Source organism: Rhopalosiphum padi, chromosome 2 (assembly GCF_020882245.1).
Source record: "Rhopalosiphum padi isolate XX-2018 chromosome 2, ASM2088224v1, whole genome shotgun sequence".
NCBI classification, from domain to species: Eukaryota; Metazoa; Arthropoda; class Insecta; order Hemiptera; family Aphididae; genus Rhopalosiphum; species Rhopalosiphum padi.
The window spans coordinates 8,245,648-8,534,005 of record NC_083598.1 but is presented as its reverse complement, the minus strand read 5'-3'; the positions used below and the strand labels follow the sequence as shown (position 1 = coordinate 8,534,005).

Sequence of the window (288,358 nt, the reverse complement as noted above, 5' to 3'; positions counted from 1 at the left end):
GTATTATGGATTTATGGGTATACGCAGTTACCCATAATATTGAAAAAAAATCTTGAGAGTATACGGCGTATATGTAGTATACCCTATGGGAACACCCCTGAGTTAATAGTTAACACTTGGTACCTACTACGAATATATATGTATATAATTAATAATTTAATGGATACCTTAATAATAATCCCCTGTGGAAATCTAATTATAATAAACAGCCATAAGAATACAATTAAACAAATATGTACTTAATATTTAAATATATTTAAAGTATCTTAGGTTTCTTGTTGTGATATAATAATTATAATCTGTATACTTTAAAATTAAAAATAGGTATAGTGTAGGTTATAAAGGTTATAGGTGTATAAAAGGTATATAGAATATAAAATAATAAAATAAGTCCCATTATAATTACCTAGACAATATAGAAATATTCTCGAATTACTTCTGTGAATCGTAATAAGAAAAGTATATAATAATTAATAGGTATGTCATAATTTATATAATATAATTAATATATTTTAAACTGCAATCAGATATTTCAAGAATAATAAGGTGCTATTTATTTCAACATGGTATAATTATGCAGTAGGTACAATTAGGTTTCTATAAGAACTTGACATTGCCAAGTTAAGACAGTCCCTATGGCCTATACTCAGATATTACTTGCATTAATGAATTAAAAGAAATATATTAATTAAGGCTATTTCAATGCATTTAAATATAATTTTTTTTCTAACAAAGAATGTTTAAGCGCATCTTTTATGCATACATCGTGGTTTTTGAAGTTTTAAGGGATTCTAAATTTCTTTCTTATACTATAATATTTCGTAATATGGTTTAAAATATTACAGGTTTTAGAGTTATATACATATACGTACATTATATATATGTATATATAATATTTTTATGTAGATGCCGCATATATAATATATAGATTTAATAGGTATATATACTATATTATATATATTAAACCTATTAAAATATAATATATAATACTCAAACGTGACGACTAATCGTTTATTATATTTAATAAGTATTATCCTCGAAAATAACAGTACATTTACACCATTCCTATACTATACCCAGAAGTACCTATACTTCATTAAAAACACGCGTTCTCAATTACCTACACATTTAATTATTTGCTATTATAATACATAAGTCATACAAAAGTCACAAAACAGTACGAAACGTCGAACTACCTATGTATATTGTGTTATTGCAGTATACATAGATAGTATAAATATATTTTATATATTATTTATTATATCTAAAAGTTATAAGTAGGTATCTACATATCAAAGGTTAAAAATTGAATTTATTGTTTTTAATACCTATACCTACCGAGCTATTTTTATTTTTTTAATATATATTTCTACAATTCTACATACATATATTTTATACTGCTATATAAACATAATAGTTTGTATATTATAGTGGACGTGGTTATTAAAATAACTATTAACTGTGGTGTATTATGATGTATTGGTGAATAACTAATCGAATAATTTGTCGAGATAGCTTACTGCATATTCTTTACTCTATGCTGAAAATATACGCCATATACAAGCTAATTTTAATGTAAAAACGAGTTCACTTTAACGTTTTTGTAACCATCTAAATCATATATTTTGTGTTATTCAATATTTATAAAATATTTACCTGTATAATAATATAAAAATAGGTACCTATGTTTTTTTTGACGTTTAGAGATTTAAATATGCACGTGCTCTATATGTTTCAATAATGAAAAATATGTTTAACAATAATAATAATAATAATAATAACATTATTATAAAAACTACTAAGTAATAGTTATATATTTATACATACCTACCTAATAAAATAAAATTTAATAATACACGTTTCTACATTTTTTTTACACTATATTTACGAACCGGTAGGTATGTAAGAATTTTCATCTTAACGAACTCGGACAACCGTTTTTGTTTTTATATCTAAAATAAAAATAAAAAACCCTACCTATATCAACATATTCAACCTAAATAACATTATTAAAAAAATTGCATTAGTCAGAAGTAAGCATTTTCTATATAAATATTCGAATAATTTTCCTATACCGTAACACATATGCAACAAATTATATTCATGTTTCATTTGTATAGGTTTTTCATATGCATTATGAATACACAAATTTAATACGGATATATTTTAGATACACATCTACTAATCTATTTTTTAACATAATTTGATTAAAAAAAATTTAAAAATTACTTTACTATAGTACTATACATGTACACATAATACCTAATTATAAATTATTTTACACTATATGAACATTTTTGTGTATAAAAAATTACAATAAGTGTATCTATCACATAGGCGCAGTTTGAATTTTAAATTTAGGAGGGGCTATTATAATTTGCATGTATGTACTGGTGTGTAATGTGTATGCTCTCTGAGATATATAAAGGTGGAAAGGGATATATACAAACCATTTGAGGGGGCTTAGCCCTCCAAGCCCCCCTCAAATTGCGCTTATGATCTATCTAGCTATAATTGCAAATGGTTATTTGTATGTTTTTATAAATTATATATGTACAAGTATGTGCGAAGAAATTTGTTTTTGCGAAATAATATAGTATTTTGTATTATTTTCATTGCATTTTGATTGTTTGCAATATGACAATAAACCGTGATAAAATCGACACTACTATATTATATATAGGTATACGTGACATGATTATAATATTATATTTCTATTAACCTATTGAAGTAGCTATCTAAAATCTAAGTAACAGTAACAATAATCAATTGTATAGGTATCGAATATTCGCATGATAATATCATAAATAATCCTATGAAAAAAATACTAAATATAATATATAACATACTTACTTAAACCTAATACGGCTTATACAAGTATAAACGAACAAATCGTTATTCGTTATTGTAACCTACATTCAAATAAATTAAAAGATATTTAGACGAAGCTACAAGCTAACGGCTATATTAATATTATAATACCATAAAATGTCTGTTCGTTTTCGTAGATAATTTCAATATACTAATATTAAAATATATATACTGGTCAGTGGTCTTGAAGGATTTTCCTGGTGCAGTAATGTGCCTGATACAACATCAAACGTCTACATTCTATATAGACATACAAATTTGACAACGAATGTGTTTAGACTTGTAGAATTTAGAGCAATTTCATAATACATAATAATTAATAAACATGGCATAATATAATATATTAATATATCATATATCATAGGTATTTATTTTGAAAATGTATTCTCTACCGGTGTTATACGATTGCAGATCCGTTTCTCTGTGGATTCGCACTGTGTGCTTAAAAACCAAAATTAAAATTAGTCATGACAGGATGTAGATACTTCGTTGTACAATGGTACAGGCGCGTATATATAAACTATATTTGTATAAATTATGAAACTAATAGGAGATATTAATATTATGTGTTACATTACCCCCCAAATAATATATTTTTTTCTACATTTTATTGTAGTATTCTAGGATATAGTTGTATAAGTATATATTGTTCGTCATGCCAATTGAAAAATAGCGGTATCATGTGTTTCGAATGTGACAAAATGTATACCTAAATTATATGTTATTAGACATACTTTATTATTATATTTTATAATGTAGGTATAAAATGTGTGAATGATCAATCTCTTCACTCGTCATTATTATATTATAAAAAAATTATTTATGATGGATAAAAAATATCAACATATATCTGCGATTTTAATGTTATGATATGTGGTGGTGATATATTATCTTATCATTTACTCTTTGTGTCACAAAAGTAGAACGCGCTGCAGCAGTATAAAAAAATACAATTTATATTTGTAGATTCAAAAAAATATATAAGTATTGAAATATTAAGAAAAGGTATACAATTTTTTTTACGAAATTCATGATTCATAAACTATTAACAATATATCTTACGATGAAAAGGCCAATAAACTATGAAGGGCGTATATTATATTAAAGCCCTTATTGTTTATAGCGTACAAATGTATAATGTATGTTATATAAATGGATTAGGTATAATAAGATTAATTAATAATAAGCTGCAATTCTAGTTTTTACGAGGAGGGGTTTTGTGGTTTTCCAAAACTCTTTTGGGTTCATCACTGCATTATCAAATAATAAATAAATAATTTAAATTTTCATAATGCGCCACTTATTACTATAAGAACTATACCTACATAATATTATACATAATGTATACTGCAACGCGCAGAGTAGGTAGTACATTTATTTTATTCACTCCATAATTTTCGATGAATCTTATTTCTCACTAACCTATATAATAATCATGTTTTGTCAAATTTTACGAATATTTTAAATTACAAACCAATATAGACTATAATTTACTAATTAGACTATTATTATAATGCATTAATTTTCCTATTTTTTTCATTGACCTATGAGCCCGTAGATGTTAAACAGTGAAATTCATCGGTATAGGGACCTTTATAATAGCTGCGTGACTCGTCCTCACTTAAAATATATTCGTTATTATTGCATATTATATTATTATGTTTCGCAGGAATGAAAACAAAAAATGAAACCAGATACCTGTTGACTATTACTTTACTTATACTTGAAATTATGGCCAAAAGTAAAGTACTGTCGCTTTTTAATTTTTGTTCGATCCTTATTTGTCCAATGAACAAACACGCATAAATGCATAATATATTATAGAAACAATTTTTTAAGTATAACATCAGGTACTATACACTTTCTACAGTACCCGATCACTTTTAAACAGACCGATTATTTTAAATGAAAATAATTTTATCCTCGATTCGGATTGGTGCACAGGTTATTGCATTATTATGTGCCTTGCAGTCATTTAAAATGTGTTAGTAGTCAGTAGTGACATTTTTATTTTATCGCGTAATTAAACATTAAACATATAATCGTGTATTAAGAATTGTATAATTTCTGTACATTGTATTTATAAAATGTTTAATAATAGGATTTTAAAATAAAAATGTACTTACATTAAAAAACAAGTTCAGAAGCAAATGTGTAATGCTAAAAATAAAAAGTAAATGATTTATCCAAAAGGTCTTAATATACAGTTATACTTACCGACCGTCCTTTTATCGTTTGACTGATTCTAGTGCTTGAATTGAGGGCCGCATACTACTTATGAGTTATGTCCCTAAAACGGTAGGTATATTTTACAGGCAGTAAGTTCAACAGGTAACTTTCGTCTCGTTTTGTGGACGCAACTCATCGACCATATTATTTTTCTTATTTGATATATTATAATAGTCATGAGTCATGACCTCAATATTATAATAATATTAGTATCAATATTTTCATATAACGATGTATGTGTAAATTCTCTATAAATAGCATAATATTATTTTAATTAAGTGATTAATTTTTGTATTCATGTATTTAACATTTTTAAGTTTACTTATTTTATTTTGTAGTTAATTTTGGCGATTTTATTTTATTCATTTTATTACGTATATATCTATATGACTATATAATTGATTAATAATAATTATTATTTTTATACTTTTTTAATTATGCATCGTTGTTTTAATAAGTTTATTTACATAATCTGTAAATAATTTGTATAATTTTATTATTTAAGTGTGATATAGTGAAATATAATGTCTATTGTGGAATCATATGTATAATTAATATTTTTTTGTTTTATAATAGTCTGTAATTTACACTCTAATACTTGATTTATGTTATTAAAAACTGGGACATAACTAGGCTGTCTAAATTATCTTTTGAACGCAAATAGGGTATAACCCTTTTTGGTGGGACACAATTTACCTATTAATAATAATCCCGGACGCAAGTAGTATACAGTATACACCGGAATTAAGGGACTACACGTAGGGACAAAGAAGTCTTATCTTCTTTTAAAAAAAATTTATGTGTACTCCAATATTCAGACATCAAGTACGCAATTTTTTTTTATATATGTATTTTTTTAGTATTAATACTCAATAATTTATTCAATTAAAGTTGCAAGTAAAGCAGATGTTCCACAGATGAGTGACACAATCGTCCTTTTTCTATAATCAGTTTTCAATATTTACTATGACATCCCAAAGACGGGTTATAATATGTATGTCTTTTGTTGGCTTGCAGGTACATACATCAATAATAAAGATTATACAATGTAAAAGGATTAATAGTGACCTAGGTAAACCAAAATCCCATGCAACGTAAACGAAATTATAACTCATCGTCTATATATAATATATATGTCCGTTTATACAAGCCAACCTGAATTACATGTTGAATTATTCATACATTGGACCTCAAAATAAAGAATCTTTGTGCAGTTAGTTCTCCTCGCTTAAAAAAAAAAAATAATAATTACTAATTTTTCAAGGTTGTAGTATGTTATTAATTATTATTTATTACCACATAAAAATAAAATAATTTATAAGACTATTAAAATATATAGGTAGGTAAGTACTATGTATTATACATATTATATTGATATATTTAAAAATCAATAACAGCACATAACTTTTCATAATAAAATAAAATATATTATAATCTTTTATTCAAATTTTTCATTTTCACTAATTTAAGAGACTCATACATTTATTACAAATGTATCATTTGATTTTTTTTAACACAATCAGTTTTTATCTTATTTAAAAAAAAATGTTGAATTTGCGTATTAAATAAAAATTTTGTCGAATCGGATGAGCTCCTTAAATCTATGATTCCCTATCCCGGGATCATTCTTCCTTGTCAGTTGTCACCCTTGATTATAGATATTGTGGCGTATAATTTGATTTACTTTTTAAGTAGGTAGTACATCTTTTATTGACTCTTGTTTGCAACAACTCTTCCTTGTAACAAATTGTCTAAAGTTATAGTTATATAAAGCTATAAAAGAAAAAATTGATAAATGGTCAAAATAACAAGATTGATGCAAATCATTATTTATAAATGGAATAGATGTATTTTAATTATCATTGCCGGATCGTATAAAATATATATATTTTAAAACATGTGTATTAAGTTCAGTTTTGGTATGATTAAATTAGTGGTATTAGACTGTTATACAAAATACAACAATATTGTGTACAAATATATCAATTTACAAGTTATATTTATTGTATAAAAATATATTATGTAGTTGAATAAAAAGTATATCCAGAAATTAAATTAAATTATTTATTATCCATCGGCATGATCCACCGTTATTCTTTAATTAAATAAAAAAGTAGAATACGCTATGTATACCGTTTACAAGATACCTACCTATCATTGCAGATCGAGTCAACGAATTTAATTATTAACCCAAATAATAATTTTGTTATGTTGAAAAACAGCTATTATTACGGTGTCGTAAGTATGCAGAACTAAAAACCAAAATATTAACATAATGTTTTTGTAATTGTAAATATAATAATATCTGTACGTAAATGCACACTTAATATTATATTTATTTATTACTTTAAAACGTGCTTAAATAGTGTTCTATAAAAAAAGAAATTTTTATTTACGTGACGTTAATTTGAAAAATGATCTCGTTATACATTATTATTTACCTATTTTTTTTAAAAATATTCCTCTATATGAATATAATATGTAATAATTATAATATTAATTGTTTAGATATAATATGGTACATAATAATTTATAATATAATAATATATCAATATATGTATATAATTACATTTAAATAATACATTCAAATGGACATAATTATACATAGTTGGAATTTGCCATTTGCAGGTATTAAGATAGGTAACTTATTTTATTATTATATTTAAAGTTTTAGTACTTATTAAGAAGACGTAGAACCCGTATGTGTTGTCTCCGTCTTACAAATGTGCGACATAGCAAATTTTTGTTCATCAGTTTCAATATTGTGCTTTTAGTTTTAAAATTAAAATGTAAGATTATTATCCAGGGCCCCACTTAGCCTTTTATTGATATTGTTATTTTTATGTAAGTTATGATCATTTTAAAATGTACAGTTTCAAGAAGATCATAACTTACTTAAAAATAATAATATCAATAAAAAGCTACGTGGGGCCCTGGATAATAATCTTACCTTTTAATTTTATCATAGGTCAGTTCACCCTAATATCAAAACTAACAGTACAATATTGAAACTTGTGAACGAAAATTTTCTATGTCACACGTGTGTAAGACGAAGACAACATCATATGTGGGTTCTACGTTCTACGTCGTCTTAATGTTTTTACTTTAGAAGACTGTGATAATTTTAAGCATTTAGACAGTTATACTATGATTACTGTAACCTGTTCATGATAATTTATTAAGTTCATACCTGTTATTTGATCAATAAAAAAAAAAAAGAACGGTAAATCTGCAGTGTATCTGAAAAAAAATTGTTAACACGCGTGCAGTGTTAAATATACATATTACGTACATAATATTATATATATTTTTATATTTACCTACTTTATGTACCGAATATAAAGGGATTAGAATTTGTATTATTGAAAAGCAAATTAATTAAATTTGAAAATTCGTCATTATATTTTTATTCGAAACTAATAGTAAGTTATTTTTAGAAATTTGATGTGAGACTTAAAAATTACCAGTGTCCAGTAATAAAAAGAAAAGAAATATTTTAATGACTTATAAACTATAAAAAAAATATCTAAACATTTTTAAAAATGATTAAAGCAATATAAATTTCAATTTAATCTTGTTTATCGGAATAACATAATCAATTTATAAACAAAATATTCGATAACCGTGCATAATTTTGGTATATGAGCGTCTGTAATATGTTTGTAAAACTATATTGTGTAGTATGACACACAAACATGCATGCAGTAAATCTAATCACAACAAAAAATCTACATATAATAATTAAAAATATCCAAAATTCAAAATACAATTAATATAATACTGTGAAGAATGAAACATGTAAAAAGTTTTTAACTAAGGTAACATTGATATAAGGTATTTTAATCTTATAGGATTAATATAAAAAATCAAGTATACAATTTTTATTTTAAGTTAAATAAGAATTTTGACGTAAATTATATGTGTTTTGGTTTTATATCTGAATCCGTGATTTTAAGACATTTTGAAACGTTGAAGTTTGTAAAACATATCTTGTATACATCAATACACGATAAAAAAAAAGACAATGTTAAATATTTAAACATTAGTATTATATTGTGTTAATTGTTTAAAAATATAAAATGTTTTAATTTTAATAGAAAAAAGAGATGAAACCGATGTTCTACATAGTATCGAATCAACAAACTCGTATAATTTGGAACAAATAGAAAAAGTATCCATTAAATATATTTCTAAAATATAGGTATGTGAATTTTAGAGAATTATTTATAAAACCATTTGACATTAATACAAATGCGCTCCTACTATATTAATATATTATATATATATAAATATATATAATAATAGGTACCTATAGTAATCGGAACTCAAAATTGTTGGACTACGGAGCGGTAATGCCGTTCCGCCGGAATTAAGTGTACTAAAACAAAATCACAACGGCGATTATACATATAATGTGTATAGTATACTGTATACCTACTATACCTATATCCTATAGTAATAGTATTTACTTCTGGGTCATCACTTTAGGTTGCGAGGCGACACACACACACTAATTATTATCATCGTTCATACGATTACCGGTTGTGTCTGGGTGAGAGGAAGGAATGGAATGTGTGTTACAGGCGCTTTTTGAAGACACACACACATACACATAGGTGGGTCAGCTTCGTAACGGTAATACGGAATGATCGCATACCACAACACCATCAAATCTAGGTTGATATAGTATAATATATAATACAGATAATATTTATATAAATAAAAAAAACCTTTATTATAGTAAATAAACAGTAGTCTTATACGTATCTTATAAAAAGTAAGTATAATGTAAGAAACAAGCATCACAGATTCACAGCCCAAATGTGGTGGATTAAATTTCTATGATGGTTATCACAAAAAAATTAAAATATTTAATAGTATTAGAATAAACAACTAGAAATTATTTTTTGTAACCCCATAGATTTACGTATAATTTGTATTTATTGTTAGATGATTCGTCATACTCTTGTTACATACTTATTATAGAGATACAAATATAGAGATAATATTATGTAGGTCTTTATACTATATCTTATATTATAAAGCAGAGATGGCAAATCCATGGCACATGAACATTTAAAATATTTTTATTATATATATGTTTATTTATTGAATATAATATATATAATATTTTTGATGGCATGCTCGGAAAAAAAGGTAATTTTTGGCACGTAGAATTTAAATAATTTGCACCCCTTGCTATAAAGTAAATCATATATCTATATTAAAATTAGTAAAATTTATAAAACTGGAAGTTTTTACTTTATTATATTATGATCTTTATTTTATTCGTTATTTAAATCTCATTGGTCATTACTCATCATTACTATTTGAAAAACTATTATACAGGTTTGCGTTGTTAAAATTACGATTACACCCAGAACGGGCCAAACAAGTATTATATAGTTAAGCATAACAAAAACACATTACAGCAGTATAAACAAATTGCATTATTTAAATTAACGTTATAAATTTAAATTAATATATTATTTTAAACCTCTTATGCATTAATATAGATAAATTAAACTAAATTTATAATAATATACATATTCGAATAAAGTTATTTTTAAGAATTCAGATAAATATGCTATACAAATATAAACAATATTCAGTATAATATATTCATAATACAGTTGTATTTACACTTTAGATACAAGACACCAATGTTACAAAGTCTACGTCTAACTAGTCTAAAACACTAATATTTTTTGGAACTTTTGGTTTGAATTATTTGAAATAGTTTGTAAAGAAAATTATTTACTATTGTAACTAAAAACTTCAATGTTATTATTGTATTAAGTATGAATTGTCTAACCAAAACCAGAATAATTTTTTTAGAACGATTATTATTTTTAAACATTAATTGCATGGAAGAGGTTTCATAACGACATTTATTATTTTTTTTACATATTATTTGATAGGTATTCACTTTTATAAGACTTAAATAATTTTAAACAAATTAATCATAAATTATTAAATCACACTATTTTCAAATAATAAATTTGGACTTCATAATAAATTCTTCACTAACGCTCTTCCTGGAGTATGAAAGTATAATAAAGTAAATGCGTATAATGTATATTTTCGAGTTTATATACATAATAGATTAAATGTATTGAAAATTGAAATTTCACCTATAGCTATACCTACAAATTGATTTTATACCTTGGAATTTCATGTTTTCGAAAGTATTATGTTCTAACACATTTATGATTATGTTGGTTTTAACAATGTCGTAATGATATGAATCACTCTTTGTTTATAATAAAACTACAAGTTTTTATTAGTTACAAATGTATCTAATAATTATATAATTAGATAAACACAAGAATTAATGAATAATTATATTTTTTAATTTACGTATATTATAATTAAGTAATAGGTATAAGTACTTATAAAATATTTTTTTTTATGATTTTTTTAAAATTCTTTATTTTTATAAATTCAATTTTTACCCGTAAATGTAGCATATATGGGTGCACAATACTCATTACTCATTGCACATGGATAATTACAACATAAGAAAGCTAAATTCACGTACGGGTTTGTACAGATTTCCCACATAGGAATTTCTGATTTGTCATAAAAAATAAAAATAAAAAAAGTTAACCATTCATTATTATACATCTATACCGGTCTATACTGAAGAAAGTCATTATGATCGCTTTCCCTCGTTCCACGAAACAAAATATACTATGCATCAGCCTAGGAATCGGCCATCGGCTAATAAAATATTCTTCATCTTCATAAGAAAATGACGAATTATTATATTAATTGTTATTATACTGTTTAATCATGAATAAGTTGACCTGACAATAAATTATAATTAAATATTTTAGATTTTAGATACCTTACTATACTTAATAATACTTAATAATATTTCTAAACAAAATCTCTATAACTTATGCATATATATATAAATTAATTTAAATGTTATAAATTAATTAAAAGTTTAGAAAAAAATAACTATTGTCTATAATTCTATATTATTGTTCAGTTATGTATAATAAATAATAATTGTAAGAAATATAAGTAGAAACGTATTTAAATCATTCGTAAGACTTAATTTTCTGATTAAAATGCATTATTGTATTAAGATTCATAGCAAAGCGTAACTTGTTTTTACCACGAAGTTTTTTTTTTTTTTTAAACTTTTAGAAGGCACAGTAAAAATACTTTTATAGTGGGTTATTTTTGTATCACATATTATTAAATTAATGCATGTAAATTAACAAAAAAATTAAATATAAATCGAACAAAATTACAAATTGAAAAAAATTATAATAATTGAAAAAATTATTATAACTAGGTACTTGTGAAATATTAATAAAAATAAAAATATAAAATGCATTTTTAACATATTTTTTAGTATTATTTATTACTTGAAATTTAAGTTTAAATTGTATTTTTAAATAAGTACCTGCATTTTATAAGTTGGGCTTATGATATTATGATTGTTATAATTATTTTTCCTGAAAAAATTGGTAACAATGTTAATTACTCTCTTACCATTTTGAATTTCTGAATCATCTTTAAAATGTTATTATAATCGCTTTCGAATTTAATGAATCATTCTACAGTTCCGTCTCAATAAAACCTACTCAAAATAATAGTGATGTAATATGTTTGGTAGCTATCATGCAAATACTATAAGCTTTTTTCAAATGCAGATATCTTATCTTAAACAGTTATAATTTATGACTGTAATAACTATTAGCTGCTTTCTATTACATAATACACATATTACTATAAATAAAGACATTGTAGGTACCTATTATATGTACTATAAAGCAGTGGCGGCTTTTAGGGGGGCATAGGGGCCATGCCCTCCTCCAGGACATCTTACTCTTTATTTTGTCAAATATTTTCATTGATTTAATTATGTATTATTTTATATAATATTAATGTAAGAAAACTATTGCCCGCCCCCAGGCTAAGAACTAAAGCCGCCCCTGCTACAAAGTGAATATTTTATAATATAAATCAGTCTATAACATTTGATATATTTTCAAAATTGACTTCGTTTTTCATACCTGTGCATCAACTTTCAAAAAGAAATATAATATATTTGTAATGCCAAAATGCATATCATATTAATGTATATTGTGCCTACAGTTTATTTGTAGAAAAGCTTCGGTTTCTTTGTTTCATATTATTTTTAACTTCATAAGTCTCTAAGAATATATCACCGTCACTGTTCTCCAATCTTCTCGATTCTGGATTTTATTTTTCTCTAGATACTTGAATTGTTTAACCTTTTCAAAGACAAAGTTTCATATTTTCCTCCTCGTTTAGCAGTATCACTTTATTTTATATTTTTAAAATTACCCAAATTTTAAATGGTATCGTGGATTAACAACTGTTTCACTAAATAATTATTCTGTTTAAATATATAGCAGACTTAAATTGTGTTATTTATTTTGAAAATTTTGAAATTTTACATTAAATTATTAGAATCATCTGGAAAGTAGGTAATGCAGATGAATAAATTAATAATTTATTTATATATACCATTTTTAATTAAAATAATTATTGAAAACTCGAAACTATCCACAAAAATTGAGTGATGGTCAATACGATTCCTATAAATTGATATACTTTGTTCGCCTATCGGTTCAATATAGGGCGATGATCCAGTATATCAATTATTTTTTTTTTAAATGCGAACAATTTTTCGTGAGATACTCAGTAGCTCAGCTAGTCTGCTTAGTGCTTAGGCGAAATAATGAAAACATATTTGGTTTATACTTGTAATTTACTAACCTTATATAGTTGAATACTGTAATAAAATATCTTCTATTACCTAGGTGGTAAACTATATACCTAAATATATTTATAGTATACAATAGTTATTTATCCGTTATTGTCAATTGATATATTATTTAAAGTGACGGAAATTATACACGGAAACGGGACATAATAAATCGTTTGAAGATTATATTATTATTATATTTTTTGTAGGTACTCCTTATTACTACGCATTTGGTATAATGGCTCTCTTTCAAGACTTGTGAAATTGATGTGCCTGTCTCGTCCGTACCGTAACGCTATGGTGTTTAATACGAATAACACAATTATATTTTGCGTTAATTATATCGTACGTAAAAAAAATATTTTTACGTGCGAAGTTAATTTTGAAATTATCTTTTAAAATATGATCTCTCCATATATTATATTGAATAGTTTAAAATTATACTTCATTAGTTATTACTTATCCAAAAATTAATTTAATTTTTAGAAAACGTGTTCTAATAAGTTCATATCGTTATCGTTATTATTGTTTAAATTAAATATGTCGATTACATAACTTGATTATTTTAATGTTCATTTTTTCAAATTAGTTAAATTATTTTAATTATGTTAGCATACAATAAAATTAATGTTTACTATTATGAAACATATATATGTTACGCTTTTACTTGTCATTGTTTTTAAATATTTTTAATAATTTATAGAAAAAAGAGAAACCATTATAATTTGAGTTTAAATACATAACATTTTATGCCTTACATACTTTTGTTGTGTTTGGAATCACGAGGAAGTTGACAGGAAAAACATGTTATGTGTTTGATGTTTATTATTCTTGTACATACGTTAATTTTCCACTGATTGGCTTTCGGTGTCTCGGTGATAGTATTTGTTTCATCTTACGTGGGACATCCATTTGGTACCTATATAGTATATATATATATATATGTAGTAACAAAACAAAAACAATTGTAGGTACAAAATATTTAATGGCGATTATGCAAATGTTATATAATGACTGTATAAACAATTATTATTTTTTTGCAAAATTATTGTTATTATATTTTAAAAACGATCTTACTTACCGAATAATTATGATCATGTGCTAAGAAAAGAATACTATATTGTCTATTATACATACTATTAAGTAATATAATATAATGCATGATGTGTACCTTTTATCATTTATGTATAGTATAAATAGTATAATATGTTAATGTAATATAATAATATATTATTGATTTGATATTATGTACCTATTATAATTTATCAATATAATCATTTAAAATAGTACCATATAGTAAAATATAATAGTAAAATAGTAAATATAGGTACCTACATATTACAAAGCCGTGTCTAGAAAGGGTTCAATACCCCACAGACATTTTCTCACATTACGGAAACTTAGAAATGATTTCATCATTATTTTATACACCGCTTACTAAGATTTGTATAAGCCCCGAAATTTTTTTTTGGGTACGGCCCTGAGGAGCAGAAAAAATTGGGTCCACGAAAATGTGTGTACATTTTGAAAGTGGTAAAGTGGTAAATTGAGTCACGGGTATAAAAAGGTAGTATGTAAGTTGGGTACCCAGCTATAAACCATTGGTACAACTATAGGTTTAAAATGTTTAAATATTAAAAACTTAAAACTTTAACATTTTATATTTATACAACAGTTTAAACAAAAAAAAGCAATTTTTTTAGATATTTTTTTTAGTTTGCCATTTATAAGACCTGAAGAAGTTGTAAAATATTTAATAGCTAAACAACCAAATGACAAGCAAATACAGATATTTTGCTATTATATACTATAGTATACTTATATCTTATTTATATATAAATTTATTTATATTTCCCTCAAATATTTGGTGTGAATTTTCAGCTATCACCGTGCGTACAACAAATGGTTGTAAATAATATCATGCTGAATTTTAATTTGTTAAATCTTTATCATTTATGTTTTTACTGAGAACATGATATTATAAAAACCATATTATACATTATACAATATTAATAATATATAATAATATATAATATTATACAATATTTATACTGTAAATATATAATTTGACTTACTATATTTAACATACTAACATTTTTTCCTGGACACAATTTACTTACTACCTTTTTTTTCCGAAACCCAATTTACCAATGCCGGGCCCTGAGTATATAGGTATCATACATTTATACCAATGTGGTGAATAGTCCATTGAACAGTTAACCTATAATAATATGCTTTTTAAATTCATCAATTTCTTCATATTATTAATTACTATAGTAATTGCATATATATATATATATGCATATTATATGTCATCTATAATTTAAAATATAATAAGTATATGTTGACAGATATTACCGTATTAAGTGGCTTTATATGGTTTTTAATAATGATTCAGTTAGATATATATTTTATTTTATTCGTGATGATCTTATCTTGAAATTTGTTTACTTTAAAATTATTTATTCTATTTATTGAAAAATATATTGTTGTGTATTGTTTAGCTGTATTATATATTTATATATACTGCAGGTGTTTAATTATTGAATTAAATAAGCGTGTAAATCTGCTATAGCCAGATTTAGATGGATATTAAAATGCATGAACACATCGCGTCCTCAATACAATTCCACTTATTTTTCTACATTATAAAAATAAAATTAAAAATTTAACTTAACTATATTAGTTACGGTATTCCACAACTGTTTACCGTCTGTACCTATACATATAATGACTATTTGTGAAATATAATATATGTAAGTAATAGCGTTAATGCCTTATACTTATATATAATATCTTCCTATATAGTTAATATATATACGTTACCCAGCTATTGCAATAAAATTGTTAAAAATACTATGTCGTGATCTATAACAATTTTTGTGAAAAAATTACTTTAATAATTATAACAATTAAAACTAAACCCTGTGACTAAATAAATTGTATATAGATACAGTTATTATAGTAACTTTATAAGTATACTTATAAATAATTATTTTAATAAATGAAGAATTTTTGGCAATTTATTAGGTTATTAAAATTTGTTATTTTTCGTATAATAATAAACTGTGTTACGAGTATATTATATAATACTAAAATGTGTTATTAATATTATTTTTTAATAATAAATATTTATTATATTATTAATTTTATAATTTATATAAATATTAAATATAGGTATTATGTAATACATTATACTATTTATACTACCTAATAGTATATAAATATATATAATACATTTAGGTATGAATTTACGATTTATATTACATTTATAATAATAGGCAGGAAATTAAAATTATAAAATTAAATTATTTTGATACAAACCGTTATTAATATTATATATCTTATAGAAAAGTATACGCGCGGTATACCCCTATATATTGCAAACTTAAGAAATATAATATATTATGAGCAATAAATTATAGTCGTATAATAACTTAATAATAGCTATAGTTTATAATGTTTATATAGTACCTATTATATACTCGTATATGAAATACTATAATGATGACATATATTAAAATAATAAATAAATCTAAAAATATTTTACTATTGTAAAATTTACAAGTTTCACTTTTTTTAATTAAAACATCTTAGACTTTTAATTGTTTTATAGAATAATTACCATTTTCATTTTGAATCTTATTTTTTTCATTTGGTTTTGCACCGAATTATTTAAATTTTGAATATCATTAAAATATAGCAAAAACATAATTAAATGCATTATTATATCTAAATTTAATATTAGATATTAGAGTACCTATGCATCATATACATGTATATTAATTATTCTAGTATACCAATGTGCAGTTATACAATATTGTGCATATATATACAATTGTGTAAATATATAGTAAATAAATGTTAAATACCCAAATGTATACTTTTGAATATTTCTATGTAGATAGTATAGTATTCATCCAGAGTTCATGCAGTATACGGTTTAGTCCTATTATTGAATTAAGTATATTTCGTGATGTTCACAAGATCTTTTCTATTTATATGATTTATTTTTGAAAAAAAATAAATTTACTATAGTCTAAAAACTAAACATTTTATTTTTTATTTATATTCTACGGAGGTTGTTTAAAATAAAATTCAAATATTTCGAACTATATCACACTTTATATCTTAATAAAATAATCCTTCACAATGATCATGGCAATAAATCAATCAAGAACGTAGTTGTACTTTTCTATAGACGTTTTTTCCTAGACTAAAAACCATCGGAATCCTTCCATAAGAATTCCATAAAGTTCATAACCATTTCTTTCCTTTTGGAATTCCTCATCATAGATTCAAATAAAATATAATTTTTACTATAACCTTTTAATATCAAACTAAGTTTCATTAATATGTGACTTATTCATATGTATTTCCCTCTTATCGTAATTATACATAATATATATACTTATTGTGCAATAAACCTGCAAAAACCTGATGTACACTGTACAGATTGTAGGTATCTTTATAGACTAATTAAAATTTAAAAAAAGTATAAATTTAAACTATACTGTAGACGAAGTTGCATAAACGAGCAACTTAAAAGTAATTGTAGTCTTTGCCAGTCTTATCAATTATAAAATTGTTGGGTATAAAATGTGAAGAATACAATGAAAATTATTCGTACGATTAATTTATATAATGTATTATATATTATTACCTATACATTATATAGAACAAACAAATTATATTAATATTATTGTTTTTGGTTTGTATAATAAAATTGTATTTATCCATGTCTTAATAATCTTTGTCACGGAAGAAATCGTTTAAAAATACAATTAATGACGTCCATCGTTACGATACGTTTTTAAGAATAAATAATGGTGGTGGTGGTCTTGAAATGTGGGTCACCCGCGGAGGCCGGAACAAGTTCAAGGAGGGATTGCCGGAATGAGAACCGGTTGCACTCTATACAGGGGCCATTTACCTTCCGTCAGTCGCGTCGCAGTAACCGTCCGAGAAAAGGTAGTTCCAATATTGCTGAATTTATACATTCGTTTAAAATCACGTTAATATTTTTGAACTTTAAATATTACTGCATAGTTTCATTAGTATAATAATATTGTCTTTGACAACATAGAGAAGAATATATTTTGGAGACTTTAACGCAGGTAAGAACATTAATATAATATTAATATTTAAACGCAGTACATTTAGTAGTAATTTGTTTTCTTTCATTACTGCAAACAATAATTATTATCATATTCTGAACTACGATTTTGAAATACACTAATAGTACTGTTATTTATAAAAGTTAAAGGATATTCATAAATTTAAATCACATAACAGGTGTACCATAGTATTGAGTAGATATTATGTTTATCTATTTATATGATATAAATAATGTTTTAGTTTGATGTTTCAAAAATGTGTAGTATTTAGACTTTAACAAAGTAATACAAGATAATATTGTTATGTAGGTAGGTATAGGTATTTATTCTACGGCGTTATATTATAAGTTAAAACATGTCATGTCATTATTTATATACGATATATTTATACTTATATTATACACATTATATATAGTTTTACAATAATTTTTTATATCAACGATATATATTCACACTAAAAATATACTCGTGTATAAAAATTTTGTTTTAAATCTGCGTGTTTTATTTTTATAGTAATATGTAAAATATATGTGATACAATTTATATTATAAATGTCCGTATCGTAATTTCGTTATTAACACGAGAACAATTTAAAATAACTGGATTTAAATTATTTAAGTATGTATTACGATTTACAAATATATATTTATATGTATATATATATATATATTATATTAATAAGCGATTAGTCTGTTCGAGGTGTACCTATATCTGGTACTTTGGTGTATAAAATAATTATAAATAATAATATCTATACCTATCTATAAATAATGTTTGAAAACTGCAGTAGAATATTATAATATATATATATAGCTACTTATAATATACTCATATAAATGTGATGCCTATTTTACGTGTATAATGTATATACTATGTCTATGATTCACGCGACGCCATGTATCTACATTGGTGGTATACGATGAGGTCGACAAGATGATTTCACCGAACTTTCTCCCAACAACTATGTGTCATAGGCAATAGGCATAAATATCGGTTCCAATTACAAAGTGAAATTTGTACAAAGAAAACATCTATCGACAAAGTTGCCATCATGACTATAATACCAGACGTTGCATGTATAAAATGCAGTTTTATTTATGTTTTAATTTTTCTTTAATACATAAATTATACTATATATTATGTAATGATAATATATAATACAATTTGTATTTGCAAATAATCAAAATTAAATCATAAGATTATTATCTTAAGTATAAATAAATCTGACAGAAATTATGAGTTATAAATTTAATATTATAATATATATGTCATTATATAATATCGGAAATGTTTAAGAGTTATAAGAAAAACGTACCAAAATCTAGGTCAACGAAATATATATTAGTATATGAGGAAGTAAAAACAATGATGGGACAGTCTTTAAATAAGAAAAAGTATGGTAGATATTTACTATTTAAATGAAAGTAACTGACCGGACTATGTGGGTTACTTGGTTATTGTTGCGTATGCGTGACACAGGCAATGGTGGTCAAGGTTAAGCGTGGGCCACTTTTTGTCGGTAGTTGCATTCCCAGGATCTCTAACACAATGCTGTTTTAAAAACATCCATTTTTATCGTTTTGTAGGTTAGAACCTAATATTTAAAATTAATGTTATGTATGATATATAGTATATACATATAAAATATGTTTAAATTATGTGCATATTATATTAAATATACAATTTTATTTTAAATTTCAGTTGTTACAGTTTCATTGTTTTAAAATTATATTAAAAAATATTTATCCCAATAAGTAAGAAATAAATAATTGAAGAAAAATGGTCGTAAAAGGGTTTTTAATGAAATGTTATTGTAACTTTTTTTTAATGTGAAGTGTGTACTGTGTATAATGATCAAAAGATAACTACTTAAATTTGAATATTTAATTGAATCTATTCTAATACGCAATTATTTTTATTTTATTTTAAATTGTATCAATCTTATGGAGAGCGTCAAAAAGTTAATTATTTGACAACTAATTATTAATTTTCAAGTTGAAAAATTAATATACTTCTATTTATAAATACATAATTATCTAAATTACAATAATTAAAATTATGTATATAAAATTAAAAAGCATCGACAAAACCGTTGTTAAAAAAATTTAAGTTTTTTTTATTGTTAACCAATATAATAATTATCAAAATATAATCCGTCGAATTAGGTTAATTAAAAATGCTTTATATAATAATAATAATAATAATAAGTAATAGATACAATGAAAAAAAAACTATGTTAATTAGAATTATGTTTGTTCATACTATACGTGAACGATGCAAAATATCTAATCTATTGTCTTCAGTGCACACAGCGTAAATTTATACCAACATTAATACATCTTATAAATTATAATTTAAAATAGCTAGTAATTTCGTTCCATTACCATAAAAATTAATCCATAGAAATCGAAATGTACTTATAATCCACATCTGCATGGCATACATTTTACATTATATTATTATTTTATTGCTACTTGCTATTATAGGTATAAGCTCATCCACTGCAGTGTGTGATGCATAAAAAATGATATACATCTAATATTTTTCCTTTTAAAACAATTGATTTGTTACGTTTTTACTTTTTTAGATATGATCGCCTACATATCGTGTTTACTTTCTAAGCGTCTAGACAGAACAAGACAATACAATTAAATATATACCTACTAAAATATTATCCGCGATAAAAAAAATTATATATATATCTACATCAATATGTTTCACGGTCTAATGCTAAACCGCGACGAAAGTATTTCTTTCTCTTATCGAAGATCGGGACATAACCACGTAAACATAATTTTGATAGGTATATAATGTACACTATAATAATATAATCGATAAGTAGGTAGGTATACATTGGCAAAATGAAATTCCTAAGTTTTGACCTACACACCCATTAACCTAAGTGGTTGCTGTCCAAGCGGTATTTATTATTTAAAATTGCATCTAATGGTGATTGGTGGATCATTATTGTGACTAAATACATACTGTAGAATTATACCGATTATGTAAAATATAGTTCAAAATATAATATTCATTGGTAATTCGTACATTTGTATGTTATATTGTTAGATATTAATATATAATTATTACTTATAGCAATTATTTTTTTAAACTATCAAAACAAACCTTAACGTTTTTAAATATGATGACTACTAAAATAAATAAATTGTATACGCAACTTTGTACATATACAAAACTGTTTCAGGAGAAATTAAAATTTGTTAGTACCGGTAAACTCACTAAGTAGGTACTAAAACACATAGATATACGCCATATACAAATCATATTATAGTCACTTAGGTCATCACTCATCATTATTATTTAATATTGTTGGGTCAATTTAATATTCATTACGAAGACGCGTTATTAATAATAATGCATTTCAATGATCAGGGTCATTGACGTTGAAATGTGAGGTATGAAATGCAAGGTTTTTGAACTCTACAATAATTAACATGACAAAAATATTACTTTAGACACTAGAAGAAAGTTGCACAAATAATATGCATTGGATAATATTGTAAAACCGGTTTTTAGATATCATTTTAGTGATTACTTTATTATTATGTATACAACTATAAAACAATATTTAAATAATGATAAAGATTCAATTATTGTAATTTGTAATGATAAACATATGTATGAAATATGAATAAATATATTATATAATAAATATTAATTTTTACTGAAAATGAAAATAATATTTAATTATAATTTGGTCTTTTTGAGTTATAAAATATAATTTTTCTAATATAGTATAAAAATAGCTTTTCATATTTTTTTTTTATTATTCCACGGATATTGTATCTATTTATAAATTAGGTATAGGTTGTATAATGTATATTATATTGAAATTAGTAGAGGCTAGCACAGTGGTATAATACTAGTAAACTACTAGATTTAAAATTATTATTTTAAAAATATATAATATTATATTTACGCTATTATTTTCCCAGATCAAATTATGGCCAACAAACAGGCTATAGGATGGGCTTTCCTGTGCCTGATGGGAACCACACTGATGGCACCGGCCGTATTCACCTACCCACAAGAACATCGTTCTTCTCAAGCACAAAGTCAATATGAACCACAACGTCCCGTCTATCAAGGAAATTATCCGGTTTATCAACCTGAACAAGATGCAAGAAAATTTGTGGAAAAACCAAATTCTAGTAAAAAAGTAGTGTCATCAACTGCAGGAGTTGTAGAAGATCGTAATGACTTGGAAGATGTACAAACCAATTCTATATCGGTTAGATAACAAAACACGATTGTAAATAAAAAAATAATATAAAATAATTACAATGTAATGTTTTACCTTTTAGCAAGACGCAGCGGGTGGTTTTTCGTGGAGTAGTGTTTTGGGAATGATAATGCAAATGCTGTTCAATCCAGCAAGTGCAGCCGCCGGACCTAGTAAATCAGATGTTTTGGACGGTGACCAGGTACAAACTAGATTCATTTATTATTTATAGATATCATTTAAAAAATGTCAGTATATAATTATTTTAATAATTATAAATTTATAATTTTTGTCTTTAGGCTATCGCTCCAACATCGCCTTGGGCTAATTTGTTATCTGTAGGTTTGAAAATTTTAACCGCATTTTTGGGCGGTGGTAATGTAGCGGGAGACGGAATTGATAAAGTTGATAACTCTTCTCCAATGCAGGTAATTAACAATATTAAAATAAACACTATGTATATATTATATGAAACTTATTATAATGGATGGTCCAATCATCAATCTTCAAAAAATATATTTAAATATTTTATTTATAAATTTAACTTATATTTATCGTTTAATTAAAATATTATGTCAAATTACTTGTTTAGTTTTGATGTTTTGAACCATCTATTAAATAAAATAAAATGTATAAATGAAATTTGGACCGGGGGTTATAGTAGGTATACGAGAACTTAAATATACACCTTCTATAATCTGTCACTATATTAAATACCTACTCGTATTAATGTTAAAATACTATTTTGTATAAATATTTAGCTTCTGACTATAATGCATAAATATTAAGTAAGTCGTTAAATTTATTTAGTTTTAAGTAAATGATTCAAACGCTTCTTAAATGATCTGAATATTATATAAAATGTTATGATTACTATCTTAATATTTTTAATAGAATTAAAAAAACAACTTACTTGGTAATTGTTGTTTATTTATGCAATTGATAACATTTTGGTAATTTACTTTCAATTTTCAAAATTGATCACAATATTCTACATGTAGATATGAAATATGAATACATAACATATTTATGAAAAACTTTTAGATAAAAAAAAACGAATATTTGCTTATTTAAATACATTATAAATTTATAATGTAGTACCTATTGACTTTTATTATTATGGCTTTTAGTGAAGAAAATTGATAAACTATACTTATTTGCTTATCTATTCTATGTAGTTATTTTTAGATTATTTTTCAAAATATTAAGTATTTATGTTTAGTTATTACCTATATGTATATATTATATCACAAAACTATACATTATACATATTTTAAATATATTCACTGATATTTAAAATTAGAATATAATATGGAAACAATAAATTAATATCCGTAATAAAGTAATATTAAGCTTCAAGTCCCCGGTCCTTAGGATCAAAACATGCTTTTCTTCTTTTTATAAATATTTAATGAATTGGTATATGGTGGCACGGTACGTAGGGTGTATTGGCGGCGGTCTTATCTACAGTACTTGGCAGCAGGGATCCCGATCAAGTGGCCACCATGGCCAAACAAGCTGGAGAGGTAAGATACCCACACACTGCTTTAGCTACCACCCAAATTAACTTTTTATAGGCAACTGTTTTTATAATTCTTAATTTGTGTTTAAAATATTTAAAATAAATACGTAATGTTAACAGTTCATCAATATCGTTGTGAATCTTTTGGATGCTTTGAAAACATCATTCAGTCACAGATCTATGTCAGCTAGATCTTTAGGTAAAAAAGACGCCATGTCTGATGCTGCTGTAGCCAGCTTATCCATGTTCAAAGTAAGATATTTTACATTAATATTTTATTTTGAAATAAAAAAATAATAATTTTTTTTTTTATTAAATCAGGGATATATGAAAACAATGAATACGGCTAATGATGTTTGCGCTCAGAAGTTTGTATGCGAAGCTAACAAAGAATGTTCAGGCGAAACATCAAGTTCTAGTGCCATATATTGTCAACTTGGAACGTAAGAAAATAATATTTATTAATATCTTAGTTTTAATTTTTATTGAATTTATGATGTGTTAATAATGTAATGGGTTAATTCCTTAATGGTTTATATAAGCTTGATTGTTTCAAAATAATAATATTATAAATAACTTATTATTCTAGATATGCAACAAGTTTCTTGCTACAAAGGACTGGTAATGCACCTTTTGAAGTATATTATGACGCTGGAAGACGTGGACGATCTGGAGATGACTGTCGTCAACTCTACTTGGCTTGTAATGAAGTCTAAATTTTGATTTCCACCGATCATACAAATTAAATACCTAATAGTTTTTTCATTTTAAATTACCTTAAACGATCAGTTTCATATTTCGATATCTAAAATAGCTCTCCTTTGATTTCAATCCGATCAAAAACAAAGATCTCGTCTCTTAAATTGACCATTTAAACGTACACAATATATCCGCATTGGTTTCTTATTAGAATTATTAGGATAATATTTTATTACATATATAAATATTTTTTTTTTTTTTTATTTTACTGAGTATTATATTTTATATTTATTCCTATTGTTTGTATAACAATACACTTTGTACCATAGTAGTCTGACCTATTAATTATGTATATTTTTTTTTTAATTATTTATACTTTATTTATTTTAATTTATTGTTTTTAATAAATTATTATAGGGATTACTTTTAAATAAAAATTTAAATTGTTATTTTATTCTTCCTTATTCCTTATCAGTTATCCATATTATTGGTTAAATTTATATGTATCAGGGGGGGGGGCTATGGGTGCTCGGTCACCCCCTTTGTCTAAGCCACTAACAGGGATAGTAAAATTACTCTAGAGGAAGTTATTGAAGAATTCTATGTGTAATAATATATGTAATTTTTAAGTTAATATTTAATAAATATTGATGTTTGAAAAAAAAAGTTAGTTCTAATAAATTAAAAAGAATTTAGAAAGTAATGAGGTGTAACATTATTTTTTTCGAGCACCCCCTGTTAAAATTTACTGAATCCGCGCCTGATGTGTATATATGTATGACATATGTAAACCATAATAATTCATTATACATTTATACACTAAAAAATACTTGAATTTTATTCATTTGCAATTCATAAATTGTAACGCATCTAGTTGAAATTCATTTTTTTGTTATCAATGTGAAATATATTGCTCATAATTAAAATAAAAAGAATAAATTATTGTAAAATTCCTATATAGTTTATTGACTATAAATTTCTGTATCTATATATTAAAAAAAAAATGTTGGACCCCCGAACATTTTTAGTTACAGCCTTGATGATTGTATGTACGTAACCAGAGATTTTTATTTTGTTATCAATTGTATATGTCCTTTTGGCAAAGGCAAACTAACATTATTATTATTATATATCTGAATACGTAAATATTATCAATATTAACATTAATTAATGATTATAAATACCACAGAACAAAAATTATTCTGTGTAAATACTATAGTATTATTTATGATCAATGATATTTTGGTGGGGCGCTGCAGAGTCTTATGTGGCCCACCACAATATTAATTTTGTTACCACGCAATAAATCTTTTTGCATCAATTATTTTCTATTATAATTTAGTGTCCCTAATATCATACTGCTACTACGCAGAACTTTATATTGCCTATCCTCTAGTCATGAAGGCGTACCTAGTTATTAATTGTTTTATTGTTATACTATACAGCTATAACACCAGTGCTTGAATTGTGGGTGGACTTAGGGGGACGGAGTCCGCCTTCTTTTTTATTTTATTTGTTAGCAAACCCCTTCTATTTATTTGAAACGGAATGCTGGAAACGCAACATTTGATGTAGTGGATTTGTAAATCATCAGTTTTTTCTGATGCAAAATATATCTATAACCTATAACCTATAGCCATAATATTTGTATATTTGTATCGACTATGAAAAAAAAATTGGTTAATAATAATGGGTAATTAATATAATCAATCGGTAGGCTGCGGCGACCACACCTAGACCTTTTTTCTATGCGACCGCTGCGATCCTAATATTGTGAACGTGACTATTTTTCACTTTTATAATAATAATATATAAAAGAAGATGTCAAATCTATGAGTGTTTTTTCAACAAATTTTACACTAATTCGTTTTTAACATCGATTGGCCACAGTCTCATATTTTTCATAACTCATTCACTTATTCTTGATATGTTAACTTCAATGTTAAATTTATTAGCCATATCTTCAGATTTTTTAAAAATATCTTTAAAGTCATTTTCATTACGTTGATTTGTCAAGACAGTTAAAATAGATGGTATTAAAGATTGTCCCTCAGATATATCAAAAGTTGGAGACTGGAGTTTTCTTGATAATGGTAGTGTACAACTCATGGTATTTATTATAGTTTGTAATGTCAATAAAAAATCAAATCTTAATATTGAGTTGTATAATCCATTAACTTTTGTCAAAATTTGTCCGTCAGAATTTTCAATCATATATTCCAAAAATGATACAATAGCAGGAAGCATTTGGTTAAATCGTATAAAAGCTTCATGATGTTCAACCCATCTAGTTGTACATAGCTTTAATAATATATCTAAATTAAGATTTGGACAGTGTTTTATATTTTCATTTTTAAAAATTTCAATTCTTTTTGGAGAATCTCTTATAAAGTTAGTAACTTCTTCGACAATTCCAATTGTATTTCGCACTGGTTGTACTGAACAAGCCTTAACTAAAACTAAATTTAAGCAGTGGTATAGCAGTGTACATATGTAGCTAGAGGTTGGTGTTTTAAAATATAAGCTTGATATACGCCCATATGGGTTATGTTTAGAACATGTATTACTATGTATAAAAATTTCGGTATACGTCTCGCAGGGTGTACCCGGGGTGGGGCTTGCTACGACGGAGGACAGACAGTGAATTTCAATGCTGGTCGTTTCGCCGGGCCTATTATACCCGATTCATTAGCGATTACACAGGACCGGTATCGTGTTCTGTTACAGATAACAAGAAACCGTAGAAACCCCAATAATGCAATCGCCGATAAATGCACAATTTAAATAAAAGTTATTATAAGAATAAAATAATTATAATAATAATAAAAATAGTAATATTAATAATAATACATAATAAGATTAGGAATAAGAATAATAAAAATGATAATAATAAAAAGGAAAAGAAAATCTAGAACCTTATCCGTGCATCTCCCCCACACCGAACGGAAAAATCCTTCTCTCGGACAAAAAAATTAAAAGTTTAAATATTAAACACACCAACACGCTTCAAGCTTTTCAATCTATCTGCCTACGATTAATAACATCTTCTCCTTGGTATTTCTCAAACAACAATCTTCACAAAGACCTAAAAATTCCTACACTTAATCAATTAGCAAAAGCTCATTACACTAAATTTCACTCCAACTTAAACTCTCACAGTAATCCATTAATAAAGCAACTTTCTTCCACCTCACTTCCTGGCAATGTGTGCAGAAGACTCAAAAGACAGTGGCCTAGAGACCTACTAAAATAAAAAAAAAAAAAAAAAAAAAAAAAAAAAACCACGACATCATAATGTTCTCGGTCGGGTGGTGCTGCTGAGTGCCTGCCCTTAAATGTTAAATTCTGTTATTTCACATTATTAACTATCAAATTTGCCTATTGTACATAATGTTGTATAGATTGTAAATTACTTAAATAAATAAAAAAAATATTAAACAATTATTTATTATGTACAAACTTTTCATGGTATTTTAAAACTTTTCCAGAGTTTTTTTCCAACACGTTCTTTTCGTATTCGCGTAGTTTGCGTCTTTTGAAAGCCGTGCGTATATACGATTTTTTAGCCGTTTGCGTTCGTAGCGGTTGCGATCGCGGTAATGAGTACGACCGCCGACGACAGTCCCCCGGACGTTTTTCTTCGTTCTTTTTATTTTCGCACATAGGATCGCATCAGACGCCGATCGATGTACGTGATATTTATTCTATCGTTATTGCTTAAATGTACACGTATATAATATATGTTTGACTCGAAGCCCATTTGTCGATGTAAAATACTGTTTTTTTTTTTATTCAATAAATTGCATTATATATTTATATTATTTTTGTTGTTCTCGGTAGCTAAACTTTTACGTCATACTTATATCTTCAACCATGAGTTGTGCTGTATACCAATACCATAATATAGCATTTCTCGACGACGTTTGTGCCGCACAATATTGTATTCATGTATTATTTATTTTTTGTGTATTGGTGTATATGTTATGCCGAATTCATGAAATTGCCGATTTCATGAAATCAGCAACGTTGTCGCCGAATACGTGAAATCGGCAACTCAAAATGCATAATACTGCCGATTGCGTGAAATCGACAAGACCCTTCTTAAAAAAATATAAAACATAATTTAATTTAAATAAATGTATAAAACGCCAGAAATATAATAAAATCAAATTGTAATAATAAATATTATATGTATATAAAAAATAAAAAAAAGGCATCCACGCCACCAGTAAATCCTTCAATGTACAATTGCTTCTTTCTACGGATCCTTGGCTTTGTGGATAACGTGCAGGCCGACCATTTACTAGTATTAGATCGGGCTATAATGATGCTAATTCAGTTATACTACCAGCTTTGAATTCTCGATCATTATCGGACTGCAGAACGTGAGGGGCACCAAACGTCAAAAATATGTTTAATAGTTCTTTGGCCACTTCCGAAGCCTTTTTACAATTCAATGGCCGGAAATTTGAAAACTTAGTTAAGTATTCTTTATAATGAAGGATAAATTTAAAATCACCATCCGGTAAACTTTGAAAACCGACAAGAACGACTTGACCGCGTTCATTTAAAAAAGAAGATAAAATAGGCCGCACAACAACACCTCGCGTACATTTTTTTTATTTTTCCGCACACCTTTCACAGTTAGTTATGTAAGCTTTTACAGCAGCCATTGTAATATTAGAATAGTGTTCCATTATTTTCTTGTGTGTTTTTGTTTCATCTTTATGTCCACTGGCCACATGCATATCACGAATAATACTTGTGAAATTTTCAACTACTGCCAGATGAATCGAAGACTGAACGTTAAACATGTAGGTAATGTTTGTAGTTACTACATTATTTTATCAAAGCAATAAAAAGACCTCAATAACCAAGATAAAATGCTTGTACGTATCATAGCGTCTATCATCATCATAGTTAATAAAGATTACAGTGTGATAATGCCGATCAGCACGCGTGTAATTATTGTTTATTTATAATCCACTATTTGTAATTATGTCATAATAATATGTTACTGAATTCATACAATCGGCAGAAAAAAGTCTGCCTAATTCACGAAATCGGCAATCAAAATTTGCCGATTTCGTGAATTTGGTAGCCAAATTGCCGATTTCACGTATTCGGCGACAACGTTGCTAATTTCATAAATTCAGCGTAACATATATATGTAATAATACATGATAAGTTTTTTGTAGGTGTATTGATGAGTTATTATAATAACATGTTATATATCTTTATAAATCATAATTTAAATTATAATGTCATTGGATGATGTGTTATGAATAAATAAGTGTTTCTTTATTTTAAAATATTTTTATATAATAAATTTAATGATTTTTGGGGATTATGGGTGGCTGAAGGTGATGTGGGGGGCTTTGCTCCGTACAGTTATGTGATATTGAATTTTTTGTGGAACGCTGGTCCATCCAACATCCACTGAGTCCCCCATCCAGTTTTTTTCCAAATCAAGCACTGTATAACACTAATGATATAAATTACAGAAAGTGGCCAATGATTAATATAGTCGAAGCCTTGTATAGTTGTATTTATAATAAAAAAAGTAAAAATAAATTATAGAAAACCAAAAAGTCTCAAAGAACAATATTCAAGTAGAATGTCCATCCTGCATACAGATACAAAATAATTTATTAAATTTACTAATATAATAACCTAACCTTTTTTTCTTCTAAAATTCTATAATAAACATATACATTAGTTTAAAAAAAATTTTTAATAAAAACAAGTGAAATTTAACGCTCGAATGTGCATGGAATTGACTTATTCGGTGGTTAAAACAACTCTATAGTTTTATGTGTGTGTAAATTGTCTTAATATTAATAAATAATCCCGATAGGCGATAATAGTTAGATAATAATTTCTCGTGGTACAAAAAATTCGTGGTACATTTTACATATGAATTTAACCCCGGCGTTGATGTCAGTTCAACTACAAGACATCAGCCTTAGCTCAAAATCGACGTTCAAATGTGTATAACATTGACAAACGTTGTATAGTTAAAACAACTCCAAGTTTCTATATGCGTGCGTAAATGTAAAAATACTTGCTTAATTTTTTTTTCTTATTAACCTGATCATTTTATGTAAGTACTAGGAATTAATATTCTAACTTCCCACCAATACCAATAATTATTAAGTATTAACTATTGATATGCATTATAGAAATATACCTAAATGTTTTATTTATAACGGAACATGTCTTTACTTTACAATTTTTATATATTTATTTATAAATTATAAATTATGAAATCATATTAATATAATATTATAGACTATAAAGTATTTATTTTATTGTCTTTAATGTATAGGATTTTTAAATGTTGTTTACAAAGTTCAAATTTCAAAAGTTTTAATAAAAATTATCTTTAGGCACTTTCATTTCTTTAAGGTATAACTTTTAATTTAAAAGTGAATTCAACACTATTTAATTTGCTTCACGAATCACGATAAAACATCGGTGTAGTGTAGACTTTGACTATATAGAGACAACACATTATATGATAATTGGTAGGTTTGAATTTTTTTAATCTGATTTGGAATTTTTATTCATAAGATATTTTATCAATGAAATCGTTTCTGAATACCTATGTTTATTTATTGCATCGGACGAGCACAACATTTTTGTAGCAATATAATCTTCTATGCCGTTTGTTTGACGGACTTTCATATTATTTTGTTCCTGCTGATAGTTAAAATTATAGACAATTTTATTAACTATTCTTTATAGATTGCTAGAACATATTTTGAAAAACTAAATTTTTCATTTTCAGTTCATCATTATAATTTATAGTTTTTATTAATTTATATAAATTAAAAATCGAAGAACTCGTTTTGATGTATAATATAGTAGTGTCAAAATGCATATCAACATTGAGTATAAGTCAATTTAATATAAATATGTTAGATTACATACATCAACCCAAAACCAAAATCATTGCCTACCAAAAACGATTCTGAGAGGGAATATATACATTACTTACATATAAAAATATTTTATCGCATATTTGTATTGGCATATTGGCTATATTGCTATATTTGTAATATGGCAGCTAAAACTAATTTTTGCATAAATCATATCTCAATAACCGTATGCATTACATATAATATAGTACCTACTAATTTATTATTATAACATTGTTTCGTATAATATGTTACTTTTATCTCGATGACTGGTAGCAGTTATTAAATTATAAGTCAACACCGACGTATCATATAGACCGATATATAGACCAAACTACCAAATAGATAAGCAATTTTTTTTTAATTAATTTTTTATTATTTAAATTAAAAATGTTAATGATTTTTAACTAAAAAATAATTCGCGTAATATTGCATAATATTATAATATTAATATATAATATTATATATTTTAATATTTTTAAATCACGTGGTATATCATATATGAAATCTGCGCACGGATATGTATATTGTGTATAAATAAATAATAAAATTTTCTGCATAAATCTAACCGAAATTAATATAAATTTAAGATACTTAATTCACTTTCTCAGTTTATCGTATACTTGCATGAAATACGTAAATATAATTGAATCGAAATAATCGAGTTATTAAAATGTAAGCTGAAAACAAACGTTAAAAATCTTAAAACTCGGTAGGTCGCTACAATAACAATAGTTTGCCAATCCGGAACTGACTGTCTAAGACCTAAGTACTAAATAACTGCTGTATTTTTAATAAAAACAATATAAATTTGGTAAATGTCTCATACGCTAAACTAAAACTAAATCGAAATTAAAGACTTAAAAAAGAATAGGTATTATTTTCCAAAAATCTAACTAATCATCGCTTAACCACGGGTAAGAATATTCATTTTTAAATATACTCTAAAAAAATTATAAAAGTAAGTACCAGAAGTACCTATTTTATACTTACGAACGATTTATTTACACTCAATACATTTAAAACACGATTTTCCAAGAAATCTTGAGCATCAGTTGAATTAGTAACCTAATAAATATTATATAGATTAATACAAAAAAAAAATATTTATAATAAAATAAGAATTAATTTCGATTCAATGTTATGTGTAAAATCTACCAAATCATATCAATAATATTATTTTTCATCAAACTATTATAGCATATCAATTATATTATTTAATACTTTCATGGTGTTGAAATAAGTTTGTCTGAATACTGGATTTAAGCTATCGCGTACTATTTCCGTGATTGAAGTAGCAATTATTTGGCAAAGCTCTCTATCGTTTTTTTTTTTTTTAGAAAATAACTTAGACATTTTATTTATTTTTACAGTATTAAAAGCACATTAGTTGTACAAAACAAATTATTTATTAAATTTTTCATATAAATTATTACATATAAAAAAAACTAACAAAGTAGTGATGACTAATTTGAATGCATTGATTAATGATTTCATTAAAATATATCTTATTCCTTTAACACGGTTATGGTGCATCGACACTAACCACAATATAATATAAGTGCACCTAATTAACCGCTATCTAATAAAATTTTTATTACCTCAAGGTTTATAGATTATACAGGTTGCCTCATACCGCAAATCCGAAAAAAGTGGGAGTAGGGGAAATTGTGCCATGATGTCACCTGTCGTACAAAATCGTTTGTTTTCCATAACACGCATACTGTTTACATGCTTGTTTACACGTTTTTTACACGTTATTTTACACTGATGTGATTTTTTTTTGCTACTGATATAAAAAACAAAAAATTGTTTTATCGACATTTGTTTATTTTACATAATAAATTAGTATTTTTTAATGGCAACCCCAAAATCAAAAGGTGGTTCGTGTTGTGCAGTTGCTTTATGCAATAATTATTCAGGCAAAGCCAAAATTACTGGTAGAACCGATTTATCTTTCACAGGTATGATATAAATTTTTTTAACTATACTAGGTGTATCATGAAGTTCTGACAAATACGTGTAATAAAAACATTTTTATTTTTTTATACAAAAAATAAATAATTCAAGATCGCCAATATAAAAAAATAGTTGTAACTTTTACAGTATTTAATTTGAGTATTTAGAGCTCCGTCAGTTTAAAAAGTAGAGTGAATTGACCTATTACGAATTTTGATGGTAAGAACATTATCTGTATTCGTATGTTGGTTTTTTTACGATAATTTAATTTTTTAGCAAGTTATGCATACAAAAATAGCGTAAATTAAAAATACTCATATATTTTTAGTTTACGTTAATACGTTATACTTATATAGTTATATGCATAACTTGCTAAAAAATTGAATTATCGTAAAAAAACCAACATACGAATACAGATAATGTATAATTAAGAGTTTATATGATTGAAAAGCTTTATAAAAAAATTACCAAACAACAAATTCCTATAAAGGTCCAAGAGTTGTCAAAAATTTAACAAAAAAAATTTTATCTCGGATGGAAATTGAAGAAAAATATAACCCTGTTGGGTAGACTTACATTAAACAAAGACTTCTCATCCAGATGAAATATTTTAATGAGCATTCCTACAAATTACTTAAAAAAAGAAGAGCAAAAGCTCAACTTCAAAAACTTCAAAAATTGAAAAAACTGATGACTTAATTGTAGCCATAATTTATATTTTTATTTATTTTATATTTTTGTACAATAATAAATTATACCTTTAACTATATTTGTAAACTTCATTTTATTTAAGTTTCTACAATCTGCAAAAAAAAATATATAGTAAATACTATATTTTGGTACATATTATTATAAGAAGGTGGAAGGTGTAATACTTACAAATGACGTAGATTTCGGGGTTATAATAATAAATTAACAAATGCATAATTTTTAGTTTTAATCATTCAAATAAGTGTTAAACCTTTGTCATACTAGTATATAATGCCGACATTGTAATAAATCGTAATAATATAGTGAAAAAACTATTAAAAAATACAAAAGAACCAAAAATAATACAGATCGCCATACAAAACAATGCGCCGCCTAAAAATCTGTACGACGGGTGACGTCACGGTCACGATAGGCGCTGCGGGGATTTTTCAATGTTTACTTGACTATGAGGCAACCTGTATAATCTATAAACCTTGGTATTACCTATCATAACCTTACCTAACCTTAACTACAAAAACCATAATATCGAATACCTAACTATTACCGGTAATCTGACGAACGTCTCATTGCAGCTTGGCAAAATGGCTGCTGCGCGCGCAGCTTCTCTTATCACACCATTATCACTGTTATTTTCAAATATGATAATCTGATTATGCGCGCGCGCGTGATATACTCAATACTGATAGCAAAAATAACAAATTTATTAATTAAAAGTTAAGTGTGATTTAGGTAATTTATTTTGTCATGATTTAATAAGTAAGTGTTTCAAGATTTAGTAATATTGTTTAGTACTTTTAAGAATACGAATGATCGAATACATTATGAACATTTATAGTCTCATTATTTTCATCTTTAAGTCCAGAAATAATTGCATTTACTTCATTTACAGAAGGCTTTGCTATTGCTGTTTTGCTGGATTTCTTTTTTGTTGAATAAAGTCGAAGCTGTGGATCTATTTTTCTTTGAACATTGACTTCTTCAACTGTTTTTAAGTGTGCTTGTCCTCCTTCGCTCATTATTGCTATAATTTCTGCCAACTTTTTTTCAATTTTTTGTAAGTTTTCATTACTATATTCATTTGTTGAACTCAGACCTAAAATAATTTCTGTTTGGCTTATGATTGTTTGATTTTTGTGAGCTTTATGATGACTAGAAGTTGCAACCATATCCATTACCTTTTTTTGCTCTGTCGTATTTGAGTAGTACGAAACAGTGTGTTCAGTATTGTCGTCTAAACTTATAAACTCACGAGCACAAGCATGTATGTGTTTACAAATATTCGCTTTAATAACATTATCAATGCAAGTGCAATGAAAGGTGTGAATGCAAATATCACACTTTATGCATTTCAAACATGATGAATATGAACATGTTTCATCAGTTTTTATAATATAGTGCTGCTGCGAGGGATTGGATAAGGATTTGATAATATATACTTTTTTATTTTCCACAATTTGTATTTGTTCCAGTTTAATTAATTTACTTGAATTATGACTTTGACGTACTCTTTGGACTTTTTCAGTAGGGACATTTTTCGATAACTTAATCAAACGTTTGTATAGGCTATCTCTGGAATATTTCATAAGAGCATTAATTGTTTTGTCCAAACGTTTTACTCTTTTTCCTTCCAAATATATGTGTTTTAATACTTTATGAAACGATTCCAAGTACATGTTGGTATTAATTCCAAGTCTTAGTCGATAGCAATATGCCCAACATTCATCCAACATAAATTTTGTCTCCAGTTTTTATCGACGTGCCAAGTACACAGAAGTCTATGTTCAACTGATCCCATTATGGTAACCCAAGCATTATAAAATGCAGGAGCATCATCTGTCATATAATAATAAATAACTCCTACATTGAATTTGATTTTTTCAAAAAATAATTGAAAAATTAGCTCATCGGATCGATTTGATAAACAAAATGCAACTGGGCAACCAGATCCAAATTCATCTACAGTGACAACAGTATACAATTGAATGTCATATGCATTAGTTCCGTGAGTACCATCCACACAAATTTTATCATGGCCAAATTTTTGTAACAAAGGCTCGTTACATTCATTATAAGGACAAATTATTCTTGTTTCTCTATTTGCATCACCATTTTTATGATATTTTTTTATATGAGTATCTAAAGTTTTCTGAACTTTAAATGTTTTCTCGCAAACTTTACAAACATAATTATTTACACCTAAAGAATCACTACCATGTATATTTCTTAAATGTGCATATAAATTTTTTTTTTGTGTAAACTTTGTATCACAAATTGAACATTTAATTTCAGATGCACTAGATGACATGATGCTCAGCTGTTAAGATACAAACAAAAATAAAATACTAGCTAAATGAAAATCACAATAAGTATAAACACCTATGTCAGCCTGAGATTAATAACTTATTTTTAGAAGATTTATGACTTGGAAATTTCTTGTTATTATGTATTATTTTAAATGTTCAAATATTTTATATAGCAATCAATGATATTGTATTTGGAGTTGAATAAAATAAATGTCATATATCTAAATATGTATACACAAGTAACTAGGAACATTTCCTATTTCTAATATTTATAAAAATGAAAATAATAAAATACATTGTATTTATTTAAATTTTTTCATTTGTCAGTTTTGTTTTTATTTTACAATCCAAGATTACTTATAAGTATGGTAACCAGACGTACTCTTTTTCGTAGGACAGTACTCTTATTTGACGTGTGTCCTAGTGTCCTTAACAATAGTGTTAAGTACATGATATTGTACTCTTTATTTTTTGTGTTTATGTGTTTTTTATAATTTGATTATTGTTATGGTTCGACCTAAAGCATTCTTATTGGTTGGTAGCATGATTTAAGATAAACTAAATTATATATATTTAAATTGTACACTTGGTATTTTTACCTTTAAAAAATAATTTATACTTAAGTTTAAGTTTACTTTAAATTCTTTAATATGAAAGTATTTTCATCATATTATAAAGACACTAAATGAGTTGACATAATAATTTCAAATAAATGGTTTTTATAATTCATAATAATAATAAAATAAATAGAGTAATCAATCAGATGAAAAAAAAAATTTTCTATTATTATTGTGATTTCATATAAAAGTTAATAATTTAATAAATACATTTAATAATTCAAATTCACGCGCGCATAATCAGATTATCATATTTGAAAATAACAGTGATAATGGTGTGATAAGAGAAGCTGCGTGCGCAGCAGCCATTTTGCCAAGCTGCAATGAGACGTTCGTGACAAATTGATTTTGGGTTATCAACTTTTCCATTCTGATAAGAATTTAAACTAGATACGTCCAACGTCCAAGACATATTTTAGATTTCAGATCTTAAAAAAATATGATTCCTAATGAGTAATCATACAATAAAATTGCAATTTATAGATGTATTTCGTGTTGGCTCACGAAAATCAAATAAGTACATTGTTTTATTTATATATTATTTAGGGTTGTCATTGGTTATAGAAAAAAACATTTTTAAAAATGGTATGGACTAGCCGACTCACTTTGAATTACTACTATAGGATCTTTTTAAATTAAAAAAAATAATATTTCATTAATTGTTTGTCATAAAAATGTACAATAAAAAGTAAATATTCATATGTTTGTAGATTATTGACTGAAAACTACTACACCAATGTTGACAGAGATTGTTCTTAGATATATCAGTGTTAGGAAAGTTATTTAGAGGGTATTTTGAACTACGATTGACAATACACCAAGTTTTATACCTATTTTATATAGTTATATCTTATATCCTATCTCCTATCTGCCACAGGCCTGTTAGTTGGATTAGTTCACAAAGCAAGGTATACTGATGGCGATTTACCCGTGAACTGAGATAGGTAGAACCTACACTAAAACCGACTACACCAATAATGTGCTGTAGGTATTTTATTCCAAGGAAGTCGGGTAATACAGCTAATATTTAAAATATTTTAGCATATTATACATGCTTTAATGCACTTATATGTTTGTGATCTAGTATACTTTTCCTCATATTATGCATTTGTGCTCTAGTGCAAAATTTCCACCACATCAAGAAGAGCAATACAACAAAGCCAAGTAACAATACCTACTAACTACAATACTACATGATGGTTACATGGTAAAGAAATCGCCAGAAAAATTTCATGATGGTCCACATTACACTTTGAAATGAGTACCTACCAAAAACATTGAACATTTTACTACATAATGACCCAAACAATATATCTATTGATCGGTTACTATAATAATATCATTTTCCAAGGGACTTGCAGAACTATTTTACCAATAGTTAATATGGTATTATGTCCTATATATAAATTATATAATATAGCCATATAGGTATATATAAATTAAATTTCATACGCTCATAAAATGTTTTCTATATTGACGCTAGAATTTTTTTTGAAGAAAATGATATGGAAAACTTTGTGTTGGGTTTTTTAACCTTAGGTATAAATCACAAAATGTTATGAATTTTCAATTTCAACATTCCTTGCAAATTTTCGCGATTTTGACATATTTCGTAAACATTTAAAACTGTAAATGTTTGTAAACAATAATTGTGACTAACGATTTTTAATTTATTTTTAATATGATAAGTATAATTTATAATAAACTTTGTACTAAATTTTAAAAGTTTATGATAAGGTCATAAAGTAAAAAGTTACATCTATACATAAATTCTAGTAGAATTAAAAACAAAATATAGATTAAAGTAAACAGGTAAATAGGTAATATTGATTGGTAGTTGACCAAATAAATGGGAATGGAACAATTATAGTCTATAGGCCCTAAGACAGCTCACGGATACCTTTACATTGCATTTATTAATGGTTTAAATTCCTATCTTGGGATTTAGTTTGAAGGCACTCTAAATCTATGTGTTTCATTGGTTGTTTTGTGTTGTCTAACTGAACACCGAAGGTCCTATTTAGTTTGTCTTAAAATAACGAGGTTAGTTGTTGTGTACGTTATATCCATATCGTTTATCTATTTTTAAATTAAGTGATTCGCTTGTCTCCCAAATGTTAAGACGGAAAGCTATAATTATACGGCTTTATTCATAGGTATTTAGGGTTAAATATCACTATTCACTTGTAACAGCTTAGGCGTGCGCAACCTCCGGTTTCAGGGGCAGCAAGAGATTAATTCGGCCATTCTTCAAATTCACCATTAAAACCGGCCTATAGTATTACTTTTTTTACTATTGAGTACTGGGTTTGGGTATCAAAATTAAAATTGTATTAGTTATTTGTTTTTTTGGATAAAAAGTTGTACAGTAAGGTACTAAGCCATTAAAGGTGTACTTTTCCACAAGCCTATAGTTAATATTTATTATTTATAATATTTTTATAGTAGACAGGTCTATTAGTTTTATACTGGTAAATTCTATAATCATAAAATATTTATCTATACTTTACCAAAAAAAAAAAAAATCATTTGTGGAAATATATAATTTTACCGAAGCCCATTATTGAATATTTGCCGGCCCCGGTAGCCCCCAAAAAATCCAGGAGTAGCATATGCTGTCTCTGCTGTCCCCGTGCGCACGCCTATGTGTAACAGTAGGTACCTCTTTAATTTGGTTAATTCTATAAAAGACTGCCTTTTCTTACCTCTTTATTTGACTTGATAGTTGATTTGTGATACAAGATATATAAACATCGCATATATAAAATTGTTTAAGGTTGTTCTTGGCATATTTGCTGTGTATATATATTGAGGAGAAATGACACCGTACTTCGAGAGAGTTTGTAATCTATAGTTTTATTTTATTCCTAATTTTCTATCTAAATTTAATAAATCTAGATAACAAATAAGTCAATCTGTTATAATCAATATTGGATCGTATAATCAACCTGATATATGTTTTAATTCTCCTCGTACATGGTACATCAACATACTAATACTTTAGTATATTCAATTTATTAATTATAAATAATTATTTACTATTTTATAAATTCATGAAGTCATTGAACCCATTACCTATGGCAGTCAAATTGTATGCAGTGGTTTGAATTTTAACCTAAAGGGGCTGAAAATAAAAACGTATAATAGGGGAGGCTAAAAATGTCGATGGTGGGCCATGCCCTCCATCTAGTTGGACCTACTGCTTCTGTAAGTCTATGAAGATTTATACTATTACAACCTAACCCAGGGGCGTCATTTAGGGAGAGGGGGCAGGAGTATGCATTTGCCCGACCGGTGGCCGAATATAAACGTGTCGGGTTTTCTTTAATATTAATTCAACTGACTAAGAAGTCTGTGTTATACCATAATATAATTAATACGTACGTACTAAATACCTACAAGGACCGGGCCTTAAAAAAAAATAAAAAGGGCTAAATCGGGTTTTTTTTTGGTAGAACTTTTCGGGTTGGGCCTGAGCTTTTTCTCCAAAAATATTTTAAATTGGACCAAACCGGGATTTTTTTTATCAAAAAATGTTTTGGATCGGATCGGACCAGACTTATAAAAAAATATCCTTCGACCGAAACGGACTTTTTAAGAACAGGATGATTTTTGGTTTTTTCGGGCCGGGCAGTAAATTTATGGCCTTTGCAGGCCTATAGTTGATGTGAGTTAAGATTTTTATGTTTTAATAAGTAATATGTTAACAAAAGTGGATAAAGTTTGTGTCATATAAATTATAAAAAAAATATGTGAAAATGAGAGTTGGGTTACCTAGCGAGCGCCTTTATTTTTATATGTACTTTTTTATAGTTATAATACACGCCAAATATACTCAATAAATAGCAACGTTGCACGATTTTCACATTTCACCTGATCTGAATCGGGTGCATATGGGCTATGATTTGGGGCGCAAATGGGCTACGATAAATAGGTTCCGGCGCAAATGGGTTGCGTCGTTTTGTACGAGACACAGACATACTTTTCAAGTTAGTATTTAAAATTATAGGTATTAAACAAGTATTAAACAAAATATTTTATTATTTTATATTTACTTAGAAATTGTAAACATTTAATAAAACAAATTTACTATAAATGTGCACTAGTACTTTATCAAGGCATCAAGGCATGTGCTGAAATAATTTAAGGTAAAATTGTAAAAAAAAATCAAATTACGAAATGAAATATTTTTTTACTTAAATAATAATAACACAAATTGTCAAGAAATAAACATATTCACAAACTAAGTCGGTACAATTAAAATTTAGCTGAAAAAAAATATAAAGCTAACGGTTTATAATAAGACTATTATTATAATTGGGAACATAATTGAGAAGACACCGTTCGGCATACTTTACAGTCATGGCTGTTGACTCTTAAAATTGCATACACCTGCGCAAGTGTAACGCATAAAAATAATATGTAGTTATTGTGCTGGAGATGTTCGAAAGTCCGTCAAGATTATCTTATTCACCCAGCGACAAGCTTTGAACTCGTCTGGTCCCAAATATTTTTCAATAATCTTTTTCTGAAACAAAACAAAAAACTGCACAGATTAGCATAATAATACAAATAAAAAAGTGTACATCAGACCAGCAGACTCGTAGATCCACTGTTATGTCGTTGTCAGCTACCAATTCACATAATATTTCAAACAGTCAAGGAACAGAAGGAACTCATAACGTCAACTACGGTTATTTATTATCGCTGAACATGGGACACGCGTATAGTACCAAGTAAGCAACATAAATTATATAATATAATACCTATATTTTATTTTAAGATGAAGTAACTATTAATAATATTTTCAATAGTCAGAACGAATATTAGTAGTAATAATAATAATAATAATAATAATAACTATATATTATAACGTATTAATATATGTGTATAAATAGTAATTTTTCCAAAAGAAAACAAAATCGAAGCATTCGGCGTTCGACATCAACAACGTCATCTGCATTAGCGTTGCTGGCTTTTCTATTTTTTTTGAACATACTACAGGTAATACCAATAATAATAATAATTATTATACCTAATAAAAATTATACACAACTGATCTGCTTATTTTATAATAATATGGATATGTAAAATATATAATATTTAAATACATATATATATGTGATAAATGCGTAACAGAGGGGAGACTTGAATAGTTTTATTTTTTTGGTTTGGGCTTTAGAGATCGTTGGATGACAATAAACAAGGACCAGTGTTGATGACGCGCATAACAAAGCAGGCAGTAATACGACCGCGCAATGATTTCATTGAAGACAAACAATCATTTACTCGTGATAATGTTATGGTTACAAAATTTGAAAACATTTATAATAAGTAGGTATTTTAAATTAAAATTATAGTAATGGAATGAAATTGTGTATACTTACTGGTGTTAAGTTATAAGGTGATTAAATTTAATCCATTGTTTGATTTCTTGATTTCTTTATTTTATAGTATTGTTACAACTCAAACGAATATAATATAAAGTATGTAATATATATTTTTATATATACTATTGTATTCAGTATACCAAATAAAAGTAGTTTAACAAAGGCATACAATTAGGTCTTAAATAATTTTTTTTTTAGTTATAAACAATAAAATACATACATTTAAAAATAATAAAAATAAATTTTGTTTAAAAAGTTAAACACATTAAAATATTTACATAATGAATTGATTATATATATTTTGTTTGTGTTAACTTGCTTTCACCTTGATCCCGGCCTAACATCCGATTCCAATCTGTTTGCCCAACAACAAAGCCTATAGCACGCATTTTTTCCTGTTCGCGCCGTTCTTCCATATCAGCCCAACGAACCTACACAGAAGTAAATGTTGAAGCAAGTAAAAAATGTATTAGCATTATATAGTTATCAGTTTTTTTTCTGTAAACACTGAGTAAAGATTACTTTGAAAAATTGTAATTGGTGCGTCTATTGATTAGAAATTGAATCTAATTTGTCCCTTAAAACAGATTACTACTTGTAAAATTGTTTTACAGTTGAATTATTAAATTATGTAAATTATGTATAACAAAATATAAATTATTGTAGTATAGGTTTATGGGATTCAAATTAAAAAATTCCCTTTAGTTCAAATCATTGCGGTCCAAATTTGCAATAGACAGACTACTCAGCCCTCGGAATTATGAACATGTATATTTTAATATTTAAAAAATTAAATAAATATTAAAGTTACATTGAGAATGACAATAAGAATAAATTAAAATTTCAAAATATTTAAATATTATGAACAGGCAGGTATACAGGGGAGGGTTTTCAGTCACTTCCCCACATAAAAATAAATAACATTGATTAATGTCAATTTTTTTTATTAACCCCCCTCACAAATTTTATTTGTATGCGAGTCTGATTATGATTATATAATTAACAAAGTATTAGTAATTATGTTATAACTCATTATGTAAATAATATTTATATTGTTTACATACAAATAAAAATATTAATAATTTCATAATACTATTAAAATTAATGTATGAATTGATCAATTAAAATTTAAAATTATTGAATTAATATGGTCGAATAAATATTAAATGACATGATACATACCCTTTTTTTTCCATCATTTACGACTACTAGTTCACTAACGGAATCATTATCTTCAGGTATTTGCAGCCATTCTTTAATTGAGCTTTCTGGTTTTTTCTTGCATAGACCATCCAATCTTTCTATAATACATTTATCATTTAAGTATTCAAATTGAATGTTCAATAATTGTAAAAGAGTAATTTGTTATATTACTAATGCTTTTAATATATTTAAAAAAAAAAAACATAAATGTTAAATGCATAAAGAAATGACAAAAAAATAAAATAATAAAACGTACTCATCTTTTCTTCTTGTGGAATAGTATCAGTCCATTTGCAAGACAATAATTTCATGACGTCCTGTAGAAATATTAGCAACCAAAAAAAATAGTATAATATAAATGGTATCTTCTTGTTTTACAGTTTTTACAAGATGCCATGTTTTTAACAAACATTTTTATGTATTATATTTATATAAATAAAAATAAACACTAATTTGAAACTAACTATGATATTCTTAAGAAAATAAATATTTCAGGATACGTACACAAATGGTTAAATATAATTATTCACACATTACAAGTGAAATTTTTTTTTAAATTATTATTATTATTATTATTATTATAATAATAAACTTGAACATTTGACGCAATTAATATTTTTGTTATTTAGCTTAGTAAAACATAAAATTTAGAATAGTACTCATGATTTTTCTTCTTCAATAATAATTTGTACACTATCATAATAAATGATTTATTTTTAATAATTTTATAAAATAGTAGTTACCTCTTCTTCAAATTCAATATTTCTATTTTCTTCAGAACTTCTGTCGTCAATGGCCTCATCGCCTTTATCCACTTCCATTTCAATATCTGAGACATCTTCCATTTCCATCTAAATTAATAATAGATTATGTCTTTAATACATTAATACATTGAAGATATAAAATAGTATTTTAAATTTCAGTACCTCGTTTTCTGAAGGTGAAAGTAATGACCTTATATCCAACAGTATTTGATCAGAAGGTGTTTTAACCCAAGATCTCATTATACTATTAATATCATGAGCTGTTCTATTATGAATATTATGTTTGATACACAAATCAATATCAGATTCTAATTCAATAATATAGACCTAAATAGGTATATTGAATTAATAAGAATATAATTTTATCACTAGACACTTACAATTATGATAAAATATTTCAAATATGATAATTTTTGTAGAAAAAAATAAAATAATAAGAGATTATTAAACTATGTACCTAAAGAATTTGTTATTCTAAAATAAAACTAATAGATTTCTATAGGTACACAAATATATTATACTTAAGATTAGTTTTATTTTAAAAACAGGTCTAGGAGTGACAGGGGTGTGCTCACAAGGGGTTTAACCCCTCCCCCCCTCATGGGATGATTTATACCAAGGTGTTACTAATATATAACAATATATGTAACTAATATACAAATTTTTTTTAAACACAATTAATGATTTAATATTATTATAATTAACAAGCACTTCAGCACTTGCAGGTTAATGCAAGAATATATACATAGATATATTATTAAATCATCTGAGTATTAGTCAAAAATACATATCCTCCTCCTCTTTCAAAAAAGTTGAGCACACCACTGAGGCAAGATGTACAAAATAATAATTAAGGGTTAGGCCGATATAACCTTTTAACGATACTCTGATATATTTAAAAATAATATAATTAGCAAAAACTGTAAATTTATGTTAAAATAAAACCGAAACCAATAACTGATAAAAATTATGTTGAATATTTGCCTTGATTATTGATAAAAATATACAAATTAGTCATTATTAATTACATATTCTTTACATATCAGTTAATAATAATTCCCTTTAAAGTGTTAACAAAAATAATAAATAATAATAATAAATAATTATGTTCCTTATTAATTGAATAATGAACATGTAGGAACTTTCAAAATAAATATTTTTCAAATAAATAAAAAATAAATAATAATAATAAATAAGTAATAACTATATTCATCTACAGTTTTAAACATAGCACAATTAAAAAATAGAAAAAAAGGTAAAAACCAATTAAAACAATTAATATTGTAAACTAAAAAAATGTAAGCTATTTATATCAAAAATATAGGTAGTAATACCATTAATTAAAATGACAATCACAGTTTAAATATTTTGTTTAACTGTGATGTACTGCTATCAGACTTATCAATAAATAATTTTAAGCATAACCATTTATGATATTATAGTATTGGTTTTGGAAACAACTAATAACAATAAAACCAATACCACCAATATTGAGTATCGTTTCAAGAATCGGCCCATCCCTAAATGAATAATACACTTACAGTAAACCCATTCATTCGGGAAATCTCTATTATTTCTTTATAATATGACACTTTATTATTAATGGCATCAATAATATAAAATGAAAAATAATTTTCCAAAATTTTTTTTTTAAATGCTTTTATAAAGGACGTTCGGTATAAATTTTCATTGGCAGAATCATGTTCATATTCCATAACCTAAAAAATTAGAATGCACATAATCATTAAAAAAATATTTGTTATTGTTTTTATATTATCATTAATCATTATTAGTTATTATTAAAATATATAAATTACATTTTGCTGTAGTTGTGATGTTTTTTTATTAATTTAAAACACAAAACAAAATTGTTTTAAATGTAATTAAATATAAGTATTAAATGTGATATTATATATACATATAATAAATCGAAACTAAAATAATTGTTTTGATATATTAATTTTAAATATATTACAAAATATAGAGTAGATTAATTTTTAAACATAATATGAGGGTTGTTTAAATGTGATAGCTATAAAATTATTTGTGACATTCCCAGCTAAAATAAGTAAAACCATACAAATATGGTCTAAAAAATAGCAAAAAATGCCCTAATACATTTTTTTTTTTGCATAATCTGGTAATTCATCACTAAAAACAGTTCTTATATTAATTATATTACCTTTCTTTCTACTTTTTTATTGGTTTCTGGATCAATTTCAATTTTTGTAACTTCTGTCATGAAATAATCATCTAATGATAATATTCTAGGAGCTTGACCTCCCATTGCTAGTTCTTTCTCCTGCAAAAAAAAAAAAATCAAAAAATTTAAAAAACTTAATAATATAATAAATTCATAATTTACAAACTTTGATTAGTTTTGCAACGTGTGATTTTCCTGAGCCAGGTAAACCTCTTAGTATTATAACTATTTTAGATGGTCTATTAAGTCGACCAGGTGGACATAATAATGTCTCAATGGTTAATAACTGTCGATTAGATGATTTTTCTATTTCATTGACCTTAGACACTTTAGGTGGAGATGGCGCACATATATCAATAATTTCAATATTAGGCTGCAGTTCTTTTTCCTTATCCTCCTCATCATCCAAAATTGTTGTAGTATCTATTGTAATAGATGTTTCTTCAATAATTTCATCATCTTTTTTATTATCAACATTTGATTCTACTTTATCTGAAGAAATATCTAAAAATGATATAATAAAAATTATTTTCATAGTTTATATTTTTATAAGATATATCAACAAACCATTTACGCTCACTGTTGGGTTCATAACTAATGTTTCTTTATTTTTATTTAAATCATCATCAGTATGATCTTGGATAGAATCTAAGAAAAAAAATATACTTAAATCTTATTATGTTATGGGTAATATTTCTTATTTCAATTATAATATTATACTATAATAACCGTATATTCATCACTAATATATATAGACTACTAGTAATAAAATTTTGAAGGAAATTTATATTGATAGGATGTAACTACAAAAAATATTAATCTTGAAAATCAAAATATCTTTATAATAGTATTAAAAGGACACTATTCTCCAACATGTCTATGTTTTACAAAAGTAGAACATAGAAAATTTATGTTTAAAAAACCAACTTTGTGTTTCAATATTTGAGTGAATTGGCTAATGTTCAAACTTAAAGGTAAAATCATTATCTGTAATCACTTGTAGAATGGTTTTTTTATATTTTAAAGTTATAGCCTATAGGTATGTAAAAAATTAAAATATAAAAATACTAATAATTCAATTAAAGATTATAAATTTGTAGATTATTTGTTTTAAATTTGAAATTAACAAAAATTACCTTCTTGTTCAATTAAATCCCTTGTACGATTTGAATTTCTTCTGCTATAACCTGAAATTTTCTTTTTTATTATATTGTTTAACATACCGATAATATTTTTACTTAATTGTATTAAATAATTAGATAGAATTAATAGAAATGGATAAAACCAGTCATATATATATACTCGCATTCAATATGTATTAAATTGTAAAAATAAGTTTAGTAGAGGATCTTTTTCATCATGAAACTCATTTGATTTGTAAAAACTCAATTATCAACTAAGTCCTACCTGTTTGAGTTTGAGCTAATACAATTAAGTCCAAATAAGTGTTAAATTAGTAGACTTTCCTAAATAGTTATGGTAGGCACGGCAAAAAATCTAAAGACCTTTGTTAGTGATTTATCTAGTGATATTTTATGATAGCCACATTAAAAAAACCCTTCTCTCCTAAGTTTTAAGAAAAATAATTATACAATACTGTTATAATTTTTTTTTTAAAGATTTCAACTTTGAAAATCAACTTGAATATTCTTTAAATATTAAGAAAAATATTTTTATAACAATTATTAATTTGTAACCCTCATATCAATGTTTGTCAACAATTAAATGAATGCTTCATTTTTATGATATTTCACTTAGACATAGATGATGAGACTTATGTCTTTTACAGATTTATACATAATATACTACTGTTATATATACAAACATTGTATGCATTTGCTATAAAATAATAGAGGTTGAATTTATAAGCAGTCTAGATTTTTAATTTATCCACTTCTATACTAACTTTTTATTTAATATGTTAAATGATAGTTGTACAAACCTCTATCTTGCCATGGTAGTATGCGTTTACCTCCATGTTTATAATCATAAATTCTAATGGGAACCACAGTTTCCATTGATAACCCTAGGCATAAATATATTTAAAAAAATACATTTATTAGTCAATATATAAATATTAAATTTAATGTAACATTACCTGGAATTACTTTTAATGTAGGTAAATGTCGATAATCAAATATTTTAACTGGATCGATTGGCTGTGCTTCTTCATATAGTTGCTTTGTAGTAGGAAGTGGAACTATTAAATCTTTAATTGGTTCTTCACTTTTAGTATAGTTGTCATCCCATTCTATATTGGGTTTATTGGTATTGTTACCGAAATGTCCTCTTGAAAGTGGTCCATCTCTGAATGAATTAAAATTTCCCCTTGAGAAAGGTACCCCTCTAGAAGAATTATAATTACCTCTTGAAGGCGGCCCACCTCTAAATGAGTCATAATTTCCTCTTGAGGATGGCCTACCTCTAAAGGAGTCAAAATTGCCTCTTGAGGACAGTCCACCTCTAGATGATTCAAAATTTCCTATTGAGAGAGGCCTATCTTGAGATGATTCATAATTTTCTCTTGAAGGTGGCCCACTTTTATTTAGTTCATAATTACCTTTTTGCGAAACAAAATTATTTTCATCAATAATGGGTTTATTTGAATACTCTTCAACATTATTATTTGAAAGTGATGTTCCCGTGGAAAATCTTTGATCTGTATTTCTTGTATTATTTTGAGTTTTAAAGTAATCATCTTCATTATTTTTTAATGTTGGCATTTCTTGAGAATAACTTTGATTAATATTCCTAGAAAATTGGGAATTTGGTAGGATATATTTATTTTCAGTATTTCTCATGATTTGGGATTCTCTTGATTGACGTAAGTAATCATTATTAAAATGTTTTGTATCTGATTTTTCTCTAGAATAATGATTTTCATTATACATATTTCTGTGTTGTTTATTTGAAAACTGTTCATCTTCATCATGTTGATCATCAAATGGTTCTGAACTAAATTTTTTATGTGCCTCCATATATTCATTTTCTGGATCATCTTCTTCGTCAGCAATATTCCAGTTTCTTTCATATCTGACAAACCAAAAATAAACATCAACCTATTAGATATTATTTCATTATTTTTACTAAATATTTAAATTAATACCTATCTGGTGCATCATTCTTGGTTTCCAAGAAGTTTCCTGTGTTATCTAAAATATTAAAGAATAAATAATTGTTTTAAAATTACTTAACAGTTATATTAATGTTTTAATAGTATTATTGAATAAATTGAAGATGTTATTGTAAAACAAAAAATAATTATATTTACCAAATCTATAAATAATATAATAAAATATATAAATATTAGATTCTGAACGAAGTGAGGAATGTATTGATTTTACAATGATGTATGTTTTTTTTTTGTACCTTTCGCGTTATGGAGTAGAAATAATGGTTTGATTTTTGACTTCAGCCCCTCTTTGAAAAGAAAAAAATTTCCAGTAGTTTTCAAAAGCATTAAGAAAACCATAAAAAAGTGACGGGAAAACTGGAATTTTTAGGCATAATCAGTTTTCGACAAAATCAATTTTTTTATTTTGCTATAACTGAAAACGAATTATTGTATATACTTAACATTTTCACAAAATGTTTATATTAGCGTTATCTATTTACGATTAAATATTTCATTTTTTATTTATTAATTTATATTAAAATTTAATATCAAAATATTTTGACATTTTTTAAGCTATTCACAGACAATTGAAATTTTTGATATTTCTAAGTTTTTTTTTTTAATATCAGTCAAAAATCAAAGCACTAAAATTAATACATTCATTACTCTGACTGTTCAGAATCTAAAATAATGGCAAATTGAAATTTACAGTTCTATTATTATTCATGTTCGATTTAAAAAAAAAAAAACAATAATTAGTATGTATTAAAAAAAAATAATTTGGAGGTTGAATCAATATTTGGAATTCAAAAATATCCTTGTAAGAAATGTCTAATTATTATTACTTTTGTTACTCAACTATTTTTAGGCTTAGAGAGTTGGTTTAACCTCTTTACACTGTAGTGTAAGCAGTATATAACATTGGTAATATTTGATTAGAATAACAAATTTTAAATCTAAATGCATGATTTATACATAAAAAGTAACAGTAGTCCAATCACTTTTTCATACTAATTTCTAATTATATTCAACCTTAAATTTTTCTAACATAAATTATTTAAAACAAACTATAAATGCATAATTTTCAATATAATCTGTTACAATATACATCTTACCTAATGAAATGGGTTTAACTAAGTTCAGGCTCAACAAAGAAGGTGGCTTTGAAGGTGTTGTGTTCAAACATGGTTTTGATTGTTGATAAGGAGTGTTAGATTTTTCTGGCAATCTGCTGAAATTGTTAAAGTCGGAGACATTTCCCTTTGTTTGGTTATAACCGTGGAAGTTACTTGATGGTGAGTTAAAATTTCTGTTATATGATTGATCATCAGGGAGCTTATTACACAGTGTACTAGTTTCGCTTGATAGTTTATTATAGGATCCTTCCAATAATGGTCTTCTATAATTAATACTAGATGAATTTTGTGAACTATTATAATTTGAATTAGGCTTATCTCCATCATATGGTAGTCGAGAATCAACATCAGTTTGTTGACTAAAGCTAGATATTGAGCTGTTATCAACATCTGGTGGTAATTGATTATGATACGTCCCAGGATTATTATACTTTGACCAATTAGAAGAATTCTGGTACATAGATATAGGTGGTTGATTCATTTTGTCATGAGATATATTAATTGGATGTGAGTTTAATGTTGAAAGGTTTATAATACTTTTTGGAAAATTAAATGGCTTGTCATCTGGTGTTTGAATTGGTCTAATTTGATTTTGTGGAAGAATTCTTGATACATTTAGAAATCCCTTTGATGAATTTTCATTATTACTAGCTAAATCCAATCCAGGTATTTGATTTTCAGATTTTGAAGGTGGTGTTAAATTATTATGCTACATAAAAAAATTAAAAATACATAATTTTTATTTATTTAAATAATTTTAAGGCATTAACAAATAATAAAAATATATTGTGGCTATACATTTTTAATATTGTTTAATTGGGAAATAAATCACTTATTATGAACTGTTTTAAGTTTTCAAGCATTTTGACTTGCAGGCCATAAAATATATTACAGATCTTATGTTTAATCTTGAGATTTATTTATATATATCAAAAATTAATTGTAAGCAATGATTTATAATAGAAAAAGTATAAAATAAAATTTTGTGTTTGTAAAGGTTCAAATGTATATTTGAAATATTTCCCTCAATTAGTTTTCACTTTGCGAAATATACATTGCTAGAAAAACCAAAAAACTATTCTATGTTTTGTTACATTTTTTTTATCCCCCCCCCCTCCCTACATAAAACACATTAATGTCAAAATACAGACATTTTCATTAAAAAGTGGTAACAATATGAAATAAGGTGATAATCATCCCTCTTTAACTAATGTTTCAGAAAATAATTTACAACTAAAAGTTAGGATTTTACGTTTATATATACTCATATATACTACTCGTATTTCCTATAATTATACTTCTCATAGCCCTACCATAATGGACAGTAATATAGAGTAACTATAAAAATAAAATAAAAATATGGAACACTTTAATTACCCATTTAAATATAATAATATAAAATTTTCAATCATGTTTTGATACAGCTAATAAATGGTTTTTCACTGTTTTAGTATGTTCTTTTTTTTTTATCTAAACATCTACCATGTTCTACAGAAAATACTGATTCACATATTATACCAAATATTTACCCAAACTTCATCAGCATCTTTAAAAAAGGTATTATAGTCTACAACACGCACACATTTGATAATAAACTGACTACGGCGAGTATATGATTATATGATGAGAAGCAAAATTAGCTGCAAATCCTAAAGTCTATTGGTATGATTTTTCTACCTCATTGGGATAAAATTGGGAAATTGGGAAATATCAATGTTTTGTATAAAACTATTAATATGAAAATATGTTTCATGTACCATTATTTTTTTTTGCATATTGTATTATTGTTATAAATGTCACTACACAAGGTGATTTTTTAAACATGATGCTCACCCCGTTTTTATGCTTAAATTATGCATATATTCAAATTCTGATTTTTTGAATTTTTAAATGTTATTAAAGATAATATTTTTGAGTACTTAGATTTTTCACAACATTTAAGGAGTATCCTGTGGTGATAACAACTTAATTTTTTTATATGAGAACATAATACGTGTTTCAAGTTTTAAAGTAAAATTTGAATCGGGTAATTTTTCTGAAAATGTTGACGTATTGTACTTGTAATTAGAACAAAAACTTCTAGAGTTATCTATTTTACTTAAAATACTAAGAAATAAGAATAAATGATAATTTTCCATGTTTTTAAAATTTTCAGGTTGCAATATTAATCCATAAGCATTTAATAATAAGTAATAATTATTAACGAATATTTTACATTGCATACCAAAATATTTTTAATATAATAAATTATTATCTTTATTCCTTAGTATTTAAAGTAGAATAATTCCAGAAGTTTTCGTTCAAATTTCGGTTACAATACGTCAACATTTTCAAAAAAATTACTTGATTCACATTTTACTTTAAAACTTGAAACACGTATTATGTTCTCATATAAAAAAATTAAGTTGTTATCACCACAGGATACTCCTTAAATGATGTGAAAAATCTAAGTACTCGAAACTATCATCTTTAATTACATTTAAAAATTCTAAAAATCAGAATTTGAAAGTATGCATCATTTAAGCATAAAAATGGAGTGAGCATGTTTAAAAAGTTACCTTATAATTATTATATAGTATACTTATATAAAACGTGTTGTGGTGGGTGGCGTGGTGCGCTAAACTATTAGACATATGTTAATTTTATACAAAATCCTTCTATTTTTAGATAATAAATAAATAATTGAATTTCAAAATACACAGAATTTTTATTATTAGCATTATTAAATAATAATGCTCCTATAGTCTAAAAATTTTTCATTCTGATGACATTATATATAATAAATTGTAACCATAATAAAATATAGAAAAACAGTTCCAAATAGTTCGGCCACAGACCTATTGTTATGAATTAATTTGGGGCCCGGGGTTATTTTGCATCTCTACCATTCCCGGTAGTTGCGGCACTGTGTTTGATTATACATTTGATTCATAATTAAACAAAAAATAAATATTATATTTAAACTAAACAATATAATAAAAATTTTAATTTAATAATTACTGATTGATGTAATGGAGGTGGTGGTCCTGGAGGTGGTTCATTAGTTAAATTTGAAACATTTGACATCATGGGATTGTAACCTAATATTTGCTGGGGTAGTAATTTATTTTCTTCCACTTGAATAGCTTCTTTCTATTATATACAAAAAATATTGTTAAATACTGTTTAAAAATTGTAGTGAGTTTTATCAATATCATAATAGTAACAATTATATTATTCTAGTATTAATAGTAACCAATAATAAATTTACCTTCTTTTCAATTAATTTTAGTTCCCTCTTTTTTTTTAATACTTCACACTTCTGTTTTAAATGATCACGCCAATTTATCCATTTTTTTTCATACTCTAAATACTGAACCTAATTAAACACAATTATATTAGTATAAATTTAAATAAAATTTCAAAAGATGATTAAAAACATTTTACTTTATCTGGATGGTTTTTATTTTGTTCTTTCCACTTAAGAAATTGTTCTTCCCATGATTTAAACTGTTCCTCAAATAAAGCTTCAGTTTCATCACTTAATTCAATTTCTTTTTTATTGTTGCCTATATCAATTTTTATTTTTTTTTCACTTTGAAATTCAGGTTCTAATCCTCGTTTCATTCCAACTTCATTATTTATTGTGTTCTAATAATAACATTTATTATCATTATTGTTCTTAAAAAAAAAAAAAATATGCCCATTGTGTTTATGATTACTTGTTGAGATTGATTAGATAGTGGTAAGGGTGGTCCTGGTTGATGATAAGAATAGTGTTGATTTTGAAATGCGATTGGAGGGGGTTGTGACGGTGGTAATGATTGACTTGGAGGCATTGGAGGAGGCACTGGTTGTGTGGTTGCAGAAGAAATTTGTCCAGTCTAGTAAAAATTGAATAAATAAAATACTATAGAAAAATAAAATATTGTCAATATTAAAAAGATTAAGTGTAAATTAATTAAATAATGTATGGACCTGGCTTTTAACAACAAATAAGATACATATAAAATATTTTATTATTGTAACTGTATCCCATATAACAATTAATAAATAAGCAGATAAATATGTAATAATTACATTGTTTATGTATAATAATATGTTGGTTAAACAAAAATATAATGTTAGTAATTTGAAAAACCATTTTATTTTTAAATTATCTATAAGTAAAAGCACATTTTCATTTTAGTTTATTTAAATATAGTATAAAATAAATAATGTAACAAAGTAGATACTACAAAAACAAAACAACCGTTTTCAGAAATGATATTGATATTGAATCATGTGTATACAATTTTAAAATACTTTACAAAACCTATTTGAGAAATAAATGATTGATAATATATTTTTAAATTACAAACCTGTTGTTGCCATTGTTGAAATTGTTGTTGCCATACCTCCCATCTTTTCCATTCTTGCCATTTTTGCACCATCTGAAATAAAATAATAAAACAAACTAATTAATTGTGAGGTTTAAAAAATATTATATCTAACTTACAGCAGGATCTATTGCATTTGGTTGAAGTGGTTGATTCATCTATAAATTAGAATACATAATATATTTTTGTACTTATACAATTAAAGAATTAAATACTATTTAGGTATATAATGACCTTTAGATTGATACAAGCAACTAGTTTAACTTTTGTAGTATATAAAATGGAAATTTTATAAATTTAGATACCACAAAAAAAAAACTTGTTTTTATTTTCTATTTGATAATTAAATCTAAAATTAATAGGTATAAGATAAGAAAGTATGTGGATCAATAATGATTTGGGAGATTGCCTAATATTAGACCTAGGGACCAAAGTATGAATAAGAGTGCTAATGTAAGCTAATTATGTTTTATTTTAATTTATGATATAGTTAAAGCCAGTTGGCGCAAATAGAAAAAAATTCGGGGGGGGCGGTTCACAACCCCTTAACTTTCCCTGATTGTACAACTGGTTTTAACTATATCATAAAAATTAAAATAAAACATAATAATAGAGGTTTCTGCACAATGTTGGTTATTCAATATTTTTTTCTAATTATGCTCATATTTATATTAAATATCTATAAATATCAAATACTATGTAAATTTGTATTAGAAATAATGTAAAATTATTATTTTATTTTGTTTGAATACAAACTAAATATGACAAAAACCTATAGGTTATATATAAACAACTAAAAATTCTGCAATACAAGCAAAAACCACAAGGACTAAGATAATATTTTTATAATAAGTTAATTTATTCTAATATTAAAAATAACAGAATGGATTATTCTAAACGTAAAATTTGCTATGACAGTGACAACATAAGCAGGTATAACAAATTGATATAATAGTAAATGTAATACCTATCTTAGTCTTAGCATATAATGTAATATATATTATTATATATCAGTAATTTTTTATAAAGATATTAAACAATTATAACTTGAGCATGACAAAACTTAATTAAACAAAACATTACTTTAATAGGTATTAATAAAATATTACCTATTATATAAGCAGAGGCGCAAGTTTAGCAGAGCAGGGGGGGCAACTGCCCCCTTCATTTGGTAGGTGCTTTTTTGAAAATGCATTTTAGAGAAGCTAATGATTATTTTTAAAAAAATAAATTGGTGAATACTGTTATCTCACAATGTAAATTATATTTTTTATTTTTATTTGATACATTTTATTATAATTTATACATGTGAGCACAGCAAATTTTTTTTTTTTTAATATGGGTATTGAATACTTTTGTTTTGCCCTTCTATAGTTTGAATTAGTTTGCGCCTCTGTATATAAGTTGGCATTTTTACATATATTTGCAAGCTTTTTGATCACATAAAAGGTGTTTAAAATGTTTTGAAATGTAAACTATACATCTATACTTCTATCTGAAGACCAAATAAAAAGAAAATTATTGAGTAATAAACCACCACCCTTTTTAACAAATTTCTGGATAGGTCAGTGTATAAGTAATCTAGTACATAAATATAAATATAAATAAGAAAGAAATTAAAATAAACCATCTTTTTTTGTTTTAATTTTACTAAATAAAGTGTAAGCAATATAATAATAATATTTGTTGTATAATTAAAGAATTATTACTTACAGAAATATTTTGCATAGTATTTGCACCAAAAAATGGATAAGTCTGCATATTGTTTTCATAACTGTTAACTATAGGCTTAATAGATGTAGGCGGTGGAACTGAAGTAGTCCACGGCGTTGGATACATTTTGTTTTACTTTAAATACATATTCATACATTTAAAATATAAATAAAATAATTATTATTGGAAGATACTTACAATAATTATTGTCTGTTATTATTTTTGTAGTCTGACAGTCTGGTATAACTTAAAAATTTTAGATTAATATTTGTTTTGTACACATCAAATATTGAAAATAAACGTCATAATATTTGACGTTTGTACATGTAATAGAAGACTAGTAGCTATGTAATTTCCATTATTTATTATCTAAATTATCAAAATTTGGAAAACTTTATTCAGCGATGTATGGTATTGTACACTAAAACTAAACAGTAAACGAACGACAATTAATAAGAATGAAAAACCAAGTACCAAGATGAATAAATTCAATGTTTGTGTTTAAAAGTTAGATACCTATAACCATATCTACCAGGATTTTGGTTTTTGGTAAATTTGATAACAGAAAATAATAAACCCATAGACCCCATAGACCTTATACTGATAGACCCACAAATATATAAAATATTTAAATATTTTATATATCTGTGATCTGTGCTTACCATCAAATACTATATACGATCGTATATAGTATTTGATACCATAGAATATAGATAATAAAGAGATGGATAGGCCACGGCTATATTAACCATAGATCATATTATACAAATCGCCATTTTTCACCAATTTATGCTCACGTTGCTCATCAGTGACATTAGCTACACCTCTGAACACTAAATCCTGCCATGCAGCGACTACTGAGCCTTTTTTTTAACGAGTTAAAACTGTGTTGTATTTTTTTGAATTCAAGTGTTTAGAGAGTTCCTTATTTGTGTCCAGTGGCGAACACTTAAATATAAATAGGGGTAGCTACTAGCTAGCACGTTCAATGGAAAATATGCCACTCACCTACGACCCGTCAAATCACTTTCAAAAACTAAAAATAAATGGCAATTAGTACAATAATGCTTTTTTTAATATTCTGATATTATTGGCAAATGTATATGTATTAATTATTAAAGTGTCTGTTATGTCAATTTGAGTATCATTTTTACACGAAAGTACTATTACACTTTCAAGCCAAACAATTTAGGGGTAGTAGATGCTACCCTAGAACCCTCTAGTGTGCGCCACTGTTTGTGTCCCCTTACTATATTATTACATAATATATTATACACAGCTACGACTCTACGAGTTACGACCTACGAGTTAGGTAAGGTACAATAGGTGCATCATGATTATTATATACTATATACTTAAACTTTATATTATTATTATAATTTTAATTTTTTTTAACTATTCTAAGTGATGTGTACTTGATAAAATTCTAGAATATATACGACCTCGAGAGCCCTCTAAGATCAGTAAGAAGGAAATTGTGTAAATTTCATATTAGCTAGTATACGATAGTAGTAGCCAGTAGGTAATATTCTTCAAGGGACCGATTCTTGAAATTTAATAAATTTTATTGTGTGCGATAAAAAATATATTATATAATAAAAAAATTAGTCACAGGATACAATATTTTTGTATTCTTGAAGTGATGAAATTTTATCGATTACTCTTATATTACAAGATATTCGACTATAGGCGATCCCGGTGATACAAATTTGTTAAATATATTTACAATTTCAATATCGCTAATTATCAATATTATTTACAGTGATATATTATAATATTATATGTTTATAAAATAAATGTCATTAATTTTATTAAATTTCAATTACAAGAGTAATTATTTGTATTTTAATTGACAGTTTTATTAATTATTATGGCGGCTTTTAATGAGATAGCATGGGAATAATCTCCCAGACCTGCAGACGTTATTATACTTGGCTTTTACCTTATTTTAGCCATTTTAATTTTGTGTTTTTTTTTTATCTATTTTTACCAAAATTATAACAATAATAAATTGAATCTAGGAATAAAAATCCCCTAACAACATTCATTGGAAAAAAAAGCCCCTTACCAGCTAGATACATTATTCGTTATTTTATTATGATTTACATAATTAAATATTATTGTTATTTATTTATAACTAACTTGTTGTAACATGTAATATGTTGATACATTTTAATTTTTAATAAATAAAAAAAAAATAATTAAATATAATCATTAGTCATTAAATTTATCTATGTAACACTTCTTTAGCATATCTAAGTATATAGTTGCAATTTGCATTTAATATTGTCATTTGTACCTTACATAATTTAAAAAAAAATTGAAGATAAAAATTTAAAATAATTGTTTATAATTTGTATTATAAAATTAAAAAATGATTATTAAAAATAAATTATTTAAATTATACTTATACAAATGACGAATGGGCAATGGCAATTATCGATAATGTTAAACACAGACTGCAGCTATACTTATGGATATGTTAGAACTTTAGAAGTGTTACATAGATAAATGTAATAATTATATTTAATTATGTAAATCTTAATAAAATAACGAATAATGTATTTAGTTGGTACAGGGTTTTTTTTTCGAATACCAATGAATTAAAATTTAAAGACTAAAGTTACTAATGTTGGGCACGAATTATATCGTGATGTTGGGTAAAATTATCTTATCACTAAGATATTATTCACTAATATATTTGTGATAACTGATAGATGATAGCCGATGGCGACGAACTATTAACTATTTAAGTTTATTAACCTATATAAGATTAATTTTTCTTAATTCTTTGAGTTACATAAATTATTTTTTTTTAATTTGATTTTTTTTGTTTTAAATAGTTGATACTTGAACACAATTAACTTCCTTTATTTAAAAATGGCTGGGTGTTCTAGGGACAGTCAAAATGTCGATTCTGACAATATTCAAACCAATTTGCAGGTAAATTATTATTTTTCTATTCCAGTGTCCAGTGTTCTTAAAATTAAAAAAAATATTACCATTTTTGTATGCTTATGATATAGAGATCATCTTGTTGTTATGTGTGCAATGGTTATTATGGACCATGTTTTGACGAACAAATTTGTCAAACATGTCATTTGTTTCTTTTTTCTGAAGAGCTCACACAAGCTGTCCAAGAAGATGTGCATAATACAATGGTAATAAAGTCTTTTATAATAACATTATTAATGTATGAGTAAAATAAGTACATATTAAATGTGTATGGTAGGTAATTAACAAAATAAGTTATATTATTTAACTTTTATTTATTGTCGTGTAATGTGTATTACTTCTATGGTAATGAGTGTTTTGTCCCCGTCATTTTGAGTATAATATTGTTTCATTCCCAAATTATGTGATACAATTATTTGTCTTAAATTATTTTTATGTATTGTAAATACTATATGTGTACTATTGTAAAACTGATAATAAATATCAATTTTCCATAGTAGTCTGCAATGTCCACAATACACAATATATAAAACTATATATATATCTGTGATAAAAATACAATAGTGTTTGATAATTCCATTTATATGTGACCAGAGAATTACCTAATTGAAGCTAAATATAAACTGCTAAAAATGTGCTATGTTACATTGTTATGTACTAATAAGACGCAAAGGATAAATTTGAGCATGGTGTGCTCTCAATAAAATCTGAAGAAGATCTTACATGCCCTGATATTAAAAAAAAATGGATTATAATCGTTAATCATCAAAATAATCTTTTTTTTATGATAACAAATCCGAATAAAAAAAGAGTACTTTTATTTGCTTCAGAAACATTTATTGGTATTCCATCTATCCATTAATAAATATGTATAATGTATTGATGGAATCTTTAATATGTGCCCCAAACAATTCTACCAAAATATCTTTTACATACCATTATGATTGCTAAAGTATTCCAATAGTATATGCTTTATAGACTTAAAGTTTACAACTTTATTTATTATTATCAATTTACTTATTTACAACTAATTTAATATTATTAATATTTATTAAAATAACATATATTTTATTTATTTAAGAATTTGAGGATAAAACAGTAAATGTCGTAGTGATAAAAATACCTAGATGTACATAATCTACAACATTAGTGAAATTATGTATTTTTAATTATGAGATAGATGGAATTAGCATTATAATATTTTAAATAATATATCAACTTTTTTAAAGAATAAAAATTTGTATATTGTGAATATTTGTATAAAAAACACTATAAAGAAAATCTGAAATATGTTTTGAAGTAACCAAAAATGTATTACTTTTTTGGTGTTATTCATACTTCTTAATGGATATTAGGCATGAATAGCATATTAAGTTTTGAAGCAAGCTTTTATAACTAACTTTATTCTTGTAAGTGTATCCATGAAAGGGTAAGTAGTAAATAATTTGTAAAACCAATTAAAAATTAATATTTGAAATTGGACCAAGTACTTAAAGACTTGAAGTATTCTAAACTAAGTCCTTAGGTAGTTAGGTGCATATTCATAAAATCATATTTCTGTATTTTTTGAAGTGAAACTTCTTTACAGAGGGTACAAAAAAAAAGACCACGGTCGGCATCACAGTTATTATTGTTATTATTTTATTAGTTACAAATAAATAATAAAAAATTACTTATTATAATAAATTATAAAATTAAAAAATTAAAAAAAATACATTTCTATTGAAAATAAAATTGTAAAATGTGTTATTTTTATTTTATTCCAATACACACCTAATATCAGTTGCATGACTGAAAGAAGTTTCACTTTATCCGTACATACTTGTTATACGCACAGTTTTTTTAAATTAATTTTTGATTTTTTGTTAAATGTTTTCTTTATAATAAATGTTTGATTAAATATTAAGGGAGTTGAGGATGGAGATAGTGGAAATGATGAACCAGCAGATATATTTTATAATGGTTTTCAACGACCAGTTCAAGATGTACCACTTGATGCACGTGAACAAGCTGCTCCTTCACAAGATCTTGCACGACGAATTCAGTTATTATCAGAATTATCAGCTCTACGTACTCAACCCTTTGATGATGATAGTGATTATTTCCAAGAACTTCCTCCAGAAGGTAAATTTTTCATAGTCTATATCCTTATTATAATATTTATTTATTTAATAATGTTTATGATTTTATTATTTTTGACAGTGTTATTAACTGTATTTTCGTATTTGGATGACTTTAGTCTGTGGTGTGTAAGTAAGGTATGTACTCGTTGGAATCAATTGTTACGTTCACATATTCCACAAACATGGCGTAGGTTTGTAGTTAATTGTTGGCCTCTTTACCAGCCATTAAAACCTGTTGATGATTGGCTTTCAGTTAGTTCAGCTTTGTAAGTATGCCTATTTGTTGTGTATAACAAAAAATAAATTAGTTTTAGTGAATGTTTACTTGTTCATTTAATAGATTTGCTAGTTCATCATGCTTATTATGTATTCGTCGAATGTATTATCGCCCACATGCTGAATGTCAAGAAAATTCATGGAGAAGAAGACGATTACGACATGAAGTTAAAAGTTAGTATTTATAAGTTATATTTATATTAAACTAATAAATCATAAAGTTATTTTATGGATATTGTAATTTTTGTCTATGAATTGTTAATGAGGTAAACAAAAATAATGTAAATACAATACTAAAATTATAACATAATAAATTAATAATTGATTAAAGTTTTTGAATTCCTTACGATCATAAATATTGAAAGTACCTTTTGTACAAAATATATTAATTTTTAGTATTTTTTTTTTTTAATACTTAATAAAATTAAGACATATGATTATTCTTAATTATTTAATTTATTTAGTCATTAAAATCCTCTATTAAATATCTTAAATACAGTGAAAACTCTTTATAATGAATCTGAAGGGACCAAGAGATTTCTTTCGTTAAAGAGAGTTTTCGTAATAGAGAGGGTTAAAAAAAAACAAAATTTCTGTTAGAAATTACGTCGATAATAAAATGAATATATATTCAATATCGATAATAAAATAATGGTATTAATGCTATTATAATATTAAAGGTAGATAATAAAAGAATGTAATTGTTCTTGGAAATGTCGGAATTTTTGCCGATTATTCTTATAATTTATAATACTAAATAGGTAAATTATGTTATGAAATATAAAATATTGTTTTGTTACTGAGAGTGACTATACGTTATAGAGAATGAATTGATTAATGGGTTATAAAGCAAACCATCCATTATTATGTAATATTTACGTTATTTAGAGTTTTTTGTTTTAAAGAGTTTTGTTATAAAAAGTTTTCAATGTATATGTGAGGAAAATAAGTTACATATTTTATTATTTTATCATTGAAACATGTATATATACTTTACATGAACAAACTAGAATTATTTAAACTAAGTTTACTATATTTAAGGTACATTTCTATTGTGTTATAAAATTATAAACAAAAAAAATTTTCACCATAACATTTATTTTTTGTTTTATTGCTGAAATGTTCCTATTCTCACATTTTATATTTTTTGAAATAAAATGAATCTTATTTTTATTTTTGCTCAGATTTAAAGACTGATCCGCCTGAAGGTATTAGAGCAATATCTCTGGATAATCATTGGTGTCACTGGCAAGCCACAATTTTAGGACCGGCCGGTAGTCCTTTTGAAGGAGGAAAATTTTTTCTGTACATACAAATACCTTATGGGTAAGTTGAGGTAATCTTACTAAAATATTATTGAAAATTACTAGTAATTTTAATTGTTATTTGTTTTAGTTATCCAATGACTCCTCCAGTGGTTAGATTTTTAACTAAAATATTTCATCCTAATATTTCTCGTCATGGAGACATTGGTATAGATTCACTCCATTATAATTGGAGTTTAGCATTGACTATTGCTAAAGTATTGATTTCTATTCAGTCACTGCTAACTGATCCATTTTGTGATGTGTGTATGGAACCTGACATTGCACGTCTCTACAACAATGATCGACAGACATACAATACTATTGCACGATATTGGACTCATCGATTTGCTATGAACGATATATTAACATGGACTAATTAAGTAATTAATTTTAATTTTTAATTTTATTTTTATCACATATTAAGATCTGGTTGCTAATTACCATATTAAAATTATGATCATAGCTTGTAAAGCAGTGTTAAACAAGTTATATTACATTTCAAGAATGGATAAATATCAGTGAAGAAATGTAATATGTTATAAATATATGGAAAAATATATTTGTTTTTTTTTTATATAAACTTCTTGATTAAATTTGTTATAATTTTTATTTATATGTCTAAACCAATGTATTATAAATTATAATGTTATAGTGTAAAATTAAATAGCTTTAAAGATATTAATATGACAGGTTAATTAAAATTGATCAATATTTCAATTTATGTAATGTAAGAAAGATATAAAATGTAATTATTTTTATTTTGTGATGATATATTTTAATTTTTAATACATATTTTGTATGAAATTTACCAATATATAAATTGATTATGAATGATCCTTAATTATTAATCTTAGAGTTAATTATATGATTATTTATAAGTTCCTCCTCCAAAACTCACTTCTTTAACATTATTAGGTAGATGAATTATATTATCAAATATTATTGATAATATTGTGTCATACATAAAATATAAATCTAATTGTAGGCCATTGTTTGCAAACATTATTTTCATACACTTAATTGTTTTGATGAGAAAATACAATACAAGGGCTAATTTTTTTTCATTAACAAGCCTTCTAGGAGTGTACATGGAAGAAGACCACTCTCTGGTTCTGACTAATGGTAGCTGTTTTTTTTTTTTTTTGACACTGTTGACTAGAATAACTTATTCTTACTTGATGGCAGCATTTTTAGTCGTTATATAGGTTTCTGGCATGAATGCATGATGGTAATTAGTTTTTTGTGTTCTAGGCTTGACCAGATTGAAAGACTAGTTCAATAACTGGATATTTAAGATTTATAATTGAAGTAAATTTTCAAATAAAGTTTTCATTTATAAATTCTAGGTTCAAAGTATAATTGTTGAATTATATATAGAAATGTATATTGCAATAAAGATTATTAATATTAAAAAAAAACTATACTCAATAATATTATTTTTGCAATTAATATCCATAACAATAATAATTATGTATTACATTTTTTAATTCATAAGTTAACAAAATTCACAACATTCAATTCAAACTCATGTATATAATATATATATTATAAATAAGATGTTCAAAGAAAAATGTATTTTGTAGTTGTATTAATATTTAAGCTCTACCTGAGATATAAATTATAACAATAATATATATATATATATATACATTATAGTGTTAACTGTAAAGGGTTAAGATATATTCATAGCCCATAGGTGTAGCCTGGGGTAAATTTTTGGGGGAAGAGGAAAAGATTGTGGCTAAAATAAGTCTATTAGGCATGAAAAAGAGGGAGATTTACCCCCATTCCACAGTAGTATTCCTTCCAATATATAATAAGTATATCAGTGAATGATATTATAATTTTTTATTAATATCTTTAATATTAATGAAAAAAGAAATTATACAATATTACAATGCATTGTGCTTTTTTATTGTTTATGTTAAAAAAAATTTAATTTTAACTTATATCAGGGGGAGGAAAAATTCTATTGTCCCCCCCCCAAGTCAAAAACTAGAGAGGCAGTTGCTTCTCTTGCCTTTCAAAAATTACACCAATAGCTATATGAAAAAAAAAAACAATTTGGGAGTTTTTATTTATATGTTACTATAATTAAGTAAAAAAAATATTTAATTTTACATGTTTCAAAAGCCTATAATGTAATATGTTTAAGGCATAAAACAAAATTAACAATAGTTTACAAATAATGTACATGACAAAATAAACAAAAAATTTAAACAATACAACAAATGGAATAAAAATATTTAACAATATTTATTTTACTATAATTAAAAATTGTTTTACACATAGTATACATTTTCTATAATCACATATTATTTGTTTTCTCATCTAAATATGAAATAGTTGGAGAATAACAGGCAATATAACTTTTAATAAATAATACTTAAATATGTTGAAAGCTAGAGAAGTTGAACATAAAAAATAGATAAGTTTAAAAATAGTAGGTATATAGAAACAATAACTTTAATATGAAACTCATATGTTGACATATGTTTTCCTTTGAATAGGATAAAGCAATAAGAATTACTTATAATTAATTAAACATGATATTCATAGAAATCAATACTTCTTTGTAATCTTTTAGTGCTTTGATGATTGATAGGCAGAAACCCTTGGAAAGAGGTAATAATGGATATCCAGGAACAAGCTTTTCATCTATAAATTCATTAAAAAAAAATATTGATATGATTATACAAATATTAAATAGCATAATTTGGAGTAAACTGCAGTATTAATTACATAGATGTGCACATAACAGAAGTGATTGAACAAATCATTTTTTATAAATGGAGATCTAAAATTCCAAAATTCTAAGAATGAGGGGGGTATTTTATGTGATGTTACTAAATTATATGGAATTTATAGTAAAAATTACATGATAAAAAACTTGTTTTTATGATATTATTTACTTAAAAAAAAAAAAATGTTATGTGAAATACTTTTTGATTTTCCATGTAAAATCATTACATTAAACATCATATTTTAAATTATAATGTCTTAAAATCATAAATAAAAATAGGAACTATTTTAGAAATAGATTTAGATAATATTTGTTGGGAGTTGGGACTATTACTACTGTTTAATATTTTATGATATTAGAATATTACAAAATTCTGTTTTATAATAAGTGACCATTATTCATAGTTTAACACCATAAGGGCCTTATTTAGAAAGTAAACACATCTGTTGTGAAAAAATAATATTATTGATGAAAATTAGTTATTACATTACCTTCTGTTAATTCTCTTTCAGACATTTTAATCCAATTTTCAATTGTATTGATTAATCTAAAAATGTTCATAAATATATCATAAAAAAATTATTTAAATAATTTTATTATATAGTTTAAACATATAAAAAACATACTTTGGACCATGTGTTTTTACGTGTTCCAGTATTTCTTCTTTAAAATACCCTGTATTTTTAATATCCCTAAAATAAAAAATTTAAATAATATTAAAATAAAAATAAATGAATATTTAGTTCAATAATGTTTGAAAATTGAAAGTGTATCTCGGCATAATCATAGCATTTATCTTTAATATCATTAAAAAAAACTCCTATTTCAAATTAAAATTATAAATTTTGAATTCATTTTAAAGTTGTAAAAATTTTAAATCCTAAATAAATTTAGTAAAAACAAAAATTTATGAAATATACACATGTGACTAATTGACAGCCATATTATAAGTTATAACTGACAATAACAAACTATTCCGACTATCATGATTGACCGATAATAGTAAATTTTTAGAATACAATATAGCAATTTACATTATCCATTTATTTATTACGCGATTGACCGATAATCTAACCTTTACCTTAACTTAATAAAAAATTAAAATAATATTTAATCCTTTTATTATTGCTGTTGCATATATGCAAAATCAAAAAAACATCACTAAAATTCTACTGTCGCATAGCTTTTTTTTTTATTAACAATTTATAGAATAGAAATCTCCAATAAAATTAATTTAATGCAGTAAAGCCAGGTATAGTCATATTTTAATATAGTAGTCAAAAGGTTAAATTTTTTTATTAACTTACGAATAATGCATTAAGTTTAACATATTTGTCATTGATTGCACAACTTTGATCAAAGCCATTTCGTTGTAAACACGAGAGTTTTCTTTTGCGAGCTTTTGACCACGTTGAGAATCAAATCCAGCTTCATTATAATACGGCTCACTCACCAATATCAGTCCTGAAACAATTATATAATATTAATATTGAAATAGGTATAAAAATGCATTTTTATCACCTTGTATTGATACTAGAAGCTGTAATAAATTAGAATCATTAGGTGACCATAATTCAACACCATGACCAGACCAAGTACCTAAAAGACTAAGGCATACTTTTCCATCTTCGTATAGATTTGGATTCAATCGGTCATCACAATAACTATAATAATGACAGAGAGGAGGTTGAATTGGATAGGTAGGTGGAATTTTGACATCAAATAGAAACAAACCACCAGCATATGGAGTTTTTTCTGGTCCTCTTATCATTATAGAAAACAAATCCTAAAATAACAAAATAATTAAGGTACACATTAGAGAAATATACTATTATATTGTTTACTTCATCTAATAATTATTATGCCTATTATTTAAATAATAATAATTTAATAATGCTAAAAATAATAAGCTTATTTATTTTTGTATAGCTTTTTTTTCTACACATAATAATAAAATATTATTAATTACCACGCGATTTTCAAAAGTTTTCACCCAAATCCCTGCTGGTAAACTTTTTTGAAGTATTTGGATGTCTTTGGCAATAACTTTTGGTAATGATGAATGTAAATTATCCTTATCATTGATATATTTGTGTGAATTATCCCTAAGTGTATCAACCACATCAAAAACTATAAAAGAAAATAAATAAAATTGAAAAACAGCCAATTTAATTTTCTTCTTATTATTTTAATAACAAATATAGAATAATTTTATACAATGCCTAATAGGACACTAAACATGCATGTGTTGCCTCTGCCTTTTTGCATTTAACATTATTTTATTCCAATTTAAAGAATATTAACTACAGACATAAATTTTACCACTATCACTTACATTATTAATTTCTATATGCAATGCAATTTTCCTATAATTCGACAGCATGAGAAATGTATGGGAAAAATTAATTTAAATTACCAAATTAGGAAATTACTAATAACATAAATCAAATTTTATCCTTAGAAAAATAGAAACTGATGAATTTTGCTTCTAACACTTATGATTGGTTTTATAAATGGGTTAATGATTTATTTTGGGTTTATGATTAATTTAATACTCCTACCATATTGCATATTTGAAACTTTATTTAAAGCTGAGTTTTTGTGTTTTTTAATTTAACTAAGGTAAACAATATTTTCTTTAATTTTTTAATCATATTAATAGAAATAATCAAAATGTCTTAGATTTAATAAATGAAGCAAATATTAACACACTTAATTTATTTTTTAGAACATTTTTATGATAGAGCTTTTGTTGTAGCCTAGTTGTAACCTCTCAGCTGAACGGAGTATATTCAAATTTATCTTTAATTTTCACTAAAATTAAAATTTGAATTGGTTGTGATAAATTATGGAAATGTTCTAATGTATATAGTAGAATCTGCTTAATGGGAACAAATAAGCAGTCCCAAATAAATTTATTCATTACATTATATGTACATCGGTTTATTGGGATAGTCAGATAATGGGAACAGATAGATCACTGCCTAATATGTCCCAATTAAGCGGATTTAACTGTATTAAGAGGACATTACACTCGCATGTATTGTCTACATCTTACAAAAGTGAAACATAGAAAAAGATGTTTTGTGCGGGATAGAATCACTCAGGCTGTAGAGTTAAGAATACAAATTGATATACAATATAGTTGAGAAAATTATCTATGAAATATTTTTTTTATTTTTTCAATATTGGTACAAAAAAAAAAAAAAAATATTCAAATTTAAAAATAATGGATTTTGAAACAATAAGAACTTCTTTTCGTATAAGTGATATCAAAAAATAAAAATGATGTTTCATAATATTACATAGTATATCAATTTGGAATCTGAAATATCAATACAGCTCGAGTGGTTCTATTTCGCACTAAACAGTTTTTGCTATGTTTTGCATGTGTAAGACGGATACAACACATGTGTGCGTAGCATCCTCTTAGTCTAATGCAAATGGAGAAGTAATGTTTTTGTTTAATACACATAAAAAATTATACATGAAAAGTAAAAAACAAAAAATGTTCTGTGATTTTAAGTTTGAATTTATGTATAATATAGGTATTTTTAGTTATACAAACCTCCAGCTTCTTCTGGTTTGGTTATAACTTGAAAAACTGGTTCAGTAACTGTTTCTACTTTAATGATACGACATTCAGTAGAATCAAATTCAATTAGCGGAAGTGCTGACGTTGGCTCAGTTATATCCAATATTTCAATACCAAAGTCATCATGTTCATTTTGGTTTTTTGTATCATAATTTTTTTGTACTACTTCATACAAACCATATGATTCATTGAAAGCTCGATTAACTTTCTTTATGAAATCTGACACAAATTTTTTTAATTTAGTTACACTGTCCTACAAATAAATAAGTTATTATAAAAATTAAACATAAAATACTAAATACCATGAACTTAAGTATTATTTAATTTACTTACTTTAATTAAAGTCTCATATGATAGCTCTTCTTCTTCAGCTCTTTCTCCTTTATTATCTATCAATACAGTAACATACATTTAAATATAAAAAAACTTAGATAATGTATCAAGAATGGAGCCATTATTTATCATGTAATGTAAATATACAACTTTTAATAATCTGACTTATTATTACAGAATAGTTAGGTATATAAAAATACACAAATTATCTATCAATCATTTTGAAATTATTTAATTCTATGTCAAAATTACTTGCGCATGCCTGTACAGTAATATTGCTATCAATCTAGTTCTGTCAGCTAATTATGGCTCCATCTATATAATATCATATATAATATAAATAATGTGATCTAAGAAATTAAAAACAATAAAATACAATACCTATTCTTGAGATTATTTTGTTTATTAATTTGGAGATATTATCCATGAGATCCTTATACCATGTTTCTATTTCTTTATATTCTGAAGTTGGTAAACATGAACTAATGTTAAATCCTAACCTATGTATCAGTATACCATTTTTATATTTAAAATTGTGAAATAATTTTAAGATCCAATGACATTACCTATATTGTTCCAAAGCTTTTTTTAATTTAATAACTTTATCCATGTCACAATTTTGTTCAACAGCATCTAAGAATAAATTTATACTTGTAGCAGATTGTTTTAGTAATTGTAGTAATAATTTTGGATATCTCTGATCATCTTCTCGGTCACAGCTTTTACTATATTACATAAACAAATATAATATGAAAACAAAATTACTTGGAAAAATTTAGTAATAAGAATATATATTTAGAATGAGATACTTATAATTAAATTCTGTGTTCAAAATTATTTTATGCAACTAGATAGTAATGTTATTTAGGTTGTTATAACTTAGGTAAATATAAGTTTAGTTTACTTACTTAGATGACCCAGGACTGGTTACAGACATCCAATCTTCAGATAAGTCATCTTCGACAGCAAGAGGTGCATCATCATCTTCATCCTCATATTCTTCATCTTGAAAACTGAAGCCATCATCATTTACTTTGACAACAAACAATTCTTGAGGCCAACATTCGGTTTTTTCACCATTCACCCACATCACTAAAATCTAAATATTTAAAATAGTACATAAATAATAAATATAAATAAATTATTATTAAATTAATAATATGAAAAAAATTACCCTGCCATCAGGCCCTGCACTTAAAACTTGTCCGGCAGTTAAGGTATTTAAACCGGGGTTCATATCAGGATTAATGTGTATAATAAGACAACCAGATTTAAAATGAAAATCAGGATGATCTCGTAAGTCATATACACTAAAATAAGTCTTTTCAATAGGATTTGGCCTACAAAAACAGTTAGATTAAGAATTGATTTTAAGAAATATTATTATAATTAATTCATACAATGAAGGATTTTCAGGATAAACTTTAAACCATTGTATATGAGCAGTGCGTTCTGCATGGTCAACAGATTCTACAACACCATAAACATCAGATGAAGGATTTTTATCAGTAACAAAATCGCCAGGAAAAAACTCAAGATCATCAAGAGTTTGTACTGGGTAGAGATCAGTAGAAGAAACTCCAGTTTCTCTAGTACCATCCTATAAACAAATAGGTTCAGTATTATAAAAATTTAATCTAAATAATAAAATACTAGATACATATATAAATAAACTGAGCATTGGAAATTATCCCATTTCCTATACTTGTTATCCAGTTTCCCCTTTATGCTGGGATTTATCACATAGTGATGTTCTGCTATTTATTTTGATATGTTGTACTCCAAGTAGATCTCCAATTTAAGATATTATGGTCTGTGACTAATGATTAGTTATCTTTGGTTGGTATTAATTATAGTTGGGAATCTTTATGTTAAGATTATACAAACCAAAACCTGAATTTGGTCAGTGCTCAGTATATTCTTGTTTGGAGTATAAAAATGAATTTATTTACATACCTGCCATATAACATCTACCATAGATTTTGTGTAACAAATCTCAACTACAACTTTGGAATTCGGTTTAGTTTTTACTTTGGGTACATTGAATTGTTTACTTTTTTTAATTAATGATTTCCAAATACGGTTTCTCTTTAGTCGGTTTGATTTTAATATATGTACACAATTATTGCCTAAAGAACATATTAATAATTGGTTATAATTTTTAAAAAACAGTATAGTATGTAATAGATAATAAATGTGTATTATATCTTATTATAAAAACAAAAAATATATTACAAAATATGATTTTTTGATTTTAAGTATTTTTAAAAAACATATTTTCAAATACCAAGACTATTTTATTATATTTAAAGATGTTTCTTTGGTGATTTATTTAATTTTTGATGAATCTACATTGAAACCTGTATATAATGGACAATTATGGGATCTTATAGTCAGGTTTCTATTTTAATTCTATCTATTAAATATACATGTTTTTTAAAAGAGTTTTTGTTTTATTAATGCAACACTTTTCAGTAAGTTTTCAAAACAGTAGAGCATTAGCCTTTACACTCTAATTGCGACAGATTATGAATAAGCACTAAATAAAAATATTTGAAAAATTGATCTTTACGTTTTATACATAATAATATTTCTTTGATTTTATAATAATCTTGCAATTAAACATGTAATCACTTATTATGTTATCGCAACCAGCAATGTTTTTATATTAGAGTTTGAACTACCATTATTTCCCATTATTGATTAATTGGGACTAAATATTTTTGCCCACGTCCATAACTGAAAGTCTGTTACAGATAGGTCAAAATACATGGGAATACTTTTTACCGAGAAATTATCATATAATTTATTAATAAAAATGTTGTTTTTTAACAACTTTAAACTATATAAAAATCAAAATTTGAATATATACATAATTTAAGCATAATATATATTATCAAATAGTTTTATAATTATAATTTTTTACCTGTTGTACTTGTGGATGATTTAAATTCACATTTTTTGGATAGTATTGCTAATTTATTTACGAATCTATTATTTCTTTGTAATTGCATTGCAGGCACGTTTCTATTAGATACATTTTGTGTACCTATAAAACATTCAACACTATATTAATTATTCTGATATATACTCTAGAACAGGGGTGGCCAAACTGCGGCTCGCATCTTATCGTAACATTTTTACAAAAAAATTTTTTTAATATGAATTTATGTAAATGAAAAGTATAATTTACAATATCATATATATATATAAATTATATAATAACATAATCTTTTTTTTTACATTTTGGCTTTTCCATATTTATTAATATATTTGGTGGCTCGAGTCTCTTCTAGCTGGCCACCCCTGCTCTATAATATATTATATCAAGGTGTCTTTGAAAAATATAATTCATTGTTTAGTTAATAAATGTTAATTGGCAGTCATAGTCATTTTAATTAAATATGAAAATAAAAAGCCGAATAATTATAATAGTTATTAGTTAATACCTTAACTCAGTTTCTCAACCGGTGTGCCGCGAGTTGCGAGCGTAGTATACGCATATAGTAATATGAGGTGTTGAAAATACAAATTTACCAGTACTTAATTACTATAGTGTTCCATCAAAATGTATGGTTACTAGAAATGTGCCGTGAGCATAAAAAGGCTGAGAAACACTGCCTTAACTAATACAATTTTAGCGTTATTTACAATAATAACATAAAATATTTAATTAATTTAAGGTGCAAAAAATGTTGATGGATCATTGAGATTAATTAAGCAAGTTTTTAAAATGTCACTATAATTTTTTGAAAAATTCTAAATTCTGAATAAAGTAAAGGGTGTTAATTTTACCTTAGCATAAGATAGTAATCTAATATTATATATTGTACAAATTTGAAGACAATAAAAATTATGTTGAGCAAAGCTCAGAAATTTTATATTTTAAATAGGTATTTGCATAGAAATAACAATAAAATACCAAGAATCATAAATAATAGAATATAATATAATAATAACAAAAGTGTACAATTCAAATAAAATTTAAATATAGATTAAAACAATAGTTTTGCGAAATGAGATGAAATAATAATTATATCAAGCAAATTATGTTTAAGATTGAAGAGGAGAGAAAATTGCAGATTGAGATTATATTTATTGTGATTTAAAATACTAAAAATTAATGATATGATATGCATGGTTGATTTGAAATGATAGATGAATTCAAAAGATTTAATTACAGTGGGATAAAAAAATGATAAAAAGTAAAGTTAACAGTTAAAAACTCAGTTTTTTCAATCTTTCAATATTTTTTTTGTATTTAGTTAATCAATGAGAAAATAAAAAAGTACATTATATATATTTACTTGCATTTGTAAAAATTTTTATTTTTACTCAATTAATAAATAGTGGTATAATACTTTAATCTTAAAAGACTTGGAAAAATTACTAAGTTGTTACATTTTAATACAAAAAATAGTGTCCAAGTATGTTAATATATAATCTAATTTTAATAATTATATTTTTATACTAAAAAATATAAATTTTTAAATATTTATCAAATATTAACTGAAAACTACCATTAAAATAAAAAATAAACACCAATATTTTATAAATTTAATATATTATAATACATACTTAATAAGTCATCTATATGATCCAGCTCATTACAATTTGTACTTTTTGATGATTTTTTGAAACCTAACAGTTTGTTGTGATGCTTATCTTTATTTGTTTTACTATTCAATGAACCTGGTCCAATATTAAAAGCTTCCGTACATTTAGATCGCCACTGTTTCATTGTCATTAAATTATCTGTATCTTTAATTGTATACCAATGTGTATCTCCCACTTGAATTGAACATGACTCAAATAAATCAATTGTTTTTAGTCTATAAACATAAAAACGGTTAAAAACACCTAAAATAATATGATTTTCTAACTGTTATGATGATTAAAATATTAGTCAAAATAAAATTTAAATAATCTAAGGATATCATTAATATTTCAAACAAGACATCAACTATAAATATCATATTATAATAAAGAATAAGTTATATTTTGTAATCATTAACCAACATAATCTTACAAAGTGCATAAAATGTATTTTCTGTAATAGCCTGTAATTATATCTTAAAATGCAGTAAACAATATACAACAAAATAATCTGGTACTTATTATGATGTTAAAAATATGTAAGTAAATAAAGAAATTGTAAATCATTATTATTCATTTAAAGAGTTTTTAGACTTAAGAGTCTCAAGTTATATTATTTTAAGTTGAACTTATTTTCAAATTAAATACGCTTTTTTAGCACATTCAGAAGTAAAAATACTCAATTAAGTTAATACTAACTGCACACTTTCTAAAATCTCATACATAAAAAAATAAAGTTATTAATTGTTACATACAAATAAAAAAAAAAAAATGGAGGAAAATTCAAATTTTTACTATAGTACTTTGTGATAATAATATAGTAGGTTTTTTTTTGATTATTTATTTAGAAATATAACATATTATACTCAAAACATTTTTAGCAATACTTTCCTGAAAATATGGTATAAAAAATTAATGTGTGATTGAGTTTGACTATATATAAATGCCCCAATACAAAAAATATTGGCCTGGTATCCCCCTTTCCAATAAAAAATATCTGGCGCTACCACTGGTAAAACTTAATACATTTATTAAACAATATATAATAAATATTAATCTTCTTTAGTACTCACTTTTTCAAATTATCACCAGAAAATACTCTTATTGGGTGAGATCCTACATCTGGCTTTGTTTTACTTGATGTTTGACAGTACCATTCAACTTCAACTGATGATACAATAACATCTTGAACATAAACTTTGACCCACTACAATTTATGAATATAGTATAATTAGAACATCAAAATTAATTTATATAATTACTATTTTATTACCTTGGATCCAAATTTATAGCTGATTTTTTTCTTATAATTGTGCCATAGACATTTCATTAAGTTACTGATGGTTAAAAATTTTGCACTTTCTAGGGAATCTAGACACATTTTTAATTTTTGGCCATGATAGAATACATTGTCATCAATGGAAAAACTCTAAAATTTTATGAACATTAGAATTAAAATAAATTTTTTTTATACTCTTTTATAAATGGTAATAACATAATAAACAATAAAAGGGAAATATAAAAAATATATTATTTTAAATATTCTGCAATTTAATTTTTCTATAATATACTAAATTATTAATACAAATTTTGACTTACATCACTTGTAGATAGACTTATGAAGTCTCTTCGATATGGATCCTCTAACGTAAAAATAGATCCATCTTGTGAAACAAATGTAATTTTACATTTGATATCATAAATTCCACCGACCCATGAATCATAAAAAACTGAGGAATCAATTCCAAAGGGCTATAAATAAAATGTATTAGTCAATAATAGATACTTCTAAAATTTGTATTAGTGAATTAACCAAGAACTATTATTTTTTATTAAAATAATAATTAATGATATCAATAAAAAAATTGCTTCCATAATATATTGTGTATCTTAAAAATATATACTACAAACATCTAGGTATCGAAATGTGTCACAATATGAAATCGAAAAATAAAATAAAAACTGTCATTAGTAAACTAAAAAAGATTATTTATACAATAAACCAATTATGCGAGATAATAAAATACAAAAATATAAGAACGATATATTTAACTTTCTTTGAGTTCCTAATTACTTATGGAATAATTAGTTGGGGTGAAGTTTGTGGTAATGCTCTAACACAGCTTCAAAAATGCCATAATACAATAATAAAAGTAGCAAGTAAAAAAGATTGAAGATATCTTACTAAGAAATTATTTGAAGAATTTAATATTTTCAATACAGATATTTTTCTAAAAACATATACCATATATTTAAAAAAACATTAACTATTAACCCCATAAAACATACTAGACATGTAACTATTAAATTCTATGTTGAATGCCTAAAAAAAACCAGCTATTGCAAGATATTAGAATTTGTAGACACAAATACACAAGTGATGTTTCAAATATGACTTTACATATGTTTAAAAAATACCTTAATCACTGGCTTCAATGTGAATTTGATGCAACAAACACTATGCTTTATATTCATATACCTAAATTATTTACCTTATATTATCATATTTGTTACAATTATTTCTCTTGTTTAAATTATAATTAATAATATTTTAATATGCATTTAATAACAACATTTGAAAACAATTTACTTCTGGACCTCCACATGAGTATCCACTCAGTGAGGCCAAGTAATCTTTTTTGATACTACATAAAATAAAAAGATGGGTAAGTGGGTATCGCCCTGCTGTATAGTAGAGATGGAGAGTAGGTCACTATAATGGATGTGTTAAATTTGAATGCAATGACAGTTATCATTGTATACGAAAAATTATTCTGAATGGAAATGATTAGTCAGTCTAGGATAATTAATAGGATATATTATAGTATTACTTATATTTAAATTGTAATATATCGTTATTTTACTTGATTTTGTAAAAAAAATAAATTTCATACACTCATAATTTTTTTTCTATATTGACGCTGGAGTTTTTTTGTACAGTTATTTGAAGAAAAAGTTATGAAGAACTTCTGTTGGTTTTTTTAACCTTATAGATATAAATTACAAAAATGTTATGAATTTTCAACTTCAAAATCCCTTGCAAATTTTTGCGATTTTGACATTTATTTCGTAAACATTTGAACTTTAAATGCATATAAACAAAAATTGTGACTAACGATTTTTGATTTGTTTTTACTACGATAGTACAATATGTACAACTTATAATAAATCTTCTATTAAATTTTAAATATTTTTTGGAAAGCCAATTTTTATTTTATCGGCAGTTCAAGAAAATTTTTTTAGAGAAATCGAAAATTTCAATGGTCTATAAATAATTTAAAAAAATTCTAAATATTTTGAAAATTTAATCTTAAATAGATAATGCTAATATAAACATTTTGTAAAAATTTCAAGTATTTACAATGATTCATTTTTGAGTTACAGCAAAATCAAAAAATTGAATTTTTCAAAAAGTGGTTATGCGCAAAAATTCCATTTCTTTTTTAGTGTTTTTCCTAACGCTTTTGGAAATTACTGGACATTTTTTACTTTTGACCCCCCCCCCCCCCAAAGTACCAACTAGATTCAATTTCCTTTTCAAAGTGGTTCTAAAGTCAAAAATCAAAGCACTATAACTACTCCAAAACGTGATGACAGACAAAAAAAAAAACAAACACATCGTTGTAAAATCAATACATTTATCATTCCGTTCAGAATCTAAAATATTCTTTTCACGGAAAATATAAATAAGACTATAAAGTAATTATAATAAAAATACTAATGGGATGGTTGGAAAATTTAAGGAATACAATAATTGATTTTATTATTTTATAAAGTCGATGATTAACATTTATGATAATAAAGTTATTGTCTGTTACAACTTGATATAAATATAAGAGAAGTATAAGAAGAGCTTAGTATTGAGTTGTGTAGGTTATTAAAATTGAAAATTAATTCATAATTTGTTTTTGAAATACAGTTATAAAAAAGATAATCACTCAAAAATAATTTATACTTATGATATAGAAAAAGACTTAGTCTTAGTCTAATAATAAAATAGTACTTCTTAAAGCTAAATAATCCAGTAAAATTAAAAAAATTTAATAGGTATGTAATTAATATTTAAAATATAAAATAGGTACATACTTTAGTGTGAGTAAAGTTTCGGGAATTGACATTTTCTATTATTTTGTTGGTATTAAGTATTTTTACTGTGGCATATATATCAATATTTTCACAATATCCAAACTGACTAGGTTTGCCTTCACTAACTTTACGTACTACATCACCAGGCATTAATGATCGATCCATCAACACAACCTAGGAAATTAAAAAAGAAAGTAAGGCTCTAGTTTCACTAGTTTCAAAACACTTAAATTGTTGATATATAAAAAAAAAATTTACTTTATCATCAGAAATAATTTCTTCAGCACCATTTGGATGCCAGATCACTTTGATCTCATTATGATTTTTGTATGAGCTCTTCTTCAACTCGGTTTCTGATCTCGATCTGTTTGTCGTTAAAACCAAACCATACTTAACTAGACCAGATTTTGAAGAAACCATGGCCACTTCATCTTCGTAAAAGAATTTTTCATCATCTTTCTCCATTATTTTATTATACGTAAATAAAATCGGGTTGGATGAAAGTACCTAAATCGGCTTACATCAACGCACAATGTTTGTTATTACTTTTATACAATAAAAGTAGGAGACATACGACTTAATTAGTAAAATATATAGAAATCCCTAATTGCCAATCTAAAAACAATTTTGGGTCTAAATCTAAATGATTCATTCAGAAATACTGATAAACGTTATTATTATTATTTTTGAGTGATGCAATGAATAATCATATGGTCACATTGATTTGACATTTTCCACCAATCATATCAAACTACAAGGACATTGCATGCTATTTATTATGAATATATTTTTGGCGCTCAATTTTAAAATATAATAAGTCACCATTTTACAACTCAGCCTAGTGTTTTACTTCAATTAATTCCATTTATGTGTTACACTGATTTTTATTATATTAAATTATGTAACTGTTTTTTATTATTTTCTAATAACAATTGTATTTGGCACTTCAAGGCTATTAAAAAAAAAAAAAATCTGCTGTATAATTTTGGAACCTAGGACGTTTCCTCTGTCCTCCCCGTACATCCCCTCCCTCCACAACCGAACAAAACAATTTCCCACTGAATAAAAAATTAAAAGTAAAAATATTAAACAATAATATACAATCAATAAATGTACAAATTAATTTTATATAATAATTATGTTTATTTTATTATATATATTATATTAAATTAGTATATAAATATAATTCAAGAATAAGTCATAATAACAGTATTGCCAAATGACCCAAATTCCAATACAAAACTCACTAATATAAAATATAATTAATATAAATAATAAAAATATTAAACAATAATGAATATACAAATTAGTAATTACAAATGAAAATTAAAACACTTGAAATTAAAATACAAAGTTAAATAGGTACCTAATATAAATCAAAAAACGGTAAAACCTAACTAATATGTTTTATTCTGATAAGATAGGACAAGGAAATTAAAAAATTTAGAGTATCATTATTGGAAAAACTTTGGCATAATTTTTTTAAACTGTCATTACCCAAATTATTATGAAAATCTCCTACTCTACAATTTAAAATATTTTAGTGATGGCATTTGAGTTGCTCATCTGCAGTAGAGTTTCAATAAAAAACCAAATATTTGGATGATTAATTCACATTACCTAATGTTGTAAATTTATTATTCCACTTTTCCGAAATATTGTTTGTTCTACCTATATCAGTTTTAGACTACTTTTAGTTAACTCAAATAGATACGTTCCACATGGAACACGGATGACGATAGTTGATACTTTGATAGATGCCCGTATATTTCTGGTAAAACCAAAGAATCTATTTTCCAACTCAATATTTGTAAAAAAAATCTACATTATTACAAGGATGAAACGTCTCAGTCGGTGGCAGGCCGGGCAAGGGGAGACCAAATATCATAATTTTGAACCATCCAAACTTCAAATGTTCTTCAAAATACGCTCAAAGACATATGTTCCTTAATAGGATTAATACTTCATAAATTTGGCCATGTACTAGCCGAATAGTTCTTGCAGGGGTGCCATTTGGGGGGGGGAGTGCAGGGTATACATTGGCTTCCCTATTTTTTTCCAAGTCTTATTGGCCTGGATTAAAATTTACAATGCGCCGACGGCGCACGGGCAATGGTCTCTTTATGAGTAAAAATTAAAATATATTATTAATTGTTATGAATACTATATAATGCATTAATGCATAAATTGTAGGTATAAAATATAAATATATAATATAATATTATTATGTATGTAGATAGGTAATAAATAATAATGCATAATATTTATTATTTCTAAATTCTTATTAGATTATGGCATGAACTATACGTCTATGATCATTGATCAAAGCTATTTCCAACTTTTCAGATAATGTTTTTTTCGTTATTAGGTATAAATGCGGTATAATAATTAATAAAATATAGTATAAATACTATAAATATAGGTATATATATAAATATATAATAGGTACGTATCGGGTATTCAATTATACAATAATGCTTGTAATTCAGAATAATTCTATATTTCTAACATTTCTATGATGTCGTTACAGACTACCTACGGGCTACGGTTACCCTTAGTACAATATTATATAATATTACATCTTCAATGGATGACAAACGATTAAGTAATTTAATGGTCATAGCGACAGAAAAAGAAGATGGTAACAAAATAAATTTAGACGAAGTAGTAGATAGATTTTTAAAAAAAAAACTAGATAGTATAAGTAGTATACTAGAATAGCATAATAATTAATTTAAAAAAACTAATGTATTTTGTATGGAATATTGTATTATTATTTATTATAATATGTTAATAAATAAATATAATATATAAATTTTATTTGGAATAAATTGCATTGAGTAAATATAAGTACCTATGCTAAATATTTTTGGATCTATACCTATAATACCAAAAGGCAAATAAATTATTGATGAATAATTTGAATTCATTAAAATATACCCTTCAAGAGTTTAACCCCATACAAGCGACTTACACACAAACCATATCTGTATTTACTATTTAGAAAAAAGTGGCCTGACAAAAAAAAAATTGGCCTACTTAAATTTTGGCACCTCCATTATAAAACTCAAATGGTGTCTTGTAGCGCTCCCCCTTTTTGATACTACACATTAGTTTAACTTTTTGGATATAAGCACCTAAACTTGATCTATAAAATGATACTATAACACTATAACACAGTTATATTATTATTATATATTCACAGTAATGTGTACCATCTAAGAGTATAAATACAACTTTGTTGAAGCACAGAAATATAATATTGGTGTGTTAAGATATGGGTAAATCCAGATATCATCAATGGTGGCATGGAGAAAATTAATAAGTATATTGTATTTTCTTCATCAAAAGTATTAAAAAATAAAAAGTATTTCAACAAGTGTCCATTCCATTTTGTAATTTTTAAATGTTAATAAGTTAGATTAACAGAAATACATATGTTAAAATTTAAAACATAAAAATGTAGTAAAATAATATTTTTCAAATATCTATATTATATACAATGTATGCATATTGTATATGTATGACAAATGTTGTATGTATAATAATATTAATAATTATGTAATGTACAGATTATCCCGTGAGGATTTACCCATTGCAATAGCTTTTTATTATTATTTTTTTGGGCAGGGAGAGGGTGAAAAATATATGTAAACAAAATCAAACTTTCTGTTCTTATTTGCTAAATTATCAATCCCTTTGATGGGTGGGTGGAAACCCCCAGCTACCCCATAAATACGTCACTGCATTTCGATATCTCTTGAAATAATAGAGACATCATAATTATGTTTGTTTTTAAAAGACTCACAAGGACAAGGACTATAATACTTCACATTTTAATTTACCTTAATATTTTGGTAAAAAAGTTAAAAAAATAATTTTTAATTTAATTATTTAAAAAGTGGGCAAGTGGGTATCGCTCTGTTGTATAGTAGTGATGTAGAGTAGGTCACTGGTCACTATAATGGATGTGTTAAATTTGAATGCAATGACGGGTATCATTGTATACGAAAAACAATTCTGAACGGAGATGATTTGTCAGTCAATGATAATTAGTTGGATATATTATATAATTACCTATATTTAAATTGTAATATATCGTTATTTTACGCGATTTCGTAAAAAATTAAATTTCATACAACATAAAATGTTTTCTATATTGACGCTGAAATTTTTTTTTACAGTTACTTGAAGGAAAACTTATGGATAACCTTGTATTGGGTTTTTTATCTTAGGTATAAATCACAAAAGTTTTATGAATTTTCAACTTTAAAATTCCTTGCAAATTTTCGCAATTATGATATATTTCATAAATATTTGAACTTTAAATGCTTATAAACAAAAATTATGACTAACGATTTTTGATTTTTTTTTTACTACGAAAAGTGCAACTTATAATAAACCTTGTATTAAATTTTAAATCTAAAAAAATAATAGAGATATCCATAATGTTGTTTATTTTTCTGAAATTTTTAACATTTCAACATTTTATTTTCATAAGCATAATGATTTTAAGTATTTTTTTTTATTTTGTACTATTATACGGACCCAAACCTGCGGGCCACACGTTTGATAACATTGGCACTTATATGGTATTTAATAGTTCACAATTTTTTTCAAAACTACAAAAAAAACATTAGAAATCATGAGATTAATGAAAATAAAATGTCGAAATGTCAAAATTTTCAGAAAAATAAACTACAAAACAGCTCTTAGTTTTAAAAAAAAAAAAATTATTTTAAAAGAAAATTATTTTTTTAGCTTTTTCACCAAAACATTAAATTAAATTGATAAAATTGTTGTTTACATTATTAAAATGTTATACTCATTTTTATTTTTATAATTTTCTATACAGACATTTCAAACTGAATACAATCTCACACTTTAATAACATCAGTATAACTTAATAAAAAAAGTAATTTTTAGTAATTATTTACATTTTACATACTAATCCAGTCTATAAAAGAACAAAATATATTAAAATTATGTTACTTAAATAGGGATAGGTAAATCTTTTGCAACTAACATTAAAACATTTTCAGTCGTAAGTCTCCAGTTATCAATGTTTTTTGATACAATACACCATGCTTCACCATGATGAGGCTCTGCTGCAATACACCTCTTTTTAATATCCTGTTGTATTTCTTCAGTTCCATGTAATACTTCAAATCTATAGAAATATGCCCAAGCATCTCCAAAATCTGGATCAATTTTCACAGTTCTATTAAACCATTCACGGCATTTTTGTAATTTACGTTCACTCCAAAATAATTTGGAGACAGCCAAAAGTACATTTACATCATGTTCGCATTTCTTTAAAGCATCTACACTTTTTGTTTTACGTTGTGGTCTTGCTTCTAAAAATATAGCTTCTGACCATAGTATACCAGCATTTGGACATTCTTGTAGTGCTTTGGCCATCATTGTGTTTGCTATGTCTCTCAAACCTGCACGAAATTCTATACGTATAGCTTCTAACCATAGTTCTGGATTATGTGGATTTTTCAAACGACCTTTTTCCAATACTGATCTTGCTTTGGTTAACATTTTTCTTTTCTCATCTAACCTGGCTAACCAGATCCATAAAGGAATAGAACTAGGACATTTCTTTAATGCAGAATTAAAAGTTTCATGAGCTCTATCTACATCTTCTTGTTGTTCTTCAATCTGGCCTTTCATTAACCATAATTTAGCATAATCTGGAAACTTAACAAGAGCTTCCTCAAGAATTTGTAAAGCTGTATCTAAATTGTTCAAACACCATTCAAGTTTAGCAGATTTCATCATTACTCTTGGAGTTGGGGCTGAAGCTCTGGCTTTAGATAATAAACGTCTTGCACGGTCAAATTCTGAATTCTCAGACTCTAATTTGACAGCAGCAAGCCAAATTTCTTCTGAGTTTGGATTTGCTTGAAATGCTAAAGATAAAATACCACGAGCAGCTGGTACGTCACCAGCTAACCATTTTGATTTGGCTCCCATCAACCATAATACTTCAGATTTTGGACAATGAGCAACAGCTTTTTGTAACAATGTTTCTAAAGAATCTCTTGTGCCATGATTTTTTTCAAAATAAGCAGCTCTCAACCAAATAGACTTTTTACTAGGAAAAGCAGCTAATGAATGTGAGAAAATGGCTCTTGCACACTCATAAGCTAATTGACTAGCGCAAGAGTCAGCATCCTCCATCCAAGTATGTTTACGATCTTCATCTTCTATTCCATATCCAATTATAGCTTTAATAAGAGCTTGACAAGTTTTTACCGAACCACATTTTTCAGCTTCTATTGCTTCTTTAATCCATTGTTCTCTGTTAATTTCAACACCATTAGCACTTAATGAAGATATAGCACGGTCTATGATTTTTTCTACCATATTGATATTACCATTAGCTTCTTCTAATTTAGCAGCGGTAGTCCAAATTTGTCTGTCAGTAGGAATATTTTCACGAGCTTTATTTAAAACTTTACGTGCATTTTCATATGTTTCTAATCGAGCTAAAGCTAACCATAGATCAACACTAGTTGGACAACATTCAACAGCACGACTTAATAAAATCCGAGCATCTTCTGGATCTTCCAACTCAATAGCTGCTTTCCATAATCTAACTGAATTTGGAATATGTTCTAAGGCTTTTCTGTAAACTTTTCTTTTACCTTTAGTTTCAGATTCTAAGTCAGCAGCTTTAATCCAAATACGAACTGATGTTGGAATATGCCTAACAGCTTGGGCGATAACAGCTTTGGCAGTTTCTGGAGGTTGTAAACGAGCAGCTTCGAGCCATAGATCTTCAGATTTTGGATTATCTTCACAACCTTTCATTATAACGTTACGGGCAGCTTGAATTTTTCCTGTTACTTCTTCAAGACGAGCTGATGCTATCCAAGCTGGTGGATGATTAGGATTAGTCTCTCGAACAGACTTTAACAATAATCTAGCTTTTTTTATGTCATTAATATCTCCCCCATATGTTGGTATCATACTATGTAAATCAGTCAAATACCCTTTAGGATCAACAACCGTTTGTCCTTCAACAGAGTCAGATACTTGGTTAAGTTTTACATTCATTAAAGTATTACGGGCTTGTCCCATTTTTCTTAAATCTAAGTCTCCAGATGGAGTTAACATTCCAGGTGTAACGGTGCCATGTGGATATTGACTCATCAGACCACTTGCTGAATCAATAGAAGAAGTACTTTCACCACCAAGACTTCTTGAAAGTACAGTATCAGGTAGAGGTGTGAATTTTTCAGCCCTAGGGTTCCTTTGTTTACGATTTCTAGCATCACCAACTTCTGGAATATTGCGCCATTCATCTTCACTAACCATAGTTAATCTAAAAAATAATACAGTTTTAGAAAGGTATAAAAACAAAGTTTTAAATATTGGCTTATAATGCTGGAAGAGTTTAACCAACAAAAACAAAAAAATTATTTTATTAAAATACATATAATAAAATAGAATATTTTAAAACAAAATAAAGCCCACTATCTATTATAGTACGCCAGTTGATAGCAAATTATTTTATCAAACATAAAAATTTAATTATTAATTTCAAGACTGAAATAGTTAATCCAAAAAATTATTGATTAGTGAGTTAAAGTGCTTTTAAACTATACTAAAATATTAATTATTATACATATGAATATATAATTAGTGGTAGCTAAGAATTTATTTTTTCTATGATGCAAATTATTTATCCTATCACCAATTGTTCTCATGAATATGTAGAGGGCTAATTCCCACTCAACCTCAATTCATAAAAGTACACAAATTATAAACTAGTCTTGGATTATTAAGATACCTACCCCAAATTATTATTTTTTTTTTTTGTCACTTCATAAGAAGGCTATCTTGCCAACACTGAATATAATTATTTATATATTATATACATATATTGATTTACCCTCTTTTTAAATCACTGAATTGTTGTTGAATCTTTGGTCGTTCTTGTCGATATTTCTCTAATTCTTCTTTTAATCGTTTTTCTCTGTATTCTTTACGTTTCTCGTCCATTCGTTTATCAATTTCTTCATAAATCATATCTGCTTCTTCGTCATCTTTATCGTACGGATCCTTACTGAATAATGAACCACCATAACCACTGAATTCATCATAGTTAGAATCATTCAAATCTTCATCGTCGTCTTCTTCTTCATCTTTTTTTTTTTTTTTTGTGGGTGGTGCATGTCGATCGTCGGAAACATCATTGGCATCTCGTGCTGGACCAATATCAGACCGTGTTGTAAATCCTGTAGCACCTCGACCAACACCAGCAACATATCCAAGAGGTGCAGGAATACCAATAAAATGTTTTTTTACCTTACTCACTAATGCGGCTGGTGGTGCTGCCATTATAATAATTTAATTTAAAGTTTTTTTAACCGACAAACATTCAGATTTCAAAATTTAGAACTAAGATTTTAGTAATTCTACTGATTCCTTTATTCCAGTATCCTACTATTTCAATTCTTGCTGTTTATTTTCACTATTTTCTGTCTTGGTGTTAGTCTGTAGTCGTATCCATCATCCACTGACCACTATACAAAATACAAATTGATACTTCAATACTATCAAACTATGAGTTTTGTTGTTGTTGATAAAATAAACTAACTATTTGTTTTTAATCCAAGAATAAAGGTTTACTCCATGATTCTTTAACCTTGAATTGAAAACTTTATAAATTATCTTTAGTAAAGTTAATCCCGCATTTTTTCATTCGTTGTATTATGTTAGGTTATCCGACATCCGTTATCTTTTTCATTTAACTATGATCTAATTCATAGTGATATAGCGGGTTTTTCCTTCTTTATAATTTCGTTGGTTTAGCGATTATCATTATCGTAATATCCGTTATTATTAATATTTATTTTATTTTTGCTGTTATAGGATATAGACACTGTGCGTTACTCTTATAGTTCTTACTTGCAGTGCACGTTTTTGTGGCAAACTCCTTTTTAGTTTGAACTTTATTGTTCAAGTAATATATTTTTGTCAAAGGATCTTCTCTTGATTGGTAAGTCACTTATTAGTTTTTCAATCATCAACAAATAGTTAGCTTTTAAAATAACTACCTATATTAAATATCTAGTAATACAATACGTGCTCTATACATGATATTAAACATGTGGTTTTGTCGTTAGTAAATTTATCAATTTTCCATATTTTTTTCTGGCTTAATTCAATAAAAAAATTAATATAATTATTATATTTAGCGTAAAACCAATTTTAGTTTTCTTCATTTTTTCACAGTATTAAGAGGACATTATACTCGCAATTCGCATGTGTTTTCTCTGTTTTACTAACGTACATAATAGCAAATTTGTGTTCAGCAGAACACATTTTGTGATGTTAGCTTTAATATTAAAATTAATTTACCTATTATAAAATTTAAAGGTAAAAGTATTAGAAAATGTCATATTATGATTTTAAAGTGTGTTATAGCTATGTAAAATACTACAATTTTAAGATGATAATATCAATAATTGTATATGTCATTTTCCAGTAAATATTCTTAATTTCAAATCAGATAATAGGTAAATTTACTCTAATATTCATGCTAACATCTCTAAATGTGTTCTGCTGAATGAAAATTTCCTATGATGTACGTTAGTAAGATAGAGACAACACATGCACGGGTATAACGTCCTTTTAGGCAAATTTTTATATTTTTCTTAGGTAAGTACCTATTATTATTTTACTTCTAAATCTCATTTATAGAAAAAGACTTACACCTCTTTCATATACTTTTATGTTGCTATTTACAACATAATAATTTGTGAATTAATATGTTTTTGTGATATTGTGTAAAATATATTATTCCATTTGCATATACTTATGACTCAATCAATTTAGCAACATAAGTTCTTACCCATTAATTAATTTTCTTCATGATGTAGTGGTAAGCGTAATAATTATTGTTTTTAATTTAGCTTTTGATTTACCTATATAGAATGATAAATGTATAATAATGATAGTAGTAGGTATATATACAGTGTTTACTAAAATGTTATTAATGTTAAAAAATAATATTAGTTTATAGCTTGGGACTTGATTTCTCTAAAAATATTTAAAAAAAATCCATGTTAACATGCAATTTTAATAACTAAAAATGCTCAAAAATATGCTGCTTAAATTTTGCAGAAGGAAAGAACAATAAAAATATGACAAAACTGCTAAGTTAAACTTAGTATTATTATTCATCACTTAAATAAAAATGAATTAAATCTCACCTAAAATATTCTATAGTTCTTAAAGAAAATAAAATGTAAATGCAAGAAGCCAAGTAGTTCCAATCCTTAGTTATAATGAATACCACATCAACAAATTAAAGAATTTATGACAAAAAATATCTGTTATGAATGTTTTATAGATAATATTAATTCTGTCAAAATAAATTATTAGATGTTTTGTAAGCAAGAAAATATGTGAGTACTCAAAAATAAACTATGTATTGCACAGAAAGTTCAATATTGTGACTTTTTAATAAAAATAAAATCATTCTATCATAAGGATGTAGTTGCAGTACTACCTGTAGCACTTAATATTTTAATAAAAATAACCAAACTTCAGGGGAAGCTGGGGAAGCTTCACTCATTCACCATGCAGCTTGTTTCCATTTTATTAATATGCCAAACTAGCATTTGGGCAGATAATTTTGTGTTTGTTTCTTATTATAATAAGTTGATTTTTAGTAGGGGTCTTCAACCTTTTTTGTGGTCGATCAAATCTGAGATATGCTTGGGAATCACAAGCTTAGTTTTTATTTTAATCTTTTAGTAGGAAATTAATAACTTAAAAACAAGGAAAATTTATATATTATTTTCAAAATATTAATTAGCTTGGTGGGTTTTGTAAGTTGGAGTCTCCTAATTTATAGGTCTCAGTCACAAAATATGAAAGCGGTCTTTGCAGCTGATACATACTATTTGTATTTATGTATACTATTTGCACATACTATTTATGTATTTAAAATTGTACTGTCACACTGTTTGTTATGTGTCATATTTGCACATACAAAAAAATAGTGCTGACCTGATAGGTGTTTACAATAGTACCTTAAGCATTCAGAGATACAATTTTTTTATTTTATTATTCAATTGCCACTACTAAAAAACAGCCACTTGGTGTAGGACAGGTGGGATCATTTTTTATATCCACAATTATAGTATTAAAAATGTTTTAGCTTTTGGTGCTCTTTTAGAACTAAAATTTACTGAAGGCGCATTTCCCCGATTCATACCAAGACTAATCATAAGGCAAACCAAAAAAAAATGTTTATTACAAACTAATTTCGCCAGAAATCTTAAATAAGTGAGATATAACTTAAAGCTTTGTAAAATATTACAATTTTAATATGTTTATTTCTCATTTAAAAAAAAACAAAGTAATTTCACAAGTCTCTTATTACTTTATATTATTATAAAATGTTATTGTACATACAATGTGATCTTTATCATATGAGAGTAACCTCGCGCAAAGATTGATTTTTGTCCAATTTGGTTAGACCATACCTTTAGATAAATTGATCGTTAGCTTCCATTTGCTACGATCTACTGCAGTCAAAAATTATAATGTTCATCTTAGAAAAATGCATTATTTGAATATTTAAATTTTATTTCCTTGTAAGACTTAAAATGAATAATCCATTTGCCTCATCTTCAAGTTGTTAGTGTTAATGATAAAAAAGATAACAAATAAGCATTTGATTAAAATGTTAAGAATAGAAAGTAAAACATTGTCTTTATAGTTTATTTTTTGATTCAGTAAATTAAATTAAAATTGTATTTGTTCAAAAACTCTTAAGTAGTACTAACTTTTAAATTATTCTAAATCAAAAAATTATAATAGCATTGTATTAAGTTTGAATATTCTATTGATTGGCAACTCTTAATTTATGAATTAAAGCTTGTACGCACATCTCATAAGATTTCATATTTGAATAAAGTACTATAAAATTATAAAATACAGGTATCAATAACTAACAAATATTAATTAATTTAACATAACATTATAATTAATTATATTATAATAAATTATGCTTTATGTTTTCAAATAGATAATAAAAAATATATATTCCTATTAATAATTTTGGACAATAAATTATTGTTATAGATGAAAATTTATGTTAATGCAGAATCCAAATATATAAAACTTAAATATTTAAAAAAAAAAAATAGCCTAACCATGGTTATTTTATAAATATATAAAATACATTAAACATAATAATTATTAATATGTTTAATTAGTAAGTTATTTGAATATGGATTGAACATAATAGTATCTGTACTATTTTATGGTAGATCTCATTATCTTAGATAAAATAATCCACAGACAGCTAGTTAAAATACATAAAATAACAGCTACCCATCCTATATTTACACTCCAGCCTAGTGAATATATTCTAGCAGTCAGTAATTGTTCCCAAAAATGTATTGTTTGACACATATTTCCACTGGCATTGATCATACCATCTATAAGTGCTAGTGATTGATTGCAATTATTCTGGCTATGTGTTTTTCTTGAATGATGTTTATTGTGCATTATTCCCAATGTGAACAAACCAAATGTTGCTATAAAATAACAATTTATAATTTTACATTAATACTTACTAATTCTTTTACTGTAAAACACTCATTATCCAAAAACATAAGAATTTTTTGATTATATTTTTTTATATATAATTTTAAATCTTCAAAATAGTATGATACTTAAACAAAGATTATGTTTAAATTAAAATGTTATGATAGAAGTATGAGTACTGGGAAACCTAACTTTTACTGACTAAAGTAACATTGTTTTTACCGATTTATATGGGTAAGTTTTTTGACTAAATTTTTGTATGGTTAGTCTGAAATATAAAAGAAATAACCTTACTGTTATACAATATATTGTATTATAACTTAAAAAATATAATTCAAATCAAATGAAAGTGAAATGACTATATCTTCTACAATTTTTTTTCTTTATTATTTATTGATCATAATATTTTTTTTAATTTTAAAATTATTTAATTTTTCATTTAAGTTATGAATAAATTATTATTATATATTTTCATTTCAACATACAAAACAATTTTAGAAATATATCATCCAACAATTGTAAAATTCATTTTTACTGATTTGTTATGACTTATGAGATTCCCTTACATTTACAATATAACATTTAATTTTTGTTAACATTTAAGAAAATATATAGTTGTATCATATCATCAAAGGTATTTATTGAAATAGTATTTTATTTAATTTGGTTTATTATGTTATTATTCTGCTCATCTTATTTAAATACCTACATACAAAATTGGATTATATAACATTTAGATTTTATTTATATATCTTTTACATTGATCGTAGAATTTTGTTTATCTTAATATTCACAATTTTACCTAATGTTACATCCTAAAATTTAACTTTATAAACCTATGAAAGTCTTTAATTTAGACATAGTGATAAATAACAGTGTTTTCATAACTTAGATTTTATTTAATCATACTTTTACCAAAACATATGCATTCTTAAAATTGTTTTTTGAATATATTTTAGAGTGTAACTTGAAATTTTATAATTTACATGAAATGTATAAGTTGACATTTTAAATATTACCTGCTAATAAATACATTACAGCAGTGATTAACATAGCACTAATTTGATGACGAAAAATAGAAAAAAGTCCAATCAATGATGCAGAAACAACTATTATAATGCATACCAATGCACATGATATTGACACATTTTGCATTCCTTAAACATAATATAATAAGTACTTTATAAAATATTTCATTACAATCTTTATTAGATAATAATAGATAATATTTTGTTTTTTCATTAATGAAATAATATTACAAATTATAATTTATAATCTTTTTTTTTAACATTTGTCAATTTGCAAGAAGTTTCTGTCCATACTTAAGGTAAAAAAAATGTCTCATTTATCAATAGGTCTACATATTTTTTTTATTGTCCAATCATAAAATTTATCTGGGTGATCATTGTTTGGTTGTGTTGTACAACATTTTGGGCTTAAAATGTCTTTATCAGTTTCAAGCACAAGTCTCTATACCTGTACCTCTATGCCTGCAATAATGACAAGACAATCGTTTAATTTAATTAAAATCACAAGTATTTTTCAACCTTTTCTATCAGTAACGATTTATTTTGTTTGAATTAAATATCAACTTCATTACGTCATATAATGACAAATATAGGTAGTCAAACCATCAAATTTAATTTAATTTAACGACAAAAGTTATAAAACCATCAAATGAGCATGACGATTAATTAATAAGTGTATGAATTTTGTAAAATATAATATATGAATAAATATAAATACAATTTAAATTGTCTCTATTAGGAAACTTTTTTCGAGGAATTAATATAAATGTATTATTGTACCAAAATGTAGAATTTACATTTTACGTAGATGTAATATGGAATATAATATGGTAGCTAAATGCTTTTAGGCGAATTAACATTTGCGTATTTTTAGTTCCAGTATGAACTATTGGTGAATAACATCGTATTAAATGTTTAAACCTTAGTTATAAAAACTGAAGATTTTTTGAATTTTGTAAACATTTTAACTTGAAATTCATATAAAAAATATGCCTATGTATTATGTAATGTTTAATATTTTTACACGGATATAAGAACAACTTATGTGGGATCTTGTATTACATTTTGATCAGTGAATAATTATTATCGTTATTTATAGATGAAAAAGATGAAAATTTTACAATGTGTAAGAAACGCTAACATTAATAACATTTGTTAAAATTTCAAGTTCCTAATGTTCAAGACCGTAACTGGAAATTAATTTCGGGGGGAGGGGGGGGGGGTTTGAACCCCCCAAGGTAGACCTTGCTAAGGTTATTTGTTTTTAAGTTTCTTTAAGTTTTTCACCCAAAAAACAAAATCAATTGATTTCGTCAAAAGTGGGTTCTTCTTGAAAATTCCCATTTTTACTTAATATTTTATTCGTTCTCCAATTATTTTGAAAATTATTGGGAATTTTTAGTTTTTACCTCTCCGATGTATAAACTAGATCCAATTTTCTATCAGATACCATAATTTGAAGATCGAAGTATTTTAATAACTACTATTGTGTGCACAAACACAGTAAAATCTAAAAATGTATTGAGCGCATTAATCGTGTTTTCTGTGTTTACATAGACTATTTTTTATTAGATAGCTTAAATTATATTTATTTTAGTTCTTTAATTTCAATTATTGATTTTTTTAAAAAAAATTAAAATTAATAAAATTGTTATGTTTTGAAATTCCAAATTATTATATGATTGACCGACGTTGTAACTTGGTTAGCATTATGTATGAACACAAAAATAATTAAATCTAAGTCTTCAAAATTCTATCTCCGAGAATCTTAAATAGTGAAATGCTAGGTTTTTATGTAAGTCTGTATAATATATATCATTGTTTTAAATTTGTACCTTTTTTAAAGTGAAAATATGTACATAACTCAAGAGTATTTATTGAAATTCAAGTAATAAAATATTATTTAATCTATGTGTAAGTTAGAAATGTGTATGTATGTATTTTTTTGCGTGAATAATTAATATGCATGGACTATTCTGTTGTACCAATTAAAGCATGATATTTATTAACAAACACATAATTTAAATGTGTATATATATTTATTTAGGTATACCTGAGTAAACTTAATAGTTGCGTGACTTATTTACTTCACTATTTTTTTTTCATGTAACGATTTTTATATTTCTACATATGTATATAATACAAAAAGTATGAATTTTAAAACTATTAATTTTACTATAAGTTTAACATTTTATTATTTTTATTTATTTTATTTGGCTTGAAAAGTAGAATAATTTTGCATATTTGATACACATAAAAAATTAAAGGTACTTATTGTTATATTACTTACTATGATGCCAGTCTGGTTTAAAATATTCTTCTTCTGGAGGTTCTTCAGCTAAATAATTTACACATTTGGGTAACACCGATCCCTTTTTATTGTTCGTTTCTTGATACAGTTGTACCAACTGATCTTCTAATAATTGACAAAATTGTTAATTCTAAATTCTCATAAAAATGTAGATGAATATTTGAGGTACATATTAATATATCGTTGTATTATTATTTATTACATTGCAATATATTTACGGAAGTTTTTATGATTTGAGTGCTTGGTACCTTAGTTAACAATATAAGAAATTAATAATATATTAATCAATATAAGAAGAATTGGTTACAATATAATATATTATAAATTATAATGTACATTTGCGCCACAACTGCTATTGCACTGCATTCCGTGACGCAATCTATCTATACTTTGACTAGCGTTAAATATTTTAATTATTTTACCCGAAAAAATATTAATATTATACGATGTTAACGAATTTATTTTAAATAAAGTGAATTATGTATTGATTTTGCATTGTGACTATTATTTTTTATTAGAAAATAGAAAAAACATATTATTTTTTTTGAAAGTCGTGCTTTTAATTTCATTTTATTATCTGAATTAAAAAGAGACTTAAGTTAAGACATTCGTTGAATATCAATTTGTCATTTTGGTACTGCAAGTATCATTTAGCTATCATATTATAGCACAATTAAGATAATTAGCTCAAAATAATACTAAAATTGGCCCCTGCGGTTTTATTTCATTATTACTCTTATTAATTGTATTTCTTACGGTTTAACGAGTAATCAATATAAATTGTTTAAAGACTGCAAAACCCAGAAATCTTATTAGAAAATAATAAAAAGGAGGATTGTTGTTTACAAATCCATTAAGTGGCGCCGTCTTGTCCTATCCTTCATTTCTTTTCAAATTTGTTTTAATAGTTTCAATGTATACATATACGTGTGTTATACTCTGATTATTAGGCAAAGTACCTGTTAAAGAAATACATAAAGTCCAAATTCCCCCATACATTGGCGCAAGTATAACTGTAGTCGTTTCTTCCATTACACGTAATAGTGAGTGTATGTCGTACAAATCCGTTTGATGATATTGATTTGCTGTAGCCAAAACTAATAAGGCATCTCCATTATTTACCGGAGATGGCTTTGCCGCATTAATTGTTATTTTTAATGTGTTTCCATTTACTAGCCATTCGGTGTTGACATTATTAAACCATTTAGACGATTTATTTTGTGTTTTCAACACTGATATTGCCTAAAAATAAATTTATATTTTATTTTGAGTAAATTTAATTAGTTAACATTAAATTCTTGAAAACTTACCTCTTGAAAATCCCATTCCATATTTTCCCAGTGATTAGTCCAAATTGATGTGCATAACATAAATGTTGTACACGATGAAAGTATGAGCGTGATTGTGAGGAAAAGTGTGACTGGTTGTACAGATAAGCATCCTTGTGTTTCCGTTGGCCAATAATGAACCGTCACAGTATCCATATTCTATATTTTTAAAACTGCGTTAAGTAGCAATATATTATATCTTAATTGATTTTTATAAAATTATTACTTAAAATAACGAACTTGAATTGTATTTAAATAAAAATGAACGTATTAAAAGTAATTTTGTGTGGGATTTACGTTATCATGAATTTTATTATGGCCTACAGGAACATGGTAATTTAACGACTCTGCCTAGCAAATCAAAAAAAAAAAAAACCAAATAATCAAGAAATTAATTCAATTTTATGTAAAGTACTTATATCTCTAACCTATATATTATTTTAAATGTTAGGTTAGGCTATATAAGCTAAATATAGAATACTATAATATGTTAATATATCTGCTTTAATATTTAGTACAGACACGTGACATGTATTTTTATTTTAAAACTTATCAGAAGTGACTTGTCATGTCATATCACATTGTTAAACATCTTTATTATTATATTGTATATAATATACAATTACAAGTAGAGCACCACTATAGGTTCGTTTCTTTACTTCATCATTATTAACGATTATTATAATTTGTATATTTTTAAATATATGTTATTTGTGCTGTATGATAATAATTATATTATTTTGAAAAGATTACTGTTTAATATTATTTGTTTCATTACTAAAACATTTCTTAATAGGTAAATATAATATATTATAATTATATACCATTATACTTAAATAGAGTTAAGTTCGGTATTGTAATTTTCACTCTCCGTGAAATAATTTTAAAAAAAAATATGGGCTATCCCTCAATTAATTAAACTTACAAACCATAGGTTTATTAAGATTAGGTTAAAATTGTATTGAAATATAGATAATCATAGATATCACTGTTCACTTTTTTCATTCTTAAAATATGCGTTAATTATATAAAATGGTCTTATGATAAGTATCTGAACATAGTGTAAATAATTCTGTCGTATAAATAATTGAATGCCTACTCGATTATATGCGCGAATGCCTGATTTTTGTATAACTTTAAAAGCTTGTAAATAATGAATGTGTTAAAATAAATATATTTATAAATAACATCTACGCATATACCTTAATGTGAGTTAGTATTTTAATTTATGGGGTTTGAATGTTCGATATTAAATATCGTTTTTATTGTTTTCTAGCGGTCTTTTGAATGAAATTAATAATATTTATGAAAAACGTGGCCTTACCAATTAATATAATTTCGTTATTATTAATACATTGGACGTAGGCTTATTGTATTAATCCAAATTTTAAATTATATTGCGCTCCTGAAAAGGATTTTAAAACTACATAATACACGATACTAAGCAATAATAACTAAATGCTGAGTAGACTTTTAGACTCCAGTGTGCGTGAAAGCACGTTTGACCCGATCTATAATATCTGGAACTGGGGTATAAAGGGCGCCAAGCTCTAATAAACATTTTCGACTACAAGTATAGCCAACATAAAAAAAAATGTGTACAATAAAAATGTATATATTGGTCAAAACATTTTTATGGTGCACCATGTACGCTAGATTAAAGTTTCATAAACCGAGTAACTATATAATCTTACCTCAGTATATCACTTAACTTATATTTTATATAATTAATTAATATATATATCAAATGTATATAAATCATAATACAGTTCTAAATACTTCTAAGATTTATAATAAATTAACGAATTTAAATTTAAGCGAATTAAAAATGGCTGTAGAAGTATTAAATTACGTTAGCTGTTGTTAAATATATTAAATAATTTTAGGTAGGTTATTTATCCTTCAAAATAAATATACTATTACAATTATTATAAAAATAACTTGTTATATCTACATTGATAATGAATGATAATGATCATGAAATTATAGAAAAATATTTTAACAGATCATTAAGCACATTATTATATTTTTTTTTTTTTTTAGATTAAAATGCCTTCTGAAGTAGTACAGAAAGAAGCTGAGATTGGTGTTGAAGAGAAAGATATTATTAAAAACATCGATACAAAAACAGAAACAAAAGAAAATGGTTCGCAAGAAACAAAAACAGATGAAATTCAAACAGTTGATAAATCAGAAGAATCTAAAATCAATGAAGAAGAATTATCTGAAAGTGAAAACAAAGAAAACGAAGAACCTACTGCTGAAGATATTGAGTTGCAAAAAAAGCGTGCTGAACAACTTTTAACTGATGGCAAACGTCATTTAATAATTAAAGATTTCCAAGTAGCTGTTGATGTTTTAAGTGAAGCGTGCAGTTTGTTTGGAACCATATATAGTGAATTGGATGAAAAATGTGCAGAGGCTTATTTCAATTATGGATGTGCCCTTCTTGAGCTTAGTAAGAATCAAATAAGTCCTGTTGGACTAGAAGAAAAAGATGAGGAAGAAAATGACGATGAAACTTCAACTGAAGAAATGGATTCAAATAATGTGACAAACGAGGATAATAAAGCTTCTATATCTGATGTCATTAATGAAGTAGAAAAAGAAGAAACGGACAATGTTGATGACAACAAATCAACTGAAAAAAAAGAAAATTTACCTGAGGAAACATCAGTTGATGTAAAAGAAAATGAAGTTGGAGAACAGTCCACTGAAAAAGAAGATTTGTCTGTTGACGAAGGAGAAAAACCAGATGAAGAAGATGTTGGAGAAGATGATGTTAATGATTTACAGATTGCTTGGGAAATGCTTGATTTGGCAAAAGTGATTTATAAAAACAAAGATACCGAAGAATCTAAACTCAAACTTGCTGAAGTATTAATGAAGTGTGGAGAAGTAAGCATTGAAGATGAAAAATTTGAAACAGCTATTCAAGACATGACGGAGTCCTTGGAAATCCGAAGGTGAGTTGTTTTTAAAAATTATTAGAAAGTTAAAATAATAAGTTACATTTTTATAGGTTATTATTACCAGAGGACAGTCGTATCATTGCTGAGACTTTATTTCAATTGGGCATAGCACAAGAGTTAGGTGGAAGTGGTGAACAAGCAATTGAATTATTATCTGAAGCTGTAACCGTGTTGAATCATAAAATTAAAACTTTGGAAAATATGAACAATGACAGTGACATAATCAAAGCAGAAATTGCCGAAGTTAAATCTATTATTCCCGAAATACAAGAAAAAATTGTAGATATCAAAGAGCGTAAAAAGGCTGCTGTAAGTGCATTGTTAGCTGCTGTAGGTGCTTCCAACTTGGCTACAACAAATGGTGAAACATCATCAACAATCAAACAGGCATCCAACATCAGTCATTTGGTACGCAAAAGACCTAAACAGGAAGAAACAGCAGATGCAGCTCCAAATAAGGTTCCTAAACTTGAAGAATCCTCAAATGCCAAGCAATAATTTGGAACCTATATATGTATTTAATTTATTATAATATTCCTCCAGTTTTAATTCGTTGGATTAATTTTTATTTTTTAACACTCAAAATTAAGTACCTTGTATTTTAATTAATTAAGTGAATTATTTTTGTATTTTTTTTTCTTTAAATTAAGGTTACTTTACATACAAATAAAAATCAAGACTGTCCTATCATATTTTTTTTTAAGTATTCTTTATTTAATTATTTTCCTAAGCACTTTAAAAATTACAATTCAGCTTAATGCTGTTTAAATTGTTTGTAAACATCATATGATTCTACCAATAGCTTATCTATTTTTGAATGAATTTGATATCAACAGAAAATTTATGTAAATCTAATTGTATTAGTTCCACTCATCTCATATGCATACATTCACTACTATTACAGTTTTAATTTTACTTTTGGATATTATTTTACACTACTTTAAAAATAACACCATTTTTCAAGATTTAGTAGTAGTTAAACTACTTTTACGGTATTTTTTAATAACCAATTATTTTTTTAAAAGCAAATATTTTTAGTTTTTCAAATGTATGTCTGCCTTAGATTATCTAATATGTGATAAATTCCTGTTTCCCAAGTCATTTGACAAATTTAGTTAGAGTAAATTGTCTATTGATTGACGATTGACATCTATTCCATGTTAGAATAAGTTTCTTAATATATACAAATGTTGTCTTAAAAACATGCATACTTTAAAGTATTTAATTAAAATATAAGTAAGTCTAAATTACTGACAAACTGTGTAAATAGGTGCAAATATTATGTATTATAAGTACATGTAATTTACTCCTTAGTCCTTATTATAAAAAAATTAAGCTAATTCAGTAGATTAGTAGAACCTATATTTAATGAACTTTAAGGTAATTCATTTTAATTGTATGACCTGATGACAACTAATTTTATTATTGATAGATTGTCTATTTATCTCTTATACATAAAAGATACAACAAACGTTAACAATAATTTAGATAATACAATTTAGCAGAGTATGATATGCTCGATCTTGTGTATACTTTCATATTATATTTGGTTAACGAGTGTGTATTTAAAAAAAAATATAAAACTGTAATAGGGTTTAAATTTGTGATATAAATATAATACAAAATGAGGACGTAGTCCCTGCATGTATATTGTTTTACACACACATAACATACCAAATTTTCATTCAACAGTTTCAATATTATGCTATTTGGATATTAGAGTGAACTGAACTACATAACATTTAAATTATCCAGGGCCCCATGTAGCCTTTTATTGATATTATTTTTAGTAAGTTATGATCATTTTTAAATTGTATACATATATGTACCGACATAATTGAAAACTGCAGTAATGTACCTATTTTGCCTATACTATACGCCGGGCAACACTTGATGTGCGAAATATATAACTCACTAATACTATTAGGGATGGGAATTTCAACTCAGTTCACTAATACTTTAATACTTCATAGTTTATAATATACACGATACACCCCATCATTTTTATCAGTATTTAATATTTATAAAGATTTTTAGTCTAATTTAACACGTAAATAGTAGGTATTACATACTTTATAATTATTTATTTTAATATATCTATTTTTAATTATAATATAATGATAAATAATACACTTCAATATTAATTGGGTAATCGAGTTCTATCAAGATTCACTGTTAGATACTTAGATTCAGAAAGATAATAAGAAATTAGGTTCAAACTCCACTTCTAAAAATATACTCTTTTTCAGACATTTTTAGAAACGGATAGCGATTTAACAATTGCGCAGTTGTCGTATTCAGTTACCTACTATTTAAACGTATGTAATATAAAACAGAAATTATTCATGTTTATTTTTACGTTTTACTTCATTTTATCATTTATATTATTAGTTACCTACCTATACTTACACAGTTTTGTATTTATTGAATGGATACATAAGATACCTTTCAATAAATTTAATTTTCACTACCTAATTATTTATTAAATTATTATTATTTTAGATTTTGAACGCCCAATGTATTTATATTTTATAATAATACGACTATTACGAGTATATTATTATTAGTAAATCTTTTCCGTGGGCTTTTTTTATTGTATGTATATTTTTTCGGAGGGGGTATTTTTTAGCGATCCAATAAATTTAATATAATTATAGGCTTGTAGCCGTTATAGAAACAATAATAAGCCTAGAAAAAATATTATATATTAGAAGTATTAACTAGTGGAATAAATAGACTACGGAACAAATATATCTTAGAATAAATTATAAGAGTTGAAACAATTATTAGTATTTCTCGGATCATTTTGGATAAACCTATGAACAATAAATTCAAAAAAATTTCACTAGAACAACTATTTTGTAATATAAAAGAGTGATCACTGATCAGTCCGATCGTGATGCATTATATTTTAATATAATGTATAAAGTGTGTATAATATTATTTTTAACTAATGCCTTATTAAATAATGAACCAAATAATGAATAAACGTAAACAAAAAACTGTAGTCTGTGTCTAATATACAGATATACTAAAATCCTTGTAGTTCAAATTTCAAAATACAAATATAAATTATATAGTACAAAAGTATAAAACACATTTACCTCAAGTTTCTAATGGATGTTATTTCTTCTTCTGAAGACTGATGATTGGTCAACTACATATTTATTCATACTGTAAATTAGTTACCATCGGGGTTGGGCAGTATCAGAAATACAATTATTGCATCTTGTATTGTGATACATTCAGGGCGTATTTAAGGGAGGGGCACATGGGGGGCCCGTACCTCCCCCATTCACCTATTTTATACTTATTTTTATTATATGAAAAATTTTACAACTATACGCCCCATGTACGCAAATTTGAACTTTTTGTTTATGGCCCCCCCTCCCTTAAGACATTTCTAAATACGCCCCTGGATACATTTTATATTAATATCATGAATCTTATTTTTCCAAAAATTGTAAAAATTTATATTGAATTTTATTAGAAATTACAAGTTATGGAAAATAAATCTCTTAATTAGCATTGCATTAAACTTAAAATAAATGTAACATAATATTTGACTTTGTTATAACTCATAAAATAATCTGAAAATCAGAAAAATATAAGATGTACACTCGTTTTGTGTTAGTATAATAACTATGATAACTAATATTATTTATTAGATTCACGAGGTAGAATTCTTTGCTCCGAGAGGACCGAGACAATTATTAAAGTTTCATATTTTGAAAATGCTATTGAGTATTGAGTATTTGCGTAGCGGTGTACCACATAGTAATTAGTAAATAATAATATTATGCACATGTACCCTTTGTGGCATAAACTTTCAAGTTCCTATAAATTATAATTCTTTTTATAAATATTTTAAATTTGAATATTTTTGTGAATTTTTCTAGTAATTTAGATCCCGAGACAACTAGTTCCTCGTGATTATTTAGATCCCCTGTTAACTAGATCCTGATCGTTTCATTTAGATCTTGAGGATCTAGTTAACCGGAGATCTAGGTGGCCGTTCACCATTTTCTGTTGTAGGCACGTGACGTAATGCGCAGACTTGACTAAATCCGAATATTTTACGATATACCATATCGTATATGATATGAGTTATCAGTGATACGATTGCTGTGTGTTTTAACAATTTCCTCTTCCAAAATCCGGTTTCGCAATTCAATATGTTGAATCTGTTGAGAGGTACCTTATTTACCTTTTGCCTATCTAATTTCAAATTAACAATGGTACACCGTACATTGTACACTTTTATTTTTTGCCTTATGAGTTGTGGACTTATGGTCGTACTCACTCGAACGAAATCGTAGTATCTTACTACGAGCGTTCATTACTGTTGTTTAGTATTAATGTCCAGAAGGAGTGTTGATTTTTGTAATTTATATTATTAACTAACTTGATATTTTCTTTTTATTTGAAAATGTCATTGTTAAGATTTACTTTCGTAGTAATTCAAATCATTGCAATTGTATCGTCACAGAAAGTCAGTTCCAGAAATAAGCAAGTAAGATTAGTGATCCAATTTTTCATTATTATTATTTGTATTTTATAATTATATACTAATATAAGTATTAATTTGTTTTAATATTCCTATTATATATATATTTTTTAATTATTTAAATAATCTATTTTCTCTTTATTTAATAACATAGATAATAAAATATTATACAGTATACAGAATGTTTGAGCATTAACAATTATATATTATATATTTATACTTAATAATTATAATTATTTATAGATTCATAATATTTTAATACTGGGTTATATAAAAAAATGATATATTTAATGGACCTATACCAACCATGGGTCATTAAATTGTGTTTAAAGGACCATTAACTCACTATTGATTTATTGAATATTGAGTGATTGTTCATGTAACCTAGAATAATTATATTAAAAATAAGTAATAACCAATGTTAACGATAATAAAATAAATATTTGGTTGGAATAAGTTGTACAACAACTAAAGACAACTAAACAGTAGGTATAATTATCAGAAAACTTCCTTACATTTGTAAATTATAATAGTACTTAATATATATAATATATATTTTATATCATTCTATAATTTATTTTTATCACCATCAGCTTCAATGTTAAATAATACCTACACAATAAATACATACATAATTTTATTTATAATTTACTTAACCAATCAATTAAGTTTTAAGTAGACAGATATAATGTTTATTTACTATGCCTGATTGTGTATTATTGGATTAATTAAAAATAGATACCTACCATTGATTATAGTTCATTATTTATAACTATTAAAGGTATAACATAAATAATTTTAACTGGTATTCAAAAAAAGTCTAGACGAAGACCAATTTTTTCATGTGCTTTTTTATTTATTTATTTTCCATGTCTATTCCATAGAAATTCAATGACAGTTTATACATGTTATATTAGGAACAAAAAAACCTAAAATGTCATTAATTGAAGTTGACCAATAAATCACAAAATAATAAATGCATGGTTATATATTTTAAGTTTTTATTTTGAGCCACTTGTTAATAACTTAAAAAAATGTTGAAATGAATTGTATTAGTTTTTTAAGCGGGTGATTATTTTCAGTAATTAATAAGTGAACATTTAAATCAAAAACAAATGTGGGCTGTCATATAGTATGCGGTCTACCGCAAATAAATAAATTAAAAATTATATCATAATATTAAAGTATAATTATTGTAGCAGTAATAGTAAAAAATTAATAATTAAAAATTAGTTTGTCAAAAAAATTGTTGTCAATGAGTATAAATAAATATAATGTAATATGTTATAAAAAAACTTCCGCCATATCTCTCAAAAATGCATTAAATAAATCTGATTTATTTATGCCACGCCACCATGTTTCTATGAGATATCTGCAATAATATATATCATTGTATTATACATATTACGTTAAATTTATTTATACTCATTGACAACAATTTTTTTGACAAACTAATTTTTAATAAAAAAATAAAAATAGTAATAAGTATAAAAATTTTTATAAAAATCTTTTGCCAACATATTGAATGTGTAAAATATAAATTGTGTAGCGCAATAAATGACATACTGAGCTATTGAGCCCATACTTTTACAAAATGTCAAAGTATTGTTGTGTATAAGGCAATAAAGATAAAGTATTGACCGAAGAAAAAGATTAAAGTTTATCTATTAAAAATAAACTTAAGCCTATGTAAAAACCGCAGGTAGACCGCATCCTACAGTGGCCGGTATAACACATTTGCCGGTAGACCGCATTCTATATGACAGCCCAAAAATGATTATTATATAATTGATATAATATGTTATATTTTCAGAGTTTGTGATTTAATGAATTGTTAATTAAAAAAAAAATCATAAATTTAGATACAAATTAAAATATATTGCAGACAAAGCCATGGCTGGTAACAGTTAGTAATACTATACAAATATTATTTGTTGGTTATGTAATGCCTTTTAAAAAACCAGTATTTGTTTATTAAAATTAATTTATATTCATAATCCAGTACTTCAGTGTTTGTAAAATTTATTACACAATTATTATTTACACATTTTTTTTTATATTAGTTTACTATACCTTTTATTATATTACTACAGAATAATTTGATAATTTATGCAGAAATGATAATTTTTTGATTGGAGAACTGCAGAAAAATGAGGTTAATAATAATTGATATTAATAGAAAATAAACAGATAATACTTCTACTTATATTTTTTTGGGTTGATGCTTTTATAGATAAAACTATTTTAGTGTAATTTACTTACTGTATGTTTCTTGGAATTCAATTTAAAAATGTCATATTATTTAAAAATATAAATTATTGTTCTTAACACCCCAGTAGTCAGTTTTCAGTGTTGTGTAAGTTACTTTACTCAGTACTCAAGGAAAAGTTTAATAAAGTTACATTACTTGTTACTTAGGGATAATAATAATGAAATCATTTTACTTGTTTTCTCAAATAAAACTTGTAATAAAATTACTTTACCTTTCAACATTACATTTATTATATAAGAAAAAAAAATTCTGAAAATATTATTTATTAGTTACAAATTAAAATTAAATTATTTATTTATCAACAAATTGTGATAATAAGGACTAAAAATGTTAAAATTTGCTAAATTTGTTGCAAGTTTAACACTCAACCAAAATATATTATTAATTATCATAAAATTATTAGGTCATCTTAATATTATGAGTTTTTAAAAATTTAGAGCACTGCTATTTCTCAAGATACTACTTATAAATTATGTCACATGGGAATTGAACAACATTTTAAACCAATCTTAGATGAAATGTTAATTGAAAGAGTAGTTGGGACGAATAATCATGAATTTATAAAAACGGTAAATTAAAACAATAAATAATCAATTACATCATATTATGAAGCTTATTTGATTGTTTTTTATTTTACTAAATATATATATAGTACATCGCAGAAGAAATGAAGATTAATGGTTGGGCAGTGGAACTAGATGAATTCAAAGCCTTTACACCAAAAGGTGTGTACAATATGACTAATGTTGTAGCTACTTTAAACCCTATGGCTGATCGGTATATAGTTATTGCTTGCCATTACGATTCAAAATTAATGGATTTTTATTTTGTCGGCGCTACTGATTCAGCAGTACCTTGTGCTATGATGATATACATGGCAGAATCATTAAATCAACGACTTGAAACTTTTAAAAACACTGTGAGTATATACAAGTTAAAAATATAACTACAGAGAAACATATATTATCAGTCTCATGAGTAACAAAAAAAATTCATTAAATGAAATGAATTTGGTTCTAATTTAGTTCAGTTCTCAAAAATATTTTGTTTAACAGAAAATTTTGTTAGATAAAAATTGCACTGTATTATAATTTATATTTATACATATAAACAATTGTCCAAATTTTAAATTAGTACCTAGGTACTTCAGTTTAATAATTTTAGAATTTTATATATTTGATGAAATTATTCAAATTAGGTCTTATTCTTGTTATTAATCTAAGTGTAACTAATGTTTATGATTGGTAATAATAAAATACATTTAGCAAATATTCAATTGTCTGTAGATTAAGGAAGCGCTGCAACTATGGATATACAACTACCATTAAACTATTAAATGATTGAAAAAAAAACATAAATTGAAACACAAAAATTAAAATAATTATATTATTATATAAATCATAAAAATATATACGTATATAAAAAAAAAAAAAATGTACCACTAAGAAAAAGAAATAATTTTACTTCCAAAGGGCGTCATAGCAAATTTACGCTCAGCAGATCACGTTTAGCTCCGTTAGTTCAAAAATTAGAGTGAATCGACCTATTATGAAACTTGGTGGTAATGAAATTACCTGTGTTTGTATGTTGGTTTTTTACGATAGTTCAATTTTTAGCAAGTTATGCGTATATAACATAGCGTAAATAAAAAATGATCATAACTCACTATTAAAAACTTAATATAATCGTAGTATGCATGTCTATTCATTTTAATAATAAATAAAATTTAAAAATAAATTTTAATTTATGTAACACCTTCTTTACAATATTTAAATATAAGTACCAGTAAAATTTTGTCACATAAATAATTAAAATTGTCTTGCATATTTTCCGCGTATTTGCATATTTGTTGCATTTTTTTACGATTTTGACTTCATATTATAATATATGGCATATATTGATACATTTTAGTGCATAAAGATCCACGCTCTACTTATAACCATGTAAATTATTATAACTAAAATGCTTATAACTCACTTTGAAATTATAATATTAATAAAATAACCCTAAAATTTACTCTAATATTAAAGCTAACAACATAAAATGGATTCTGCTGAACGCAAGTTTACTATGCTTTGCATTAGTAAGACAGACAATACACGTGGATGTAGAATTGTCATACTACTTACTCATACTAATATACTATTGGAAATACAATTATTTTCTTTTTAGTAATTCTTATGTATCGTTCGGAAGCCTGTTTTATTTCTATTTAAAAAATAAAAAACAGTATTTATTTCATATTTTTTAGTTAGTAAAGTTTAATAGGAAAAGCTTTGGTAAACCTATTAAACACGCTGCTCGTATGAGTCATCAAAGATTAGTTAACGACCAGTGTAAACAAAATACTAACAAAAATATTCAAAGTAAGTTCCAAAATGAAAGCTTGGAATATTGTGCTCTGCTCATTATCTTAGTTTGATACGTAAACATTTTCATTATATATTATTTTATTTATCGGTTCAAAAATAGTAAAGTTATAAATAAATAATCTTTTTACTTTTTTTGAATTCAGTTAGTAATATCAATATGTTCTATAAAAAAAAATGCATCAAGTATATATTGTATTTTTATTTTTACATATATATCTTATATTTAAAAAAAAAATTGTCAAATATTTAAATATTTTTTTTATTAAATTATACATAATAATGTATTGTATATCATATGTAATTCCATAGATTATTGAGAGTTTACTGTTTACCGTTATTTTTTTTTACAGAGAGTTATAAGTTAGTATTCAAATAACCAAAAGTAAGTAGTCAATTTCAGACAGGTTAGGCTTTAAAGCTGTTTAGAGCTGGTGTATATTATGTTACAGTTAAAACCCGAAATCCGTCAAAACTATAATTTCCACAAATCCCTTTAATCATTTCTGGTTTTGACTAGTTAAAACTGGAAATAACCATGTCCATCACTATACCATGGGCGCCCGCAGGAAATTTATCAGGGAGGGGCATAATTAAATCGAATACCAAAAATTACATAAAAAAAAATTTATTCCTTGTAAACTACAAAACGTATTAGAATTATGTGAAATCAAATACCAACCCCACATACTAAAGTAAAAATATCGATGAAATGTTTATAAATAAAAATAAAAGTTAAAATATTCAACATTCTATTTGAATTCCAGGGGAGGGGGCAAATTCCCCGTCTTGCCCCCCTCCTCGGGCGCCCATGTGACTTACTTTTGTTTTATTAGAACTAGTTATCTCGGAAATATATTGATGAAAAATATAATTAGCAAGTGAAAATCTCAAATTTTTATATTGATAGCTTAAACTAGTTTTAAATAGAGAAAAATGTTTAAAAAAGTACATATTATTAAAATATAATTATAGGCATTTAGTATATTATTTATTTTGACAGGATAAACTATCGTAGCACTTATGATTGCATAGTATTCTATTTTTCCTACATAAAAAGCAATTTGTTCCACTAAATTTTGGCATGAAATAATAATGATTATCTTTTTTTCTTTTCATAAGCTTCTTAAAAAATCGTTCTCGGTTACTTATTTCTCAGTGTCCAATATGAGATCAACGTATACAGTAATACAGTGACAATTGATGACTGGTATTAAATCGGACAAATCGGTAAATATTAACAATGACTACAACAAAGATAATTGCATGCTGAAACACAGCGATGTCGATGATGGCATGGATGCCAAAAAAAGCTGAAGTATTATTTTTATTAGATAGTATGAGTTTGAATACATGCATTTTAGTTAAAACTAGATATGACTTATTTAACTTATTTAAACCTGCGGTTAATTCTAGTTTTAAGATTTTATCCAGTCAAAACCAGATTTGACTAATAGGATTTGCGGAAACTAGTTTTGACTGATTTCGGGTTTTAACACTTAACATATTGTTTATATTAATGTTAAATAAAAAAAATTATACTATAGACATTTTTTTCTTTAAAATCATTTTAATAAGACATTTTGTTATGTACTGGAACATATTTTTACTATTAAAAATCACCGGTCCTTTTATATTATTTTTGATAGAGTTATTATTTATTGGCTTAAGAGGATGTCAGCGCACTATTTGTTTTCTCCTCTGACCCACGCGCAATATATAGCAAAGTTTACGTTCATAATAATGACTATAACCATATTAATTTCTCAAATTATATTAATATGGACAATATGGTTATAGTCATTATTTTGAACGTAAAATTTGCTGTTACGCGTGGGGTTAGAGAGAGATAACAAATACTACGCTAACATCCTCTAAATAAATCAATAGGAATCATTTAAAATTCAAGCTCTGCGATTTTCTAACACTTCCCCTGAATAACTATGATTATAATTAGTGGTCATCAAATAAAACAAAGCGCCAATAGTTACATGCCGCGCCGCTGCCGTTCCGGACCGCAATAAATGGTCACATAGAATGAGAACCAATGTGTACACGGTGGTGGGTGAGGTTTGGGGTACGGCGGCGGACAGCGGATTAAGCGGACTATACTTAAATAATTATTAATGGGAAAATAAAACTTTATTTCCTTCTTTCTAACTAGATTATTGTGCAAAATAATAAGGGGATGTTAGCGCACGATTTATTTTCTGTCTCTGAACCATATACAGTACCTATAGCAAATGTTTAATGAACACACACATCGTGTTGTTAGCTTTATTCATAGCGATAGCTTTTTAAGTTTATGAATAGTTTGGTCCATTCGCTTTAATATTAAAGCTAACAACACAATATTAATTCTGTTGAATAAAAAATTTTCATGTTACATAATGGATCAGAAATCATGTTATTTTATAAAAGCCCATAAAGTCTTGTAAAAATTAAAAGTATTATTCTTGATGCTCACTTTATCACATATTATAACAATAAATTGATATTTTAGTTTACATTTTAATTTACAGTATTTTAAATATGTTATTTAAAATATTTTAGCCTTTAAGCTTGATGATGGTATTTTTCGATGGGGAAGAAGCTTTTGTAGAATGGTCAGATTCAGATTCTCTTTATGGTTCACGACATTTAGCTTCAAAGATGGAAAATACCAAATTTCTACATAATGGTCGACAATTAAATCAATTATATAGAATAGTAAGTTATTTATTGTTTTCATCACTTAATTAACAATTATGTGGTTGATCATTTTATTGAACTCTTATATTATTATGTATATTTATTTTTTCAGGAATTTTTAATGCTACTAGATTTGTTAGGTACAAAAAATCCAAAATTCTATAACTATTTTCTAGAAACTGCTGATCTATATCGATCTTTGATAAAATCTGAAACAATCTTAAACAAGACTGGTTGTCTAAATGAACATACTGATACCTATTTCCGTCCAATGTCTGCATTCGTTCAAATTGATGATGATCATATGCCATTTTATCAAAGAGGTAAATACTAAAATATAAATACATCTCTAAAGTAATATGCTCTAATCAGATGTTTGTTTTTTAGGAATTGAAGTGGTTCATATGATTCCAAATCCATTTCCAAATGTTTGGCATAAAAAAAGTGATAATAAAGATGCATTACACATGCCAACAATATTGAACTTAATAAAAATTGTTCAAGTATTTATAGTTAGTTATTTGGAAAATCAATAAAAATATTATTTTGCGTTTCTTCCTAGTATCTCATTTATACATCTTTTTTATATTTTTTACTGTTGAATTTTTTTTTATTAAATTTTTTTATATTATTTTTAATTTTACGTTCATAATACATTTATTTAATATAATATAATATATACTATATCTACTTATCTGTATAATTGTTAGAAATTAAAATATTATTTTAAACAATTGTTTGTCATTTATCAGTCATGAAATCTAATATTATACACATTTTAATCTTATTTTATACAAATTTAATGATAAACATTATGTCATTATACACAACGAATAACGATTCTGAGCGAAAACAATATAAATTTTTGGTAACATAGGTTACCAAACAATTATATTGATAATAATATTATTTTCTATGTAGTTCCTAGGTACTGTTTATTTTTTACTTTTGACCTCCCCCTCCCCAAAAAAAAAAATTACCAACTAAATTAATTTTGCTACTGTATTTAGATAAAAAAAATTCAACATATATTATTGTAAAATCAAATCAATACATTCATTTCTTTGCTCAGAATCTAAGATTTATAACAACAATAATTCATGGCTATTTATAGATTTATTGCGATAGTTGACATAATAGAGCAACTCCTCTCATTATCCAGTGTTCTGGTTGTTTAATTGTTGGTATCAATAAAGCAATAACAAAGTTAGTTGAATGCCCTGTAGTAGATAATGTGCCTTTTCTTTCAGCTGTTTTGTACATAGGACACAAATAAACAGTGTCAAATTTCAAATGTTCTTTTTTTATTGGTATCATATGAATGATGGGCATTTTGTAGTATAGTTGTTTTGACTTTGATTCTTTGAGACTTGATTTTTTATTACTCCACCTTGCTCCATCCAAAAATAGTCCATATACATAAACACCATTTTCTGGAGCTGAATTTACTATCAATTTTCTGTCCATTATCTAGAAACATAATTAAATTGTAAAAACAATACTACCGGTACTTAATAAGCAAGAAGTGATGGTCTATATTATTACTCCACAATATAATGAGTATCATAATTCATAATTTAAAAAAAATAAAATACTTTTATATTTGAATATGCCATTAATTAATCAGGTATCTAATTTATTTCAAACTGATCTGTCACAATTTACAATAGACTTTAACTTATATTCACTACTATAAACCTTGTTTACTGTACTACCAATTTAAAATATTTAATAATTTAATCATGCTCTATTTATAATACTCAAATAAGAATTACTTTAGGCAACGGGTTCCGGTACACAGCAGTTAAATAAGTGTGGCTAACACGTGCCAAGTGTTACGTCCTCAGGAATGATTATTCTTACAACTGTCTAGTTTACATCTTACACAGTTAAGACATTTATCGGTTGCAGGTAAAGGTTGGGTTAAGTATAATAATAAAAAAAAATTTGAAAATACTTTATTCCTGAATTAAGTTACTGTTATTTAAGTTCAAGATATAGCATATGCAATATGCATACGTTGAATTATTTAAGACTAATTTTACCCTATGACCTATTACAGAAATGAGAGACATCTTGATATTCTTATATCAGTTATATTTTGTATCTAGATACTTTTTTTTAGGTATAGCTTTCAAATTGTTAATACTATGTTGCATTAACTCTTTTTGACAAAAACTTATTTTTTCATAGTAATAACAGAAAGTTGCATCTTAATTATGCAAAAAAATGCAAAGATAGATAATACTATTACATAGAAACTAGATACAAATTAAAATACATTTTTTCTTTTAAACCTAACAAAACAAAATTAATAATTTAACCAAATAAGTTTTTTAATTTGCTACTTATTATTTCTATAGCTGATTGGCAGAACCATAAAAATAATTAATTTTTTTATTATATAAAACAAATAAAGATATCTCAAAGCTGGGCACTAACTAGTTTTAATGCATATTAACTTTATAACTTAACTAGTTGAATTTATTGTGTAAAATAATCTAATCTAACTTGTTAAAACCAATAACTAATAAGTAACTAGTTGTTCTTGTAGTTTTTTTTTCATATAATTTATAACTACAATGCATAATATAGCCCAGTGGTTTTCAACCTTTTTGGGTCCACGGCTCTTTTTGATTTCGGAATCAAATATACGGCTCCCATACGAATAATGATAATAATAAAAACATATTGTTTACAATTTTATTATTAGTTTATACTATGGACGCGGCTCTTTTAATAATAACCAACGACGCCCCTGGGAGTCGCGACGCACAGGTTGAAAACTACTGATATAGCCTATAGTGGCTAAGGATATAAATAATATCTATAGGTTATTGCGGTGGTTTAAACCGTGTGCAGGCGGAAATGGAAAGGTAATGGTGATAAATTCAGTGATGTTTTGTTGTGTATATCGGTGTATATTGTTTGTTTATTTATTATTTTGTTAAAATTTCTATATTCTAATGAGTTATGATATTCCAAAAAATGAAAGTTATTACTTATTACCTACCTATCTACTTGAAAATTTGATCAATATCAGTTGTTCAATTTGATTTTTCATTCATCTTCAATAGTTCAAGTTCGTTACCTACCTACATTATAACTAATTTATATTTTAAAATAAAAAAAACTAACTTCTATTCTAATTTAGTTTGTTTTTGTATTAAAGTAACATAACTTTAACTAGTTTAAAAAATGACTAACTTGCCCAGCTTTGAGAAATCTTTGTTTTGTTTAAAACAAATTATTTTTGAATTTTGTAACAAAAAAAGATCATTCTATAATTGAACGCAGAAAATGGTGTACTTCTCTATGTTATTGATCTTTTAGATATAAATAATTGTTTTTATAATATGGAATTCTAACAAAGATATATTGTCAGTAGTTGTCTCTTTAAGTTTTAATATTATAATTTATAAGTATGTGTAACTAAAAAGTATAGTAAATTTAAATGAATTATATTGAAGTATTTTACATAGTAATCATTCTATTTACAAAAAAAAATCTATTTTGTATTTAAAGATAAGCATTGATGTATCTAGTACGTATCTAGATATACATTTTCAATTATTTTATCTATTCTTTCTTTATGATAACTTTTGATTAAATTTGAAATTATTTAAAATACTACCACCAGAAGTGGTGTAGCCATGAGGGAGGGGCCATCCCCCATCCCCCCTCCATCAGCTATATCAACTTAATACAAAAATGAACTGTTATTATTAATTAATATTTTTTTTAGTATTTTGGGTTTGCTCCCCCCCATTTTAAAATCCTAGCTATACCACTGACTACCAGTACCAACAGTTTATAATGATCAACTTCAAATTCTAAGCTTGTAAGCGCTTTTGGTATTAGAACTATGTGTTTCATATGTACATTCAACTTTTTATTTAGTTGCATCTCAGATATGCCTTTAAGTTTAAAAGTGTGCTATTTACCTTATAATCAAAGGTCAACAAATCTATAGGTATTTGAAATTTTCTTGCAAAATTTTGTTGAGATCCGGTTAAAAATGCTTGTGTAAAATAGAAGCCAGAAATCCAAAATGAATTTGGAATACCGTTAATATACCATTTCTAAAATAAATTTAATTTTTAATTTTCAAATTAATAAAATAATGATACAATCATTAATTTGACTTGCCTGTAAAAATGCCATTCGCTGCAAAAAATCTTTAATATAACTTCCCAGTGGTTTTAGTGATGGATACGAACTGTTAGCCCAAACCACTGGAATTTTGCTTATTAAGATACTATGATAAACTTCTTCTAGTTCGTTAGACATTAAAATTAATCCTAGACATAAAATAATGATTTAAGTTTTATACTTAATCAAAAACTAAGAATTTTTATTCTATAAATATTAATGCTAGATACAATATTAATTACCTATTGATATTGAATTATTCTAAATAGACGTATCTAATATTTTTTATTGATAACCAAATATTTATAAATATTAAACAAGAAATTGTAGATTTATTTTGTTTTTAAATGGTTCCTATTCGGATAAAAAATGTTTTTTAATAAAAATAATGGAGAAATATGATTTAAGTAAAATAATTTTAAATATACATAATAAAAAAAAATCAATAGGTAAATAAAATTAAACAGTATCGTAAATATCAAGTTCAATAGTACCTTTTACACTTCTCTGCAAGTTTGTTAAGCTGAATTTAATAACGTCCAATAATTTATTAAACCGACCCATTTCCTGTACCAGAACTGTATTCATGGACTGATTGTAAGTGGTAGGATATTTTTCCAGAGCGAGTGTTACGTCAAATTTGTTTGGTAATTTATTAAGTATGTCCATAGAAAATGTTAAAATCAGATCTTCGGACGATACTCCTTTGGCGCCGGTAGTTTTCGAATCCTAAAACCACAAAACTTAAATATAAATATATACATAACAATCATAGTATCAATTATTCTTATCTGCGGCTTTCTTTACAAGGAGGTACGTTCTTAAATATTTAGTAAACTAATAAATCTATTAAAATATTGAATAAGCCATCCATTTTCTTCGCGTAACACATTTTTGGGAATGGAATAGCAATACACGAACGGGTGGAATTTTAAACTTTTAGGTTCTGAACGAAGTGATGAATGTATTTTTTATTATTAACGTTACATTAATTAAATCATACAATTTTGTCATAGTGGAACCAGTCTCGATAGCTGGATTTTGTGGAGAGATGTGCAGAAAGATCGATATTCGTTGTGCCGCAAAGCGTACATTAATAAAGAAACGTGCTGAAGAAGTGGTGTATGTATTATTAGATATTCTTACAACTTTTAGTGCGCCTTCAATTTTACTAAACGGTAACGGCCGAGAATTTGCGAATACAATTGTGAAAGAACTTTGTGCCATATGTGGCCAGAACTCAAAATAGTCAACGGTAACGTCAATGTTCAATTGAAAGAGCCAACCAAGACATAGCAAATATTTTAAACCAAAAAATGGAAGGAAGGAATTAAGTTAATGCAGTTTATGTGAACCGTGGATTACAATAGGGAATATGCAGGTATGTAATTATTAAATGTTAAAATAATATCACCGTGTTTAATGTTTAAACTATTATATATTATTTATTATTATTTTTTATCTAATATGTTTTAACTGTTTAAAAACTTTAGTTTTAATAATTTAAATTTAAATAATTTAATGATAATAATATATCATTGATTAAATTTACATTTATTCTATATTTTGATATATAATGAGTGATTCGCTTAACAAACAACACTCATTGTATCAAAATCTATTAACATATTTTAAAAAAAATGTATACTTTATTTCCAGTTAAAAAAAGTTTTTATTGCTATAATTGTTTTATTTTTTGAATGACAGCCTACATTTTTAATTTCATATTTTGAAGCTTTATACTTTTTCTTTTTGGAGTATTTCGATTCATAAAAATTGAAATTTGGAGAGTATAGTTTATGAATTATAACTGTTAAAATAATTTTAAGTTTAGGTTTTAATTTCACTGTTAAACATAACAATTCTTACTTTTCTTACTATAAAAATTAAAGCGGGAGTACCCCAAGGAAGTGACCTATCACCTTTACTCTATAATATTTACATTTTACACATCAAATATCCCCGAAATAAACCTTACAACTCTAACGACATATGCAGACGATACCGCTATACTAGCATCAAACAAAGACCCTAACATAGCCACCTACGATATACAATATCATTTAAATCAAATTTCCAACTGGACTCAAAAATGGAAAATTAAGATAAATGAATCTAAATCGGTTCAAATAAAAGTTTCTCTTTGTAAAAACGAATGCCCAACACTGTCACTCAATAATGTATCAATTCGCCTATCCAAAATGCAACTAAATACCTAGGAGTTCATCTAGACAAAAGACTTACTTGGGCTCAATACACTAAACACAAAAGAAAACAATCAAACACACGCCTATATCTCCTTCGTCCTTTATTGCCCGCATGTCCTCTATAACTATCCCCAGAAACCCTCAATGGAGATTAAAAAGAAAATGGCCAAAAGACGCCCTTGCCTAACAAACAAAAAAATAAAAAATTGGAATTATTAAATACGTCCGAATTTCGATTTTTATGTAAGTATTGAAATATTCAAAAAAATATTGCGTTTTAAAAAATAAAATAAAAAATGTGTGTTGTTATTCAAAAAAATGTCTGGAAAGAAATTATACAAAAAAATATTTTGAAAAACATTAATAAATTTCGAAATAATGAGTGTTTTTTGATAAAATAATCGCTCTATATATCTTTTAATCAATACGCCATTACTATATACTGTCATACTAATATAACGATATTAATAAAATTACAATTGTCATTTTTAACAATGAATTAGAATTATAAAGTAAGTTTTGGGTAATGTGAACGGCGTACGCTATAATATGGCCAATATTATGTTTAATAAGGTAAAGAACAGGACTGTATTTTATTAGCAACCAACAACTAAATATCGTCCCTTGAGCCTTTAGAGGTCTAAATTCGAGCTTAAACACAATTTTTTTAGCTTAACCCCCCACCCAAATTATTTTTCAGTTACGGCCTTGCTAGATATTATATGAGTAGTAGAAAAACCTGTACAAAAACATATTTCAAATAATAGGTACAGTGAACAAAATTACAGTTAAATATTGTCATATTGAAACCAAAGTCAAAACTAATTTAAAAGTTATAAATTAAACATTATAAGCAGCAGTTTTTTATAACGAGCGTCGAATGATGACGATCAACTCGGAACAGGTATCAGCGATAATCGCATGCCATAGCGTATTAGCGTATAATAAAAATTATTGATACCTACAACGTGTAATATTAAGACCTTCCGCGGCTTCCCCTATTATGCATTAGTCATCTATTACCTAACCATAACAACTGCATTATCTATTTTATATTTATCTCTAAAATATTTAAAAAAATAAAATCTCTACATAAAATATACTTTTAGTTAAATCAATTTTGTTCCATTTTTAATTTTCATAAATATGATACTATTGATAATCTTGAATTAAAGGCAGATCAGTTGCGAAATATAAGACAAGAGTAAAATATTTTAATTTAAAATTAAATACATAGTTAATACTTACGTTTCTACATTTTTCCCATAAATCCTAAGATATAAAGCAGCATAGTAAAATAAAATAGGTAAGTAATACAATGTTTAGGAAAAAACAAGTGGTGTGCTCACGGGGGGGGGGGGGGGTCAGGGTGTCATATCCCTCCTTTGGATTTTTTTGTAATGATATATTATCTACATGAAAAAAAAAATTAGGGTCTGTGACTAGTCAAAAATGAATATCCCCACTTAAATAAAGCTAAGCACGCCACTGAAAAACATTACAGTAAATAATTATAACAGATGATGGTTAAAAATATTATGTATACCGATTACTCTAATAATACAATTAATTATATTTTTCGTTGTGACTAAATGAACAATCTTATATAGATTAATATTTAATAGTTAGTAATGTTAATTTTACTTACAACTCGGTCCTTTGTAGCAATTCAAATTATTTAAAAAAATAAAAATTATAGTTGATCTTACATTAATTAAATTATTAACTATTAAATAATTTACTTCTGTCTTTAGAACGGAACTAAGAAGTAATTCGCTTTCTTGACGTTCTCTAATGAGATCAGCATTCTCATGCAGACCAAAAATTTCAGGTTTTGTAACCAACGGAAATCCTTGAATATGTTCTAAGATTTGATCGTATTCTTTTAAATCAGGACAGTAATAAATTCCTAGAATAATAAAAGTACACAGGTAACATGCATAACAATAAAAAAATTCCGTCATATTGAAATTTAATAATTGTCTTACCAGTCTTATCAAATTTAAAATTATTCGTTTTAATAACAGATTTAGTGTAAAATTTATGTAGACATGTAGTCAAACAACGACGATCCCAATCATCTGTTACACGTCCACCGTAGTTGCATTCACCGGTAAGATAACGTAAGGCATCAAACTGGACATTTGGATATTCATTCAAAAAATTTTGTAATTGTACAACGCTGATTCTAAGATCAGTTTCGTTAAACTCATACAGTCTATTCCATCCGATTGGACCGTAATTGCGACGTTCTTGTACCAAAGCATGAAAGAAGCACAAACTGAAAACCAGTTTCTTAAAACCTACGCTTTGCAGTTTACAGCCCTCGAAAAATTCTTCATTTGCAATCGGATCACTAGTAAATGACCTAAAAAATACATGTTAAATAATAATTTAGAAAACATAATTATTAAAAAAAAGTATCTTAATATATCTAGTAATACCTATATATATTAGCCCGAAGTCCTTTTGGTGGTTCATTAGTCATCTTAACACTATTTTGAAGTACAGACACAGAAAAATATTCCACGGGGTAAGATGTTAACCAGAGTCTAAACTCAGAATTAGTATGTTCCATCGAAAAACTTTCACAAATCTAAGTAGGTAAATGTATAGGTAAGATTAAAATAATAAACTGTAATTATAATTAGACACATGGGTGGCTCCAGGGGGGACCTAGGGGTCACGCTCCCTAGGCCTGTATTTCTAAAAAATTATATATTGTATTGAAAAAAAAAAATTATAAGCTAAAAACATATTATACAATGGACTATCATAGACACATACAAGTATGTCAATATGACGGTATGTACCTGCTAAGTGCTATCTATATTATATATATTATGAAGGATCTATATTGTCCTATAATCATAAGAAAAATTAAAACTAAGGCCCCCCCCTAACCAAGACTTGGGCCGCCCCTGATAATAACCCACTATTAATGTTATTATTTATATTTTATAAGCTCATTAACTCATAAGTCATTTCAATGTAACATACAATTGAAAATATACATGATATAAATTATATTTTTCATATAAAAATAGATGATAGATTAACCTTTTCAAGTTCTGGCATCCAACTTTTAGCTAAATGACAATTTTGCAACAATACCCAATTGCCTGTTCTTGTTGCTTCTTCAATTAATCTAGCAGCTATGGGACCTTGACCCTGACCTAAAGACAATGATGTTAAACGATATCCAAAGCCCTGAAAATGATAACCACTTAAATTATGAAGTGTATACAATTCAGAATATTGAATGTAATAATTACAAATGCGTATGTACCAAACCAAAAATTTAGAAAATACTTTTTCCGGTAAAATTTAAGATTCTGAGAGGAACAATTTAATTTTTAATGATGTACTGTGTTTTTATTTTAATATTATTTTTTTTTGTATGCCTAGTTTTTTTTTAACTATTATCATTTATTATTACTTTTTAAAAGTACTTTTATCTTCAAATTAATATTTTCTGGTAAGAATATGTTGTTTTTTGGGGAGAAGGGGACTTTTAAGTTTTTAATTCTTTTTGTCTTCTAAATTTACAAATTATTTTCTTATTAAAATTTCATAAAATGTTTAATATTTACACCTAAACTTTGAAGCCAAGTTTTTATAAAATGTAAAAACGCAATTTATTTATAGACATTTGAAGTTTAAATTTTGAAAAAATCGTATAATTAAGGAAAAAATAAAAATATTTAAGTTATTTTAATTTAATTCAAAAATATTAGTGAACATTTGAAATTTTTACGCGTATTATTAAAGCTTGTTATACACGGGTATTTTCTATTTGGTTTAATTTTAAGCTATATGTTGCTTAATTGTACTATATTATTAATAGTAGGTACAATAAACTACGATAGTAATTATAATTAAGGTGTCACTAAAAATATAAAAAAAAACATATCTAATACTAAAGTAATTAGACATATTTTAAGTATCCTATATAGCAACCACTTAGAAGAAATAACAAACAATTATTAAACAATTAAAAAATACATATATCTATAGTTTTATAAAAAAAACCGTTTACCCCCCTTAGAGATCGTATTTTAAAAAATCCTTTCTTAGTGCGCCCCTACATTGCTTAAGGAACCTCTGTACAAAATTTCAAGTCTCTAGACCAAGCGGTTCGGTCTGATTGTTTATGAGTGAATAGGGGCGGTCTCCTTTATGTATATACAATATAGATATATATATATTTGGTAATTTAGACTAACAGATCGTTTCCTCTCAGAACCTTTTTCGTATGTAAATATCACCAATTATGATTTATCATTTAATTCAAATTTAACTTGTCAATTACAGTGAATTACTTAATGATGAGGAACACTTGACATCTATTAACTATACAGCAGAGCTATTACCTACATTCCTTTATTTTTGTTACTTTTACATCACATTTGTAAGGTTTATTATAAAACAATCATTGTACTCAATTGAATTTACCATTTTATCAGCATATTTAATTAACATTGTTGTAGGATCAGCGCCAGGGGTTAGTACAAATATTAAAGGAGTTACACAATTTGAACTTTCAAAAGATGCAGCTAAATCAAACGGAGGCGGTTCAATAAATTTACTTTCCAAAATTGATTTATCTATAAATAAGAATAAAACGTATATATTTTAAAAAATAATTAAATTTCCATATAAGTACTTGATATAAAGTATTGAATTGCAGGCAATATTTTATCATATCTAATGATACGTAATATTATACATTTTTGAAAATAATTCAAATCCGTGTTCCAAGGTTCCGGAAAATTAATCAAATGTGGTTCAGTTGAATCATAAATTTGTTTCCATTTATCTTCATTGTTCTCAAAATCAGCTCTTATATTCTTTAATTTTGATATTTTAAATTAAAGAACGGTCGTGGTCAGTGTTTTGAATAAATAATTTAAACTAAATGCAAATTGACTAGAATGATTAGATAAGCAAAATTTCTACAGTTTTCACTCTGTATAAAATATAATATTAAAATAAATTTGTGATTTTCTCTAAATCAACACATTCCAGGAGCTGGCTTATTATATTCAAATTAGCCAAATTCATTATTATAATATTTATATGAATAAATGTTAGAAAACATTATTACTAAAATAAAATAGTGTGACTAGTGTGAGTTTATTGAAATTAAAATAAGTTTTATATAAGGTACATACCCTTCAGTCAAGGGAGAAGTTTCAAGTTAGTACAGTTATTAAATATTTTTTCAATTAAGTATTCAAACATTATGCTGATACAATATAATAATATTAGATTTACCACAGTCCCATAGACCATAGATATAATCAAGGTCAGATTAAGGAGTTATTAGACCCAGGGGCTGAAATTTCATATGGGCTCTTTTGACAAAACATGCTTTACAAAGCTTTGCTTTTTCACTTTGCTCGCAGAAAAAATTGTTTTTCTAACTTTCACAAATTTACAATTGTATTATAAAATTATTAATATATGTAATGTATATGTCTATAAAACTACTATTTATAGCATAATAAAAGTTAATACGTCTTCATATTTCATTAATTTAGATATAAATTTTAATAATAAGATTTAAATTTATTAACAGTATATAGAAAAAAAATGATATTAAATGAACAATAAATGAAAATTACAGTACAATTTTACTTAACATTTTACAATAAGTATCAAAAAAGTTAACATATAAAACAAAAACTATTTTATTAAATAAATTATTTTTCTTGCTTTACTTGAAGCCAACTCTCTTAGTACTTCATTTAAGTCTAATGATTTTAACAAATCATTCTCAGAATATAAAATAATTTGTATGTCTAAGTTTCATTAGGTTTGACTGTTTCTATACTTATTTTTTATTCTAGTTAATTTTGAAAAAGCTCACTCAGCAGAACAATTAACCATAAGAATTGTCAAACATCTTTTTAAAGAATATAATTTCTTTTTCAACAAATGGCCAAGTAAAGGGTCAAAATATTATTGACTTATATTACCTTCTATATTATATACTAAGTTTAGCTTTCAAAATGTTATGCTTAGAAAAAAAAAATCAGAACATCTTGAAATTTCTTATAGCTCAACTTTAAATTAAAATATTTTAAACTAACAACAGAAATTTGTCCCTAATAACAGATTGCATCTGAAAAAATTTTTTTATTTGTTTGTAAAATATATTTTTCTTTCTTTTTACTGAACCATTTAAAACTTTTGTTTTCATCATTTTGGAAAAAATGAAGATTTTCAACCAGCTTTTTTTATTTTAACACAACAATATAATAAATAATACAATACAAAGTTGCAGTGTGCCAGTGTGAACTAAGTTCGTAGATAATTTTATTTTATTAGCATGAGATTTATAATTGATAAAATGATACTATGTCAATATATTATAAACACCACAGGTCGCTGTAAATAACTAACATGCATCGAGATAAGATATACAAATACTATAGTGCAAGTAATTTACCGTGCTTTTGTAGGTATTTAGTTAATTTTTGCCAATAAAAAAAATGGTTTTTAAAAACATAGAAAAACTATATTTTAATATCACAGGAAAATGTATCAGCCTAAAATTGTATGGGCACCTTTCACTTTGGTACCTGAGAAGGGTCCGGGGTTTCTACCCCGGCTAGACCCCTCTCCTTAATCTGGCCTTGGGTATAACAAACCTTTTAAAAACGAAATTAAAAGAATGATGACGATGGTCTATTTAATATTTATTTTACTCTATTTGATTATTATCTGTTAATGATTATACTACTGGTATCGCCTATCGATAATCGGCATCATTAGTAATTTAAATTAGAGAAATTGTTTAAAACATTTTTTTTTTGTTTTCTGAAATAAACAATTTGTTTTGTTAGTAAAGTTACTTTGATTGTATTCATAATTCAATTCACATCATACTGTCTTACTGTTCAAATTAAAAAAAAAATTTAGAGGATAAATAGACCTAAATAAACAATTTAAAAGACAAATAATAATACATATAGGACATAAGTACTAATACTTAATAGTACTTATCTAATGATATATTGAGTAAAATAATTTTTAATATATCAATAGAATGAGTTTAAATATTTAATTAGTAAATACTGCTTAAATAATCAGCCTGAATCACACAACATACTTTAAATTTTGGTAGGTTATCAAGTCTGCAAAGTTCATCCCAGCTTATATCTTGTAGCCAACTAATTTTATTTATCATTTGATTATCTAAGTTTATACCTCCGGTCAAAAAGAAAAGCCACTCCTCTGGATTGATTTCTGTTGATAGTCTAACAGCCATAATTAATGAAAATAGAAGTTTATCCTATAAAATATAATTAATTAATTATTTTAAATAGTTTTAAATTTAAAATAAAACTGAATAATAACTTTTTCAAATAAACTTCTGCATATATTGACATACAAAGAATAAGTGAAATAATTTATTAGTGATTTTGTACGTTCTTCAATTTTTTCATGTTTAGGACTATTTTCTACAGCCATTACAAATAAATGTATAAACCATGATAATGAATATTGATACATCGGATCAATGTTAGTTAATGAATCAATTATGAAAAACAGTGTTGTAGAATATATAGCAACAGTTTTGTATTGGTGTCTAGTTTTATCAATAGTTCGTTCAGTAATTTTGGCCTTAGATTGTTTAACTTCGATTTCATTAGCAAGAGTTTTTGACGAACTTAATATATTTACAGCTTCTTCGTCTTCTAAAATGTTACCCTCAGAAGAACTTAAAACTTGCAAAATCTTATCTTCAATATCTTTTAATGATCTACAAGCAGTACAAACACAATGCATATTAATTTATAATCATTGCAAGTGGAATATTAAAATAATTTATTTTTTACTTAGCATTTTCGGCTCCTTGTATTATAAGTTGATTTTTTTCTGCTTCTAAATCAGGTCTATCTTTAGCAACAACTACACCTAATAACTGATCTTCAAGACCATTTGGTGTTATCATAAAGTTTAAAAGAACTACTTTCACTGATATATCTGGCAAATAGTGAGGATTTCTAAGCTTTGTTGTAATGTAAAGCCTAAATATAATCATTATAATAATGTTATATATAAATATATATATATTAATACGGCCTAGAAGTAGTGGCGTGCTCACGGGGAGATCAGGGTGTAATATTCCTCCCTTTGGATTTTTTTTAATGATATATTATCTACATGAAAAAAAATGTAGGGTCTATGACAAGTCAAAAATGAATATCCCCCCCTTTCAAAAAAGCTGAGCATGCCGCTGCCCGGAAGTTCATGCATTTGCATGTTTTTACTGAGTGCATCAAAAAGTTACTGAATGAGATACAAATTTGAATCACTATCTAACGAGTTCAAAAATGAAATTTTAATGTACATATTATTTTTGCATATTTTGAGGATTTTTAAAAATATATTACATACTTTAAAATAAAATTGCTTTTTACTGCATTTTAGGTTATAGGCGCATATTTTAATAGTTTTTAGTGCATGAACTCCCAGGACCTATACATTAATATTTTATAATATATCATTGCGAAAATAAAAAAGTGTATAATGATACATGTTATTATTATTATTATTACCTGAATCGATCATTAAACTCAATAATTGTTTCTCCTAATTTTAAACAATATGTACCTCCACATATAAACACTTGAGATAATAATACAGGATCTAAAACGGGATCTAATTCTTCGTAAATATTTTCCAACAATACCTGTTTTTATTTTTTGTTATTATGATAGATACGTAACTATTTTAATGGTAGTATTTATTTTCAAATATATTATTACTGGTGTTCCATTGGTTATAGCATGTTCTAATATTTTTGTATAATTTGGAGTAGTGAAACGTATAATACTTAATGAATTATCTGCTTCCATATTTTTTATCCATTTATTTGCTTGGCATTGAGGATCAATCATAAGTGCTGATCGTCTAGAATTTCTACGATAAAAAATTAAATTTATAATACATCCTTAATTTTGTAACAATAATTACTTATTTTTAATAAGGAATTAACTTACAAGACAATTATTCCATTATCTGTAGAGAATGAGTCTGTAGGTAGTCCAGCTATGTTCCATGCTCTAATGTCAACTGGATTCCCTAACACAGTACTTAGTTGAAAATTTTTAGCACATACTAAATCATTATTAACAATTTCTTGAACCCATTCTTTGATTTGTTTATTTCTAAAATCCATTGTAAATGGACCCAAATATGCAATGATACCAGAACTTAATAATATATCTCCTAAAAATAAGTTTAATTATAATTTTTCAAAAACAATTATCTTGTGAATTATCTTATTAACCTGTAAGATTTAGATACGACTTTCCAAGATCTATCGCCATAAGTCCCCATCGTTGTTTTTCACCACCTAAACCACCAATTAACTCTTCGGCTCGCTGAAGTTTCGTTTGCACAGAATTAGCTTCATCTTGAAATGCTTTCATTTTTTTTTCATTTTCTTCAAGATCATCTTGGACAGCTTTCATTTTTTTTTCAACTTCGGTAAGTTGTTCACGTTTATTATTTAGTGCACTCATAGCATTATTATATACTGCCTCAGCTTCTGCAAGTGCTAATTTTTTTGGTGCAACTTCTTTTGCCACGACATCATAACTTGACATGGCTCTTACCCATTTACATAATCCTTCGGCAGCTACCGAAGCATATTTTATTTTTTCCGGATCAAATTCCGGGTTATTTATATACTTTTCATTGAGAACTTTCATTATTTTTGGAGGAATATTATCTTTATCAAAATTTATTAAATGCTCTAAAAACTTAAGATCATTTAGTAGTTTTTTCGATGCTACCCAATAATCATCTGATGTTTTTCCAGTAGTTGGATCCATGATTTTTTCAGGTTTCACGTCTTTAATAATACAAACAGCTTCCATAGTTAATTTTACCGGTCTTGGTGGATTTTTCATAGACTTTACAAAAGTAATGTCATTAGGTGTCAAGGTATTCAATGCTGCTAAAGCAATATTTAATGCAGGTCTTGCAGCTTCCATGTGAGCATCACACTCATCCTTGATCTTTTGTGCTCCTTCTGCTGTTTCCTGAGCTTCTTCTTCGTCTTTTTTAATTATTTGTTTCACTTTAGAAATTTCTTGGTTTTCTTTTTCAACTTTTTGCATTATAACTTTCACTTCTGCTGCTGCAACCATAATTTTTGGTTGCAAATCTTTTAATTCTTCTTGCATTATTGATATATCATCAGCAGCAGTTTGCAATTTTTCTAAACCTACTTCATATCGACGTTTTGCCATCAAAATTTCTCTAGTAAAATTATTTTTGATAAAATAAATAATTAACTATTAAAATTAATAAAACTTACTGTCTTTTTTTCCCTAATAGATCTTTAAAAGTAGACATCAATTCTAAGTATAACGTAGGCGTAACATATGTCTTACGTTGTGATCTAATTTCAAATTCCATAGATAAATTTTGAGACGATAAATGAAATTTTTGACACATAGTAACGCAAATATTTCGTTCATGTTCAGTTAAATCAATTGCATCCAAGAAATTTGTTGCTACAGCCAACAAAGCATCTGATGGCCAATTCTGTAGATAAAATTAATTTAATAATTTAATCTAGCAATAAAGTAGAGTACACAATACACACACTCAAAATTTAAATAAAAATGTAAAGTAATTTGTATCTGTAGTAGGCATATATATATAGTAAAAGAGATTGATAAATATAAATAAAGTAATAATAATAATAATAATTATTATATACAATAATTACAAAGTATAAAACTTATAGTTATATCAGTATAATGTGTAAAAATATTATCAAAATTAAATGTTTACTTGAAACCAATTAATTGTACAACATTGTACTAATGATGGAAATTTTCTTATTCTTGTACGAAAATCGTTTCCAATTGGACTGAATGCTAAAACTACATGCAGTTGTTCTTTCACAATTTGAATAAAATAGTTAAATACAGCTGACATGCTACCATCAGTCTAACAAAAATAATAATTTTTAGTATTTAAAAAAATAAAACATTTAACATTTAAACAGTGGCAGTGGCAGGCGGCAGCTGCTATACTATAGTTTAAGTGATGCTTTTGTATTCGCAATAATATATAATATATAATATTGATTATTGACTATTGGGTAGGATGGTTTCAGTTTTGTATATTAAAATTTGAATAGTTAGTTCTGAATATTATAAAATTATCAATTATTATTTAATATTAATTTAAAAGTTTAAAAAAATATGGCCTAAAAAGTAAAAATTGTGAATAAGGCTCCAAAAATATTTTTATTACCACTTATATTTAGAATGGCAGCCACTAAATTCAAAGATAATAATACACAGTATATACCTGTATAGATTTGTCACGTTGCTTATCTATAACAAGAATTTTATCACACAATTCTATCTTTTCATCTGTTGTATACAAATTTGGTACTTCTCCTGAATTTAATAAGTTATTTATGTCTTCTACCATACTTTCCATTTTAATCTAAGCAAATTAAAACTATATTTTTATAAATAACTTTTAAATTTAAAATTACTATTAAAAAGGGGAGCAAGTGGATTTCGTTCTACTTAATAGTAGGTATCAGGTTCAGAGTGGGTTACTGTTTTTGGATGTGTTTAATTTGAATTCAATAATTATGTATCATACGCTTCTATCGTATAGAATGATTATGCAAACATTTGATGAAAATTCCGAGTATTTACAATCTAGGACCTAGATAATTTGTTTTTGAATTACAACAAAATATTAAAAATACGGTGAATATTCAATGTTGTATTAACTTCAAAGTTAAACGCTCATAAAAAAAAATAGAGGGAAATTATGAGGAATCTTGTGTTATATTTTTAAATAACTTGAACATTTTTTAGTTTTCACGAATTTCGTTAAATTTTAGAAATAAACGGTTATAAAAATATTGTAATTATGTATTTTTAATACTAGTAAATTTACTACTTGTGAGCATTGTATTAAATTTTTAAGTTAAATGCTAAAAAGTGAAAAATATTTTATCAACATTTATCAAATAAAAAATGAAAAATAAGAAATTTCAAATGTCTGTTAATAACTCAAAAAAAGTCAAAATATTTTGAAAATTATTCTAAGTGTAGGAAATTTGAGATGGGGACTCAGTTCACGTTATCATTAAATATATATTAATTATGAATACCTATCTAATTAAATAATATAATATACCTAGGTACTTCATTACATTATATACCTTGCCAGGTTTTCTTTTGTGTTATTTCGCCAATATAACACCATGCCGTGACCGGATTACAACCACACCAACTTGACGTGAACTATATCTTTTGTAGTGTATCCGTAGACCGATCACGGTGTGGTGTTATATTTATGAATTTACAAAAATGAAAATAATAACACATAGTTATCATATTTTATATTAATGTGTGAATCATAAAAAACGTTCATAGTAAATGACAGTTAAACGGCGTAAATTATCATTATGTGACAGTATGTTATTAAAAAAAATCCAACGGTCGCAACTGAAAAAAAATTTAGGGGGGAGGGGTCCAAATTATTTTTTAATTAAAATACTGACGGCTGCATCCGAATTGTGCGCGCATTTTTTTGTGACAGCGGAGTTTCGTGCGAGTATTTTCCGAATTGCGTGCGTATGCGTAAAAGTTTGAGCAGTCGACCAGTTTTCGCTGACTAGCACATAATGCACATATTATTATGCCATAAAAGTACTATAACTACTATTGTAAATATAACTAGTAAATTCAATATACTGTATCTTGGGTTTTCTCCGGGGAATGAAGATAGATTAGTACCTAAATGACGATTAGTTATGACTTATGACTGATATGAGTAAATAATTATAATATGATAAGTACCTATATATAGATTATAGGTACTATAAAAAATAAAAATATAAAAAACAGAAAAATTTAATTATCATGTATTATTATGTATAAAAAATGATAAAATAAATATTTGATGAAAATTTCAAATAAGTTAATTCGTTATATAATAAACGTTTAAATAATTTAACAAAACCTATTAAAAGTATCTTACCTATACAAATAGGTACGAGGTACCTATTATAACTCATTATAATTTGAACAAAATTAATTAATCTATTTATTAGTTTATAATATGTATTTTGTGTAATAAAGTAAATTCTTTTTATTGAATTCATACTGCATTTTCAATTTTTTGAAATCAGACCGAACTAACTTGGTTAGTCATTCCACTAATCCCGCATGCAATTAGACTCAGTCGTGAAAAAACTACGCACGCAACTCGACCTAGATAATGATTTTCGCACGCTATTTGGAAACACCGATACTGACATTTTATAGTCAATAAACTATATTCACCACTACTTTTAAAATTTTCGGGGGAGGGGGGTCTTGACTCCTAGACTCTCCCCTCAGTTACGGCCTTGACTAGACCAGCTGTTGTATTCTGTAGTCGGTGCGACGGTGCTGATTCAGCACCGTTACAAAACGAAGAGCGAGGCCTTTGCCACCGGATCGTACGCCTCTCACAGTATAGTATTTAGTAATACTAGGTAGGAAAGACGAAAGTCGACAGTTCACGTCTGTCCCCGTTATGGTGGCTGGAAAATGTGAGTATTAGCACTCAGCAGTACTATGTACTTGCGATTGCTATGTACCAAATTACCCTAAAGTTCTAAAAAGGTTAAACCTCTATTTTCATTCAAAGGATTCTGAACTAAACTTCATTAAGTTCTTATTAAAAATTACTCGATTGATGCTCCAGACATTTTTGTTAGTGACTAGTGTTTATTCAGTTTCTAAGCATCTCACTATCTCACTTATATCTTCACATTACTGAGGACGGGCATAATTGCCACTTCTTAACCTTCAATTACTCATAAGTAAGCATTACTATATTATTATAGGTATTCATTATTCCATTATCTAATATCTTAATATTGTTAATAAAATTATGATTTTTATTGATTTCCAACTTAATAAATAAAATAAATAATGTAAATACAATTTACCTCGGAGTCGTTGAATAAAAATACAACATGCTGGTCTAAACTAGATACTGCACGCCCAAGTATGATTTTCAAATCTTCTTGCCATTCAAGAGTTCCATACAAACGTGTCATTTGTACCTACATTTCAACATACATATTATCAAATTAAAAATAAAAAATAAAAATAATTAAAATTGTTGAACCTGAAACAAATCATATTCTGATATATGAGCAGCAAGCCTTGTTAATGACTGTCGGCCTGAACCTCCCAAACCAACTAGTAAAGCATGTCCTCGAGGTTGCTTAAGAATTCGACAAATCCTTGAAAGATGTTCAATAGCAAATCTAAATAAAACTAGATGCATAGGTTTCTTGCTCATATTATTAAATTCATTTAAGTATCCTTCAACGATTAATCGAAGATTATTTAAATTGTGTACTTCCATATAATTTCTAGTATCAGCTTTGGGATTGGAAAAATCACAGTAAATTAACTGTCGTAATTCGTTTTGACCAATCTATAATTTAAAAATATATTTTAGTTTTATTTTTAATTATAAATTTAATGATTAATTTCAAATTAAATTTACAGTTTCATTTGGTCCATTAATTAAATGACTGAATATATCATTAATATTTTCATTTAAAATATCTTTACTAACTGCACTTAGATTATTAAAAAACCACAAACAATCGGAGTCATCTACCAAACGATCATAATATACCCTAAGAATCTCGTGAATCCAGAGTCGTTTCATAGCAATAGCATCTTCAATAGTTTCAGGAACAGAAAACATAACTCCCTTAAAATAATATTCTTGTCATTTATCTCAAGTTATTTTTATAAATAGGTAGTTAAAATATTAAACCTGTATAACTTTTGAAAAATCTCTCAAATTGAATAAATAATGCGATTTAGAAGGTGTTGGAAGTAGATGAATGATACTTTTTTTATGTAGTTCCAATGTTGAATTAACTAATTGATGCATACATGAATCAAACTCTCTGCTAAAACCTCTAAATATAAAAAATAAATGATTGTATGTAACAGTTTTAGTCATTCAATTTTCTATTTTTATAGAATATATTCCAAACTTCCAAACCTTGTATCTAAATGCCATAATAGTATTTTACTAAATATCGATACCATTGTAGAATCATCAAATTCATTAATAACAAAAACATTAAAATGTCGACTAAACCTTGGAGAGACTGAATTTCCTGTCGATGGTGGACCCATAGCACAAATTAATAATACATCTTGAAGAGTCATTGGCACAAGCTCATTACGATCATACCATGGAAATTTATCTAAGAATTGCCTTAAAAGTTCAATGGGTGGCTGAGCCCCATAATATTCTTTTTGAGGCATGCTAATATCATCAATAAAGATAATACATTTTGTACCGACTGGAGGACCAAATATCCCTCGTCTTCTTTTGATTAGCTTATTCATAATTATATCTTGTGTTAAATTAGCTGATGTGTGTGCTGAGAAATTAATAAATGATGACTGGTACATAGTTTTATCAATTTTTTTGAATAAGTAATTCTGAAATAATAGTACAATAATATATATTATATACAATATTAAAGAATATAATATATTTTTTAATTTATTTATTACCATGGTATATGTTGATTTTCCAGTTCCAGTTTTTCCTACAGTCATCATTGGTAAATGATGTGCAATCAACGTTGACATAAACACTTGATGTCTAATTACATCAATTGTTGGTACTAAAATATCATTGAAAGGTATACCTTGAGGTATAGGTGGTGCTTCTGTTACATAATCTGACCACAATTTCCACTCTCCTTTTCCTTGACCATCTAGAATATATCTATAATCGAAGACTGAATATTCTTTAGGTGGACAATTGATGTAAGATTTTTTTGGAGAAGAACATAATTCAATAGGTAATTTTAAAGATCGGGTAACTTTATTAGGAAATTTGTTTTCCAATAATGCGCGAAACAAAATATTAAATTTAGCTCGACTTTGTGCATCAAGAGTGGCTCCCATTGACCAAACACATGAAAAAAAAAATATACCCTGAAAATATAATTTTTCTATTTAAACAAACTATTTTAACAAACTATTTAAAGATAATATAATTTAAAATTACTTCAAGTTGAGCTCTAAGATCAGATTGTGAAACCGTCTTCATGTGTTCTTCATTATTAAATAAATCCATAAATGTTTCACAAATATTTGTTAATGATTTAATAAGATTTGAATCATTGGAGGGAAAAACTTCCTAAATAAAAATTATGACATAAACTACAAATGATAATTATTTTTTGTATATATTACTGTAATATTGCATCGTCTTATAAAGTATAAAATTGGATAACTAAATCTCAAAATAAGTGATTGCAACATTTGTTTGTAATGAGAAGTTATGTGTGATGATAATTGTTTAATCCAAGATTGCACTAAACATTCCCAACCTAATGCAGATGGTTCCATTAAAATCATTCCACACCTAGATACCTATTTGAAAAATAATGTTAATGGTATTTTTTGAGAACAATCAAAACTTAACAATTTAATTTGTTTTATAAAAATGTTTACCGTTGCCGGAGATGCAACATCTAAATCCATAGGTTCAAATATCAAATTAGTCGTACTAGCAAGTTGAATGATTTCACCAGATATAAGGCAAAGTTTTTTATTATCATCGAGTACTGTATTCATACTTTCAATCCATATTGCATCAACTGGACCATCAAACAACAGCCATTTTCTATTCAAGTTTTCAGATGAAGCAAATTGTCTGAATCCAACAGCTATAATACCATCAAACCACTCATGCGATATCATATCAAATTGACCATACAACTGACCCAAAGTTATTGACTTTGGATTAATAACCATAATTTCAACTTTATGTTCATCCATTAATTTCTAATAATAAAATAAAATTGTTAATCTAATATAGTCAATATTAAAAGCTATTTATAGATTTTAGGCAACGGTATTAAAATTGTGAAGAAGATACCTATATAGGTTGTAAGCTACATGATTATTTTATTTACGTAAAACAGCATAATGAGAAATTTGGAATTATTAATTATGGCATTGTATTATCTTGATTACTAATTTTATAAGTACTAAAAATTTAAGTTTAAATTTCTGTGTTTTAAAATATTTAAAAAAGGGAAATTGTATACATAATTAAAATTTTGCTGAATTAATTTATATACCTTTTCTTCAATAATTGCTAATGCACCAGCAAGTACCCTATATGCCGAGGTTTTTCCACTAAATGGCAGTCCTACTATCATAAAACCATGCCTTACAATCATCATTTCATAAATTTGTTGTATTTTCTCTAAGAAGTACGATGTACACTGCAGATTTAATTTTGTACACGATTCTTCAATACATATATTCAATATTTCATAATCTGGTTGTGGTAGTACAATACCGGGAAATAAATCTGATACTAATCCCTGAAAATAAATAATAATTATAATTTTCATAACTTTTAAACTGTTTTATCATGTACAATTTTAACATTAAATTATTCTAATCTATGCATAATAACTATTTAAATATAGTTAAAATAGTTGAATCTTAAAGATTTAAAGAAAATCATACGTATATATAAGATGAATCATCTTAGGTAAAACACTAATTTTCTCGAAGACTATTAATATATTTATAGAGATTAGAGATATATTTATTTTTTTTATATAATTTCAAGTTGTTACAAAACAACATTTAAAATAAAACTATTTATTGTTATAATTTTTAAGTTTTTGCTCAGTCTTCGATAAAAGAATCATCCAATATATTATACCATATATTTTATTATAAAATAATCAATCTGCAGTCTGCACACTTAAACTACATTTTTTTTACTTTAAAGAGAGGAATATCGTGTCCAAGAAATTTTGGTAAGTTGACATCATTGATAGAACGTAAAATAAGTATATTTTCGTCTTCTTCTGGATACTTTAATTTTAAATTACCAGCTGCAGTTAAAACTGTTTTCACAGCTCTCATTCCTGCAATTAAAATTTATTTTAAAAATTTGATGAACTGTATTCTATTGATTTTACTAACCATAGTCATAATGATTCTGTGATGAAAGTTGTTCAGAGCACAGTTTATAAGTTGCCACTATTTTCACGGATAACGACCGAGCTAAATTAAATCCTTGAGAATATAAGACAATTTCAGATATAAGTGCATAATCTGGTACCATCATAGCTACTGGACGAAATAACGCCTTTATAAAATTATTTTATATAATTAAAAATAAGTCATCTAAAAATGAAAAAATTACCTACTGTAACCCAACCAATTTAAATAATTTGGTACCTACTTTTAGATTATCAGGCAATTCTGAACGTCCAGCATATCCAGGATTCATTGTAATAAATACAGCACAAGTTTTATCTAGTATTAACGAAGAACCTTCAAAATATATTCTAGATAGATCTGCTTGTATGCCACGTTGAATGGTTAATATTTGTTGAGCAACAACTGATAGAACTTCTAATTCAATACGATTGAATTCATCAAAACATGCCCAGGCACCACAAGACAACAAACCCTAAATGAAATAAAAATCATAAAATTTGTTCATCTTATTGAAAATTCCATTGTATTCTATATTTCTTCATCTTACTTTAAAAAACTTTCCTAAACCAATGTAATCCATGCTATCTGAACAATTAAATACGACACATTGTTTTGATACAGCTTTTGCTAAATCTTTAGTGGTCTCTGTTTTTCCAGTACCTGCCGGTCCTTCAGGAGCACCTCCCAAATTTAATTGTAAAGCACAAAATAAAGTACGATAACAACGATCAGTAAGTGGAGTAATTACTAATCTTGGAGAATTACCAAGATATTCGTAACCATATCTTAAAGAAGCGTTAATCATAAATGCATCCAAATTGTCTTCCTAAAATATTTACTATTATTTATAAATATATTTTGCTAAATTGATGCATTCTTACTATCCAATAATATCGTAGTTGACAAAGCCAATTAAAATCATTTGTCTTATGAACATCTTTTCTAGCCATATCTTCCACGACATCTTTTGCGTGAACATCCATTACAACTAAAGCTCCTTTAATAAAAATAAAATAAATGCTATATTCTCTTATTCATTTAATTTAAAATCCAACCTAAAGTTAAACGAGTTTGTACAGATAAAACGCCTCGAACTAATTTAACTATTTTGTCTATTTGATCATTGCACTTTATCAAATATCGAGGTAAACCTCGAGGATAGCGTAAAATAGCTTGTGTAACTTCAGATGTCCAATGTGTGCATGAAATAGCTAAGACAGCTTGTCCAGGCCACTGAATGACCCATTCTTGCCTTACAGTATTTTTATATGCAATTAATGCTTTTTCGATTACTTCACGTACAGTTAATTTCATAGATATTTCTAGATCTACGAGCCATTTTTCAACTTGACCTCTAGCTCTTGCAGTGTCCACAACCATTGATAAATGGACAATTTCTTCTTCACTAGATATCATGCTAATAACATCTTGATCAATGGTAAATTTTAACTTGGCAATTCCTTCGAAACATTTTTTTAAATGTGGTTGCACTCTTGTTGGATCTTTAGTTTCAGATAGGATTTCAAGAAGTTCATCATTAGATAAGAAAAAAAATCTTGGAAAGTATAATCGTTTCTTTTCTAAATAATCATTAAGACCTTTTTGAATCAACTCTAATAAGCTATTGCTTTTCTTTAATTTATCTAAAATTTTATCAATATTTATAGACAATAAAACTTTTTTTATTTTTTGTGCTTCTTTAATCATATCTCTCCAAACCTAAAAGAATATTTAAAAAATGTATAAAATATATTACTATCAAAAAAAATAAATACTTTATCAACGACATTAAATCTCCTGGATTCTTCAGGCATTTGAGTTTGTATGTCTGGTGAAGAAAATATAGGCTCTAAATACATCCAAGTAATTTGGACTTTAATCCAGTAATCTAATATATCATTTAAGAGATGTAATTTTGATTCCCAATTTCTAATTAAAAAGGAAATAAATAATAAAATAAAACATTTTGTTAAATAAATAGGTAACTCATCAATATTTATTAAAAAAAAAAAAGTTTACTTGATATTCTCTTCAAATGGTTTTATGAATGGTGAATTTTTCATGGTTGTAGTTTTTAGTATATGATCATCAAGCAGCAGTTGCACATCGTCTACACCGGATAATATATGAGTACCCGAATCTCTAAAAGTGTAAAATATCGTTAATAATATTTGTTGAATACAACCATAATCAAAAATAAATAAATTAACCGATGTGGCATTAGAGTAAAGTACAAGTCTTTCCATTCTTCTTCCATTGCATGCAATTTTTTTTCTAAAGCAGTTTCTTTGGATGCACCATCGCTGACTACTTCAAATTTTGGAACAAATTCATCCAAGTTATAATCCATAATTTTTGCTAATGTAAGATTTTGATTTGGATGCAAGGGAAACCCAATTATTTCAGATATTTTTTCCCAATGGCGATCTTTTAAACCTAGATTTCCCAATGTCAGAACTACTGCAATATGTTCTTTAAATGCTTCAACAGATTGTTTTACCTATTTTAAATGTATCTTTTGTATAGACTAGGAGTTGCAATCTTTTGAAAAATTAAGAAAATATTTTTAATTACCGCTATAGCAATTGCTAAAGGTGCAGGACAATCCACAAAAGTACGTTCTAATTTTACAATGTTACGGTAATACATGGTGACATCTTGTTCAATTTGTTCTGGATCATAAGTACATATTTTAGCATTCATCCATTTATCATAGTTCTCTAAAAACTCTGAGCAATTATCATAAAGTTTTTTATATGGAGCTAAAGCTTCTGCCACCTTAATTACAAAATTTCATTAGACAACTATTTACAAATGAACAAATAAGTAACTAAACTGTTTTCCGAAGAGGATATGAACTTTCTTTCCATCCAAAATGTTTTTCTTCTTCGTTAAACCCATCGATGGTACTTAAAGCACTACTTAACTTATTATCTAGACTATTTGCCTTGTCCAAGTATACAGATAACAGTTCTACGTTTCCAAATTGTTTAAACTCGGCAACTTGATTTTGATAATTTTCCAGTTCAATTTTAAATTTATAGATACGATTTAATAAGAAGTCTTGTAATTGTTTTGTTTTCTGTTCAATCATTTTTGTATTTTCCGCAAAAACAAAATTAATTAGTTCTACCCACTGAAAAGTCTTTCCATTTTGCTTTAATTCTACACCCGTCAATAGAGTATAATCTGATAAAAATAATTCATAAGATAGCACCACTTTAGCCCGTTCTTCCATCTCAGGAATTATATTATTTTTTACTTCCTTTATATATTTTTTTAAATTCACTAGCTCTCTAGTATTTTTGGGTGGTGTAAGAGCTACAGTTTGTAAAGTTGCATATTCTTCATTTAATCTAAAATAATGGAATCATATTTAACTCAAATATTACAAACAATATTTTGTATTATATTTAAAAAAAATAATAAATCCACAAATAATAATTATTTAAAAATAAATTATCATGATACTCAAAAAGGATTCTGAGCTAAAAGGAAACTACTAACCTCTAAGACAATAATAAAATGTCCAATTAATTACACTAAGTATTTGCAATTTTAAAACACACTTTCTGCCCAAAAGAGTATAGACAAAAATGTATGATATAAAAAACAAATACATTGCTTTATTTGCTCAGAATCATAAATTCATAAATATAAATAATAGATATTATTAAAATTACTTTTTTCCTATTGCTAAATAAGTGCTTGTCATTTGACTAACTATCATATTTTTCAATTTTTCTGCTTGCTTACATAAAGCCTTTATTGTATCATTACGATGTACTTCAAAGATTCCAACTTCTATTTCTGTACTTACATCGACTGGAATATCTAAAGAAATTGTATGATACTTAATAACATATTTCTTATACTCTTCAATTGTATGTTCAGTAGATAGAAATTTATCGATTTCGTATTGAGCTTGTCCATTAATTAAATAAAGATGTTCATCTAAATCGTGTACAACTAATTCTGGCAATACCCAATAATCATCCAAAACTAAAGTTAATTTTGTACGATGTTTATTTACAACATTCATATCTATATTAACCTATATTTTAATAAACATAATATGGTTAAAAGTGTACCTAAAATGTTTTTATATTTAAAATATACTTGTAAAATTTTGTTAGTATATGGATAATCCTTATATAATCTATGTTCAAGTCGTTCCAAATTCATAACCATATCCCTAATTTGTTCATAAATAGACATAATAAAATCACGAATTTTTCTGAAAGTGGGATAAAATTGTAACATCGAATTTCTGTATATTAGATCTGTTACAAATCCAGGGTTAGTCTAAATTAAAATTAATAAAATAGTTAACCATATATACATATAACTAAAATAAATGGTTCTATACTTTAGGGTTGCACATAACGTCAGTAAATTCTTCCATTATTTTGTAGACATACTCTTGATACTTTACTTTCATAATATACGCAACACAGTTAAAAAACGAAGTTTGCTTTTTAATATTATCTTTCTTAGGAATGAAACGGCTAAGTTTGGTCTAGAAAAAAAAATGTATGTAATATTCAGTATGAGTAGTTGATGTTACCTAGTTAATAAAAATTATTTAAATTATTAATATAAATTACTTTCACTAAGCGAATAATAACTAAAATCTAACATTTATTTTGTATTTACTATTTAATATTATGTATACAAATTTTTATTATTGTAAATTTTTAAAATCAAAATTTACAATAATAAAAATTAAATTAAATTTATGTGTAATAATATTAAAAAAGTGGGTCTATAAATAGTTTAAAAAGAATAAAATATTTTAAAAAATGTATTCATGTATATAAAATCAGGGCTGTATTTAGAAATTTGTCTCCCTAGGGCAACAAAAAAGAAATGCTCCTTTGTGATATAATGTAATTATTTATTACCTATACATGAAATATTTAGCCGCCCCCTCATAATCAGCTTCCCGGGGCAACAGCCCCCTGTTGCCCCCCCTAAATATGGCCCTATATAAAATGCTGACCTTAAGACAACTTAAGAGTTAATAGTTAGGTACTTGTTGGAATAGTTGTTGTACACTATCAAACCATTTAATCCTCATAAAAACACTGGCATCAGCAATACATTTCCGTACATGTTTCATATAATCAGGTAAAGTGTATTTCAAAATACCTCTGGCCGCCATTTCTGAATAATCAAATACTTGGGTTGGCCTGTTAATAATAAATATAAATTAATTTAAAATTATGTAAGTAACATTAAGTTAATACCTAAATTAAGTTGTTTTGAAAAAAATATGTTGATATTTCTACTTTAGTCTATAATTGTATATTATAAGTAGGGTTTGGATGTTTATGACTTTTGTATATTTTTTTTTTTTTAGTCGTACACATTACAAACCCAGTAAGAGATTTGTTTTGTATGACATAGAATCAGATACATTCATTTTTTTGCATATTTTTGCATATTTAGGCATTTTTATGAATAAATGCATATTTTGAAAAAAAAATTGTAAATAAATGCATATATCACCAAAAAAAAACTTAAATATAATATAAACATCAATATAAACATTATAAACCCATAGGTATACCTACCTATTGTATTGTATCGGTTTCACAACTAATAAAAACGAGAAAAACTTATACTTTATACTATTAACTTATCTTTATTACTTATTTATCTTCACTATAACTCTATGTTTACAAACGATGATCGTGATAGTGTGGTGATGTCGATAGGACATAATGACTTACATTATAAAATCTTTAGTTTAGTGTATGGTGTGCCACAGGCAGTATTATTGAATTATTTTAGTACAGGTACACATTTTATTTTCACTAAAAATGCCAAAAATTAAATGTTCCAATACTGCTCAACTACACAAATTTATTTGAGTAAAAACAAAATTATATTTAAGTATCTATATTTTTAATTTCAAAAATTTCATATTTGTATATAAGTTTAAAATTATAAAAATAATTGTAAATTAATTAAAAATACATTTTGGATTAGAAAAATAAACTAATATTAAAAAGATATATTTAATTTTTTTTAGGGCATATTTTTATATTTATTGTGCATATTTGCATTCATTTTAAGGTCATAAACATCCTAACCCTAATTATAAGTATATATTAATGTACCTATTGTATGCATTTAAAAATGTTTCATTACTCTTTTGATCTAACAACTAAATGAGACATTAAACGATTAAAAATTAGCAATTCTTCAATATTAATCGCTAATAAACAGCTATTATAAACAGTAAACACTATATTCTGTCCCATTATCCAATATCAAAAATTAAAAAAGATAAAAAATGACACCAACAAGTGACACATTCCTCAAAACTTAAATAAACAAGAAATTACTTTAACCAGAGCAAGAATTTGATAATGATTTTCAACACACACATTCTTAATTAGTAAAGATCCAACACCCATATAATACAATAAATGTCAAGAAGACTTAACAGTTCAACACATCATCCAAAACTACCCAGATTTTCAAAAAATTCCAAACAAGCTAATAAAGTAATAACCTTGGATATTGAAGCCTTTCTTTCTTTTCAATAACAAAAAAAATAATAACGATATTAAATCTTAAACCGATTAATAATATATTTTATACAGACATACTCAAAATTCTTGTGCCAAATTTTGATCATTTCAGCTATCAAAGGATTAGCTTGGTGCAAATTATCTCGAAGGAATGACGCAGCACGTCCCATTGACTTCTTCCATAACGCACTATCTTTTCGAAGTTCTTTTCGCAATGGAGTATCTAGTATCGGTAATTTATTATGTTTTGCGTACACATCATGTAATGAATATGCTACCACAGCTTCTTTCATTGCTTTCAAATAACATTCCTGTGTACAACCAATATTTTTGAAAAATTGTGTCCATTAAAAAAACTTTTTTTTGTTTTAGAAATGAGGAGAGAGAGAGGAGTAAAACTGTGAAACCAATGCAGTTTTATGAAATGGTTTAGTTTTATACATATTATTTCCTTTAAAAGAAATAATAGCCAATAGGTAATATTGCAATCATTAATTTAAAGGGTAGTTTCTAATAAAAAATTGGATCTAGTTGAACCATTGGGGAAAAAAGTAAAAAATTCAAATTAATTTTCAAAATTCTGAAAACTGGCAATATTTACTCAATTCCTTCTTTTAGAAAAAGCATTGTCATTATTTAGATGGAATTAAAAAAAAAAATTATCATATCAGATAATTTTCAAATATTGTAGGATATAGGCCCTTTTAAGAAATTTATAGAGATTTAAAATTTTAAAATGTATTTTATTTAGTATAATTCATATACTCATTAGTTTGTCTTACTAGAATTAAAAAATATATATATTAAGCCACATTTATTAATAATGAGCTTTTAAATGATATTTATAATTGAAAAATTCAAACGTATAGGTGTAATAACTAAATAATAACAATACATAAATAATTATGATTCAAAATGTATTTATCGTCAAAACTTAAAACATTCCGCCATTACTTAAATTGTAATTTTCTATATCTACACAGTTAAATTTACAAAATATTTAAAATAATTTTAAGCTTTTTATATTTTCTTAGTTTTTTCTTTGTTAAAAAATTTTAATTTTAATAAAAAATTTCTTATTACTTTTCTTTGTAAGAATCTTTTTACAGCCGTTTAGAAATATTATAAATGCATCAACATTTTTGTCAGTTAATGTTAAATGTTCTAATATTAACAAAGATGAATAACCAACAATTTTTATTCTCTAATCTTTACTATTTAAATAGGTACTCTTCAAAAAAATTAATTTTAGATAATGTCTAAACTGAAGGACTCTAATTCACTTAAAACTCTAATTTTTTCTTTCAAATTTTGTTCTTACAATCTTTAGGTTATGGTAATTTATTATGCATTTATTATGAAAATATTATGAGGCAGTGAGAACATATAAAAATTAAATTAAACTTCACGTATTTTAATTAATTTGATATATACAACAAATTATTTATATAAAAAAATATTAATATACTTTAATGTATAACTTAACTAACTTAAAAGAAATAAAAATATAAATTGAAACTTTTTAAACGTAATAAAACTTAGAAACAATTTTAGAAGCAAAATTCAGTAAAATATAGTTTCATAATCTTTTTCTTTGATCTCAGCACAAAGAAAATGAACCCATTTTTACATAATAGACACTGAAACCATCTATTGACAGAATTTGAGTATAACTCATCACAGTACACGCAATTTTCATAATTTTCATTAGTAGTGGTTTTTTACTATTATTTTGACGTCCCTACATTTTCCCAGGCAGATGTATAAGCCACTTTACCCCAATTAATTAACTTACTTACAGCCTTGGATTTGATTTTATTCAAATATCTAAATTCAAAAAGCTTTAATCATGCACCTAACAGCATACACTTTTTAATAAAAAAAAATTATTTAAAGCAAAGCATAAAATAGTTGAATATATCAATAAGAATAACAAATTATAACATTAATTAATAAATAATAACAGGCACATTATTTCAGGTTTCATCAATAAAATATAAATTAATTACAAAACAATCAATAGTTTGATTCAAAACTTTTATCACGCAATCTCAGACGATCAAGAAATCTATAAAAGTACCTATAAATCTAATAATAATATTATTATCAATTTTATACATTAAATAAATAAATATGTCCCCACTTTCCTCCATGGCACCATGACCCCTTATTTGAAACTTCACAATTGCCTCATTTTTATGTAATTTCTATTAATAATAATGTATTTTGATGAATATTTAGAACAATTTTAAGATATTTATTCCATGATTCTATTCACATACTAATGTATCTCCGTCGGCATTGATTAAAATGTTAATAAAATAATAACACGGACTAAGAAATATCTTATAATAACAATAGTCAATAATAGATATAACAATTAGTCTCCAAAAAAGGAGCGCCGGAATCGAATTTGAAGGTGCTAAAAGAATTGTAAAAACTTTTTACTTTTTTATATAATTACATTTTTTTTTGTAAATAAAAACAATGTGTAATAATAATACTAAAACATTCATCTACAGACTACAATAATTAATTGTTTAAAACAATAAAAATGTTATGTAAGCAGTAAGCTATATTTTTAAGCGCACCTTTTAAAAATATGCCCGGAGCGCCATAATATCTCGGGCCAGCACTGCATATCATAATATTACGCAGAAGGTAATATAAATAAATTATAGAATATTCTTTGAAATAGATGCACATTGTTTCTACTCAGGGTCGTACTTCTTGTGAATTTATTTCTTCATTGAATTCAAATTTAATACAATGACTAGGTAACTAGGTAGTAGGTACACTCGAAATTTACTAAATATAGTAGACTGGCTCACATTTTTATTTTTAAATGTACAATCAGTAAAATAAGTAAATAACAAATTAGCAAATATTAGCTAAAATAAAAAAACTGTTTTCAATACACTAATAATTCGATTAAATACATAAATGATAAATCTATTAAGTTCAATGTAACCTTACGTTAAGTATTTCATTTTGAAACTCCGGTAAAAATGGTGATTTTTGGTACTCGATTGACAGTCTACCAAGTATACCATTTACTATTCGTGGATCGATGGGAGCCAAATAATTAGCATCAGCTTCAGCGCCGTGAGTAATGAAAAAATAATATTTTAAAAATGTGTTCTCGTCCGATACTGCATTGTCTTTTAGATCTAAGTATTTAGAGTACTCGTCCACTAAATTTGTACGAAATACTTCACGACATTCACGGTCTTTTTTTGCTTCTTTCTAATAAATAAACAAAGTAACCTTTTCCTAATTTACTGTCAACTACAATAAAACAAGTTACGAATGAATTTAATAAATATGTTTGTTACCATTTTTCTAGATTTCTCAGTAAACCCGTGATGGACGTTTGTTTTTTTTGTTGATTTATTCAGAATTTTGACTGAATTTTTCGATAACGAAAAACAGTCTTTATCCATTAAGTGTTCTTTCTTAGACATAGTAAATTTTGTTAACTGAACGTTTAACTAAAATGATTAAATCTGTGGTTTGTAAATAGATACTATTATATTATATAGTAAATACTTTTTATGTAGATTAACATACAACATAGTTCCTAAATAATCAAAGTACGTAACTATCTGTAATTTAAGTAGAGAATAATATTCCAAATTGTATATTTTATAAGTTGTAACTATATTGTTTAATCGATAGGTATTATTATAATATATGAAACTGAAAGCGTAACTAATGGATACCTAGTACCTACATGGCTACATGCTAAACTTCTAAATATTTGAATTTATATTAACCCATCTCAACATCTCGTACAGAGTTAAAAGGTCAGTGGAAGAAGGTTTACGAGGTGATACGACCCTTTACCCATTGTTGGATTGTACCTATACTTTTTTATAATCTTCAGCACATTCCTAAATTAACTATACGAATTAATAAGTAAATTTAATGATTTATCATTATTCATTGTATACGAAAAATAGTTCTAAACGTAGACCGTTTATTACAGGGGGTAACCTTAATTTCGGGAGACGCAAATTTATGCAGCTAATTCGAAGCGAGCCACATTGTTAAAAGATATGTTTATAAAATAGTTAATATTTGTATTAAACTAAATACCAAGAGCCGCATGCGGTTCAGGAGCCTCGTTGTGGCCATCCCTGGTCTATTATTCGGCAGTTTACCAATTGCGCCTAAAATTACTTTTTTATATATCAATTGCACTCAAAACATTTTACAATACCTAAGGAAAATGTATTAGTTTAGTAATATATAACATAATATAAATAAATAAATAATTTTTTTCGCATTTTACAAGTTATTTTTTGATCGTCAATTAATTAAAATTAAATACCACGTATATACAACTAAAGTTCCCGATATTACTGTTATAAAATATATTATACCCTGTCACTTTAACCAGTTATCAATTGATCAATAAATTGTTTTAATTTTCAAGTATTTTAGTATGTGATGTTATACAAGCGCAATATTGGTATACTGACCCTAAACGAACATTTTGAGTAATTGGTCCATGCAACCATGCCCTATTGTTTATATCTAAGTGACTAAGTGTATTAACTACAAGCAATTTTCATGTTATTTATTTATTTTTTTAAGATTGCTATAAGGTATTTTATTATATTAATAATATAGTAGAATAAATTAATTTTTAATATAAATTATATGTACATAAAATATAATAATACGAATATACATTATAGTTTTATTTTTACACGAATAATGTTTTTGACAATAATTACAAAATAACAAAATATATTTGTAATTCGTTCAAATTTGAAATTAAAAATTATAATGTATGTACGTGAAGAAATTGTGCAGCACAATTTGTGCTTATTTTTTTTTAAATTTTTTGTTTCAGTATATGAATTATTGTTTATTCTGAGAAACTTAGTATTACATTTTTAAGTCTAACTATAAAAATTGCACATTTTATAAATTTTCAATTGTAAAATAATTTACCTACCTACATTATGTGGTCAACTCCAAACCAATACTAAAAATTAATGAATATTAGAAAATTTATTACAGAAGTTAACAAATTAAAATTTTATTTTTAGTGAATTTTTTTAGATGTTTCTCTAGTTTATTTTCAGTAGGTAGGCCATAAATCATAATACTAAGTATGGTTCACTCTTATTTTACAAACAAATTACATTATACTTGCTATCTTTTAAATTTTTACTAATTTTCTCGAGTGTATTAATAACCAATAAAAATAAAGTGATTGTTGTATGCAGACATTAGTTTGAATGTAAAGATTTTCAACGTGCCTGTCGATGATAGAAAAAGAACTATATACATAATACATACAGCGGTTAAAACATCATAAATCATAATATATTCTATTCTACTTTTAATAAAATAAACACATATAAAAAAATAATTGTTTTTTTTTTTTTAAGTTAAATCTTGGAGGTTTATCCTATACTATCCTTACCTATCCTTACACATAATGTTAAAACTTAAAAATATATATTCGTTTTACAATATTACATTTTTCGAATTATTTAATATTTTTAGACATTAAAACACTTTCAATGATTTTTAGTTTTTTTTTCTACAATATTATTTACTAGATCAAAATTCTTGAAAGTTGAAGATTTAATACAAGATCCCACAAAAGTTATTCTTATATCTGTATAGAATTATTAAAAATATATGGGCACACATTTTTTTATATGCATTTAAACTTTAAAGTAAGAATTTTGTCAAAATTTGTAAAAAATTACACAAAAATTAATTTAATTTTTGACGAAATCGATTTTGTTTTTTAAGTGTAACTCGTAAAAGAAAACCGTAGAAACTTGAAATTTTCACCAATTGAACCCTAAAGTGAACCTCCTCCCTGTATACGTGCCTAATAAAACAAAATTGTTTTATACTTCTATGAATAAAACTAAACGAAAAACGAACTCAATAATAGATTAAGTTTAGGACATTCTAATATTCTAATAATAATAATCATAATATTTATTCACAAGAAGAATAAAAAGAATAAATAAAAAAAAAATCTAGTCACTATCAGTACAATAGCACACTATCACTTCAAAACACGAATTAAGATATTCTGTGATATAACTAGATATCTTAGTTCATGCTTTAAATGGTCTTTTAACATAGTTCATCGCGTGGATATATTGTGGTATTATTATTTTAACTGTATTTTCTAAATTTCCTTATTAATTATTTTAAGGTGTATTAAAATATTTTTATTTGGATTTATAATAATTATATTGCATTTACTACTGAATATTTTATAATAAAAATTAAAATCATAAACATGGCTGTAGATATGGACTTGAAAAATGTAAGTAAAACCATTAGTTACTTTGTTATTACTTAATATGAACTAAGATGTCATACAGTGTGTGTGTTATTAAATAAATCATCTAATAGACCAACAATTAATAATAAGCGTTATTTTTATAGATAAAAAAGTTGTTTTGTAACATAGGTACCTATATGATCCAACATCCACAAAAACCAACATTTCTGTTAAAATAAATGCTAAGTTCCAATGTTTCTATCTATTGTTAAATAAATAGTATACAGAAAATTAGAATATTTTGTTATATTTATTCATTAAAATTATTTGGTTTTTGTGAATTTTTTTATTATGTAATTACCTTTAAGAAATGTTAGTTTAAATATTATATGTATTCTGTTAAATTTATATCAACTAAAACATTTAATATTTATGAATGATGATCATATATAAGTAGATTATCATAATTATTTTTAGAATATTGTCATTACATTATCGCATGATTTAATACTTAGGATAAAATTCTAATCACTATTATACAATGGCATACAGCCAGTGTTGTAGTGGAGGGTATACACCGTGTTGCCGTATTTTTATTTATTTATTTATTTAATTTAATTTCATATACATATGAATATACCTTCTGATCATTACGAATAAATACTGTATACCTTCTGGCTATGGTCGTATACTCTAAAATTATATATATACACCAAAACACCTAATGACGAATGGTTATAACTTATATAGTATACCCTCTGCTTATATATATAATATATAAGTAATCTAACACTATTCCCTTTTAGATTTGTTAAAAAAATCATGTTAATTTTAATGTAGTGTCTTATAGATCTGAAACACGATCTTCTTTATTGATTTGCTGACGGTATCTATTGGCTTTCAATTTCTTCATTAATATTTTAAATTTATAATTTACTTATTTATATTATAAATATATATTATATATCTTGACATAACAATACATTTTAAAATTAAAATAAATTATGCTTATTGCAATCATGAATTAATCAAATTAACAATTTTATTAAAATCAATATTTCCAATTCTAATTCATAAGATTAAATAGAAACATGTATAATACACAATAGTTTTGTTAAATACACTGATTAATATTACACAACTATGATTACATTATTGTACTAAAGCACAGTTAATTATTGTAAATTATACGATTGTTTCAGGCATTCAAAGAGCTTCATGAAAAATTATTATATGCATCTCAAAAAATAAAATTGGCTGATTTGCAAATTGATACACTTCGTCGTACAAAGCAACATAATATTCTTACTAAGCAAGAACTAGAGGTATTGAAATTTATAAATATGTAACATTCATATTGTATTTATATTATTTATACTCGTGTATAAGAATAGGATTGTTCTTTTAACAATTCACATTCATTATATTAATATGTATAAACGTTTTTAATTTTTGTTTTTTTTTTAAATTATTTAATTAGTAGTCCATTAAAAACTATTTTTTTAATTTTTAAGTTTTTTACCTATTTCATATTTGATTGACAACTAAATTTCCACTTTCATTTTCCTAATAAAAAATGGAAATATTTATGTATATAAATTTAAATTTTGAACAAGTAGTTCATTAGTTATAAATGTGCAGAATGGTGGGCCATTATTTTGAGATTTTCCAGTACTTTACCCTAATTATCTAAGCTTAAAATACTTACCTATTTATAAGTAATTGCCTAATTATTATTATAATTAGGGCCGACTTTAATTATGACCAATGTGTGCAAAGCCACTGTGCACCAAAATAATTCTTGCACTGGGCGCTGAAAGAGTTGAAAAGCCAGTCCTGACCAGTGGCATAACTTGATAATATAAGGGGCCCATGTGAACATTTCCGGACCGGGGTCCTTACCTAATAATAAAAATGAAAAACAGTCATATCTTATTATAACTTTAAAAATATTGTTTTCTCACATATCATATTAATATAATTATTAGTTGAATTTATTTTTTTTTATAAAATTAAACATAAAAATAATTAACTCTTTTTGTTTTTACAGCAGCAGTCATTAACAATTTTGTTTATATCCAATTCATTATTATCAGATAGAGTAATACAAAAATTCTATAGATAGATAGTTTATTATGTCTTATTAGTTATTACTGTAAGACACATAATATTGTCACGAGTCATGACTTTCACACTACACACAGAGACGTATTTAGGGGGAGCTGCCCCAGGTGGTTAATTTTGATTTTGTAGAGCATTTTTATATAATATGGTACCTAGGATTTTCTTACTTGGGGCACAAAATTCCTAAATACGTCCCCTGATTACAGAGTATACACACCAACACAATTATGTATAATAAATAATAATAAAAGAAGTTTCAATTATAGACTATACCCTATATCCGCATTCTGGTACTTGTACTGTATTATCTGTATTACCAGTGGCGCCCAATATATATTTTTCAGGTGTAGCAAAAAATAATTCTACCCACCCACCCACCCCCTTATAAACTCAAAAGTCAAAATAATATTATTTTATACATTTTATCATATTATTTTAATTGATAATATTAATAAATATTATGGTACCAACCAATATAATCTGTGTTTTGTCAGAATAAGGTGTATTAATTTTTAAAGAGATATACCAATATACATTAATATACATTCATACCAATATGAAACAGGCATTATATTTTTTAAATTCATTAAAACCTTCAAAATAAAAATTTATTTTCGAGTATTATGTAAATCTATGATAGTATACAGTATAGGTGGTTTACTATTTATTTCAAACGGTTTACGAAATATAAAGCATGAACAAAATACAATAACATTATCATTATTTTATAAAAATAATTAATAATGAACATATTTCAAGTTAATTATTTTATGTTATCATTCCCATTACCTAGTACCCACCCTCCCCTTATTTTCAAGGTGTAGCGACTGCTACACCTAGTAATAGGGTTGGGCGCCACTGTATTACAATACATTTAACTGGTTTCTCACATAGGTACTCGTAATTTGAATTATTCTCTAAATTCAAAAGAGTAAAGATATAATTATTTCTTTTTTTAAAACAAATAATAAATATATGTAAATTACAGATTATAGTAGGAATATTGTACAAGAGATTTTTAATCTAGGGGCCCCTCAAAATCGGGGCCACTGTGAATTGCACACCCAACACTCCCGATAATTGTGGCACTGGTCCTGACTCTTGATTATAATTTATAAAACTTTTTTGTATTAAAATTTTCAAAATTATTTTCCATAATTTTCAATAGTTATTAAAATACTAAGCATTTGCTATCAAAAAGATTCTTAAGATGTTTTTCTTATTCTATGTTTATAGAAAATACCAAAAGATGTGAAGACATATGAAGCTTTAGGTCGTGCATTTGTTTTAACACCAAGAGATGATGTATTTAAAAACTTAGATAAGGTTAACAGTGATACAGAACAAAAAATTACTGTCTTAGAAGTAAGTATATTTTACAATATAAAAATTAAATATAAAATACTTATTGATTTAATTTATTGTAGAATACTAAACAATATTTGGAAGGAAATTTGAAAGAAAGTGAGAACAATTTGCGTGAAATGGTGCAACGCAAAAGGGATGTTGGCGGCGACAAGGAAAATCAACCAGGCAGTTCTAAAGACTAAAATAATTTAAATTTGGCTTTTTTTTTAGTTATAATTTATTAACTTAACTCTTCAGTTGATATTTTTTGTTTTATAACACATCACTTAAATTTTTAACAATACATTTGTTTACTTACCTGGCTACCAAAAAAAATAACTAATTTACATTACTTAAAATAAAATCATTATAACACAATTTTTTAAAAAAAATAACGGGAAGTTACTCTGTTGACTTATAGATCACTATAATTTAGATTTATTAAACATTTTAATTTAAATTCAATGGCTGTCTGCTTTTATTTATGATATTTCATACTCATTTATATTGTTATTTATAGTTTTTCTATTATTAATACAGTTGATTGAACTTATACTTTTTTTCTATAAGCATAACATACCTATATTAAAAAATTATTTATTTTAATATTATATATTTATGTCATGGATTATCGTTATTAACTGTCCATACAGTTCCAGTATAGTAGAACGACGTAAATAAGTTCATAGAATTATAGTATAAATGTTAAATACCTTAAAATAAGTAATATACCTTTTAACATATATATTATTGAAAATTTCACAGAGTATAGAAAATATTAAAATCTGCTAGGTAACATAATACATATATATATATATAATTATGATTTATGGATATCATCAGTGATGTAAAGAATACTTTGACTCAAATACTTCATAACATTATATATCACTACTTATATAATGCTGAAGTTTCAAATCTCTTGGAATAATATTTTTAGAATACAACATAAAATTAAAAAAATTGTGCTTGGGCATTTTTTGATATTTTTAACTCGTGAAGAATCTTAAAATACATTTTTAGGCTCTATAAGTATAAAAGAATATTTATTACTTTAAAGCGAAAAAAAAAAATCTTAAGTTTAAATGAGTTGATGAAATGCAAATAAAATATGAAATTACAAAATAATATTTTTGCATTCGTACAACTTAGTATTATTTATTAATCGGAGGATCAATTAATGGCTAGATAGAATCTCGATTTTCGATTACGGTTTTGTCCGGATTACACCAATCACAGGGAGAATACAAATTTCAAATTTAATTTTTGAATACGTGCCAGCTAGTCCCGCTCGACCATGTTTCTGTGTTCCACCGTATTTTCAAATTTTACAGTTTTACAATTTACACCGTTCCGCGACGACGCGACGGCTCATCGATTTTAAAACCACCCCGCTGCCACCGCACCACCAATTAACCGACGGCCGACGCCATATTGACTGACTACAGAATCGATGTTCCATAAAAATATACGATTGTAGATTACCGCCTCGTCGAGTTGTACGAATACACCGTACAACATAATGTATATTTACGGTAGAGTGCATAGACCATTGCAGCTATCGAATAACCGGATATATCGATAGTTTGAAGACGATTTTCGAGTCGCCGCGCCAATCCCGACTTCCGATATTTCCGCAGAGGCGCAGAGTGCAGACCCCGCACCATAGAATAGTGAATACTGGATACTGAATAATGAATATCTTAATAGTTAATACTGAATAATCATTAGTCATACCACTCATACCTAATATACTTCATACGTACGACTCTTAAGTCCGTTGTTACGTTTTATTCTCGTCACCGTTTCCGGTTGCTAACTCTACTATACCTCTTTAGTATAGACCGACCACGCAATGGCCAACCCGAAAGTATTTTTCGACATGACCGTCGACGGACAACCGGCCGGCAGGATCGTCATCGAAGTAAGTTTGTCCGCACTGGTATATGACAACAATACAACATTAACAAATATAGTTATATTATTAATGGACGGGCAAAGTATTTACTATTTAGACATTGCGTCTATACATTTTGAGCAACATTTTTAAAAAAAAAACCAAATAGTTTTAGGAATAATTGTGTTACCTGTGATTTAAAAATATTTTTTAGGAGTAGGTGTGGATGCACCGCTTGAAATTTATGATCTATAGATTAGTTCAACATTTCATTTTGATTTGACGTTGCAACGGAAATCTTCAACGATTCTATGTTGTGAGAGAGAGGGAGAGGGAAATAATAACAAATTTTAATCATTATTAAAAAAAAAAATATTTGTTCATTTTTTTTTTAGTTATAGCTATTTATTCTGCAACTTAGCACATGTTTTAAGGTTAATTCAATATTAACGTGTAACTGGTCCTTCTCATGCTCTTTACACACTATAATAATAGTGTACTATCATAATCGCATTCTATTGTAGCCTGCCATTTGTATTAATTACCTTGCGAGTTATGAGGCACATATCACATGTGTACAAGCACTACATCAAGACAAAAATAAAAAAACCACCTACCTCCTTTTTTCCAGTTCTTTAGTGAATCGTCTCACTGGTTTTCAGAGTTTTGTACTCATTTGGAAGGCCCTACCACAGAATAGATTGAATGATTATGTATTCTATGGCCCTACAATTACATTAATTCTGAGGAGTGTTTAGAAATATCTAATTTAAAATATTACAAAGTATAACTTATGCATGTGGACAATATGACATAAATTTAATATTTTCAGTTGAAATATTATATTGGTTAAGAAACATTAGATATTTTTTTTTCAAACACCTATATGACGAGATAACTAATCTACTTTTTGTTTTTAAAATTGATGCCTGATGAGTGAATTTATTTTATTACGTCTAACAGTGCAGTGCTTGATAACAGAAGCGATCTAGTGGTTATACTTCCTATTTTGTTTTTGTTATTAATTTATTATTGTTATTTCCATTTAAAAAAAAAAAAAAATTGCCATTTCCTGACTGATTTACTACAAATGTACATTCATTTTCTTTATTTGTTATTATGAATTGTAATGATAAATAAGCTTTAAATTAAATATCGTAATCTAGCTTTTATTAAATTAATTTTTTTACTATAGTTACGGAAAGATGTTGTGCCAAAAACTGCTGAGAATTTCCGTGCCTTGTGCACTGGTGAAAAAGGTTATGGTTATAAAGGTAGTGTTTTCCACCGTGTCATCCCCAACTTTATGTGCCAAGGTGGTGACTTTACCAATCATAATGGCACTGGAGGCAAATCCATTTACGGTGCTAAGTTTGGTGATGAAAACTTTACCCTTAAACATACTGGACCCGGTATGAATTTATATTGATTATTTTATTATAAGTAAATGAGCTAATTTATCATTGTTTTTATAGGTATTTTATCAATGGCTAATGCTGGTCCAAATACTAATGGTAGTCAGTTTTTCATCACTACAGTAAAGACTACATGGTTAGATGGTAAACATGTTGTTTTTGGATCTGTTACCGAGGGTATGGATGTTGTAAAAAAATTGGAGAGTTATGGAACTGATACAGGAGAGACCAAAAAGAAAGTCGTTGTAGCTAACAGTGGAGAACTTTAAGCATTTTTTACACATATTCTGTTACTAACATTTTCGTTCAAAAATATGCTAAATTTTATGTTAACTTTATTCATTAAATGAAACATTCCATCTTTTATTACATAATTAATTTTCTCATATTTTCTTCTTCTTGTTTTTTTTTTTTTTTTTAATTTGATGTATCAATAACTTGAATTGTTTAGAAAATTATAACAAGCTGATTATAATTTTTAGATGAAGAAAAAAAAAACATAAACAGTTATTAACTAGTTTTCTTCTACATTTTTTTCATCTAGTGTTACAACAGTGGTTAAAAAAAATAATAAATAGCAATTAAAATAACTGATGTTAAATTATTTTATCTTTCAATTAAATAAACTATACAATTAATCCCATTAAATATTAGAATACATGTATCTAAATGAGTGTTCGCCTAACACTTGAAAGAAAAATAATTAAGTATAAACAAGCTACAAGTTACGTTTCAGAAGTATTTATAAATAATTTAATAATTATAATTAATATACATTGTACAATTTATGAAAGTAGTAATTGACAAGTTATAATATATTTTATATTATTAACTTATTACAGCTGAGTATTGGAGTCATGGGCCGAATACGGCCTGTGCCAACTGGGTCATGGCCCAGGCTAATTGGCTCTGTATACATTTGCTAAGAACATATTATTTTAAATGTAATAAAATAAATTACTTATGTTACACATCTGTACTGCAAAAAAAAAAAAAATGGTGTTCCCTCCACCCTTTCCTTTGGATATGATAAGTGCAAAATGACTCATGAGTTAGTATGATATGGCTTAATCGTGAATTCAGATAGAGCACAGTTACATCTATCATTTCAAATCAAGAACAAGGAAGATTATTGTATGAAAAATGGTGGCTGGTACATAAGTATTTTCTTAGAGTCAGCCTTAGTAGCAGGCCACCAACATGAATTTTTCAACTACGGTACAGTAAATAATTTTGAGCCCTTATTGTATAGTAGAATTTATATTCAATTCATTTAATATGAATTCCAATTACCATGACTGTAATCGGGGAGATAAAATCGGATACTAATCGAATATTAGAAAAAAATAATAAAATGTAGCCGTGTATAATAATATTTACTACAACACGAAAACCAACTGTAATTGGTGAGATAAAATTGGATAGGTACTAATCTTAGTCCATAATAATTTCAAAGTTTTAAGAAGTTTTCGGCATAATGGTCAATAAGAAACGATAATATGTGAACTAATGTGACATGTCACATGTGAAATCAGTGAAAACGATTTAAACAGTAATAAACACCAAAAAATGCAAAATAAAAACTAGTTGTTCAGATTTATGTGCTAATGAAACATTTGTGGCTAGAAGAGCATCGTCCAAAAAGTTCAAAAAAAAAAAATGCAAAATGCATCAACTTTCGAGCCCTTACACAACATTCAAATAAATATAGTAAATTAACCAACATAATGGCAGGAAGGCTGGATCCTCTTTAATAATTGTAATCATTCAAGACATAATTTAATTTTGAAATAAAAATGAACTTCATAAATTGTTACTATGTTAGGCAGAGAATAATCTTTGCAGTAATGAATTGAAAAAACTACTATTTTGATAGTCATATATTAATTTATATTAAGAATATTAGTTTTCTATTTCATGTGTGCAATTTTAAAAAAAGTATGTAAAAAATGTTATTGCAATAGCAATGCATCAAACTACAGTTAATTTTTGTTTCAAATTGAATGGTACGTTAGGGCTCATTGAAAATTACTGGTACAGACGTACAGAGGTCACACCGACTCTACCTCCATAACGACAATTGGCGTGTTGATGTTGACTAAGAAAGCAAATGGCAAGTACTAAGTAGATAACGCCACAATGGATATTGAGTAGTTCAGTAGTTGAGACTGCCGTTGAGTTTATTAGTAATATTAACAAGAGACTGTTTAAAGTTTATCGACGTACGCAACTGCAGTGACCCCGCCGTGGCCCGTGACAACCCATAGTCTGTCCTAAATAGTCCTAGACTTTAGTGCCAGACTGCCAGAGTCCCAGCTATTTACGAATTTACGTTATGATAGGCGCGCGCTCATCAGTCAGTCGCTAACGAGTTTCCATTCTCTTTGGACGTAGTAGCGTCTGTGTGCTGCATAACCTCGAAACCGGACGAGAGCAACACAATGGCGTCTACCACGTTTCGCTTGTTCACCCGCCGACAATTCCAATACTGCTCCACTCCGAATCACTCGTACACCGGAGGTCTTGCTTCATTCCTTTTATACTCTACGAAATCAAAACCTTCATCTACCAAGATGAGTCTCCCAAAAGTGTTCTTCGATATGACTGCTGATGGTGAGCAATTGGGCCGCATCACGATCGAGGTAAGTGAAGACGCCACGAATTTTTTTTTGGTCGGTCTGTTTTCAACAGTCAACGCCGAGATGGCGAAATCGCGTACAGATATCTTCTTCACTCATCGAATGGGTACATGGGTTTCTTGCTGAATTTATGTTTTCACACGTTTTATCTAACATACTAGGCATTTTCGTTTTTCCACGTTCTCGTACGCTTTGCCACGATTCGCTTGACGCCTTAATGACAATTTATTATGGAAGTATCGATGAACGGAATTGTATTCGATTTGCATTCGATCTCGACGGGATGTCAGGACATTCTTGCGACGGACGTTTGGAACGCTTCCAAAATACCTTGATAGTGATTTCGTATCTTGTGTTCCGTGACTACGTTTGGAATCGTATCTATATGATGATACATTTAAACGTTTTCGATGATTCTCTCGTTTCGGCAACTGGAAATGTATTAGGAGTTACGACGTCCTGAAATAAGATAGGTCTGTTAACAATAGGAGAAATATATTTTCGTTATGGGTTCCCCATAAGGCCTTATTTTTTTTTCGATCGGTTTACGAATATTATAACGACAAGACGTTCGATTTTGATTTTCAATCTCAATCACGTGTTTTACATCGACACGAGTGTAATAGCTATTGGCGTGCAACCCATTGTTCATGTACTGTTTAACGATGATTATTGAGAAAATGATTTCTTCTCTGAGAGTTAGAAATAAAATGATTTTATAGACTTTAGATGGTGTGAAATTGTTTTCTCGTGTACTTACTTATTTATTTTAATCATATTATGCTCATCTTGTCATTTAAATGACATTCTAGTCATTTTTATAACTCCTGAATAAGGATGATTTTATTGGGTTGAACAAGCTAACAATGTTTTTTTGATTTATTACATATTCTATATTTTATATCAAATAACAATATACAGTAATTAATAATACTTAATAATTAAATACTAATACTTTTTTTCATACTTAGCTTCGCAGTGATGTTGTACCAAAAACAGCTGAAAATTTCCGTGCCTTGTGTACAGGCGAAAAAGGTTTTGGGTATAAAGGAAGCATTTTCCACCGTGTCATCCCCAACTTCATGTGCCAAGGTGGAGATTTCACCAACCATAATGGCACTGGAGGAAAATCCATCTACGGAAACAAGTTTGAAGATGAGAACTTCACACTGAAGCACACTGGTCCTGGTGAGTTATTTTTAATTGTTTTTGTCTTATGCATTTAATTAGCTATACCTCGTGCAAAAACCAAATGGTTATAAAAATAAATTTAATACTATTTTAAATTTCTATTTCTATTATTTTATGTTTAAAGTTAAAATTTAAATTGTTGAAATATTTTATAATAGTGTGAATATGAAAACCTTTGTGGACTGCATATGACAATTTACATCGCTTTAATACTATAAGAAATATAAAACAACAACTACTTTATACATTTGAACATTTCTTAATAAATAGTTTATCCTTTTACTAAATACTTTCCCCATTGATGAAAAAAATTGTGCAAATCGATTAGATAGATATAGATAATAGAACATACTAGAAGCGAAACAGTTGATTGATTTGTTTACATTTTGTCAGAGGCTCATAGATGATAGGATAAATCGTAGGTAGGATCATAGATGTGTTTTAATATGGATTCTATATGACTATGGTTTCAACATGCCAAACTTGGCTAAATGTCAAGGTCTACTAAAATATTTTTCAATAAACAATAAAATTTTGATAGCTGTTATATTATTTTCTATGACTAGATATAGTCGTTAAAAAAAAAACTTCATTTTAATAATCTATTAGATTATAGAACATTAGGTCTTAAAATAAATACTCCAAAATTAATGTTTATCTCTTATTATTAATTTTAAATTGTATTTAGTTAAATTTTAATTATTTTATTAACCTATGCTTATAGAGACATTATATTAATACCGCTTGTAGTTAAATGAACTATTTAACATATAAAATATATTTCAGGTATCTTGTCTATGGCCAATGCTGGAGCCAATACAAATGGTAGTCAATTTTTCATTACCACTGTTAAGACATCTTGGTTGGACACCAAACATGTTGTTTTTGGTGCTATTGTCGATGGTATGGATGTTGTCAAGAAAATCGAGTCCTATGGTACCCAGAGTGGTAAAACTACCAAAAAGATCACTGTCGCTAATAGTGGACAATTGAGTTAATTTTTTGTTTTACAATTAAATGTCAAACGTATCAATTAAATAATTTGGAACAATAATTAATGTCAAATATGTGGTCTACTTAAAAGTGTTTTATGCATTTATGTGTGTGGTATTCTGGATACACAAATTGATAATACATTCTAAATAGTTAATATTGTATTTCATTTTTATTCATGTTTGTAAACCTTCCAAAATTCTTAATCCTGCTTGTTTTAAGAAATGCCTAAAAATATCTACATAATAATTTATAACCTTACTAATGTTAAATTCAAAATAAATTGTTTTAAGACTTCAATGCTACATAGTTGTACAATTTTTGTTTTACTGGTCAATATTATGTATCATATTTAACCTATTTATTTATTTAAGGGCAATGTAGCATTGATGAAGCATACAATTTATAAATAATAGAGGTGTATTAGTGAAAGTGTTCAGATAATATTAATACAACCAGAACAATACATTAAGTAGTTTGTAATTTGGATGACTATTAACTAAAATAATATACTGACATATTCCATATTCTCTACAGTATGTGTTATCCATTATCCATCACAGATCGATTCTACTGTGCAACTTTTTTATCATAAAATATTACTTGGTGATGTATAGAATTGGCATGTTTTCTCTTTGGGATAATAATTTTGACTTCATTTTTTTCGTTTAGGATTTTAAGATGTATAAACAATTTACAACTTTAAAGTACCTACTCATAACTCACTTTAAAATAAAAATATAATAAAACGCTTATGAGATGCCCTAGATAATGTTCTTAATTTTAAATTTTATAATAGGTTATTTCACTCTTAATTTGAGAAATTATAACGAAGATTGGCACGACTCAAACGGCCATTTCCACTACTGTGGTCCTCATTCTTCCAAAACTAATTGCCGCGTTTATTGTGTAAACATCGCAGTGGCGCAGCGCATTGTAGTTTGAGGCTAACCTCCGGTTTATGGCAGGTGGGCCGCGGGGGTCACCGAGCCAGTTTTCGTTGCGCCGCGGACTATAATATAATTATAGTCATTTTTGTGAACGTTAAATTTGCTATGTTGTGCGTGTGTTAGAAAGAGATAACAAATACTACGCTGGCATCTTCAGAGGATGTTACACCTGCATGTATTGTGTCTGTCTTACTAGCGTACATCCAGTCTTGTTAAGTATTTAAATACTTTTCGACCAATATTTAAAAATGTTAGACCACCCCGAAATTTTTTTTCAATTACAGCCTTGTGACAAATACTGTATAAGTAATTATCTAATAAATTATACCTAAAAAAGTATTGTATTTATTAATAAGTTTAAATACCTATATATTTTCAAATAATGTTAATTATTAATAAAAACATATATTTTAATATAATATTGAACTAAAAAAAAGTATTCTTAACAAGACTGTAAATCATAGCAAATTTTCATCCAGCAGAACACGTTTTATGATGTAAGCTTTATATTAGAGTAAGTTTACCTCTTATTAAATTTAAAGCTAAGAATATTATCTGGAATGTGTCATATGCTTTTATTAAAATTATTATATTTTTGAGCTATGAGCATTTTTAGTTTTATAGTATTTTACATAGTATAACCAACCATTGGTCCATAGAACACTATTCTATGGATAATGGCTATGCTATAATTTAAAATCATAATATCAATAAAAGTATTTGCAATTTTCTATATAATATTCAAAACCTTTAACATCTTAAATTGTGTTCTGCTGAACGTAAATTTGCTATGATGTACGTTAGTAAGATAGAGACATTATAAGGGGGTATGTATAATGTCTTCTTTAATGTTGTTAATGAATTGTTTCCTCCACTCATGCCCATCTAGGTATATGAATCATTATTTTATATCACATTTATTAGTATTTACTCATTGGACAAACTTCAATTATCCATAAATAAATAATTTTAAAAAAAAAGGTGGAATAGAATTTTCAGTAAATACCATACTTTGGATTGGATACAAATGCAACAGTTTTTAAATTTAAAGTATATAATGAATCTTTATATACTCTGTCAACAATTTTTATGCGTTTTGATAACACAATATTATAGTAATACACTAATATTGAATATTAATTTACTTTTAAATTGTATTAAATGTCATGTCTATTCTTGAAAATAAAAATTCATTGTACTATTATAAAGTTAAGTAATTTTTTTTATATAGTATATATAATATATTAAACTATATAGATATCCCATTTTTGTCAAATTAAAACCTATTATGGTGTATGTAATACTAAAATATAATATATATTTTTTTAAATTTACGTACAATAGGCTTGGTATGCTATTGGAAAATTTGAAAATAACTGGTAATTTAGAAAAATAAGAAACATACAGAAAAACTAAACAAAAATAATAAGTACCTACTTGTTTTTTATCACCTCGTTACTAGGTAATCATACATTAATTTAAAATCTAAAATTTCAATATTCATAATTCATAACTCTGAATTTCTAAATTCAACATGTAGGTTAGTCTAGTATATAATCTATTTAAGGAAAAAGAGTAAATGCTTCATAATATTTAAAATTGTATTATACATTTATAAGTTAAAATGTTAACAATATATATATTTATATATATTTATTAACAATATATTTTCTGAAAATATCAAGAAAATCATGCAATTTTGGAATCCAAATTAGTGTAGTAATCCTGTACAATAAATATGGGTAATTAATTTAATTAGCTACATGTTATATCAAAACATTTTGGTATTATTTATAGTTAAGTACTATATTTATGTATAAAAGTATGTTTATTAAATTGAATTGCAAAATATATAAAATAATAATAGTTTCATATCACAACATGTTTATTATACACAGTCAGTTAGTTAAAATAAGTTAAAATAAATAAATAAATATATGTTTTTGACAAATATATTAATCTTTTTTTAATGCATGTGTTTATTGCAAACACTAGATGTGTCTTAGTTTTTTTGACATTATATAAATTACAAAATTGTATTTCCTTATGATCTATATAGCTTAAATGAATTAACATGTATTTATGAAAATCTGTATTCCATTTTTTATACAATAACATATAAATTACTAATAGTTTTAATATGATAATATTATATAATATAGTATTGTTTTTTTGAACACATAGTATATAATAATATTATTCAACTTACAATACTTATGATTTATATCTCTTATTTTTTAAGACTTGAGTCAAATATTAGAAACACATTATTTAGGTAAATGATAATATAATATCAAATTAAACACTCATTTTAATATTTAAACATTGTTTACTTCTAAGAATAATAATTTATAAGTTATGAACACTTTGTTGATAAAAAGAATATAAAACTATTCATTCTTTAATGATATAATCACAAACAAACAAATGAAAAAAAAACTTAATAAAACTTATTACAATAGGAAAATTGTTTAGTAAATGTAGCAATGTCAAAATTAAAAAAAAAAATTAATCATCAAACCTTTTTAATACAACTTGACAATCCAGATCATTTTTTATCATATAATTTGCAACAACAACAGTCCACGCATGACCATCAACTATTTTACAATATTTAACATGTGAATCCATATTAGAATCTCGATGTACCATAAAAATAGTGTTATGCTGAGGCTTGCATGCAAATTTCTAAAAAAAAGTTTAATTAATTAATCATATTTTTGTGTTATTATATCATGTATAAATTTACCGGTATTAATGTTTCTTTTTCTTCAAATACATAGTGTAGATCGTCACTTTTATCATCAGACATTTTACCAAAACATTGGCTAAAAAACAAATATACGCTTAATACATTAAAACCGTCTAGACAATCATTTCCGCCTGATACCATATAATGGCCCCCATGCCATTTCTGCACTTCAATATTTACTGAAAATAAAAAATTTGTCAGTATTAATAATAATAAAGGCTATCTTGTCGTATACACCCAATTTATATCTTTATATCAACAAATTTAACATATTTCTGAGAGTACATGGCATAAGCATTTTAATATTTATTTATTTTATTTTTTCTAATTATTTTTGTATTTATGATTATTAATGATAATGAAATTAATGACAAGACAACAACAAACGATGATATTATAAATTTTTTTTTAATAATGTATTATTTATTTATAAGAATTTTTGTTTGTCATTAAAATCACTTTTACATTATCCATTTATCACGAGAATATATTGTCTAAAATCTAAATATAGTTGTTGACTGGTAATAGTAAAACGTAGTAGAGCACAAACTACAGTTGTAATGTTGCCGGTTGAGTGCATACGACAAGATAGCCATAATAAATAACAATTGTATATATTATATGTTTTGTATTAACTTTTGATATTTAACTTACCACCAAGAAATTTTAAACCTGTGCATTCTTGGAAAAATTGAAACATGCGATCAGTCTTTAACATATTAACAACAAACATAATTGTGAGTGGCAATTTATTGATATCTACTACATATTTGTATTGCCTAGAACAATAATAAATACAAATTATATATATGTATCAATGTTTGGATAAACATTAGCTTAACAAGCATTAGTTTACCTTTTGTTTAAAGGTCCTTTAATTTTCCAATGTATGTCATTGGAAAAAATTTCATTACTTAAAATGTCTAACATAGATGTTTTGAAAAATCCGTCACACATTATATACCCATTTGCAATGAATGTCTCTCGAATAGCTTCTCTATACATGGATTCTTCAAACATTGGTTCTATGCACATTTCGGAAACTATCCTACACTGAAATATAAAATTTTATTTATAAAACTGAATTACAAACTCATTTACACTGTTAATCTTATTATTAATCAATATATATTATGTTCATTTGACATAATAAAGTCTTGTATTTTTATTTTTTCATGTGAAGCACTGGTCTTATCTTCCCCATCACATACAATACTAAATAGTGTTTATTTTATTTATTTTTTTAATGGGCATGATTCTAAAAATTTATTTTGTAATCGTTCAAGCATTATTACATTTTGAGCAGTATTAGGATCCCAAATGACAGAGCCGTATTCAAGGATAGACCAAACGAACAAACAGTACAATGCCTTAAAAAGTCACAACACCCGCTGTGTTGTCTCTGTCTTACAAGTACATAACATAGCAAATTTACCTTCAGAGCCTCAGCAGATCACGTTTAGCTCTGTTAGTTTAAAAATTAGAGTGAATTGACTTATTATAAAACTTGACGGTAAGAACATTATCTGTTTTTGTATGTTGGTTTTATACAATTATTAAGTTTTTAAGTAAGTTATGAGCATTTTTAATTTATGCTATGTTATATATGCATAACTTGCTAAAAACTTGAGCTTTTGTAAAAAACTAATATGATTTGCTGAGCGTAAATTTGCTATGTTACATATTTGTAAGAAAAGACGGAAACAACACATGCGGGTGTATCGCCCTCTTAAGGCAATGTTTCCCAACCTATAGGTCGCAACCCAAAATTGGGTCACAAAATTTGTTTTAAGGGCCGCGACTAGCTAAACAAACCCATTAAAAATATATGAAAATAATTTCAGCCGTAAATTTATAATTGCTTAAGTTATGTTTTATTTTATATCTCTACGTATAATAATATAGTCTAACTAGTGTTTTAAAATGTAAAATATACTAATATAGAAGATTTTACAATGGATATCAATATATTTTCAGTAACATTTGTATTATTTAATTACTATTATGGAAAATTTGTTATTGTTTTATCGACATAATTATGTATTTATTATTCAGTATTGTATTAAAAAAACCAGTTGTATGGTCAGTTTTATGTGCATATTCAACAATATTTGTTGTTTAAAAATCTGGGTCCTATTTACTATGAATAATTTAATACTGATTCAAAATTTGATTTTTTAATATTTTGCTTAGTAGTATGAAATTAATGTTTTTTTCAAATTTGAATATATAACAATAAAAAATTGTAAGAAATATAATTTGTATAAGAATGTTATTGTAGCGACATAAAATTATATAAGAAGTTAGGAATATTGAATCCAAACGCTTAAATAAATATCGAACTATTAATATTATACTTAAACTATTATATAAATACCCTATCAGGAGAAACTGAATGCGGTAAATAAATCGGAGATAGATATTTGACTGGTTGGTTATACATTTCCCATGACAGCTCATTACAATGGAACCAACCATTAATAGAAATTCGAGAAAAGGTAGATGTATTTTCAGCCACCTATTGAATAAAACATAACATTAGATTGTTTGAATAGTTATTTTAAATTAAAAACGTGATGTCTTACCTGGTGATATGTATATTTTTCAACAGGGAAAAAAATCAAAGAATTAAATTCTGGGTTAATATTTTGTACAATTTCTGTAGCACAATTCATGTCATCAACCGAATAAACATCTAATGTGCCACCCCATTCAGGAAGCCAATCGTAATTTAAATAGTATATAAATGCCACAGATCTATCGTCAACACGATCATCGTGACAAAGTAAGTAATCTAAATATACAGATCAATACAATTAAGGTTTATATATTATATTTTATTAAAAAAACAAAACAAAAAAATTACCTCCGTGATCATATTTAGAACAAGACGCACTAATCATGTTATTAAATGTTTTTCCCAAGTAAGTAGCTATTTTTTGTTTTATATCTTCTAGAATAATTAAAAACTGCTCCACTTCCTTAGGTTTCTTAAGATTTGTGGAACGAATGAAATCCGATGATTGAGAAAATGAATATAGATCACACGATTTTTTTTTGAACATCATTTTAAGCAAAGCCCGACGTAATTTAAATGCTTCGGAATTAGGTAACAAATTTCTACAGTCAAATTTAAACACATCAAATGGTGTGTCTAGTTTTGTAACTGCAGCTAAAAAAAAAAAAAATTCATTAATCAAATAAAAATATAGAATAAAAATATTAATGTAAATTTGTACAAACCACTAAAACTGGAGTCAGTCATCTTTACTTCAGGAATATTCATTGTAGCCAAATTTGATAAAATAATATTTCAGTTCAATGCTCGTTTAAAATAAAGTCAGTGTTCATAACGTCGTCTGATGAATGGCGATTGATATTTGATTGTCTATGATAGTAAGTAGAATGTAGATACTCACAATCACAGCCACAGGGACCGGTCAATGATGTCTCAAAAATTAAACGAGAATATAAATTATTTCATGTTACTATCGTTTTGTCCACTGCCGGAGTCGTTTACTTGTTTGTGAATTGTTACCGAAATTCAAACATGTCATAACTCATTTTCGAACATACTAAATGTTTAAGGTTATCTCATATCTGTATTCTGTATATAGTTATCATTAATAAGTAGTAGTCTATAGTAGTAGTAGTAGTATCTGTTCTGTGGTAATGGTGGTGGTAGTAGTAGTAGTAGTAGTAGTAGTAGTAACTAGTAGTAGTAGTAGAGCATATAAAAATGGTGCGGACTAAAGCGCTGAAATCAACAGCCGCCTTAACACGGTTGATGCCAAATGTTGGAGGTCCGAGTTCCACCAGAAGGAAACTACTCACGTCTGTAGTAAACGCGGCCCCAGTGTGGCAATCGACAATAAAATTCCGAAACCATAGACAACTCCTGTTGGGGCCACAACGCACCATGGCTCTAAGGGTGGCTAGTGCTTATAGAACAGTGTCACGGCAGCAATCATGGTAGTGGCGGGCATAGTACCAGTACATCTCATGGCAAGAAGTCGGACTCAACTGCGTAGACTACAAAGGAACCATTCAGATAACGCTAGACAAATAGTAGACAATCTCGTTTGGGTATGGTGCCATGATGGCAGCAGAAATGGAAAGAATTAACCACCACCGGACAGTGGACAAAGCGATTGATACCTGATGTATGCCCCTGGCTAACTCGAACGCATGGTACGACAAACTACCATATGACGCTTTTTTTTACGGGGCATGGTTGCTTCCAGAGCTACCTTCTGCCCAGATCCTCTCGAATGGAAAGCCCAGAATGTGTATCTCGTGGGGACCCAGAAGACGACGCAGAACATTCATAATTCTTCAGATGCGGACGATGGGCTAAAAGTCTCACAGAACTTGAAGCCACAGTAGGAGAGGACGTCACGCCAGAGACGATCATACCTATCATGCTAAATTGCCGAGAGAAATGGGAAGCAGTTGAACGATACTTCAAGAAAATACTGATTACCAAGGAGGAGAAGGAGTTTCAAAGACACACCAACGCACCATAGTACGAGACTACAAAGCCGGCGGGCTAGCTAGCCGGCCTGTGAAAAAAATAACCATGTAATATCTAATTGTATTTACTATTTATGCGGTTTGATAGCTAACTCATAATTATTGAACTACGATAAATTTATTTACAATATACATAATATATATATATATATATATATATTGATTAATTAGTAATTAAATCTCATCTGAGTTCAGAAAATAAACTGCCAGCTTTATTGACAATTAATTTATATATATTTAGCAATATAAGTAGGTATAAGTATTTTATTTAAAATAATATTAATTTAATTAAATTTTTTTTTTTATTCAGCTCTAAAACAGGTGTCTTAATAAATAATTATAATAAAAAGGTATAAAGTGGTAATGCTCTGCTATAAGCCTATACATTTGGTGACGAGTAGGTCACTTTTATTTGTGTGTTGAATTTGAATTTAAATCTAATTTTAAAGATATAATTTGTTTTAAACAGAAAACTATTCTAAGCGGAGACGGTATATTATATACGTTCAGTGGCGTAGTTACGGGGAGCGAAGGAAAGGGGGTGCTTGCCCCTCCAACCTCCCTGAAAATTATCTTTTAAACAAAATTTGGTAATTTAAAAAAACTGTATATTAAAGTTGTATAAGAAGTTGCATAGTAATATAGTATTGTTTTATATTGTATCATTATATTATATTATATTGTTTTATTTTACTATTTTCATTTACTGAAATTAATTACTAATTACTACCTATATGGCTATATATACTTGTGTATTTGACGTTATATAATCCTTGATTATTATGAACAATTTTGAAATTTTGCCCCCCCCCCTCAACTAAAAATTCCTAGCTACGCCACTGTATACGTTTATAAAAATATTGTGAGTATACATTTTTTTATATTTTTAATGAGTAAATTAACAACTTATTAAGAAATTATTAATTCAGTTTTCAAGGACTTTGACCCATTTATCAGTTTTTGCTATTAAAAAACACTAATAAAGCACGCAAATATAATTGTCTATAAAGAGCTCAAAATGAATTACAATTATTTGAAAATTATACCATTTATAGAAAAAATTATAATATAAATACTTTAAATTTTACGGCTATTCGTTTTTGAATTTTAAGAAAATACAAAATCACTTTTGTTGAAAACTGGTTAGCGTAAAAGATTAAGAACATAATGATTTTAGAGGAATTGTAGGCTATGGTTAATAAAATCCAAATGTGTACAATCACATATTCACATGCAAACATTTGTATTTTATTATAAGACACAAATACCTACGTAACCAATGCGTCAGTAAATTAGTAAAATATGAAGATTCAAATTTATATGAAATAAAAATTAAATCATTAATAAAATACACAATAATTAGAAAAATAAAAATATGTGTAAATTCAATGTTTTAAGTAAAGTAATATAGATACATTCAATATTTCTGGCAATATTAAAGCTGACCCGCTTTTGTTAGTGTCTTTGTAAAATAAGAACTAATATAATAACTACTTGGAGTCTTTTTGTAACAAGTCAAAGAATATTTTTTTTTCAAAACTATTTTATTGTAATACTTTATAAAACGTTAATATTTATCGTTTCTTAATATAAATAATTATTTAATTGGTATTTAATAAAAAAATGTATGCAAGGTAATTATAAGATAAGAATAACAGTGTTAGGTAATTTTCCACACCACCTTTATTATTAAACGACGTATTACAATAACATTGTCCGTATTGTTTAATAACTTTATGAGGTATTACACGAGGCTCGTTTTTTTATTGTGGTGTCCCCAGTAGGCCTAATCCACATCGTAAGCGAGAACGCATCATATGCAGGAGAGTATTTAGGTAGGGGCTTTGGGTCCAGTTGTCCAGAACGGCAAATTTTTAAAGATTTAGAGGGGCGGCAAATTTTTATTTCGTACTTTATGAGTACTGGCGCAGTGACGTCAATAATTAATAATTTTCACAACAAATGTGTGCCATAGAGGTATAAAATACTATAGTATTTATATAACATGGTATTCTATGGTATTAACAGTTTGACCACTATTGCGCGGCGTAGAAGTTTTTTAATTTTTTTTTATTGGTGGGGGGGAGGCGGCAAAATATGTGTTGCCCTTATCCTAAAATTCCTAAATACGCCACTGATCATATGAATGCATTCAAATAATAAAAAAAAAATATACAATAACTTAAATTATGTGGATATTGATAATACTATATAATATAAAACGGATAATGCGTATAATATATGTGTGTTGCCGGCCGGCCATAGTCAATGTGTTGGATGAGTGGATGAGAGATGAGCGCTAATGCGTAAGGGGACAACTAAATTAAGATGAGCTTCTTATTGATGCTGCCAATCTTCCTCCGGGTTGAAACGAAGCCGAGTGCCGACACATTTTCCATCAACTCAATGACAAATTCATCGTCGGCGAGTAGTCCATGATCCAACTAAATGTTTGGTTCCTATAAAACTCAACTAATGTGCAGATTAAATGCAATTTAAAAAACAATTTTAATATTTTAGAAATCTGTGTTGGTGTTTTTTTATTTTTGAATTTAAATTAATTTTAAATTTTATATTCATAATTTATCAGTTAAAAATATAAACAAGAACTAAGAAGATTATAGTATATTGCAGTTTAACTTTCTGTTCGGTGGCCACCTTTTAAATTCCTCACTCTCTTTTATAAGAAAGTTAAACAGCACAATAACTATAAAAATATAAATTTAAACATACACAAAGACGAGAACTAGCTATGTGATAAGAAGACAAAATTGAAAAAATTGGTAATTTATCTACGTATTATTGAAATAAAAAGAACACCTAAAACCGTAGTACAGTATATTATCTGAAAAAAAAACCATAAAAGTTAAATATAATTTAAGTAAATATTCATAATATATTGTACTATTGTTCAAAAAATTATAGTATTAAACAAACACAGCCTTGCGACACTTGTTATTCAGATGAGATTCTTATTGATGCTGCCAATCGTCCACCGGGTTGAAATTATACAAGGATTGTACAAGCGTAATTATTTCAGTTTTGTTATTTTTCCGATATTATGGCAAAATCTGAAATTGTTTGTTTTATTTTACTATTTACCACCCAAAGTACCAAATATAGATTATGTTTGCTACAAGAATTCATGATAAACAGAAAATAAACTACATAATCCTAAAATCTTAATACATTTTTCGCTACGTCCAGGATCTAAGGTGTACTTGACGACTTAATTTTATTTTTGGCAATTTCATCATTAATGCATAGTCGGTAACCTTTTTGAACTCTCAGGGCACATTCACAAATTAAAAACAGTTTGCGGACCAGATAAAAATAAAAATTTTATATTCTTAAATTATTTACTATGGAAAAAAATATTGTCTAGAACTTTAAAATAATAAAATATAAATAAAAAAAAATTTCAATGTTTTAGAATTTAAAACGGGTCGTATATACAATAACCCGCCGGTTGCTGACCATTTCATTGGACTAGACGATCGGAAATAAAATATAGGTCTGTCATCGGGGTAACAGCTTTCAATTAAATTTATTACTACCCTATAATTATAGGAAAATTAACCTACGCAAGAATCCTTCGACGCTTTTCGACGAAATCAAGCTGTGCCATATTAAAGTTCAAACGTGCACAGCCACCGAAGAAACAGCTAGTTTATTTCTTCATTCGTCTTCTTTACGCTTCAGAATGGAATTATTGAAATATTTTATGAAAATGAGAGTACTTGTCATGTACTGAAGGCTGTTGTTTGACGACTGTTTAATAAAATTATTAGAATTGTTAATCGTCTCCTACAAATGACGACGATTGTCGTTTGCCATGGATGATAAATATTATAATAATGTTTTTTTTATAGAACTCTTTGTGATATTATAGAATTTATTTTTTATTTTTCAGCTGTCTTCAGCAAACTTTTGGTATCTAATTAATTTCATACGTAAAATCATAATAATTGTATATTATCCTGAATTTTTTTTTAAATTATAATTTTATAACAGTATTAATGGTTTATGGTTTTATACGGTTTGGCTGAACTAAATGATTAATAATTTTAAAAATATTTAAAAGTTTAATCATTAAACTAATATTATATACTAAAGATTTATGTTATGATCTATTACATATAATAAAGAAGGACTTACAAAATTAATAAAATTAATTTCTAAATACAAGCAGTTATTTACATTCAACTCGTTATACCTACATATAAAGTCACATATCATTTCCGTTTCGGTACCCTCCTGTTTAGGAATAATACATACTCACACTATTTTTACTGTTTTTAAAATTAATCGATAAGTTTTAACTAATATGCTCAGATAATTTGCGATATTAATATATATATATATAATAAATGCATTTATTTATGTTATTATGCTATTGTTATTTTAATATTATAAGTGTATAATAAAAATATTTTGAAAATTATAATATGTATAAGAAATGCAAACATTAACATTTGGTGAAATTTTCAAATAACTACAGTTATTCGTTTTTAAATTACTACAAAAAAACAAAAATCGGTTGAGCAGAATTAGTTATCACAGAAATATGAAATGAATATCTAATAATGTCATAAAAATTCAAAATTCAGACAATTATAAAAAATATTAATGGGTCTTTTCAGAAAACTTTTTATTTTTGTTAGGGATAAAAAAAACTTATATTAGTCAAGTACTCGGCCAGTTAAAAATGAAAAATGCTATTCACACAATTAATATAAATATAAATTATTATATAAAATGGGTCTGACCGACCCAGGAACACCTTTCCTCGACCGTCTTTACCACGTTTCGAATTGCAGATATATTGAGATATTTCATAAAATAAGCTGAACAGAACGGCATATGCGTGTAAAATATTATATATATTAAAGTACGGTTTAACGATTTGTACGTCTATTTTTTTCTCCGTTAAAATTATTACAACCGTCAATCGTCTCCGACGAATAGCGAAGATTGATGATTACCATAGATGATAGATTAATATGATAGATCCATATCCATAGATTATAATATACTCTATTATTATGTTGTAATATTAATAATATTATTATTAGCCAGACATTTAAATTTATTCGGGAGTCCGCCGTTCGAGAGACTCAATTGTGTACTTATACAAATTTTATATGCATGACAAGGTGGAGGGCGGGGTAGATTGTATAAATGTTGTTCAGGACATTGAGACTAGACTCTTTCAAAGTTTCTGCCATTGGCATCGCATAAATTAGTAATTAGTTGTTGTTATCGATATTTTTCGCCCGTATTATTATTGAATGACACCCGTCTTCTCATTATTAATGTAAAAATATAATACAAAATATTATAATATTATCAATAATCATTAATTAATATTAATATCGAAAACCATCATAATTATTTTCAAAATAGATAAAAATTTAAATTATACTACAATTTTCTTCAAACTTTTTTATTGCTTTACTACTTTTATTCTTATGGTGAGTCGCCGTTTTAAAGGCCCCTGACGAGCCGCCATTGCAGGTGTTAATAAGTTTATGGCATAAACAACTTAAAACTAATCTACATAATATTTTGAATATTTCTCTGTTAGTTTTAAATAATAATACACGAATTGGTTTCTTTAAATAATATTTTTGTAATAACTTTGAACATAATAGATAACTATACCTATAACCTATAATCGTTATTTTTCGTTAAAATATCCAGTTTTGTCAATATTCAAATTTGGTATGTACTAACAGTAGCGCCAAACACGGAGTATGAACTGGGGAAAATTTCCCAGAAATATTTATGGGTGGGTGGGTGATAATCAAAAATAGTTTGTTATGCAGTATCTTGTATGTATATAGTTAGAAATAAATATAGAACCATTCGAACGTAACTAACTAAACATTTTTTTAGTAGGTGGGTCTAACACCAGCATTTTTTCCCCATAATATGAAATATAGATCGGCGCCACTGGACTTACGACTAACCTCTGAGACTGGGAGTGAGAATATGAATAAAGTTAAAACTTTTAAGCAATAATAATAATATAATAGTAGCTATAATTATATAGTTATACTAAGTTATACACTACTATATCGGATACGCAACGATAACAGATATTCGTCAACGGTGGTATAATATACTCGTTCAAAATCAATCAGTCGTGTAGAATACTTCGTGAATACACAATATACTTACGTTAAATTATTACCAGTGAAAAATGGAGTGGATATTTAATGAAAAACAAGAAGAAATAAGAATTATTAAAGGTTTTAAGTTTCGATTTCATAAAATGTTGCAAAGCAAGGTTCAACAGTGGACTTATTATAAAAACTTGTGTAAGTGTTATTTTTTAAATTAATCTCTTATAAATGTTTCGTTAGAAATTTAAGAGCAATTGCAATTTAGCTCCCACGCGGTTTTTTCGATTTTTATTTTGAAACGTATGTATTTCAAATTTTTGACGAGTTAAGAACGATGGTACGAATTTGCAGAAATGATTATTTTGGAAGTTATATTTTCCTGAAGTTTGCGATTTTATGCTATTACGTATATTTCGGGTAGCTAGTTTACTAGTTAATCTAGTAAATACCTATTCTAAACCTACTAGTAAAATAAAAAAAAGTATAGCGTTGTGTGCATGTGTAATAGCGTAAAATCGCAAATTTCGAAAGGGTATAACTAAAAAAAAAAAAATCGAATAATCGCGTGGTTTCCGATTAATGCCGAAATCTACAATGAATACAACAATGATAAATGTGACGAAAAAGTAGGTACTTACTATAGACAAAAAAATCAATAACGCTGTTAAAAGGAAAGCTGTGGTCCTGTGGATGATATTTCGGCTCGGCCATCGAGGATTTTACATAATGAGTTTAAAAATGGTGACATTTCAACTCTCACAACAAGCAATGCTATTTTAATCAAACAAAACATTCACCATGCTCGTTAATGGCTTCATGCAAAATTACCAAAATGTACATTCGAGACTCAAAATGCATTTAAATCTATGAATAATGAATATTATAACAAATAAAGACGAAAACTTAATGTTTTTGAATGATTTCAAAAAAACGATAGTTGGATTTTCAACAAAAATCTATTTAGATGTTTTGTGTGATGTAAGTCAAAATATTATTAGGGGGGGCGATATTTTTAGGCCCTTTTATCATTTTCCATAATTTTTCCCACTGAAATACTCGTAGGGGGCTTTTCCCTCACACTCGTCATTAGGCGGTAGCGTATGCCAGCGGTTCCCAATTAGTGTGAAGCCACGGACCCCTAGCTATAACTTAAATTGATCCGCGGACCCCTTTTTTGTAAATACTTACTTTTCAATTTTATTTTATTATGAAAATGAGAAATAAATTTATACGATTTATTTTCAATATGATTTAATTTTTAATTTTATAAACATTTTATAAAAATAAAAAAAATAAATTTTGAAATATATTTTATTGGTTAATGGAAAGAAAATAATCAGTATGGTTTCACGTTCTGAATTATAGTAATAATAGTGTAATAGTGAAGATAATAATGATATTTATTTCTATGAAATTGCTTATCTATTTTTTTCGCGATAATCGAGTTTCAATAGTCCATAAATACTCGGAATTTCATATTACTACAAAGTTAATAATTTCACTAAAATAAAATAAAAATATTACTACAAAACAACATAACCGCAGACCCCCTAAAACCAACACGCGGACCACTGGGGGTCCGCGGACCACCAATTGGGAACCGCTGGCGTATGCCATAATATAAAGAATCTTATTAATTTATAATTTACTTTTGGTAAATAGTTGACTAAAAAAAATGTTTTCTCAACATGTGTTATAATAAGTTCAAAGTAGTCAAATTATTTTAGATATTATGGTATATGTCGTATAAGTTAGTTTAAAATGTTTTAATTTAAAGTTGAGCTATAAGAAATTTGAAGATTCTGATTTTATAATGCCCTCCGAAATCTAACAAGACGCAACCAAACATACAAAGTTTATTATCACAAATGATAATATGAAAAATAGCAGTTTTTATATCTTGTCTGTTGTCTCATTTAATACTGTATTATAGTCTGTGTCGTCTGTCATATTATATTATTTAATATTTATATATTTTTTGAATTAAATTTTATATTTTGGCTTATTAGTTATTGCTTAAACTTAACTTTGTACTTTTATAGTTTTGTTTGTTGTCATGGTCTTACCAAGCCGCATTGTCTATTATTTCGTCTGAAGTTTGGGATTTTATGTTCAATTATTTATTAATTAACTTCATTTCTATGATGTCTAAACAGAATATAGAAGTCGCAATTTTGAAGTCTTATCCTCATCACAACATGTTAAGTTACTGTGAAAACAGGCCAAAATACAGACAAGGACGAAAACTTACAGCGATTAAGGTATTAAGATTGATGTCGAACCGAGAACAATGTATCCTTGATTAAATTGGTCAATATTTATAGATGGTTTCTGTGTTGAAATGCCTATTGTACATACAATTTAAAAAATAATTAGGTACATTAGGTTTTAACTTAAATTGTTCGATTGTATTGTACAAATTTAAAAAGATTCAGAGATTTTCTGAATTGTACAAATTTAAACTGTACAATGTACTAGTAAACATTGTATTTTATTATTTATAAAAAAAAAAATTAACATTTAAATAAATAAATTCCTTAAACTTGAATTTGACTATAATAATAAGGTTTATACGGTGAACGATGAATCACAACATTTGTTGATCAGAGGAGTGCCATCTGTCAATTTACACGATGAAGTGGAAAAATTATGCAAGCGTTATGGTAATGTATTAAGTATTCGACAAGTACAATTTGAAGACCAAGAAGAATTTACTCATAGTTTTCATGTGATATTTATTCGGATACAATCTGCCAGGTTCAATTTTTTCTTATATTATTATTCAGAATTTTAACATGTTAATATTTTAGATTTGCAAAAAAACAAATGGACACTAAAAACTTCTTTGGTGGAATTTTACATGTTTGCTATGCACCTGAACTTGAATCCATTGAGCAAACTAGATCAAAATTACAGATGAGAATGATAGAAGTTAAAAAACATATTAATAAAATTGGTTTAGACCATACCTATAAGAAGTAAGTTTCATTTGATTTTAAATTATTGAATTGAATTTAATATAAATTCATAACGTTGATTGTATACTTCAATCAAAATCAAAATTATTAGTACTTGTTTGTTATCAAGAAAATTATTTTATATTATATTTGTATTATTTATATTATTAAAAATTATTTAAAAGAAGGGGGTTCCGCAAAACACAAATAATTTCTCAAGGGTGCCGTGGTCGTAAAAGTTTGGGAACTGCTGAAGTAGGTAATAACAAAAGCCAGCAACATACTAATATATTTATTATGATATAAAATGTAGTTAACTCATTTTCTAAAAAAGGTAATCAAAATAAGTTTAACACAATAATTGTAGGAACAATAACGGCACATTAATACAACTATATGGCGGGGTGATAATAAATATATGTCAAATTATCTATAATTTAGTTTTATTAGTAATTATTGTAAATACATTTTATAGATTCCAGTATTAAATATTTATTTAAATGAATCCCATTAAAAAAAAAAATGCACATTTATTTTTATTATAATAAGAACAAATATTTATGTATTTTATTTCTATATTATGTATGATTTTTTTCAGAGAATTGTCTTCTGCGTTATTACATCATGACCTTCCTACTCCATCTCATGATTTAATGGTATTTAATTATTTTGTTTTTCAGTAAATTAAAGTAATAACTTGAGCCTATTATTTTCTTATTTTTAGTTACAAAGTTGTAGTTCTAATTCTCAAAAACAAAATCGTTGGCTAGAAGGAGGTCTTAAGTGCTCATATATTATACCAAAGCCTGATTCTTTAAACACTAAAAAAGAAATAAAAATAAATAAATCAGTAAGTATTATTTACTATCAAGTATGAAAATAAATAGATATATTTTAATATAAATCAATAACCATCTAATTCAGTACTACTCAATAGTCAATTAAATTTCTGTAGTTAAATGTATTTACATTATCTATTTTTAGTTACTTTAATTGTCGTGGTGTGTCAGTGGATTTTCGAAGTTGATTTTAGGCTAGAACATATTTTTAGTAATGTTATTCATTACATTATTGATTAATGTTAATCTGATGTTAATATTTGCATAAAATAATTTGTAGATAATGAGAAAAAAAAGTTAGTACCTTGATTAAGTATGTTAATTTTTTAATTCTTGTATATTTATATATTGCAGAAATAAAATATCAATTAACTACATTAGTTTTTATGTAATAAACTTAAATTATTCATACTTGTATTATTTTATTTATTTCAGAATATCAAAGATTTGACTTCGTTAGATTCGAATACGCTGAAATTTGTTCCTAGGCAACTACAAATAGCTTCTCCAGTATCCAAAATTAAGAAGCCTAATCGTATTATATTCCATTAACATATTGCTGATAAAATTAATTAAATGTTTATTATGTATAATATTTTTATATATCTTACTAATATATTTATTTATTTAAATTACCTATGTATGATTAAAATTCACAACAAAAACTAAAACATAAGTTCAAAAGATTCATTAGTGATATTTCTTATGATAAAAATAAAATAATTCTTTTTGTTATGGTTTTTGACATATAGATTGGTCTATATTGGATACTTTTATAATTCTTTTCAATTATCACAAAACATCATTAGTTTTTGGGGGGAACTATAGAAATTCTAAGGGGGGTAAGCCGCCTCTATTTGCGCATATGAGTATATGTTTGAAAATTTAATAATCTTGATACTTGATAGGAAGGACCAAAGGAAATCTGTACCATTGAGGGTATGAAAGTAATAGAGGATATATTATATGTTATTTATTATGTATGAAAAGGTAACAACAAGAGTGAAGAGTACTGTGGAGAAATGTATGAACTTAGTGTATGATCAGTTAAAAATTACGAACGATATAGGGCAAGGACCTATGCCCTATATCTAATCTGGAACAAGTGAATGAGATTGGAAGATTTAAAATAGCACTAGATATGATATGGTCAAGGATAAAAAGAAGTAAAATAGAGACAATTATTGTGTATGATTATGATTTGTAGAGGAAGTAATCAAGTGGTAGTTAAAGAAGCAAGGATGCAACGCATGTGATTGGGATGTGGATGATTTTGTATGTGATAATGATGTCGGAAATAGTATTATGCATGGATGGATTAAGTGGAAAGATAAAGTGTCCGGTATTTTATGTGACAAGAAGTTGCTATTGAAAATAAAATATAAATTTCATAAATTAGTTGTGAGGCCAATCATTTTGTAAAGATAGGAATATTGGAAAGTGGACAATCAAAATACAATAGAACAAAAGGTGAGTTTAGCTGAGAGCTTAAGACGCAAATGCTTAGATGGTTACATGGAGTAACGGACAGAGAGTATAGATTAGGAAATTAATTCACTGTGGGTAGGTAATATAGAAGCAAGATCAACTGTAGATAAAGTAGTGAATAATCAAGATAGTTCAGTCATGTTATGATGAAGAAAGATGTTTCAGAACCTTACAGACAATGAGATTACTCATAGTTATGGAAACTAACGAAGAAAAGAGACGGAAATGTCAAAGGAAGTTGGTTTAAATAAAGAAGTGTGGGATAGAATCTATAGAGATGTAGGACAACAAGGTTAGTCAATTCCATATAGTTGGGAGCGAAGGACAAAACAAAGGCAGAAGAAGAAGAAGTAATAGTATGTAATAAGTAATAAGTAGGGCTGGAAATATAATGCCCTATAAAACCCTTAAAAATGCCCTAACAATTCTAAAAAATGCAGGTAAATTGTTTTTATTTTTAATAAATTTAGGTACCAACTTGGCTACTTTATTGTTTGTTATACAACAAAAAATATATATTTATATACCTAAAACTTGCATTACCGTGTAAAATCTTTAAATACAATTTCAAGTTTCAATTTTGGACTCAAAAACTCCAATAATGCCCTAAAAATCATACAATGCTCTATAAAATTAAGAAAATGACGTTAAAATCAAAAAATGTGAAATACATTTTCTTATTCTCATTCAAAAATAAATGTTACGAATTTGTAACCGAGCGAGCATCGTACAGCATCCTCTGGGAAAAAAGGTAAAGTACATCGAAATCCCAGTCCTAGTAATAAGCATAAGATTTAGAAAAAATTTGTTTATTTAGAATACATGGACTCCTTCATCTCCTTCTGCAGCTTAGTGAACTTGCTGTGACTAAGGACGCAAATAATTCATAATCTTTATTGATTTACAATAAAATTGTTAAGTTAGGTCTTAGGTGACCAGAAAAAGCTTTAAGTTAACTAATATAATATGCTCACGTGTATTCGCGCCAATTTCGCGGTTTTAGTACAAATGTTTCGTGTACCAAGCATTATATTGCAACATGGGTAGTTTATACCTAACCACTAGATAGCACTATACAATATATTCATTATTCAAATTTCAGTATAATAATAATTAGAGAATCTATCGAATTTTCCCTCATATTCTTGCATTAGATTGTTAATTTTTTCGACAATTGTTTTAAAAGGCGATGCTTAGAAAACTTTTCTCGTTTATTAGATAAATAAGTTTCATTACATTCTTATTTCTTAAACATTATACCTATTTCTTACTAAGCGTCTTAGCACCCAATATTCGAAACGGGGGTAACAAAATTTGAATATAGTTAGAATATCGTACGGAAAACAGTGTCACAGTGATACTTATAGCTTTATTTAAATAAGACATCAAGTATCGCGTGTTTGTCTAAACTAGGTATGTGACATTTAAGTAATTTCGTCGAAATGAACTAACCTAACCTTGCTACTCTGCCCTATCGACTTAAAAATACTATCAAATAATTGCCAATGAATTTCGCTAATTACACATCTATTAGTTGATAGGGAGGCCAAATTTATAAGTTGTAACTAGGGTTAGGAATACTTAGGATGTTTATGCACTAAGAAATGTATAAATATTTATGCACTAAAAAACAGCTAAATATACATGAAAAATTTAAAAAATATGCATTAAAAAAATACAGCAATGTGTACAAAAAAAATACAATAAATATATAGAGACAAATTTAATTATTAATAAAATATAAACAAATAATTGGATCGGTATTATTTTTATTAACTATTATCTATTACAGTTCTTTATTTTTGAATTTTCTTATTTACTACCTACCTATATAAAATTAAATAAAATGAAAAAAAATATATTTTAAAAAGAATTGCATTGATTAATTATTGTTTGTTTTAAATGTTCCGTTGTAAATCTACGTCTATTTGGTGCTAATACGTATATATTTAAGTATATTTCGTATTATATAATCATATTAAATTCTCAACAATAAATATTTAAGTGATAATAAGTAAAATACAGATAATCAAACTTATTTCAGATTCGGTTAATAAAATATAAAATTACGGTATTTACTATTTTTCAGCATTTTGCATCGAAAACCGTCAAATATGTGCTTATAAACAGAAACAACACAAATAATGCACTTATAAATAAAAAATGGTAAAATATTCAATTATATGTAAAATACAATTTTAGATCATGAAACACATTTGTATATAATAATGGAAGCTATTGGACAGAATAAAAAAAAAATATACAATATTATATAACTTTACTAGGGAACGGACTTTAATACCATAAAAAAGTAAAATGTCCTAAAAAAATACGACTTAATGCCTTAAAAAAATGTTTTTATATAAAAAAATGCACTAAAACAATGCCCTAAAAAACTTTAAAAATGTATTTAAATTCAATAAAAACACTATTTTGAACTTGTAGATAAATTTAGATAAATAGCTTATTTAGCTTATCTTTACCTAATTGCGTGTATTAATATGTCGTAAGTTGTATGTATGTATATACGTGTGTCTACACGTGTCAACAATAATTTCGTCTGGGCTTATCTGATCAGTAAAAACATAATAAATATTTATTTTTTTTTTTTTTAGAATGAATGTTCATACATTTTTATCGAATTTTATTCATTCCTTTATAAAAATGATTTAAAAACATCTAAAATGCACTAAAAATGTCAAAAAATGCATAATTAAAATCAATTTTTTTAATTCCTTGATGTATGAAATGAGCTTTGTGCTTGGAAAGAAATATTTTCGGGCATTCAGAAAAAAATGCAATTTGCATTCATATCCGTTCCCTAGTTATAACCCTCCACAGTGTTCTATTGACTTCAAAATATTGCCGAATATAATAGTAATTTCAGTTTTGTGATTACAATGTAATACCTTTGTAAATTATTACATTACCTATTCAGACAGTCTCTGTTATGCGTTCGAATTCCATTCAGGTCATATCATTTGTGTTTAATAGATTGTCCATTATGCATTAGATGGGTATGAAGGGTTCAAATATATATATTATATAGTGCGTTAAAGGTTTACCGATGTAACTGTGTAATCCTACTATAAACACGTGTCCTTCGCCGATCTGGCCTTTGGTCACGTTCTCACACAAGCGCGTTTTAACGGCTTACCGCTCAGTGCCTGTGTTTTAATATATTATTGTTATACGGTATGGTACTTCGCACTGGATACTATACTCGTGAACTATACTGTCTCGATCCGTATCTTGTGTAGTAGAATTGCGGCAATGCAAACGCAGGCATGTGTATTAAAATTTTAAATATCTACACTCATATATTGATATGTAGATAATAGGTTAAACTATTTGTATAGTAATTATTTATTACATTTTTATTTTTATTTTTTGGGAGGGGGCGAAGTTGTATACTAATTATTTTCATTTGAACATTGAACGATATGTTTTACTTCATAAAATATGTTTTCAAGTACCTAGGTATTTGAGTACTTACATTTATTTTATTAATTGTTTTTTCGTAAGATTTTATTGAATAAGATATTAAAATATTAATATTAAATTATTTGATGAATTAAAGGTACAATATAATTACATGAAATTCTATATTATTAACTCAAGCGAATAACATTATATACTATACAGTACTTATACACATGTGTAAGTATAGCATGTATAGGTACAGTATTTACATAATATAAAGCATGGTAAAATATTGTCTTAAATGAAATAAGATTTAATGTTATATTTTTGTTTGTTTATGAAACAATATAGTAAATATATCTAACTCATAGTAATTTGTCTTATAATAATAATACAAATTGTACAATTTAACTGATAAAAAAGTAGTATTATTCAAACTATATATATTTTTTTAAATTCACAATGTGTTTGAATTTCACTTTCTGGATATCCAATTTATGAAAATATTGATTTTTCTAAGTGGAATGTGGATGTGATATATGTATACGTATATAATATATTATGTGGCATACGGACTAACAACTTCTTGGGTCGCCGGATGATTGTCGTTTTCTCTTTAGCGTTAGTTAAATATAATAATACGAATTGTTTTAAATAATTCAATAAATAATATTTTGACTTTACATTGTTTTATTTATGAAATTAATAATTAATTTATAAAATTATATGCATACTTCGGTAGGTATCTGAGTTAAAATTATTTAAATAGTTTTGGGGAATTAAACTTAAAAAATAAGGGTAGCTAACAAATTAAAAAATACATAAAAATAGTACCGACTCAATTATTTGTTTATATTTTATTAATAATAAAATTTATCTCTATATATTTATTGTATTTTTTTGTACAAATTGCTTTATTTTTTTAATGCATATTTTTCAAATTTTCCATTCATATTTAGCTGTTTTTTAGTGCATAAGTGCATAAATATTCATACATTTCTTAGTGTATAAACATCCTAACCCTAGTTATAACTTATAAATTTGGCCTCCCTACCAACTAGTGAATGTGTAATTAGCGAAACTCATTGGCAATTATTTGATAGTATTTTTAAGTCGATAGGGCAGAGTAGCAAGGTTAGGTTAGTTCATTTCATGTCCGTTCATGAACATAAGTTAATTAATCAAAACTGCCAATTGCTTTCTATACGATTGCCGTATAATACGTACCCTGGTATCCAGATAAAATGCACTAGGTAGGTACATAAAAATTTTTTTTTTAACTTATGTTCCAGAAAAATTTTTTATTCAACGAAATTACTTAAATGTCACGTATAGTTTAGACAAACACACGATACTTGATGTCTTATTTAAATAAAGCTAGTATCACTACGACACTGTTTTCGTACGATATTATAACTATATTCAAATTTTGTTACCCACGTTTCGGATATCGGGTGCTAAGACACTTAGTAAGAAATAGCTAGGTATAATGTTTAAGAAAGTAATGAAACTTATTTATCTAATAAACGGGAAAAGTTTTCTAAGCACCACCTTTTAAGATGCAGTTGTGGCACTAAATTCGCCGAGGGGATCGTATTGCGCGCGTGTTAATATATAATAATATCGTTCGTATATATATACATATATATATACATAATCGATGGGCGCGAGAACGATCTACACGGGGTGAACGACGCGACCGATTTCAATTGCCACTTCACGTCCATCTACGGTGGTATACCCATCCCGGCAACCGGCCCTTCGTCGAGATGTAAAAACCACCACCGCCGCCGACACTACTATCGCACCCGCTTGACATATTGTTTTAAAATGCACAGAATGAGCACCGTCGCTGCTCGCGCACGTGAAGCCTAAAAGTAACGACGTCGACCCTACACGAGAATATATATAGGGGACGGACGGCCAATTGACGATGGCTGCGTTTTTTCCCACTGCAACACACACACACATACACAAAATAATAATAAAAAAATAATAACGATAATAATAATAATAATAATCAAATAAGAATCGTCGGATAAAATGCGTTAGGGAGTAATGTAATAAAACCGCGCGATTAATGCGATGAGGTGCGGAACGCCACGAAATATCGAGAATTATGCGCACGTACGATGACTGATGATGGTATATAACAATATACGCTTTTATTATAATAATTATTTTAATAGCTATACATTATAATAATTAAATAATATGATATCGTAGTTGATTGGTGTTTAAATAGCTACAACATTTAATATCACATATATTATATATTTATATACTATAATAGTTAGCCGTTTGGTAGATATATATTGTAAATATTAATATACTGAATATTTCAAAAGCTATAGTTCTGTAATTACTGTAACTCGTAAGTCCAAAAATCTATATTTATTATATTTGAATAATATACAGCATGATATATTATAAGTTATTTAACTATTTTAGTATACATCAGGTGGTATACAATATACTACTATACTGGCATATATCAAGGTGTATTTATTTTCATTTTCAAGTACCTAGATGAGGCTAGAGAGCTATGCGTATGGCATATACACATTACATTACATTACTTTATTATTTTTATTTTAAGAAAACTTTGTATAGTATGTATAAGTATAATATAATATAATTTACCTATATATTATATATAATAAATGTATATACCTATACATAAACTTTATAGATATCTATTAAATTGTTCTATAAAAAAATAAAATAGCAAAACATTCAAATTATAAACTTATCTATAATAAAACCTAAGATATGAGTATAAAATATAAATTGATTAAATAAATCTTAAAAATCCATTTCTATGTTAACATAATATAATTGTTAAACTTAGGTACTAATATACATTTTTTCCTCAATTTTTTTTGATTTCTTAAATAAACGTCAATTTTATAAATCATAATAATATGGAATTTACCTATTAAAATAATATACACTTACTACTATATACACTTATTATACATATGCACTATATATACAGAACATCTAGGTAGACATTTTAGATTATTTTTGAATTTTCTCTCACAAATAATTTGTATAGTCTTATAAATACTCAGTATAAGGCAAGGACAACGTAAACACGGGCTTTTTAAAGTAGCTTAACTAACGCGTCGAAGGGTCACTGTCATTGGAGAGGAGGGTCAATGAATGAAAGCGTATATCAATGGAATAAACCGATTATAACGGTTTTGTAAACAAAAGGGTTTAGATCGAACTTTGTAATAGATATTCTCGTTTCCTACTGTTACTTCAAAAGGGTACATTTCCTATTTGAGCTACCTATGTGGCTATGTGGCTACGACGCCTATACGTCCAACGCAAACTAGTATGCATAAAAGCATAATTATTTATATATAAAATACATAATATGAAAGCTTTATCACCGTGACTATAACATTCAACAATAGTAATACCGAAATAGATTGACGCGGAGACCTATTAGGGGATATAGGATTTTATTATAAACGTTTTGTTGAATTGTTATTTTTTGTTACATTTTCTTTTACCCTAATTTGTATTTTATGTTCATCAAACATAGGAAAATCCATACTTACTATTAACATACAACTATACAAGTAGAATAATTTTTACTTGAATACTTAATTATACTTTACATACAGGTTAAAAATGTTTATTGTATGAATGTTTATATTTTTCCATAAATACATAAACAACTAGAAATTATGAACACTTTTAACGTTCTCTTAAAAATACAGGAAGAAAATATTTAATGAAATACGAAATAAATAAATAAAACTTCAGATACCTTTTGGAAAAAATATTTCTACACCCTCCATGACATCATTATTTTCCGTCGAGATTTCACTTAAGTAAGATGTCCATAATCGTTGGCCGTCATTATTATGAGGTACAGCCGGCCAGTGGCCGTCGAAGATGAATAACGGCTTCTATTACTTATTTTTAACGCACGAGTAGGTGCGTATATACAAAGCATGCAATACATGCAGTAAGGGTGGAATTTGAAGCTGACAAAGCTGTTTTCTCTCTCTCTCACTCTCACTCTCACTCTCTCTCTCTCTCTCTCTCTCTCTCTTTTTGTAAGTATAGTCATCCTCACGATAATATGAGACAATTAATAAAACTCAGGAACAACAGTACGTAAGAGCAGGTGAGAACCATGGCGTGTTCAGAGATCATTTTTAAAGTAAAACTGGGGAGCACTGCAAGTATAGAGTGGCAGAATAGGGTCGGAAAACATACTATATCCCCGGGCCCCTGACAGCTTGTATAGAAATGGTCAGCTCATAGCTAGCTGTGGATAGTATATATAGAATGATAGTAGGGTAATTTTAATTGTTTACAGTTTGTTCTATAATATGAAGATTGGGCTTGCATAGATATAATTGGTGGTGAGTACATGCATGTATGATCCATAAATGATGCTAAAAAAAAACCTTAGAATAACAATAAGCATGCAAACATATTTTCTATGATATGGTACTGGTATACTATTTTATTGGGGTGTTTTGACATTTTTAATAAAAAAAAATCGACGATAAATAATTGCTTTTAATAACCAATACAAAGTGGTGATATCACTGATATCTATTATTAAAAATAAATTAAACACCTGTATGTTCAAAATTGTGTAGTGCCGTAGTAATATCAAAAATAGAATTGTATCATCATAGTAGAAATAATATAGTAAACCTTATAAACAAAATAAAACGCATTATTAAAAATTATCATTGCCTATATCACAGCTTAAATAATTAGTATACAACCTTAAACCTCTGAATACAATTTCAAATTTATATATTTCGTTTAAAACAATTTTCGTTTACGTGGTTAAAATATAACTACGTTGTTTAAAGTATGTAATAAAACAGATATTCAAAGGTCAAGCGTATTTTAGCGGTAAATATATGTTTTTATCACCTAAATAATATAATATCAGTTTAATTTCCAAATTCATAAAAATTTAATTTTCAACTTTATTAAGTGTACCTATTTTTTCATTTAACATGTACCTAAGTTGTTTTTATAGTATTTCACTGTTTAGGGTTACTAAAACTCGAGGAAATGTTATAAATGCATTGAAGTCGTTCGTTCGGAAGTCGCGAACAAGATTTAAGAAATATATGTAAGACGGGCTGGCTTTTATATAATCCGATTTACGACTTGGTCTTTTCAAATCTTTTTATTGCGTTGAACGTTTATCAAGAAAAGCTGTGGTCAAACATTGTACTTCAATAGTGAAATTCCCACGTCTACTATACATTCATGAAAAGAAATATAATGTATGGTTAAATATTCACTCGGATAAAAAAAGTAGTTTATTATATATATTTAAACTAACTTATATTATATAAAAATATTATTTCACATCGGGTTTCATATTTTAGTATTGGTAGGTAGTCAGATAGGTAAATAGCGAATTATTAAACGCAAGTCTTATTCTAATCATAAATAGTAATTATTTTTAACCTCCAATATGACGTATTTTTTTTCAAAACATTAGCCAACTCCCAAAACAAATTAAACAATTAAAAAAAACGAAAGGGTTTCTTAATAAAATATTATTTTTTTCCAAAACAACAATAAATAAATCAATCGTATATTTTAAGCTTATATTTCGAATATTTTTTTTAGTATATTGTTAACTAAGTAAAAAATTGATTTTTAAGCAAGTTACTGTTATATCGATTATGTAGAATATGTTCATTTTGGAATAAGGTCTATTGGAAAACCTATATTTTGTAAATGTCTATTAAAATACGTCACTGTGTGTGTAATGATTAATAATTTGTGACAAGTACTCACGTGTTTAGATGCTGTATATGTTAAAAAGTGAGTAATACGAAAATTTTTTAAATATAATAGACGCTGGTCTGTTTTTAATATAAAATCGATAAATATATTAATTTTATTATGTAGGTATATTGTTGATACTTCACTTGTAAGTTAGGTATAGTTAATGACTTTCGTCTTACCTATATTTTATCTAACGCTATGATGTACTAAATGATTCAAATGTGAAATTTTCTTTTCTATATTACCTATATTACATTTAAATAAAACGACGTTAGCCGTCTATTTCTAATGTACACGCTTATTTTTTATAAATTATATATCTGCAGGTTCATAGGTCCACTATAGGTCTATAGCTATAATAGTACTTCAATACATATATTTTAACAATTATTTTTTATAACATGTAATTTATGTCGACTATTTTTGAGATTGAAGTTTATGAAAATATTTGAGTAACAAAATACATATTCAGATAATACAGACAAGAATAATATTATAAAAAACAGTTCAAGTATAGTTTGTTTTTATGATTCTCCCACGGTGATAATCATTGATTTAATAGTTTTATTTAAAAAAATAATGCATTCAATTGGCTATATACCAAACTAGCAACAAGTACCTACTTGCATAATGCAGTAACGTATTGATTTGCGCCCTAATAAAACACTTGTGAATTATTAAATAAATATTCCGGGTACATTAAACAGACGGTTTAGGCGCGTGCTATACACGTGCTGACGTTTGTCAAAACATTAGTTTTGTCACTATGCATATTGTGTATATAGATAGTTATATAGTTGGCACGCGCATTAAACCGAGATATGGAATAGATTAAAAATAAGTTTTTTCATTGGATGCATTGAAAAATAAAATCTTGGTGAAACAAAATTTATATAAGTGAATAAAACGATAACAATTTAATTTTCATATTAAGTAGGTAGGTACCAAGTTTGTAGCAAAAGCGTCTAATAAAAATTGACCAATATTTGATAATATTAATAATTGAATTTGTCTTATTAAAAAATAAATCTTTTATTATATATACTACTTACCATATTATTATATGTATGTTTAAAAGAATTTCCAGTACACTTTACATACATTTCTTTCAATTTTATGTGCGATGAATGTATTAATTTTTCAATGATGTGTGCTTTTTTTATATTTTTATATTTTTTGTAGACATTTCAAGTTCAAATTTGGACGAAATTACTTTTTTAAAGATTAATAACTATGTTAATTATTTTGTTTTGAATTAAAAACGATATTCGCGAGAACTTAAACTTTTACGTATTCTATATTATTATGAACTTTACTATACTTAATAATATTTCAAAATAAATTAAAAATATTATTTATTTATAGGTTGTATATTTAATGTTTAACAGTGTTCACAGAAAGTTGTTATTATATTTTGAGTTATAGAAATGATATATAATTATTATAATAATATAATAATTTAATATTAATATTAAATTTAAATAAATGACTAATAGCTATATCATAAAATATACTTAGTGATATAGGGCATAGGCTGATAGAATATCTTAGCCCAGAATCGTTTTTCGTATACATGCAACGTTATATTATTATTTATTGAATTCAAACTTAATCCACTCATAATAGTGATCAATTCGACGTCTAATATACAGCAAAGTGGTACCTATTTGACTTCATTTTTAATCAATTAAATTAAACCGGAAATATTTAAATAAAATTGAGTACATATAAATATCAATAATTTGAACACTATAGTCTCGTGGGATTATTATAAAATGGAGTATAAATTTAGTGGTAATTAGGTAATAAATTATAAATAAATAAAGTTTACAATGTAGATGAACATGTATTTATTATGAAGTAATAACTAATAAGTATACGTATACCTATTATATTACATAAATTTGATGTTAAAAAAAAACAAGTTTAAAATATCTTTATGTTGATTTCTATAAAAATTACTAATAGTTAATACACATTGGCGTACTCACGTAGGGGGGAGGGGGTACTTGGTTTAAACCTCTCCCCCACCGCAGGCCGTATTTTTTTTTAACTATTTTATTCGTCTGTACAATACGTGACGGCGTCTCTCATAAATAACAAAAACGCGCGACATATTATATAATAATAATATATGTTAAAAATAATTATAATTGTACCTGTATTTTGAGGCGAAAGGGACGAAAAGGGTGGTAAAGGTCGTTTAATATGGTGACGTCAAGTCTTGTAAAGGATCATCAGAGCCGACGATGAAAAACGATAAAAACGTAAGTATAGGTATATAACCAGCGTGTATAAATTGTATTATATACATAGATACTAAAATATTGTGTAGAACGCGAATGAAACACAAACGCGCACGAGCGCATTTGCTTGTTGGTTTCTCGGCGACGATAAATCGGTCCTCGTTACGGTTGTCGCGCGGGCGGTGCTGCGATCATCCCTTACGCGCGGGGGCTTGTCGCGCGTCTTTCGGCGCGCCGTGCACCGCGCCCTCCTCACCGTTACCGACCAACAGACCGACGACCGACCGCCACCCGCCCACGACCCGCGCGCAGTTGACAGTAGGTAACTTATTGTTGGATCAAACAGTCTATATTAATCATGCTGTGGGAACCGCGGTCGGATGCCCTGGCCGTGCGCGGGGATGACGATGGGGTTGGGGGTTGCGTCACGGTGCCGTATATTATTATTATACATATATAATATATATACATGTATATAAGTAGGTAGCCGCGAACGTAACAGCTGCGCAACACAGCCCCGCTGCATACCATATTATATATACCTCAGTCGCGTATACATTTGTATATATGTGTGTGTGTGTGTGTGTGTGTGTACATCAAGTAGCAATGTCGTGCCTCGACGTACATAATAATAATAATAATAATAATAATAATAATAATATTATGTAGGTGAGAGGGCGCGCACAAATGGGATTATGACGCCTTGGCGATGGATAGATTCATTAGCGACAACGACCGCGGTGTCACCTGACACCCGGCGGCAATCAATCAAGCTTTCGCGCTGACAAATATATACACTCGACGGTGGCGTCGTCACAGCCGCAGTGTAATATACATATTATATAATAATATTATATACTGCCACCGCCGTGACGCGGCCCAAATCAAAAGACCACGTCTCGGCGACGTGATAAATAATTATACGTCACGATGAAGACCCGTTTCTCGTTCACTTATTTATCTCTCTCGCGCCACCCTCTCACACGTCATTATACATTATATACATAACTATTACATTTCCTGTAAATATTCACAATATTATGTTGATACCTATAAGTTGTACTGATATATTATGGGGTATGCGCTTTTTCCATATACGACATTTTTATCCTGCACCGAGGGCTGTGACATTTTTCATGCGACGCGTGAATATAATAAGGTTAGGGGTTAGATGTATTACCTGCTTATTATTAGAATAATATATTATCATCGTGTATCGAGAGTGTATTTTACATTCGGCCGAAAGGTCGGCCGTTTAGCGTATAGGTTTACCGGAAGTATACTGATGCTGGCAATACTAACACGGAATGCCAAAAAATGGAATATTTGTATATATATTTATATTATGGTGTTTATATACCTACTCAAATATAATGCCCGTAATGGTGTATCTTTGATTTGGATTTTGTGTTGTAATTTGTAAATAATAATATAATTAATAACTTATATAAATTTGTCGCTGAGAAATTAGAAAATATTTATATTTTTTAAGTCAAAGTGCCATGTGATACCAAACATGTAATACTGTAATAGTGCTTTGAAATACGCAAACGTGAAGACTGTACAGCGATAACAGTTGATAATGGCAATACAAGAAAAAAGATTATTTAAAAACTATAGTTTAATTGTATATTTCATTTACCGAGAACGTTAATTTTTATGATTAGGTTTTAAAATATTTTATTATGAATGACAAGTGATAATAAAATAAATAAATAAATTACTTCTACCAATATATATGGCTATATTATACAACTTAAGTTTTTATGAAATGGAACTATTTATACATATATAAGTATATACTCTTACCATGATAATTAGGTACTAATTAGTATTTGTACTGTTAACTAACATTTCTATATATAATTCATTTTTATTTTAAAAATCCAATCAGGTATTATTAATTATTAAACTACGTTTTTGGTAAGTGATAATAATGTGAAACATTATAAACAATATAATGATTAAAAAAATGTAATGCGTTCATAAAACATTACAGAAAGAATTTTTGAATTTTTTCAAAATTTATTGGGAATGGCTGCAGTTCTCTTTAGCACCTTTCTCCCAAGTGGCTACACTACTGCGACTGCACGCGTCAGAGTAATAGCAATACCGTACAATCATTGCGCGTGATGTGTATACGTACATGGGATTTGATGGGTTGATCCGTATCATGTCAAGCGGTCAGGCGGACGAAACGTGGTGGAAAACGGACAACGGTAATCCTGTACAATGGTTACAGAGTGGTGGAACGGCGCGCGCTTTTCTGAACCCGACCCGCACACCCGTTGGGCTCGATAAAATGGTTTTTCATTGTTGTACGTACAGGATGTACCCGCGGTGTTACGTCCGAATCCTTCCCGGGCGGTTTAACATCTTGCCGTAGAGACTCGCACGTCCAGAATTATTTTGATCGTGAGTGCATGCACATATATATATATATATATCATACACAGACATCATTTTGTAATAATATATAGATCCCACACCGCAACACTGTGAATGTAAAATGCATATAGCAATATAGCATGAATGTAATATGATATAAACAGTACCTACATCGAATATTTTTCTCTAAAATAATTATAATATCTAATATACGTATAACTTATAGTATTTATCAAAATAAATCAAGTTTTAAGCGATTCAAAACTTTTCAATTAAACTGCAACTTGCATTCAAAAACCCGTAATCAATAATAAAATTATCGTTATAAAACTAAGTATAATAACATAAATAGTACGCGTTCAATTATTTAAATTTACTTGACGAATCAGCTGTCTTACATGGCTGGTAATTGGTATATATAAATAAAATATGTACATCCATCGACCATCACGTATTTTTTTTAAATACATAATATCATATAACCGTGCTGCAAGGTTGATTTAAATAGATTAGATCACCGAGATCGAAAATATATTCTTACGGCGAATGGATTTTTATTTTAACTATATGAATATGAAACGCACAATTCGTAACATCCTGTATAGCGAAGTGCGTGATGAAAAGTGAGTGTGTGTGTACCGGTAGATAACGATTTGGCCATCTTTGTGCAGGGGTCACTACGTATGCGATTTACCTATGGGGTGGCGGAAAGGGTTGGTAACGAGGGCTGCACAGTGGCTAAGTCGTTTCCGTGCCGACACGCCACAAAGTTCTACAGCTGCGTTAAGCTTTGGTCGCCGCCATCTTACCACAGGCTGTGCCAGGAAAGTTGCTATATATATATATATATATTTCGGCGTTCTTTTACCTGCCCTATTATTATTATCTTACTTTGCAAACAATAAGTTATCAGAACTATAATGACCTAATAATAAACTCGGATTTTTAGATAGAACATATACATAATATGTTATTATACTGTTATTAGTCATCAGTGTTATCACATTGTAAAATTGACCTAATATTTTAGTATTAAATCAATATTAAACAATACTTTTCAATCTTAATATAAGTTGATGTATCTAAATAGTACTTCGATAGATATATTTAGTGAAAACACATGTCGTATGAGTGAATTTTTATTTTATGATTCATATTTTGGATTTATAAGGCATATTGTATAATAAACATTGATTAAAACAATCAAAAGATTAAAATTTTAATTAATTAAGGTTTAATAGAAAAAAATACATATATGTATTGTGATATATTGAATATATCTAAAAAAACCTACTAGTAATATATTTTTGTAATTTAAGAATTTTATTTTTATTTTATTGATCAAAATAGTATCAGCATTAGTTTAAAGTCGTAATAACAATAAATTATTTCTGCACTATATAAGCACTGTGTTGAACTTAAATTATTTCAAGTTGAACAATTTTGTTTCTTTCGTTATCAATATATTTTATATTTAGTCTGAGGTCCGAATGTCCGATTAATATGCTTTTTTTTAACTGCAGTGGTATGCTTGTGGTGTTTGTTTCTTTGCATCTTATATCATCATATTTTAGGCATTATGTTAATTCTTAAGACGTACTTAACAATATAATCCACTACGTAATATTACTTATGGATGAATCATATTTTGCCATGAAATGTTTGTAGATTGCGAATGTGTGCTTTATTTGAAGGCGATTTTTATGATACATTCGTATTTTCTATTTAGACCTTGGCTTTTTTATATTTGATTGTTGTTTTTTATTGTATATTTGTATGTATTTAGTTTAGTGTTTTGGTTTATCCAATTATATTGCCATTAATTTTAAACTCGTATTTGGTTTGTTTTGACGCATATATTATATATATGCTAATGTGTAGGATTGATATGATGGCAAAAATGGCTTCTTTGAATGCTATTTGGTCGACTTTTTCATTTAAATTTATTCTATTGTGCCAAAATATCCTTAAGAATTGTTACTATTATTTTATACTCGAAATAATTTAAACTGAAAATAATAATTAGTTTGGGCGTACCTATCTATACATGATTAAAATATGTACCTAACTATCAGTATAGTCAGGGCTGAGATACCTAAAAAAAAGTATCTAAATACAAAATACAAAATACTACAATATTTTTAAAGATACTAGATACGATATTCAGTTAGCTAAGATACATATATAAGATACAAGATACTTTATACATTTATTAATATTTATTTATTTATTTATTCATTTACATTAAGTACAATAAAAAAGAATATAAATATGTTTATAAATTACAATGTTTATTTATTACCTATAAATGTTTAAATTTAAGTAAATTATAATATTATATGTAATATTTAGTATTTATCATCATTGTCAGTATCATTCTCATCTAAAAAATCACAACCAAATTCTTTAAAGGCTTTCACAAAATTGCTTCCATTATCGGCAATTGTTGATACAACTTGGTCACGCTGAAGTGAAAATTCACGTAAAATATGTTGTAAAGCATTTCAGCCACACGATCGTATAAGTGTTTTCTGGTAAATCGGTGCACGCTAGTATACAGCTTTGTCGTTCTAATGTAACGAAATCAATCTATAAAAACCATTAAATTAACATATATACAATAATTGCATTAATACCTAATATATTTATAATTTTATTTTAAATACACAGTGTGCTGTAACACCCATAAAACTGTGATGTTTGGTAGAACAAATATCAGCAGTTGTTGTGATCAATAACTGCTTCAATTCAAACAAATTTTTAATTGCGCGATTGCGTCGTTTATTTTAATTAAGTTATCGTTTATACGGCGAGTAAAAGTTCTTCGATAGTATATTAATTAAAAATTAAAAACAAGTGTAATTCATTTATAATAAATTATACCGTTCAATATTATTTTTGGGTAATGATATATGTTGCAATCTCTAACAAATATATAATAATTGTATTTAATATTATATATTTTAATAACTCTACATTATATAATATATAATATATATTATAGAAATATAATTTAGTTAATACAATAATGCTATAGTTTACATATTTTATATACTTATTTTCATATGCAGTCAAAAATTTGACGTAGAATTTATTGCTCCTGAAATAATTCTTTTTTTTCCCTCTTATTCATATATTACACATTTAGCTTTTATGTTAGAATTCACATTTATTATTTCATCAGAATTTAATATTGTATAGAATGTTCCATCTAAACATTTTGGAATATTAACTATTTCATCATTATCCATGTTTTTAGTAATAGATACTTAAAATTTGACGACACTACACAAACACCGCGCAGACAGAAAATATAAACCGATCGTCGCACAGTCGTTCAGTCCAGAATAAATGTTTAGCACGATAAAATTCTGCCGATAAACTGAATTTATGTAACTTACTGATTACAAAATATATAATCTTTATTATGAGCATTGATTAAATATATTTAATCACAATGCCTTCAACGTGAAAAACTTTAATTTAAGTTATTAATAATTATTATTACGTGACTTTAGATTGTATCTAGTATCTTTAATCTTAAAAAGATACTAGATACAAGTAAAAAATCCACGATACAATAAGATATAATTGTACCTCAGATACATATCCTAAATACTAGTATCTAAGATACTGCCCAGCCCTGAGTATAGTATATTGTATATTATTGTAAGTTATAACTTTAACAATAGTGTAGGTGTCATGTATTATATACATTGTATTATACATAATGGTTTATGACAATTACCAAAAATATACAATCATATACACAGAGGTGTTCCCAATATTTTTTTTGAGAGTATACTAAGACTCTAGTCAAGGTGAAGATCCATGATTTAAACAAGGGAGGGTAGAATGATACAAATAGAACCTTTTTTTAAGTATTTAAAAATACTCATAAATCTTTTTAAAATAAAAGTAATAAACATGAATATTTAATAATATACAAATATTTTTACTGTGGTCTATAATTATAAAGGATGTGTTAAAAATATGAAAAAAAAAATCAAACTTTTAAAAAAAGCTTGAAATTACCTTTATAAGTCAATAAAATATGAAAATATACAAATACTAAAAAATTTAATTAAATAAATTGTTAAAAAATAATTTCTGCATCTTATTTTCGTCGTCTATTTCTTTTCTTTCTTTACCTCTAGGAGTGGAAACGGCAGAACGGTGATCTCTTAACCAAATTTTAATATAAGGTCTAGGATTAAAATCTGCAATTGAAGGGCCATTGATAGAGATGAACATCAAATCTGACACATTTTCAATGTTTAAGCTAGTCCTTAAATCAGTTATTGTCAAATTCATATCGGAAAACCCTCGTTCACAATCAGCTGTTGAAGTTGGGAGTATATTTAATGCTTTCATGAAACTAGAAAAAACATTTCTTGAACGGAAGTCAACTACACTTTCAAATTTAGAAAAACCTAATGTCCGTGATACTCTTTTAACTTCATCTTCTCCCTTTGCATCATTAATTGCTACTTTGAACACTTCATCAATTACCTATAAAATAAAAGACGATTTATTAAATATTCATTTATTCTGTTTAAATAATCAAAATATTGAAATAAATTATCAAAATAATAGTTTTTTTCTTTACCTGAATGTCTTCTAGCATTGTTTTATTTTTTGAGTCATCAAATAAGCGTTGACGCATTCTGTCTACTAAATTTTGCAAAAATTGTAACCTGTTAATCCCTCCTGATTTTGTCATTGTAATATTGACACCTTTGTTAATTCCTTTCTGAATAGCTTCTATAATTTCCTTTTCTTTTTCCCCAGGTTCAGCTTTCAGACTTTCTAAAATTCTAATCGTTCTATTTATCTCCGACTGGGCACGCATTAGAGTTGTTTTTCTGGACTGTAATATACAAGATAACATTGCAAGCTCAGAAAGAACATCGTAAAAAAGTCCAAGTTCCTCCAAAAAAGAAGAGGATTCTAATTTTTTTTTTATGCCATTTGATGTCACATCATGTGTTTTACTAACATGTAAATATATTCCCGGATAATTATTCCATATGGCTTTTATAGTTCGAAAACTGCTTGCAGACCAGCGTACATTCAAAACACGACCTATTTTTTTCATTTCAATGCCTACTTCAACACAAGATTTATCTAAACCCATTGAATTTTTAGGACTTTGATGATAGTAAGCGTAGAGTTTGTCCATTAGACTTTGGAAACGAGAGACTCCAGTACAATCTTTTATTACGTCATGTACTGAGAGTTCGAGGCGATGACATAAACAATGCCAGGTAAATAGATTCGGAATTTTTTCGCGTAGTTTAGTAGCAACTCCAGCTTTCTTACCCGTCATTACACTTGCTCCGTCACTGGCAAAAGCAATCCAGTTGTTTAATGCAAACGATGTTGATATCCCATTACATTCTAAACTTAACCAAATAGATTTTTCGATAGTTTCAGCATCTTGTCTATCTAAGTCAATCAGGTCTAAGAATGCTACAACCGGCGATTCTACGTCAAAATATGATGAAATATACAAAATTAGTGTACATTTGGTACTCAGCGTTGTTGATTCGTCAATCATTATGGTAAATTTCGAATTCGACTGTATAAGGCGTAAAATAAGTCGTTTGCGCATCTCCTTTGCAATGACGTTTACCATTCGAGTGGCAGTTATTCTGCTATGTAAGGAAGATCCCATGTCCAATCCATTGATTTGTTGTAATTGAACAAGTTCTTCAAACTGTTTAAAGGGACGGTGATTTTTTGCCAAGCAATATACAGTTCTAAAAAGTCGCGTATTGGAATCAATCTCTACTTCAGATATACGTTCGAACATTTTATCTAATACTTTGTCTGAGCTTTTTTTCAATATGTTTTCAGCTAACACATGAGCTTTGCTTTCTGAATGTTGTTTAATTTTATTTCTTAATGAAGCCAGTTGATTTGTACGATTACACCCAGCAGCTATGATTTCAAAGCCTACCCACTCAGAAGAAATTCGAACTTTGCTATCGATGTTAGATTTTTGAAAATTGATACTATTTTTAGCTTGAATGCAATTATTACATCCTAGTTTCCCATTTTTGCTACTTAACCATGAGTTTTTCTTTTGAAACTCTATTACCTGTTCTTTTGTCCATAATGCAGGCCAAATTTTGGAAGTATCCCATACATCTTGTATTTGATTATCGATTTGACTATCACTAACAAAATTATCTTCATTGGGCATCACTAGCTCGTGTGAACTAGTAGCACAAATGGCAGTATTAGTCGCATTTTTAGGTTTTTTTTCTCGGGGCATAAAAAAACTATCAAGTGTTCCGCTTTCACGTTTAAAATTCGAACTCATATTTTGATAAAAATTTAAATAACACTTTATACAGTAAAACAGATTAGGATAGTTAATTAAACTCAATTAAATAAATTAATAAAACTGCTCAAATAAAATGAATACGTTAGTAAATAATAATTAATAAAAGAATTAAGAACTTATTCACGGTAAACACAAACGGTAGATCACACAACGCACAATCGATTTATAAAAATAATAAAATGTTACAAGTCGGCGGTAACGGATGTACTGATTAAATTAATCGTGTTCAGAGTCAGACGCATTTCCATCATCTAACGCGATAGTTCGTTTCTTGTTTTCTGAGAATCTAATAATAGTTGTAAGATATAAGTGTCATATTTCCGTTATCAGCGTCATAAATAATAATTGACTTTCGTAGCATTTTCTGAGTAACCAAAACCAGTTTTTTTTTGTATATAATTTGAGAGTATACGCAGTATACCCATATTTCTGACAAAATATCTTGAGAGTATACGGCGTATATGTAGTATACCCTATGGGAACACCCCTGCATATACATATTTATAAATATGGTCTTTGAACTTAAGAGTGTAACGTTTATACAAACGTCGTTATAATATTGTTTTCGTATGAGAAAGAAACCCACAAACTTGTAAGCCGCTGAAAAGCCTTGCCATAATAAATGGCCCGTGCAATAATCGAGCCGTATAATATTGGTTGACACGGAAAATGTTTAAAAACGCAATGAAAAAATTCTTATGTTCCTTCTATATCTATATATATTATACTTACCTACGATGGGGTCGCCTTAGCGACCGGCACTGACCCTGTATTATACGTCATATGACATTTATCATTTTCTCCACTTCTATTGTTCCTTTTGTCATTTTTTTTCACTTAACAACACTTTTGAGTTTTGAGTTTCTGACCGACTATTACTTCAAAAATTTGTCCATATCCGTCTCTGTTGTGTATTTATTATAACAACGTGAGTTACAAACTTACAAGCCAAATGTGCCGGTCGAATTTGAATAGATACTTTTTCGTCAATAACATTATATAATTTGAAGTAATATTTTGTCACGTTTATTAATACCTCTGCAGAAAATAATATTTTATAATTTCGTAAACCTACACATAATATGTAATTTTTCTAATTTAAATAAATACCTCTTGTATTTTAGACTTATTAAGTTGTTTAGCCAAAAATAATTCTTTGTGATGAGTCCTTTGTGAAAACAGATAGCCCTATATCTTTTATAAAATAATAATAAAAAAATTAATTTAATTTTCAGGTTTAGTCCCATGCTAGAGTGGCCAGACCCATAAACATGCTTATAAATGAACCTATAGAAAATGTTTTTCAATCTCATGACTTCATGAGTCATCGTTATAATTATTGTACAACATATTGTTATATTTTAATTAAATTATAATTTATCCTTGTTTCAATTACTATTGTGGCTTTTCTTTTGAAGTCAGTTTTAAATTTGCAAATTAATGAACTTTTATTAGCATTGATACAAATTATAAAGTTATTACTTGATTTTATGCAAAAATATTTAAGGCTTTTGTGTAGACACTAAGATATCACAGATGCAGCATTCAAAAATGAATTATCGCTGGTCAATATTTTTAACCAACATTACTGATATAAATAATATATAATATTAGTATTTATAAGACATCCCTGCTAAAACCTTTAAATTATTTTTTTGATTAAATTTCATTTTATAAAATAATAAAAATGTTTAATTTTGTTTTTTGTTATTATTTCGAACGGCCGACAATTATTTAATCATTTTTAATTATATATGATATCTAACATATTGTTTAATATTTTTTAAATATAATTACTATAATAATATTGATCTCTATAATAGATACACAATTTAATATGCTGTAAAAATTTAATATAACTGTACTACCTATATGTTTTCAAATACAATTACAATGGCACAACAAAGAATTTACTATATTATAATAAATTATATATAATTTCAACAGTGTAGGATTTAGTATGATTTAATGTAGTATACTCATACGTTTTAAATAAATGGGTTGTATTTAATTTACTGTTATTTTTTAAGGTATAAATTATTAAACATAACAATTGTATGATATGTATATCATTCATAATATTTATAAGGTGTAATATATTTAAGTAGTACTTACATTTTTTTAATTTTATGATAACAAATATTTAGTTTGCATTATAATATTCTCATATAATATAAGGTGAAATATCAAAATATCTATTATAAGTACTACCATCATTTTTTAATATAATATGACATTTTAATAAAAATGTGTTATTCATACTTATAAGCTTAATTTAAAACAACTTTATTAATTCAAAGTATATAAATATATTATACCTATGTAAGAAATGACACAGAGATCCGAAAAAACTACTGTATTATTATAATAAAATTTATCTTGAAAATTTAAATTTAAAAACTCTCAGACGGATCCACTAACAAATCCATCGCAGTTCGTCTATAACTGAATACCTATATTAATAATATAGAGTATATATTATATATATATTATATAGAGTAGATAATATTATAGAGTATAGACTATAGTGACTGAAAAGTTTTAGTGTCACTAGTGTAGTAGTGTCAAACTTGGATGTTAGGCCAGGTTAAGGATCCACGTATGTGACGATGCGTGACCAGTAAACACTGTTGATCGCACTGCCTGCAAGAGTGTGATGCATAATATGTATACACCGGACAAATAGTAATTTCGTTTGATGGCATTAAGTGCGCTATAAAAAGACCAATAAATTACGGTGGCTGACGATCGTTCACAAGTAGATATTATCGTGTTCGTATTATACTCTTATAATCTTATATACATACATACGTTTTGTTAAACTTGTTTGTTTTTGTATACACGTTGGCAAGACTCGTGGAAATGGCGAGGAACGAGGAAAAATATAGGAAAAAACCGACGGAAAGAGAGAAGCAGGAAACACACACACTCATATACAAGCGTCTGGGCTACAAGCTATTACACAAACGGTTGGGATTGTGGCGCGTGGGAAACTGGACACCCGGCTGTTCGCTTTTCGTTTTCGCCGTCGCCGCCGCCTGGCAATGGGAAGAAAAATCAAAAAGAAAATACGCCCGCCCTCTATATACACAGAGCAGTTGTATGTGTGCGAGCGTATATACAGTGTATATATAACTTAATTACCCCTTCGGCGTGAATACCGGGCCAGATTATCTTCTCGTGGGATTACGCGACCGACGCTCATTAACTGTCACGCCGTTTTGGCGCGAACAACCATCGAAATTGAGAGGATTACATTTGCATCGCCGTCGTTGTCGCCACGGAAAGGTGGAGAAGGGATTTCTTTTCGAGGATTTACTCTTGGTGATGGGAGGTGCAGGGTAAACCGATAAGCGACGAGAGACAAAAAAATGTTTCGGTTTTCTTGTAATTAGGTCATTGAACATTGCAACATGGATCTCCGCAAACTGGTCGTCTAATTGAGACCAAGGTTTTATATTGTTTTTATTACCTATTTATATATAAATCATTACTGGAATTTATAACTCTATTAGGGTCTTTGTTGCCAACACTACATAATCCCTTCATCTATCAATTCTATTTTGATCTTTAATAATTTTCTTCCATTAATGCACTCCCAGAGCTTTACAATCCCCTTCTACTACATCTAGCTACGTCTTCCTTGGTTTGCCTCGAAGCCTTTTCCCTTCCAGGTTCCGTTCTATAACTTCTTTAATGGTTTCTTCTTAGCTTTTTCTCATAATATGGCCTAATCATTGTGTTTATTTGTCCCTTTATGTAAGTATGTAACTAGTGACTGATGCTAAGTCCGATCAAATATAATTTTTGCCGTGTACAGTTTTAATTTTGTTTTTTTAAGGGAACTTTGGATTTAAGGAATTTGGATAGTGTGAAAGATGCTTGTTCTGCTTTCGCTATATTAGTCACACTAATTTCATGTGACCAATCATTCTTTATACTGAATAGTAATCCTAAATACTGGAATTCTTCACTTTTTCAAAAGCTATATAATGAGTCCAGGTTGTTTTGGCAATTTGACATATCTTTAATATTTTTTTTTCTACATAAATTAATAACTGAACTTTTTCTGCGTCTCTTTAGAGATATGCATACTCAGATATATAAACATAACACTTATGATTATGTAATTGTTAAAATTGTTTTTTTTAACATTCCTACTGCATTAATTTTAATCCACTGGTATGAGATTTACAAATTATGTTCGAATAAAGTTTATTTAGCCATTTTTTAAAAACTATCACAAAAAAGTTTAATGATTTGAAAATTAATTTAATTATATTGGCCAATTATAGATTCGTTTATGCTTTATTTTTATATTATTAAATTTGTGTTTTTTCTCTCTTATATTTGAATTTATTTCTATACTTTCTGCAGATTTTAATAGTTATAACATAGAGTTATTTAGTACAATATACTATATAATATATTATATACTTTTGTATCAAGTATATTATATTATTATATAAAAAATTATACTCTTCAAAAACCCATAAAAAAAAAAATAAATTTATACTTTAATAATATACTGCACATCGTTTGTACCTATTATAGGAGTATACCTAATATATATGTAGGTGTGTGTATGTATGTGTGTTATATGAATGTTATATTGAACGTAAACATTAAGGTCTGAATAAAGAAAAGAAAAAAAAACAAATAACCCATCATCGAGCAGATGATGGAACGAAAGATCACCCGCAGCCATTCACATTTGCATATATTCATATAAACGTATCAACGTATATGTGTATTGTAATATAAGGTGAACCAGTATGTATAGAGGGCAATTTGTTATGAAAAGTAAACGCTCCTTTAATGCGTTTTCGACCCTACTACACCTCAACCACTCTTGTTTATTCAGCAAACCCTTTTACGTATTGTTTTTCGACACATGCGTTTTTTACCCTAGAGTGTAAAAAAAAGTTGTCACAAGCTAAAAGCACTCATTCTTAAAATGTCCAACCTACATATATTATTGTACGGTATATTATATTTACACACATACACACCTATAATACGACCTACCACCATAGTTTATAATACGAAAGAAATTTATTAATCCTTATTGTTAGTGTATTACATTTGAAATTATGTGACTATTCTTTTCTTTTCAATACAAATAAAGAAGGAATATTAACTGAATAATACCTACGTAAACATGACTCATGAGCCATGAATCCCTATATTTATACCTATTGTACCTATATTTATGGGAAATATTGTACATTACTTTGGTAAATTAAAAGTTATAACAGTTAAGTTATTATATTAATATAATCTAATATATCTAATTGTCTTTATGTATTTATGAAAACTAGAAAAAGAAAAAATGCCTATCTAGGTCATATAACTAAATAACTATGTAAGTATGAAGGTACATCAAATATGACATTTATTATAGCTTTAGATTTAATTTATCATTATGCAATATCATATTAAATTAATGTTTCCTATAATAGAAACCCCGTCACCAAAAGTTGGATTGGTAGATATTTCATGTAAGGCCTTTACCGCTTCCCCAAAGTGACAATATAATGAATGAACTGCATTATATTTAGATACTCAGCGTGTATCACTGTGCGTTTTTGAAGTTATTTTCAAACGAATCATTAATATTTCCTATCGACTAATTGATCTGGAAAAATAGTTAAATATACTTTGTGCGATGCCGAAAAATGAAATCATTTTTACTAATACGCTAGCAGCATGTAGTATGTACACCAATTAAATTAAGACTGTGAGCAGCACAAAGGACAAATTTGGCACGTTCATTGATTTCTGTAGTCGGGCTTGTACACCTTGGTACTTTCCTGCCATGTTTGTGCCATTACCATACCCCTATTCACGGCAATTTTTAAAATTAAATTCATCTACTTCCAGTTTTTTTAAGTATATCAGTAACTATTCCAAGTTCAATATTTTCATTTGTGTTAATAAAATCAATAAAACTTTCTTCAATTACGAATTCATTATTAACTTCAGTAACATATCTAATAATTTGACATAGTTGATCTCTATGAAAAATATCTGGAGTAAAATCAAAAATTATAGAAAAATATTTTGCTTTTTTTATTATATAAATGATTTCTTTTCTTACTTTTAAACCCAGTCAATTAATAAATTCATTTTGAATTTTATTTGATAAATATGTAGTTTGGCCATGATATTTTAAATGGTTTGATAAAACAGAATCATAATTATTAATAAGTCTAATTAAATTTAAGAATATTCCACAGCCAGGTTTCCCAATTTCATTATTAGATCCTCTTAAAGATAAATTATTTATGCTACAAAATTTAATACAATCAATTACAACTTTTAAAATATGTTTCCATTTATTCTTTTCATTTTTGATTTCAATTTCCAATGCATGGTCAATTATTATCTTTATTTACATTTTTCTATTTAAACATATTCATACAGTATTCGTTGCTATTTTCATGGTCTTGTATTTTTGGATTTAGCTTTTTCCAATTACTAAATCCATGTTTAGGATTTGTAATTGCTGGCGAAGTAAGTATTGTTGTATTAGTAAAAATCATAAGTACATGGAAAACAGTATAAATACTATAAATATTTGGTTTAATTGCTGTACATTAGCCAAGAAAGCTCAACTTTTTCACAGTTTTAAAGGTTTTTACTAAACCAATTGTTATTAAAACGTCTTTTATTACTTATTAGTTATTACTTAGTTCACTTGTTCACTTATATATTTAGTATATTTAACAGTATTTAAATAAAAATTATTATAAGAATTATCTTCCTTATTTAAATTAAAATTGCTCCAAGCTTATCATAAAAAATGTCTTTCATGTTTTCTATGTTTAAGTTTGATTTAATCCATAACCACAACTATTTTTAAATTTTTAAAGTACTCCTTTCCATAAAATATTATTGATAATCGGTTCTCCCCTCCCCCTCTATACCCCCTCTATACCCTTTTTTTATTTAAAACAAATAGTTTCTTAGTTTTTTTTATTACCAAAATTTAAAGAGTTTATAAATAAATTTAATACTCTTTTTGTACATAAATGGATATATTTATACCTGTATAAAAATGTTTTGAAGGTAAAATTGAAATAAACAAAACTTTTTAAGTGGTTGTAAAAATGAATAAAAAATACTTGGGTCAACCGTGACCAACCTTGTCTCTGTCTGTAAGATTAAAACCTTGTCTGTCAAAGGTTAAAATAAATTCAAAATTTAAAGTATCACCGTAAAAAACAATCATTGCACCAAGTTTAATATACGCATACGCATCGATATATCAATTAATCAAATGTTACGAAATCGGATTGTTATTTATTGAGCTTACTATCTCGTACTATAACATTATAATATTATAATATTTTGTTAAAAAATAAATAACAGCCGAACATTCTTTTTAAACATAAATTAAAAAATTTGATACATTGAGATAGAGCGATAACGATAACGTCTAAATTCTTAATAAAATATCTTATAACATATATCGCGCTTTAAGTGTGGTTAACATTTACTAAACACTAATTGTAAATGTCAACAACCGCTGGTTTTCGACCGCGTAAAAGATATTTCAGAAACATTCACTATAATTTTCAATGTATACCATCGCAGTACACTAGTGACTTTGAAATTCACCTATACTGTATAATATGTATATTAATATTATACAGTATCTGTATCTTTGTTGTCCGTTAAAAATAACACCTTTTATAATATAATTCTAACTTTGTTCAATTTGTTGTATAATACTTGATAGTTGATACCTATAATATGATGTTCAAAACTTTAAAAAAAAGAGTAAGTACCTATCTTATAATTTATATTCTAATGTTTCAAATAATGAAACTACGTGACAATGTGACATTTAACACGTATTATTTAGTTATAAATCAAACATAGAAGTTTATAATTATAAGGTGGTAGAAAAATCAAGAAAGCAGCGTCGGGTTACCCTACTGGCAAAATAATCAGGTGATTGGAGCGGAAAATTTGGTGAACTTAAAAAATAAAAAATATTTATAATATTATATTAAAATTTGAGACGGCGGCAAAGTTCCTACTTGTAGACGGCAAATAGCTTAATCCACCACTACAAGAAAGTAATTTTTTTGTTGAAATGAAGACCGCTAAATAAGACGTTCATAAAAAATAACGTGTATTAATATCTTAACAACCGAACTATAATAAATGTGGTCGAATATTGGTATTAATAATAATATAATATGATACAAATGTATAATACCATAATATCAATCGCACAAGTATTTTTTATAGGTATACAAAAATATTTTAGTAATTGTCATTGGTACACTTGAGCAGATTGAGCTTGATAGCAATATTAATAGATTTCCATTTAACTACAAGAGCAAAATTGCGGTGTATTTTGTATAATGAATTTGGAAAAAATAAATGACTTATAAAATTATTTTTGAGTAATATGTACATTAATACATAGATCAATTACTCAGTGTATGTTGTGCGCACAACAAAACTATAGGTACATGTAATGGAAGAGGTGTAAAATAATAAGAGCTGGTTAGTCCTGTAGCATCATACTTGCAATATTGTGTAAACAATGGAGAGCGATATCTACACGCCTAACCAGTTATAAATATATATATATCAATATTTACAACATGGTGCATAGGTACTACTATACTGTATAAGTTTGTAAATATAATAATATAAACTTCAATACTTACGTCAAACTTGAAACGCGTATAACTTACTGGAAAACATATATTTACACGTCATCGTCACCGTTATGTATTTCTCTCTATTAAGTATATTTATATATATATACACGTTATTATGTAAACAGTATTCAGGTAGTCCGGGTAGATACTCCTATATACCTCTAATCTTATATAAAATACGTTTACGTATTATGTGCCGTCTAATACCGATACATATATATTTATACAAGCGCGCTCATGTATATAATAGCTATACGTACATAAGTGCCTTGTCTACCTGTACGCGATGAAGTTACAAAGTGGAAACGTAACACGTTTACGCGCCAGCTCGGGCAAAGTTGCGGTGCGGTGTGGTATACGGTACGTAGTGGCTCGTCGGTTAATCGAAATCGCTGCGGCGCGTGAAATTTCTTCATACAACACAAACACACGTGCACACACACACGTGTACGCGAACGGGTGGAACGTGTGTGCATAATAGGTAGTGGCGCGGGATGATACGCGCGGAGTCTGTAGCGGGTCAGAGATCTGCCGGGACCACGCGCAAATAAGCCCTGCACGGCGGCGTTAGCGGGTACGTGAAGGGTTGCAGTGTATGTATATATATACCGGGTGATCCTTATAATGCAAGGCACTCATTACTTTGAAAACTTTTAAAAGTTTTTGAAATTATTGTTTTTACATAATTTTAAATCGTAAAAACACATTTTTCTAAAAAAAAATTATATGTTATACCTTTTTTTTTAAAATATTAAATATTTTACCTGCAGTTATAACGACATGAGTTTTTAATTTCTTATTCCAAAACAGAATGTTTTTTTTTTTTGAGTACTTCGATATATTTGAACCAAATTTTGTAACAGTGTTTATGAGTTGTAAGTGTACATTTTAGATGAACTGAGGAGAATGGTATTTGGGTACGTCGCAAAATGTTGATCTACTTCTCTACTTAACAAAACATTAAATATACTTTTAAGTTATAACTAATAAGCTACTTTTCTGAAATTTGATTTTTGTAAATCGAAATACTCGAAATAATATTCTGCTTTGGAATATGAAATCATGAGAAATGTACGGTTATTCTAACCAGTAAAAAACTTAAAAATTATAGCGATAAAAAATAGTAAAAATATAATTATTTTTTTTGTTTTGTAACATTTTAAAACTGAATAAGAAATATTTTCAAAAACATAAGTGTTTCTTGAATTAATGAGTGGTAGACGTTAAATTGATCACACCCCGTATAATATACATTATGTGAGTGTGGGCAGCAGTGTTATTGGGGGAGGACTGGGTAGGGATACAGCGCGTGTAAAAGGACGGGAGCTTACGACGAAATTAATAACTTTAGGGCCACCGGTCACGAGCCGCGGGGGTTTGCCGTGTTTGACACGTTGTTATATTACGCGGTGGCGACGCCGGTCACCGCGGGCCCCCACCACCCGGCGACCAGTGTGTGGGTGGCCGGTCCCGCGGTGGCCGGGGCCCGGACACGCCCACGGACCAACACACACGCGCGATTGTCGCTAGTCGAGGAGCGCCGCCCTGTGCCGCCGACTTAGTAACGGCACCACCGCCGCCGCCGCCGCCGTCATATTTACGCGGCCGCGCCGGATATACTATACCAGCATCAGCCACACACACCGCTCTATTCGCTTCTTGGCCCTGGCCACGGTCAAACTACCATTGCGCCGTCACTGCCACCAACGCACCGCATACACGCATATTCGCGCTCCGCCGCCGCCGCCGTCGCAAGTTAACGATACACGTACGTACGTATTCATTATTTATAGTTTTATTCGTGTTGTTTACATCACAAATCACAATATTATTATTATAAATAAAATATATTATCGGCCTCTGCGTGTACGTAATATTTAAATCGATAATTGATTAACAACGACGTAATGTTAAATGATATCATTTTTTTTATTTTAAAATACGATATTCATTGGACATTTTTTAGATTCCCGTGACATTTCGAACCACAGTTCTTACTATACCGGAATTGGTGCCGTCGCAAAATATGATTTGACGTACTCAGATAATGGGAACAGGTAAGTCACGTTTACGCATCATAATATATATTTAATTTTTATGATAATTATTATACATAATTCGTTATAAATGTTATAATACATTAATTTATATGACAATTCCATCATCTATTTAAACGTTATGTCGCTTCCGTGTAAAATTATCCATTTTTCCGTTACGTATAAAAAGCTCGCGACGATCTGTGATAATTTTACAATTTTATTTATTAATTTATGGCGTATACATTTTGAACAGTAACGATAACATATGTATTGAATGTATATATGTGAAATTTAAATATTTCATATTTTAATTATCTTAATTATTTTAAATACGACCAATTATTAGTAAAATATTTCTTTAATATATTTTTTAATTATTTATACTTTTAAAGATTGGAAAAAATTGAAAAAAAAAATATTTTTAATATTTCTAATATTTTAGACATTTTAAATATATTGGAGTATAAACTTTATTAATTTTTTTGTGCTTATAAATATCAATACAAATACAATGTACGTACCTATAACATATAAATAGGTTCAAATTGAAGTTATTAGAAGATTAGAATTTCTTAATAAATTATATTTTGTTCAAAATTAAATAAATATATTTACGTATTTTGGTTTATCAGTTAAAACAATTTAAACTTTAATTTTAATTATTGAATGTGCATTATACATTTAAAAATGAAAAATATTATGTAGGTATAGGAATTTTATACATTTTTATTCGTTTAATTGAATTAGTATCAGAACAACTTTATCATTGACACAAGATAGAACCGCCCTTAAATAAAATGTTTAAAAATATTATGTGCACAGAGGCGTAGTCAGAATTTTTATTTTGGGAGGGGGGGGGCAAAATACTTTTAATTTGAGTTATTGAAAATTTGAAAATCAAAAACAACAAAACAAAAATACTGATTACATAATATTATTAACGTTGATTTGCCGTTTACGTATTAACTATTTTAAATAATTAAAATTTGTAAGATAATTTCCATACTTAAATTTAAATATTTCAAAACAATAGACAAAATACGTTCAATGGGGGTGAGGGCTATAGCCCCTTTAGCTCCCCCCCCCCTTGGCTACGCCACTGTATGTGCATTAGTCTTATAAACTTCCATATCCCAATTATATAGTTAAAGTTAAAAATGTTATCTCTATTTAAGATATTTCAGTTATAAATTATAATAATCAATTAATTAATTTTAATTTTATTTGAATAAACTAAAATAACTTATAACTTATAAGAAAACGAGTAGGTATCTTTGTATATTATAATATATAATCTTTTGAAATTAAATATAAAAGATAATTAGTTTAAAAAAAATATATAATCAAAAAGTTAAACTTGTAGTAATCTTTGTCAATATAAAAAAAAACCTTAAATTGATTTTATGTCTTTCTATGTTATTATAAGTATAATTAACTGGTATACAAAACATGAAGTATTTATGTACACAAAAAATCAATTTAAAAAAAAATGATAAAATTATTTAAGCAAAAAACTTTTGTGCACTTGGGTCATTATTGTTGTTTGAAGGTAATTCAAGTATAATCACGTTTTAGAGAGGCAACCTTTTGTCTAAATAACAATTGTGCTAAAAGATTACTTTTTATGAGTAGAAAACCAAAGATATTTACTCTATTTTAAACGTTTTTAAAAATAACTTCTTATATATTATAATTATTACAGTGTTTACAAAATGTTGTATCAGTCAATAAATACACAGCGTACATGTGATTATTAATACCTCTTTAGACTAAATAAGCGTTCAAAATGTTTAATTTTAAATTAAATTTGTTCTTTTATAATATTAAAGGTATGCATGTATTAAGTTAGTACTTATTATATTTTTACAAAATATAAAATTATAGTACCTAACAAAAATATTATGTGTTTTTTTAAGTATAACTACTTAGATTTGTACTTACGATTTATTATTTTACACAATAATACAATATTGATAATTTAATATTAAATATTGATATTTATTGATAATTAAAAAAAAAATAATACAATATATTTTATATTATAATATAGATTTATATGCCTATATTTTACCATACATATATTTTTGTAAGCTTGAGTGAATAAACTTTGTGTTGCTTAATGCATAGATTAAACAAAATAATGTAATATTTTGTACATATTGAGTTTGATTACTTATATTATACTTTTCAACTTTTACAAAATATAATCATATATATTGTAATGCTGAAAGTTCTCATAATAAATCCTTATAATTCGGAGAATAAGTTCTCTTGAAACCGTTACTCCACAGTTCAATTTTTTATAATCAGTTGATCCCGCGGACAAATACACTCGCGCCTGATTCTTAGAACCATTCGACCCCCTTTTTAAAAGGATCGAAAGCACATCATAATCTCTATTATTGAAAAGTTTTGTTGACCTTTTTGTATCGTTGAAACCGTAAGCCTTTCTTTTTCGGTTGAACTCAAAAAGCCCGGAGAAGATTAGGCATCCCGTTCAAAAGGTGAACACAAAAAAACCTTTAAATGGCTACTCGTTCAGAAAGTTCGAAAAGCCTTAAAAAAACTGTTTTATTTCTTTTTTAAGTTAAATAATAAATAAACGAAGAAGAGAAAAAAAAGTTAAGCCTTTAATCAATTATTATTTAATAGCATTTTATAAGAGCACTGAAATCGCCCTGTTTTCAATTTCAACTGAATGACCTTATAGACCATTAATATTAAATTTTTTTTTGCTAAAATTATAAGGAAGTTAATTGAAGATAACTGAAAAATAAATAGATTATACCCCTATTCAATACAACTTAGGTTAATTTTTTATCAGGAACTATTGATTATTTACATACATTTTACATTCGTGTTTTAGGTCATTACTATATATAATATGCAGAAATCATTAAACAATTTTACATATAGCATATCGTTATTCGTTATAGAAATTTTCGATGGCAACATTTTAAAATTCATATAATTCATATAAATCTAAAATTATGTATTAGTGAAATACTTTTTCAATCAATTTTTATTTTAGTGCATACTGTTTTAGTTATTTTAGTTTAAACACATAAAATATTTTATGTACATAGTAATTAGGAATTATAAAAATATAAGGTATATAAATATTTTTTGATACAGTTAAATATGAATATATAATGTATACTTATAATTATAATTTTTAAAATACTGTTAAAAATATTTGAAGTTAATTTAAAAACTTAAAATATCAACAATTTTAATTTTAATTATTTTTCTTTCAAATGATAATTATTTTTGATTTTTTGAATGCTTACAACTAAGGCTAGGATTTAATTATTTATTTTTATTTATTTTATGTATTTAATATAAAATAATTGAATGTGCATTTAATTTTGTTAAAATCTGCTAAAATATTCAACAAAGAAATGTTAAAGTAAAGCTACAAATTGTACCGTAAAATGTACTCTTTACCAATAACTATATTTTTAAATTAGTACTTAGTTTTTTTTATCATTTATGGAGTAACCTGTGATGATATAAACTTCTGTTTTCAAATAAAAATTATTTTTTTTAAATTTAAATGGTTAATTTAATGATTTAAAAAAAAAAAATGTTAAGCACCTAAATCAAAATTTAGATGAGTATTTCTGAAATACCAAATTCCCATGTGTACTAAGGATAATTATAATTTATAGCTCTTAAAAATTATTTTTATTATTTAAAATTAAATATTTATTTTGATTATTATTATACTCATATATTTTTTACGAATTGTAAGGTTGTAATAAGTTAATATTAATAATTATATAATTTTAAAATCAGCAAAATTAGGTGAGCGCGCTTGAGAAATCATCTTATAGATACCTATAAATACCTACTTCATGTCGCGAGCGCATTTAATATAAATCAAATTCTAATTACTTACCTATACCAGTACTGAGGGCCCAGTGACCAGTACCGCTGCTACGGTTAACATCATAATTATTTCTCACTATCGTATACAAAAATGAATGAGACAATTATAAACATTTTACGATTTAACGAATGTTCAATGTCTTTGGTATTTTAATAATTCGTTATAATTGGCTCAAAATAATATAATAATATTATATTAGCAGATGTTTGGGCGCTTTGATTAAAATAATTGTATTTGTAACTAGTAATTGTTTATTCTAGAATGACTTCGGAACAAGATGATTAGTATTATACTATAATAAGTTGGTTTAGGTTGTATAATATTATAATTATTAAAAATCAAACTTTAATTTCTAGATTAATCCCAAAAACGACTTATATCGCGTCTCCTCCCTCCACTATTATACTATATAATATATGCGCGTGTGTATTTTCTATTACTAATAAAAGAATATTTACAATCTGTGTTGGAATAGAACAATAAGCAAATATGATTAATTATTGATTATCTTCTATAAATTTTAACTGTGAAATAATACAAGGAACGAGGCTGACTAATGATGAAACCCAACGTGATAATTATACTAATATATTATATATATATATATTAGCTTTTTGTAACATATTATATTATTATTAATTCGAATAAGTTTTGACACACAGCATAACTACAGCAGTGATATATGTATAAAATAATATATATAGAATAGGGTATAAACGCTCGACCGTGGACCGATCGCGCGACAAAAGTTGGTCGTATATAGTCGCCGCCAAACGGCCGCGGGCGACGCGGCACAGCTGCTTGTAATGTACTCGGCGCGTATAGCTTTTTCACAACAACGGTCCCGCGCCGGCAGTGGCGGCGGTTGCGTTACATCCACACCCCATGCGCATATACTTTTACGCGCGCTCCGACATCCATTAGCTGCCGTCGTCACCACTGCAGTTTCCGGCCTCGGGGTACGCGTATATACACATGAGCATATTATATACAATTTCGGAAAAAAAAATCGTCTGCTCTGCCGTTTCCGAGAAGTTAAGCACGCAATGCTGCACCTCCGTGCGACATATTTATATACATACATATATATATAGATACTACCGTGTAGTTATAATATAACTTTGTGGCAACAACAAAATTATCAGTAAAATTTACAAATAAGTATTATAGTCGTCAATATTGCAGCACTGGTCTCCATAAGCTAAAGCTTGTGCTGAAAGAATAGTGAATTCTTGTCGGGAAACTGTATGTTTATATAAACCTATTAAACATTTTCCGTAAAGTAAGTATTACAACTACCCAACTTCAAAAAAAAAGATAAAAAGGTTGTTATAGAAACAAAGAAACAACCATATGCCAATCAACTACTCAATTTAACAGGACTTTTGTGAAATTAAAAAACAACAACTTTGTTTATTTAACTTATTAATGCATACTTATACATAGAAACAGTGAAAAATATTCATAGTCAAAATTGCTACTGAAAACTAAAGCCTGTCACTCGGGCTCACTCTTTTCCACCCCCTCAAGGAGGTAAATTTCTTTAAAAAAAATATGTTTTTAAACTTTTTTGTTGACTTCCAATCACATTAGAGTAGTTTAACCTCTTTAAGAATTGATTAAAAAAAAATGTGACCCAAGTTATTTTTGAAGATTTAAGCTATCTACATCCCAACTTTCATTAAAATCGGTTCATTGGTTTATCTCACAAAATCGTAACAGACAAAAGGGCCAAATTACTTTCACATTTATAATATCAATAAATGAATATATACACAAAACATAATTATTAAACTAAATTAAATTTATTATAAACAATATTGAAAGGCAATAATAATGTGTATTTAAAAAAGTACACAGAAGATAACATTTTTACGTAAATAGTTAGGTATATAATTTTGTAAAAGACACTTGACGCGCGCGCGTGGTATACATAAGCGGATTTCGAAACAAGCTCATTAATAAACCACACGCCGAGTTCATATATTGCCGTTGTCGTCGTCGTCATCGTCGTCTCCCGGGTGATATATATACTATCGCCGCACTTATACGTACGTCATTATATATAAGCCCGTCACGCCAACTTTTAAATCCCTCCGCGCCGCCGCCGCAAGAGAATATATATATATATATACACGTCAGCGATCGCATCGTTTACGGTCGAATACAGCATATATCGCCTTATATAATATTATATACATGTAAGGCCGCAAAAGCTCCAAAGCGTCACTTTTCAACATTACACAACACGCATATAGCATAATAAAGGTGTCCGCGCCCACAACTTTTCAACCGTCGGCCGACGAAGGGATCCGGCTTGAACGCAGTCGTCTCTCGCAAAGTTCCCGCGCGAGTAACCACGACTAACTTGCAAGCTCGTCGCCGAGCCATCCCTTCTTGCTGGAATACATCGTATAATATATATATATAACGTATATGCCCATTACCCAGCATCGGATCTGATAATCTGCGTCTTGAAAGGTCGGGATACAACTACTAATATTTATGGTCACTTAAAATATAAATGCCTATTTATTAGTTATTTTATGTAATAAAAATATTGTTTTCGGTATTTGATAAAAGTGAAAATTTATTTAAAAAAGAAAACATTTAAATTAAGTTAGGTGTTTCGTGATTCAGGTATTCCATTTGATCAAGTCACGAGTAAGTATAAAACTGCCACCCATAACAATTTAAAACAAACGGGTGAGGGTAATTCCTTAAAATACTGTTTTTCTTAATCATTATTCAATATTCTTAATTACTCATTACTTTACACTTTACAAAGTTAGAAAGTCTAGAACAATCAGCCTGAAGCCCCTAAAACAAATACAGCATCGAGGCCCCGATGTATTGCAACTCTTGCACCCCGCTAAATCCGGCACTTTATAAGCCCGCCTATACAAATACAATGTAATGTTATTATGTTTTCAAAGTGGACTTTGCCGGTCTTTTGGCGATCACGTCATTTGTGATTTGTGTACCAATCTATAATAAAATAAAACAATTTAATACATAATGTTATACAAATTATAAGTATATATTATATTGTACTCTTATATTGTATCCTGCAGTAATGCTATATAATACTTTTTTTAGTATCAATATCGTTTCATTTATGCATATACATGTCGATAATTCGATATTACAATAAATTATATAGACATCGAATATTAATATTGCAATATCGTAGTATAAAAAAAAATTTATTATTTTATATTATACTTACACAATAACCAAAAATTTAAAATACTTATGTACTTGGTTACATTGATATTGGTACCTACACGCTACACATATATTACAAGACGTAAAAGGATGGGTAGGTTCTTAGAAAATTATCGGTTTCGGTTCTTGTCCAGTTCTAAAATATTCCCCTTCGGTTCTCGATACCGTTTCCGATGCCGGTTATTCTTTTAAAAAAAATCTTAAAATTAAGAATAGTAATTAATTAGTATACTGTATAATACTATATAATTGACACGCTTACGAGTTACGAGACACGGACAAACGCACTCGTGCACACGATAAAAATGGAAAAATAGAATTACGAATTACGAATTACACAAGCATAGCATGTCAGTATCATAAATATTAAATTCATAAATCATAATACATAAGTTCAGTAGTCATTACCAAACAAAACATAGTTCATATTGTTACTCTAGTAATTGATTATCAGTCGGGTACTCGGGTTATCAGTTATCGACTTATCACAGTATTGTAAAAAAGCGCGAACCGAGAAAAAAAAGAACCGGTACTAATAAAAATGAGTACAATAACCATAACTATCGGTTTCTTCGGTTCCTAAAAAATCAATAGAATCGGCTCATCCCTAATTAAAAGTATATTATAAACATTAATTAATATTTTTATTTTTATTATAAATACCTTTTAGATGTACCTATCATGTAAGGTAACTTTTAGTCCGTACTTAATTATTCAGTTTTTTTCTACATTATAATTATTTTGCATGTGACTATTATTTGTATAATTTAAATATTATTGATATAATACGCGTTACTTTAAACCCGTTTTTTTTCAGTCTATTTATCATAGGCAATATCAGTTTGTAGGTATTTTCACTATTTTGAATACATATTCTGTACGAATCGTATACACTATATTTTATGTAGTCTCATTTATAAACAATATATTTAATAATTTTATTGTTAATATTATAGTTAATTCGATATAAACTTATCTGTGGCTAAATGCGCGTTATCTATTTATATATTTAAAGTATACTTAAGTACATAACTTATCTATACACGAAACAAATATGAAATTAATTATATTATCTATAGCTATATTTATACTTGTGTAATGTGTATTTTACCATATATCAAAAGTTATTTTTATTTTATTAATATAGGAGACCGATTATTGGATATCCCGTGCAAAGTTTGTGGGGATAGAAGTTCTGGCAAACATTACGGCATTTACAGTTGTGACGGTAAGTACCGTAGATAATTTTCCTCTGGTATTTATATATTAATGGTTTGGGACTAACAAATGCCGTTGCGTGTATTGTTCTGCAGGTTGTTCCGGGTTTTTCAAAAGGAGCATCCACCGGAACCGGGTGTACACGTGCAAGGCACAAGGCGAACTCAAAGGCAGGTGCCCCATTGACAAGACCCACAGAAACCAGTGTAGGGCTTGTCGACTCAACAAGTGTTTTCAGTCGGCAATGAACAAGGACGGTGAGTTCGTGTCAAAATTGATAAATATTATGCTTGATTCCACCCTTTATATATATACATAAATATTTTCACCACGCCGCGGTACTGAAGTTTTTACAGCGCAAAATGTTTGTGTACACTTCTGTATTATGATATAATGTATGTTATTTGTACTGTTATATTGATTATACACATATTATCATACAAATGTACACATTTTCGGCCATTTTTGTTTCAATCCCCAAACAAAGTGTATTCTGTCAAAGTAATTGTTATATAATAGTTATTTTGTCGGTGATTTCCTTTCCTGAGTGTACAAATATATATTATATGCGTGTATAAACAACAGATAGGAACACCGCAGAAGCTACTTCAACGGTGTCCCGACAAAACTGTTAATATTATGCGTACTCACGATTTTGCGGTGCCATATCGTGACAGATCATAAAATCAGTAGCACCGTGTCGTGTTTACATTGTATTTAATGTTCGGGAAAACGCATTTTGGTTTTGAATTCATTTCACGTAACATATTATACAATAAATATATTATGAAATATATAGGAAATGTGTATTTATATATTTAAACATAATATATACAATGTGCATACATAGGACCATATTAAAATCATTTAGATAAGTATTAAATAGATTTTCCTAATATATAAATTTATATAAACTATAATATAGTTTTCATATGATTTTATAATGGTATAAAAATATTAAATATTATATTATAATGATTTTATATTTAACAATGATAAAAGAAAACTTTTCAAAAATGCGCAAGTAAATAACTATGCATATATTGCATATATTTATGCAATTGTTATATCATATATATTATAAGATATGTATCATTCAACATAGGAGTTCAAAAAAAAAGTTAGTATTCACTATTCTGTGTAAATTTATTATATTTTAAATACAAAGATATAAATTATGCTGTTTAAAAAATTATTTTTAATCATTACATAGTTTCGGAGATCGCAAAAATAAAATAATGAAATAAGAATAACTATGCATTATATCTCGATTATTTATCTGAGTCATTACCAATAGAAAGGTTCAATATATTATACATAACTATATATAATGGGTTGCCGAAAAAATATGGTTTTAATTTAAATCCATTTTTTTAAGGCACATATATGTTTTTATATAAATAAACATTCTAAATTGTTAGACGGTAGACCTCAACAAACAACTTAAACATTTACTGCTGAAAATAGTAGACCACATAGAATAAGAAGGTGATAAAGATACTATAATAATTTAACGTTGGATTTCGTCGAGTAAACCGACAGCTTTGACCGTCTGTTTTCCTCGCTGTTTTGTACATTCAACCGCCATCCACGATCATTAAGGGCTGACTAAAGATTTTCTTGCATTTTTTTTTCGTTCGTCTAATTTCTCGGGTGTTGAATAATGACCCACCCCTAAACAAAATGCCTAGTTTATAATGTCGTTAACGCGAAGTCTTCAATCACGCCAAGCAAAACCTCTCTCTTAACTCTATCTCTTCGCTCTTTAATTCTTTTTCTCCTTACCCTCCTCAGCCTTTGATAAATGAACCGCGTTTTGTGCAAAAAGCTACCGCTCCAGCACAGCGTAGCCAATTTTCGGTCTTCATTGAAAATTCTCCAGCTATTCGCGCACCCCTCCGTAAATAATATATCCCTTTCACGCATGTGTGTGTGGGTGTTGTATTTGGCGATTACAGGCTGGAATATATACGTGTGAGTTTTTGACAGCTGATAGCTGGATTAACTGACTTACCAACGGAAAAACAAGTGTAAAATAGACAGGAGGGGGGTCAATGACTTGATGCAATTCAAATGTGCAATTCGGAAAACGATAGCAATTTAAATAAATATAAAAGGCGTGAGTTTCCTTTCCATACTCAGTTGAAGTAATGATAAAAAACGAAGGCATATAGGTGTACAAATTAAATTCGTATGTACAATATTTGCTCATTCATTATAGTAAATGTGTGTCTAATGCCTATATAATTGCAACATTCATACGATTCTACAAACCATAAATATAGGATAAAATACTAAATTATATTATTATCCTATATTCGGTTGTAATATTTAATCTTCGGTCTACTTAAGAACGATTTGAATATTTGATATTATAATACGAGTATAACTATAAAAATAGCCATTTTTGAAAATATCAATAACATAGTATATTTATTTTTTAAATAGATAACTAATTGCATTATATTATAAAGCAAGACTGTTGATCTGTATTATATAACGGAAATGATTGTAAATTTAAATTAATAAATAGTCAAAAATAATATTATGTAAATACGAAAACATATGTTAATATTATTATTTTGATAATTTAATAATAATTTTAAATTGAATTATAATTATTGATAAAAACTTATAGGTATAGGTTGTATTATATTTTATTCAATCTATATGTACCTATAACTGACGAGATTGATTTAAAATAATTTTTAGATCGCAGTATAATATGCTTAAAAATAAGTTGTTTCGACCAAAAACCAATTGAATAAAATGCCCGTATGTCTGGAGATCGTTAGCTGAAACAACAAAAATGTTCGTTTTGAATATTCGTGGATCAAAAAGGTACAGCGTAGCCGGGATTATTTGATAAAAAATAAAAAAATACATAAAAAGAAGGGTTTATTTCATACGGGTTGTTTTCTTGAGTTAAACATAAAAATAAATCATCTGGGTCTCGCCATATTCTCGGATTTCGTTTAGCGTAACAAATTTGCAAAATCACAAAGTTTCTTATGCTACAGCGTTCCGTGGACCGGATAGTGAAATGTAGGTAATTTAATTTTGATAAAAAAATAATAATAATAACAAACAGGAAAATATGCATGGTAAATAACAAAATAAAGTGTTTTAATATACAACTAGCAAGAGATTGAAGTGCAGGGCGCCTCCCAGTGAACTGCAGGTGATTTAGAAGATATTATATTGATATATAGGTAAACTCACTGTATTATATTTGTGTATGATAACAAAAGAACTGGGGTGACAATGGGAACTATAAACGGGGAGACAGTTTTCAATCAGCAGTAAATATCCGTGAACAATTGAACAACCCTCGAACATATCAACGTGTATAGTTATTGGTGTAAATGTGTAATCCGATGATGAATTATTATTATTGCTTCCAGGTATTTGAATATCATAAATTGAGTTTAAATGAACATTTTTACAAAATGTTTTTTCGCTCGAATCCGATTTCAAATAAAAATTATAATAATAAATAATAGCGAATTCATAAAAACAAATTATTTGAAAAGCTCAGATTAAAAAAAAAATGCTAAGCATATTAAACCAGAACAAAAGCTATGGCACGTGCAGTTTTCAGTGATTTTTCGTGCAGCTTAATCTGTATATATATATATATATATATATATATATATATGACTGATAAGAATGAAAAAATAACGTGAGCGAGATATCGTGAAAAAATCTGGTTTCTAAAATAAAATGTATAAAATCAAAATGTCAATAAAACAGTGTATGATGCAGCGCACAATGTAACTTGGATTTGAGTTAAAATAGCTTGAAAATTATTAAATATTATGATGATGAAATGTATAGATTGTGCCTAATTGTATTGAAAAATAAGAGCCTAAATTAAAATTAATTTAATAAATATAGATATTGGTGAATAATAATTAATGCAGCTACAAGATTCACGGTCACGAGTAGTTCTTTTTAGTCCTTAAGTGCCTACATTATATTTAATTATTTTTCTTAGAACTATTTCTAAATATTATATTATATCAAGACGATCAAATATGTATGTACATTAATAAATTATGGTATATTGGCTAATTTGATTAAAATTAAATAGATGATTATAATTACTTTAAAATTGACATTTTAAACACTGAAACTTGTAAATAATAGACACTCTCGGTTACCAACATTTTGTTCGTTCTTCAGAGGGGGTAATATTTTTAAATTCATAAAGGGTAAACGTGTAAAGGGAAAAATAATATGCGCTAGATTAAATTAAATTATAATATTATTATTTCATGTTTTTAGAAGATGCTATACGCTCGTAAATATTGAGATATTAATGATATAATAATTAAAATATTTTAACAATACACAGGTATATAAATTAATATAAAAACATATTAAAAAAAAGAAATTCATATACATTCATAAATAAATTTTATGTGAAAAAAAATCGGTGTCAAAACGTTTTTGTTATCGTAATACTAATGTAAACGCGTTTTTATTGTCATTTGTCATTGTTTTTAAATTAATATTAAAATAGGTATACATTTTTCGGAGGTTTTCCTATTAAAAAGTATTGAAAATTTCCCCGTTTTCAAAAAAACCTCCACTATTGGGGGGGGGGGGGTGTACGTTAGGGAAGGTTTCACTGTACATAATATTTACACTGTATATATTTAAACTTTCAACCATGACTATTATTCGCGTTAGATGCAACAATTTCTTTTTTCTTTTGTCTAGCCTCCCTTTAATCCACTGTTATTTCTTAACAATATACACCCTCCTCCTCCGCTGAAATGTAATATTATTATACTACAAGGGGTGATGTTCAAGGCACACATAATGACGCGTGACTTTATTTTTATGATATATATAGGTATTATGATAATAATATTAAATAAATTAAAACATTAAATAATGATGTATATATACAGCGGTGCAACACGAACGAGGACCACGCAAACCAAAGTTGCACCATCACCACCACCATCACCATCACCACCCGATGAAGGACTCACCGCAGCCCGCCGCCAACCACCAACGACAATCCGGCCAAATCCAGCTGAGCGCCGACCATAACAACTTGATCCAAAAGACGTCTTCCTCGGCGTACCCGAAAACGCCTATGGATACAGCCCTGCCGCCATTGCCGCCGGCACCGCCGTCGCAGCAACACCTCCACCATCATCAACAACAGCAACAGCAGCCGCCACCACCTCCTCCACAACAGCAGCCACCACCGCCGCCTACGCTTCTGCCTCCCACGCCGCCGCAAGGACACGTGTTCTTAGGGCAACAACAGCCGCCGCCGCCACCCGGGCTCTTACAGATACTCATGTCGGCCGAAAAATGTCAGGTAAACGAAATCACTATGCATGTATGTAATATTTAGGTTCCTATCTATACTGGCTTTATTATATAATACACGTAAATATGCCCCCCCCATTTCCGTATTAACCATATTTACATATGTTATTGCATACTATTAATTTATGCGTTACGGGTTGGAATTGTCTAATAGGGAAAAAATGTAATGTCAAGTTGTTGTACATGCAGACAAAACATATATTAACACGAGTTAATGTTATATACACACTTAAGTTTACGCTTAATAATGATATACCGAGTACAGGCAGTATAGATTACAATAATATACAGTCTAGGAAGTATGATTATCATAATATAACATATATAATTTTAACGATTTAAATAGTTAAAAACTTGAAATTGTTTTTGATTTATTTACCATATACAATACGTGAGAGCTTTGTCTGGATCTTTAATTTAAGGTCATTAAACCCGGTAAGTTAAATCCAGATGGGAAGATGAGACTTCGATGATAATCGACAGGTTAAATGGAAAAGGATATTATGGTTAAAGTCCTAGGGATGAAATTCTTCACTCTGTCCGAAGACCCAATAGCTATAGTAAGAACACCCGGTTTCAATTTACCATCTGCCTTATAGACCACCCTTAACCAAAACAGAATCGAGCAGAAAAGATACAATTACACGCGAACCATTAGGCATTTGGTAGAAGTATCGAGTATGCATATTATAACGAGGTTTACAGGAGGTATAGAAGAAATTCACGCAGTCAACGTAAATGCTGTTGAATGAATGAAAAACTTAAGTGTGCGTCCATGACTAAGCCTGCATAAAAAAATAACAAACAAATAATAAGTTACCAAATCGTTCCCATACTTATTTTGATTTTCGTCTTTCTTCGATATATGTCATACTCATTACCATAAAACCGGTGTCATTATAAACGGTTTCTACTATATATGGGTAGGTATGTAAATAAGCCGGGAGATGTGACATTTGCAATTTCAAGTAGGTATTGTGAATTTCAGTCACTAATATAGAAATATTTGGCGCAGTGTGTATTATAGATACGTACACGTCGTGTATACGTGCATAGTGCATACTGCAAATAATATAAGTACATGTGTTATACACAGCCATTGAAGGAGTATGTTGTGTGTGTGTGTGTGTGTGTGTGTGTGTCGTGATATAATATTATACTGTGCAGCAGCCCGATGAGGGGCCGGCGAGCGGACCGATAGTGCGCGGCGGAGGAGGATGCTACTGCGGCGGCGACGGCAGCGGAGGAGTGCGCACTCGCGCGATGAGTCAGCCCCCCCCCCATGCGCGGACGTTTTGATGTGAGAACCGGACCACATGGTCCTCGCGGGTTTTAGCAGCAATCGAACCCTTTGTTCGCGGACGTCAAAGACGCCCTCTGGCTTTACCGTATTATACGTTTACGCACACATACACACACGGACGGACGCGTACGATCGTATAAATATATGTATATAAACGTACATATTATATGTATATATACACAATGTTGAATGTGTGTCGAGTATTTTACACATCACATTGCGTCGACCCTCGGGCTTAAGCTCGACTTTTATCGCTATTAGCATCGGTGTGCGGCGGCGAGGTGTGGTGCGATGTCGGGTGACGAGCTGCAAACGACTGCAGTGTTCTACATTAATATTAATGATAATAATATTAAAGTATATATAGGTACATCAATATATATGTTTATATCTGTTTTATTATTTTTTTTTTTTTTTTTTTTTTTTAGTTAACGCTGTTATTGACTGAGAATATTTTTCTCCCATAACTATACTTATGTACATAGTGTAACCAATATGGGTAGGTTCCCGATCCTCGTGTGTATATACTAATGCCAACGTTCCTTCGCAATGTTATATACCAATACTTATTCGTATTATGGGCTATTACATAATGTGTAGCTAGCTGGCATACGCGACCATAATCGAATACTTTTTTTATACGCATATTAAAATCGAAATATTCACCATAATAGTATCAAAGGTCAAAGAAAATAGGTTCCATATAATAGGGGATTAATAAAGATATCGGTTAATAGAAATCAAAACATTTTCTCGGATTATAGGCTTATAGCAATATTCTCAATAGATATAAGAGACTTTTATTTACATAATACATAAAAATTCATTAGGGCTTTTTTAATCATTACATTACTGACGAATGTTCACTCCAGTTATGTGTTCTGCAGTTGTATCTGTAGTCTGTACGCATAATTGCTATATAATCTGTGATGCCGTGATGATATTTGTGTATATTGTGTATTTGTGTATAGGTATATTTGATGTGACATTCACTCGGAATCATTTTCTATTTAATGAAGAACTGTTTATTTTTTTTCCCTCTCGCAGGAATTGATATGGAGTGCAAAGATGTCAGAAGCCTCGTCACCTATTGGCATACCGCAACCAACCAGTCCTCAGAGTTCACTTTCGTTGTCGTTGTCACCGACTTGGGAAGTCTTACAGGTAATTAAAATTATTATGTCGTAATTGCATAATAGATTCTTATAATTATATAAAAGTCTTATTTTATAGGTTATATTTTTCCCCGTTAATAATTAATTATATGGAGTTATACTATTACCACTTTGTTATTCACTAATATAATATGTAAAAATTGCCCGTTTAAAAATAAATAAAAATAGGTAATATTATAACTGAATAATAATAAGTAAAATAACCGATAGGAAATGTTAAGTCTATTACAAAATAGTTATTAGTATACCTATGTATTTTATTATAATATTTATTAACGTAGCATAGTTAATAAATTAATACTTAATAGTATATTAGTATAGCTATAAAAAATTTTTTTAAACACAACAATGTATCATTGTAGATTATACCGCATGATACAAAATTGTTCAATCATTGATTGTTACTTGTTAGTTGTTACACTATCATTGGTGGATAACACGAATACACGATGTCGCGGTAGACGTGTAATAATACTATACTTACCTATATTTGACTTTGAGAGGACACTACACCCGCATAATGTGTTGTCTTCGACTTATAAACATATAGCATAGCAAACTAAAAGGTATTTAACATCTTAACCCTTATTATCACAGTGAATAATTATTGTTAAAATTCTAAATTGTTTGTACATTTTAAAATGTTTTACTATGTTTGTTACTCGTTTTAAAATTAAAATATAAAAAACTTATAAGATTCACTAGATAATATTCATACTTTTAAATCTGATAATAGGTAAATTCAAATAAGCATTAAGCATAAAAGAGTTAAATGGATTCTTCAGAACGTGCCATTTTCTATGTCATACTTTATACCTTCGTTTTTAAGACGAGAGACAACGCATGTGGGTATAACGTCTTCTTAGTTCTTATAAGTAATTATAATCAAGCGATAAAACTTTTTACAAATTTATGTTTGAAATACTATTAAATAAATATGTTCATACCATTCCAAATGTTATATTATACTCATCACTCAATCATAATATCTTTCGATGAAATATCACTTTTATGTTTTAAAAGTTATAATATTATTTAATTCATATACATTATTATTATGTAAATCGTTGGTTTATCAATACTGATAAATATCTAAATTACCTAATGCTCCGATGTCATTATACAACACCTGTAGTTACAGAAGTTACAGTCAATAGTTACTTATTAAAATATATATTAATGATTAGACGTATTAAGTAAAGTTATATCGTTGTATAAAAAAGTACAATTTTTAATTATTATTTAGGAACTGAATAGACAAATCAGTCAATGTTGATACAATAATTCGTTTGCACTTTCAAATAATAAATGTAATATTGACATTTGCTATATAGATATACTGTAGAATGTAGATAACTGACGTTTCAACACATAGGGTTGATTGCATACACACTGATGCAAGAGATTATATTTTATACGCGAGGGTTGACTTTTTGACTGCCCGCCTACTTTTCTGCGGGTGGCAAAAGGTGTGCCTCTTTATCCAATCGCCTGTGATTGAAGATTAAAAATGGCGACCCAGTACGAATACATTTAACAAATACATATATTTATACAACATATGTTCGTGTATATAATAATGATTAATTTTTAGTAATGTTTAAAGGTTTTCGTTTAAATATTTTTTTTATATTTAAGTTTACTATAACACAATTTAATTTATAAAAATAAGAAAAATGGTTATAAAAAAAAAAAAAAAGAAACCATATAAAAAATATCTGTGCATATGAATTTATAATGTACTTATATATTATATCTTATAGTTGTAAAACATAAAATAATATCGAAATCATTTTATTAAAATGTATTAAACACGAAATAGTTTAATTTTTGAAACAATTCAATATATTTTTACAATAAAGTGTTCTTTTTCTTTATGTGACAGGAGACCACAGCTCGATTACTGTTCATGGCAGTGAGATGGGTTCGATGCTTGGCTCCATTTCAAACTCTTTCCAAACACGACCAGGTAATAAGCCAGTATATTGGTAATTTTAATCCATTATCATTATGATTAATCCATGATAGTAGATACTATTATATTATACTTTATATTATTATTATTTATTGTTAAAATATATCATATTTACGTACCATTCGATAATCTTTCATATATTTTTTTCTTACGGTATTTTAACACAAGTTTTGAATGTTTTAATTGTTCAATACAAATATTGTACTCATCAATGGTTAAAAATGAGTGATTATCGCTACATTTTTTAGTAATTATATCAGATATAGGTAATATTGTTAGATTTTTTCCATAACAAGTTTATCCGTATGTAATTGTATCAATAATACAATTTAAAAAAAATTAACACGTCATTTACGAATAATTTAACACATAACTACAATATAACGATATCGATCCTGTGCGTACCGTAAAAAACTGACAGAAATATTGTGTAAAGACTAAAATAGTTAATATATTATTATATAATTACAATAAAGTCCAATACTAGTAAGTCCCGCACTAAGCTTATTTATAAACATAAAAAGTGGTTGTACTTATTAGAAACAGGAGCACAGTACTATAACCTATTATAGTAGATATTATTATATTAGATTTTAGTCTGTGGTTCTATCTACTGTGAAATACTTTCTACTACCATCAAAATAAAATTAAAATATAATTTTCCATCGTGTGTAGAAATTATCGATAATCAAACCCAAAGAATAATAAACTATGATAATTATTAGTTTGTTAGGTAGGTAACTATTATTATTTACTAGAAAATAACGTTATTTTAATGTATAACATCATTTACTGTAAGTCTGTAACACGTACACATTTAAATGATCGTGGATTTCACGATAGAGATAGTATCTATAATACCGCAACCATATAGGTGTAAATAATTCTTAACTCTGTGCAGTATCTATACTGGTTTACCATCAACTATCAAACATAAATTATATTTTCAATTTTGTGGATACAAAATAAGGTATTTTAAGGACTTGAATCTCACCTACAATTATTTTTATTAGAATAATTTCTTTATTTTAGTACATTACAAATACTTAAAAACAATCTTTATTCGTAGATATACATAAATAAAGTTATACAGTATAGGTTTTTCATACTTTAACCAGTTTAACCTATAAATATAAAAGTTATCCATATGACACTGACAGGCGACAGCCTATAATAATAATTAAAAAGCACATTTGTTAAATTAATCGGGAAATTTACAAAATTAACAAAAGTTTTTGTTAATCTAACAAAGTTTTAAAAAATACTATTAATAAGAATAAAGCAAATAACTTTGTTGAATTAAGCGAATGGTTTAGTAAACTAACAATGTAATAATATGGACGAAATATGGTTAAACTATGAATTAACAAGATTTTAATATCCAAATCAACAAACCTCCCCGTTAGTTTGTTAATTTAATTGGTAATTTTATTTATTTTGCTGATTTTTTTCATTCTGTGAACATCCCTAATACATTAAAATTAATTTATTACTTATAGTTTAAATAAAACTGTGACTATACATACTGACAGATTACATAGCGATTCTTTTAACTGCACCGAATTATACTCATTTTATATTTTGAAAAATATATTAACTTAGTATTCTATTATGATATATATTTCAACTAACATATAATATTAAATATTATAAATTGGTCGCAGATGCACGTTTTTTTTAAAAAAAAATGTCAGAGGGAGAATTAATTTTGTTATTTTTGACGACGTCAAAATTGATTTTTTTTTCTCTATAACGCAGTTACTATTGCTACAAGAATCGTGGAAAGAATTGTTCCTGTTACACTTGGCCCAGTGGTCCATTCCTTGGGACTTATCGCCACTATTAAATTCAGATAAGGCTCGCGAAAGGCTACCAGCGGACGACACTAAGGTCAACAACGAGATGAAAATCATACAAGAGATATTGGCACGTTTTCGACAATTATCGCCGGATGGTAGCGAATGCGGTTGCATGAAAGCGGTTATTCTATTCACACCAGGTGAGTGGTGAATTATTAATAAATTATGATCGATGTTAAAATGTTTAATATTTTAAATAAAAAAAAACTACATTTAATTGTATATACAAATATATTATTATTTGTACGTACAAGTAAGTACATATATTATATTATGAACCTTGTATAATATATATATAATATTAAAATAAATATAATAAACTGTAATAAAAATAATGAATGATAATATACCTACATTGTGTATCTTATAAACTATATATATATATATTAAAAAGAAAATATTATTTAAATATTAGATATATTATGTTTTGTTTTTCTTACTGTAAACGAAATTTAATAACAATAATTTATTTCAAAAACCTAAGTATGTGGGTATTTTATGTTTTTCATCTATAATATATTCTTAAAAATTTATTTTTTCTGTAGAAACACCGGGCTTGATCGACGCGCAACCGGTGGAAATGCTTCAAGACCAGGCGCAGTGCATATTAGGCGATTACGTGCGAGGCCGGTATTCGAGACAGCCTACCCGATTCGGACGGTTGTTGCTCATGTTACCCAATCTCCGTGCAGTCCGGCAGGCGACTATTGAGAGGCTGTTTTTCAAGGAGACCATCGGTGACATACCGATACAAAGACTACTCGGTGACATGTACCATATGGAAAAGTCGTACGCGTAGTGAATCAAACTTAATATAAATCTGTATATATGTGTTATGTGTAATATATAATACAGTTAAATTTCCATATAACTAACATCTAACTTCCATTTAGCAAAATTTTCTGTTAAACAAAATGTTTTGAAAAATCAAACCTAATTAATATTTAATTAAATTTAAGGATTTTTTTTGTTACTTGTGAGACTTTGACGACTTTGTAGTATGGACATTTCACTATATTATATAATGCATTAGTGGGTTATATACTAGCTTAAGTATTTATGTGACTTTGTTTATCATATAATATCATATAGTATAGTATTAATATATAATAATCCCTGCAAGTCTATAAACAAGATCTGTACCTATATTATAATTATATACCTACTATATATAGAGATACTTTGTAAATTTGTTTTTTTTATATAAACTTACATATTTCAATACATTTATTGGAAATACATATATGTATAGCATTGCAGTATACATGGCTGTGCACTGTGTAGGAACATATAGCTGGCGAGTGTCAAACTCACAAATTATGTTTGTTATGAATATTTTCAAATTTTATATTTTTCCGGATTTCAAAAATTCATCAATTTAATAATGAAAACACCGTAATGACTTAAATATGATTGTATATGTTAATAATTAATATATATATATGTCATACGGAATACCATAAAATATTTCGTTTTTTACTATAGATACCATGATATACCGATCATACCGACAATCGGCATTGTTTCATCGATCAATTATAGCCATCATTGTATCAAAATATACTGAAATATAAGTATAATAAATACTAATATCTACCAATCATAGATAACACTTTAAAATAATTAAATGTAAACATATGATGAAAATTGAATACATATAACAATAATTATTATTATTATTTATCATTTAAAAATCACGAGTGTGTGTGATTTTCTCTTAAAGCACAGATAGGTACTTAACATTTTTTAATTGAGTTAAAATCGAAAGCTATATACACCTAATTATATTATACATTTTTTTGTCGTCATATTTTTAAAAAAATATACTTATTTCGGTATAATACAGTATAGGTAGGTATACTTCAGTATTTTTGTATCATATATATATATATAGGTACGGTACCATGGTATTTATCTATATATTATATTATATACTTATTATACTTTGATGATTTTATATTATATGTTATATGGTATTTACGGTTAAAGCTTGGAGGTGGTATTGAGCAGTTACTGAAAAAACATCAACCTTTTATAAACCAAAATTATATACACACAAACTAACTTATCTATTTGTATTAACAATACTTGTGATTGATACAGCTTTTCTGTATGGCCCCTCTGCTAAATATAAGGTGGATTTTTATATTTTTCACCTAAAACTAGTAAAATTTAACTTAAATACGTATCTATATGAGATAAAGTATCGACTCTCAATATTGTTGAAGATAAAAAAAATGCAGAAGAAATTGTAAAAACTTCTATATAAATGTGCAAAATATATATATAGATACATTTTTAATTTTATTAAAATCAGTTAAAAGTTTTAAAATGTGTATAGGTATATACCATTAATATTTATATAGTCCATCGCGATATAGTCGCATAAGGTTCTAGTCATGATTATTTTGTTACCAAATCGTTTATATTATATTATATTTATTATTATTTATTTATTATATATAATTATTACTTTAATATTTGATATGTACCTAAATGTTTAAAAAAATACTCTACATTTTTGTGTAATACTATATGTACTGCGTGTTTTTAATAAGATTATTAACTAAACTATTAAACTAATAAACTTCATATAACCATCCTTATAGTTTTATTAGCTTATTTACAAAATATATAACTGTATGGTTTGTATGCATAAATGTTTGCATACTTGTATGTTAATAATTCTTATACATTTTAAACGATCAAAACTAACTTCTATTATAATACATTTTAAATAAATCTATCTAGTCATGTTCTGCAATGGCCAATGCGTACTAAGTATAAACCTATTCTGTATTTTATAGAAATCGAACAATATATTATTATAAATTTATAACCATTTCAAATTAAATTTGAACAATTCGTTATTAAAAAGTAATCTTTATAGTTAAATGTAATCTATGACTTTATTTGATTTCATTTGTATACATAATTTCCAATTTCCATCATTACTCAATTTGTAATTTATTATTAATAATTCTACACATTACTATATAGTCATTATTGTAACTATTTATTAAAATACAAACATGTATGAATATATTATATTAATTTGTATTTATGCTCCAGTATATGTTGAATTATATTATTGTGTACCTACAGCTGTAATACTTAAATATTATTATTTAATTTTGTTTAATGTTTAATATTTAATATTAGGTCTGCGTGTACCAGTTCTTGACTTGGAAAATAAATAGTAGTAGTACAGGTACTTTTATAAAATATAAAATAATTACGTTCTCAACGGCTATCAAGTTAGCTAATTAATAATTAATGTACATTATAATTTATAATAATAAATTAATATGACCGGCGGGTTATATTTTTTCCTTCCTCCACGTCTTCTTTATAATTAGTCTAAACTCTAAAGTATATCACGAAAGACCAACAAACATTTTATAATTTACTTATATGACAATAGTTTTCATTAAAAACGTGAGTAGGTGGTAGAATTTTGCAAGCAATTGTGGTAATACTGATATTATTTCCAAATAGACCAACAAAAAAGTATGTAGGTAATTTTAAATATTTTAATCAAGATAGTTATTTACCTAAACCTAATACACATATATTAAAATAGTTATATAATTTATTGTATAGGTAATATGTCTTATATGCATTATAAAAAAATATAAAAATAAGTTTACAAAAGAAGTAGTCTTGACCATAGATAAAATATATTATACATACATAACATTATATATTTAATGTACGTCCTGACTGACTGATTTTTAACCTACGGCCTAAACTATTGATTGTAAAAGACTTGGAATTTTCGTAGCACCTTCGTAACATAACAAATTTACTCTGTAGGTGTGGAGGTATATAAAATGAAATAATTTTGTGAAATTTTATTGCACAAATATGGACAGTAAAGACTAGACTTATACAGTGTTTAACTTAATTCAAAATTTAAAATAAATATTTTGGCTCAAATATAGGTACTTCTTATACATATTGGGGTACCAATAATAGTTTTTTTTAATTTAATAAAAATAAAACAGAGATATTTTAAACAGTGTTATTATAATTGAGCAATATACATTTTAATTGTATAATTAGTGTTATTACTATGAACTATGAGGTGTTCGGATCTAGGACAATTAGTCCCCAGACAATTGGTCCCCGCAAAAAAATGTGGTATGCGGACAATTGGTCCCCGTCATAATTTTATACTCGGACAATTAGTCCCCGGCGTAAAAGTAAAAAGTTAAATACAAAATATATTTTTAGTTTTTACCTATCAATAAACGTTTTTAAAAATGTTTTTTCAATAACATAATAGGTAATAGTTATTTGTTTAAAAATAAATAAAAATGAACATAAAATATAATATAATATCGGTAATAATATTGGTCCCCGTCATAATTTTATACTTGAACAATTAGTCCCCGGCATAAAAGTAAAAAGTTAAATTCAAAATTTAATTAAAATTTATGTAAATCTCGAAAGCCTAAACAAATAATTTAAAATATCGTCTTTTGAAAAGTTATTATCAAAACTATTGCAAATAGAATTAATAATGTTTTTTTCTTTGTCACTTACAGGTTTCAACGATATCTATTATTTATTATTATGTTCATTTTTATTTATTTTTTAAACAAATAACTATTACCTATTATATTTTAAAAGTATTATATTATTGAAAAAACATCTTTAAGAACGTTTATTGATTGGTAAAAAAATACTTTGTATTTACCATTTTACTTTTACGCCGGGGACTAATTGTCCATTTGTCCGAGTATAAAATTATGACGGGGACCAATCGTCCGCGTACGACATTTTTTCGCGGGGACCAAATGTCCGCATACCGAGGTGTTCAAAAAAAGTTAAAAACGCATATTGCAATATTAATCATAATTAAAGAGATAAACGTCATCAAGGAGATGTACGTAGGTTGTCCGATAAATAAAGTACAAAGTTATTTTTAGCGTAAACAATGAACCATATCGGCCGGAAATTTCTAGAATTGATAATTTAGGTAACAAACGACATATTCTATGTGATATAACTATTATGGTTTAGTGTTCCGTCAGCTACGTAATTATAAACATGGAAAACCAGTATCTATTTTGCACAAAAGAAGTCCGCGCCGTCATTCGGTTTTTTAATTTTCAAAATATTTCTCCGACTGAAATTCATCGAAAAATAACCGAAGTTTATGGCCCACAAGTAATATCTCGAAAAAGTGTATCGGTTTGGTGTACAAAATTTAATTCAGGTCGAGAAAGTGTTGAAGATGAGGCAAAAAGTGGTGGACCAATAAGCACGTCCACCGCCGAAACCATTGATGCAGTCGAAAAACTGCTACGATCGGATAGACGACTCAAGATTAGGGAAATGGCCACACAACTTGATCTCCCAAAGACTACTGTGCATGAAATTGTTCATGAGAAATTAAATTTTCGTAAGGTTTGTGCGCGCTGGGTACCGAAAATGCTTACAGCAGACCACAAAACCAAACGTATGCGGATATCCATAGAGCATTTGAATCGTGCTCGTAATGACGAAAGCTTCCTCGATCACCTCATTACAGGAGATGAGACATGGGTTCATTATTCTACCCCTTACAACAAACGAGACTCGATGACTTGGAAACATCCCGAATCGCCAGTTCCAAAAAAATTCAAACAAACAATTTCCTCAAAAAAAGTGATGGCTACTGTGTTTTGGGATGCACAAGGAATTTTACTGATTGAATTTTTATCAAAAAATGAAACAATAAATGCTGACCGATACATTGAAACGTTAAAAAAATTGAAAGAAAAAATTTGTTTCAAGAGAAGAGGACAATTACGCTCAGGAAATGTGAAACTGCTGTATGACAATGCAACCCCACATTCAGCCGGAAAAACCAAAGCTTGGCTGGAAAAATACAAGTGGGAAGTATTGGAACATCCACCATATAGTCCTGATCTGGCACCTTCGGATTTTTTTTTTGTTTGGTCCGTTAAAAAAACACTTAGGAGGAACTCATTTTCAAAATGAGGAGGAGGTCATGAACGCAGTTACCGAGTACTTCGATGGAAAATGTGCTGCGTATTTCCGAGATGGCATTTTCAAATTACTCCATCGTTGGGAAAAATGCATCAATTTAAATGGTGACTATGTAGAAAAATAGAAAAATATGTCTAATTTATTGTGTAAAAATTTTAAAGTAATAAATTGATTTTTCATTATTCAGTATATTTTTGTACCTTATTTATCGGACAGCCTACGTATTACCCTAAAAATTGTACCTATACCTATCATTGCCTGCCTTTTTTTATCACTAATTTTCTATTTTTCAACACCCAAGAAAAATATCAAGTTATACGAGAAACAATAGTTGTTACGTAGATGAAAACTGTAGTAACTGATTATTATTGTCAACAGAAACTACCGAGCCGATTTATTTGATATTTCTTATAGTTAACTGTATAATATGTATATGTGTCTATATATAAGCACACTAAGAAAAGATTGTTAAAAATTCGCATTTTAAAGAGATCATGAAAACGAATATTTGTGTGTTTATAAGGTTGTCGTATGTAATTAATTAGGTACATAAAATAAAATAGCTATTATGATTGCCGATTGGATATAACTTTAGACCTGTAATTTAAATTTAGTCAAAACCTGCAAAATGACTGTTAAAAATATGTGTAGTTTACTGTTAACATTTACCAGAGTTTATGATTGAGTAAATCTACGCATATTATTTAATGTGTCACGAGCAATGTCGCATTTGTGCAGAACCATGCTAAGAGTGCTAAGGTCAGTAACGTTATTACGGTATTAGAGAGGATATGCTGGGGTTTTTATCTGGGGTTATTTAGCAAATCAGAACAGAAATCTTGATTTCATTTTATAATTTGACTATATTTATACATATATATACATTATAATGTAATAAACTTTTAACCCTCCCCCGCAAGAAAAAACAAAAAACAATAATAAGTTTTAAATTTGACTATATATATTAAGTTCACAATAAGAACTTTTTTAACACGATCATTTTGTTTTGTTAATAATTTTTCATGTATAAACGTACCTATAGTAGATGAATTTACAATAAATGTGTGAAGTATATTTGATTAGTATACACTATAACTAAAGTATACTTGCAATTTTTATTTTTAACACAGTAAAATTTTTCGTAATCCACTGGTCAAACAAATTTTCAATCAACCCGCAGGCGAAATTTTAAAAACTCAATTTTATATTTATATAACAAATAACAAAACATAATTTCTTACAATTATTTTTTTAGTTCTGTGTAACAAGAAGTTGCGGCATAATGTAGTCGCTTTTTAAGCGGCAAATTAATAATGAATGAAAGAGCAGAGGACTTGTAGCATTTGCATATTTGTTTTGCACAGTCACAAAAATAGTAGAGTACGAAACAAATACATTTCATATCTTTACAAAGCTAGTTTTGATTTTATTTTGCATATAAATGCCTATTTTGAACTTTTTTTGTTTTCATCCATTTTATACCTTTGGAGATACATTTTACTTAATTAATAATTTAATAAATTTTCTCTCCACTGACGTTTTTATTTTAAATAATACTTACAACAAAAACATAAATTTATTTTCAATTTTTGTCGTAAATATAGTTTTTAACTGTCCGCGGGCACACGTTTTTGCTAGAAGCGCTTGAGGTTCGCCGACAATACGATTAGATTAATTTGTGGTATATTTATTTTATTAAATAGTATTGATAATCGCTTACAAATTTACGATGTGATGTATTGCCGATAATTTAATAATTCTAATACGTAGAATAGAACAAATAAAACTAATTCAAAATAATAAATTCTATTAATCTGTTAAATAAAATACAAAAAAAAATAAGTTTTCTTATTTTTATTTTTTTTTAATCAAGACAAGTACAAACATTGTTACAAAAGCGGATATTATCTAAGGCGCTTTCAGTCTATTGTCGCTTTCGATCAATTAGCCGCGGACGAACAACTGGATGTGATTACGACTTCTACAGTATCAACGAGGGGGTCCCCACAAAACAATATTATCAACGACGACGGTATCAACTTACTATCTCGAGTTCATTTTTGCGTTAAATTTATATTATTTATTATATATATATATATATATATATCGTTCTACGTTAAATGCCGTAAAAGGTTATTTTCGGGGTCCTGGGGGTCGAAGATCAGCGGTTCGGCGCTGAGTGTCTGTATACTGCTGAGCCGTTGTTTGAATAACGGTCGTGAGAATAAACGGCTCGAGAAATCAAGATACGATTCTTCTTTCCCGAAATATATGTAATTTAATACGCAATACCTACGCATTTCGGTTTCGGATTTTCGACGTTGGACATTTATAATTGATACACTGTTTATAGCTATTTTTATCGACGCCATTCGCCACCCGACCGGCACGAACTCGAGATGTCACGTGCTCCCTGACCGTAAGCCTCTCGTCATTTAACCGTGCGAAAGGTGTTTTTTTTTATTTACAAAGGGATTTGTGCTTGTCAAACTGGCCGAAGATATGGCTGATCCTATTATCGGGCAGAAATCGACGCGAAGGAAACAATGGACTTTACTGAGTAACGATACATCATTATTTAATATACAAAATACATTAGTTAAATGGTTGTCGAATTTTGTGGTAATTTATTTTTCATCCTCTACAGACCAAACTCAAAGTCGTTACAACCGTTTTGGAAGTTTCTTGGCGGAAGATGGATGGCCTGATTCCCAGGTTGATTTGGCAAAACAGTTGCTGAACGAGAACTGCGGTAAGACATAAATTATTTAGATGTGTTATTGTTTATGGCAGGGGTCATCAACTGGCGGACCACGAACACTTTTTACGGACCCTTAGCCGCGGAGTAAATATTAAAATTTTTATACTATAAATAAATAAAAATTATAAGTGTATCATATAAAATTTATATTACGACAAAAAAATTATATTAATCTGTATTGAACAAATACATAAATAAATCAATATAAATACTAATAAAAAAAAAAAATTTATTAATGTGTGTAAATTATTAAAACTGTTAGGGCCAGTATGGTAAGCTTCAAAACGGACCTCCATAGAAATTAGTTGGTGACCCCTGGTTTATGGTGTAAAAAATACAATATCATAATTTTGTGATATATTTTGTAGGTACAATAAAATAAAATGATGATTTAGAGGTAAAATTAGATAAATAACATAATGCATTAATTATATAATTTTATATTAAATTTAAACAACATTAAAATAACTTGTTTTATAAGTACAAGTTACCCAATATTTACATTTTTTGCTTTCTCGAAAAGTACCATAATTATTATTACTTGGTTATTTTACCTAGGCCACTTTGCTTTTATTTTTTCATATAGTTGCAACTTATCTAGATAATAGGCATACATTTCTATGTCAACCTATGAATTATGAATGATTTCTATTATTTATTTATTATAAAACATGTAAAAATAAAGTGTTTTAATTTTTCTCCTACAATGTAGTACCTTTAGGTACTATTCAAACTTATTTTTAAGTATTTATAATTTTTAAATTATTTTGTTTTACTAATAGAAGATGAAAAAGATCAAGAAGAAAATGCTAGATTAGGTGTTTATTGGCTGATCAAGGCTTCTTCTCAAGGACATAAAAAGGCAACTGAACTTCTAAGAGAATGTCTTGAGACGGGAAAAGGTTTGGTCATAATTTAATCAAACTTATTATTTATAATAAATTTATCAATCATCCCCACTAGATATAAACAGCTTCAGCAAATGTTTAAACTTATAATCATTTGCATCAATTTGTTAACTGAATACTTGTTTAGGTATCACTGAACATAATTGGTTGGATGTTAAAGTTTGTTTGGAAACTTCTCAAGAGGATAAAATCATTCAAAAAACAGCTCATGAAATATTTGATAGGTACTAACTGCTCTATTATATTTATTTATAATATGAAATTTCAGAATAACAATTAAGTTAATAATCCATTAGAAAGATGTCACTCTCACATGTATTGTTTCTGTTTTAAAAATATATGACATAGTGAATTTGCAATCAGCAAACTTAACCAATTTTTTGCTAACTTTAATATTAGAGTTTACCAATCTATTATACAACGTAAAGGTAATCTATGTTTATTTGACAGTTTTTCTATAATAATTTAAGTATTATAGACATTTGAATCTAAATTTTAGATAATATTTTTACCTTTAAGTTTAATAATAATTAATAGGTCAATTCACTCTATTAAATCTAACTTAAAATTGGTTTTGCTAAATGTATACTTACCATGTTGAATATTTGTAAAGATGAAGACAACACAGTAAATGTGATGTATTAAGTGCTTCTATATATACTCCGGCCCACGAGAGACCACTTCTGGGCGGCGACCAAAATTCATCTGTTCTCGCGCATTCCCACCACTAAACTCTCCAAAACACTGGTCGCCGTCAATGCGCACCGCCGCCACCGTCCCACTCAATCATTTGTATGTGCGACAAAGTAGTACTCTCTCATAGGCCAGAGTATAGTAACTGTAAATTGATTAAAAAAAAAATGTCTTATTCAAATAATTATAATAGATGAGTGATGACTAATAACTATCAAATACTTAATAATAATTAATATGTGAAATGATGTAGATCAAGTAGACTGGTACTGAGTTTTAAATCTATGCTAAATTTAAATAATTTAATAAAAAAAATTACCATAATAAATTTATCAATTTCATTAATTTTTCTTCTCTTACAACACTTTTATTGTGCTTTTTATTCTGTTATTTAGAAGTTTAAGTATAACTATTCTTTATGCAATGTACTTATTACATTATTTTTTGTTATTGCAGAATGTCAGCTGGTGAAGACTTTATCACTAGTGACCAATTGAAAGATGAATTAAATCAAGCATGTAGTAAAAAATCCATTAGTTCAGACATAATTAAAGTAGATGAAAACTCTAAAGAATACAAATGTTTAAAATCATCGCGGCAAGGTAATAAAAAATTCTTTTTGCTTTGCAAAAAAAATTGCTTTTCTATTATTTGAATGTCAATACACGTCAATTGATATATCTGAACACTGTTATCCAAACGTATTAACTGGTTATATCTATCAGTTATATTGACCATTTAATATTTATTATTAGTACATAACGCTCATATGCATATAAATTGATAATTTATACGCTATATGATTATCTAAACAGCGTACACGAGTGGTCAGCATATCAATACATAAATACTGTATTATTTTTGTTAATATTGTTTATTATATAAATAATATATCAATGACCATTATTTTTCATTTTACCTAGTTAAAGTAATTTACTGTATACTCTACTTTTCAGTCATATTTTGTTTTCTACAGTGTACACATCTTTATGCATAAGTATTTATTGTAATATGTGATAATAATTTCATACATATTTCATAGTAAATAATACATTTTTAAAAATTCCTAGTATTCAAAATTTCACCAATTTAACTAGGTGTGGTCCCAATTAGTTTGGGTAATCGATGTTCTATTATATATATATTTCTTTGTTTTAGATTGGAAATCCAGAATAAATGAATCTGGTGAGAAACTTACTGAAGATGTATTAGTCAATGCTGCTAAAGATTTTTCACGTGGACAAATGCCACTTGTGCAAAAAATACTTACCATTGAAGAAAACAAAAATGCCATATCTACTACTTGTGATTTATTTCTCCAGCCAGTGTACATTATTCACAATTATAATCTTTGTCTTCAAGAGAGATTGAATAAAAGATTTTCCAAGTTGCCATTAAATCCATTCTCATATTTTCACGCTCCAACATTGATAATGACACTTCTCTGTTTTATATTGGGCTTAGATGGTATTCGTCTGTTGATTCCTTATATTTTATTTTATGGTTCATTGCTTGCAATGGTAGTTGCCACAGTATGTGCACTATGTGCAAAAAGAGATTATGGACGATTCCGCAGATGGTCAAATTTGTTTATCACTTACAGTGGTGGTTGTCTCAGTGCTCAAGAAGCGGAATATCAACATTTAATGAACACTCTTAAGCCATATGTTTTCTTTTTTGCATCATTAGGAGCTCATTTATTTATGAAGACTGTAATTGATTCTGACACCATGTTTCAATCTGAATTAACTATTGTATCAATTTGCTTAACATTTTACACACTATATTCATTTTCGGTAATATATACTAAGTCTTACAATTTACTATAAATATTGTAATATCATTTAAATTAAGAATGACCTTTTTTTATAACTTAATTTTTTTGTTTTAGTTAAGTGGCCCAAAACTGGGCAAGACCAAAAACATAGATCTAATTGCACTGTTATCGTTTTGTGTTAATGTGTTAGCAAAATATCCATATGAAACTGATACAGTAGTAAGTAAAGGTTGGAGATTTCTTGATTTACATGTACCAACATTTGCATCATATGTCATTGGTAAGTGAAATATTTTTTTATCATCTATAATCTATATTATATTAACTGAATACATAAATGTTCTAGGAAATGGTGTTGAATTTTGTCTCAACTTTAGAGCTTTGTTTTATTTAATATTACCAGCGATTATGGTTAAAATGGCTGCACGTAATAATTGGAGAGGAATTTACACTGACTTGATACCACATTGCATGACACTTTCATGGTGGCAAATGGCTCTAGTTGCTTCACAAGGTATGTGATATTTATTTGAAAACTACAAGTGAATCAACAAATAATAATTTTGATAATTTTTTTATGTATCGTTCATAGAGTCTACATGGTATGGGTTAGTTCGTAGTATATTAGCCTTAGTCTGTGTGTTTATATTGTTTCCAATTACTGGTATTTTCTTGCCATTTGTCACTATTGGCAACGATTTTGAGACAATATATCAAATTATTCAATTGCCTGTTGTTCTAATATTTATGTGGATTTTACATATAGTCTTGCAATATTTCAAACGTAAAGGTTTTCGCACCGATTCATTTTATACTTATTTGCAGGTACTTGAATTAATATTTAAAATTTTAAACTATTAACTTTGTAAATAACTGTAATTTCTTATAGGTTCTTATAGTTTTAATTGGCACAACTATTTGTGTTTTTAACAACTATGAGCGTATACAACAATGGATTGAGCCGCCTGCTGAACATCATTTAACTTATAATGATTTCTCAGAATTTTGTAACAAAGATATTGGTAAAAATTCACAAGAGACCACTGTAATGGCTGACATTGACTGTTCACAATTAATTGGTCTAAATGTGCAATGGGATGGTTACATAAAATCCAGCAAAGTTGTTTCAGTACACAATCCTATTTTAACTATATTAAGCTTCTTTCCAAAAGTAAGTTAAATAGGAAAAAAAATACTTTAATTTTATTGATTTAAAATATTTTTTAGATTATATCGAATCCATTGACTTGTTTACTGGGTAAACGTTTATCGACATGTTCAGACAGTTATGGCTGTAACGTGAGCTCAAAACTATCTGACCTTTGCCATTTATCTGAATGGAATCGTTATACATATGAAATAGAAATAAAAATGAGTAATGAAGGTGTATGGGGCAACAGTGGTGATATAACGACACTGTTAACCAATAGTCAAGACATCATAATGGACAATGCAACAAAAAGTTTAAGAGAAAATGACCATGTTTGGTTTTCAGGTCAGTTGTCTGGTAACAAATTTGGTATATTAACAGCCAAAAATCCATTCGTACAAGCATCTTCTGTTGGATGTTTGACATGTTCCAAGGTGCATGTCATCAACAACAATGTTAGACAAAAATCATTTGATGATGAATTTGTCAAATGTGCTAAAAGACTGTTTCAATTCATTTTATATCCAATTGTATTATTTAAATGATCTTTGTAAAAAAAATTAATCCTACTAAAATTAGTTATCATAAGTTTAATATTTATTTTTAATACTTATAAAGCATCGTGTGCACTGTGTATTATTTTATTTTAACACTTAATAATGAGAAGTGCAATAATTAAGAATAATTTTTACTAATAATTAAGAAAGTAATCAACAATTTGTTTTGTTTATAAAAAAAATATATTTAGTAATGAATATTATATATTTAACTAAAAACTTAATTTATTTTCTTTACATTTGAAAAAAAAATTATTAGAAACAAATTGTCAAACCCAGTCAATAATAAGTTATTATAGAAGTAATCATGATCTATTTTTACATTTATAGAAAAAAAAAAATATTTTCTATTTAGTAACATTTAATCAGGCTATCATTACAAAATTACACCATGATAAAATATTGAATAATTAAAAAGTTCCAATAAATGTAGATATAATTTTTATAAATTGATGTACCAATTATATAATATACAAAAACAAACAATTTAACTAGAACCCTATGGGAATTTAAATAAAGTTAATTAATTGTTTTGAAAATTCAGTTAACAACCTTGCTTGTGTCTATTTAATAAGGAATATTATTTAGGCCATATGCAATCTTTGTCTCTTTAAAAAAATAAATAAAATATTTATTATAATCTGATAATTTTACCAAGTTTTTTCTGTATGGTATGTTTTTAAGCAAAACATAAAACTCATTGATAGAATCTAACCAGATTAATCAAGCAAGCCATGAATAACTCTTTAATTAATTAAACAACACTATAAATATGTATACCAATATAATCATTAATCATTCATTATTTTGATTTGGATTCAACTCACTAGTGGTGCATAGTGGAAAATAAGTATCTTCTTGATGTACAATAAATGATTACATTAGCAATTCAACACAAGTATTATATATATAGATTACTATATAGATTGAAAATAAATTTGTTTGTAAAAAGAATATAAATGTTTAATAAATTGTAAACATTTTAGTATGATATATATCTTAAAGTAGATATAGCTTAAAACTTTAAATAGAATTTTAATATAAAACAATAGTTAGACATCTAAGAATATTCTAAATTTAAAATAGTTTTGTACAAAACATAATTTATCTTAAAAGAAGTTTATAAAACAATATAATGTAATAACTTCATTGACAAAATAAATACATCACAGCTTAAGTAGTTGGTTATAAGAAAAATGTTTACATCAAAAGTTTTATGATAATAACAGTACGGGTTAAGCACCAAGCAACAACTGAATTTCTTCCATTGTCTTACCCTTAGTTTCGGGAACAATAAATACCACGAAGAATGTGCCAAAAACACAGACCACAGTGTAGAGCCAGAATGTGTTGTATAAATGAATAATAGATACCAATGACGTGAAGAATTTGGTAGCCAAGAATACAAAAAACCAATTTGCCATACAGACTATTGAGCTAGCAATGCCTAAAATAAACACAAATGATATTAATAAAGAATAGTTTACAGTTTTAGTAGGTATATATTTAGTTAAAAACAAAACTGTTATACATTTCATCAGCATACTGCTCAAAGTACTTTAAATATGCGATAAAATGATGATAAAAATTTATGTATCCTGAAAACACATCTTACCTTTAATTTGAGCTGGAAATATTTCACCCATCAACATCCATGGGATTGGACCGAAACCCATTGAGAATAATATTATGAATATGCACAATGACAATAATGGAATAAATCCTATTGATGAAACGTCATAATTGTTATCCTTTGCATAGAAAAATCCACCAATGAAAAATGTACAAATTCCCATTGCAATAACAGAACACAAAAGCAGAATCTTTCGTCCCAATTTATCAACAACAAGTGTTGACACATAAGTAGACAAAACAGCCATGATACCTACAATAACTGTTGATGCATTTGAACTTATTGAGCTACCAGTTGCCTAAAATAAATTCACATTTTCAGGTAATAATTTTTAAAATAACAGAATTGTTTACATTAAAGATAGTTGTGGCGTAGAAAATAACAGTGTTACATCCCGTAAACTGCATAAAAACCATAACCCCAAGGCCTAAGTATAGCCCTCGTTTGGCTGGTGTAGTTTTGAATGCTTCCATGATTGGAACTCTTTCTCTTTCAGTCTGTAAAATTATGTTTATTGTTTATTTATTTACTACATACAATATACATAATTATAAATTATGTAAATGTCTGTACTTTAGCCAAAGAATCTTGCATTATATTTAATTCTTGGTCCACTTGACTAAAAGGTCTGCGGAAATATTTCAATGATAATCGAGCTTTTTCTATATTTCCTTTTGATAGGTAGAAAATTGGACTTTCTGGTACTAAAAACATCAAACACAAATAGACCGCTGGAACAATTGCACAAGCAATAGATAGACCAAATAAATTTAACTGTAAAAGAGCATAATAATATGAATAAAAAATATAATGAAGTTTTATATAGTTAAGACTTACATATGATCCCAAGACATAGGTGAACAAGATACCTGAAAATACTTGTAACTGAAAATAAGTGCCTAAAGTTCCACGTATTTCCTTATTAGCTATTTCAGAGGTATATTGTGGTACTATCACAGAGTATGAGCCACTAGCAAATCCAGTTAAAAGTCTGCCGATACAGATTATCACCACCTTAGAGAATTATTTTTTAAATAAAATTTAAATATGAATTAAAAATATAAATATTTACAGAATTAGCACATATTATCATTTCCCATCCAAAGAGTGCAGGGACAGTTAACATTATCATCAGACGTTTACGTCCCAATCTGTTCACTAGAACACCCATAAATGGGCATCCAAGCATGGCACCAAGTGGCATGCATGATGCAATCCATGAAACATCATTCTCAGTAATGTGGAATCCATATTGCCCATTTTCCATCATTGGGCCAGCTGGAGACGTCCATCCTAGTGTTGTGCCCATGATGAACCCGCCAATAGTTACTATGGCCATGTATAACAATTGTAAAATTAGTAAAAAATACATGTATAATTAATTAAGGACTTTCAATGACCTACCGATCAAAGTGACTAAATATTGAGTTCTGTATTGTGTTTTTTCGCAGCCTGTTTTTTGAGGCAAATTTATAGTTTGATACATTGTTTTTTCAACAAGAGGACTATGTTCACTATACACTTCCTAAAACAATCAAATACATTTGCCAATAGTCATCTGAATGACATATTACTTATTTCCACAATATGTACCACTAATAAACTAATAAAATTTAATGTATTCAAATAATAGAAGCACAATAGTAACAACCTCTAAGGCAGTCTTATACGCTTCATCTGATCCTTCAGCTTCGCCGGGCTTTAAAGTGCTCATAATTTAGCCGGAAAGAACGATTTTCAGAAATGTTTTGACAGTAATCTATCACGTAGGTCGAAATAAATATTCCAAATATCGTCACTGATGATTGATTGCTTTACGATTATTCTAGCGCAATAAAACTGCATGAGTGAATTCGAACGAAAATTGTCGGAACTTTGAACACATTTAAAAATTTAAATAAACAATAAAAATAAACGTGATTCATATTGGATAATGATAAAAATGTGTTATCTAATCAACATCAACATGAACTTTGGAGTTTGACCGCTTTCTGTTTTGAATGTTTTGATACATTTTAAAGTTTAGTTGGATACTTAGGTCCACGAATTAAAATATATATTTTAATTCGTGCTTAGGTCTCAGCTCTGGCTGATAGGGCTCTTATATCTACATTTCTATATACTTTAGTAGTTTTACCGTCGTCGTACAACAAAAACAGATTTATTATATAATACTTGATATTACGGTAGTAACACAATAGTAATGTTTATTAGATAATTATTAACTTATATGGCGATGGTGATATTGTAATTATTTATGTCATCTCCACGACGCTGTCAAATTGAATTCGAAAGATCCGTTTTGTTCGTTAATTGTTATTGTGTTTATCAATTGAAATTTAAAATATAAACTAAATAAAATAGTAAATACTCAGAGGTGGACTAGCCAGGGACTAATGGACTCGATTAAAAAATTATATAAAATAGTATTAATAGTAAAAGTAGTAAAACACACTGACAATTAACAAAATATTATTATATTATATTTTTCTAAATTTTGTAAATAAGTCAATGGTAAAACACCATTAATTTACTTCTAAGATTATAAGTAAAGACCGGATTTTGCATAAAATGCATGTTGTTAATTTCAACATCATATACATGCAGCATTGAGTGTCCACAAATCATTACTTGATTGATTAAATATCAAAATTTTATACTGCATATTTTTGCATATTTTAACAAAAACCGTACAAATATACAACTAACAATCAAAGAAACACACATCATAGGTACGTTTATATAATATATTAATATCAAATATTTTATGTCTCAAAGAATATTCGGACGCTAAAAATAGTTCCATAGGTTGGTTGTACGGGTTTTATAGTGGAGATTTTAATAAAATATTTTTGAATTACAATTTAACAAAAAATTACATTTTTGTTCTATATTATACATGTCACTTTTTGTTTATGAACAATTTAATAAAATATAAAATATAAAATTTAATAAAAATTGAAATTTTATTTTGCATGTTTTGCATTTTTTCCTTGCATATTCTTACTTTTTTTAGTGCATGTTTGCATGCATATTTTACAATTTAAAATGCATATAAATCCGGTCTTTAATTATAAGAATGATAATAGAGAGTACGAGCACAGAATATAACAGTCAACAGAGTGCCTTGGATTTTTAAATTTGAAAAATTCTATGAATTGAATACTTATTATGAACAATACGATAACCGATGAGCGACACACTGTCACGCTTATAATCTCTTATTTGTACAAATTATTAAAATTAAAATGTTACTTCATATTTTCATGAGACGCGTTCGTGTCGTTCGACGTAATACTTTAACTTACATACAATTTAATATCTATATTCTATACTATTCTCAAATTGTCTCTAAACAGTAAACCTAAATAGTAAATATATTTATAATATAGTGTACTGTATGTCTGTATGCCAACAAAGTATCAATATAAATATTTCCTATATTAGCAATATTACAATAATTGTTATTTAACATACACTTATATTTTCTTCTTGAAAATCTTGGATATTAATATATCTATTCATAATATATTAATATAGGTATTAAAATTATTAACTATTGCCTAATAAATGATTTACCCTTGTTAATAATTATTAATTTATACTTTATCAGAGGACCTCTGAATCATTCATATTTTATTCGGTCAAAAAAAAAAGTTGTTGCCATTGCTATATATAGTCATAATATAGAAGTATGAATTTCAATTTTATAATCTGTTCTTTTAAATAAAATTTATTTCTTTTCTTTTGTGGCGACCAAAGCATCAAAGGCCAAGACAAATTTAGGGAGTGCCGTAGCCCGTCCAGGCTCTCTTCTTGGTGCCGCCACTAACAACGGTATGCATTCAATATATTTTAATTTATATTAAAATGGAACACGAATAAATAAAATTATACTATTTTATATACTTACACTCATACGCGTGTTTAAACGTTATAATAATATGTAGCTGTAGCTCGCTACATAATATAATGATCAATAGGACTTTTAGGTAGATATTCATAAATATTGTATAGAGTATGGAGCTAAACAAATAATAATTTTCAAATTGTAATGTTTACATTATGTTTGTATTATAAATAGACTGTTCTTATGTATATGATATATATATATATATATTGTAAATATTGTTCAACCCCCCGAAAACAATTTCTAGTCATGCCCCTGTACTGCAGTATATAGTACAAATGCACTATTAAAGGTTTATTCTCTTGTACAACAGTAGTACTTATTGTAAATTTTTTTAGTAGAGAGAGTTACAAATTCTGACCTAAAAAACCTAACTAGTAACTATTATTGAAGGAATATAGGTCAAAAAAGTACAGGACACTGAAAATTACATTGATTTTATAGGGATTTAAATGCGTAAAACGGCGTGTTCTAATATTCATATCTTGAACAATGATAAAATATTAGATATTTTGTTGTCTTGAACTACTATTACAATTCACAAAACAATATTCATATTATTATCCTTACCATCACGTACAAGGACTCAGGAATTTGAGGAATACCTGGATTCATTCAGCCTGTTGAATTGCCTTTTGATCAGTAGAATTACTAAGATTATGCTTAAATTAGATGCACGGTTGTAGTTCCGTCTCCTCCATGGTTCTTTTATAAATTATAATTGATAATTAAATATGTTTAAAAATTCCAAAAATTAGTTTTTGAGTAACTACATTATTTAATCACGTTGTACATTTTGATATATTAGTCATTTCTTTACATGAATATTTTTAATTATAATAAGAACTATTCTTTGTCAATAGTATTTAATAATTTTATTGTGGAATAGTTTAAATGAAAATAGTAATTTTAATTGATTTGTTTTAAACACATTTTCTTATTGTACTTGTAGATTCCATGCTGATTGTAAATAGCATTAAAGTAATAAAAAAAGCATTAGAAAGAATTTGTTTCATAAAAAAAAAAAACAAGATAAATACTCATAAAATGATATATATTAATATATTAAATTACATACATGTTTTTATACAATAAATAAGTCTTAAGATATCACAGATTTAAATTGGCACACTAATTAGAAATACATTAATAATAATAATAATAATAGGAGCGGCAGATAATATATTTAATCCGTGGAAAACTGGAAATGTTCCAAAAATTAGAAATTTAAGCTAATACTAAAAAATTTCATCACATTATAAGCTTTAAAGTAATCAGTAAAAAAAATATATATAAAATATTATACATTAAACTATAAATTTAATAGAAAACAATTTAAAACCATTTAAACAGATCCAATAATTAAAACATATATGTTAGTAAAACAGGTAAACATTAAATGTTTGTTATTGATAAAAACATGTAAATATTTCTATTAGTAAATTACTAAAAATGATCATACACAATTTTATAATAATAATAATAATATATGATGACTGGCGGATAAATAATATAAAATTGTTTAATTTTAAAATATAAATAATAATATTTGATAATATATTATTCTAAGACATCATGATTTTCTGTTAATAGTGGAATAAGATCAGCCCCAAGCAATTCTTGAATTTCTTCCATGGTCTTCCCTTTGGTTTCAGGTACAATAAACACCACAAAGAATGTTCCCAATACACTGAATAATGTGAATAGCCAAAATGTGTTGTATAAATAAATAGCAGAGACTAATAATGTGAAAAATTTGGTAACCAAGAAAACAAAAAGCCAGTTTGACATGCAAACTATTGAGCTGGCAATACCTATAAAAAAAACATGATCAAGTAGAATTATTAATTAATAAATAATGCAAGGTTTTTGTAGAGTATTTTTTCTTCAAAACAAAAATGATATATTCTTTAATATTATGGTCTATTTAGATTTTAGATTTATAAAAACTTAATTTCTTATAAATATTTGTACAGTTAATTTTTATAAATTATAATATAGGTAATAAATTATATTTATTAAAATTAACTACAAATATTTATAAGAAATTAAGTTTTTATAAATCTAAAATCTAAATAGACCATAATATTAAAGAATATAATCAGTTAGTTCACGTTCACAGTTAGTGTATGCTACTGAATAATACTATGTCTTATATTGTCATAAAATCAATATTATATCATTAGATTTTAATCATTACCTTTAATTTGAGCTGGGAATATTTCACCCATTAACATCCACGGGATAGGACCAAAACCAATAGAAAATAATATTATGAATATACATAATGATATCAATGGAATAAATCCAATAGAAGAAACATTGTAATGGGATTCCTTTCCATAAAAAAATACACCAATAAGGAATGTACTAATTCCCATTGCAACAACAGAATACAACAGCAGAATTTTTCGTCCCAATTTATCAACAACAAGTGTTGATACATATGTAGACAAAACAGCCATGATACCAATAATAATTGTGGAGGTGTTTGATGAAATTGTACTCCCAGTTGCCTACAATAAATGGTATAGAATTATTATGAATAATTCAATTTAATGAATTTATAAATAAAATTACATTGAAGATAGTAGTGGCATAGAAAATAACAGCGTTACATCCACAAAACTGTTGAAAAACCATAACTCCAAGACCTAAGAACAATCCTCGTTTGGCTGGTGTAGTTTGGAATGCTTCCATGATTGGAACTCTTTCTCTTTCAGTCTAAAAATAAATTTACTGTTTACTTAATTCATAACTAAATAACTATTAAAATGTGTGATTTTATATATGTGTTTTGTACTTTAGCTAATGCACTCTGCATGGTATTTAATTCTTGATCTACACAATCAACAGGCTTACGGAAAAATTTCAATGATATTCGAGCTTTTTCAACATCTCCTTTCATAAGATAGAAAATTGGACTTTCTGGTATTAAAAACATTAAACATAAATAAATTACTGGAATGATTGCACAAGCAATAGATAGACCAAATACATCGAGCTGAAAAAAAAAAGTAACATTTAAATTAAAAATAAAACAAAACAATTATATAGACTTACATAGGATCCCATAACATATGCGAACAAGATTCCTGCATTAACTTGCAATTGAAAATAAGTACCTAAAGTACCACGGATTTCCTTTTCAGCTATTTCTGAAGTGTACAGAGGTATAATAACAGAGTATGAACCATTAGAAAATCCGGTTAAAAATCTTCCGACACAAATCCATACCACCTTAGAGAATATTATCAACATCAAAAGTTTTCATTAAAATTGGTTTAAAAACAAATTAATACTTACAGATTTAGCCCATATTATCATTGCCCAACCAGCAAGTGTAGGTATGGTTAACATTATCATAAGATGTTTACGTCCTAATTTGTTGACCAGACCAGCCATAACTGGACATCCAAGCATGGCACCAAGTGGCATGACTGACGCTATCCATGAAACATTTTCCACAGTAATTTGGAATCCATATTGGCCGTTTTCCATCATTGGACCTGCAGGAGCTGTCCATCCAAGTGTCGTACCCATGATGAACCCTCCAATAGTAACTACAATCATATTACAAATAATTTATTTTTTGATGAAGACTATTATAATTTTCAACCTACCAATTAATGCAGCCAAATACTGATTTCCTTTTTGAGTTTGTATTTGAGACTCCATGCTCTCAGCAGCAATTTGTTGAGCTGTTGTTATAGTTTTAGAAACAGTCTTGTTAATAAGTGGACTTTTTTCACTATAAACTTTCTGTAATTATTGAATGCCTAATACATTTAGTATACAACTTTTTTATGTACAAAACACAAGTGGCAAAAAAAATGTATTTTATTTATACAGTGGATTACGTTTAATGTGGGCACGTTGAGACCAGCCCTGTTTGCCCACATTAAGCAGTTGTCAATAAAAACCAAAATCAATTGCATTAATTATTTGTATTGGGACCAGAACATTTTGCCCATATTAAGCGGATGCCCATATTAACCGGTGCCCACATTAGGAGGAATCCACTGTACATAAATAATTTATTATAATTAAAAAAGAAATTATTCTTTAATGTGAACTGCCTATTATTACCTACAATATAAAACACATGTTAGCTAACAATAGTAGAATCTAAGTGCAATGGCCAAGAAGTGAAACAGTTCTTTAAAAATAACAAAAATAACGATAATAATATGTATAATACTTTTGGTTTTTCAACTTCATCTTCATCATCGGGACGTCTGAAACTAGAAGCAACATGATTGTCATCATAGTCACATACTCTACTTCTTTCCTCAAATATATTATTCATGTTATGATCTATCTATGTACTTCTATAAGGTAAAATGTATTGAAGTTTAGTATCCACGAAGTAATCTATGATGTTATTATAAATATTAAATTTGAAATTGACCTAATAGCGCGGTGTCAATGTCATTGATATAAGTGTTTAAATAATATATTATCATTATGTGTATGTAATAATAATTGATAACAAGAAGGAGAATCGCGGGGAATAATGATAAGCAATTGGTAAATAATTGTTGACTCGACTGTATTACAGTTGCATAGAAGTATAGAACATAATTTTATGAACATATTATATTGCTATAAACATTAGACTTACGGCGCTAGTTGATGGGCATATTTTGTATTTTTTGTGGCTTGTACATTGACTTGGTCGTACAATTTTTAGTCAGCGTTGAGCATAGACTTAATAGTATATGCTTATAATTTGTATGTCTATTTCAGTGAGTAAATAATAGGTACACTCTTTAGAAAACTTGTTTAGCTTAATGTGGTGGAGAGGGAGCCTTACAACCAAATTTTTATATAATAAATTGTAAACTATAAATTGGAAGCGATGACTTTTTTGTCTTGGTCTAACATACGTGGAATGTAGGAATAAATTTAGATATGTTTTCATTACAACCCGCCGATTGATCTAGTGAAGCGATTAGAATTTTAAAAACATAATAAACAGATTTTAATTCGTCGTCAAGTCTACTTGAGATCGACTTTCCACAAATTTTTGGTTTTATCTCATCCGCCTAAATGAGTAGATAATTAAAAAAAAATCAATGTTTCAATTTTTGGAGAAGTATTTTTATTTTTTAAAAGACATTCACAATATGTATATACTAAATAATACAATATAAATTAATAAGTAAATAAGTTAAAAATGTGTACTAGACTTTAAAACGAAGGAAGGGAGTATCTATCAAGCCTGCTTTCAAGGAGAAATTAAAATCAAAAATCTAGATAAAGACAGAAAATCACTATCTACTTCCAATCCCTTTAATACCTACCTACAATGTTGAGCGTACATTTAAACTTACTTTTTTTCAACTTTGTATCATTTATTGAGTATAGCCAATATAGGTTAGATTTTCATTGCATTATAATGTTTTTAAGTTTTTTAACTGAACAATTAACTTGAAAATTATCATTAGAAAATGTAATATAAATCGATAGCTATTATGAAAAATTCAATAATGTAGTTACTTCCAACCAGAAATTAACATGAAAACTAATATATGAAGGTACCAGTGCTAAATGGCCTAAATGTAAATCAAAAGATTAAACAATCGCACTAAAATATAACGAAATTGAAATAAATGCCAAAACAGATCTAATTAAAGCATTCAATATGTTTAATATTTTATTTTAGATTCTGAACAGAAAGATGAATGTATGGATTTTACAATGATGTGTGTTTTTTTTTAATTTATTTTTTATTTTTGTGCGTCATCACGTTTTGGAGTACCTAGTAATAGTGCTTTGATTTTTGACTTCAGCCCTTTTTTGAAAAGGAAAATGGATCTAGGAAATTGAATCTAGTTGGTACTTTGGGGGGTCAAAAGTAAAAAATTTTCAGTAATTTTCAAAAGCATCAGGAAAAACCCTGAAAAAGTAACGGAAAAACGGAATTTTTTACGCATAAACATTTTTTGACAAAATCGATTTTTTGATTTTGCTGTAACTCAAAAACGAATCATTATAATACATACTTGAAATTTTCACCAAATGTTTATATTAGCGTAATCTATTTAAGATAAAATTTTCAAAATATTTAGAATTTTTTTAAACTACATATTTATAAGCCATTGAAATTTTTGATTTTTCTAAATTTTTTTTCTTGAAATGCCGATAAAAAAAAATTTGGTTTTCCAAAAAAATCTTTAAAATTTAATACAAGGTTTATTATAAATTGTTCTTGTTGTAGTAAAAAAACAATAAAAAATCGTTAGTCACAATTTTTGTTTATAAGCATTAAAAGTTCATATGTTTATAAAATATGTCTAAATCGCGAAAATTTGAAAGGAATTTTGAAGTTTAAAATCTATACAATTTTTGTTATTTATATCTAAGGTTAAAAAACTCAATACAAGGTTCTCCATAACTTTTTCTTCAAATAACAGTAAAAAAAAATTTATGAGCGTATAAAATTTATTTTTTTACTAAATCGAATAAAATAACACATCGAATACAATTTAAATATAGGGAATAATATAATATATCCTACTAATTGTCCTAGACTTACAAATCATCTCCGTTCAGAATCGTTTTTCGTATACAATGATACCTGTCAATGACACTTGTCATTACATTCAAATTTAATACATCCATTATATTGACCTACTCATCTCCATGTCTACTGTACAGCAGAGCGATATCTACCTGCCCACCTTTTTTATAAATATTACTAATAGTTTATCTAAAAAAAAAAACAATCAATTTAAAACCGAGACGTGAAAATAATAATACTTAATTTGATGATTTTTTTTTTTTGAAAAAATTTAGCCGTCAACTATACTAGAGATTATTGATAACTTCAAGAAAGATACTGCAGCGGATTTGTATAGAGTATCAATAATCAGTCAAGATTTATAAAGTATATGTAAATATAGGTATAGTGGATCCTTTGGTTTACATATACAATTTAAGTATTGAGTAAAGCATTTTCCCCGATATCCTAAAATTGACTGTGGTTAAACCTTTGTTTAAAAGTGGGGATAAAATAATTATAGGAAATAATTCATGCTAATTAATTTTTCAAAAATATTTGAAAAAAATATTAAAACTAGACTGATTGATTTTTTAGAAAAAAATAGTTTGTTGTCAAAAAACCAATACGGTTTTAGACCGAGTTTAAGCACAGATAATGCATTGATAGTCTGTATTAAGTCTCTCAATTTCTGTGTAGTAATTTAGATAATAATAATACAACGTTGGAAATATTTTTAGGCTTATCCAAAGCCTTCGACCCATTTAACCATGATATTCTATTAAACATTTTGCCTAGCTTTGGAATAAATAGTTCAAGCTCAAACTGGTTTAAAAGTTACTTTTATAACAGGAAACAAATACTGAAAATAAATTAAGCAAATGTTGACACGTGTATAATTAAATACGGTGCATATCACAGGGTAGTGTATTAATGTTCTAGGACCAATTATTTTTATTATATATATAATTGAAATTCGTGATGTTAATATTGATGGATAAGTCACGCGTAGCATACTGATACTTGTTTGCTTTTTCTCATAAATCTTGGGATGGCGTGTATGAAAAAACCTAGAGAAGTTTTAGTCAGGTAATTAATAATTTAAATTATAGAAATCTAGTATTAAATGTGGAAAAAACTGTATTTATGCTGTTTTCAATTAACAAATATTATGTTGATAATTATAATACTATTTCAATTTATGGCTGTGTCATTAACAAAATTTATAACTCACAAAACCGTAAAATTATTAAGAAAGTGGAAAGAATTTTATACATAGGTGTATAATAGTAATACCAAATTAAAAATATTATTTTAAGGGGGATAAGCATTAATATACTATATTATAAATAAATAGTCTATATGAATTACCTATAACTTTCAATTATTTATAATTTCAAATCATACACAATTGTATTGTTTATCTAACACACATTTTTTTTTTTTTTTATTAAAAAGGCATTCAACCAAATTGTATTATTAATTATTTATAAAAAAAAAGTCTAAAAACATAACAAAATTGTATAACTTGTATTATTTTCTCTTTTAAATAATATTAATATTATCGCTTTTTAAATAAATGATTTGCTGCACGTTTTGAGTTTTATATTACAAATTAAAGACTTCTATAGCCTACGGAAATTTTACGTATTTAGATTTAGTCCCATTTCACATGTACTCGTCCCATACTTACGCGTAGTCTCATAATAGTTATAGATTTTAAATTCATGTTTTTTTTTCGAAGTAAAAGATGTGTTGCATAATATAATGCGAATGTCGTATGTGTATTGTATTTCCTATTTATAATTATAATCCGAAGTGGTCAGAGGGTTGTGACTGTTGTGAGTATAGCCATAAAGGTTGGCGACGAATTCATAACATTTAAATAATAGAAATCATGTATATTCAATAAAGATTTTATTTCTTTATTGGTAGGTACAACATGTACAACATAGTACAATCATATAATAAATTAAAAACTTAAAAAACAATTAAATAAGTAGGTACTTATTAACTAACATTGCATTGGACTCTTATTCGTTTGGTTACACACATTTAGCATAATACAAAATAGCTAGTTATTCCAAAGTATCACAGATTCAAATCACCAAAACATTGTCAACGTCCAAATTGATAGTTTCAACAGTGGTTATCAAACAATGTTTGTGGTGACTTTACACTTAAAAGAAAACATAAAAAAACATAAATCAAAAATTAATATAATTGATCAGTTTTATGACAATGAAATGATTAAGTATATGTTCATAAATAAAATATATAATGATATGATGATATAAAAATTGATAAATACATAACTGTCAATATAAATAATTTTTTAGTTAATAATGTTTCTCATTGTCTAAATGTAAAAGTATACATCACGATCACAGCCATAAGTCATATTATGCTGTAAGAAAGAGATAATGTTTACAAGTCTGCCTTCCTGCAACTATATTTGATAATGATTTCACTAATGATTATTCAATAAATAATTGTCTATAAAAAGATAGCACCTTTTAACAGATGCAATTATCAATTCGTTTGTATAAATTAATGATTAATATTATTGATTCAATAACACAATCATGTTAATACTATTCCGGAAGGTAGAGATGGAACGGTTTTCTAATCCTTTAGTAAGGTCTAATTTAGTATTTTCCTTTGGTGTCGATGGAAGCATTGGCATGTGTTGGTGGTGTGAGATCATTGCCCGCGCCGAGTATTTCTTGAATTTCATCCATCGTCTTGCCTTTGGTCTCAGGAACGATGCAAATTACGAAGAAAGTACCCACCACGGAGAAAAATGTGAATAACCAGAATGTATTGTATATATGAATGGCAGATACCAACGAAGAAAAGAATTTCGTGACAATGAAAGCGAAAAACCAGTTGGCCATACAGGCGATCGAGCAAGCGGTACCTAAATAATTTAAATCAAAATATAAAGTTAATATGCGTATTGAACATAATTAAAAATAATATTTAATTTACCTTTGATTTGTGCCGGGAAAATTTCACCTATCAACATCCATGGGATTGGACCGAAACCAAGTGAGAACAAGACTATGAACACACACATGGACACAAGTGGAATAAATCCAATTGATGATACGTCATATTCGTTAGCTTTCATGAAGAAGAAGCCACCAATTAACAACGTACAAATTCCCATGACAATAATTGAACCCAAAAGGAGAATTTTTCTTCCTAATCTGTCAACGATCAGTGTAGAAACATAAGTGGCAATTACTGACATAATACCAACGATAATTGTGGACATATTTGGTTCCATTGCGCTTCCAGATTCCTATAAACAAAAGTAATTTAATAAATAACTAAATAATTCAATATTAAAATAAGTATTATGTATTTTACTTTGAAGATATACGTAGCGTAGAATATAACAGCATTGCACCCAGAAAATTGTTGCAAAAGCATAACTCCGAGACCAATAAACAAACCGCGTTTAGCTGGAGTTGTTTGGAATGCTTCCATTAACGGAACTCTTTCTCTTTCAGTCTGCAATTAAATATATTTACGGATTATTTGCTATTTTCTAGAAAAATTCAATTAATATTTATTTATATACCTTCGCTAACGAGTCTTGCATTATAGACAATTCTTGGTCCACAGTGCCATATGGTCCACGGAAATATCTTAAAGATAAACGAGCTTTTTCGACGTTTCCTTTCATGAGATGGAAATTTGGACTTTCTGGAATTAAAACCATCAGAGCCACATATACGATTGGAATAATACCACAAATGAGAGTCAGACCAAATATATTGAACTGTAAATAAATAATATAAATATTATTAATCGTTACATATTAAATATTCCAAAGAATGTATATTTTAATTTTATAATATAAACTTACATAAGATCCAACGATATAGGTGAATAAAATTCCTCCAGTGACTTGTAACTGAAAATATGTTCCCAAAGTACCACGAATTTCCTTTTCAGCTATTTCAGAAGTGTACAAGGGTACAATTACAGACAACGAACCACTGGAAAATCCGGTCAAAAGTCTGCCAGCACAGATCCATGCCACCTTGAAGAATCATATTTTGTTAAAATGTGTTCGTGCTAAAAAATTTTCCTTATACTTGTTTGTACTTACAGATTCTGCCCATATTATCATTGCCCAGCCGACGAGTGCTGGGACAGACAACATTAGCATCATGTTTTTACGTCCCAATTTATCGACTAGGCCAGCGGTAACCGGACATCCAAGCATGGCACCAAGTGGCATACACGCTCCAATCCACGCGAGACTTTCATTTGAAATAACGAATGAATACTGATTGTTTTCCATCATTGGACCGGCTGGAGCTGTCCATCCTAGGGCTGTACCCGCGATGAACCCACCAATCGTTGCTATATATCAAATGGGTACATTAAACAACGCATTCAATTGATTGGTAAATATTTTTTTTTTTAGAAATTACCAATAAAGGCAGCTAAGTATTGAGTCCATTTTTGATTTCCAATTCGTGCTTGTTGTTCTTCAACCATCGCACGCTGGGTCATGGCGATTTTTTCTAAAGCCATTTTTTAACTTTATTGATACTTTTAAAATAATATTCCTGTAACAATAAAAATTAACAATATTATGTAGTTGAGTAATTGAAACTATATAAATTATAAAAATATGATTTGTTTTTTTTTATCAGTCAGTATTTTAAAATTCGACTATCGTTATGAACTAAATATGTTGCTCGTCGTGTGTGATCAATAGACAATAACCATACTGCATACTACAAAATAAGTTTATATACAAAAAAAAAATGTTTTTGATATTAAGTAAAGTATAAATTTATATTACTTTCATTCAAACATTAACATATCAAGTTGCCAAGTACCAATCATACATGTACATATATAATATAATATAGCTAGATATATAAATTTATCTACAAGACAGATTTTATAAATGAGATAATAAGACTTTTTGCTTATATATATTGTAATATTGTATAATATAATCATAAAATATTTTTGTTTTCATAACAAATTATAATAGTTTATTTTAAAAATGTTGTATAGAACAATTTAATTTGATATTTTTTGTAAATTAGACGTCAATCACATAATAACTTATACTCACATATTTATTAGTATTTTATAAAATGTTCGATATATCCAATAAATGTGAATTTACACCCATCAGGATTTTCAAGCAAAAAATATTTAAATTAATATGTCTTGTCTGCTTCAATTAATTGTATGTAATAAAATATTTTATCAACAACTGTATACAGTGTACTATACACTATACATATAAGAAAGCTAAAAGACATGAATACATTAATAAAAGTGTTTTGTAAAATATAATGCGTGTAAATTATTTTAATCGAATATTATTTTTAATATACGGACAATAGACAGTTAAAACTTTCTATTTTAGATATATCTAAGATTTAAGCTTATTTAACATCTGTTTAATTAGATCACGCATTTCGTATTAATATGCCAACGTGAAAATTTGCAAGGAAATTACCGATATATCAACGGTGCGTGGAAATATTTTAATAATGTTATGTGTATTATGTGTTAGCTCAACAGTATCTTAGCATAAAACATAAAAACACTGATGGAATTATTTTGAAGGTCAGTTAAAACGTCGTAATTCAATAAGATTGTTGTAATGCCAAAATAAAAAATAAAGAATAGACAATTTTTTTTTATTATTATTTTAAAATGTATTTTGCTGTGTTTAGTCCTCGTTCTATATATTATTATTTTCGATTGAAAATAAATTTATTACTTTATAGTTTATGATATAGTTCACACAGTATATTATGTTGTTCTATTTAAGTAAGTTTTGAATTATTCAAAAGGATTATTTATTATACTCATAATATAGATAAAAGTATATAACGAGGTGGATTTCATAATTTTTGTTTTATTATTATATGAACATAATACAATAATATTATATGATACGAAAGGAATATTGACTTCTTAGGTCAAAGTTTAAGTACAGTGTTTACATTTTCATAAGATTTATTTATAAATTTAATTTTCAAACAAGTTTTTGAATAAGTACCTATTTAATTTTATCGATGTTTTTTTTAAAATATATAAATAAATAACACATTTAGTTACGAGGAAAAAATGTATGTTTACGAGACTCAATGCCATCATAAAAGGGTGTACCTACCTACCAGATATGAAATATGTATAACTAAAAATTTTCAAATGTTAAAATAAAAATATTAGAAAAACATAATCATCAGGAAATAGTTCTTTATTATGTTAGTTCAAGTATTATTTTTGACAAATTTAACGAACCGCATAGCCGATAGTAATTATTGTGTTTATGAATGTGGAAACTTATTATTTATGACAACACTGGATGATTGTAAAAAAAAATATATAATAATAACGAAAATTAGAATTGCGGTTATTAAATAAATACGGCGTAGGTTCACCAACAGGTAGGTAATATTATTTATTCTGACAGAAGTACCGACACAATCTTATACATCAAGTACTTGCACGATTAATAATCATGGTCCTTTAAGTGTTAATTTAACACATAAAAAATTGTAACATACCATTAAAACATAATTTTACTATTTACATTTAATATTACTCAAAATTGTAAGACTTTAAAAATACAACAGGTACTTGATTACTTAAAATAACTATTTTGCTAATAAATAAATTGGTTGTAATAAGTTAGCATAATTAAATTTGTTTAAAATACACAATAATAAAAATGTTTCCTTGAAAAAGTAGGTACCTTTATATTTCAATTTAATTTTAGTATTAAAAATGAATAAAGTATTCCTGTTTTATAAAATTGTAAAATATATTAATAAATAATTATTGGCAATCTTGACACAGTTGGGTGTCTCTACAGTCTTCAATTATTACGAAATATTATAAATTCAATTTACTTCAATTAATATATAGTGTATTAGCGTGTGATAATCATACTCCTACTTGAATTAAAAAAATTGCTTGAATCTAATTCTTAACTAATAAACTTTTCATATAATCGCATATATTATACAAATATATAATGAATAACCATATACTTATCTTAGAATATTAACTAAAATAAAAAATGATTCAATTTGAATACTATTCTGCTTAATTCAATACAGATGTAATAAAAAAAAAGTAATATGATTTAGATTTAAAATGTAAAGTACATTACTTACTGCTGATATTTACAGTATTAACATTCGTGAGGTAGTTCAGTGATCGAATGAATGTAGTTAGTGTTCGTTGTCATTATAAATTAATAATTTATAAATCAACTATTTAAAATCATAAAAAATAAAAAACGTCGTATGCTATATGGCTTAAGACGCTAATTTAGATTAAAAACTGTAATTCTTTCTAATACTCTTTTTGCACAGTAATTTTGCATATTATCTGAAATTAATCCCAATTTTAATGACTTATATTTTAAATATTATCTTTAATTAATGCAATTAATGTAAATTTCAAGTGTAGTTTTTATTACACTAAATCGATTAATAAATTATAAACGAAAACTTATCTATCTTATACAATTGTCAAAACACTTCAAAAATTAGATTGTTTTTTCATTTATGCACAAACAGGGATCAATCAATTTAATCTTAGCGTTTTTAACGCGTGCTAAATGTGTTAGGATAACACGCGATTATATGGTTGGTAATAGGTTAGTGTCTATACAATGTACATAGTTATCGTACATCATATTATATTATGATGATTACCTACCTAATATATTATATACATGAATTTAAAATAATTCTGAAAAAAATGGTAATTATATTACCCATTACCCATCTATTTAACAATTTGGAATTTAAAATACCAGCTTAAATTATTTTTTAATTAATCTTAAGTATAAAAAAACCATCACTGTATAATCGTTTATTTTCAATAATGTCCATGAACTAAGAAAAAATTCAGTTTTAAATATAACTAACACGAATAAAATATAAAAATTAAAAATATGGTTTTATTCTTTTATCAACTTCATTCATTTTTAAAATTATTTTACAATTAATTAATTTTAATTTTATCGTTTAAAAACATTATGTAAAAAAAATTAAATTTTGTCTAACCCCTCTCGTCAAAAAGTAGATATTTATCCCCGTACATGAATTGTATTACTATCATAATCTATAAAAAAATTATATAATTTAAGCTGTATAAATATTAATATATTATATGTAAAATACATACCTAATAATGGATCATTAATTCATAAAGATTAAATTAATTAAATCGTATAGTACATTTTCTCAGTTGTATATTTTATTTGAAACTAATAAGTTCCAATATCATTAAATTCATATGTAAATTAATAAAAAAATAAAACAAATTCAACATCTAATAAACAATGTAATATATGTGATAAATATTTAAATGAGATGACCTCTGAAAGTTAAAATATATAATGATAAAAAATAAATAATCATAATACCTATATGCTTTAAATTATTCACTATAATACTTGGGTAACCGTATATTATTGTGATAATATTTTTACAGTAAGAGTTACAATTTACTAACTGTTCTTGCCTTTATTTCTACAATCGCATTCGTATACGAAGGTAATTTATGTAAAATATTAACAATATTATAGTTACATAATTGTTCATGATTGTCTAAAATGATAAATAATTTTTTTTTTTTTTTATTAAGTTTGTTTTTTATATTAGTTGTATTGATCGAGTTCATGTTTAATCCTCGTTAAAAAATAATTAAGTACACCGACAACAATATAATATACCTCGCGTTTGTGTCGGCATTTATTATAATTTTTGTATCATAATTTATTAATCGAGGAAATCTTAACCCTGAAACGCCCTTGGACGAACAAATGCTCCAAATAATTTAATTATCTCTGACTTTTATGAAATATTGTATCCTAATTAAACATCAAAATAATTATGATTAAAATATATCTACCTATTTTGAGGTTTCGAGCACAATTAACGTTTTTAAATTACTACAAATTAATCGGGCGATTTGGAATAGAACTAAAACAAAATACAAAGCTTTCAGCTTTAATTATTTAAAATATAATTTTAGCAATATTATAAAATAATCTAATACATAATAATAATATGTAATAATTGTGTATGACAAACAAAATATATTTTTGACATTTGTTTGGATTTATACAGTTGAGTAGCAAAAAGTATACCTACCTACCTCCTTGTTATTTAATATTTTGTATACCAATTTCAGTGTCAGTTTGTTATTACTATTATTTTTTTAACAACATTTAGCGTGTTTATTCAATAGACTATTAAAATACTTAGTCAGTAAACACGAAACCACAAACGGAATTCGAATGCGGTAAAACCAAACGGAAATGTTTGTAGATGGCCATCTTCTAGAGAAAAATAGTAATTGCTAATTAGTTATAATATAAGCAACAGACTTACGATATAAATAAATATTAAAATTATTTTTATTTAATATAGCGAAAAATAGGAGATAATAACTATATGTATTTCGGCGTATTGAATCAGTCATCGACCCATTATAGCTATAAGTGCAACGCAGCCAAGGATGTCATCTTTATAATAAGCAATCGACGTTGAAAAAAAAAACCCAAGATTATATTTTACAGGCGTATTGTGTGCAAATGGCGTCGATTGTTTATTGAAAGAGAAAGATTTTAACGACAGGTGCAGTACAAGTACACAATATTTTGAAATTGTATTAACAATAACATTTTTTTGATAATCCGTAGGGAAAAAAATAACCACCACGCAATAAATAAATAATACGCATATTGTGTACGGTGTATGATACCTATGAAGAAACGGCTAATGTCTAAACAACTTTCCATTGAATAATTGATACAAAATACGCTGCGAGTAATGGAAAATGTGCAGTATGTGTTCCATATGGATGTCAAACGTATTCCCGGTAAGGCAATAGATGTGCAATTATTCATTTAGCCGAGACTAAAGGATTTCATTTCTGTTTAAGCTTCGCGCAAAACCGTCGTTCAGATAAAATACAATGTTAAACATTATTACCCATATAGATTGTGTAGGTATTATGCGTACAATATAAATAATATAATACCTGTGTAATACCTATATTTTATACGGTCTGCGTTTGAATTATTTGAATTCCCGTGTCAACAGCAATTAGTAACACGATTTTCATGTAAATATCAAACTACTTGTTTTCGCAATGTGCCATACATATTGTACCTAAGTACATGAAAAACCAAGAAATCATCGTTTAGGTATGTCTGCAGAACTCGATATCAATGAACCTGTGGATCGATCACGGTGAATGTTCAACGATTCGACGAGGGTCAAGTTCTATCGCAGGCATTATTATAATATACAGGTATATCTAGCCTATATCGCCGTTAATGATCTAATAGTCTAAATATGGCTGCTTAATAATTGTTCTGCATCGTTTGCTAATAAATTAAAAAGAGTTGAAACCAGTAATCCTTGAAGTACGATAATACTACCGAATTATAATTTTTAAAATACCTACTTCTGAGTACTGCAACGTTATTATGTAGAGTAAATTTTATCAAATTGTATATATATATATATATATATATATATAAGCAGTTGAAATAAAATATCGTTTCATTGCATTATAATCGGGTATATTTTATTTAAAACATAAAATCATCTTATTGTTCAACAGGTGCTTCCTGTACCAAACTTCTTGATGAATATTTAACATTTAATACTCTAATTAAAAAAAAGTTCTATATACATTATTTATTTTGTATTATCATTGATGTTAAAGTGAATATTATATTGTTTTGATTTTAGTAAATCTATAAAAAAAAAAAATCATGAATTTTAAAAATAAAACAACTAAATCATCGAACTAATGTTTCACTTAAGTTGAGAACATTGTTCTGCTAACTTTTACTATAGGGAACAATTTGTACACACACAAAAAATAGTGGTTACTAATAATCATTAATAATTCTAATTATATATAATAATGATCATATATTATATATGATTTGCACCAGAAATACGCCCATATGCTAAGTACAAATAAATTACTCTTTTTCCTGGTATATTACAATTGAATGACTATATAAAAATATTATTAGACTTATAGATATGTTAATATCATGAATATTTTATCTCAATATGATTACCAAAAATAGATAGATTAGAGGTAGATATACGCTTATAATAAAGTATTTTTGATAAATTGTACTATACAAACGTGCAAAAATAAATGTAATATAAATTTAATCATACTTTTTTTTACATCAGCCAGTAGCCAGTTAATTAATTTCGGTTTTTTTATACGTTCTATTAGGTACGTGAAGTTGACAAGATGACTGTATATTGTATAATGTATAATATATATATATATATATAAAGATACCCAACATGAACGAGCAAAATAACACTTTTTGCCTATTCAAAATGTTTGTAAAGGACTTCTAGAACAATTGATTTAAACATGTATTCAATTTAATAGTATAGCACGTACGTGTTGCGTTAATGTATATATATATTATATATATATACCTGCATGTTTTTTTAACAAAAATTTAAAAAAATAAGAACGATTCACCTTTTATTTAAAACATAACATCATCTTAAATATAAGGTGGAATATAATTACATGATAAACTTCCTGATAAATAATAATACTTAACACGGTTATTAAATAATGTATTAGGTATATATTATTTGTATTGTCATTGATGTTAACATGAAAATTGTATTGTTTTGATTACAGTAAATCAAATATAAAAGAATCATTTCTATGCAATGAACTTATATCTACTTCGATACAAAATATTGTATTACTTTTCTCGAAATATTAATTAATAAATATAAATCATAAATTAAAACCTTTAGATTTTAAAGTAATCATGATTTTTATGAGATACTAATTTTAGTATAATAGAATTCAATATATTTTTATTAATTTATAAAATAAACATTTTATTGATTTTAAAATTTTAATGAAGGAGGTACAATCGTTCTAACATTTATCAAACTTTCTGTGGGTGAACTTTGAAACTGAAAAGAAGCAAAATAAAGTTACAATCCAAATCAATCGTTAATAAAAGGATAATATTGGTGTTTTTATTGGCTAAACGTGTTTTAGGTTGTTAATTTGCAGTATGTATAATAATAACGTATTTAAAGAAAACGATTAAATCATGCTTATGTATAGGTAATAATTTACATGATTTTTTTTTTATTTGAACAATACATGCACTTCTGGTATTGATTATAATAATTTAATATCTTATGTATTGAAGCATATACGTGCGTCAAGGCACCAAGTAGTTAATATAACATATAATTTAATGTAAATTTTAATTGTAAACGGACTTCCTTATAATTTATTTATTCAAGAGTCCTCGAAGTGCCCGGTGCTCAAACCGAATAGCGTTATTGATATTAACTCAAAAGTACCGGCATTGCTATAAGATAATCGTCGTTAAACAGAGTACACTATTGTCGCGTTTTTTTATTACCCATAAGTACTTATCGGTCTAGAAATATTGGAATAGTTGGAATAATAGTCTGAGATCATATTTAATTAAATGTACAACTTCATCATTCCTAAATCCACTGAAACCTACAAAATAATTGTTTCACTATACGAACGAATGAAAAGCAACAGGAGTCTTTAAAATATTATATGTAACCACTATTCATACTTAGTTAGGTATTACAGGTATATCTATTATATTATATATATTATGTATACGATTAATTGCACTGTCGAAACAGGTTGAAAACAAATCCAACAGGTAATTTGTTTACACCATCAAACGAATAATAATAAAAACCGTATGATATAATTGATAATATTATGTTTTAATGAATTAAATTCATATTAATCAAATTATAATACCTGATAAATAATGCGCTTGGTACGTTGCGATTCGAAAACGGGTTGCTATATCGTTATATATATATCGTATTTGGTCGGGGAAAAGGGTAGCTTGTTGGTTTAGGCTCAAAATGTTCTCTCGATCGAATCTCGTGCAATCACCTTGATCGGATCGAATAGAAATCAGAAATCCAAAACCGCTTCGTGTGGTAGTCTACCGATTTCGGGCGAGCCAAAATGAAAACTGTCAACCTTCTCGAACCGCAGTCAACACAGAACTAACTGACTACTCTGCCATGTCGCGGCTTAATATATATTGCACGCGCGCGTATATCGGTCGCCGTCGTCACCGTATTTTCTTTCTCGCTTCCCCGTAATCTAGTTATTATTTTATTATTACAGATTCGACGAGATATTCTGTACACGGCGGCCTAACCTTCCTTGCAAAACCACTCGTCCGCCTAAGCTTACCTCCTAGACCTACCTAATAAATCTGGAATCAGGAAGCGCGGAAGTTTCTAGAGTTTTAATATATTTTTATGGTATTTCATTACAAAGAAATATACACTGTATAACTTATATATAAACTAATATTATTATACATTCATACTACGGAATACACATTTATTATAGGTAGTAAACGATGCCCTACCGAGACAAAATGGTATTTTCGATATCTTCGCGGCGCCACTGGTCTGTATTCAGTATAATATACATATCTTACATAATATTATTTTAATATGGACACGCGATTTCGTCGTCATTTGATTTTTTTTCAACCAACATTGAAACCAGATAGATGGGTATCGCACAGTGACCCGTAGTTTTATAACATAGTAATACGAAGTACCTATATAACATGTATTTTACACTATATACCTATATATTATGTGACATTCATCAAAATCGCATAAAAACCGATTGTGGTATTACCTATACGATTTTTATTATTGTTGGTACTTGTTGTTAAAAAATATTTTTAAAAAAAATACATGTGTTTATACACAAAACACATCAAAATGATTGAACCGGCCTTGGTGTACCTACACCCCGCTACGTGTATCTATCTACCGTATACACAATAATAAGTACTCTGCCGCGGGAATTTAACCTATCGGAGGCACATAGGTTTAAAAAAAATAAAAAAAAACCCGTTCAAGACTCCAGCACGCAATGTATTTTTTTCGCATGTACGCAGAGATACTATCGATCTCATTAGAATCTTTTCGAAATCCTATATTATATATTTATATGTATTATACAATTTCGAGTACACCCATAGATGTAAAAGCGAATGTTTTGACAGAAAACGTGACATTTGAACAACGTGTTTATCATTACGATTAGTTCCAGGATTGTAACCAATTTTTGAACAATTGCGGCATAAATCATTTTAAGAATACTACTGAATAATGAATATTAACAAAGCTATACCTAAAAGGAATTCAGACGGAAGAATCTATTCAAATTGTCAATTGGCTATTTACTGACGAGTTTTTGCAGCAGCAGTGATCATAATCTGATGTAGATAATACATGTTACACAGATATAATACAAGTACATATATTAAAAAATATGATATTACTTTTCTATATATAATAATACATAGTATTTTACAAGTGTATCCAAATTATTACAAGTATATGCATTTTATTAAATTATATATTATTATAGTATATTATCTACTTAAATCATAATAATTAGAACAATATTAGAAATAACGATTTGTTTAATTTAAACAAATATATAACCTCACCTTGTATTGTTTGACAAAAAATTGTCTTATCAATACTTATTATACTCAATAAAAAAAATATTGTATTAGACTTTTTATGGTGCTTTATACATTTATTAGACTTCAATGCTAAGCATCAAAAATTCAACAGACGTCATTATTTCAACTTATCGTACAAATAATCCAAATAGTTGACTTTTATCTTTTCCAAAAACATTAGCCACTTGTAAAAATTGCATCAAGTATAATTTTATATTATAATATTATGGTAGGTAAGCGGTGGCTATAAATTTTAAAAATTAAAACTAAATTTATTTTGTAAATAACGGTAACCTATAAGTTTATACTTGTATCTTGATGTATTTATAATATTTTATCCCAAATCGTTCTATCGATAGTAGTTTTAAACACACTTCTTACTAAATGCGCTCCATACCTCTTTTTAATTATTATTTATTATCCATTTACTCAAACACATTAATAATACATATAATCACATTTTTTTTTATATCATATATTTATATTTATATATTATGTACTAATTTCATTTAATTATTCTTTAATCATCAACATTATAAAACTATAACCATTAATATTATATTACAAATTATAATTGTCAAGATGTTATAAGTTTTGTCAAAATAAAGAGGACTTTCTGTTGAAATTTGAATAAAAAAAATACAAGATGTCATTTAAACACAATGATTTAAAAATGTTCAGAGAGGCCCGTTATTTTCTTGAAGAATAAATTTAAAAATAATAAATTTAAAAAAAAGTATCCGTGGTAAGTTGTACGTTTTATATTTTTAATTATTTTCATTCACTTTTAATTAAAATTAAATTATTCATCAATTTATTTGGGTGAACATATTATTTTCGTTACAAGTCAAAAATGGATATTTTATCATTGATAAATCCCTTAATAGTTATAGTTATCTAAAAATTTTAGTCTAGACTTAAGAGCATTGAGATATGGATAACTGGACAAATGTAATAAACTACGAAAAGTACCTACGTTAATAATTATAATATATTATAATTTACTCAAATTTCTAATTTCTATAACACTATGTATCTTATTTCATATGTATAATTTGATTAATATAGATTATATCAGTATTCAGTTATGATGATTAGTTATAAAACTCACCTTTTTTATTTATTTAAAACTACTTGTTTAAAGAAAAAAAGCTACCTATATAAAAAGTGTTTTACGTGCATTCATGACGTACACCCACGATAAGTATATAACTATTATAACTTTATTATTATTACCAGCTATTTACAAGCGACGCTTAAAATCGTTATTAAAACATTATACTTCTTTAACGAAAGCTAGAAATCGATTGAAAATTAAGGTATTAAAAACAAAAAATGATAATATTATTATATTAAGCAAACCACAATAATAATTAACTGGAAAAAAATCTTAAACTTCTATGTAATTAATTATATCGGGTTTTGATAAGCTTAATCTTGGAGACTAGAGTTTATTTTACTGCGTTTCTAAGTAATTATATTTTAATTTTTTTTTATACTTTATAGACGAACGAAAACGAAAAAACTCTTCGTTAATATACGACTTAATAGTTCTCTCTCCGTTGAGATAAGAGTTAGGTAAATGACATCGATGAGTAACGCTTAAATTCCTGAGAATGTTAACTGTATGACATATATATGCACATATTTTACTTATAAATTCTAATTAATTATTATAATTAAATAATATAAAGGTACTGAAGTTTTCGAGTGTAACAGAGTTATGATAAAATATTGTAAACGTATTATACCGAATTCAATACGAAACTTCTTTATTTTTACAATTTTTGTGACATGGTGTCGATGTCGTTGTATTTTATTGCACGGACGTGAGAGGTAGTGAATGCGAAAATAATGGGGTCTTTAAATTAAAGACATTAAAATTTCGAAACGCAAAATCCTTCGCTTTCAAATAAAAACATGCGAATACCATGTATTAATATTCATCTGATGTTTGTGCGCTTAATGCATTAATTAATTGTTTTTATATGTATACAACCAATGGTACATTAGGTATTCACACAAGATGATTTTTATAAGGACGGTGTCAAGTACGTATTTTTGCATTGTAACAATACTACTGGAAGAATCGTACAATATACATTGACAGTTATAATTATTATTGTTATAATATTTTATTCATAAGTTTAATATCATTGAGCATAGATGGGTATATCTACTATATAGGTTTCTTGTATGGTCTTATAATTAGTAAATAAATTTGGCATAGTCTATACTTATTTAATGGTAATATCTTCCTGTCGTATATATAATTTATATGGGTATCTATAGGTATAAACATAAAACAGTATACATCACTCGTATAGCACAAAAAAATTCTCATAATATGTGATTTAGGTATTAAGTGTTTGGTTATAAGTTAATATGAACTCGAGAAGGGTGTTCAGAAATAGCCTCCCTAATTATTTCATAGACAATATATTTATCATTTTAATTTGTATATTATTGTTATCTGTATTTTGTAATATTTAATGCAGATAAAGCATGTAATTTTATTTGTTGAGTATTATACTATTACCTATATATTATATTAAATACTATTTGTCGTCGACATTTCAGATACATATACTTATAGAAAAATAAAATCTTTTAAGCAAATAACAATCAACTATATCATATTATGATTCAATGGTTGTGTCTATTGAAGATATTATATTAAATACTTGCTAGCAGGAACAAATTATTATCATTCAGTTAATAAGAGTTGGTCAACATTTTATAAGTGTTTTATTTATTAATTAAGTATAAAGTAATAAGTGTAATAATTCGTATATAATATAGGTAACTATAGACTATAGTGTTTTACTGTTTAATTAGTACTATAATACATCGTTTTATGTATTTTAAATCAAATCGAATACAAATAATATATAAGATCATAATATAATGTATATTATTTTATGCATATGACAATGAATAATAACTAGTGTATCGTGTATATACAATGTACATATTATAAAATTAGTCTTAATACAAAATACCAATTTAAAATTAATTACATGTATATCTATATAAGCTATTAATTATTATATTATATAGTTTTACTATAATTTGAATTTCTTTATTACCTACGATCAAAAATGTTTTGTTTAATTTTTCATAGGTAGTTAAACGGATGTATAAACATAAACGGTGTTATATAATTATAAAACATTGTATTCGTGAATTAATACACATTTTTTAATGCATTGTTATTAACATTATAATTATTTACATTTTACAGTTAATTTTGGATTTATGAAAATTATATAACAATCAATAAAATGAACTTGAAAATATTACATGACTTAAAGTATCTGAAAAACTACAACAATAAGTACCTTTGTTGGACACCTTTGTGCTATTTAAACATTGTCGGTGGGTATAAATAATAGAAAATAAATAATTTCATAATAATACCTACCCATGTATAAATTCAAACTCAATTTCAGTTAAAAAATATTTCAAATGGTCCCAGTTAAAATAATTAAAATTATAATCAAATTGAATTTATGTAAAAGTATTTTAATGTAGTATGTAGAAAACATATTGAAACACAGCCTACTGGTTAATAATTGCTTAAAAAAATAATAGATATCATCTGGTTAATAAATATTAATATAATTTTAATATTAAGAAGAAATCCGCATAGTTTTTGTTTCGTACTACAGTTGTAGAATATGCAAATTTGGACTCAGCAGTTCCGATTTTGTGTTGTTGTTAACATTTGAGGATAAACCTATTAATATTATAGTGAATTGAACTAAAGAACTTATTATTATCTATTTATTTCGTATGGTTATTTCGATAATTTAATTTAAAAATAAGATATGTGAATTTTTAAGTTGTGATATTTTACACATTAAAAAATAAAATATCAAACAAAACCCAAATATTTAAAAAAAAACCAGATAATATTCTACATTTAAGTTTGATAATAGGTCAAATCACTTAACAACTAACACTATCAACACAAAATTAGAACTTCTGGACGCAAATTTATTTTGTCGTACATTTGTAAGATAGAGGCAATACAATAGGATAATATGCTAATCTTCTTAACTTAAAATAATTATATGAACTTGTGAACTAATATATATTTTTATAATTTAACTCATTATGGAACTAGTAACATCTTATAATTAGTTGGATCTATGTATTTGTTATAATATAAATGTTTATATATATATAATTTTATTACTGAATACGCTAATAATGTTGGGTAAAATAGTGGTTTTCTTTCCTAATTGTGACTCACTTGCAGAAATTGTCTTATTTACGCATACAAGAATGTTCAGATATTTATGCACTGTAATATATAATCTTATACATTATTTAAATATATGCAGTACAAACTATATAAACTTATACTCATATAGGTATTATAGGTACCTACGATAGGTATACAGGTATACACTGTATTTTAACGTTTAAACTAAATGTAGCTACGTTAACTTTTAATATAAATTATACACCCAGCTGCAGTACTCTGTTATTAGGTGTGTAACGACTAACGATTGCTTATAATATAATTTGTACTTATATAGTACTTAGATGAATATCAAAATGACGTATATATAGATATAATTACATGTTGTATTTGTTGTTGTTTTGATTGTTTAATATTAATTTTTCGCTTAGATTTTTTTTAAAATTCATATACGTATTATTACGTGTATTGTTGTGAAGTTTGAGTCATATACGTTGTATTATATTATATATTTTAAAAGATGATCTAGGTACATACAACTGTTCGAAGTTCGAATTATTTGATTTTGTCTACGAATATGTTATATTACATAGTAAAGATTTTTAATTGAATTTATAATTGTTAACATAATATTAACATATTATAAATATATATAACAGTACAGCACGAATAACTCGAATAAGCTGTATTATATAATACTATTATTATAAAAAAACGTTTAGAAATAACTAGCTATCTATCTGTAATAAATGTTCAATTTTATAGAAACAATAAAGATTGAATACAACTTCGAATTTATAACGACGACATCAGGTATCAACATAAGTACCACTGTGCCAGCTATACAATTACGTATTATATAAGTAATACGTTCTAGACATAGTTTTGTGTGTAATAAGACGTAATTTGGCAATGTATATAGTATATACTATATTAAGTAAGTGTATACTGTGTATATACGATGTGTGTGTGTTTTTTTTTATTCATTTGGGCAATATTATTACACGGAGGATATATTATAAGCTGTTCCGATAAACAATTGAATAAGTGTTTTAAGATTAAAGTAAAAATGCGCAGTACGATGTTTTTGATGCATACTTGTACTTTAAGTCAAGGAAATAATAAAGGTAAAGACATTGCTTATATATATTTTAAAAGATATTAAAATTTTGAAGTAGGTATATAATGCTTAATGTCCTTTTTAAAATAAATTTATGTTGTGGTCTTTCCGTGTACAGATTTTAGTATATGTATATAATATAAATAAGGTGAACGGCCTCGGACAGCAGTCAGTTGATGGTAATGAAAATAACATAATATCCTTGTTGTTCGATCCTTAGGTACTCATATAGTCATCATGTCTCATCCTATAGTATCTTATTTTAACAATTTTATAGTTTAATATGGTGTTTTTTAATTTAGGTATTATGAGTTATACATCAAGTTAAACATCTATGGCTACGGGCATTCAGTATAAACCAAACCAAATCAAGGCCTTTATTTTACTTATAATATAATATTTAAGTTGCAGTTTGTAAGCTCGCATACCCGTTGGAACAAATTTCAATGAAACTACGCGTAAATATAATTCATTATCAAATAAAAATAATAGTTTTATAATCTTAGTTATAGGCGGCAATCAATTTTTGTTGAGTAAATAATACAATATACAATATATATGTTTTAATTATTATTATTGTTTTATGACATTTATTATGTCGGAGTATTAACGAAGACATATCTCGATATACAATAGGTAATGACGTATATATTTTTAAAATTTTTATTTTTATTGCGATCAATTACAACACAATTATCATATATTTAAATAATTCAACATATACGTCGTCACGTCAGTGTATATGTTTTAATGTTTTGTTTTAAATCACCTTATTAAAGTAATAAAGTGTTTTTAGGAGAGAAATATCGGCACTAAGATGTAGATAATTGTAATTTTAAATTTTTAGTTCAATATTTATAAATTACATATTAGAGTCCAGAATATAATTTATGGAAACTCATAAATAGTAACTCTTTCGCAACAATCTTCAATTTCGTTAATTTGAAGGGTAATTTATTGTAAACACACTAGTTAATTTTGTCGATTATAATTTATAACTATAGGTATACCTACTGACTAAAAATTGCTGACAATTATTCAGCGATTAATATTTTAGTGTGATAATTAAAATAATCTGCATATATATAGAACACATATACTGACTGTATTATAATATAAAACCCTCCTGCAATTAGAATATTATACTAAAAGGACACTTAAAATAAGCTAATACTAAAACTATGGAAGTTAAGGAATAAATTATACTTAAATATTGAACTTAATAATGCTTATAAATTAATAAGTAATAAAAGAAAGAAAAAGACAATAAAATAATAAATATATTATTAATTTAATTACTTAGTTAAAACCTCTCTACTTGTCGCGATACACCATTGATGACTACTTATATGTGTATAAAATATATTTTGGGTGTAGTGAGTTGGTTTGTAAGTTTGTAGAACTCATCGCTTTTCGTCGTAACTTTATCGAGAAAATTAAGATATATAATAAAATATTTTGAAAAGACTCGTGTAGGAAGTTTTACCTACCGGTAAAGGGATACAAAATATTTTCTATTTAATTTCATCATATAGTAGATTATATAGTGCCTAACTTCCGAAAATAGATGTTATTCAAATATTGTATTATTGAATAGTGTAGTGTAGACAAATAGACACATAGAATATACATATATGAATTAATAGAAATATTTTAATAAAAATATACATACAAGTTCAATACTACCTCGTTCGAAAATTATATAACTGATATTACTCATAGATCATGGTTTATATAGATATTATAATAGCATAATAATTGTATATGAAGTAATTATCATATTTACTGCGTACAATGTACATGTAACTTTTTTAATATAATATGAATTACAATAATTTAGTGATTATCATTATTAACACTTTAACAACCTAAACTGTTTATATGTTTTTTTAACTTTAATTTTATATAACTATAGACACGTCTTCAAAGTGCAAGTATTAAATGTCTTGTATAATTATATATGAACAATAAAAATTAAAATACAAACTATTTGATTTTTAGTTAAATTACGTGTATATCCATAAAAATACGTCGAAAAAAAATTATGTGTATGATTGTTACATATTATTCAAAGGTCCATGCCCAAACATCTCGAATATTTAACCGTTTAGCGTTCTTCAGGACTAAATTGACGATCGAATCTAATTATAATAACCGCGGAAGTCATTGTACCTACAAATTATACCGAGCGAATGCTTACAACGCAATATTTATATTTTCTACATCAGTCATCACGTACACAAGGAAAACGGCTAACCACGTGGTCTAAGGTATTCTTTTAGATTTTTTAATTAAATTAATAATTAAAATACATCTCAGTATACGTAGATACTTGTAATCGAAATTTACCTGGAATTATATTGATACATGTTGGCTAAGCAACCATCGGTCAATTCATGCAGTTAAAAATATTATAGAGCGATCATTTGAGTCTGAGAATATATACATAAACACACAGTAGGAGCTAATCTCTCTTCGTTAGCAGGGGGTATATTGTTAGAAATCAATGGCATGAAGACTTTTAAAAAAAACCAGCTGAATTCTTTATGTGTAGGTATACACATTACAACAAACATTACCGAACGCTTCGTCAGTATCTAACACAAGTAGAATAAATCATGTATAAATAAGAAATTGTACAAGATTAGAAATATTAAATACTGAACCAAAATTAGCATTGAATTATTGAAGGACCACTATTATACTCGAAGAAAATAAGCTCGTGAATGTTGGCATAGACTTGTATACGTACGAGTGCACGACAAAAATAGTGCCAAATTAGAAATTTGTCTTATTAAAATGTATTATTTTTATATTATAATAATAAATAATAAAAATTATATATTTCGTAATTGTTAGTACTTACCTATTGTAATATAAAATTTTCATTTAAAAAAAACTGGACTATCTATTTCTTTAGACAAAGTCAATACCCCCACCCCAGTTCATACAATCAGAAATAAATACACTATACAAGCCAATACAAGGTACATTCACATTACTTTCATATTATAATATATACCTACCTAATTAGTATAATATTACATAAAGTATTAAAGTGTATTGTGCATATACCATCATGTACCATGTTATGTCGCTCAGAAATTTATTTTTATTTTTATAACGACTAATGGTATAATATTTATATTAAATAAGGAAGTATTGTAAGAACTAAAAAGTTAGTCGCTTTTCGCAGAACCGTTTAATCGTGTTGCATAGTTTTATTAAAAAAGAAATAGGTATCTATATCGTAGATAAATGTACGGCTATTGCTTCCGTTTCCTTGCGTTATTTTAGTTAATATTTACCTATTTAACTACCTACATCTTCAAATTCAATTTTTATTATTCGTGTTGCTTTATTTGCAATGTGTAAAAAATAACAATTACGTCAAAGTTCGCAATACTTATACATATCCATGATAAACCATAAACTAATTATTAATTTAAATGACGTAATTATTAAATAATTAAAAAATAAATATTACATCACAAACCAATTCGATACAAACAAATCAATCACGATATCTGTAGATTGTTTGTGTATTTGTGTTCAGTTACAGTTATAATATATGTATCAAGATTCAAGAGTCAAGACGACTATACTCTACAACATAGGCGCAACTTGGGGGGGGCTTGGGTGGGCTTAGTCCACCCAGTTTTTTATGTTAATGTTAATAATCAATATTAGTGTTGTAGGGGCAAAGCCCTAACGGGTAACTGATATCAATTTAGCCTACCCAGAAATAGAGCTCTAGTTGCGCCTATGCTCTACATTCTACAACAATAATTCTACATAGTATATAAAACACCTTCAGCACTAAATATACTGTACCATTTCCTAAATTATAGGCAGATAATAGGTATTCTACTAAATTATATAATCATATTCATTTATGATACGTATATTATATACGTGCTTACATGGTTATGGCATTATATTTCATATAATACGTGTATGATGGTGTATCAGCGTATCATTTACACTTGTATATTATGTATAGGTACATTATAATATCAATTATTTCCCCGTTAAACATTAGTTATCCTTGGACGTGGACTTGATCGTTTACTGTGTAGGTACATTATATAAACATACATCGTGCTTTAATCCCGTACATGCCACAGCTTTACCGCACAAATCCGCACTTGAATAAAATCACGCTAGTTGAGTTATCTCTATGTGTAACCGGTTGTTTTTAAATATTTTTATTTATAGGACACGTGCCCGGCACGTATGATGTACACTTTAGCATCGTGTGCATTGTTCGGATAGGTAATATACACATAATTAAATAATATATATGTTTATGTAGTAGAGACAATGACAAACCAAGGAATGCAAAATTATTGTGGGTTAGGCGCGTTTCATATATACGTAAGTAATTGTATATTGAACGCCAATATAAAAAAAAATGTAAGCATATACCTAATCTTGTTATATTGTACTGCTTGGTCGGTGCGGCTATCGTTATATTGCCGTGGAATAATGACATGACATTACTGCAAACGACGAGTGACGATTAAGTACATAATAATAATAACAATAATAACAACAATAATAATTATTATTAGTATTATTATATTACATGTATATATGAGAGACGTGTAGAAAGAGAGATAACCGCAATGGAGTGAACGAAACATGGTAAATTATATTATTTTAAATATACATTAATAAACATGTATTATAATATATACAAAGACGCCGCGAGAGGGGTACAAGGGGGCGCACTTGCAACCCCCAAGCAATTTTTGATAGCCAATTATGACAACAAATTAAGTTTGCACTGTATTTCTGACAATATAATTCATATAGTTATACATATTATCAAATAAGTGTGAATAGGTTAATTTATCACCACAAACGGTAGTCAATAATTAAATTAATACAATTATTGTCGTGTCTATAGATTCTAAGAAAATAAACGTGGGGTAAACTAAAAAAATGTATATAGGTACCAAATAGGTATAGGTACTATAATTGTAAAAGTTATAGCCTAATAAGTTATTGGTTGGCCTGACCGAAATACCAAAATGATGGTGAATGACTAGTCATTACTCATTGATGAGTTAGAGAAAGTAAGTTTGATTTTTTTTGTTACAAATGTTAATGATTATGAGTTTGGATTACTTATGTTTAAATAATATAATAAAGTTATCATGTTTAAATACTGCGACATATTTTTATAATAGGTATTTTTTTATTCTAGCAAAAATTATTTCATCTCTCAGATACCTAATGGCTTGTATAAGATTTTGGTAACGTATCTTGTGAATATAATAATTCCACAACAACTTAGACTCAATCAAAAATATTGCTAATTCTGATGCAATACCAGGTATCCCCCTAGAGGCAAAGGCGTTTAAAACGTATGTAATAAAGTGATCTGTTAAACGATTTAATAAAAGTAAATAAATAAATAAAGCAATACAATCAATACATTAAAAAGTATTATCAATGGGTAGCTCCTTTGAACAAAAATCTTATCATCATGCTATATATTTTAGCCTATATGTTTCTTGTATTTAACAATAGAGATTGTACTTATATTTATTTATTACAAATAAAAAAAAATATTGATAATAATTTAATATTATTATAATTTTAAAGCAATTACATATTGGGAATGAGAAAGACTTCATTCTCCCCCTCCTTACAATACAAAATTCTAAATACGTCATATAATATATGAAACACTACACATAATATTATCATCTATATATGAAATACCATATATATATATATATATATAATTAATTAAACACCTGCCTACAAACTTAACTACACAAACATTTTTCCAAAAATACATTCTAGTGTTCCCAATATCGCGTTATTTTTATTTAGTTTATTATAGACAATGTCAACAATTTATTTACCATTTAAAATAAATATATGATTGTTAATAGTTAAATAGTTTATAACAGTAAAATTACTTTAAAATACCTCGTGCAGTAATAAATATTTTATATATTTTATTATCTCAATTCCCAGATAGGTAATTAAAATAGTACAAAATGTAGATTACATAAATCATATATATTAGTTATGTATATAATACAAATTTTTATGATATGTTTTTATGATACAACAAAATAATTTGTAATAAATTGAATAGCGTAAAAATAAATATATTACAATCAGAAGTACTTAGTATAGACCCAGAAGGTTAAATTCAAAAATACTTAAATGCAATATGGTTATTGCGTGATTGCGTCTATATACGCAATTCCAATTTTTTCTTGAAAGGGGCTGTAAAAATGCATATCAAATAATCTGCATGTTAAAATAATAAAAATACCACCATTTAACAATTATTTTTTACACTTTGAAAGATTTTTTTTAACACATTTTATTATTACATTACCGTTGTTCCTTGGGACTATCCCGTGAGGGAGTGCAGATATTTAATCTGAATTAATATACAGTATATATTATACATTGCACCCATACGAAATAAATTATAATACCAAACAGGAAATAATAAGAGAATAATACTAACTAAAATCGAAAGAAATAACACTGCCGATAGAAGATACCTATCACGAATCAATAGATAGGTATATATTATATTATTAATACATTTTACACATTTTTAATGATTTAATGATAAATATAAATAGGCAGTAACAGATAACAAATTTATGTTTAGTTTACAGCAACTGTGTTTGAAATTTGGTTAGGTTTTATAAATGTTGACAGATACAGTATTAAGCACCCTGCCTTTTAAATTGTACTTATGGGCTATTCCCTATTAAAGTACTTAAAAAATTAAGCGTCTGCCTTGAAAGTGTGTATTAAAGTTTAATATTTTTTTTACTTTTACTGATTAGTTGCTATATATTGCTTGAGAGTTGAAGTCAGAAAGCGCAAGCACGTTGCTAAATATGATTTTCGAGGGATAGAGAGGAAGGATTAATTTTTTATTTGATATACCTAGATGTTATTAATTTTATTAGAAAACAATATTACGTTTTTCATTGAAAATTCTTGTTTAATTATCAATACTTTTGTCTGTAGATATAATATTGTATTTTATCGAATTTTTATATTAACGACCCCAAAATACACCTTTCCTATTGTGTTCAAATGTGCTATGATGTTTGTTTTCTATATTACACACGAGTTTTTCTCAATGAGGTCCTATTGATTTCAAAATAAAAAAAATATATTAAATATATATTATTAATGGTTAATAGATTTAAATATATGATATATAATAAACTAAAAATTGTATAAGTTATAGACTTATACTTTATAGTTTATATTTATTTAACTATTAAATTATTTATTAACTATTTATTTAACTATTTATTTAACTATTATAATAATTACATATAAATAATAAATTAAATGCAATATTTTTGGCAAAAATTAATTTAATCTACTGCATAGGTAGATCGTAGGTACTTAACTAATAGTAAAATAAATTAATCTAATATAGAAATATAAATATACATAGTAATATAAATTGACAGATTATCATGGTTCAGAATAATTTTCATATGTTATATGTAATGAGTAGGCAATGACTAATAAATAATAATTACATATTTGCATTCAAATTTAACATATGCATTACAACAACTTATACTCAGTGCGAGGTACATACACACGACAACTACTATACAGCATAGCCGTAGAGTTTATACTTACTTTCCTATTTTTGTAGTGACTAATTAAACAATGCACTCAATGTATAGTTATTCGATACATATTGTTTATGTTGGTTATACGGATTATTTGTTTATATTACGAGTACCTACTAAACTATATTTTCTTAAATATCTTTATCATCAAACTAACTCTAACGTTTTTGATAATCCGTCTTAGGGCACTCCGGATATTCAAATAATAAATATTTTTTAATTTAAATTAACAATTAACATAATATACTTTTTATATATACTTAATAACACATATTGTTACAGGACTTCATAACTCCTATTCTGCATGCACAGTGGCAAACCTCATGAGACAATGTTATCGTAATTGTAGGTATATAGTATTCATTTTCATGGCGATGCACTTTATTTTGCCAATAGGTGTATTTTAAATTTACGGTCTAATAACGTAATATATATAAATATATATATATCTAAATATCTAATATATAAAAATCTCGTGTCACAATATTGAAAATGTTTGTTACCTACTAAACTCCTCCGAAACGGCTGGACCGATTTTAATGAAATTTTGTGTATAAATTAAGTAGGTCTCAGAGAATGATGTTAACTTTTTTTCATACCCCTAGGTGTAAAGGGTGGCTCACCACAAAGGGTTAAAATCAGTAAAAAAAAAAAAAAATAATAATAACCACACGTCACGGTTACTAGAATATTTTTTTTATGTGTGTATTTTATCGGCGTGTAGATATGAATTGTTCTGAAGCGTAAGATACCAACTAGCTCAATTTTATTATATTACCTCTAAACAGTCTAAACCTCTTTATTATGTTTAAAGACTGTGCGATTATTTAATGATTAAATTTAAACAATTATTCGAATAAATAATAATAGATTATTTTTAACAAATGATACATAATCGATTAATCGATTGAAAAAATGCAACTAAACGCTAGACAGGACAGTTATATAAAATTGATGTCAGAGATATCATCTATACACCAAATTAGAAAACCAAAAATAGTTTTTATCCTTACGCTAAATGTTAGCATTGTTAGCATTATATTATAGGCAAACAAACTTAACACGGGACCATTTTGTACGGGCGTAGACCGTTTGGGCGAAAAAGTTATAAATAAAATTACATATAATATAATTAGTACATTTTAAAGTATTGGCATTGTATGAAAATGTTCATAATAATATACATTCAACAATTAATTATTTAAATTTTCGATAATAGTGATTAATAATGATTAGCAATAATATCATCCATATGTGTCACCAGGTTTTTACCTCGCATATAGGTAAAAATAATTTCACTTGCCCAAACGGTACAAATGATAGTCGCCCAAACGACTATTATTTTTTTGGTCAAAATTATTACCTTCGCTAAAACGACCACCGCCTTTTTGTACGGGCGACGAAGTGCACGAAGACAGCTAGTATGTACAGTTTACTCCCGATTATCCGTGGAATAGGGTGGCAGGACATCCATGGATAAACGAATTCCGCGGATAATCCGCAAAATTAAATTTTATAATAAAAACTAAATTGGAAATTGAAATTGAAAATTATTATTACATATGTATCATTAAAAAAGATCCACATGTATGTACAATGAATGTATGTATGTACATGTATAATGAAAAATTAATAAAAATTATAAATTATTTATGTGCAAAAAAATCAGTCACAAGTTGTTGTTTCTTTGTTTGTAAACTCTTCTTTTTAACTTGTGATTGAAGTTTTTTTAATAATATTTTGTCATACAGAGTTGTATCGTCTTGTATGACAAATTCACAACCCAATTAAACCTATAATGATTTATAATGGAAAGATACAATACGTATATATTTTTTTGTATATATATAGGTATGTATGTAGACGATTCCGTGGAAGACAGCGGATAATCGAGAGTAAACTGTATATTTTACTTTGTTTTTGTTTTTGTTTATATTCATTGTACCAAATGCAGAGTAATACATTTCAAAATAATAGCTAGATATAGGCATCATGTTTTTTTTTTATGAAAAACCATTTCATAACTTAAGTAAGCTTATAATATTATAGATGATTAAATTTTTACCTGCAGTGAACCACTGTATCATACGATCAACTGTAGGCATTGGGTATTCTGGTTTCTCCTTTAACAGATGTCTTTATATAGGTGCTGACAGGCGATGAGTAGTATATAATATTATATACATGCAATATAGGTACTCTGAATTGAATCAAGAGGTGACAAAATCAGAAAAGCAACTGATGTTCTACGAATCCGTGATTAATACATTGATAAATAATACGGGTTTGTAAACAAATATAATTATTGAAAATTATACTCATGCGTATACTGCGTAATATGACGTCTACAATAATGTGCACAGATAATATAGAATAATTATTAATGAACAATTTAAATTAAATTTTTTCCTTGCTTCTAAATGGAGCAATATAGCAACCACAATATATATCATGGCATCATGCCTATCACATATGTACATAATATTATATAGGTATATATTAAACTGTAGTTCAGTAGTTGTATGAACTATGAGATTAATCGATAAGTAGAAAACCAATAGCAGTAGTTTAGTCGGAATAATGAGGCGAACAGTTTACCAGATCGATCTCGTAATAATCTAATAATCTGTAAATAATTGCCTGAAAGGAGATGATTAATTTAAATAGGTACATTAAAACAGTATTCTATGTATTGGTTAGGCTTAGGTTTCGTACATTTATACTTTTAGCTGTAAAATAAATAAATAAACTATAGGTACTACGATAGATGGTTAATTTTTTCAGACCCCTCCCCCCATGAAAAATTTCTGGTTGCGCCACTGGTATTACCATACGGAGTGATCCATTATCGATTTAATGTATAACACTAAAACGTCTCATACATAAATTTAAGTCATTATAAAATAACATTTTTAGAAAAAGAAATATATTCTTAGTATTTTTTTTATAATTTTTAAAAACTCTTATTCTTGAATGATAATATATATTTTTAATTTTGTATTCTGAAGTAAAATATTATTCGAAGTATTTCGATCAATAAAAATTAAATTTTAGACAAAAATGTAGTTAATAATACTCGTATAGTTTATTAGTTATTAATTCACACAACTTTCACACTTTAGCAACGACAACCCTTACCAGTTTCACTAAATCATACACTTAATTATTCCACATTCTGACACTGTTAAGTACTTAACTTGGCTTACCATGAGCGTTCAAACGGGGGAATAGATATGGGAGATGATAATATTTTAAATACCTATCTATACTTACTCCTCAAATCAATCTAGACCTATATGTGAATATGGATTCAGCTATAGGGTGCAGTTGTAGCAAAAATATCAAATATTAAAAACATCCAAATTTTCCAACCAAAATCATCAACGCTCCTTACTATATCTCAATCGATTCAAATTATTCCTAAATATTGACTTGCACGTGCCCTTAATAAAAAAGTTATAAGCAATATACATTCTACCAAAAATTCCACATCTGCTAACACATCCACTCGAAGCCACTTATAAAAAATCCAGCCACTTCTTGAATATTCTCCAAAAA

The 288,358-nt window shown here is 26.9% G+C and overlaps 22 protein-coding genes and 1 long non-coding RNA gene across 36 annotated transcripts; 13 read left to right on the top strand and 10 right to left on the bottom strand.

The window, feature by feature from the left end:
* Positions 1-18,773: 18,773 nt before the first annotated feature.
* Positions 18,774-25,870, top strand: LOC132921531 (uncharacterized). 2 transcript variants are annotated; one of them, XM_060984597.1, is made up of 8 exons: positions 18,774-18,969; positions 22,926-23,221; positions 23,295-23,414; positions 23,512-23,640; positions 24,655-24,738; positions 24,855-24,986; positions 25,056-25,177; positions 25,324-25,870. In XM_060984597.1, exons 2-8 carry the CDS (start codon positions 22,934-22,936, stop codon positions 25,448-25,450), a joined length of 1,002 nt encoding a protein of 333 aa, XP_060840580.1. In that variant the 5' UTR covers positions 18,774-18,969; positions 22,926-22,933; the 3' UTR covers positions 25,451-25,870. The 2 variants fall into 2 exon arrangements, with proteins under 2 accessions (XP_060840580.1, XP_060840581.1); XM_060984598.1 differs by lacking the exon at positions 24,655-24,738.
* Positions 25,871-35,434: 9,564 nt separating this feature from the next.
* Positions 35,435-37,638, top strand: LOC132923239 (uncharacterized). Of its 4 annotated transcripts, none has more exons than XR_009661140.1 (3): positions 35,435-35,779; positions 35,913-37,025; positions 37,313-37,638. It is a non-coding gene; the product is annotated as an uncharacterized LOC132923239 (long non-coding RNA). The 4 variants fall into 4 exon arrangements; XR_009661139.1 differs by having other exon boundaries at positions 35,677-35,779; positions 36,769-37,025; XR_009661141.1 differs by lacking the exon at positions 35,435-35,779 and having other exon boundaries at positions 35,786-36,077; positions 36,769-37,025.
* A 4,477-nt stretch (positions 37,639-42,115) lies between these two features.
* Positions 42,116-58,290, bottom strand: LOC132919548 (uncharacterized). Of its 4 annotated transcripts, none has more exons than XM_060981230.1 (23): positions 58,024-58,290; positions 57,826-57,960; positions 56,232-56,270; positions 56,095-56,166; positions 55,456-55,617; positions 55,181-55,384; positions 55,005-55,112; positions 54,755-54,886; positions 51,734-52,463; positions 50,610-50,655; positions 49,602-50,536; positions 49,446-49,529; positions 48,640-48,690; positions 48,071-48,151; positions 47,670-48,007; positions 47,483-47,602; positions 46,842-47,018; positions 45,463-45,627; positions 45,280-45,387; positions 44,793-44,853; positions 44,516-44,634; positions 43,331-43,764; positions 42,116-42,489 (listed from the first exon to the last, which is right to left on the bottom strand). In XM_060981230.1, the coding sequence occupies exons 2-22, from the start codon at positions 57,949-57,951 to the stop codon at positions 43,624-43,626; spliced, it is 3,999 nt and encodes a 1,332-aa protein (XP_060837213.1). In that variant the 5' UTR covers positions 57,952-57,960; positions 58,024-58,290; the 3' UTR covers positions 42,116-42,489; positions 43,331-43,623. The 4 variants fall into 4 exon arrangements, with proteins under 4 accessions (XP_060837213.1, XP_060837212.1, XP_060837214.1 ...); XM_060981229.1 differs by having other exon boundaries at positions 42,116-42,471; XM_060981231.1 differs by lacking the exons at positions 43,331-43,764; positions 44,516-44,634; positions 44,793-44,853.
* LOC132919549 (uncharacterized) lies at positions 42,489-43,346 on the top strand. Its single transcript, XM_060981233.1, has 3 exons — positions 42,489-42,679; positions 42,842-42,947; positions 43,126-43,346. The coding sequence occupies exons 1-3, from the start codon at positions 42,561-42,563 to the stop codon at positions 43,279-43,281; spliced, it is 381 nt and encodes a 126-aa protein (XP_060837216.1). The 5' UTR covers positions 42,489-42,560; the 3' UTR covers positions 43,282-43,346.
* Positions 58,291-60,538: 2,248 nt separating the features above from the next.
* LOC132922382 (uncharacterized) lies at positions 60,539-65,334 on the top strand. Its single transcript, XM_060985866.1, has 8 exons — positions 60,539-60,768; positions 60,852-60,986; positions 62,688-62,904; positions 62,983-63,169; positions 63,244-63,353; positions 64,364-64,505; positions 64,575-64,866; positions 64,950-65,334. Exons 1-7 carry the CDS (start codon positions 60,706-60,708, stop codon positions 64,864-64,866), a joined length of 1,146 nt encoding a protein of 381 aa, XP_060841849.1. The 5' UTR covers positions 60,539-60,705; the 3' UTR covers positions 64,950-65,334.
* A 987-nt stretch (positions 65,335-66,321) lies between these two features.
* LOC132920852 ((E3-independent) E2 ubiquitin-conjugating enzyme UBE2O-like) lies at positions 66,322-80,488 on the bottom strand. Its single transcript, XM_060983568.1, has 21 exons — positions 80,098-80,488; positions 79,840-80,013; positions 77,353-77,505; positions 77,027-77,182; positions 76,827-76,960; positions 75,736-75,989; positions 74,084-74,206; positions 73,114-73,286; positions 72,558-72,757; positions 72,332-72,497; positions 72,066-72,256; positions 71,724-71,882; positions 71,539-71,657; positions 71,158-71,213; positions 70,798-71,077; positions 69,199-69,359; positions 68,751-69,015; positions 68,537-68,693; positions 67,856-67,921; positions 67,721-67,776; positions 66,322-67,144 (listed from the first exon to the last, which is right to left on the bottom strand). The coding sequence occupies exons 1-21, from the start codon at positions 80,302-80,304 to the stop codon at positions 67,023-67,025; spliced, it is 3,372 nt and encodes a 1,123-aa protein (XP_060839551.1). The 5' UTR covers positions 80,305-80,488; the 3' UTR covers positions 66,322-67,022.
* Positions 80,489-84,099: 3,611 nt separating this feature from the next.
* LOC132921287 (pre-mRNA-processing factor 6) lies at positions 84,100-88,396 on the bottom strand. The gene is made up of 2 exons (XM_060984228.1): positions 87,746-88,396; positions 84,100-87,175 (listed from the first exon to the last, which is right to left on the bottom strand). The coding sequence occupies exons 1-2, from the start codon at positions 88,192-88,194 to the stop codon at positions 84,832-84,834; spliced, it is 2,793 nt and encodes a 930-aa protein (XP_060840211.1). The 5' UTR covers positions 88,195-88,396; the 3' UTR covers positions 84,100-84,831.
* A 214-nt stretch (positions 88,397-88,610) lies between these two features.
* LOC132921288 (histone-binding protein N1/N2-like) lies at positions 88,611-100,752 on the top strand. The gene is made up of 3 exons (XM_060984230.1): positions 88,611-88,855; positions 99,132-100,054; positions 100,111-100,752. The coding sequence occupies exons 2-3, from the start codon at positions 99,138-99,140 to the stop codon at positions 100,556-100,558; spliced, it is 1,365 nt and encodes a 454-aa protein (XP_060840213.1). The 5' UTR covers positions 88,611-88,855; positions 99,132-99,137; the 3' UTR covers positions 100,559-100,752.
* LOC132921289 (uncharacterized) lies at positions 92,062-98,598 on the bottom strand. Of its 3 annotated transcripts, none has more exons than XM_060984232.1 (6): positions 98,413-98,598; positions 97,071-97,261; positions 96,720-97,002; positions 95,740-95,865; positions 93,441-93,578; positions 92,062-92,411 (listed from the first exon to the last, which is right to left on the bottom strand). In XM_060984232.1, the coding sequence occupies exons 2-6, from the start codon at positions 97,242-97,244 to the stop codon at positions 92,128-92,130; spliced, it is 1,005 nt and encodes a 334-aa protein (XP_060840215.1). In that variant the 5' UTR covers positions 97,245-97,261; positions 98,413-98,598; the 3' UTR covers positions 92,062-92,127. The 3 variants fall into 3 exon arrangements, with proteins under 3 accessions (XP_060840215.1, XP_060840214.1, XP_060840216.1); XM_060984231.1 differs by having other exon boundaries at positions 97,071-97,247; XM_060984233.1 differs by lacking the exon at positions 93,441-93,578 and having other exon boundaries at positions 97,071-97,247.
* A 3,449-nt stretch (positions 100,753-104,201) lies between the features above and the next one.
* LOC132921290 (glutaminyl-peptide cyclotransferase-like) lies at positions 104,202-112,453 on the top strand. Its single transcript, XM_060984234.1, has 6 exons — positions 104,202-104,573; positions 107,277-107,408; positions 107,492-107,758; positions 111,762-111,917; positions 112,012-112,222; positions 112,287-112,453. Exons 1-6 carry the CDS (start codon positions 104,490-104,492, stop codon positions 112,433-112,435), a joined length of 999 nt encoding a protein of 332 aa, XP_060840217.1. The 5' UTR covers positions 104,202-104,489; the 3' UTR covers positions 112,436-112,453.
* Positions 112,454-112,949: 496 nt separating this feature from the next.
* Positions 112,950-146,682, bottom strand: LOC132921286 (dynein axonemal heavy chain 7). 4 transcript variants are annotated; one of them, XM_060984225.1, is made up of 48 exons: positions 146,213-146,675; positions 145,854-146,123; positions 142,956-143,188; positions 141,371-141,527; positions 140,705-140,854; positions 140,455-140,640; positions 140,019-140,389; positions 139,172-139,691; positions 138,910-139,113; positions 138,546-138,835; positions 138,355-138,477; positions 138,111-138,264; positions 137,391-138,054; positions 137,217-137,332; positions 136,883-137,161; positions 136,577-136,807; positions 136,315-136,480; positions 136,111-136,256; positions 135,450-135,698; positions 134,818-135,150; positions 134,557-134,736; positions 134,369-134,500; positions 133,867-134,295; positions 133,343-133,791; positions 133,109-133,256; positions 132,830-133,042; positions 132,443-132,757; positions 132,261-132,377; positions 129,605-129,745; positions 129,080-129,238; positions 128,598-128,827; positions 127,563-128,539; positions 127,273-127,501; positions 127,039-127,192; positions 126,829-126,962; positions 126,106-126,297; positions 125,624-126,029; positions 125,376-125,558; positions 122,925-123,108; positions 122,714-122,865; positions 121,319-121,468; positions 120,703-120,854; positions 120,247-120,626; positions 120,001-120,167; positions 116,546-116,780; positions 116,049-116,200; positions 115,844-115,981; positions 112,950-113,369 (listed from the first exon to the last, which is right to left on the bottom strand). In XM_060984225.1, exons 1-48 carry the CDS (start codon positions 146,339-146,341, stop codon positions 113,016-113,018), a joined length of 11,823 nt encoding a protein of 3,940 aa, XP_060840208.1. In that variant the 5' UTR covers positions 146,342-146,675; the 3' UTR covers positions 112,950-113,015. The 4 variants fall into 4 exon arrangements, 3 of the variants coding, with proteins under 3 accessions (XP_060840208.1, XP_060840210.1, XP_060840209.1); XM_060984227.1 differs by lacking the exons at positions 145,854-146,123; positions 146,213-146,675 and adding an exon at positions 144,673-144,841; XM_060984226.1 differs by lacking the exons at positions 122,714-122,865; positions 122,925-123,108 and having other exon boundaries at positions 146,213-146,676.
* A 2,292-nt stretch (positions 146,683-148,974) lies between these two features.
* On the top strand, positions 148,975-153,081 carry LOC132922639 (prefoldin subunit 1-like). The gene is made up of 4 exons (XM_060986258.1): positions 148,975-149,187; positions 150,348-150,470; positions 152,506-152,634; positions 152,697-153,081. Exons 1-4 carry the CDS (start codon positions 149,161-149,163, stop codon positions 152,817-152,819), a joined length of 402 nt encoding a protein of 133 aa, XP_060842241.1. The 5' UTR covers positions 148,975-149,160; the 3' UTR covers positions 152,820-153,081.
* A 1,181-nt stretch (positions 153,082-154,262) lies between these two features.
* Positions 154,263-156,316, top strand: LOC132922638 (peptidyl-prolyl cis-trans isomerase-like). Its single transcript, XM_060986256.1, has 3 exons — positions 154,263-154,540; positions 155,709-155,925; positions 155,989-156,316. Exons 1-3 carry the CDS (start codon positions 154,472-154,474, stop codon positions 156,195-156,197), a joined length of 495 nt encoding a protein of 164 aa, XP_060842239.1. The 5' UTR covers positions 154,263-154,471; the 3' UTR covers positions 156,198-156,316.
* A 1,970-nt stretch (positions 156,317-158,286) lies between these two features.
* Positions 158,287-160,915, top strand: LOC132922637 (peptidyl-prolyl cis-trans isomerase-like). The gene is made up of 3 exons (XM_060986255.1): positions 158,287-158,570; positions 159,539-159,755; positions 160,545-160,915. The coding sequence occupies exons 1-3, from the start codon at positions 158,370-158,372 to the stop codon at positions 160,754-160,756; spliced, it is 630 nt and encodes a 209-aa protein (XP_060842238.1). The 5' UTR covers positions 158,287-158,369; the 3' UTR covers positions 160,757-160,915.
* Positions 160,916-163,568: 2,653 nt separating this feature from the next.
* LOC132922636 (prolyl 3-hydroxylase OGFOD1) lies at positions 163,569-168,036 on the bottom strand. The gene is made up of 8 exons (XM_060986254.1): positions 167,697-168,036; positions 167,320-167,625; positions 167,039-167,247; positions 166,831-166,971; positions 165,310-165,506; positions 165,108-165,232; positions 164,451-164,632; positions 163,569-164,389 (listed from the first exon to the last, which is right to left on the bottom strand). Exons 1-8 carry the CDS (start codon positions 167,737-167,739, stop codon positions 164,210-164,212), a joined length of 1,383 nt encoding a protein of 460 aa, XP_060842237.1. The 5' UTR covers positions 167,740-168,036; the 3' UTR covers positions 163,569-164,209.
* Positions 168,037-176,998: 8,962 nt separating this feature from the next.
* On the top strand, positions 176,999-179,542 carry LOC132922696 (RNA-binding protein 48). The gene is made up of 6 exons (XM_060986341.1): positions 176,999-177,375; positions 177,681-177,871; positions 177,925-178,092; positions 178,670-178,727; positions 178,796-178,921; positions 179,346-179,542. Exons 1-6 carry the CDS (start codon positions 177,223-177,225, stop codon positions 179,460-179,462), a joined length of 813 nt encoding a protein of 270 aa, XP_060842324.1. The 5' UTR covers positions 176,999-177,222; the 3' UTR covers positions 179,463-179,542.
* Positions 179,543-196,596: 17,054 nt separating this feature from the next.
* Positions 196,597-199,235, bottom strand: LOC132923044 (E3 SUMO-protein ligase KIAA1586-like). The gene is made up of 4 exons (XM_060986838.1): positions 198,858-199,235; positions 198,341-198,760; positions 196,763-196,837; positions 196,597-196,713 (listed from the first exon to the last, which is right to left on the bottom strand). Exons 1-4 carry the CDS (start codon positions 199,137-199,139, stop codon positions 196,597-196,599), a joined length of 894 nt encoding a protein of 297 aa, XP_060842821.1. The 5' UTR covers positions 199,140-199,235.
* Positions 199,236-199,269: 34 nt separating this feature from the next.
* LOC132923038 (E3 SUMO-protein ligase KIAA1586-like) lies at positions 199,270-200,576 on the bottom strand. Its single transcript, XM_060986834.1, has 2 exons — positions 199,359-200,576; positions 199,270-199,299 (listed from the first exon to the last, which is right to left on the bottom strand). Exons 1-2 carry the CDS (start codon positions 200,574-200,576, stop codon positions 199,270-199,272), a joined length of 1,248 nt encoding a protein of 415 aa, XP_060842817.1.
* A 10,279-nt stretch (positions 200,577-210,855) lies between these two features.
* LOC132922764 (protein dissatisfaction) lies at positions 210,856-234,661 on the top strand. 2 transcript variants are annotated; one of them, XM_060986453.1, is made up of 9 exons: positions 210,856-211,052; positions 211,251-211,341; positions 219,591-219,671; positions 219,757-219,918; positions 224,581-225,002; positions 227,364-227,480; positions 229,377-229,460; positions 231,225-231,465; positions 231,871-234,661. In XM_060986453.1, the coding sequence occupies exons 2-9, from the start codon at positions 211,332-211,334 to the stop codon at positions 232,122-232,124; spliced, it is 1,371 nt and encodes a 456-aa protein (XP_060842436.1). In that variant the 5' UTR covers positions 210,856-211,052; positions 211,251-211,331; the 3' UTR covers positions 232,125-234,661. The 2 variants fall into 2 exon arrangements, with proteins under 2 accessions (XP_060842436.1, XP_060842437.1); XM_060986454.1 differs by having other exon boundaries at positions 210,856-211,056.
* A 1,719-nt stretch (positions 234,662-236,380) lies between these two features.
* Positions 236,381-237,316, top strand: LOC132923035 (histone-lysine N-methyltransferase SETMAR-like). Its single transcript, XM_060986829.1, has one exon. It carries the CDS (start codon positions 236,381-236,383, stop codon positions 237,314-237,316), a length of 936 nt encoding a protein of 311 aa, XP_060842812.1.
* Positions 237,317-239,413: 2,097 nt separating this feature from the next.
* On the top strand, positions 239,414-245,395 carry LOC132920192 (wolframin). Its single transcript, XM_060982369.1, has 12 exons — positions 239,414-239,598; positions 239,679-239,885; positions 239,973-240,077; positions 240,869-240,988; positions 241,122-241,218; positions 242,144-242,289; positions 242,846-243,483; positions 243,579-243,744; positions 243,811-243,978; positions 244,057-244,289; positions 244,354-244,635; positions 244,692-245,395. The coding sequence occupies exons 2-12, from the start codon at positions 239,828-239,830 to the stop codon at positions 245,157-245,159; spliced, it is 2,481 nt and encodes an 826-aa protein (XP_060838352.1). The 5' UTR covers positions 239,414-239,598; positions 239,679-239,827; the 3' UTR covers positions 245,160-245,395.
* Positions 245,396-245,889: 494 nt separating this feature from the next.
* LOC132920193 (facilitated trehalose transporter Tret1-2 homolog) lies at positions 245,890-248,739 on the bottom strand. Its single transcript, XM_060982371.1, has 8 exons — positions 248,456-248,739; positions 248,209-248,329; positions 247,877-248,133; positions 247,642-247,818; positions 247,378-247,578; positions 247,158-247,301; positions 246,787-247,102; positions 245,890-246,618 (listed from the first exon to the last, which is right to left on the bottom strand). The coding sequence occupies exons 1-8, from the start codon at positions 248,516-248,518 to the stop codon at positions 246,407-246,409; spliced, it is 1,491 nt and encodes a 496-aa protein (XP_060838354.1). The 5' UTR covers positions 248,519-248,739; the 3' UTR covers positions 245,890-246,406.
* A 3,012-nt stretch (positions 248,740-251,751) lies between these two features.
* LOC132923030 (uncharacterized) lies at positions 251,752-270,350 on the bottom strand. Its single transcript, XM_060986824.1, has 17 exons — positions 270,069-270,350; positions 261,671-261,808; positions 261,343-261,599; positions 261,097-261,273; positions 260,809-261,009; positions 260,595-260,738; positions 260,211-260,526; positions 259,871-260,139; positions 255,604-255,762; positions 254,916-255,035; positions 254,338-254,476; positions 254,021-254,277; positions 253,778-253,954; positions 253,518-253,718; positions 253,295-253,438; positions 252,915-253,230; positions 251,752-252,528 (listed from the first exon to the last, which is right to left on the bottom strand). Exons 2-17 carry the CDS (start codon positions 261,771-261,773, stop codon positions 252,275-252,277), a joined length of 3,234 nt encoding a protein of 1,077 aa, XP_060842807.1. The 5' UTR covers positions 261,774-261,808; positions 270,069-270,350; the 3' UTR covers positions 251,752-252,274.
* Positions 270,351-288,358: the final 18,008 nt, after the last annotated feature.

Excerpts from the sequence above, each read along its gene's own strand:
- LOC132921531 (XM_060984597.1), top strand. The coding sequence starts at position 22,934 with ATGGCCAACAAACAGGCTATAGGATGGGCTTTCCTGTGCCTGATGGGA. Across the intron at positions 23,415-23,511 it reads ATGTTTTGGACGGTGACCAG|GCTATCGCTCCAACATCGCC; the intron begins GTACAAACTAGA and ends TTTTGTCTTTAG. Across the intron at positions 24,987-25,055 it reads CCAGCTTATCCATGTTCAAA|GGATATATGAAAACAATGAA; the intron begins GTAAGATATTTT and ends TTATTAAATCAG.
- LOC132919549 (XM_060981233.1), top strand. The coding sequence starts at position 42,561 with ATGTCGTTGTCAGCTACCAATTCACATAATATTTCAAACAGTCAAGGA. Across the intron at positions 42,680-42,841 it reads GGACACGCGTATAGTACCAA|TAATTTTTCCAAAAGAAAAC; the intron begins GTAAGCAACATA and ends GTGTATAAATAG. Across the intron at positions 42,948-43,125 it reads TTTTTTTGAACATACTACAG|AGATCGTTGGATGACAATAA; the intron begins GTAATACCAATA and ends TTTGGGCTTTAG.
- LOC132919548 (XM_060981230.1), bottom strand. The coding sequence starts at position 57,951 with ATGTATCCAACGCCGTGGACTACTTCAGTTCCACCGCCTACATCTATT. Across the intron at positions 50,537-50,609 it reads AAGAATGATGCACCAGATAG|ATATGAAAGAAACTGGAATA; the intron begins GTATTAATTTAA and ends TTGGTTTGTCAG. Across the intron at positions 48,691-49,445 it reads ACTACCATGGCAAGATAGAG|GTTATAGCAGAAGAAATTCA; the intron begins GTTTGTACAACT and ends AGAAAATTTCAG.
- LOC132922382 (XM_060985866.1), top strand. The coding sequence starts at position 60,706 with ATGGCTGGGTGTTCTAGGGACAGTCAAAATGTCGATTCTGACAATATT. Across the intron at positions 60,987-62,687 it reads AAGATGTGCATAATACAATG|GGAGTTGAGGATGGAGATAG; the intron begins GTAATAAAGTCT and ends TTAAATATTAAG. Across the intron at positions 62,905-62,982 it reads CCAAGAACTTCCTCCAGAAG|TGTTATTAACTGTATTTTCG; the intron begins GTAAATTTTTCA and ends TATTTTTGACAG.
- LOC132920852 (XM_060983568.1), bottom strand. The coding sequence starts at position 80,304 with ATGGAGAAAGATGATGAAAAATTCTTTTACGAAGATGAAGTGGCCATG. Across the intron at positions 68,694-68,750 it reads GCTTCTAGTATCAATACAAG|GACTGATATTGGTGAGTGAG; the intron begins GTGATAAAAATG and ends TAATTGTTTCAG. Across the intron at positions 67,145-67,720 it reads TGAAAGAGAATTAACAGAAG|ATGAAAAGCTTGTTCCTGGA; the intron begins GTAATGTAATAA and ends ATGAATTTATAG.
- LOC132921287 (XM_060984228.1), bottom strand. The coding sequence starts at position 88,194 with ATGGCAGCACCACCAGCCGCATTAGTGAGTAAGGTAAAAAAACATTTT. Across the intron at positions 87,176-87,745 it reads TTCAGTGATTTAAAAAGAGG|ATTAACTATGGTTAGTGAAG; the intron begins GTAAATCAATAT and ends ATTATTTTTTAG.
- LOC132921289 (XM_060984232.1), bottom strand. The coding sequence starts at position 97,244 with ATGGATACTGTGACGGTTCATTATTGGCCAACGGAAACACAAGGATGC. Across the intron at positions 95,866-96,719 it reads TTTATGTATTTCTTTAACAG|AAGATCAGTTGGTACAACTG; the intron begins GTACTTTGCCTA and ends GTCAATTATTAG. Across the intron at positions 93,579-95,739 it reads TAAACCAGACTGGCATCATA|GAATGCAAAATGTGTCAATA; the intron begins GTAAGTAATATA and ends ATTATGTTTAAG.
- LOC132921288 (XM_060984230.1), top strand. The coding sequence starts at position 99,138 with ATGCCTTCTGAAGTAGTACAGAAAGAAGCTGAGATTGGTGTTGAAGAG. Across the intron at positions 100,055-100,110 it reads GAGTCCTTGGAAATCCGAAG|GTTATTATTACCAGAGGACA; the intron begins GTGAGTTGTTTT and ends ACATTTTTATAG.
- LOC132921290 (XM_060984234.1), top strand. The coding sequence starts at position 104,490 with ATGTCATTGTTAAGATTTACTTTCGTAGTAATTCAAATCATTGCAATT. Across the intron at positions 107,409-107,491 it reads ATCATGAATTTATAAAAACG|TACATCGCAGAAGAAATGAA; the intron begins GTAAATTAAAAC and ends ATATATATATAG. Across the intron at positions 107,759-111,761 it reads TTGAAACTTTTAAAAACACT|CCTTTAAGCTTGATGATGGT; the intron begins GTGAGTATATAC and ends AAAATATTTTAG.
- LOC132921286 (XM_060984225.1), bottom strand. The coding sequence starts at position 146,341 with ATGTCTAAGAAAGAACACTTAATGGATAAAGACTGTTTTTCGTTATCG. Across the intron at positions 136,481-136,576 it reads AATTGCCTGATAATCTAAAA|GCGTTATTTCGTCCAGTAGC; the intron begins GTAGGTACCAAA and ends AATTTTATAAAG. Across the intron at positions 133,043-133,108 it reads ATTTTTCAAAAGTTATACAG|GGAGTTATGTTTTCTGTTCC; the intron begins GTTTAATATTTT and ends TATTATTTTAAG.
- LOC132922639 (XM_060986258.1), top strand. The coding sequence starts at position 149,161 with ATGGCTGTAGATATGGACTTGAAAAAT. Across the intron at positions 149,188-150,347 it reads TAGATATGGACTTGAAAAAT|GCATTCAAAGAGCTTCATGA; the intron begins GTAAGTAAAACC and ends CGATTGTTTCAG. Across the intron at positions 152,635-152,696 it reads AAAAAATTACTGTCTTAGAA|AATACTAAACAATATTTGGA; the intron begins GTAAGTATATTT and ends AATTTATTGTAG.
- LOC132922638 (XM_060986256.1), top strand. The coding sequence starts at position 154,472 with ATGGCCAACCCGAAAGTATTTTTCGACATGACCGTCGACGGACAACCG. Across the intron at positions 154,541-155,708 it reads CCGGCAGGATCGTCATCGAA|TTACGGAAAGATGTTGTGCC; the intron begins GTAAGTTTGTCC and ends TTTTTACTATAG. Across the intron at positions 155,926-155,988 it reads CCTTAAACATACTGGACCCG|GTATTTTATCAATGGCTAAT; the intron begins GTATGAATTTAT and ends TTGTTTTTATAG.
- LOC132922637 (XM_060986255.1), top strand. The coding sequence starts at position 158,370 with ATGGCGTCTACCACGTTTCGCTTGTTCACCCGCCGACAATTCCAATAC. Across the intron at positions 158,571-159,538 it reads TGGGCCGCATCACGATCGAG|CTTCGCAGTGATGTTGTACC; the intron begins GTAAGTGAAGAC and ends TTTCATACTTAG. Across the intron at positions 159,756-160,544 it reads ACTGAAGCACACTGGTCCTG|GTATCTTGTCTATGGCCAAT; the intron begins GTGAGTTATTTT and ends AATATATTTCAG.
- LOC132922636 (XM_060986254.1), bottom strand. The coding sequence starts at position 167,739 with ATGAATATTCCTGAAGTAAAGATGACTGACTCCAGTTTTAGTG. Across the intron at positions 165,507-166,830 it reads ATTCAGTTTCTCCTGATAGG|TGTAGGATAGTTTCCGAAAT; the intron begins GTATTTATATAA and ends TTTATATTTCAG. Across the intron at positions 164,390-164,450 it reads AAAAAGAAACATTAATACCG|AAATTTGCATGCAAGCCTCA; the intron begins GTAAATTTATAC and ends ACTTTTTTTTAG.
- LOC132922696 (XM_060986341.1), top strand. The coding sequence starts at position 177,223 with ATGTTCAATTATTTATTAATTAACTTCATTTCTATGATGTCTAAACAG. Across the intron at positions 177,872-177,924 it reads ATTCGGATACAATCTGCCAG|ATTTGCAAAAAAACAAATGG; the intron begins GTTCAATTTTTT and ends TTAATATTTTAG. Across the intron at positions 178,922-179,345 it reads AAATAAAAATAAATAAATCA|AATATCAAAGATTTGACTTC; the intron begins GTAAGTATTATT and ends TATTTATTTCAG.
- LOC132923044 (XM_060986838.1), bottom strand. The coding sequence starts at position 199,139 with ATGTTATCTTGTATATTACAGTCCAGAAAAACAACTCTAATGCGTGCC. Across the intron at positions 198,761-198,857 it reads CAATGCTAGAAGACATTCAG|GTAATTGATGAAGTGTTCAA; the intron begins GTAAAGAAAAAA and ends TTTATTTTATAG. Across the intron at positions 196,714-196,762 it reads CAGAAAACACTTATACGATC|CGTGACCAAGTTGTATCAAC; the intron begins GTGTGGCTGAAA and ends TTTTCACTTCAG.
- LOC132923038 (XM_060986834.1), bottom strand. The coding sequence starts at position 200,576 with ATGAGTTCGAATTTTAAACGTGAAAGCGGAACACTTGATAGTTTTTTT. Across the intron at positions 199,300-199,358 it reads TAGATAAATCTTGTGTTGAA|TTTTCGAACTATAAAAGCCA; the intron begins GTAGGCATTGAA and ends GTCTGCAAGCAG.
- LOC132922764 (XM_060986453.1), top strand. Across the intron at positions 227,481-229,376 it reads CGACTTGGGAAGTCTTACAG|GAGACCACAGCTCGATTACT; the intron begins GTAATTAAAATT and ends TTTATGTGACAG. Across the intron at positions 229,461-231,224 it reads CTCTTTCCAAACACGACCAG|TTACTATTGCTACAAGAATC; the intron begins GTAATAAGCCAG and ends TCTATAACGCAG.
- LOC132923035 (XM_060986829.1), top strand. The coding sequence starts at position 236,381 with ATGGAAAACCAGTATCTATTTTGCACAAAAGAAGTCCGCGCCGTCATT.
- LOC132920192 (XM_060982369.1), top strand. The coding sequence starts at position 239,828 with ATGGCTGATCCTATTATCGGGCAGAAATCGACGCGAAGGAAACAATGG. Across the intron at positions 239,886-239,972 it reads GAAACAATGGACTTTACTGA|ACCAAACTCAAAGTCGTTAC; the intron begins GTAACGATACAT and ends CATCCTCTACAG. Across the intron at positions 241,219-242,143 it reads GCTCATGAAATATTTGATAG|AATGTCAGCTGGTGAAGACT; the intron begins GTACTAACTGCT and ends TTGTTATTGCAG.
- LOC132920193 (XM_060982371.1), bottom strand. The coding sequence starts at position 248,518 with ATGAGCACTTTAAAGCCCGGCGAAGCTGAAGGATCAGATGAAGCGTAT. Across the intron at positions 248,330-248,455 it reads CGTATAAGACTGCCTTAGAG|GAAGTGTATAGTGAACATAG; the intron begins GTTGTTACTATT and ends TGATTGTTTTAG. Across the intron at positions 247,103-247,157 it reads ACGCCACAACTATCTTTAAT|GCAACTGGTAGCTCAATAAG; the intron begins GTAAACAATTCT and ends AATTTATTTTAG.
- LOC132923030 (XM_060986824.1), bottom strand. The coding sequence starts at position 261,773 with ATGGCTTTAGAAAAAATCGCCATGACCCAGCGTGCGATGGTTGAAGAA. Across the intron at positions 261,010-261,096 it reads CCTATATCGTTGGATCTTAT|TTCAATATATTTGGTCTGAC; the intron begins GTAAGTTTATAT and ends ATTTATTTACAG. Across the intron at positions 255,763-259,870 it reads TCGACACCAAAGGAAAATAC|GCGGATGAGATAAAACCAAA; the intron begins TAAATTAGACCT and ends CTACTCATTTAG.